Source organism: Falco biarmicus, chromosome 4 (genome assembly GCF_023638135.1).
Source record: "Falco biarmicus isolate bFalBia1 chromosome 4, bFalBia1.pri, whole genome shotgun sequence".
In the NCBI taxonomy this organism is placed as follows: Eukaryota; Metazoa; Chordata; class Aves; order Falconiformes; family Falconidae; genus Falco; species Falco biarmicus.
Genome location: NC_079291.1, coordinates 2,140,636 through 2,428,993, shown reverse-complemented (window position 1 = coordinate 2,428,993; position 288,358 = coordinate 2,140,636). Strand labels below are relative to the sequence as shown.

At 40.7% G+C, this 288,358-nt stretch overlaps 4 protein-coding genes and 1 long non-coding RNA gene across 19 annotated transcripts; 4 read left to right on the top strand and 1 right to left on the bottom strand.

Moving 5' to 3' along the window:
* The first annotated feature begins 102,294 nt into the window (after positions 1 to 102,294).
* Positions 102,295 to 104,658, top strand: NPVF (neuropeptide VF precursor). The gene is made up of 2 exons (XM_056338509.1): positions 102,295 to 102,469; positions 104,257 to 104,658. Exons 1-2 carry the CDS (start codon positions 102,329 to 102,331, stop codon positions 104,656 to 104,658), a joined length of 543 nt encoding a protein of 180 aa, XP_056194484.1. The 5' UTR covers positions 102,295 to 102,328.
* Positions 104,659 to 116,054: 11,396 nt separating this feature from the next.
* SPMIP4 (sperm microtubule inner protein 4) lies at positions 116,055 to 140,790 on the top strand. Its single transcript, XM_056338492.1, is given in 20 exon segments — positions 116,055 to 116,235; positions 119,369 to 119,491; positions 122,144 to 122,250; positions 122,252 to 122,298; positions 126,493 to 126,572; positions 126,575 to 126,668; positions 127,683 to 127,751; positions 134,600 to 134,670; positions 134,673 to 134,774; positions 136,987 to 137,028; positions 137,031 to 137,066; positions 138,205 to 138,311; positions 138,313 to 138,374; positions 138,570 to 138,657; positions 139,956 to 140,039; positions 140,041 to 140,104; positions 140,332 to 140,375; positions 140,377 to 140,539; positions 140,542 to 140,600; positions 140,602 to 140,790. Coding segments are annotated over 20 exon segments (1,812 nt in total).
* A 9,820-nt stretch (positions 140,791 to 150,610) lies between these two features.
* On the top strand, positions 150,611 to 153,392 carry LOC130148696 (cytochrome c). 2 transcript variants are annotated; one of them, XM_056337572.1, is made up of 3 exons: positions 150,611 to 150,766; positions 151,724 to 151,900; positions 152,073 to 153,392. In XM_056337572.1, exons 2-3 carry the CDS (start codon positions 151,732 to 151,734, stop codon positions 152,219 to 152,221), a joined length of 318 nt encoding a protein of 105 aa, XP_056193547.1. In that variant the 5' UTR covers positions 150,611 to 150,766; positions 151,724 to 151,731; the 3' UTR covers positions 152,222 to 153,392. The 2 variants fall into 2 exon arrangements, with proteins under 2 accessions (XP_056193547.1, XP_056193548.1); XM_056337573.1 differs by having other exon boundaries at positions 150,625 to 150,762.
* A 23,716-nt stretch (positions 153,393 to 177,108) lies between these two features.
* Positions 177,109 to 189,503, bottom strand: LOC130147437 (uncharacterized). The gene is made up of 4 exons (XR_008821245.1): positions 189,368 to 189,503; positions 188,521 to 188,644; positions 187,019 to 187,211; positions 177,109 to 178,163 (listed from the first exon to the last, which is right to left on the bottom strand). It is a non-coding gene; the product is annotated as an uncharacterized LOC130147437 (long non-coding RNA).
* Positions 189,504 to 189,543: 40 nt separating this feature from the next.
* OSBPL3 (oxysterol binding protein like 3) lies at positions 189,544 to 282,192 on the top strand. Of its 14 annotated transcripts, none has more exons than XM_056334533.1 (26): positions 189,589 to 189,766; positions 194,968 to 195,019; positions 209,237 to 209,362; positions 236,109 to 236,151; positions 236,229 to 236,352; positions 245,207 to 245,323; positions 245,530 to 245,583; positions 245,793 to 245,906; positions 246,655 to 246,825; positions 250,172 to 250,298; positions 251,119 to 251,222; positions 251,373 to 251,465; positions 252,063 to 252,219; positions 254,625 to 254,755; positions 257,572 to 257,679; positions 260,506 to 260,640; positions 261,379 to 261,472; positions 264,507 to 264,757; positions 266,604 to 266,741; positions 269,461 to 269,524; positions 272,330 to 272,408; positions 274,544 to 274,688; positions 276,025 to 276,169; positions 276,851 to 276,977; positions 277,543 to 277,665; positions 279,197 to 282,192. In XM_056334533.1, the coding sequence occupies exons 5-26, from the start codon at positions 236,260 to 236,262 to the stop codon at positions 279,291 to 279,293; spliced, it is 2,667 nt and encodes an 888-aa protein (XP_056190508.1). In that variant the 5' UTR covers positions 189,589 to 189,766; positions 194,968 to 195,019; positions 209,237 to 209,362; positions 236,109 to 236,151; positions 236,229 to 236,259; the 3' UTR covers positions 279,294 to 282,192. The 14 variants fall into 14 exon arrangements, with proteins under 14 accessions (XP_056190506.1, XP_056190508.1, XP_056190503.1 ...); XM_056334528.1 differs by adding an exon at positions 200,524 to 200,571 and having other exon boundaries at positions 189,590 to 189,753; positions 236,109 to 236,352; XM_056334530.1 differs by adding an exon at positions 230,599 to 230,673 and having other exon boundaries at positions 189,590 to 189,766; positions 236,109 to 236,352.
* The last annotated feature ends 6,166 nt before the right edge of the window (positions 282,193 to 288,358 follow it).

Here is a 288,358-nt window from a genome sequence, read left to right as displayed (position 1 = left end):
GGAATTTTGAGAGACAGGTTTTTCTCTTTGAAAAGCCTTAGTGTTCCTGTTCGCCTGGTACAAGCAGAGTGAATGAAAGGGCCCAGGATGCTTGCTCCTGAAGCGATCCATTTAGTTCAGTTCCCAGCCCTTCCACCCCTTTGGTGAATTGCTCTTTAGAAAGGCATCTTTCAGCTGCTGCAGATGTGCTGCTCTGTCAATTATCAGCCTTCAATGGTAGGGTTTACACGTTTTTGTCTCCAGCAAATCCTACTATAAACTTCTTTACCTCTTCCTTAATGGCTTCCTAATGTATCTTAGTGAAAGATGGATATCCCATACCCTCTTCTAAACACCTCATTCCTTAGATACTTTATCTTGACAGTTCTGCCTGCCACAGCTGGCAATCTCCCAAACACAGAAGCACATTTTTGTCTCTTGAAGGCCTACCATGACTAAATGTTATCGTGGCAATTTTATACTTGAGGCTATCATCGTGCGGCACTGCAACTGCTACTTGTCAGCTTCTTCCGTAGAGTACGGGGGCGGCAGCAGAACGGAAAGATTTATAATGCTGTAGCACAGAGAAACCGAGAGCCCTTAACTCCCTATCAAATTAGCACACATTAAAGAGCTCACCTCAGGCTGGCTTACCAACATGAAGCGACGGCTGTTCTGTGCCAAGGCAGATGTTCCAGATGAGTCACTCCTCTGTGCAAGTGCACAGCACAGTGGGTACCCTCCAGTGCTCACAGGGATGCTGGCAACCTCCACATTTATCTGCTTCCTGATAGAAACTAGTTGCCATTCCTGATGCATTCAAAGCAGCAATTAAAGAAATGCTTCAACAAAGATATGCACCATGGTTAGCATCCACAGGAGTAACGCGTATCTGTGCTTATTCCATGCAGCTGAACTTGTTTTAATTTTGCAAAAATTTGGAGAGTGGGATGAAAATCTGCTTTCACTTCCAGTTACTGGAATTTCATACAGAGCAATTTCTGCATACATTTTTCCAAAATGTGTACCTATAGAAATGCATGCTGGTGCACACTGCGTTGTGCCAATCTAATCCCCAGTGCAACCTTATTGCTGGTATGCTGAGCCTGAACATTTTAACTTGAGATCCATCAGATATTTGAGGAACAGCTTTTTTTTTGAGGTGTTTCTTTTTATTATTATTATTTTCAGTGATTATGATAAAATCCATATTTTTTAGTATTTCAAGGGTGATATATGGTAGTTGCTGAAGCTTTGACTTCGCCATTTCTCCTCCATAGCAGTGTCTCCCACATAGCACCTCAAACTGGCTGCTTATCTATATTTTTAAGTAAGCCAAACAGAAATGCAAAATGTGTTTATTAACAGTGCTAGAACTGCACATTGCAAAAGCCTACACTGGATGAAAAACAGAATAAAAAAGCAAACCTGTGCAGCTACAAAAATGTAATTCAGACCCATAATGGGTCTGCTGGCTCGTAATGAAAGGTATGAGTCTATGAGAGAGAGAACATTGAAATCAGTGCTGCTCAGGGAGATGTGCTTCAGCTCTGAAATGCTGACAGTTCAGAAAAACTTCATTTTTTCTCATCAATGCCAAGTTTTAAAGTTTTCAATTTTGGCTTTCCTCAAGAAATCAAATCATCATCCCTTTTTTTAAAAGGCCAGCATTTTTGAAAAAGACCTCAGAATTTTGTGTGCTCCACTGGACAAAATACTAGAAATTTCTCAAGTTTATCTTTCCATGCCTCTGTTGTTGAGAGGAGGGGTAATGCAGCCAGCTAGCACCTATATGCCTATACTGGTAAGCCTCTCGGTACGAATCTTCATCCCATGACCACTCTGTATGAACAAGGTGAGCTGTTTCATATACATATACTAGCTGGACATATTACCAGGTTTAATGCAAAGATGACACTTCTTCCATATCATACCTGCTGACATTTTGATATAATCTTAAGGCAGTGCAAAGGCTTGTCTTCCCCCAGAAAGAACATAGACAGCTGCACCACTGGAAAAATCAAAAAAACATCTTTGATGTGTATCTGTAAGAAAAGAAAGCTATTTCCCCCCTGAAGGAATGGGAAGTAACCCGCTCGGCTAAAGGAAGTAAGAAATATATTTTTGGACCCGCGCCACGTTATCTGTAGCTGGAAGTTTCAGAAAGCTTCTTTACTTATATAATCCTAAGTACCAAGCTTTAAGCATCCAAGGCACATGTGTTTTAGGCATTATTTAAGAACAGCCACTCTGCAAACTTAAAATCAGGTACAAAGATAAGGGGAAAACTTCCTTCTTTCGCAATACTTATAATTTTCTCTGAAGAGCACAGCTGCGAATGACAGAGTCATTTCACGTGCCCTCACACTGGGCATACCATTAAGGGCTGGGCTGCAGACCCCAGTTTGCAAGGCAGAGTGATGGGAAAGCATGCCAAGCAGTTCGGTTTAAAAAAAACAGATTACAGGCTGCTTGTGAAGAAACACCTCCCCCACCTCGCCAGAAAAAGGCATTCAGCAGCCTGGGGATGGGGAACAGATCAATTGCCAGAAATTAGGCTGCTAACTCGCTTCCCCATGTTCTTTCTCATTATTGCTCAAATAACCATTTGTACTCACACCAGATGCTTGTTAATCAAGGCCAATTAGTCTATTTTGCTCAGAAAATTTCCAACCAGCAAGACAAATAGTTCAAATAGCACAGAGGTCAACCAAAGCAGGAGCAGCGGTGACAGTTTCATGTGTGTTCAGCCAAATAGAAAGCAGACATGGCAAGGGCACGCATGTACAGCTCCCACGTGTATTGCATTGTGTATTCACCCCAGGGTAACGAGTTCCACTTGCTCTGGCCAGGCAGAGAGTTCAGACAGCAGCTCAGCTGCTTCAGGTGTTTGTCCGCATGTTGATTTAGACTAATATCCTACACCGATTTCCTAATCTAAGTTGCCTAAAAATGTCAAGGTAAATAAGGCTTACAGGTAATAATATTAAACAAAATCTTTAGGGCTGCTTTCTCAGTTGGGGACACTGAGAACCAGGTCAGCCCGGCCACTGCCGCCATCCATCCATCTGCATCTTGCCCGGGGATTTCTCTCCCCCCCTCCCCACTTTGTGATCCCATGGCAACCATCCAACAACCTGACAGCTTTAAATCTTCTCCCGCATATGTCAAAGCAGGTTGAGAAGCCAGCAGGCTTGCTGTACAGCTCAGGTTTTCTAAAATTTGTTTTTTTTAAGTAACATATGGTAACAGAAAGTAATGTGATCGGGCGCTATTGCTTTGCAGATTCATCATGGCAAAAGGGGCAAGGAGACACAAGAACCCCCAATATCTGACAACAGGGAAAGGTGGTTTGGGCTTTACAAAGATCTGAACCGTGTCCCAAAAGTTCCTATTTCCTAAATACTCCCTCTTTCTGGAGAGCTGGATATGAGAAAAGGAAAGGCGGGGGTTTACTGCCAAGTCTCTTATTTCCTACCTGTTACAAGCCCATGGTACTGAAAAGTTTCTGGTGGGGGGAGCTTTCCAGGCACAGACATAAAACACATCATTATTCTTGTTTTTATTTGAAATTACCAATAATCAGAGTAATTTTCTTAGAATTTGTCTGTGAGTTTCAATTTCATACACTCACAATATATTCATGCTTGAAAATTACTTTTGGCTGATAAAAGGATGTTAACACCTTATTTTATCATGCTGTGCATTTTCTATTACATTAAATCAATAGAACCATACATGACAATCTCATTAATAGCAAATAACTCACGGGTACTTAATAATTTCTTTTGGTTGATATAAGGTCATTGATGCACCTCCGTTTTGGCCTAAGGCCCCCTCCCTCCCTCTGTAGAGAGACTCAATTCAGTGTTTATGTCTGTGCACTCTCATGCCCTTATTTTCAGCACAACAAAAAAATTCTTTCCTAAGCAGACCAGGACCACCCAAAGTAATTTCATTCAAGAACTGGGCTGTCTTCAAACATCAGTGGCCTCTCAAGATAAAAGGTCAGCATGTTAAATCAGCACAGCCCAGATCCCAAATCTTTCCCCTTCTAGAAATGAAAGGCATTTTTAAGAAGACCTCCTGTGTGAAGTTGTTTACATTTTTGTTCGACGGGACTGTTTGGACAGGGTTGTCAGAGACTTTCTGAGCATGCAGACCACAAAACGAAGATGTGTTGCCCTACTACTCGCTGGGGCTGCCGGGGTTTTGCTCCTGCTCTGGTGCACAGGTGGGCACTGCACCTCGTGTGGGGGCTCCCACAGATGCACAGGTGCCCGGGTGATTTGTCATCCCCATGCAGCTCGGACACTGCTGCCCCACAGGCAGCTCCTGATGCTGTGGGAAGGCACGAGGGACACCCTGGGAGGCGTTGCAGGGGACCACCACCCAGGGACACCCCGTGGCCAGATGCTGCAGGGGCAACCTCGACAGGGTGCTGGTATGGACAGGAGGGGGCCATGGGTTGCATGTCCCTGTCCCCACTCTGTCCTCGTTGGGGTGCCCAGGGAAGTGGCCTCACATGGCAGGTGGTGGCGATGCTGCAGGGCATGGGCTGGGAGCAAAGCATCTCACCTCCCTCCTGCCCCCCTGCCACCCAGACCCTGGGCCAAGAGGCAGGCAAGGGCAAAAGTGTGCAGATGGGGAGGAATAAAAATATAGTTTCTATAACGCTGATTTCTCTTTTTGTTCAAGGAAGAGGAATGAATACTCAAAAGTGGCTGGTAAAGGTGATGGCGCTGCCACATGTGCATTTTTTTTTTTTTTGAGATTCCAGGTGTACAAACCACTTACATATAATCAAGACTGTATCATCATATGCTTAGCAGAAACTGGGCTAAGAAATACAAATTAATGTTTCAGCATTGCAAGAAATGTGCCCTATTGAGCTTTCAGCTGAATTCCCTTCTTACAGGATAGATGGAATTCTGGCCTTCATTTTCAGCAAGCTGATAGTTTAATTATTTGTAGAATTAGTAGGTTCATAAAGATAGCACACACAAAAAGATGTACTAGTTTCCAAATCCATACCAAGACCCATATGACTGAAAACATCTACTGTATAATTTCCTAGATATTTCATTTGCAAACAGCAGCTTGATTGCTTTTCCATGAAATAAATTTAAAGTTTATTCACAGAATTAGAAATTAATGTAATCTCAGTGAGAGAGAGGGAGAGAGAAGTGAATTACCTCCAAACTCCCTTAAAGGTTGGAAGACTGTAATTTAATCTTGTAATCTGATAAACCAAGACAAATGAGGCAATTGGCAAACAGGTATCTTAATCACAATACCTCTAGAAAATCACACAAATAACAAACACATGCCAGATATGAAAGACATTCATTTCAAAGCGCTGATTTAAGAAAAGCTGGCCAGTATGTGACTGGCTGAGTTACCTCCATATTTCTGTGCCGTGTGTATGTAGTATTTTCAATTTCAGATCAAGAACAGTGCCTTTAAAAATGGCAAAGGCAATATCCTAGCATATTCACAACAGAAAGACAGTCTTTATTAAACGCCAGAGTCATTAATCTAATAATTTTTTCATGGCTGCAAGTTAACCCCTGCAAGCTTTTGCTTTCAGCAACTACTACATATTAAAACTTTCCTTGAATTTGACTAACTCTTTGAACAGTTTCATCCCGTAACAGGCAAATTTCTACGTCTAGCTTGTAGTCAGCATTTTATGAAACAGTTCCTATTGTTATGAAAATGTTTCTCTGCCTTTTTGTTAGGTGCTTTTCTTTCTAAACCCGGCTGTTGCTGTCTTTGCATTTTTCCGTTCAAAGGTCAGGTCAAAGGTACTGGGTGGCTGACCATGGCTATGTGGAGTGCAAGTGAACCCAAGAATGGCCTTTCTGATTGATCATCTATTTAAACAGTGAGAGTGTTATGCCTTTGGATTAAAACGTAACCCAGGGCACTGGAAAACGGGAGCTACTGGCTGTTTGTGAAATATGCATAGAGAACTTTCTATTGCTTGCAGTGTTTGATGTGGATCTGAAATTCCATGTGAGCCTTCCAGGTCTTCTTCCCATAACCTCTGCGAATGTCTTTCCCTTTGCTTCACATCTCATTATAAAACTATGTCTTTAATACAGTGCACTGGCAAGGAGTAACTGTATCTGCACAAAGAATGAATTAAATGTGAAACACTCTTTTCAGCACTACCTCTTAATTTAAGGGAATTAAGAAAAAAACCCAGCAACCTCAAGTTCTTCTCGTAACCAGCGCTTTACTGAAGAGATTGTCTTGAATCTGGTTTGAGAGCCTACCACATTTTTGTAAGCATGGCATAATATTCTTTTTAGAAACTTGTCCTTGTAAAAAATAAATCTGTTCTACATTTTATGCATGTGACAGTAGCTGCTCCTAATTTCTACTCCTGAGATTTAATGTAGTACATTGCAGCAAATGTACAACAAAAAGAAAATCTGATATAGCCTGAGAACATCAAGCAGCATAAAGATCACTGCTAATGTTTGCTCCCACCTTCTGCTGTATCATTACTTCTGCAGTTAAGTAGTTGTAAAATAGCATCCGTGACACCAGTACCTGTGCTTGTGCATTACAATATCACTTAATGAGACCTACTTTGATGTAGCAACTGCTGTTTTGAACAGTTTCTTCTACTTCTGAAGACAGAATGAAGTCATTACTAGCAGGGAGAGCATCATTTTCAAATTATTAATTTCAAAAGCTAAAAATGTCTCCAGCCATTTCCAAGCAGCTGGGTCTGGGACTCGGTGAGCTAACAGGGCATTTCTCACAGACTCTCTGCTGACATTTCTTTGTAACAGCCGAGATGACAACCCTAACTCTGCAAGCCATCTACTGAGTATTAAAACAAAATGGGATGGAGCCTGGGAGAGTAAGGGGGCACCTGTGTCTCCTGTTGAAGTCAAACTGAAAAAGTAGTGAGTCTTTTAATTCTTTCATCCTGTTCCCTAGATTTCAATTTTACTAGCATGGAGCTTTCCAGGTTCTGGCTCAATGATTGCAAATGCCGAGAGTGCTGTTATGCCACAGTAGGTGTTTAGGACAGTAGGTCTCCATACCCTCCCAAATATTATTCTGGTGACCCTGTTCATTGCATTGCCAAGCCCATATAACAATGCAAAAGGCACAACATCTCGTTCCGGTTTAGCAACATTTCAAATTGCTGCTTCCCAGCAAACAGGAGGCTGTATACAACGCAAAGCATCGGAGGGTTGTTTGGGCTGTGTATGTTAGTGAGCAGTGAGAGCATCTCTGATTGGTAACTAGCATTATCTGATTGTAAGGACATTATAACTCAGATGACTCTCCTGCCCAAGCAGGTCATGACCACTCCTTGGAGTGGTATCCACAGGTTACCACTTGCCTCCAGTGAGCTCCTGGCATCAGCTCCTACCTGCCAATTGCCCAGTTTCCAGGCAAGCTCCTTCATCAGAGAGCCTGTGCTCTCCATTGGTGCATGTGACAATGAGGAGCCAGGAGGGCCTCAGTGACCCACGGGCCCATGTCTGAGTTCTCGGTGCTTCAGGGACACAAGTGATATCATTGTGACATTAAAAAAACCCTTCCACTCTGAAAAGTCTTTGGATTAAGAACTTGTTGTGAATTTGGTGTTCATTAATTTTAGATCTGAACAGGATCACTGTGACTTGACCTTTCATTTTATCTGTGTTGCTGCAGCTGGGGGCAAAGTAGCAATGTAGTTTTTTATTAGAAGACCATAATCTCAGAGAGAAAAGGACATTGCCAGCTGCAGCCTATGTCTGCCTAGTAATCTGAGGTTGAAAAAGCCTGTAAGTGGTACAGCCTGTAAGTGGTACGGTAAATAGAGCATATTATGCAATACAATGACTTATCTGACATTTTTCTAAACAAAACATGGTATAATTCACAGATGGATTAACACTCTTAGTTGCTTATGAAAAAAGGGCAAAGAAAAGCTTTTCTTAGCTTTCTCAAGGCAGACTGATTCCTAGTACTAGTGCTTCATTTGCCCTGGCTGAAGATGAATTACCCCATCACACTACACCTCCTCTGCCCTCTCTCTGGCAGTGGATTAAGTAACTTCAATCAGGGTATGCCACGAGTTATTTCTGTGTGCTTTTACACCACAACTCAAAACAACGTTCTTCTTGTGCAGGCTCTGTGTGTGTGTGTGTAGTTATTAGGGTAGGTCATGGCCCCATTATGCTCGATGATATACGTGTACATCATTAGAGACAACCCCAACCGAGACTGCACTGCAGCCCTACCTGCACCAAGTGTAACAGTTCACGCGGCCGAATGTGTTCCCCAGATGTGCTCCCCAGGACCAGACGCTGCAGAAAAGTCCCATTCAGCTGCCTGGGCTGTGCAGCCCACGAGGGGACTAATGGCATAGTTTCATTAAGCATGTGCTTAAACGCTTTCCTGGGCAGGGGCCAGAATGATCTGTGTCCTGCTGGACCGACTTAAACCCACACAACTCCAAAGACGTTTGCAAGGGTTGTGTAGAGGTAAATCAAACCCCGAGACTTGGATACAAAGTGAGCTCCGTTTTCCTTACACCGTCCAGGTGATTCCCACGGAAGAAACAGAAATCTATGGGATTTTCCACTGATGGCATTTTGCCCAGCTCAGCCCTTCTGCGGCTGTCAGAGCTGCAGTTCAAGCTGGACCCCAAAACTCTGGCAGACTGTAATTCCCTCAGAATGTGCAGTTTCATCAAATACAAAATCTTTTGCAAAACTGATCTGACTTGGCCAAAATAAGGTTCTGGAAGAGAAGTGGGAAAATTTTTTCACTACTTATTCAATATTTTACATGAGCTTTTTTGATGTCTCAATTAAAAAAAAAAAAAGGCAAAATTTTTTTAAAATGTGAGCTTTAGGTTATAAATATCAGTAATCAAAAGTCACAATGTCCATTCCATGATAAATACAGCCACTTTGGGGTAAAAAGGGAAGCTCTTTCAGCATGACAGATACAGTCATTCAATTTACCTGTGGAAAATCAGGCAGGGTTTCATTTAGGTATAATTCAGACATTTTGTTACATATATCCAGAAAGCAGGTACACCTGAGAGAATGCATTCCCTAAGGCAGCTGACTCACTCGCTCAGCATCCAGGGCTTGCAGGCTCCCTGTTCCTTCTCACCTCCGTCTGGAGGAAACTCAGGCAGAGACCCTGGGAGACCTGATAGCTCTAGCACAAGCCAAGGATTTAACAGTGTCCAGACACTCAGCTGAAGCGCCAAAGCAGCTTCCCTGGAGTTTCTAAAAGGAGGATGAGCCCTGAGGGCTCCTGTCCTGGACTGAAGGAAGCTGCAGAGCACAGAAACTCTGCAATTTGCTGATCAGAGTCAGTTTGAAAAGTAACACCGCCCTAAGGGAATGGGAAGACTCAGTCTATCCTCAGCCGTGTCAATAAGCTGGTAGGAAACCAGGCAAGTAGAGCTCATAGTGGAGGTCCTCGCCCAGTGACACCTGTCTGGGACATCGCTTCCTCTCACGAGCCAGTGCTTCATCATGAACATTCATCAGCTCCACAAAACTCTCATCCAGCACTAACTACATCTCAAGAAAAGGAAAAATGAAAATAAGGTTATTAATCTACCTGGAAACATTGTTTTGTTTTGCTTTTCTCTTATTTCAAAGGCAACTCACACATTCAGGCGTGGGGGAGGAGGCAATTGCAATTTGAGTGGAAGATAAAGGTCAAAGTCTCAAAATCCTTTGCCAAATGGAACTGCTGCCCTGAACACAGCTTTAAACACAGTAGGACAATGTTCTTCTCTATTGTACCTTAGTGGGAGATCGCTGTTGGCTCAAACCAAATAGATTCTCCTCAAAGAATGAAATTAGATGACAATGTCGATATTGTCTTTGAATGACCTCCAAAAGAAAAATCAGGAAGTGCATACCAAACTTGATTTGAAATGTACTTATTGTACTGACTGGGAAAAAAATAATCAGATGAAATATCCTGATTATACAAGTCACCAACATAGAGTGAAATGAGAAATAAGAAATACACACAAACATCCCCATTCATAGGTTTATATAGTCTTTTCAATTTTCATCAAGCATAGAAGACAATGAATAGCAGAGGATTTGAAGTATACAGAAATATTTCTGCAAATCCAGGAGCAGTGAATTATTATAAAAGCCCAGTTTAATAGAGTAAGAATTTATTTTGCCTTTCAAATTGGTGTGTATCTTAGTAATCTTTCCGTGATTATTTTTAACAGGAATTTTTCTGTCAGACATTTGATTCTTTTCTCTCTATTGAAATCTTTTCATACTATTACCTATATTCTTATCCTGTTATAGCTGAAAATTTTTAAACAGGGGTCTTTAAAGGCTAGTTTTGCTGTCATACTTTCCTTTTTCAAAGCGTAGCTAGATCTGGGCATTGATCTAATGGTTCAATAATGTCTTCTGTTGACTTTTTGTTTCCCTCAAGGGAAAAAGAAGTTCTGCCTTTGGGAACATAAGGGCAGTTCATCAGAGCTGTGAGTTCAAACTTTATCCAAAAACTTTAGGAACAAAAACACACTTCGCGAAATATATCTGTGAAAGTGTGACACTATTTTCTTCGTCTACTATTTTTTTATTGGACACAAGGAATACTTTCCTAATTTAAGTGAGTACTAGTACCATCTCTGTTTTGCAGACTTTGTGACTGACTACTGTTTTATCATTGAATTATTTATTTTTCCATTTTTGGACTGATTATTTCATCACATTTCAGAAGGGCACAGCCTATTATTCAAATGTAAGGCTTTGTTTCCCTTAACAACCCAGGTGTGAGAATAGAGAGGGCGAATGGCTATTTCCCCTTAACTCAGGGATTTCCCTTAACTCAGAATAATAAAGCTGATGATAATGATGAGGCAAGCTAAATGCAACCGGTATCGCAAATAAAAACTTACGAAAATATAAATAAAAGTGCAAAAAGTTGTCTTTTAATCAGCAGGAGGACACAAAACGCTGAGTAATTTCATTGTAGGAATGCAATAGGAAATCGCTGTGTTCTGGCTGCTACTCCAGATTCCCCTGAAATCAAACGTGTCCTCAGGAGACTGGCTGACAAGGTCCTTGCATTGTCCCAGGTTTCATGCGTGAGATGAGAGCAAGCCTGAATGACAGAAGGGATGTCCCTGTCCACACGTGCCCACCAGCAGCCCAGAGGCAGGACTGTGCTGGGATGCAGTGCTCTTGGCTGGTCCAGCAGGTAGTCACATTTGCAGCTAAACCCCAAAGTTCTCAGAGAAATCTGCCTCCCAGGTGTGTCTCTAAAGCTGCGGACACCTTGAGCCCCCTCTCCTGATGCAAGGGCTGGCCCCATCTCCCTGCCCCGTGGAGCCAGTGTGTGCTCCCTCCTGTGCACCTATGAGTCCAAACCGTAAGAACAAGTAAGGATATTGTATGAGTCCTGCCTGTGAGCTGTTTACAACACGGAAGGTACAAGACATGCAATTAGTCCTACAGGGCCCCATAATAACGCTGGGTACTCTTGCGCTGCAGCATCTTGCTTCATCTCTGTTTGATGCCTGTTGCCACAGGAGTTCTTGGCAAAAGAAGGGTTTACATATAGACAAACCACCACATAAATGCATCTCCCGTTTATTATGTGTTGGTTTCCTATGTATCTGTCCAGCACTTCATTCTGGAACATTCTTGTGCAAATAGCTACTGCACAAGCAACTCCTGAAACCTAATTGTTACACTGGAGATCTGCACATTCTTAGAGGTAGGGGAGCCACAAGGTTTGGGATGGGTGTTTCATACACAATTGTATCTTCACAAAGCAAATTTTTTTTGTGCTTTACTCTCTGGGGGATACTGTGGCAGATATATTTTTTCACAGTTGCAAACATACCCATCTGAGCTTTGCTTCAGACTCGTCTTGACAGACACCTCCACTTGATAAGGCTCTAAAGAGGTACCTAGTTAGTCAAGCTGAAAAGTCAAACGTATCCTTCTAGCATGATGCTCAGCTCATCATCCAGTGTGCCAGTAAAAAGAGAAATCTCAACACAGAAGACAAAACACTTACTGTTACTACTTTATGAATTTGCACTTTCTGTGATCATTTACAAGCCAAATAAAGCACCACCTCAAGGAATGTACATTCAAAGAAGAAACACTTCAGTAGCTGAAAGCTGAGACAGCCTGAGACAGCTTGGTGGAGAAGAATAATTGAATCTGTTTCTCCAGACCAGAAAAGCTTGCCTGAAGAGCAGCATTACTAACTAGGTGCCTATGTCCATACCTGTTAGTCTGAAGCATATGGAGAGCATAGGCTGAGTCTCAGGAGAGTAGACCTGCAGACCTTGCATGCAGAAGACAGACATGTTCAAGCCCTTCCATTGCTATGTTCCCCTCCTTCCCCCCACACCCTTTCCACATTCACTCCTGATGGGGAGAAGGTAGCTCAGTGACATGGCTGCTACCTAAAGCAGGAGTAATATAGTGCTCAGCGTTATTCTGCATCGATTTTCTTGCCTATCAGCAGCATTGGTGATATTTCTGCTACCAGGATGGATTTTATGGTTTTTCTGTCCTGTCCCCTGACAGTATATATTCCTGTGTTTTTGCTGCTGCAGTGCCTGATTGAATTAATCCTTTATAAAGTGAATTGATCAAGGCCTGTTGGAGCCCCTATTGTTGGAGCCTGTTGGAGCTTCTAATATCTCTCCTTAAGAAGCCCATACACAGGTCATGCTGGATTCACACAACTCTGAACACATGAGAGGATCTACAGCACAAAAAAATCATGACCTAGAACCCACACCCTTGCCTTTCTCTGGAAATTAAATATGCATTTGCTGATTTTAAATACTACTTGGAGTGGTGATGAGATGAATCCTTCTCAAAGTCTGATCAGGAAGGTTCAGGGTTAAAAGCTGCAGCAAGCAGAAGTTGTGCAGGATGCCAATTATTTCCAGCTAAGAATCCTGTGTAAGAGAAAAGGCTGGTAGGCAAATAGGGATGGCTGTATTTGGAAGAGGGAGATTTCAGTTCCCAGGATCTGGTGATTAGTCTAATATCTCTGTTAGGACGCATGGTTGAGCTGAGTCTGCCAGAAAAAGGGAAAGACAGTTTCAGCAAGTTATTTGTCCTGAAACCCATCTCAGAAAACTTGGGAAATATTTTTTGGAGCTTTGTAGCAATTGTATAGTGCTTTTGGGTGATTAGGGATTTGTTGAATAAGTTGCTCACATGTTGACTGAGAGCATTAGGCTGTTTTGTCTGAAAGGCCTTCTAGAGAGAGAAGGCAAGAAAATTCCTTGCCAAAGAACTGCCAGAGATAGTGGGCCTGATTTTAGCTGTTACGTTATGCTACGACAGGGAAAATGGGTGTTGGCATGCTGATGCCCACTGCTATGGCTGCGGGGTATCCCTGTGTGCCTGCGATACAACTTCTCCCCCGGCAACTCTTCACTGGATAATGTTCTGAACACAGAACTAAATTCAGTGTTGTCCTAAAGACTGCCCAGTCACATCAGAGGGACACATGGAAGTTATTTCAGTTACCCTCTGACAACTTATATCTATCCTGAGTGATATTTGCTATCGTACAGCAGCAAGACACTGAGCTGCTCCTCAGCCGCGTAAAACGGTGAAAGGTAGGTGTGAGGATGTTAAAATGTTTCATGAGTTTTAGTGCAGCATTAATGAGATATAGTGGTAGATTCAGGCACACAAGTAAATGGCATGAGGTCAGCAGTCCCATTACTTTCAAACCAGCTGACTTGTCGGAAAAGGCTGCTCCTAGAAACTGCTTGGTCTTTCAATGTCTTCTTCCCTTCTCCCCATTACTATAAACTAAAATAAAAAGTTCTAATATAAATATTTGTAGCCCATTTTGCAAAATGCTGTGCTGTGGCAAGGTGGAAAAATCTGATTTTTACAGGAATTCTGTTGTGTTGGGGCATTGTTTCTGCAAGTCTCAGAGCTGCTCCTAGAAAGAAGTACAGAAAAAGAAAAAAAGCAAACAAAAAGAATGGATCTCTAGAGATGAAGTGGAGCTGAGCACAGAAAAAGACATACTTTCAAGTCAGACACAGACTGAAGATTCTGGGGCTCAGGCTGTACATGATGTCACTTGCCAGAACAGTGAGGAGTAATTTAATAAACGGAGATACTGGTAGGTAGCCTGAAGAAAAGGATATTACAGAAGAATTTTTGTTGTTACAATTTCTGAGAACCAGTCTTCACATACACATGTGTGTTACAGGCTTGCATAGTCCCACTGAAATCAAATACTTGTGTGCTTCAAGTTACGACAATGCTTTCCTGCCTTAGTGGATCAAGGCCAGTTTGCTCCATACCTTTCCAAACAATCTTGAAGTTTCCCTCTCTAATTTGGATCCCTTGGCATTTCTGTTTAGCAGAGCGCCTTTTTGTGGATAATATGATGTTAAAGAAGAGACAAGTTGTCCTAGGAACACCTCAATGAATCAAAGCTGATATGATGAAAGGAGACAGCCCTAATCTGAAGCTAGACACAACCACCTCCACCCAGACTCTAGTGGCAAAAGAATATAGTGCGTGTGTGTTAAGGCATATTAGGCAATGAGTCATTTCTGGCAGAGGAATAGATTTATTATTTTTGATCTGCAAAAGCAGGAGGCCTTCCAGGTCCACATAAACCAGACTGGTATCACTTCAGTTTGTAAACAAGGCAAAAGGGCAAATAAGATTTTCTACAAATAGGCTAAGATGAGGGACTTAGTCTGCAATACTGCATACAGGAAAGGGGTTCCCAAACTTACCCAGACCTGCTTAATTAGGTTATAGCAACATTTTGGATAAATTATTCCCAGTCCACAGAAAAGATGGAGAAAAATTATTGCAATAACATCGAAAAGAATTTTGAAGAAATACCACAGAAAAGAGACTCTAACCCATCCCAAGACCACCAGCCCATTACTGCCCACATTTCCTTTCCGCTGCCATTAACTGGATGGCAAAACACAGCATGAAGTCTGCCATGGGAACGGAGTCGCTGCATGGAGCTCTAAGTGGGTTACACGTCCATCCTCCCTGCCCCCCTGCTGCCCATCACAGCCAGGTTCCCACAATAACACCGGTGTAGCTACAATACCTGCCTATCTGCCTTACACTGTTACCAGAACCCGCACTGCAACTGCACTGTGAAAGGTGATAATTCCGTTCTCACCTCTGGAAGGGCTTTGCATATTAACATGTCAGGGCTTTGCTCTCTTTGGGCTTGGAGTATCAAGGAGTGTCCTCTGGCTGGCTGGTGGAAAGCCAGGGGTTTCTGAAGGAGCAGTCACGGCTACGGCCAGGATTCGGTGCAACAAGAACTCTCTATTCCAGCTCCCCAAAATACGACTTTTGAAGCACCCCTCTGATCCACAGCACATAGAAGATGTGTTGTTCTGATTACTGTACAGTCACTGGTTACCTGACATCACCTTCAGTGAAGTCATTCTCAATTTTGATTGCTTCCACTGAATAGGACAAGAAAAGGGGAAATTATGGTTCTGCTCTGCACTTGTGTGGCGATCATTGCAAAAAAAAGGAAAATCCCACTGCCCAGTTTGGCTTTTCTCATGCTGTTTGTGTCTTCGGTCTGCATGTGTAACGTATGTTAGTTTGTTATTTCTCAAGCAATCAGAACTGTGCCAGATGTGTGGCAGAGCAAAAAGCTAAGGAATTCTGCCCAGAGGAGCACATAATCTTATGGTAGCATGGCACATGCTGTGTATGCCTGTTCACAGGCTTTTCATTACTTCTCCTACCTACCCAGCTACAACGGGTTGTTTTGCAAACTCCAGCCCTTAGAAAATCTGAGGTGCATAGTTAAGAAGTCAGATGCAAAAAAAAAACCAAACTCAAACGAAAATACAGTGTCTTAGCTGTAGATGCTTCCAACAACATAAGAAAACCAGCAAAATGTACATTTTGTTCAGTTTCACCGGTTTTCTTACATACAAGTTCCCTTAATGAATTCACAGTTTTGAAAAACAGACTTCTTTTTCTCTGGTTGGATGGACTTACCTCCAGAGTCAGCTAAACAAAAAGGTTCAGATAACCAAACCAAGTTTTCTCTTTCTGCTCTCTAATGGCTTTGGCCTGAAGTGCTTAGAGGGAAAATAAAAATCTGTCAGGTGATAGTCTTAAATCAGGGAGACGAGAAAACCGAGAGGAAGCAAGCCGTTCAGAAGCAGTCAGGAGCCACACCAGCCCGCCCTGGCGGAGTGCAGCTGGCTGTCCCTCGAAGCCCTCACTGAGCCTCTGCTGGGCTCTGGTGTCTGTCAGTCATGTACTCCTGCTAACACGTAAATCTGCCAAGCGTATTCTCTTTTTACCACCCAACTGTACATAAAGAGAGGCAAGCTTATTCCAAATGTATTCATGATCAATTTTTCTAGATTTACGTTTCCCATTTTTTCATCTTTTCATCCTGTTTCCTCTGTCTCTTCCACCTGCTTGAAGCATGAATGAAGTTTCAAGGCCCAGTGCAAGTAAGATGGAAACTGAGCTCTGGCATAAAATCCCAATTCCGCTGATGTCAGGACTTCAAGAGGCAGAATTTACCACGTGGCCAATTTAAACCCTATTTCTTTCATTGACGTAAACCCTGACCTATGCCTATATAGAGGTGCTCATTCCACCTCTGGATATTTTTTTCTTCCAGGACGCTGTCCATAAGAACAGGCTTAAGGAGATGAAAGAGGAAAGGGAAGAGGAAGTAGTGTATTTAGGCGGTTTCCTTCAGCTTTTTGTTGGGAGCTAAAAGTAAAATCCCTACGCTGAAACCAGCAACAATTTATTTACTGGCAAGAAAGGTCAATTAAACTTTATAGTCACTACTACTCAACAATAAATAATAAATCTAACAGATATATTAAATAATAGGTTTACGTTAATGGCAATCAATGTTACCATCTGCCCTGTCAATCAAAGCATATGCTGCAATTCTTCACTGAACTGGAACCACAGAAACAAAAAGGGATACGTGACAATTATGGCAACCTGAGTTATGAATTACAGGCAGTAGATATATTGTTATGAAAGCTGTATCATTCCTTAAAATGAATTCAACCTTTGTGACCTCCCCCTTTTCTTCAAAATTTCATCTCTTTATATGACCACTTCTTGGACCGCCGGGCCAGAATTCAGGTGCCTGAAGATCTGCAGCATATTTAAAAAGATGAGAAATGACAAATACTTTGACGAATTATCTCTCAAGCCTGGCCATTTCTCTAGCACTTCATGCATTCTGATCAGACCTCCTGGCTTTAATGAATTCGCCCTTGGTGAAGGCTGTGAGGGCAATATTAGTGATTTTGCAAGGGGATGAAATCCAGTGATGTGTGTTGCAGTGAGTAGTGCCAAAACCTTGCCTGCTTCTAGAGAACCAGGCAGGGAGAACCAGCTCCAGGAAGGACTCTTAAGATCAAGGCAAACCAGATCTTTCCATGTGTGGAAATGTTCTTCCTGGTTCCCAAACAAAATGGAAACATTTGTGTGTAAGTGGAATTCTGTGTGAAATGGAGGTCTGATAAAATGTTACTTCAGGTCAATCAAAACTTTCTACCATTATGAAATCAAAGCATTTTTGTCCAAGTTTGCTCTCTGAAAGCTTGTCGATGTGTTTTTGTGTGAAAATAATAACAACGAATTGCATGTGGGAAAAAAATCATTTCCAAATGAAAACTGAAAAGATTTCATTCCAGAAATGTTCACATGGGCCACTTCAACCTTATGGGAATGCTTTGTTTTGGGACAAGATGTTCTGGAAATAAAATACTGCCAGAACTGACATTTTTTTTTTTTTTTCAAAACACTGTGAATAAGAGAAAAAATGGCACTTTTCACTAAGAAGCAGCTTCGGTTACAAAACAAAGGGTTTGGCTGTACTTCACTGAGCTCCAGCATCATGGTCTGAACCTGAGCATCAGGAGACAACCTTCATGTGGCATCAGCTGCTGCTAAGGTGACAGTAGGTGAGGATCCTGGTCCTCGCTGTCAAACAGCATTCACTTGAACTCAGGAACCTCATGTGGGATCAATATTATGCTCACACCTTGGTGGCTGTAGTTCAGAACTCTCATCCAAGCTCAAGCCTGTATCATTTTAAGCCTGTAGGCATCCTGACAGTTGGGTACAGACACCATAAGTTACATGTGGATTTTATTTTAATTGGCCGTTTTGGGAACAGAGAAGCAGATCTCTGTTTTACAAGAGGCGCCTCTCTTTCCTTGTGGGGACCATGTTGAGGGCCAAACTCTGCCTATGAAAAAGCAGGTTATGGTCTGAAAAATAAGGGCTGTTTCCCTGTGCCTCACTACATCGATATTTATTTATTTTCTCTTTATTGGCCAGAGCTGTCTAGGGGAAAGTGGTAAAGCATTAATTCGTGGCAGTGCAGCCCACAGATAGGCCACCAGATTAAGATAAATTTCCTAATTTAAGAATTATTTTGATGGGGTGGGAAAGGGCAGCTCAGTTTTGTCACCTCTGCCAACAGCCCCCCGGCATGCACGACTGCTCTCATTGTGGAGGACAGCCGTGCCTATCAGCACGGACATTAGCTCTCAGCCATTACTGCAGGCAGAGCAGCTGCAGGAGCTTAGCGACCCCCCCTACGCTTACACGGCCAGGCCATTTTAATTGCAACCCACAGCTTTAAAGTCTTCATTAAGTTCTCTCTGTGCCCTGCCTCCTCCCCTGTAAGATCAGCCGCTTGTCGCCCTGACCGGCAGAGCAGTGAGGAACATCTGCAGTTCAAACATGATGCATATGCAACAGCGGTCTCAGGATTAAAGGTCAACAGCCTCCTCCGACACCCAGGACCGGCTCTCCCTTGCAGGGTGTCTGGTCTCTTTTGTTCAAAACTCTATACTTCCTGGCAGGCTTTTTGCCCACTCGCTCAGCCCAACCGCGGCAAGGCTGGCGCAGCGCCCTAGCGAGCTGCCCGCAGCTGCCCTCGCACAGGGGCTACCCGCGAGTGTGGGGCGGCCGCCGCAGGCCAGCCATCGGGTCCTTCCCGCCGCTCCTCGTCGCAGAGAGGATGACTACAACAGCTGCAGTGCTGGCTCGCTCTTGACAAATGGTCCCGTCACTCTTCTTATTGATTAGCAATGTTATGACATTTCCCTTCAAAAACACAGATGTGGCACGGGCAGCGTCGGGTGCACCGCTCTGGGAGGAACATAATGTTTGCTGTTGTTCCCATTCTCCTCCCTGCATCTGTTCATATCCATGGCGATGGTTTCATGCCCTGACTCTTTTATCAAGAAGCAGTGGGAGCAGGTGAAACCTTTGCCTGGGTTAAAGGCAAATGTGTCTTGTTGCATCAGGGGACTGAGCGTGCAGATGACAAGCCTGGTTCTCCCCCACCTTGTACCAGTGTGCACGGAGACGGCTGGGGACTCTGTCAAGCTGGTGTTTGCAGGAGAGGGTGAAGGCGTGGTGAATCCATACATAATTTCAGATTGTTTTGTGAGCTCCTTGGGTCGATTTTTTGTCTGAAATAAAAACCCCATAATAATGACTATGAAGTTTCAGTGGTATGTTTGCATCTAGCAGGTCATCCCAGGAGCACTGGGTCCTTGCAGACCGCTCTGCTTCACCTCCGCACACAGTGCCCTCCCCAGTCAATCTCACGTGGGTACACACCTCCGCACCGAGCTGTACGTGAGCCCACGAGCTGAGCCAGGGGAGGCTTACTCATGGGTTTGTGATTGTGTGCCTGGAAGCATTAGGATGAGAAAGAATGTGCCCCTCAAAGGCCAAACTAGAGCCTGTCCATGAACTGTCCATTTCATGGGGCGGTTATCCAGGTGAATGGGTTTCACAGCCCTCCAGGGAAGCCATCCTTTCACCCCCAGGGGATGCTTGCACATCAGCAGGGCTGTTCTCATGCAGGTGAGCCCTAACTGCACTCCACCTCCATGGAAATCCTTCCCCCTGCAGTACCAAACAGTGATCTAATATCACCAGGTTGCAGAGGCTTGGAAAGGGCAGCTGAGGAAGGACAACACCAGGACCAATCTTTGGCATGTGGAGGACCTCTGACAGGGATGGTCTAAGCTAGTGCAGCCTCTAAGTATTGTGGCTGGAAACAAGTCTGCACGAGCCAGAGTCTTCTTAAGGCTGGAAATCACAGAGGGGACCTGAAAACATCAGGACACCAAGTCTGAGGTGGGCAATTCCATGTACGGTTAAACTGCGTGTTTCTGGGTAAAGCCCGCACTAGTGAGCTGCGGGTATCTCCACATATCTCTACCCCATGCTCAGCTTTTCACTATAGAGACATGTCCCAGCCACGCTGCCTTGACTGTGCTGGAGAGACATCCCAGCTGGTATAGCAAGAAGCAACATCTTCCTCAGTCAGGGCATAGGAGATGACCTCCTTGTATCAACTATTTATAGGCCAAAAGACAAGTTTAGGAGGTTCTCTCTATTTTCACTGGCATGAAGGAGAGCAAGCTTTTTTTTTTTCTCCAAGCATACAAAATATGCCTAGTTTAATCTTTAAATGGCTTAAAGCCTTTCTTAATAGTCTGAAAATTTAATTCAGTGATCAGTCAATCCTTTGCATACTTCACAGGGAAGCTAGTTAGAGGAAACGTGCTCACCTTCCACTCCTAAAGGCTGCTCCTTGGAGGCTGAATTACAGGACCATACACAGTCTGCGTTAAGAGTCTTGGTACTGACTCTATACAGCGCAGTTAATGAGCTTGTTTTTGCAATTAAAGGATCTCTGTATCTTTTGAGTCAGAAAAAGCAAAGTATGTCCAATATAATTTCTTTCCTTGACCAAAGTCACTTACAGTGCTAATATAGCTGATATACAGGCTTGATTCACATGAACTTGAAGCAAAGCACATTAGCATGATTGTGTAGGCATTACTATATGGAGCACACTGGTAGTGAGAAGTGTATTTGTGAATGTCTTTTGTACAGCTTTCAGCATATTTTACAGGCAAAAAAAGAGATGTAGTCTAGAGGGAAAACAGAAAAACACAACAAAAACATGGTTTTGACCCCCAGGCAACACAATGTAGATTAATATGAGTTAAATGGAATGTGACCAATTTGTAAAGCATTTGGTTTGTATCTTGAGAAATTGAAGACAAGATCATTTTTCTTTGCAATCAGAGTAAGCCTGAGGCTACAAGCTCTTGTAGTCTCTACAGTTGCCACAGGCCTCCTCTTTTAATACAGTAATGTAGCCTAGAGTATTTCTTACAACTTTCATAGTCCAATGATGTGATAGATTTGCCAGTACGATACTTCTGCTGCCTTTCCTTGGGAAAAGTCTCCATTAGTTGTAATATCTGCTTATAGCTTCCGCGAGTTTCATCAATTTTTGTGTAATATTTTGCCCACAGCTGTTTATTTATGCAAGAAAAGAGTTGCAGTATTCTATATCCTATATATTACGCAGGGATTATACAGCAAGAAAGCATTTTTCTGCAAAGGTTCATCATTGTTTCTGAAGCAGATAAAGGCCAGTAAATTATGGGTTCACTGTGGACCCACATTTTTTGTTTATATAAAAATTTTCTGTTTCTGTAACAAAAAATCTCAAAATGATGCAGTTCTCAGTCTTTTACTAATGATCATAAAAACTCTTTGGAGTTTGAGATTTAGAGGTGAAAAATTTTAAGTGCTTTACCAAACAGGTTGTAAGGCAGTATTCTCAGTGGTGTAGCTGCTCTAGAGAGAGACTAACTGAGGTCACAAGGAACTCAGCAGAAGACTTCAAATACAGCCTAGGAGTTCCATATCCATGAAGCAAGCTGGATTTCCTGTAAAATTAATCTCCTTTATCACATCAGATCACATCACCTTCCTATGCCAGCCAAACAGCCAGGAGACCATCTCAAATGTCTCAAGTTCAGCTTAAGTTTCTACCTCACCCTTTGAAGCTATAATTCAGGAAAAGATTTGCCTTTGCTTTTCAAATGACCTGAAGAAAGTGCTCTAAAGGCACAAATCCAGCTACTGACTTGAATATGCCCTTCAGCCTTCTATGCTTAAGGAAAAAATATCTATGATATGTTTGGCAGTCTTCCACTTGGGTGTGTGGGCAATATCATTCAGGAACATTTGGTAGCTATAACAACAAGATATTCTGTAATTGTTAAGCTCATTTGTTTGAATAATGGTCAAGGAGGGATAAATGGAGGTTGCTTAGTTATTTATTTATTTAAGAATTAAGATACAAGACTGAAAGATGGGTGATCGGGCAATCATGGCTTCAGGTGCCGAGGTATGGGGCAAAGCTCACCCAGGACCTCTTTGCACCTCCAGATGCCACCACTGGTGGAGGCAGCTATGTAGTTCTGTAACTGTTAACTCAGAGCAGAGAAGTAGTAGCAGTCACGAGTGGCCCCTCCTGCCCACCAGCGAGCAACAGCGCCCAGGAAGTTCTGCCTCAGTCTTGGCCCCAGGTCCTGACTGAATGCTGTGTCCTTTGCAGTGTTTTGCATCGCAAAATACCGAAATCTATCCTTGGCTTTGCAGGCAGCGGAGGGGCATATTTCCTGTGATACTTTGAGCCGTGCTTATTGAAGAGAGAGGTGTGGGACTGTGGTCTCAGCTAACAATGCCTTGTCAGATGCTGGGTGCACAATGGGAGAGCAGGGCTAAGCATTTTGACCATTCACTGCTATTGTCACCTTCTGTACTGTGCTCATGGTTTATGGTGTGCTAGCCATCACCAGCATGCCAAGACAGCCTTAGTCTCTCTTTTTCGGTGGTGTTACAGGTGGTTTGGAGAGGAGAGGGAAGGCAGACTTGCAATAGACACCTATCCACAAAGAAAACAGTGGAAATGAGTCCTCATCCTTTTTAACATCTTCTGTTCTTCAAGAATAATTTCATTGGTTTAAATGGGGTTTCTAGAAAATTTATGTCCTCACAGGATCACAGATAAGTTTGGGGTGAAAGGGGCTGCTGAAGGTCACCTTGTCCAACCTCCTGTTCAAAGTAGGACCAGCTTGACAGTTTAGGTTGGTCAGGACCTTGGTCAGGTGGGTTTTGAAAACTTGTCAAACAGAAGAGCCAGGATTTAAATAGACAAACCTCTAGGTAGTGCCTTGTTCTTCTTCTCTTTTTTGACTTGAGTGGCTCAACCTGTGATATGCCACCCAAGAAGATTCATACAACAGTATGTGGTGCCATAAGCTGCTCTCCCAACACTTCCTCATTTGTATTTGGTTTTCCTGAAAGCATCCCTGTTGGAGGAATGTACCTGCCCTGAATTCACAGGGTCATGGCTGGATCTGGCCTTTCTCATCCAACATAACCATCAACCCTTTATTTTCAAGACTTACTGTCCTTATTTCCCCACCACATTTCAGGACATCACCTCCAGTTCTTCACGATATCAGGCCCTGCCCTGCACTCATGGCCCGGGGAGGACAGCAGGCTGCTCATCGAGGGCATGGGTTAGGCAGGAATTTTCTTTTCCCTCCTGCTCTCCACCCTCGGACAATTGTGAAACTGATGGGCTATCTCTCCTCTAAGTTCAGCCACAAAACCTCGCAGCTTGTAAGAATAATTCAGCCACAATTAGTGTTGGTGTGAAGCCAGGGCCTCCCACAGATGACTCTGCCTGGTCCAGTGCAGAAGCTACAATCTCTTTAATGATGGGAGGTTCAACTAAATTAAAGTTGACCCTCAGGCTTCTGGCAGCTAAATTCCAGCAGTAACCTTCCCTCCTACCCATTCCTCTAGAAAAAATCCTACCAACAACAAACCACAAGCGAGAGGGGGAGGAAATCTCTCTGTTGTTAACCTTTACAGGACAGTGGATGTGTCCAAATCGGACAAAAAACATGATGTCTCCCGCTGAAGTGCCATAAATAGTGCTATCTCCCAGTGTGATCTTTGAGAGAATCTGTTTTGGGGAAAGAACAGAAGAAGAGTCCTAAAAAGAGCGCGTGAAAAATGATGAAAGTTGCTTTGAAGTGAGTCCGAGAGCTGCAGTGCTTTCAGCAGCTTACCCCTGGAAGCCCTTGAAATTCTATCTGCAATAAAAGGTACCAAAAGAAAACAGCTGGCAGGAGCTGTTAAAGTGGAAACAATATGCAGTTCAGAAGAGATAAACAGGATGGGCACAGAGCAGAATGAAAAAGAAGGTATGGATCTGTTACGTGATGGGAACAGCCCTTCTGTCTTGGGCTGAGACTGCATGACCAGGGAAATATCTCCAGCTTTAGGAAAACAAACTGGGAAAAAACAGATTTAGCACTTGGTTTTCAAGGGAACATGCATTTTGCTTTGCACTGGAGGACAGGAGCATCCAATCTGGTCCCCCAATTCTTTTCTGAATAGGCCTCGGCTTGCACAGAACAGATGAATGTGTAGGGGGTGTCATGCTGACTGACACTGCCAAAGCAGACACCAGTCTTCTGTATTGATATTTCTCTGGTACCCAAGATAATGGCAGCTGGAACAGGACCCTCTTTCCAGTTTCAGGACAGTGAGACACTCCTCTTGCTCTCTTGCTAGCTGGGCAGTACCACTCTGCTGCCTGCTGCAGAGATGAGTCTAGTCCTTGTGCAGCTCCGAAGCAATGCCAAGGCTGTGGCCAAATCTAAGTCTGCAACCAAATATAAAGCCTGCTTTTGCCTTCACTGACACCACAGTCTTTGGAGACAGAAACTGGTGAAGGACTAACATTGGCATTGGAATGGAATCCATCTATTTGTGCAATGCAAAGAAAAATACTGCTAATGGAGCGTGTATGGACCCTAACCTATTCTGATTTAGAGATACAAATTGTGGGTATTGCTCTGGTTTCCAAATTAGTTCTGTAGGTCTCTGCTGAAGAGACTGAGCAGAATACAGCCACAGGAGGACGGTGAGGAATCCATGTGCAACTTCATCTGTGAAAAAGTCTCCCATGCTCTGACCCGCTACTGGCTCTGCCCATGCCACTACTGACAGAAAGGCTGCTTAGAACCCTTGCTCATGGGGGAGGGAATATTAATGAAGGCGTCTGTCCTGTCTTTACAGATGCACTTCAGATCGAAAGCACTTCTAGGTGAAAACAGTAATTCAGAGATGTGGTGGGCGTGGAGCAGAGAGGAGCTGAGTCATACTTTCCATCTGCTTTCACTTCTGTTTCACACAGTTCTCCAAGGTAACTATTTGTGTAACCATTAGACTGTCCCAGTGTTAGGACAGAAGCAAAACTGTATCCCACATAGCTCCACTGATTTTTCCAAGCATGTGTATTTTCATGGAATATTAATACACAAAGAACTGGCCTCCAGTTAATTTTAGAAAAGGTGTGAAAATGTTCATAGGAAGTAATTGTGCAGATGACTTTAAACATTGTATGAGTAACATGTAGCATGGTGTCCTTACAGTTTCCTTGAGAAGTCAGCTTGGGCAGGGCCATGCTGAAGAGAGCAACAATAGCCAGGATTTGTTTTCTAGATATATGCTAAATTTCCTTCATTTAGGAAGGTTCTGGCATCCTGCTGAAGGCTAAAGGATAACCCATAAGCAGGGAGAAAATCCTATCTGTGATAGTAAGTACCGTTTTACCCGGTGGGCAACTTCTTTGCCTTCGGAAAGGTCCCAGATACTCAAAATACTTTGGGAGATTAAATACTACTGACCTGGGTCCAAAATGCCTATTCAGAAAGGGACTCAGGCACTGACTTAGTTCCTGCAGCTCCGAGTGCTTTGATAAATCTGAGTCTGCAAAACTGTTTCCCACTTGCACCAATTTTATCTTGATTTGCAACTGATTTAGCTGCCTGTGAAATCAGTGGACATCCCTCTGCTTTCTTTAATAGATGTTGGATTGGGTGTTAAAGAAGAGAAATTCAGTCTATCTAATCCATATGCACAGATACTGTTGAACTTGCTTATTAGGAACAGAGCTTGGGATGGATGAAAATGAAGTGCTAAATATGTCCAAAAGTCAGGAGACTGAAGATGCCATCAGCAATGGAAAGGTGATTCCAATATACATAGGAGTACTAGACTGTATACTAGGCAATTCCATTTTCTCTGACAGCTAAATCTTCTGGAATTTAATAAAATCTTCAAGCTCCTCTAAAGGCCTTTGAGAGACTACATGAAATTTAATTGTGAATTACAATCTGACCGTGCAGTTCTAGGTCCAGAAAAGTTACAAACAGATTATTCCCTATTATGTTCTGTAGCTTTTACAAGCAGCTGACCTAAGACAGACTTCATTAGAGCACTGAGTTTCATTCTTTTTAAATCCTTCACAATTCTTGCTAAGTTTTTCACTGGGCAGTTGGCAACAATATATTTCTACCTAAATGCAGGCAGCTAGCAACTGACTGTACGCTGAGAATAAAGATTTTCTTTTCATCATGAACTTAACAGCCCAGATAGAGTAACGGCATATACTTTTTTATTGTTTGCATAAATTTTTAATAATAAAAATTATTAAGCTTTTTGCATAAGGTCATAGGATATTAGAATGCCCAATAAGTTAAATATCTCAAGTTTGGATTTTCTTTCACATTTCTGGAGTGTTAGTTCAGATTTTCTTTGGTATAAGTACAAACTGGAACTGCACTTTTAAATTGTCATGTTCTAAAAAAATTGAGCCTGTGCCTGTTTCTGTTCTATGAAGATACATAAATTATTTGTTTTTACAATAATGCATATGAATCATAAACTAGAAACCTGCAGTATAAAGAGGAAAACAAGGTGGTCCTTGACCCAGTCTTCCCTGTACACATTTGCCTTGCTGTTTCTCAACTGCCACTGAACAAAGTAATTCTCTTGTTAATCCTTGAACTCCCTCTTTGTTTTACTGAGAAATTTTGTATTTTTGTGAACATACCTTTTCATGACAGTGCAAGCCAAAGTGAGTATGATTTGTAAGAAGATCCAATGATATTTCTGTATAGTGAACACTATTCTCCATACTCTTTTCCAGCTCCATGCAAGATCAGGTTTGCACAGGAACTGCCTGTACTGCCACTGCTGGTCCAGGGTCTGATGTCCTTGAGACCTGGCTGTACATTGGATTTTCCATCCTTTTTGTATACAGAATCAATAAGACGTGAGGAATCAAATAGTTAGTTCCAGTGTGTGATAGTTTTTTTTATGTTTGCCATTTGTCTACCCAGATTTTTTATTTGCCAAATATTGTTATTTCAGCCAATTTGAAACCTGAGCCTATGAGGACTTCTTTGTCACTCTGCAGGAATAAAGTAAGTGAGAGTTTCATGTGCTCAGCAAATTCTCCACATCTTTTGAGATGAAACCTGATTTTCAGTCTTCCTGACATTTTATTCAGGACTCAGTCTCAGTAACCTATTGAAGTTGCTGTAGCTGAAAACCACAGAAACTCTGTAATGCCATTTAAAGTTAGCCACATCCTGGTCACTGAGTGACAGCTTTTTGCTTTCCATCACCTGTCACCAGGAAGGTTACCCCCAGTGCCTGATGATGGCAGCTATCGATCCCCACTGCCTGCACCACTCCCAACCCCCTTCCTGGGAGCATCAGCCCTGGAGCTGCTGCAAAACCAGGGCCTCAGGCAAAAGACAGTGGGATGGGTATTGCCTGAATTGGGAATGATGTCATTGCAGCCAAAAAGCTACGGAAAAGGGGAGAACAAGGACTCGTAATCTCGTTATACCCCCCTCCTCACTTTCCTCCCTCTGATGAAATTTAATTTGATAAAATAATGCAGGCAATAACTGCTAAAGCTTAAGCCACCGGGGGAATAACTGAGCACATGCAAACTGATGGATTCAGTGCAGCACATAACATTTTTAAACGTAACATGTTTCCCTTGAAATCATCATTAGTGTCTTAACTCCTGAAGCAACCTCAATACATGCTGTCTGTCTCCTCAGAAGTGCCCGCTGGCAGGGAACGGGCTCTGTGTGCAGTGTCTCTGTCTGACTGCATTTTGGCAGAGCACAGTGAGGAGAAAATAGAGAAAACGAACTAGCTAATTCCATGGTCAAAACCTGTCTATGGCTGGAAAGTGGTGGAGAGTCAAATCCTTCCTGCTTCGCTGAACTGTCCTGCGTAGGATGTGAAACGCTGTCCTGGCAACTCCAAGCAAGCAGGAGGGGGCAGGGTTCAGTTAGCTGCTCGCATTTGTGCACATTCACTGATAACGGTTAATGTGACTGTAATTATTGCATGGATATACTTGGCTGGTTTTCCCACGCAGGTTACTTGTTGATATATGTAAATAGAGGAGAGGCAGGAAGGAAGGTGTTACAGGACACAGGTACTTTTTGCTTACTAGTTAGAAGTGCTGGAAGTTTTCATGAATGTATTTGGCCAATACTTGACAAGGCTACTCTATACCTCTGTGTTTAAAGTACTTTCAACTCAATAAGACAAACACATTAAAAATCATCAAGCAAAGTATCCCACCTTACATCCCGTGACGCGAGCCTGTGCTTGCCTGTCTTACCCCTCAAGTACACTGTCAGCTTTTGCTTTTCTTTATGTCTTACCCTGCAAAACATGCCCTACCCTCTGTGAGAGGCCAAAGCAGCTGGGAAAGGTGGCTGCCCCTCTAAACTGTGCTCCAGGAGAAGATCTAAGGAAAGGCACAGCCTCTTCTAGAAAGTTGCTGCTGCTGTTGCTGCTCAGGGGAGGCAAGGGAAGACTTCCAGAGATGAAAATCTGCCTTGCTCAGGCAAAGTGCCTGGGCTCTGTACTGGAATAAAAACTGTGTCCTAAGACAAGGTTTTGCAGTGGATACTGTTTAACAAACATGCTTAATATTGCAGAAAAATATGGAATGTTGATCATTTCTATAGAAGTGATAACCCCCCCCCAGCTTTTCTTTTTCTCTCAGTAACAAGGACATGTGTCAGATGAGCCTGGACCCTGGTTTCAAAAAGCATCTACCCATCCTTTTTAAATCAGTGGGAGTGAAAAACAAAGGTGGAACACAAAGTTAGCTTCATTTTTCACATGAAGCCAGCTTTATTTTTCACTATTTCCTACACACTGACTGTGCTAAATCAGAGCCAGCAAATGACAGCCACATCAGGAGTATCCTTGCAAGGACGAAGGTGTGGGAAGGTACCCAGTACAGTATTAATGCAACCCTGAGTCTTGCAGCAGCGCTCTGCTTTGCAGCAGAGCCTCAAAGTTAACCGAGAAGAGGAGGAAGGGGGCATGTGGTCCAGAGGGGGAAAGATAGATTATCTTGTAGCTGACCTATTCTTTGTTCATCTCTGTGGCACCACATCCTTTGCCACGCAAGTCATAAAATTTCCTACCAGTAGCTAATTTGACAGTGGCATAATAAAGCTCAGAAGGGAATGAAGAAACACATCCAGAAGTGTCAGAATACTGTAGCGTACTGTGTTTGTATTAACTTTATAACATAGTGGATTATCAGTAGTTATACCAACACAAAAGAAAACTGAAGGGGATTTGGGTTTTTTTCAGAGGATCAGATGTATTTTGCTTTCACAAAGTACCTTCACATTCCTTGAGAAAGAGTCCTTATTGTTAACCTAAGAAGGAATGATTTCCTTGGAAATGAGCATGATTGCTATGAAAATCTCTGGCAGGAATACAGGCAAGAAAAATATAGTCTAGTATCAAAGCGGTCCAGAAAGACACAGCTGAAATCATGGGTTTAATTTACTTTGAACAATTTCTCATCTGGTAACATTTTTCCATACTGTTTTAATGGCTCTGGTACTCTTACTGCATTCTAAAATTAACCTTCACCTTACATGAACTAAGGAAATTTCCTAACTACATCTGTATGTAACATTGTGTAGGATTGTTAGTTCCTGGTACTAATGGTATTACTTTCAAATATATTTCAATTTTCTTTGAAAAGTAACATAATGGAAACGGAAACAATATCAAATGCAATAATAATAAAAAAAATACGTATATGTAAAAGTAGTAGTAAGAAGCTCCCCTGATACTAGTGTGCAGTTGTGTCAGACGCTTTAGGAGCACAACGTATGCAGCAAAAGACTATGCGCTGCTATACCTGATGCTGGTATGAAATAGGAGGGGCATTAAAGGTGCTGCAAAATTAAGTGACCTGACCAAGGCGTGCTGTCAGGCAACAGAGGGGCAGCAGATAGAACACAGGAGTCCCCAGCTGGTATCCATCCAGGAATGATGCTGTGGGTGTCTGTATTTCATGCAGTCCTTCTTGTATAGAGACACAATAAAGCCAAGGAGAGGTGGGAGGGTTTGAACCCAGGCACCACCAGTCAGCTCGGTGCAGTTCCATGTGTAAGACCCGTTTTGCCTCTCTCTAAGGGGAATCGAGGCCAAGCCTTGCTGGAGCTGGTGAGGAGTCACAGGGATGGCAGTGGGTGTTTGCTCCTGCTCCAGGTGAGCAGCAGGTATGTTTGGTCAACAAAGCAATGCCCAAGAAAATACACCTGCTGCAATGTACCAGGAGTGGGGCAGAATGCCTGTTGTGCTGAGCAGAAGATTGCAAGACCTAGTTTCTCCTAGCACTCAGCAGCAGCAAAATACTTACAAATTGGCCATGATGCCTTCAAAATGAAGGGTGCTTTTCTGGGCTGAAGGGAGCAGGGAAGCTTCAGGAACTTGAGCAGAGAGGAGTTGTGGAGCCCGACCATGATGAGATTGGAGGTGGAAAGAAAACAGCCTGATGGCTTTGGCTGCTTCATCATGCAGTGGAAAAATACAGCCTAGAAATAAGTATAGAGAAGCCACTTTAAGGCATGGCATTTTAAAAGTTAATATACAGTTTACCCTCTTTGTCCCCAGATATCTACCACTAGACTATGGTAGATTGCTTAGGGTTTTTTGCTTTTTTCTTTGTTTTTGGTTTTGGTGTGGGTTTTTTTTTTTTTTTAATTGGCACTAATATCTGCAGGGAGCCTGAGGGGCAGGTAGATGGCTTTTAGTTCATCTGTCCTATAAACTCACTGGAAATTACTCCATCCTCCTTTACCCAATTGTTTGATTCTCCAAATGCTGATACTAAAGGAAGACATGAAATTGGCTCCAGGGCAGGCTTAACCTTTTCAGTTCAAGAGTTCCAAAATGTATTTTTCAAGCTAAATACCCACGTTTTATTAAGAGAGCTGTACAGCAGTTTGGGCTTGCCTGTATGGCTGCTTACCCCCCGGCGGCTCAGCGGTTGTTTCCAAGGGGATTGCAATTAGCACTAATTGCATGGGCTTTTATGGGTATGTGTGTGTGCATGTAATGCGGACCTATGTCTCCTTAGACCATCACTCATGTCACATACACCATAGGCCCATCCAACAGCTGTGAGGTGACCTGGAGACGAAAAGCTCATATCTCCTGTCCAATCCCTGGAGCCAGTTGAGGGTAGTCCACTAAATGAGTATATAAATCCTAATAACAGCTAAAGATGACATCAGCAGGTACCCCAGGCTTTCCTGCTGCCCCCAGGGAGCTGCCCCAGTGATGTGATATCTCAGCTGGTCCTCTGGAAAACCCCATGATATGGTGTTTGCCTCCACCCCATCCAAGCACAGAGGATATGCCTCTCAGGACAGGAGTGGAGGGACAGCGGCTGGATAGATGGCTCTCCATCCTCTGCTCCTGATGAACAGGAGAGGACCTTCCTGACAGGTCAACGAGGAAGGGAAAATGGCCCAATTTTCCTGTTCATCCCAGAAAAGTCACTGCCAGCCCCAGCAGGCAGCTGGTACGGCCCCTGCTGGCAGGACATCCTGGCACGCTAGGAGTGGGAGGGCTGTGTGCTCACAGGGGCTTGCTCACCTGCACCCAGCTCCTCACCACTCAGCCCTAATAAAAGTTGGCTTTGCTCCTCTGTTTGCTTCACAAGTGTTTAAAGCACCTAGTAAAAAGGCTGCATCCAGCTAGTGGGTCCACCCAGCTAGTGGACATTTGGACCACGTGGACAGCCTGCCTCGACCCGTGATGTCTTAAGGATTTAATCTCTTCTTGGTTCACCAGGAATGTCTGCAGTTAACTCTCCATGGTGGGAGCAGAGCCTATAATTCATGGTGGTGTGTGCACTGCACATTTACAAGCCGACACTAGTAGCTGGGCTTTTGAAGACTAAACCTGAGGGAATTCACAGTGAAAGTATCCAACTTGCCATTTCCTCATTGTTGTTTTTAATAAAATTATTTTTAAATAAAATTATTCTGAGGAAAGATTTCCCCTCAAAAACATCCTAATATGGTGCATTTAAAAGCATAATTCAAATACATATTTCATGGATCTGTATAGCATCCTCTTCGAACCAAAAATATTAAAAGCTGCTGTTGGGGAAAGTTCTGATGCCTTGTTGATGTTGCCATTACAGAATGTCTAATAAATTGCTTACCACTATGTACTGCACATATTAAAGAGCTGCTAGTAAAAGAAGAGGTAAATAGTATTTTTTCTGGGCAGGGGAGAGAACATACACTGAAGAGTCAAAACTTTTGCCTGGGAAAGACTTGCAGAAAGTTGTGCACACTGACTTACACTCTTCTGTCAGGAAAGACAAGATCTGGGATGTGGCGGCAGAGGCATTTGCAGACCTTTCTGTGCCGTTGCCGATTCTTTCCTGCAGAGCTTGCGAAGCAAAACTTGTGCAGCGCTGTACTGTCACCAGCAATGAAGTAGCTCCACCGTCTGGGTTTTTTTAGAATTGTCTTTCTTCCCCTATTAACAGTGGATTACACCCATATTTTTTGTTTTGCCTTGGTTTTTTTTAATAGGTAATACCACACATCGGAAATAAAAGTCATTATAAGATAAAATTGTAAATGCAGGTGAGTGACAACATCCAGCTGGTCCTTGTGGTCCATCCAGCAAGAACTTCTGTCTCCGATCTATAAGGAATCTTTGTTTTACAGTAACTGTCCTGTCACGTTGTGTTACAGCTAGTAAAATATTTAGAAGCCACTGTCCCAAGAGATAACAGTGAAGTGAAAGAACAATTTTATTCTAAAAATATTTTTCTGGAACACCTTTTGTTTATTTAATTCCATTAAGACCAAGTGGAGTTACAAGGGTACAAAACAGGGCAGATCCAGAGCAGAAATGTTAAAATCTTTGGTGAAAAATTAATAAAGCCAATATCTTTATAGCTATCACTTGGTTTTATTGTTAAAAGCCTCAGCCTGAGCTCCTTACACCCTGATTTTGAGTAAAAAGCCTGTACGTAAGCACAAATTTCAAGCAGTAGGAAGTTCATCCCAGCTGAAATCAGCCTGGCAGCAGAAGAGCATCATCAAACCCAAGCCTTCCCACAGAGTGCCTTTTCCCAGTCTTCCGATGTTAATGTATCTGGGGCCTATATTATGCCCCAAAGTCTTTACTTTTCCATGTCCTTCCGTATTTCCCTGAATCCACTAGCTATGGATTATCATGGGCACTGCTTCACAGAGGACTGATGTATAACTGGTCACAAGCAACTGCTGGCCTTGGAAGAATAAAATGTGTGTGAGCAGCTTCAGAACTCTGGGAGCTATACAGGGAGATAGGGAGAGAGATGGCGGTGCCCTGGACGGACCGAGCATATCTTTTTTCCCCCAGCAGTTCTAGTTTTAAGTCCCACTGTACGTAAAAATAAAAATATTTATTCCTCTATCACACGTGGCTTAAAAAGAGCATACTTGGTGCTACTGAGAACTCACGTTTGTTTTTCCTGTTTGTGAAGTTACCTGCAGCAGCTTAAATCCCATGTAGAGGCCAAATCTATTTTATAAGTGTTTTACTGGGCATAGCAGGAGATCTGGCAACAGAGCAAAGAGATGAAAGAGGGCCATAGTCGTTGCTGATGTCACATCACAAATAGAATCCTTCACTCCTTTATTATACAGAAGATGTTATAGACGCATACAGGCACTCACAGTTCTGTTCTTTTGTTATTTCTGTTCCTCCCACAGCATTAATCCCATCCTCCCTAGAAAACTCTGCTTGCTTTTTTTTGTTGTTGTCTTTTGTGGCACTTTTCAGGATGAGAAGAAAGCAATCCCAACAGAGAAAAAAGTAATTTCCTCATTTATGGAAACAGGACAAAAAGCAACAATATTCTTAACAAGATCACTCTGGAGTTTCAAGGAACTGTAGACCTTTGTTTGCTGATGAGGAAATGGATTTTACACTGCAGAGCATGAGCAGTTGTCTCATTGCCTCCGGTCATACAAATAAACTGTTGCAGGTCCATGACCTCAGCGTTGCCACAATGATCATCTCACTGCTTTGATTAACTGAAGGACCAGTAAGTTTACATCCTGAAATTAATGAAACTCGAGTCAACGAGAGAAAGAAGTGGTCCAATGGCAGACACAGCATTCGTTCTTCTTGGATAGCAATGCCCTCAATACTGCACCTGGGTTTGGTTGGTGGAGAGCAGACCAGACCCCTGCTTTCGTTCACCAGCATGCTCACTCCACCAAGGCAGCAGCATTTTTCTGGCAGAACAGAAACCTGGAGTCCACGAAGCACCTCCTGTATGTGCCACTGTACACTTCTCCAAGCATTTTTCTAGGCATTAGTTTTCTTAGACTGGTCCCTAACCTTGGGATATATTGAGTCAGCATCCTCAAGGATCCTGAGTCATATTGAGTCAGCATCCAGCCCAGGGCTGTGTCCCACAGCACGGGCTGCAGAGGCTCACAGAGCCCAAGTCCCAGAGCAGGGGCAGGCGATCCCAGCCCACCCTCCCCCTGCCCCCAGCAGGGCACCGGGGACTTACCCAACCAGAGGCTGTACCTACATCACCTGTACTAAAAAGCCACCATCGGATCAATTCCTCAGACTTCTGTTTAGTTCTGGTTTGAACCTGTCTGTACTCCTGGCCTCTACAACAGCCCACAGTTAAGAGTTTCATGGTTTACCAATTTGCTGAAAAAGTAGTGATTTTATTTTGTTTTAACCTCCTGCCTCTCGATCTATGAAAGTTTAACAAATAGGACAGAAAAAACCCCAACATAGTTCTTAACTCTCTGATGAAGCCAAGGTGAGGGAAAGGAAGGGGTTTGATTCAAAATAAAATCAGGCTTCCAGAAGGACTTTTTAAACCTTCCTAATTCAATTTATTTAAGCCCAGTGAAATGAGCTATGTAAAAATACATTAAAAGACTCAGCCTTTAAAGAACCAAAATTACCAGAAGCTTCTACCAGTAGAAAATTCCTCTATTACGTATTTGGCAGTGAAGTAGCTGTATAGACAGATGACATGCCATTAGAGTCCATATAAGTAACCGCTAGGGAAAGCACCTGCTGCAATACAGAAGATGTTGTTAGAAATGCAAAGATCTGATTGAAAAGCAATTTATATTCCAAGCAAATGCATAATAAGAGAAGACATACTATCCAACATAAAGCTTCCTGCAGGGGAAAGTGACACACAATAGAAATTAGTTAATCCTATGGAAATAATTAAACAAGATCAAGGGGAAAATGTATTTGAAAATATACAATGCTTAGCCAAAACATGGCTGATTCAGCTTAATGAAAAGGTAGTCTGTCCTCTTGGTCACAGTCTTACAATCTAGAGAAATTATTTAAATTAAGAAATAGAGAGAGGGATACTGAGTCTAATTCAGCAATGAGATCATGCTATTTCTGCGGCTGTATCTGCCTATTGTTGAGTAAAATGAACATGTGAAAGGAAATTCTGGTTTTGTTTCAGAATAAATGATATTACTGCTTTTCTGTCCTAGATATCCCTGTTTCTGAGAAGGATGGGAACAGAAAAAGCAAAGGCTCTTGCATTCACTTTGTATACCAGTAAAACTAATGAAGTTGAAGTCAGTTTGTGCTTTCTGCTCTATTTCTTTGCTCTGATCGGATCTTGCCTCCATGAATGTTAACAGAAAGAGTCTTATTAAGCTGGCAGGAGACTGAATCAGACCCTGGAGTTATATACACAGAAGTGGGACAGTGATAAAGAAAAGAGGTAAGATTGCCTGGTTCGTGCCACTCAACCCATAGGCAACACAGGGCAAAACCCAAGCTGGGAAAGGACAGAGCAGAATGTCTTATGAATGTTGACAAGTTGAGCACCTTCTCTCTCCTGGTAGGAGAGAAAGAACTGACATATGTGTTTAGGGAGAGGCCTTAGGGAAAATGAACAACTGAGCCGAACCTGGTAAGACTATGGGACTTCCCTGCAAGGAGTATTGATTGCTGATGGCTCTCCTCGTCCACTGTCCTGCTCTGCTACAGTTGTGCATCTGTACCATATGGCCAGGGCATGCGGTCACGCTAACCTGTGATGAAACCATATTCAAATGTAAGGGGCAACTCCTGAGTGTGGTGGAGGAAGAAACAGAGAAGAAGATGGAAATACTGAAGCAGAGACAGTTTGTCAATGAATTCTGCACTGTGTCTATCATCTAAGGCTTGAAGAAATCTCCAGGTAAAGCAAGGAAACTGAGAAGTTTCATATGCAAGTATGTTCAGCTTTTTGTCCTCACAGATCTGCCTTTCACTTCTTAGTTTATGCATGTTCATGCAATTTAAAAGTGTAGTCTCATGGCCACTGTTTTACTTACCCTCCCTGTCACTGAGCCCATGGGTGAAACCACACAGCTTGTCCGGGTGAAGCTCTGGGCAAGGCTGCAGGGGATGACAAGGGGATATGTGACCACAGGTCCCTGTGGTCTTGGGACCTGCATCAGCTGGGCTGTACCCTACAAAAGCATGCTGGCATTGGTATTTTTCCCGTAGGAACTGGAAAGTCACATACAGAGCCCGGTCTGGGTGCTGGCTGGCTGCAGCAAAACCATAGAGTTTGTCTCATGCACATCTGGCATCTCTCTGGTGCTTGTCTGCAGGGGGGATTCACCTGGGGCTGTGTCTAACGCTGGATTTTTCCTTTCCAAGGTCTGATGCACAGCTCATTACAGTAATTTCAGTGGTGACTGGTGAGGTCCTGAAGAGCTGCTCAGAACTGAGTTGCCAATAGGTGACTGTGGGCTCTTTACCTCTGAGTGCGTTTGCAAATAGAAGCGAGAAAAACATTTCCAAAATGATAACAGCAAGAATGTGACTGCAATCTGCAAGTCAGATCGGAACACAAAGAACATTTCATCTCCTTTGTGATTAAGAGTGAGCCTGACACATGGAAAACAACCAGACCACACAGACAAAGGAACACTGCATATAATAACCTTTAAAGAAGCACATCTGAAAAAAATAACTCTTCCAATGTTTAAATTTGCCTAGTGAGTACAGATGCCAAATGCATTTCAGGAATAGCTCGGCAATGACTGAGTACAGCATTTAATTAAGTGATTATATAATCAACCCTCTGTTTTATGAAGGAATAATTCAGTTCCCAAGTGGGTAAGCTATGAGGCCGAAGGCCGGGCAGTTTATCACAATGAGGGAATCTGATTACTGCTGAGGAAAACCTAAGGACAACGATGTTATTGCTAAAATACTAGTTTAATTAATATAAAATTAAAGTATTTTTTTAAAAATTCATAGCAATGCATATCCTTCCAGGAGGATGGTACTTCCTTCACTTTCCACGTGGAAGTAGTGATTATTTATGGCCACACAGAATGTGTGCAGAGTTAATGTCACACAGTCAATTTATTGGTGATAAAATTACAAGAGTCATTTTATCAGGGAATGATACAGTTCTCTTCTTGGAGTATAAGCAGACAAGAGACCCCACTTATGCTGTAAAAGAGAGATCAGACAAGGTAACTTCATTGCTGAAAAGCTTTACACTGGATTATTAATAATAATTCCACCAAACCAGAGGTTTTAGCCCCGTTGAACTGTGACTTCACATATACACAATGTGTGATCAGGAAGATCTGATCAGCAGTTGGTGAAAACACATGCAGTGTCAACAGTATATATGAAGTTGTACCAGCCGCATGACTTGCTAAGAGGAGAAAGTAACACCTTGTGCAAACAGGGTACCAGAAAGACATAGGGAATGAATTGCATTCATTTATACCTGTCTGGGTTTTGTTTACAGTTCTGTTTAGATTATTGTCTTACAGATTTCAGCAAATCAGCGTAGGATTAGCATAGGTGGCATTCTTGAAAGACATTCATAGTAACACGGATGGAAGAGTGACTTAATACAATGTGAAGCATCAGAACCACAGGGAAAGCAAAAGGAGCAAAGAGCAAAAGGAGCATGAATATGGGAAATCAACTGGATACAGGGACAGGAACAGGAAAAAAAGAAAAGAGATGCAGTGACCAGTGTGATCAATATATGCAGAATGCAGTCTTCAGAGCTGAGTGAATAATGACTTTAGGAGGGTGTGAAACCTCCTTTTCGCTGCTGCTATTGCATTTGCAGAGGGTCAGGAAACCCATGTGCAGACTCAGCACTTCTGAAAGGCACCTGAGAAGATGTCCCACCTGCTTTAAGGTACCTGGATGAAAAGAAGGAAAACTAAAAACCAAAAAGGGTCTGAGCACTGAATGTAGCCTATTGCAGTAAATTCTACTTTTACTGTGGCACTAGGATATTAAAGGCTGTATTACACACAGCGTTCCCAGGATGGAAGGTTCGATGGACTGCATATCATGTAATCATTGATTCAGTGCCTTGAAATAGAGCTTACAGCAAAAGCTGCTGGGGGAAATAGCACTAATATAGGCTGAAACTGGATACTAAAATGAGGAGGAAAACTACTAGGTTGCAATCATTTTATAGGAAAGTGTTCTTAAGTGAGAGAAAAGGAGTTTATGTTCCATGTAGAAGAATCCCCACAGAACACTTTCAGCTTATTAGTACTAAATTAACCACAGCAAATGAGTGCCACTATTGCCAATGACCTGGCATTTTATAAGCACACTGGGGCTCAGTTTTAAACTATTTTACACACATAAAGAATGTGAGGTGGAAGATGAAAGCAAGGAAATCCACCCAGCAGTCGCATCTTCAAAGTGCTCTTTGTGTTCTCGAGGGTGCACATTTAAGTACAATGAGATTTGCTTTGCTTCTGGAGTTTGACCACTGACACTGACATAAGAGGCTTGCAAAGAGCAGTGATAGCCTTTACCAGGGAAATCCTTAGGGCTAAGCACAAGTCGCTAGATGATAAGGAATTTAACCCTTCTTAAAGAGAGGAGTCGCTGGAGGCATTTAAAATGTGAAAGTAATAACACGGGTTGATGTGGGGGAATGACCTGGGGAATGGGACGGGTCCTTTGTGCCACGGCATGGCCCAGGATTTTTCTGTGCTGTGTCCCAGAGCCTTCCTACAGAGAGCTAATCTCTCCTCTGCGTGCTGGGGCTACAGGACAAGCTCACAGGCCACCCAGCTGGACCTTCCTTTAAGTCGGGGACATCACAACTCTCATCACTCCAGATTTTGAAGTCGTTCTGCAACAGACGTGCCCTGCAAGTTATGGGCTGTGGTGAGTACTCTACTAGCTTCTTTAATGCAAGTATGGCAGACCTGCTGGGTAGGTCACCAGGCACAATGATCCTACAGCCCTTGGTCAAAACAGTCCGTAGGATCTTGACCCTCCATGTCTATCTGTAGTGCTGTATCTATGCATTCGCCAGAGAGGTGGCTGGATAGCGTGCTGCTTCATCAGGTGAAGAACAGCCACCATACCACAACCTAGGTGAAAAAGAAGGTAATTTATTTTCTACACAATGTGTTGCAGCATTCTCTGGTAAGACCTTCTGGGCTGCGTCAATAATCACAGGACGATTTCTTTCATATAAGGCCCGTGGCCAGTGTTGACTAAATTCTGTGTTCAGTGTATCTAGACTTGGTGTTTTGATGTTTATAGGATTTCAGATGTCAGACTGGCAATCAAATAGCCAAAGCAGAATTGGTAGGAGGCCACAGGCAACACTGAACAGATTCTAATGCCAGTTTCCAAATGTGGATAAACATTAACCTACCAAGACAGATATTAACCTACCATCCAGACCAACACCAACACCAGATACCGAAGAGCACCAGATACTTTTACGCTCTTCTTTGATTTTACTACACTTCAGCACTTTCCTTCTCAAAAGTTTTTAAAAGCTCTGAATTTTTAACTTGGATTTTAAAATGCACTGCGCTTCCCAGATACAATGTCTAACAATGTTAACGATGGCTGGTTTCAGAACTCCCAGAAGAATTTGTATGCAATTAATGTTCTCCTCCTCTGAACAGAAACCCAGAGGTTTGCAAAACACACCATATGTTTGTCAGTTTGCCAATGAATCAAGATGTTTTTGCAGCCTTCTGAGTTTCAATAATTAATGGTCATGTCTAAAACCTAAATCACAGTTCAGGGGCTCAGAACAGAACTTTTGCCATGTCCGGTGTTGTTCAGCATCATCAGAGCAAGACATTTCAGCTGAAAAACTAAGCATTTGTACAAAGTCCCGTTTTTCCCTTCCCTGTCTGATCTCCTAACCCATCACATTGCCCCTTCCAAGGTATTGGACTGGATTCCTGCAAAAGGTTTACTTATTATGCAGAGTAATGCTATTACCTGCAGCCCAGGCACTGCTCTCAAACACCTGCGTGTTCAATACTCCAGTGTAATCTGCCTAGGTCGACTTGATTGTAGTGGCTAAATGATGTCTAATGGTTTACAGGTCTGAAAACGCACTTTATTCTCATCAAGTGGCTTGTTATTCACTTTAGCAGATCATTAGCAACCAATTAATAGAACAAAGTTAAGCAAACAAAAGAAATCAGTTAGGTCTTAAAATTGTGTTCACAAGCAGGAGGGCTAATTTTTATGAGCCATGTTTTAACTATTATTATTTTAAAATGCAACTGCTTGAAAGGCTGATCCCGAAGAGAATACTTGATGTTAATACTTTTATAGACTTACTTCCTTCTCCCCTGAGTGATTTGCCTGAGACCTCCTCTGCTTCCACACTTGTGCGTGAGCATCCTGCCTTAGCTGTGACTTTATGAGTGAGTTTCTTTTCTTTGAAGTCATGATTTCGCTTTTTGCTAGGCTACTAAAAGTCTTTTCCTTCTTATTGCTTCCCAGCTGATAGGACCTATTCCAGTCTTTTTTCCCAGACAGAACTAAATTCGCAGTTCAAGATGGCTGATAAAAAAGTAGGAAATTTCTTAACTACCTATAATATGATGGACTGCTTCCCCCTTTTTTCCTCTCCAGAGCAGAAGTACTGCCGGAAGTATTCTAATAATAACAATAAAGTCACCAGCACTTCTGCTTCAGAATTATAAACATCACTTGAAATGGGTTATTCTTTAATTTGGCTAGTATCATACTCATTTTAATATTATTCATAAAATGGTTCATTTGTATGATAAATTCATTTAATTTATATCTAGCCTGCCATTTAGGTTAGCCATTCCCAAGATCAGCATATTTTTAATAAAGCTGTTGATTCTTCTCAAGTGCACCACAATACCGTCGGGGTCATGTCGACCATGAGAGAACGTGTACTTTAGGACATAGTAGTTTTAATAGTACTTTCCAACACTGCCTATCCACAGAACATGGAGTACATTAGAAACATTCAGAATAATTCCTTCAAGAATCAACCAATTGCTCCTGCCTGACAGAGGCTGGGATATACCAGCACCATTTGGGCTGCTATCATCCTTTCTATTTCTGGGGTAAAAACACTCCCTTACAGCATGCAGCATGGTATGCAGAATAACATAGACTGGAACCACCAGATTTTCTGGACAACATCAGGGTTCAAACACTATCATGAGAACTGTGGCACAATACTAACTGATCACAGGCATTTCCTTATGCCATCTTTCTTTCCTTTTAAAGCTGTCAGCAACAGCAACAAAAGTTTCTGGCTTAAGCCATCTCCGAACACTTCTGGGTTTCCTATTAAATGATGACTAGTTTGCAGTGCGTTCTTTACTAAATTGATGTAGCGGCACTAAGGGAGAGCCCACTATAAAAAAAAGAAGTGTTAATGCTAGGTATGGCTTGCACCAATATGGTTTATTTCCATTTGAAGCTGGCAGCAGAAATCCTATTAAGCTTCAACGTGAAGACAGTATTATTGAGATACAGCCTTGGCTGAGACAAACACAGAGGTTTTCTTTAAAGATGCACTATCTCTTTTGTAAAACCTATATCCAGTCCACCTCCACCTGGTCATTTTAACCCGATTTTAATCCAAAAAGTTTTGGTTTTCTTTTTGACATTCCAGTTCTCAGCTCCATGAAAATAGTAATGAAAAATATCTCACTTCCCTTGAGAAAGAGCTGGATTTGGGAAAAAAAAAAAACCCAAACAAAAAACAAAAACCCAGCAATTATTCCAGAACTGAAAAGTTTTTGCCATTCAAAGAAATGGAACCTTTAGGCAACATCCCTGTCCAGTAACCAGAATTGTTTTAGCTGGAAATGCTGATGTAGTGACTCCTGGGTGCTGCAGGGTAGGTATCCCGTAAGCCCAGGCTCCCACTTCCCATTAGCTCTCCGTTGCTTGTCCCATTTCTGCCCACAGGATCACCTTCCCGGCCTGTTGCAATGCAGGGGACCCTGCCATCTCTCAGGGACTTGGGCTGGGCAGGATGCCAGGCCACAGGGAAGGGTAGGGGCACGGAGAACAGGCACCAAAAGCCCACAGGGAAGAGCTGGGCAGAAAAAATCTTTCAAAAACAATTTTTTATTGAAAACTGCCTGTTCAGGAAAAGAGATGGTGATTTTCACTTGCCTTGCAGGGGCTCCCGCAGAGAGCTGCTGGCTTTCCTGCCAGCTCACCCTCTCCTCTCCTCTCTCTGCTAAACTTAGCAATCACCAAAATTCTGGGGGCTGAAAAGCTTCAGGTTTCCCAGACGGGAACCCTGAGCTCAAAAGCCCTTGTGGCACCAGGTCATCGAGCAGGACTCACAGGGCTGCCGGGATCCAAGGGCAGAACTGGATCCCACAGTAAGAAGCGGAGGAAGAGGTGCCTTGTGGATATCAGTGTTTGAACTCCCCCAGTGATGTTTCCTTCTGAAAGCCTTGAAGTGAGACATTTTTGATAATTTTATAATTGTTTCCTTTATGAAAATCCCTACTGAGGGGAATTTCATACTGAGGGGAATTTCATAAATTTTTTGAGGTTTTTTTTTTTGTATGAATTTCCCAAAGAATGGACAGTCTAGTTTTAGTCTGGATTCAAACAGGGAAATATTTTTCAATTATTTTTTTTTTTATTTTAAACTAAGTCAAAGTTTATAACATCAACTCTTATAATTATTCTTTTTGAATCAAAGCTGAAAATTTCCATGGGGACACAGAGAGAACAAATAATGAAGACAAGAAATCTGAGAATTTCTCCTGTATGGAGAAATCTTCTCTTGCTGTACAGCTGCCATCAGGACTTTTAGGTCACCCTTTTCTCATCCCCTATGCATAAGAACCACCCATAATATAAAGGAGTAAGAAGACAATACCTACACCAGGATGCTTGCCTGCCATAACAACCCCTCAAGGCCTTGGGTAGCCATAACCATAACCCTGCTTAAAGCTTAACTTTATGTCTGATCCAGGCCTTCAGCTAGCTAGAAAAGAAGTGAAAAGAAGTTATAAAAGAAGTGAGAAAATTTGGAAGTGAATTGCGGAAATACCCTGAACATACTTTGTTTGGCCTTGCTTAACATCAAGCAGGGCACGGGTTGGCTGGTCCACAAGATCCATCCACCCCACACACTCTGAATTCTGCAAACAAGACCCCAACAAAGATTTCCTGTATGTGCCTGTTGGTGTTTGAGAGTTGTCAGGACTCCCAAATTTAGTAGTACAGCTTAGCAATTCAAACAGAAAACAGTCAGTGCAGTCTTGAGGAAGAACTGGAAGAATTAAGTGTACAGTCCTTCCTGACTCTGACTGGCTGAAGGCACAAACATGGTCAAAGGCAGGCAGATTTCAACATCATCACACTGAGAGGAATAGAAAACTTGTTTTCTGCCGTTGAAAGGGTCAAAGAAATGCTGCCACCCTGCAAAATGCTTTTATATAGGCTAAGTGCAAGAACATGTTTAGCAATGACACACACAGGACTGGACCAAGAAGTAACTGGGAAGTAACTTTGCACCTGGTACAGTAAGAGCAGGGCATTGTGCTGCTGTTGTGTGGTGCTGCCAATGGTCAGCAAAATGGCCAAAGCCACTGCAGAGGCTGCTGGGCGAGGGGACACCGAGTGCTCCCCAGGGCAGGCAGTGAGGGTCCTGCCCCTGACTCCACAGGAGCAGCCTGATGCTCCTGGGGCAGTGGGAACAGCAGGCAAGGAGGAGGAGGAGGCCCTCCAGAGCATCCTCCAACAGCAAAGACTGCTGCCATGGCAACAGCAGCTATGTGGGAGAGGAGAGAGGCACCAGCTGTGGCTGGGTGATTGTTTTTTCCCTTATTTTCAGCAGAACTGCTCAAACACAGCACTGTGTGCCTGGGTTAGAAGGACAAAAGGGCAGATGCTCCTCTGCCAGCAGTGCCACCCGGGCAGCTCTGCCCACAGGCTGTGGGTACCAGTAACACCACTCCAAGCACAGGACACTCCCAGTGCTCGCTAGTCCCTGAGCTTCCTTGCACTGTTTTCACTTGTTTAACGCAGTTCTTCCTCGCTTTCTGTAGATGTGGGATAAAAAGAATCACTAAATTGCCCCCACGGTTGTAATATGGGCACAGTCTACTTTCAGCTGCACCGGCACAGACTCCCATAGCTTCATCTCCACTCCAGATTTAGTTTCTCATAACCAAACTGTTCTGCCCTGGAACTTCTTGGATCAAACTCAGCCCCCGGCATGACACCTCTGATCCTAGCCCTGATCACCTAGGAGTTCAGTGCGCAAGTCCGAGCCAGGCTGCTTCCATTCTCAAAGGCACCTGCAGAAGGTGAGTTATCCGCAGATAAGGAGATGACTCCTGTTCTGGCAATGCAAGCCTTTAGCATCAGATAGGATAAATTGCCCTCTGAGGGCAACAGAGAGCCACTACTCAACCAAATTAAAGTGCAATATTCAAAGCCTAATGTCTGATGAAGTGACTCTCATCTGCAGAGTAATGTTGCCTACAGACCTACTGAGTGCCATTCATCTCACACAATTTACTCCCATTTCTTGCTCCCTGCAGCTGAGTCAATGGCTCACATTTTCAGAGCTGCGCTACAGCCTCTCATCTGCTTAGGGACCCCATGCCAGACACAGCTAAAGTTGGCCCTGCCTCCTCGTTGCAAGATGCCAGCTTCGAAATAGAATGTGTTTCTCCCAGACAGAAATTATCTGAGCAATGTGATTAGCAATCGTACCTACAGGGCACATTCTGAACTCCAGTTATTGTGTGATTGCCCAGAGATTCCGCTGAAACTCAAATAGCCCATTTCAGTACATTTACCAATTATGCAAGGATGGGTAAGAAACAATTTGCTGTCTAAAATCAGCAAATGAAATCAAGACAACTTTCATCTTTATGAGTATCATTTGATTTTCCTGTACTCCAGAATAACCCCACCCCCCAAACCAGAACTCACAAGTGATTTATATATATACATTCTACTGAAAGCCACCAAGGGCACTAAATTAAATCTGCGGTGCTCTCTCTCACTCACCCACACACATAAATGGTCTGGAAGCCTGTGCAAGGCTTCCTATCGGAGTGAGATTGCCAGCCAGCCTAAAAGCTATTAATATTGGTTAGAGTCACAGAATGATTTAGCAGAATTTTAAATGATTGCTACAGCAGCGTGCTCCATGCTGCAGACTGGACACTTATTGGAAATGCATTTGAAAAAAAGCTTATGATCTTAAAGTTATTTGACAGACCTCTTGGTGTTTTGCTTTTTCTAAGGATCCAAGCTCATGCACATGCACACTATCTTGCCATGATTTACTGCCAAACTTCCTGTTTTAAAGACTGATCATGTGTCATGCAAATGTTGTTCATTTCAACCCCTCCTGTTGGCTATCTAAGCCAGGAGCTGCTGTGCAAATTAATGTTTTCAGAAGGGTCACAGGTCTACTAACATATCAAAGGGCAATTCCACTAACAAGTGACAGTTGTACATCATGTATACTGCAGCCTGCGTCTACCAAAAGTGCATGCTACTAAAAGTCTATTATATTGAGAGAGAAACTCTGAAATACCCCAGGTCCTTCAGCACCACCTTTTCTGATACGTAAAAGGAAAGCACCTAACAGCATGTGTATTCTTCTGTTCACACAGATGGTTTTTGAAGGATCTTTCTCATCAGCCTACTGGAAAGAAAAAATCCTGTCAGCATAGAAACTGGAGCCACATTTGGATCTTGAACCTTGAAATTCCCATTTTTCCCAGTGAAGAGCAAGCAGTGTTAGAATTTGGGGTCACCGGGTGAGGATGTAAGAAAAGCGACAGATGGTCATCTTTCAGATGTCTGCGCAGAATAAAAGCCATCTTTAAACTGAATCAGCCGTTTGTAGTTTCCTGTCCAAAGTGGCAGATTGAAAGGCTATGAAAGAGTATGATTTTGCCCAATCCTACCAATCTTAGTCATTATCTTTCCAAGGACTTTACCTCATCAGGCCGTGCAGGTTAAGAAAAACCTTTTCTGTTTTGATTGACGACAGAACTGTCTGCGTGGGGAGAGCTCTCTTATTTTGCTGCAGGCACATAATCCAACATGAATGGCAGCCTCCAGTAGAATCCTCTCTCTGCAGCTAGTGCTAGCCATTGTGCTGCTAAAGGTTTTAATTTCCTAAGATTCATTTTAGACAAATTTGAATCTGGGAATATACAGCAACAGAAAAATCTCAGAGCCACATGAAAGACTTAAGTTTTGCCTGCTGGAACCCAGGAAGAGGTGAAAGAAAGCTTGTATACTGTAGAGAGACATATTTTCCCCTTCTCATTTCCCCTTGTGAGAATATTCCTGTAGAACACTTACCTATTTAGTATGGCATTTCCATGTCCACTTTTAGGTCTAAATACATGGCCAGAATGTGAAACCATAATCTCTATGGATCAAGAACTGCAATGTCTCAGTCACAGAGGAAGTGTAATGCTGGTTCCTCAGACTGCATAGGCCGTAGGCACTTGGTAAGGGCAAGAGGCTTTCCTGAGTGTTCCTCCATCTCAACTCTGCCAGCCAGTAAAACCTTCTGCCACAAAACACAAGCCTTTGTAATGAGTACTGAGGTTGTTACTTAGATGGGAGCGGGTATTTTTCAGATGTCTAGTCCAGTTAGTCCATGCAGTATTTGTTTCTGTACCATCCTAATTCCTATCAGACAGGCAACTATCCTATAGGGAGGTCCATTTCATGGTCCTCTCTTGGTCTTTCTAGTGCCAGCCTGTCCTCAGACTGCCTTCCACTCCTCCCTCCTGTTGTGACACCCACCACCACCTCTTTTCCCCGCTTTGTCTTTCTATGTTGAGGCTGGCCTTGCCTGCATGTGATCCACCAGGGCTGATCAAACAATAGCAGAGGAATGATCTTGTAGGTTTGTTGTGGGAGGAATAAGAGGACCAGTTTTTCAAATCTGGGTTTTCTTCTAGCTTTAAATGGAGCCACAGAACCTGGATTTACAGTTAGTTTCTTCCTTTTTTGGCATGAAAACCAATGTGAACTAGTCATCAAAACAAATGAGCTGGGACAGCATTTTCCTTGTGAAGCCCAACCTCAGAGGGATGCTATGAGGTGTCAGCACGTTATTATGAAGTTCTTGGTAAAGTCACATAAAAGACACTGTGAGCTGGAGCCATTGACCATTGCAGTCAACTGAAAGACTTCCAAGGGCTTTGGACCAGACCCTTAAAAAACACTGTGTGGGAATACATAATCCCCCCATAAATCCCCAGTCTCCAGGAGGCATGTCTTTTTTCGTGGGAGGGGGAAGCTGAAGAATGCTATGGTGAGCAGTGATATCCAAAGCTTCCCTGTCTGGTAGCATTGCCTTTCACAAAGAGCAGGATTACACCAGAGCTTCTCCTTACCAGCTCACCCGCTGACCATGCTCGGTCCCACATCCCACATCTCAAAATCAAGTACCTGCTCTTTACTTCAAATGCACTGAAAGCCCTGACACCCCGCCACTTGTCAGAGTCATTCAAATTCAATCAAATACCCCCACGAATTCTCCCACATGTTTCTCTTTTCCCATTTTGGCTTCCAGTCTGGCTTGGGGCTGATACCTGGCGTCCCTGCCCTGAGCGGGGGTGGATGGGGCTGGGGGAGCTGGAGGGAGGGGGCAAGCTTTCCTGGGCTGGCACCACTGTGCACACCGAATGGGTCAGCTGCACCAGGGCTTTTTGCAGCTCAAATTATGTCTCAGGGCTGGCTTTGGCTTGGCTCCAACTTCACATTTTCTAGCTTGGCCAAGTAATTTCTTCATTCTCCTTGTTATTCTCTCCTCCTTTTCTTGACACCATGCCACAAGGTTTTTTGTCTCAGGGCCAAAGGCAACTACACAGACTCTTTTGATCCTGTGACAGGGGGAATGTAATAGCCATCCCAGGGATACATCTGACATTAGTCTGAAGACTTCCTTGCTAAAGCACACAAATAGTTTTGAAGGAGCTTACATGAATAGGACTCCACATTTTTTTTTCATGCAATAGTGAGAGTTTTGTTTTACATTTCTGTGACTGTAGAGATGTGCCAGCTTTAGGTGGGCCTGACCGAACAGACAGAAAGGGAGAAAAAATCCCACCAAATATATTTTCAAGATGTAAGGATCAAATCTCCATAATTAAATTCACTGGCAGCTGGAAACAGAGCATAATGAGGGTTATGGGGTCTTAAAGGAGAGAACAAATTCTTTTGTGTATCTTTGCTATGGCCTATAAACATGCCTCTGTATTTAACATTCTCTGGGTTAGCTTTTTTGCAAATTTGTGTGGAACCAGCAAACTCTAGACCAGGGTCTAAGGTCTAGTGGGTGGATGAAGAAATGTGAGAACAGGTCTATAACAGAACACTTTGGGGGAAAAAAGCAACCAAAACCCAACAAGTTGCAAGAACGAAACATCTCCAAGCTCAAATGAAGTACTGATTCTTTGATCAGTTATAGAGAGACCAGTCTCTTCCTCTCTCTGTAACTGTGTGTGTGTATATATATAGGTATGTATATGTATATGCATATACATGCACATATATGCCTGACTATAAAAAGCTGTGGGAAAGTGCTGACTGTGTTTCAGCTGGTGTAGTTTTGTATTATACTTTGACTGGAGTCTGGATTCTGCTTTTGCTGAAAAAATCAGTTAAGTCTGAAAAACACAGGTACCATTTTAGTGTGTCTTTGTTAGGGCACACACCCCACGCCCCCAGCTTTATATGCTCGGCATGATGCCATATGGTATTGAATATTCCTTTGGTCACCTGGGGTCATTTGTCCTGGCTGTGTCCCCTCCCAGCTTCTTGTGCACCCCCGGCCTGTTCACCGGTGGGGCAGCATGAGAAACAGAAAAGGCCTTGACACTGTGTAAGCACCGCTCACCAACAGCTAAAACATCCCTGTGTTATCAACACTTTTTTCCATCACAAATCCAAATCAAAGTACCATACAAGCTACTGTGAAGAAAATTAACTATAGCCCTTTCAAAACCAGTACACCATTGTTCCTGAGCTAATGGAGTTTGTTTGCTTGAGTTGTTTGGGTTTTTTTGAGGGGTGGGTGTAATTATTTTGTTATTGATTTTTTTTTTTTCCTGCAGCCATACATTCATTTAGTTTTTATGTAACTCTTCCCCTGGATACTCATGGTTCTGTAGTCATCCAGTAATACAATTTCAAGATGTTACAGTACTTTCAGGACATTGTGTGAGGCAAAGCAAACCAGCAGTTTACCTACTCACTGCTCTTGAAAGTTCAAGTCAACCATTGTCTCCAGTCTGTCACTGACCACTGTCAGCTTCTTTCTCCAGGTTGCTAACACTGCGTGCAGCTGTTTGTCTTCCACTGTTGTGACAGACACAGGCAGATACCAGCCAGCTCTGGTTCAAGCACATAAGGTAGGAGGAGGAAAGGATCAACCCAAAAAACCTTACATCCCTGGCAATAATTTTACACCCCTCCTGAATCCTACTGGGAAGCACAGTCCCCACGTCACTGCCCACCAAAGGAACATGGGTGGCAAGGTGAAGCCAGACCCAGCACGGTAGCTGTCCAGGGCTAGGAGAGGAGAGTTCTACACTATTTTTCTACAGAGACAGATGTGAGAAGGAGCAATTAATGGATCTACCACCTTCCACTTTCACTCAGCAGAGCCCAGAGAGGTTCTGGAGTGTCCTGCTCTGGAGACGTTCAAAAGCTGGGTGTGATCCTGTGCAGCCTAGGTGAACCTGTTTTAGCAGGGAGTTGGACTAGATGAACTCCAGAGCTCCCTTTCAACCTTGACCATTATGTGGTTCTGTGAAACCCTGAGAGGCTGCAGAGGGTTTCAGACTGGCATTCAATTTGTTGTTCATTCATTTCAGCAAAAGCCTGTGGTCGTTACAAAGCAAATACCTTTTATGGAGCCTGAGGAAGAGTTTCAACAGGTATAAAACCCATGAACTAATCAACCTGCCAAAACTCTGTTTCTTTTTCAGACCCTGGTCTCTTCTCTCAGAAGCCTCCTTCTGAAAATCTATTTCCTACTTCCCACAGCCTACTGCAAATACTAAGTTTATTTATTTATTTACTTTTACCAGAGCAGTATCAACTACAGAGTTTTAGCTATCAGATCATTTTTTATGGACAATGTAGTAGAGCTGTCAACAAGAACAGATGTGTGGGAGGGTTGAAGAAAAGGCCAGGCACCTAATGCAAGTAATATTTAGGTCCTTTCCCATGAGTAAAGCCTGAAATCTCCTTGACACTTCACAGGCAGTGCTGTTTGCAAGAAACTATGTGCATACCAAACAAAGCAAGAGGCTTGAGAGGGCTGATTGGAGAATCACAGCCACAGTAACCGCTGTCTAATTTTGCCTCTTGCATGCACACACACTCGAAGTGGGGCTGGAAAGGATATCTGAAAAACAACTGCTGCCACTGCTGCCAGTGTCATTAACTAAAGCACATCTCCCTTAAAAAAAAGAAAAAAGGAAAAAAAAAAAAAGGGAACAGAAATGTCATTTGCTGACATTGTCATTCCCTGCTGCCCAGTAAATAAACACAACTTCCATTTGTCACTATGGAAACATCTTCCATGGTCTGAACTATGCAAAGGAGAGGTATTTGAGAAACTAAGAAGTCTGAAGAAATGAGCATAACCTAGAATTTCATGTTGTGTCTCTCCTGCAAGTATTCGCACTTTGACTTTTTTTCTTTCTAAGGTACAAGCATACTTATTTAGAAAGGGCAGAACGTATCTTAGAGACAAAGCTTAAAGATTTGCTTAACATGCTGCCTCTACTGTGCCTAGCACTGTCTCCCTCTCCTCCACCAGAGAGGGATCTGTAAATAACTGTCTTATTTGTATATCTCAAAGGCACTTGTTTCTCCAGGGACACTGAATTTGTTCTTCTCATCTTATGCATCGAAGTTAGAATGACATTGCCACAAAGAACATAAATGATGTGCTGATTTATGTCAACAAAGCTCTTCTGCCCACATTGTGTAGGTGGTCACCTGGAGATGTGGCAAACGTCTCCTCCTTCCTGGGGGACTGTGGTGCCACCGGCAAGGACCTGCCCAGCCTGCCTGCTTGGGGATGCATGCCCTCCGAGCTGGCACCGTGTTCACCCCTAATCCTCACAGAGACATGCTTTTCATTTACACAGTAAATAAATTGCTTAGGACCTGGACAGTTCCTTTTGCACTTCCCCTACAGCAGCTGCAGCATGATCAAGGTGAAAAGTCTCCTCTCCTGGAGTCTTTTTTCAGGGTTATGGTGTTCTGCTCACCTGCACGCATTGGAAGAATATCAAGGTTTATGTGGAAAGATATTCTTGGTTCTAGGTACCTAAAGAGCTACAGACTTGGGAAGATGTATCCTCCTGATAATCCATACATCCTCCTGGGACAAAGGAAACCATGAGAGAAAAATGTCTGTATTTATGAGTACCTCTAGGCAGAGCAACTTGTTACTTGTCAGCCATCCTAGCCACGTGCCATGTACCGCCGTATAGGGAGCCAGCAGCACACCAAGGATCATGACATTCACAAAATCTGCGTGTAAGTGCTGCCTTGCACATTTAATTTGGAAGCAGTTGTGTAACCTCCTGTAAAGGAGAGAGCCCAGCTCAGGACACTGGCAGTCAACCAGCAGGATGACTGCAAACAGCAGTTGTGTTTCTACCTATAGTCCAGCTCCAGACGTCAACGGAGGTGTGAGGTCTGAGCTGCGGAGGCTGCACAGGTATGCAGAGAAAGCATGAAACCAGCTTTAAAATGACAGTGGGAAGCAAAGAGGGATTTGAGACTTAGAGAGGGTATTTAAGACCTAGAATGGTATTATGATGGGATCATTCCACGAAAATACAGTCACTGGGTTTCAAACAGGGACAGAGCAGAGGTTAACTTCTGGAAAGGGAGTGACGTTAAACCCAGCTGTATCATCTAGGAAACATCTTATGGTATGCAATAGGAAAGATATCCAGCAATTACATTCAAAATTGTGGGTTTTGTTTGATTTATTGATTTTATATATTTGTGATTTTTGTTTAGTCTTGTGCCTGACTTAAAGTTTGACTTAAACTCTTAAGCAAAGCAAATAGGTGTATTTAAGACTAAATCCTAAAGAGGTGTATCTCCAAATTGAGCTTTTCTCTTAGCATGGGTGGAAGAGAGAAAACACATATCATCTTCTTTCAGCTTCTTCTGTATTAATGAAATCCCTCAAATTCTTTTGCCTGTTCTTGTGTTTCCCTATGGAAAAAGTAGAGGCATGCACACCCTGTGAACAAAAACCAACACCTTAACTGGATGTGCCCCAAAACATTCTGATGCAGACAAGAACCATGAGGGAATTCACTTGAAAACCAGAATGCTGGGAATGGTCACTGGAAAAGACTTACAAAGTTTTGACAGGTAAAGGGTCGTCAGCTTAAGGATATAAGGTCAACTTTCTGCCTTCATAAAATATCAGCTCTTGCAGCTTTTTACACCCTTCCACAGAAACACAGTTGAGCAGCACATGACCCCAGATCCAAACTTGAGATTTTCTGTTCGATTAATTGGTTTATTTTGGTGAGAACCACTTCCCTTCAGTGAAGCAGCTCCTGGTTTTCACCAGCAGCACAGGAAGGAGAACTGATACCTGCAGAACTTCTTCCTAGTTCTGATTTCTCTTCAGCCAAAGAAGTGTCATTAACATTACAAAGTGCCAGGAATAAGGAGACTGACTCACTCCTGCACGCTTCTTCTGAGCAGCACAGGGCAATATCTCATGTCTTTTTGGTTGTTCTTTTTTTTTTTAGCAGTTTTTTGACTCTCCTTGGGACTGCAAGAACTCCTCTTAAACCTGACACACACATCCCCTCTCCCCTAGCAAAACTATCTTTCCTTCATCATCTTTCCACAGGACCCCGGTGCCAGTCCCTCATACCTGGGGGTCACCTCCGTGCCTGAGATACAGCCCAAGCTGTGCCTCTGCAAACAAGCCAGAGCAGAGCAGGCACAGGTTTTCGGAGGAGTTGGTAGGTGAAGTTTGGGTTCATGTTCAGTTTTAGCATTTCTGCCCTCCTGCATTTCCTTGGGTTTTTAAAAGATTCTTTCTTTTCCTCTCATCTCCCCGACATCATACACTCTCCATTAATGCATCTCTTCATCTTCTTTCCACAGATGGATATCTCTAACCTGCTTTTATTTCTGTCATTCTGCTCTTCCTCTGTTCCTTTAGCAGTATTTCTCCTTCTCATGTCAACTGACTTGTGCTTTTCACCCACCTTCTTCCTAGACTTAAGACTCTGCTCATAGCAAGGTACGACTGTGTATCTATCCATCATCTTTAGATAAGTAGTCTTGATTTATTCATTGTGAGAAAATCATTTGTCTACACTGATCTTTCCAGTACTAAGCTTCACCTACTGCTTTTCTTCTCATGCCCACTGACACAACCACAGTACATGTCCCAGTAATACCTTTCCAACTGTTAACAATTACTTTTTCCCCCAAATACCAAGGGTGGATAAAAGCTCCCCTTTGGACACAATTTTTAACATATATTTCCCCACATCCTTCCTTTATTTAGTAAAAAGTGCATAAATCCAAGTAAATAATGGGGTCCCACGTCATCGGCAATGGAAAAAGTAGAAGAGACACAAAGGTGCTTAGGGTGGTATATATTTGCATTGCCTTGGGTTTGGGGGAAAAAAACCCAACCGTCTGATTTGTAAAAAAATCCCCTTCCCTCCTACAGGTTACAAATTTTAAAATGGTCAGGTTTTTCTATATAATTTTGTGTTCATCTGTGGAGACTTGGGAAGTCAGAGCTGGTACTGGTCAGATGCAGCTATGCTGGCTGAACTTTGGCAAAAAGCTGGTGCAGCTTTTGCTTTCACTGTACTCAGTTTCCCAAAGTACTCTTGGCCCCTCACTTTCAGGAACATTAAAATTCATCGAATTTAACTATGTTTTTAAAATTAAAAAAGAAAAAATGGCACACTTTTTTAGTCTGTGATTAGGAAGTACTTGTTTATTTATAGATACATTTGTTGCCTAAAAGCATTTCTTTTACATAATTGCTTCTTCAGACTGTTTGCTTATGTCGATCAGAAAACGTATTTTGGAAGATTAGGTCATTTGTACTTGTGCAAATCTGAGCAATAATTCAAATAAAGCAAGGTCAGTTTAAATGAATACCATCTCTAGCACAGGGATAAACCTATTAAATTAAAATCACTGAATGTAAGACTCTGCTGATCATGTACTTACAGTGGAAAATGTCAAATGAAGATACTTTCTATTTACCAATTTATGTCAATGCCACAAAGATGAGATGAAATCCCCTTTAAAGTTGAAAGGTGGTTAGTACATATCAGAAGGTCAAATAGGAACTGATTTCCAGTTGGCAGGAAGTTAATGCTATTTCTACCAGTCATTGTAAATAGCTAATAGTTTAGTATTTAAAAAAAAAAAAAAAAAGCCAATGCATGGGTGGAGAGCCCCTGTCGGTACCTCAGCCACAGGACATAAAATTCCTGTCCTGATAGGAACCATGCTGTCTAAAAATTGAGTTGACCCATTTCTGATCCTCTTTCCTACAATCTCAATGCTTGGAAAACACTTCCTGATGTTTCACACTGCAGGCTGGCCTTTGGCCAAAGCCCCATGCCCAGCAGCCTGCTGCCCGGCGAGCCCACTGACGATGCAGCCCTCGCAACGCCCCGGCACACACCGAGTATGTGTGGCACAGCACCACCACCCCATCCTGATGGGCTGCAGATGTAACCATCCTAATTCACCACACATGTCATTTGCTCTGTGATGCCATGGTTGCCCTTTTACAAAACCAGTCTCTTTTGACCTCCTGAGACACGGCAGCTACTTTTTTGCCCCAGTAAAACCTCAGGTTAGTCAGGAGATGGCAGCAGTCCCAACGCTGAGAGGTTTCACCCACAGACAGGCTGTGTGGTTTTTCTGTACTTGGTTCATCAGGAAGGGATAAGTCATAATTTGTAAAGAAAATTGAGTTTAAATAAATTTTCATGATGCATTCTGCTTCAAGTATCCCCTAAAATGTATCACTTAAAGTTAGCATTAAAAGAAAATGCTATTAAGAGGGCATGAGGTAAACTCATTTAGTTGCTCGAATTGTATAACACAATGAATTAATATGGTAATGTATCTTCAGAGACCAGAAGTAGATAATAGAGGTGAGCAGAGGTTTTCTAGCTTGCCTTCGGAAAGGCAAAAGTAATTTATCATTCTGTTGCAGTTTTGGAGGGAAGCATTTCTCATTTCTTCTGACTCTCCCTCTGAAATTCTCTTAGTTTCATTTTTAAGCCATCTGGTTTTTGAGGTTTTGCTTTCTTTTTATTTCAGACAGAGCTCCTTTTGAATTCAGCCACACATAGCTTCCCCTGGAGAGGGAGCGAGCACCAGACACTTTTAGTTTCAGCCTTGCACTTACAGGCTTTAAGGGGCTGCAGCAACCTCGGACTTGCCTCTCTTGGACATTTAGCTCCCTTCTCCAGCTAGCATAAGCAGGATATGAAAAGAACAAAATAACACTTTCCCTGCCCCCCTTCCCTGTTGTCAGGGTCAAGGCTAGACTCCCGCTATCATCAGTGGTCTTTGAATAAACCCATTCCTTTTCTTTATGGCCAGACATACACATTATGTCTTTACTACTTACATGCATTGTCCTATATGAGCCTATTTTTAATTAATAAAAAACAAAGCCCTTTTGACTTTATCCACAGGAAGTATTGCCTCATTGATGCTAGCCATAAATTAGGCTAATACAGCCTGAGTGTCCAACATATTTCTTTCAGGTAACATTCACTCAAATATTAAACAGGGAGAGAAAAGAAGGGAAATCCTATTACTAAACCACTGGCATCAAGATGGACTCTATAACTACTGAAAGGCACATCAGAAAGGGAGATTTTATTGTGCCATAACAGTTGCAGAAAGTAGATAAAAGTATCTGATACAATTGAAACAGAGGGAAATTCTAGCAATGCAAAAACCTAGCTGCCCGAATGGGAATGTCATCTGATGCTACAGTGAGGCAAACATCTTCAAAGGAATTCAGTGGAGAAGGAAAAACATTTACAGCAGAGAATAAAAGCTGCTGTACAAATATATACTAATTAACCTTACTAATTTGTCTGTATAATTAGATAGTCTCTTTGGTATTCCCTTTTTTTTTTTAACTTCAAGCAGGGCACGGCAGTAGCAATACAAAATATTTTACTTTGCCTTATGTATGTCCAAGGCTGGCAAACAGTGGATATCTCCTCACAAAAGAGCTGTCACAAATTACTCCTTGTTTGGTGGCGACATCCTTGGTCTACATCATAGCTACAGGAAGCCTAATCAATTATGCTCCTAAAATGAAATAAGAGCTCCATGGTGCCAGGGGCATAGCTCATAAAATTAATTACAAGGCAAGTTTACATATTGAAGTACGGTTTATGGAGGGACTAATAACTTTTGATGAGACTTTGACAGGATATTAATCACAAAGATTATGAAAACACAAAAATCATTTGCAACTGGCTACTCAGACAGTGGGTTGCATCTCACAGCTGTACAGCACAGGCATCACCCAGGGTGTCCCCCTTTTCTTTGCCAAGTGCAGACAGAGATACCCAACGATACCACAGTATCGCTACCCATGCAGGGAGCACAGAGCAGTCCCCCTTTGCTGCCCGCATCCACCCAGGCAATGTCTTGTCTCTTTGCCTCTCCCTCCTACAGTTCTGTGTTACTTTCTGCAGGTTATGGCGATGCAGGGAAAACAGAACTAAATATTTTTTTAAGACTGGGCAAGCCCTACGATGAAACCCCCTCGATGTTATTAGTTGCAATGAGGACAAGGCTGCAGGGTGAGCCCTGGGGTCTCAGGGAAGCCAGTCAGGAGCGAGACTTCACAACTGCCCTGACCTCAGGGCACTTCCAAGGACTGATAATGGGAAATAGGATTACTCAGGCATTGATGTTTGCTCAACTGTGGAGTATAAAAATGTAAAAGGTGAATAGTGACAGATGGCAGATCTTTGGGGGAAACAAGTAATTTTAATGGCGGAAGCAAACAAAACAAATTGTGGCATGGATTAATGTGGAGCCTTTCATGCAAAGACTGAAAACATGTTGCTAGTCAGCTCACCAAGCGGGTGAGAAGGCAGGTAAATACCGGTATAACCATTACACTGCTGGCTAAACTGAGGCACCAAAAGGACAAGCAGTATGCTGATACACTGCAGCCTGAGGCAGTAACACAGGAATGCCACAGCCAGGGGTGGGTGCCAGCCACAAGCTTTCACTGGCTCACTGAGTCACCTCCTGGTCTGGCTAAAGCTGTTTAATAAATTGCCTTTATGAAGCTTCAAGACACTGAGACCCAAGTAGAACATCAAATGATGAATAGCCTGCCTCAAAGATGCCATTCATAATCAAATTTTAAATGTAATTCAGCTCAATGGAGCCATTGCTCTTCTGTGTACCATTTACAGTCCCAGATGCTGGTCTCTGTGAACTGGCACGGTACCTTCTCCTGAAAGACAAGCTGTGAGCTATCCTGCACCGGAGCTCAAGAGTGAGCTGCACAAAACCACACAGATGAACTCATCACAGAAGGGAATATAAGAGAAACGAGAGGTGTGAAACCAGAGCGTGCACAGGTGTGTACGTGTCTATGTATAAGCATCTTAATTTTTGAATGCATTGGCCAGTTTCAAGCAGGCACGATCCACAGGTAGCGATCTCAGAGATGCTGTGGTTTTCCAAGTATTGAGTATGGGGAAAACAGGTTGCTGAGCAGGCAAGAGGGGGACTTTATCCTTGACCTCTTTGGGAAAAAAACTAAGCCATGAGCCAAGGACATTGGCCAGAAAAGTTGAAAGGAAAGTTTTACAGCACCTTAAAGCAAATAATTCAATTCCCAAGCACAAAGTACAAGCATGTTCTTTAAATTATCATTACAGAGTTCCTTGTTACTTAGACTGGGCAACAGATTTTCATGTAAATGGAGGTCTCCTCAGAAGTGCAAAGGGACCTTTGGGGAGGTGCAGAGGAGGAAAAATGTAATTTTTCAGGCTCCAAGTGTTCTTTTGTGTTTTAGAAACAGTTGAGTGACAGCCCAGTGATTAATAAGTTACATAAATAATTATAAGCGACATGTAGCTGAATCTAGTCCACATTCCAGACATGGTACATTAAATAAAGAGAATTCTGCTCTTCCCCCCAGAAGAAAATTTATCTGGCAACAGCAGATAAATCAGAAATGATACTGTTAAAGCACATCCAGTTCTTTGGAGAGACAGCTCATCAAAACCAGAAGTTTCTACTGAACCCACTTTTTCAAGCAAATTGTTTCATTTGCCTTAGTCCTTCCTACCTTCCACTCATTCAGTATAAAAAATTACTTTCTTCCTTTATTCATCATCTCTGGTTGAGCTTGTTACTTACCCAGAAGTGCCCCTGTGAAGAACAGTTTGTGCCAATACAGCCTCACGCATGCGAACATAAATGCTGGTTTGCCGTACCAACACCAGAGCTCACAAGGAGGCTCATCAGATGTGTTTAATTGGTCATGTTCTACAGCACCATCAAGAAATTCAAACTGAATCAGACCCCCTCCCTTGGGTTAGGCACTGAAAGAGACAAAATTAAAGGCAGTGCTTGCCTATGTTTTCTGATGTCAAGCCACATTTCTAGTAAATAGGAATTGAGCAGCATCTCTTTAAGTTGTTCCTAAGGTTTTTAGAGCAACTTTCTGTCTTCCACAGCAACATGCAAGAGGATATAATAGAATAATCTGGCCCAGCACAGTGCCATAAGGTTAGGAAACACCCTCGTCTGAAACCCAGCTGTGCCCCAAGGTCTCCTCGTTGTTTGGAGGGTAAGGATGTGACCTCCAGTTAGAACACTGTATGATTGGAGTGGTCCCAGTATTCAGAAAACATTGAGAAGTATTTTGAAATATGTCTAAGATGATTTAAAAGTACTAACTAATGCTTAGCACCTCTATTCCCCCCAAAATTCTTTTTGTATGTGTTATTCAGATGTATATATGTGACCATTATTCTCTGACGTACCTCTCACTTTCTAAGTGCTTCATGCCTTCCTTGCTTTTATAGGGAAAGTGGGTCACACAAGGAGCTGCTTTGATGCGCATTGATTTATGTCATCTTTATGTTATAACACTGTGTGGTTTCTATACTTTGGAGTTCTAATGAGCTTGTGGAATTAATAAAAAGAATTCTGGTAACAAATCTGTTCTTGAATTTCAATAAAACACTGATGATCTGGTATATCATCTTAGCAGATAGTAGCCACCTTTCCAAGAAATGTGATTACATCAAAATGAAAGTGTGTTTTTAATGACTTAGATTGTTAAATGAGGCATCAATTCCTAGATTCATAGATTTTAGGGCCAGAAGGGACCTGAATGATCATCTGCTCCCAGTTCTCTTGTAAAAATGCCCCATTTTTTTTCATTGCCATTCCTGAAGAAAATGCATTGCTTCTGGTGAAGCTAAGTCAGCTTTTTCCAAAGTGGATGTAGTTGTATTTGGTATTGTTTAGTGACACCACATAAACTTTTTCTATTCACATTAGACTGCATCTTCATTCATTTTATTTCACTTAGGATAATTTACCATTTTAAAGGCAGCTGGATGACAGCAAGAGGAACACTAAGATTTGACTCCTAAAACCATACATAGACATACATACTTACTTAAACTAAACTTCAGCAGAGCAACCCCAAACCAGGAGTACTGCACTGTTATTTTCTAGTTACCACTCCTTGCAGGAGCAGCAGTGATGCTGGTGGCATCACTAGCAGGGGCAACCACCTGGTTTTTGCTGGGCCATGTATCCTTTCAAAATGTGTTGCATGCTGGGATTAGCTCATCAACTTTTCAACTTTTCTGGGGATCAGATCACATACTCGTGGTCTCTTTTTCTAAGGGTTTCTTATATAGGAAAGTTTTGGCCTAAAATCTCCTGCCTGGAACCTGAAGCAGCAGGGAGAGAACTTGCCAGCCCGTCTTACCCATGTCTTGCCTGCCCCCTCTCCAGGGTACAAGGATGAGCACTTATTCGTCCCTTGCTCCCCGAGCTGTGGCCAAGGGCAGGGAAACCCTGCCAGCACCCATGAGATCTTCTATATCAATTTTGTCTTCCTGACTTTCTTTTCTAACTAACCTTGATCTCATGCTTTCCCCAGTGTATATAAAGGCCTTCTGGCAGAAATGTCACCTTTAATCTGCTCTTTATACTTCTGTAGTACAAGCTAGTGACCCCTATTTTATCTTGCAAACTTCACCCTGACACAGCATCAGCTTAATTCCCTCATTTAGGTCCTAGCCAAGCAAAACTCACCTTGTTTTCATCTCTTGCTGTAATTCATTCAAAGCTCTTCCAAGAACTTCCAAGATTTATTCTGTCATTTTAATCTGTTCTGGGGAAATAGATTATCCAAACAGATGCACATTTTATTTTTAGTTTCTGATTTGTAAGCTGCAGTAAAAGTGGAAAAAACGCAATCTTTGGTAATAACTGAAATTTTCAGGGAAATTCTGATCCGTCTCAGTGACTATATGAGAAATGCAATCAAACAAGGCAAGAGCTCAACATCTACTGGGGGGATATGGGTGAGATGGGAACATTTGCTTGTTTATTATGGCACAGAACTGCTGTGCAGAACAACCCTCTCCTAAGGGTTCAAGTTCATTGCAGAAATAAAATCCTCCAGCAACTGATGGAGATGCCATATAACCACATCAAGTGTCCTCTGACTCCTTATATGCTGGTTTTGTGGCTGGTTGAAAAATGAACCCAACTATGAAATTCAAATGTTTCTTTTTGACTTACCATACTGCACATAATACTATTGTTCTATTAAAAAGTAGCTTTCAGGAGAAAAGTTCAGAAGACAACGTACTGCAGATCATGTGGAAATTGTTATAATCACTTTAGTCACATATTGCAGTTTTTAAAGGTTTTAACTTTAGAGACAATGAATGGATCTTATGAAAATGAAAGCCATAGAAATAAATCACCCATCAGTAATGAAAAAAAGAGAATGGTATAATTTCTATTTGTCAAGGTATAATGATGTCACCACCCATTTATCCTCTGCACTTAAAGGTTGAAGCTGTTCAACAAATCTCTCCTGAGCCACATACATCTGTTGCTTTAATGGTGGCTATAGCAAAGCTTTCTGATTAGTTCACACATCATTCATCAATTAGAACAGAAGGTAAAAGTTATTTCTCCCTACCCACAGTGTTTCATTAAAAAAATAACCTTTAATGTAATGAACGACAGCAGAATCGAGAAATAAATAAGATGAGAGATGGTGCCTTAGGAGGTCACTCTTTGAAGAATTCCAGCTTTTTCTAGAGCAGAGGGAAATAAGGAGACATGGGCACAGGGGGACTTAACATCTGTCACAAATACAGATTTTCTGTGGCTTAACACAGTGGCTATTAGTACAACCAGAATCATATGCTACGTTACAAGCTACTTTACAAAAGAAATCACTAAATAATAAGAATGCACTGGTACAGAAAAGTTTGCATTGAATATTGCCCATACTCGTAATTAATCCTCAAAACTCTGGTAAAGCAGAGTGAAGCATTTTTAACTAATTCCATTCCAACAAGGAAGCTGAGCGATTTCTCCAGATTTCCATATGAATCTAGCTGAGCAATTTTGTTCTTATACAGTGCATATGCTGAAAGATGTTCCTCCAAATGTATTAGTAAAAAACTCTCTGGGTTGACAGGTAGGATATTCACCTGAAGGTGAAAGATATGGAACCTGTTTTCAACAACTTATTCAAAGAGAGCAGCATCAACTAAAGAGACCTGTCATGCCCGCTCCCCACCCCCACCCCCCGCACCCCTAATGACATACAGCCTTATCTCCATGTCCTATAATGCTGCAGGTAGCGAAGGATTTTCTTGAGGACGGGGGACTATGACTGCCTTCAGAGAGAGGAGTAGATTTTAATCCAGATTCCCCATTTTAGGTGAGTGTCCTAACCACTAGGCTACTAGGTAGTCAGCGTGAATCTAGCCCAAGGCTTTCTCTTACAAGGCCCACAAAATGAAATACTTCTATTTTGTTTGGTTTTTTTCTTTTTGCATCTCAGGTTGGACATTTTCTGTTAAATGAATCCATGTTATTAGGGCAGAGGTTGAAGGAGAATATTTGTTTTGCCATTTAAAGAACTAATAGTAACCATTGATTCAATCTAAATTGAATTATTTTTCTTCATTTGGTTTGCCCAGCAAACCAAAACATTAGGTTCCAGTCAGGTATTCATTTGTAAAACAGGTGCTGCAATTACAAAGTTAGCTGCCCTACCTATTGCATCAAGTAGGGTGAATAGCTTCAGGCACAGTCAGTTGAGAGGGGTCCTTGGGGTGATCAAAATAAACATATTTTCCTTTACCTGAAAATGGATCTGGAGCAATTGCAGGGCCAGTTACAACACCCCACTTCAAAGACAGTAATGCACTGCAGCAGGATGGCAACGTGGGCAACCCCAGCTGCTTCTCAGGTGGATCCCCGAGTGCAGCCTGAGCTCTTTGCCTTGCTCCGGCTGTGGCTCCCCAAGTGCTGCAGTGGGCACTGCTGGGAGCCTTGTGCACTCACGACACACAATGCATTTTCATACATGTCCCAGGTTCTGTTCTCAGCTAGACCAGCTTTACAGACCCCTGTCCTCATCATCTTAGTTGCTTCTCACAGCTTTCCAGTCCACAAGTCAAAGCATGTTTTTTTCTCTCTCACAATGCCACTAGTAACATCAGTGTAAAATCTGAACTAATTTGTTTCCTACTATAACTTCATCAGTAATAATTATTTCAGATGAGAGGAGAGAAATCAAACTGGAGACTGACGCCACCACCCATTTAGTGGAAGAGATACAGAACTGGGTTCTAAGCTGCTCACAGCCAGCGCAGAATCAGCCCAGAAGCAATCTCCCTTTCAGTAACAGCAGTCACCAGCTTTGGTACATGGCACTCATCTGCATCCAGGAAATACTTCCAGGCTTTTGCCAGCATCCCTGTAGCTGTCGTCCCTATTATAGCCCCTGCATTGGCTTTTCAGAGCTACAGCAACCTACGTGAAGTACACAAAATCTGTGCAAGCTGGGGTGGATCTTCCATCATCCCACTGGGCTTATGCTGCTGTAAACTAATGGGAAATTAAAGTTAGAAGCAGGACATCTATTATCAACTGTGACGCAGATTGCAGCAGTCTTGATTTTCAGCCTCCAGACTGAATTTGCTTTGAGAAATCATCAGTAGAATCAAACCAGCAGAGAACCTGGATATATCTTTTTTATATATATATAGTCTCTCATAGTTAGAAAGCACAGTTTATGACCCCAGTATCTGTCACGCAAACTGTACAGTTGTCAGCACTCAAAACACTGTTGCTGACTCAGTTCAGGTTCAGTTTTGCCACCCTCAGGAGAGGCATCCAGGGAAACACTTGCTACGAGCTGCCATATATTTTCCCTGTGTGATCACACTGGTCTGGTAGGGATGGGGTGGAGCAGATGAGACGACCCCATTCACTCCCTGTCTCAGGCTGTCTCACGGGAAAGCTGTCTCTCCCCACAGAAGGAGAACACCTGGATCCCTGCCCGCCTGCTCTGATGGGCTGAAGGAGGGGTGGGACCAACAGAGAAGATGTTTCTGGCACCATTTCCTGCATGGAGCCAGTAAGAGGCAGATAGAGCTTTGCCTTCACGAACAGTTTGAGTAGACATGAGCAAGGCCATCACCCAGCCACCTCCCTGAGATCTATGGTTTCAAGCAGTTGACAACATCAGCCTGCGACTGAGGAAGTTTGACAAATCAAGCAAGATGCTGTAAATCTTTAGCTCCATTTCCTCTGGAGTGAATAATTTCTCAAGTGCATTCACGGCCACAGGAGATGGTCACCACCACTTCTCTCTCCTGAAACATGCAATGAAGTAAAGCTTGCTCAGAATCATCTCATGCTTCCTGACTTTATGCAATGCATGAATTAATCCCACATTAGCACGAGGATGGATTTCCTCCCATTGTGGATATCTTCTTCCATCTGTAATTTGTATTCTTTTGAAAGCTACTTAGAAAAAGCATTGTTTCCTATTGATCAGCTAGAATTTTCGCTACGCCTGTGAGTTATGTATGTAGAGTAGACTGCACACAAATGAGATTTTCTAATCCTGGCTGCTCTTGGTTTGCTCCCATTTGTTACCTATTGATTTTCAGGGCTTTGGTATAACCATGTGTGCGGTTAGTAAAAACCCCCATGTCCCAGTCAAATGACACAGGTTAAACAGCACAGTGTATTTGTGCCTGGGTGTGCATTTGTGTTATCTGTGAATTTCAAGACCTATAAGCACAAGCTCGCCAGTGCAAAATACATTTTAAAAGCTGACATTAAAGTTAATATGAAAGTTCAGAGGTGCAAAATAATTTAAATGCACAAAAGAGGTAGCAATAACGTTTCTAAACTGAGGCAGTGAATTATGTATATAAGAAATATTAAAAATGCAAACCTGACTCTATTTGCATTCGGAATGCCCCCTAGCTGTTACCAAAGAGGAGGAAATTGCTTTATGTTGAATTCAAGGGCATACTACTTAGTGCTGTATTTAAGTCAAGGAGGAATATCACTCATTTTTATTCTACCACTTAACTTGGGCTTATGTAATCTGTCTGATAGCCGAGTCAGTTGTCTTATATTATTTTCTATCACAGAGAGAGAATATATAATTCAATCATTAAACCTTTATTTTCAACCAGTTCTGAGATCCCTCAGAACCATATTGCTGCATGTAAATCATGGGCTGTCATCAGTCCAAGATGACGGGAATATCAGTATTGGGCTGTGCTTTCCCAAATCACTTTTGGGTAGTCACAGGACAAAATTAAACTTATTCACCAGCTGGGGAATATGTAGATGATGTGGAACAATCAAACGATGCCTGGTTTGCTTACAGAGAGTGGGGGTAAGGTACCACTTCAGGGCACCAGGATCTAAACCCAGAAGCCTAATGCTCCTGGATTTCTGTCTTGTCTGAAATGAAATTTGTGAGTGAAATTTGACTTTCTTGGCCCCCAACTCCAACAGCAGTGGCTATGGGCTGGACGTGAGCAAGGAGCATGAACAAGTGCATGAGCACATGCCACCAAAAGTGGTGAGCAGACAAAGGTCTCAAGCCACAGCTGGTGAACACACTGACGACTGGCGTCAAAGCCCCTGTACTGCAATCACCAACAGGGATTGTTCTGTATATTTTATATATATATATATTATTTTATAAATATATAACGCATATTATTATAACAGTAGGGCGAATTAAAGTAGAAATAATTTTACAAACTAGTAGTTCCTGTCTATTTCTGATCATATTGTTTCTTTGCCACTTCCATGTTTTCCAACCCAACCATAGAAAATCAATGAAAATTTCACAAAGCTTTTACCTAAAGTCAGCTTCACTTCCAAGATGTTACACATGTGGCAGGAAAATACCGCAAAACAGCTGCTTCCATCTATGACTTTAAAAAGAGAATAAGCAGAGGACCAAAGTGGAGTTTACACATCTCTCACCCATAAGATTCTGTAGGCTGACCCAGAGACAACTATATTTTTGTGTTCAGAAAGCCAGCACTCCTAACCAGGCCTGAACTTAAAGTGTCTGATCAAATTAATCCTAGTTCACTGTTGTAAACAAAAGAAAATTGTAGCAAGGATGGACATATGCAAGGGCAAAATACGTTTAAGTAGACAAGCAATTTGCTGACGTATCTATTTACTTTCATTTATATTATAAATGTACCGTAATATTATCTTGTATTTTCATCAGCCCTGATACTTAATGAAAAACTAAAACAAAAAGCATTCAAAGTGCATCACATGTCCCAGGAGTCTCCCCATCCCAACAACTTCACAATACAACATGAAAACAGATTTTCCAAACTGCCACATCTCACAATTAAAAGAAACGATCCTTCCCTCCTCAGCTCTCCCAGAACAGCCTCTCAGAGAATGGCACAGAAAGGGGGTATTCAAGTTCTGTGTCAGGTCACAGTCACAGTGGTACCTCTATCTTTAATGCTAAGGATTTAGGCTTGGAGGTGGTAGTGAGAGAAAAATCTTGTATATGCTAAAAGGATATTTTAGCTCAGAATAGCAGTAGGTTGTCAAAACTGACCTCGCTTGACATCAGGAGAGTCATCTCAAGTGTAATTCTGGAGTTCTCATGGGACTGACTGTTTTCCTAAAAAGACCAGGTCCCTCCTGATGTCCCAAAGAACAACACCTATCGCATGGTTTTGGACACTTTTTAAACAGAAGGACAAAAGATGGTAGGAGAATTACAGCCAAAGCTAGGAAGAAAAACACTGGAAATTAAATTCAGATATGGGAGTAAGAAATTTCCATTAAAAGAGACATTGATGTGCGTCTCTGGGTGTAGCTCACTAAGGGGAAAAGCAGAGCTGGAAAAGTGAACATCTCCTTAATGAATATCAGAAACATGGGGGGAGGAGACAGACAAATCAGAGGTCATGTGTTGTATCACCCGTGTCAAAAAGAAGCAAGAAAATAAATGAGACTTGCAAGAATAGACTAAAGTCATTAGAACAGGGATAGCTGGGGAGGGAGGGTTGAGCACAGGGCTAGAAACTAGCAGTGTGCCTGCAGGAATAAATGAAGGCTGGATTCACCAATCTTTGGCAATTACTGTAACAGAAGACTTCTCGCAGAAATGGCCTTCATCTGTGTCAGGGGCACAAGAGCGGTGAAGGGGACTGCACCATATGGGGCCATGTGGGGTAACAGGAATGGCTGCTCCAGAAAAGTGGTGTTACAGAAGTCTGAAGACCACTCTCTGCCAGGCATCACTGCTTAGAAGAACTGGAGGAAATATCCGCAGAGAAACCCAGAGGAAGAAAACCATTAATGCTTCAGCCTGACATATTTTGTTTAATATTAAAGGGCAAACTTATGCTGACTGTTAAATCGATATCAAATCAAGACTGAAATCCGTTTTACGATCATGGACAGTGAACTCCTTACTACTGGAGTCATAAATGATGTCACATTTCAGCAGTCCTGTGGCTGCCAATATTCGGGCCAGAAATGCCCATTTTAATTAAAAACTTTAATCTGAAAGACAAAGTGCCACTTGCTGACAGGGAGAAGTACTCCTCATGCACTTTTGAGGCTCTTTGCAGAGCAGAAGCCAGTCTAAATCCTGCTCAGCACTGTCCCATCCCTCTGGCAAGGCCCTACCCAACGAAACCTACAGTTTACACTGTCAAAGCACGTTTGATTGAGAGCTGAGAAGAGCACTGGTCTTGAGCTGGCCTTTGGGGGTGAAGGAATGACACCTACTTGCATACAGCACAACCCCAAAGTTCCCTGGGCACTTCAAACACAACTTTACTAGGACTGGGAAGTCCACTCCCTTGTGGTCCCTCCCTAGTACCACTGAGCAACTTAGCATGTGCTTTAAATCAGCAGGGCTTAGTCTGGCTTTGTTATTTTTGCTTGGCATGGGCTGGACCCAGAATCCCCTGAAGACAGGCGTATTTCACATCTGAGTCTTTGAATCAGATCCCAGAGGATTAATTTTATCAAGGATTTCATATCCTAGAATAATTGAAATCAACAAGAGACCTTTGCCACTTTCTTATTTATGTTGCGCCACTTGATGAATACATGCCAGTGACTGCGAAGGCTGCACTACAAGGTCATTTTTTCTACCTTTCAAAGTGAAGCATTATTTAGGCACATGTCAAAACTTTCACAGGTCTTCAGGATTAAACATGAGCCACAGGTGCTTTCTCAGGGATGAAAAGGTTTGCTGGCATGGGGGATGCTGAGGCAGTCTTTCCCATAAATCCAAACCCTGCCTGGAGGCCTGCGAACAGGAATGTCAGGAACCGACTCCCTCTTCCTGTACTCCAAATCTGTGCTGTAGATCCATGAAGACACAGAAACATCAGGATCTCATCACCATGAGGTCCATTCCCAGGTCAGGATTCCCTGTGTGGCCTGTGACTGATGGCCAACCGCAGCTGAAATCAACTCACCCTGTTCAGTAAAACTTTTCCAGGCCAGTGACAATAGCAAGCTCTTCTTCCACTAGATCTACCACTTTAGAGAAACAGTAACATTGGAGATTTCATTGGACAGAAAGAATGTAAAGTCAGAAACTTCACATTGCTTTAGTCTTTGTAGGTCCCTCAAAGTAGCTAAGTACAGTTATTTTACTGTTGTGAAACACATCGGCGCTTATCCACCAAGTGGCACAAATAAGGGGGCTTTGCTTAGCTCTTTGTCTTCTTCAAACAGACAAAAAATATCCTTTCTGCAAAATTAATGCCTGCTTATAAATTCTAAGGCCAGCTGTCTCCTTTGCTTTTAAATTTGCCCCAGATCTGTCAAAACTGCTTTCACAAGTGCAGGCTGACATGATGATAATCTAAAAAAGACAGTTTCTAATTGGAGCCGGACATATGTTACAGTCATGCCATTTTACAAGGGGAAAGTTATGTTTTCTAGTTCATATGTTATGATAATTCCCCTTGAGAAATGATATTGTTTCTCCTATATCATATTTTTGCCCCTATGGTGTAGATCTTCTTGCAGTAAAGAAACGGAAATTTTCTGGGAGTTTCAACAAAAAGATTTTGTGGAAAAGATTACAGTTCAACATATTACACATGCTCCAAGGAGAGCATTTAACATCTACGGCAAAACATGTCTGGTGTGTAATTAACACCTCGTTTTACCTCTGCTTTTCAGTTCAAAAAAACTGATAGAAGTATATTTAGAAAGAAAATACTTTTTACACATTGCACAAGTTAGGAAGTAGAGTTTATTACTTCAACATTTAATAAAAAATATACCTTTTACTTCAGAGAGGTAGGGTTTTTTTTTTCCTATGAGCAGACTTCTCCCACCTTTCCCCAAAATAATTTTTACTAGAAACTCTTTGACTAAGAACATTGAACAAAATAAGCTGACAATCCAATGCAGTGGGATCCTCCTTATCAGTAATATAAGAATATTACTTTTAATTGCTTTATTTGAAAATGGCAATAACAGCCTATTAACCTGGAAATTAACTTTGGAAAACTGTTCCTATGAGGTAATATATGGATTCGATTTCATTGAAAACTCTGTCTTTATGTGAGTAGCTTTTAGCTAATTTCGTTGGCTGCAAATGGGTCCCCCTATTTCATTTAGATGGAAACAGAAGTAAAAGGAATGGAGTTTCACAATGAGATCCAGGTCTTTGCCTTTTGTCTCTATGAGAAATCCTTCTTGTCACAGTGTAAAGGTTCTCCGTAAATTACTATGTAACTTCTCCCTAGCAAAGTTCTCTGCCTTGGCAGCGTTAGCTCCCTGGTTATGCCAGGAATGACAGGCAATCAATACTTCCACTGATTCAAGCTGGTACTTGCAGATCTGCCCTGTTTTGCAAAGTATTTGAGTACATTCAATAGCAGCAGTACATATTGATCCAGCAGCAGCAATACTGCCTGGTGCTCACTGACTGCCCCCCGACAGCGCAGCGCACGGACGGCGCAGGGATGGGAGTTCCTCCTTACTGTGGAATACAGCATAAACACTTCAGTATTGCTTCTACCTGCAGGGTCCCCCAGCTCCGAATTCCTTCCCCCCCCACCCCCCCCTTCCAATTTCCATTTAGTCAAGCGTTTCTCATTCCCAGCATCAGGTCAACTTTGACAACTCACAAGAGTCATCATATATTTCCTTTAGGGTATCTCCCACAGGTGCCTATAGGTGGTCCAAACAGGTCATGGAGGGCATGCTGCTACACGGTGAATACAGTTAGTGTGCACAAGGAGGGCAGTGTGACTGCAGCCCTGCTCTCCTGCTCTCCACGAGAGTGATAATCCCCATGACAATTACACCATCTAACACGCTAGTGTTAGGAAATAATGTTCTATGATCTTCATTCAACAAAATTCTTAAGTACCTGCTTAAGATGTATGCCTTACTGCCTCTGGAGTCAAAAAGATTAGTCATGTACTTGCAGTTAAACACATACATGAGTATTTAATATGTTTTAATGGTTCTGTATATTCATTTGTCTGCTAAATGGCTGCAGTCCTGGACTTCCCCACTGGAAACAGGATGGAACTCATACATCAGATGCCTTCAGCCCACCAGACTTTGTTCCATGGCTGCAGGGGCATGCATAAGCAGAGAGTCTGTATCATGTGCATAAGCAGAGAGTCTGTATCATGCAACAACAGGTAGATACATTTTTTTGTAGACTGAAATGAAGTACTTCCATTTGTTGTTTCTCTGAAAGAATGCTTTGAGGAACTATTAAGAAAGGGACTATAGGAAAACACAGCTGTACTTGAAATGTGTTTTCCTGCTCTCTCCATATTGTGCAACAGACTACAGATATGGTTGTACCAACTGACACAAACTGAGAGCTGCTAAGATGGACTTTCACCATATATTTTAATTTTCAGCTTCTGGATCTTCTATATTCTTTAGTTTAATCTATTAGACAATTTTCGTAACACCAGCTATTATTCTGATTTTATTCTGAGATTTAATCAGTGAACAATAAATAGTCTGGTTATCACTAAGCTAAATTAATCCTATTTTAGGTAAATTGTCTTTGACTATTATTATAGTTCACACTTATTCGCTGAACAGAACAGCAATCAAAACATTTGCTTCCATTGGAATAATTCTAGTCAGCAGCAGCTTCAAGAAATGTAATTCTTTAGGTTATACCAAGTAGAGGACAACGTTATTTCACAGCAAGTTTGTAATTTCAACAAAGCACTTGCTTATACAACCTACTATCTAGTGCAAGAGGTGGCTAGAGCAGTGCAGTCAGGGTGGCTGCAGACCTGAGTTAACTAGCCACTTACGGTGAGTTTATGACTGCTTTGCATTGTTGAAGCAACATGGGTAGCTAGAGCATACCAACCAGTCTGGCCCAGGATATTCCACCATAAAGTGCCATATGGTCATTTACAAATGTGGATGTAAATTTTATTGAGATTTTAAGCAATTATCTGTTAATGACATTTCATAGGAAGAGCTGTACAGAGTGTTACTCTTCATTTTAGAAGTGAAGCAGAGAACACTGCATCACCTTGAATAGGACTAGAATAGATTATGGCTTCACTGCGTTGCTCATGTCCCTTGAATCTGAGTAGCAAGAAGTTTCTTAGCAAGGAAGAGATTAGCAGTCCAGGCCACTGGACTCTGATTCAGGTCCAAACGTTAACAAATGCCCTAGCTGAGACAATGATTTGGACAAAGTGTACTCTAAGGTTCCACTCAGAGGATGTCCTGAAGCACATGTACTTATTTAAGAACTGCAAAAAGTTCTCCTTACGTTAGCTTCAGTGGATTTATTTGCATACTTGAAGTTACACGCACACTGAAGTACTTTGGTTTAGCTGAAGGCTATACATGACGGGAACGTCCTACTCCTGCGTTGTTGCCATAATTAAACATCCATCACATAAGACCTCTGTGGCCACCAAGTGAGCTTCAAAGCAAGAACTTAGTGCTGACTCTATTTCCAGATACCTGTTTTCACAGCCAGACAAGTCTCCGTTATTTATTTCCTCCACTATCTAACTGCATTTTAATGTTTACAGTCTCTGCCCAAAGATTTGAAGACTTTCCATACTGGATTTTTGTCATTGCTCATCCATGGCTGAACTGCCATTGAGTAGAAGGCAATGGCAAAGGTCTCATCGACTTCCATTAGAGAAGAACTGGGACCCCAAGTCAGTCACTGTTTATGAAATATATATCTCCTTAGTTTCCTCCTTGCCCTCTCAGTCCCCCAGTATGAAATGAGGAGAAATATTTCCTTGTATTTCTCATGTCTGAATGTTATATCACTTAAGCCTGTGTAATAACGTTCTGGAAGTGGCTGGTTAACAACTGCCACGGCACAGCAAGTAGCTTTGATCAATCTTAAATCCTCATCCCTTGACACTTTAATCAAAATAATTTAAAATTCTATTAAGCACAATATGCAGAGCATTAACACTCTGAACCAGTGAGCAGTTAGATTGCAGACGCTGATATGTCTGAATAACAGCCTTGTTAGAAAGGCTATCATGTATTGCTCCTTGCTGAATCATCAGGGACAATAGTGGCAATATCACTCTTTCATTGCTAATGTATGGCTCAAAGGATTTGACAAAGAGCTAAATGTCTGATAACCTGGGAGAAGCTGCTTTACTGAAGTGTAAGTAAAATCTTGATCTTTTAAGACTTAAGTGGATTCTGGAGCTGCCTATCACCCAGGAGCCAGGGCAGCAACCAACTACCTCCTCAGCATTATTCCTGCTGCTGTGCAATTCCCCAGTCTCTCCAGTCTAGCTGCTACCATCTCATTTAATTCAGATCTGCTGCTCTGTCTTGAGGCTTCTTCTCTTTCTCAGTGTTTGTTTCTCCATTGTTTTTGTAAACACCACAAAGCTATATCCAGCATCCCAAAGGAAAGCACCAAGAGGCTTGTACACCAGTCATTGGGCAACTGCCACCTCTCAGCGTAATCATTTAAAAATTGAAACCATTTAATTGCCTTTCAATGCTTTGTACTGACTAAATGTACCCATACTGACCCAATTTGTTTAGAGGTTTGTTTGTTTGTTTCCCGTTGGTAATGCAAGATGTCCATCTGAATAATGACAAAGGAGGGTAAATGCTTTGGGTTGATTTTGGCTGTGCCTCTGTGGCCAAGCCCATCATGAGCAGCACACACAGAAATAACAATTACCTGCACAAGCCCTCTTCCTTTGAACTAGAGCTCCTTTTATTTCTGCAATGCCTTAGGCATGCAAATCTGAGGTAAAGTTCGTATTTCAGGAAATATGTGCATATAAAACCTCATTTTTGTCCCCTTGTTTAAAATAGATTGGGGTAGATTTAGGTGATGTCTCCAGGCCCTTTCAGCCCAATTTTCTATAATTCTATGAAACCAGATAAACATCACACCTACCCAAAAACACAAACATGTTTTCCCTACTATGTTACAAATGGGCCAATACTTACATATAGATTGAATCATGGAAGGTGACAGAAAGGAAATAAGATTTATGAAATGAAAGCAAAAGGAAAATTAGAATAATTAAGTAGTTGAGACAGAAACTAGAGTAATTCCTGAATGCCGTTTATATTATATGTTTATAATGCAAATAATCACTTGAAACAGACAGAATACTACTATTTTTACCATCACATGTCATACCTGGGAAACTTAGTTATTAAGTTCAGTGTATATAAACATTTTTAAGAAGGAAAAAGAAATAAAAAAAAAAAAAGTTTAAGAAAAGCTTTGAAACTTCTCCTCCAAAAAAGCTCACAGAAAAAGCAAAATTAATTGCTAAACTAGCTCAACTATTACAGTGCAGCTTTGCCACTGGAGTACATAACAGCAAAGTCCCATGAATTGTTTTAGTTGCAAAGAGTTAGATCAGCAATTGTGATTATCAAAATCCAGACTTGTGAACACAGGGAGCTTTTTAGCATATCAAGTGAAATCATTACTAACTCCCCACTGCCAAAACACATACCTCAGCATGTGTGTGAGGACAACCTCTCATGCGTACTTTTCTTTCCCAGTAAGATGTGGTAAAAAGCTGCTTCACTAGGTTTAAAGCCCACTGGAGGTGCTGTACATTAACTGAGAAGACTGATCAACCCATACAGTATTAAAAAGACATTTGTAGACTCATTTAATCAATAATGTACAGTATTAGTGTGCAATTTAGATCAAGAGAAGACAGCTGTAAGACTATGATACATCAGCTAATGAAAAAGCAAAGAGAGTGTGAGTCACGAAAGTAGAGAGGCCAAGAGGCAGCATCTCGGCTGGTGGGAACAGTGACGGTAGCACCCTGTGTCTCTGAGCCCATACTCTGGCTGAGGATTTCTCCCAGGGTGAAGGGCTGGGTGAGCTCTCTCTCACACAGAATTCTTTCCATAAGTATAAGCAGGAAGTTTTAAAGGCACCAGGCTTCTAAAAAAGTCAGACAAGATGATAAAATGGCCCTGCTCAGCCTTGAAATGTTTCCAAAGTTGACAGCCACCCAGGATATATCTACATACACACGTGCCAGCCTGATCTGAAATCCTCTCTGATTTCAAGACTCTATCAAGCAAGAAGGATTTCTGTGGGGAAAGGAGCAAGAAGAGGAAACTGCACTGTTCACATGAATTACCCTAAAGCTATATAGCAAACCCATACGGTAGCTTTCAGTGCCACTCTACAGAAAAGGTTATACAGTCCTATCCAGGCTGGATTGTTCTTTAAGATTTTGCCCTTTTTTACTGCTAGAAAACTCACAGTTCCCTTTAGGTGTGAATTTCCCCCACTAGGAAGAGCTGGCCTTATGCCCTCCTTCCTAAAGCAGTTTGGTGTAATGAGTGAGCTGCCATATGGGGATTGGGAAAGTGTAGAGAAGCAGAGGTTACCTGGGTCACCATGCCTAATGCAATGTGCCTTGGGGTCAAAACCTGCTTTGAGCTGCCCAGGAGTTTCTGCCAGGACTGGGACCAGCAAAAGAAGCAGGATTAGATATCTACAGCTGGCTCTTCCTCCTATCCTCTTTCCATCTTCTTCTTTAAATCCCAGATATAAACCTCACACCCTGTTCACAACTTATTCGCAAGCATATATAGATTGTCATAGACATTCCCTACCCAAGTGCTTACTTCATTAATGAGGCAGATACATTTCAGCCTGCAGAACATGCCAGGCTCTTGGCGGTGACAATTGCTTCACGGATGCACCATCTGCTGCTCTCTCGGTGTGACTGGTTACCTACTTTTCATGGCACATTTCTTTTTGCTGGCTGAATGACTCCAAATTCCACGAGGTGCTCTTTGAGAAAGCTGTATAGAGTCTCCTGATGTCAATGCTTAGGCAAATACATATTTCCATGAGAATAGCCTTGCTCATCTTCATGTTCTCCTACGGAATTCTGATACTTTTCCTGTCTGCAATTCTCGCTAGCAGAAGTCTATTCCTTCCATTTATAGGAAGGCACTGGTAAAAGACCGTCTCCTACCACACTGAAGAAAGTAGCTGCGATTACAATATAGAACTGACAGAGATGTGTGTTTGAAAAAAAGGGAAGACTTTCCAGATTTTCTTAGTCTTCTCCTGCAAAAATCACCACATCTCCCTGTTGTGTCAAACATCACAACTCCATGAAAGGTACCTTAAAGGGAGGTGGTGGGGAGAGGTCAGCTGCAGTAAATGTTATTTGCTCGACATGCCCTAGATTTGTTGCAGACAATGAAGGTTTTTCCTGCACAAAAAAGCAGAGAATTGGACTGCTATTAATGTAGATTAAAAATAATTGGGGGAAAAAAATCACATTCATAAAATTTCAAGTTTTCTGACATTTTCTGTAATCACTAATTCTTGGTAATGTTCACTGTCTTACTTTACATAAAATCACTGCTGATACAAGTTTAGTTTTATGTAATACTCCATATGGTGGATTCATAAAAAACCTTCTACTGGGAATACCACCATAAACTACTATTTTCTGCTATAAAAAATAACCATTAAAGTCCAGACATGCACAAACAAGGTAATCTGCCATAAATTTTGAAATGGTAAAATACTACAAATGTAAATGTATTCAACTCCCATCCCAATGCATGTAATTTCCATAGCTTTATTAGAAATCCTGCAGTTGCAGTGGTTTGGCAATAGGTTATAAATATAGTAGGAATGAGTCAGCATGCAAATCCCTTCTGTGAAAAACAATTTGAGAGATTTTATAGCCCAAAGCTGTTTATTATTTTGTAAGAATAGTAATGCAAGTTCATGTTCAAAACCTGCTGAGAGAAGAATTTGCAAAACATTCTATTACAGAACAGGCAGAAAAAAAGAGTAAGACCTATGTAATAGCACTGGGCTAGAACATTTTCAGATCCCCCATTTAGCTGATTTTTTTTTCTCATGTACTTATTAGGGTCCTTGTGAGATTATCACTGTATGACACTAATAAAATGAGAGCACAGCTAAGGCTTGGGATTTCATTTCTCAGTGAACGCAACAGTCTTAAAACCTGAGACACATGGAAGAAAAAAAAGGTTTCTGGAAGCTTGGCTTCTATAAAAGAGCTGCAATTCATTTTGAATTATTTTGGTCGGGTTTTTTCAAAATAATTTTTAGTTTCTGTGAATAATAATGAAGAGAGAATATATTTCTGATGACTCCAAAACCCTTTATAACCAGCTGACTCAAACATTTCTCTGCTTTACATAATAGATTGCAATGAACAAATTCTTTAAACATGACCTAATGATGTTGCCTAGGCATACCAGCAAGTGCAGAAAGCTATTTACTTTTCAGGCTGTCTCCATTATGCATTTCACACTGCAGAGGAACACTTTTGATGCCAATGAATAAATAATGAGGCAGGTTCTGCAATAGGACTAGGGTTAGCAGCAGGGGCGGAAGGGCATTTCCCAGCCCTCAGTGCCCTATGCCAAGCAAAGACCACCTCTGGTGTAAGATCTGCTTGGTGCAATGCTGGCCCAAGCCCATACAGACAGACACCAGCCAGGCTGGCCCTGACACAGCCGGCTGCCTACGGCCGCACTATGTTCCACCACTCATAAGCACAGAAATCTTAGCTACTTGGGGCTTTTTGACCTCTCGTAAATCTAGGCAGAGTATATATGTTCACTAACTTTTATAGACTAAATAGAGCTGTCAGTGTAGCTATATGGATTACTTTTTTTAAGAAATTCAGGACCATCAGATCAGGGCCATAAAGTTGCTACTAGAAGTGAATGAGTGTTATCCATTCACTTGGAATCTGGGAGAAGAAAGATAGCAATTAGGTCTTTTTTTTTTTTTTTTTAATTTCAGCAACATTTTGAAAGGAAAATGCAAGCAAAGTGTGTAATTTGGCAAAAGGAGTTTACATGGAATGTTGTAGGGTTGTTTTTTTCCAATCAAAAGATAATATGTTATTTTGGATCAGTTTAAATTAATGGGGGCTTAGCTGATTGCTACAATGCTTGATCTGAGTTGTCATTTGGGTTTTCCATATTCCTACTTCTCTCTGTAGGCTGGACTCCTTTACTAATTTATCTTTCCTGTGCAACCTCCCCATCTAATGATCGGCATCGAGGGAGTCAGATGCCTCCAGTATATAATGACAGGTATGGCCTCACTCATGGAAATCCACACTACAGCTCTGATGAAATGCTAAATAAGATTTGGAAGATGCCATTCAAGTGGATTCAGAAAAAAAAAAATTGATTCCATTTGATTTAAAAGAAAAATAAAAATGTCGGGACTCAGGAATGCCCATGTTTTGTTTTCACCGAATGTAGTCTGATTTTGACATTCTGGGGCTATTTTGAACACTTTCTTATTTCGGATTCTCAGACTGATTTGGGAGAAACAGTAGAGGTTTTTTGTGCACTGGGTGCACAATCATCAATCTAAAACACAATTATTCACTTAGTCAAAATGAAGAATTTGACCTAAGTCAGCTAGATAATGATGAGATGTAAGAAATGTCTATTTAGATGAAGACACTGATTTGAAACAGTATACAGCAGTCATAGCTATAAAAAGGTAACTTAGCCAACTGGAAAAAAGTAATTCTTACGATATATATAATTTCTATGTTACTTACAAAAAAAAATTATTTTATTTAAGGACCAGTAAGAAATTACTTTTTAATAACTTTCAGTTCTGATTTTTTTACTGTCTCAGAAGTATCATAACCATAAATCAAATCTAAATAATAATATTTGAGACTAAAATCAACAAGGGCCACATCTGTAAAATGTATCCAAAGTGAAAAGGACAGGAAGCCTCCATTTTCTATAAGCAGCTAACATTTCCCTGTCTAAATAATCAGTATCATTACTGTAATTTCCTTCTCCAGTTTAAAAGAAAGGCATATTTCCATATGCATGACAGAGTAAGTAGGATTTTTTCTATTAATAAGAATAACAGGTCTTGGACTATTCCAGTCAAATGCTGATCCCACATTTAATTACCTTATTATTTTTCTAAAGAATATACTTTCCCAACAGTAGACAGAATTGCATGAAACACTATTCTCCCACATGGCAGTATGAATGCAGACTAACCCCACTGCTACTGAAAGGACAGAGAAAGTGCAGTGGCAGAAACATACATTATGAGCTGAAAGTCACTAAAATCATTGCCACTCAGTCTCCCACCTAAGCCCCAGCTCCCAAATTCAGCAAAATTTTGCCCAAGCTTAGATCTATTATGCGCTTCTGTACTTTATCACTGCCCTGGCATAAATAACCACATAACGTTCCTGTTCCCAGGTAACAAAAGACATGAGGACACAAAAAGCTGCAGGTTCAAACAGCTCATGGATTACATTCTCCTCCAGTTCCACGTTTTATTCCAGATAGTCAAACCCACAACAGCTATTTGTAACCAGTATCTCTTAGGTCTTTAATTTCTGAACAAAGCCAGGGCATGTTGGTGCGGACACCCAAACCTGCAACTTACTGAGCAGGTCTTGAGCTAATTGACGCCAACATCAAAAACTGATGTATAGAATAGCAGAATTCTGGATGTACTGCTCGTCAGATACAAAACCACATAAAATTCCTTATATTTCTAGAGCCTTTTGAGGGTGAAGTAGGTTGGTTGTGTAAAATATTTTAAAAGGATAAGGCCTGCCTGTTGCCCAGTCTTCAGTTGCATGAAACTCTGTCTTAGAACAGCTCAGGGGGAAAGACAAGAAGGCAGCTTTGAGCCGTTGTCACCTTTTTTATCCTTACAGCGTCCTGGACTGCCAACCTGGTAGAGTACCAGAGATGTGTTATGCTCTAGTCCTGCCTCTACCCTTGAAAGCCACACTTCTCGTGCACCTCTTGTAACCACTGCCCTGTCTCCCACGGGAAAGCAGGAAGAGGAGAGCGGAGAAGTGCCACTGCTGCCCTTCTGCCACCCCAACATCCTTCTGAATCGTGGCCCGGGATCTGAGCATTTCTTGAAAATTGTACCACAGGGTGTGCATTTTCAGGAAGACTCCCAACGGCACCCCAGTTACTGACACACGCAACAGAACCATGCCTAAAAGCAAGGCACACCAAGATGCTTGAGGACAACTCTGTTGCATAGGTGTAGGTAAAGTCACCTAGAGACCCCCTGCAGACACGGGAATGCCAAGACACAGTCAGAAAGTTATTTAGGGATTCTCCTGTTAGGGTCTGCTGTCTGCCCTGCTATCTATTAACACTGCATCTTTCCACTGCAAGAGACTTTAGCAGAAAGCAAGCATAGATATGAATCTGGCTTTTAAAAATGTCTTTTCAGTTCTCTGAGCTGGGGTCCATGAGCCACAATACTACGGCTTAGCAAACCAGCCTCTGGAATTGGTGGGTTTCCACCACCAGCTCACATATGTGCAAGTGTTTTTTCAGGCTTGTTTAACAAAAGTTGTGATTTCTCATTTCTTTCCTCTTCCACTGAATCATAATTTAAGATCTATCATTCAAGACTGCCTGATCTTGAGCCATGTCCATATATCACACAGAACGTTAAAACCTAACCTTTACACACAGGATAATAAATACCTGTGAGTCACTTACAAGGTAGTAACTCACTCTCACAGTTCAGCAGAGTAAGGGCTGAATCTCAACATGAAAACCTTCAGTTGTCACCAAATATAAGGGGTCTTATAATAATACTTTTACATTGGGAATCCAATAAAGAAGACTAAATGTATTTCAAAAGCGTAACGATACATTACCAAATAGAAATGGATCGGAGCAGTTGCCAAAACAACTGGAAAATCCAGGCTGCTGTAACCTCCACCTGCATAATGCAAGGAATTGCTGGATTTGTGCTAGAAGCCAGGAGCATCTTCAGCCAGCTGTGTTGGTCTGGCTTCAACACAACAGGCAGCACATCAGCCAACACAGTCATCTGCCACCTTCTTCACTTTTGCCACCTCATTCAGCAACCTATGGAGTGACACTGCTGCTGTGAAATAGGTAGCGGGTTTGCAGGGCTTCTTGTCTCTCAAGCTCTGCTCTTTGACACCTGAGCCACTTCAGCTCTTCTGAGGGGGCGGCTGATGCATGGCTGCTGAGCAGTCTACAAGTCCACAAGACGAGCCCTGTGGATTTTTAGGCTTCCACCAGGCATCAAGAGTGTGAGGCGAGTGCAGGCATACCCTTTAGAACACAGTGTAAGAAGAAACGTTATGACTTAAAGGTTTGACATCAGATGGCCAGGTCTCTTGAAACTCTCCTCTGCCTCTTGATACTATAGTTAATATTTACACAGAGAACTCTTGAATCAAAGAAGGAGAAGGAGAAAAAGCCTTGATGATGTAATTTCAGCAACCAGGAACATCGAGTACAATATTTCGTGCAATCATCAGCACACAATTTCTATGTGACATTAATATTCTTCCCTTCACACATTAAGGGACCAAGAAGCAAGAGTGCACAGACAATGCCTCTTTTGCTCTCCAATGCATTTCCCCACCTTGGAAGAAAGGCAGTGGCAACGATGGGTACATGCCTTTTGTGCCACCCAAGCCATCATTTTTCTGTCTTGTTCTTGTTCATGCCATGCAAATGTGAGCTGAGATCACCAGCTATTCTCCCATAATTTTGGCAGGAAAGTGGTAGAGCGGGAGTTACTGCTGCTTTCCTAGCAGTGAATTACAGGCTTTTGCCCCATAATTTATGCTATCCTGAGAGGAGACTCAAGAAAAATTAATTTACACAGCCTAGAGAAAAGACCACTAAGGAGCAGCTGTCATGGGTCATGTACTGATTTCATTTACACTGGTGCAAATCCTACATACCGTGACCAAAATCAGGCGCGTTATGAAAGACTTTAAGTAGACTTTGGTTCACAGTCCCTAAATACTAGCAGTGAACAAACTTGGAAGGCCAGGAGATCGTTATTTTCAGTACGGGAGCAAGGAAAAGGAATAACACAAAGCGAACAGAAGAAACCCTGATGTGAAATAAAGGGAAACATGTTCAACAAGAAGGATCAATGAGGTGCTGGAATGACTTGCTGAGGGAGGACACAAAACCACATCTGTTTTGTTCCCTTCGTTACTGGACAGGGAACCTAGGAGATATTTAGAGAATTCAGTGTTGACTAAGCCCTGTGAGGCCACAATGCCAGCCTTCCCCTTGACTCACAACAAAACACCTTCTGCCTGTCCACAAAGGCACTTGAGGTCCTTGCTCATAGATGCCACCTGCTTGCTAAGCAGCAGAGACAGCATGCTGGCTCCTCTCAACCCAGGGGCTGGGGTGTCAGGACAGAGATCACAGGAAGGATCCTGTCTCTTCTCGCTGTTAACCTGCATTGCCTTTGTGCAGAACAGGATGGGCAGAGTCTCCACAAAGAGCTATTTTTTCACCCCATACAGTTTCCTTTCCACCAGCAAGGTGCAACACGTACCTTTTCTTCCTGGAGGTCTGAGATGAGAATTTCCTTCTATGAGTTCCTTGCCTTCGTTGTCAACAGAGTGAAAGCCTTTGGTCCAGGCAGGCATCATTTTGAAAAGACAGCACCAGGCCTTAAAATGTAGAGACATTTTAAAAACTAATGGAGGATTTTGCTTCATTAAGTAGCCCATAAAATTAGGAATCATTGAGCACCAGGGGGAAGATACCAGAATTAGTCAACATTATAAATGCCTGATTTCACAAAGGAGCACGTAAAGGTTTTAATACAGCTCTACCTGCTGATCTGCTGGCACATATTCCTAGATGTGAACTACTCTCACTTGAGCAGGATTTTCGTTCCTTCATTCCTTTCAACACTACAGTAGCATACCTCTTTGAATTAGAAAGGGCTTATTCTGCACCTCAGTGATAGCGCTGAACTTACTTATTGACCTGTAATGTAAGAAAGCCTTGGCAGAGCTGCTCTTGGACTCTGTGAAGCTGGTGTCTGGCAAAGTACAGGCACTTTTATGGGAAGCTGTGCTTATAATCTCCTACCTTAGGAAACTCCATAAAAACCAAAACTGTATGCACTGTAGTTTGTTTCCCTTTTACTGAAAACAGAAACACTGCGAAACAGAATCAAACCACGACTATGACTATTACACACATGTTTTTCAGTCTGCAGAAGTCGACTTTTTCAGTGGCCCCATAGACAGCTCTGAATGTTGCTTTCAGTCACAATGCTGAGGGAGGGACAAATACTTAACATGGAAAAAACTCTTCTTCCCTTTTGGTGTCAGAGAACTTCCAAGGAATTGGCTTAACTCTAGTAATTTCACAAAAAAAAAAAAGTATGGATCCTAGTTTGACCTGCTGGAACAGATGTATACGTACAGACTTCCATCCAGTGCAACATAAAATAGCTTTTTTGAAACAACTGCGATATCTATTATTCTTTTATGGCACATACTCAGTACTTAAATAAACCAAAAAAATCATTACTATTCATAATTCATTCTCTATTTACTCAAACTCTGTAGTAGTCTTGCTGGGCTACCATCTCTTTAGAATATTTTCTAAGCTGGGATGCTCTATTTGCTGGCACCCCTGCTTTCTTTTAAGCATCTAATGCAAAATTATAATGATCTTATGAACACAAATAACATTTACAGCATCAGGGAAATAGTTACAAAGCAGTTAAAAGAAAATGCAGGCATTCCTTTTCTAAGCATGTTACTCTTTTTCCAATTCTTCTCTTCATTCTGTAAATTAACATTTTTTGCAGATAAAAAAGACAAATTCATAAATTACTGCATTTGGCAGTGGAATGTAGCAATGGTGGCAAGGCACAGCTGGAGAGTTTGAAATGTGGCAGCTTTCTTCGAGGCCATAATTTTCCTGCCCCTTTGGGAATCACTGCTAAATGTGGCTACTGCTAATGTAATGAATATGAAACCATGTAAATCTGCGATGCAGAGCTGGGATCTGTCCCGTTGTGGGCAAAAAGGAAAATTTATTTTTCTCCTATGCAGATTTTTTTTGAGTGTATATGTATGTATAACTCTGACCTTACTTCGGCAGCTCACCTGCTCTTAAGTATCCAGGTACTGTTGAACTTCTCATTTTTCATTCTGCAGCAAACCAACAATACGCACTCCCTCTCTTTTGAAGATCCCTGGCAGAATAATACACCACCTGTTCAGCCCCCCTTCCCACCCCCCTCCTTACCAATTAAGCTCTGAAACTGTTTCCAAACAAAACTGGATTTTGTTTCTTCTGCTCCCCCTACCTTCATAACCTGACTGCACCTTTGTAAACATTTTTGATCAGGCATGAAAGGCACAGAAACAGGCACAAATAAGAGGACCTGTCACTTCGGCCAAAGCCATTAGTGCTGCATGGAGAAAGCTGGCTGGGCTTATACTGAGCGACTGTGTGACATGCCCACGGATGGAGAGCAGCAGAGATTACTCTAACCAGTGTCCAGAGGGGTCTCAGAAATGATGGGGTGGACCGGATAGAGCTTCTTGGCTCTTCTGCCCTGTGAAGGCTACTGGTTGCCTGACTCATTTTAAAAGCAGGACATCTGAATAGCTTACAGACATTTTCCAAAGTGGGGGGTGGCTGTGTGATGTGTGCATATTTTGAGTTTGTTTCCACCATGGAACAGGCAGTTGGAATTTTAATCCATGTAACTCTCATCTCTGTGGTCATACGGTGCCTTGCACAATGGGTCTTTGTCCGTTGCCAGGGTACTACTGCAATGCATACCATAAATAATAATTGTAATAATAGTTATAAAGCTAAATTTTTTTTAATGGTCTCTAGAACTGGAAGCCTTTTCTGGACAATTAGCATTTTTGAAAATCAGGTCACCTAGTTAGGTTCCTAATTCTGAATGCAGAGCCTTATTTTACCATTCATTTTCTTTAAAACATAAGCCTCCAACTTGGCTCATGTAGATAAATATTAAGTGAGGGGGAAGCAATGGAAACACTTGTCAAAATAAACCAAGAATAATTATTGGATTCCATTCACAAGTTTTTGGAGAGGAAAGATCAGGCCAGCCACCAAATAAGAAAAGCTTCAGCCAAGATCTACAAGTAGAGGGACATTATACTGCTTGACAGTTCTTCACTGAAGTGATTAACAAGCCTGGCTGATGACCCTTTGGGCTCAGATGTACAGTTAGGGTATCGCACATCAGCTGAGCTGTCAGCACACTTCCTATGTGCGTGGCCTTGCAAATATAAAATCATGTGACTTGGCTTCACCCCCTTCACTGGGACTAATCAAAGTCATGTTGTCTTATATTTGCTGTCGCTAAAACTATTTATGTAGATACCACTGGCTCAGTTGTGGCACTGAAAGGCAATATTGGCAACTATTTAAAGCAACAGAATGATTGCCATTGGGATTCATATACCAAAAGTAGAGTTTCTGCTGAGAGAGTCCAGGTGCCAAACACCTTCTCCTAAATTGCAAGTCTTGAAGTCAGAGGAATTACACCTGAAAAGTGCATATTTTTCTCTCCTGATTACAAAGGGAGCCAAGTCAATCACCTCAGACAGACAAATAGACTGGAAGCAAACAGTGTTACCTGGTACGAGTCCCATCCCATGTGCCTGAGCCCTCAGAAAACTGCTCTGTCCTCTAACCTGAAAGTTCCAGTTTGGACCCCTATATCCAGGTTGATATGAGCAGCAAACCAGCATGTAAAAAAAAGTGTTGTGGAAGTCCTTTGGTTCAGTCCAAAGAGAAAGTGCTCAATGGGTTCAGACTCCTCCAGGGAACCCCAGCCCACCTTTCTTTTCTGGACCAGGGCAGAATTGAACTAGTGACCAAAGGAGAGGTTGTGCAAAGGCAGTCTATTACAGTCATCTCCTCTAACACATTTCACAAGGAATTTTATTAGCCTAGCTAGGATCCTGCTCTGCTGCATTTCCAAGCACACACACACCACAGTTCTGCCACATCTTGATTCAGAAAGCATTGTAATCAGTTTCCTCTAATTATACATCCAACTTGTGAGTTTGTAAAGGAGTTGTACAGAGCTCATGCTCATGTCACCACGTATAGCTGGAAAGCAGGGTTTGGCAAGGGTATTTTGTGTGTGACGATGTGTTTTTAAACGCATGAGAAAATGTGAAGATAGTTTCAAGGCAGAATTTGGTTTTAATGTTTGTGGACATACTTCTGCTTCCACTGAAACAGCAACCCTGCCACTGACTTTTTTCTATTGCATAGAATAGGTCTTTATTCCATAGAAACTCTAGCAGTAAAATACAGAAATCCATTTAAGCTATTATATTTTGGAAAGCTGACAACAGCTGCATGAGGAACTGAACCTGCATCTCCCAGGGAGACACATAACACTTAAATTACTAAGCTATTCCCTTTGATATCCATGCTCTATTATAAAATTAATCTTTTGTAGCAATTAATTAGAGTAGTTATGAGGAAAGTCATGCAGTCTGAGACTCACATTTATTGCTCAGTGTGGCCTTGTTTGTTTAGTCAGATTCCCTTAAGCCATTAATAGAGCTTTATGTTAATTTCCCTAATGCTTCTGATCAGCATGTTCAGAGTTACAACTCCATTAGGGCTTCACAGATTATCACAACATATAGTACAAGTAAACAATAGATGTTACTTCCCTCTGCATGTCGGTCTCCCCAGATACTCTGTTGAGATTACATCTATGCCAGTAAAAAATGTTAGAGAGAAGTAAATGAAACTCTGGGCTGTGACTGAACTTTCTGACATATCCAGCCCTGAAGAGGTTAAAAATAAAAAGCTGTCTTGGGTTTGGTTGCTGAAACTGTGAATAAGTAAAGAAAGCAAGTACATTCTTTAGCCAGATTTCTTTTCTCCAAAGGTATTTCTCTGGAAATGCTTGAAAAGCTGGATAAAACACAGTCCCAATTTTCTTGAAAGGAAGTAAGCTAGGAGTAAATCTTGAAAATGCCAGACCTAAATACTGAACTGGAATTTATTCAAATGCCTTTCATGCCTAATGCATAAAGCCTGGTTATTCCATCAAAGTCACTTTGAATCAACCCTAGGTGCTTAAACATGTGGAAAACCCTAAGCTCATGTAGGAGATTTTGAGCTTATGTATGTAACTTAACAACTGGCCCAAATTTCCCATTGATCTCAGGTTCCAATAGTGATAAGGAAACAGCCAGGCGCTTGTCTCGGGATGCCAGAGAATGATAACTACATTCGTTACACTTCCCCAAAGAAGTCAGCCAATGGAAAAATTAAACACTGCTGTGCTAAAGATAAATCACTGCACCCTTTAAAAACAGTTGAACAAACAAAATCCCCAGTCCAAAATGAGTGGCAATCAGTGATTGGCCTAGCAGTGATGGTAGCTGCTTAATGCACTTGGTTATGTATGTTTTCTTCTTCAGACTCTAGAGCAGCTACTCACAACTGGAGAACTAGAGTAAAGATCCTCAAGTCCTTAATTTCTGCAACTGTGACTGGTAAAAATGGTAGTCCGAGGCTGTTTCTAAAAGCCAGGAAGCCCTTGGAACAGCACGTAAATGGCAGCTTGGAGGCTGCAAATCTCACATACAGAGAAACCAGAAGGCAGATCCCACAGGAGGCAGAAGGTCTCAATGTAGGCATTGGATCAGACCAGGGCAGGCCAAGCTCTCCAAGCTGCTTCAGGCACAGAACCACGGATCTCAGCATGAGCTAACTGACCTTCTCACCCAGGCATTTAGCCAATGGATTTATGTGTCTCTCCCCATCCCTCAACACCTGCAAGTCACCCACAGTTGAACAATCTCAATGTTCACTGATGTATTTGTCACAGTTTAAACTTGGGCATGCCAGCATTAGTGGTGAGAAGAGTTTTGATCCCTAAATATCTCTTCCTTGATGAGCAGAGGACTAGCTCTTTTAACAATATTTTATCTTGGCCCTGATTAGCAAAAGCAATTGTAAGTCAGTGTCTCCATTTACATGCTGGCTTCTCTTCTTATTATTTACAATGGTGGGTGGGGGGTTTTTTCCACCTTGAAAAATGATTTTTACATCTTCATTTAAATTTTCTTCCTTTTGTCCCCCAAACCTGAGCTTCCTCCTTATGGTCAAGCATTATACTCTGCAGGTATATATGTTGACTGTAGTGCAAAGGCGCTGCCTTTCCATCAACTTTTTGGAAGAGGCTGCACTAAAGAAAATCTGTGGGATGCAGAACTTGCTATTGAGTAGCTCATTGAACTCTGAGATCTTTGCTCTGGAGATGAACCTAGAGAAAAAAGATGAGGCATATATCCTGAGAGAAATGGATATGTGTATGTCAGTGGTATATCAGTTTCTAATCAATATTAAACCTCTAACTGCCAAGATCAATAACAGCTGTGGGGTTATAGCTGTCACATAGTTTCTCAAACATATCGGCTAATAATGATTTTTGCTTTGTGTTTTTTTATGTCTAGTGGCCAAGGAATCTACTTTCATTTTTAATATTATCAGTATTGAAATTCACATATGCCCTCACGATCAGATGTCAGGGCCATGAGTAAGCTTACCCCCTAGCTTAATAGACAATAGACACACAACAAAGATCCTACATGCTTTCCAAAAGGTAGTTCTGTAATGTTGAGTTAATATGGAGTCAGAAACTTCTCAGTAATGGAACTGGTCGACAGCTTTTCGTTAGTGGAACTGTCTGCCAGCAGCCAAAGCAATACTGCAACAGCTCAGCATAATACATAAATGGTAAGAGTTGTTGTCTATTGCATTGTTTCCTGCACTTTAAAGAATAGCTGGCAAATCATCATTGCCTACAGATCCTCAGGAATATGACAGCTGCATGTTCTGATAGTATCTAATCGAACCACCTACTCAAGAATCCTTTTCACCTGTGTTTCCCCATCAGGAGGTGTTGACTCCCACCATCTCACAGACTAATAAAATGATTGCATTTTCTGGTGAAGCTGTAGCTTTGTTGTAGTTGTAAAGATAAAGAAGTGGGCAGGTCTAAGCAAAAGCGCAATGTATTTTATGAGACTAAATCACTGTTGTAGGAAAAAACTGATATGTTTTTAGGCACATGATTTTTAAAATATGAAGTTTAACTGGATAATTGTAATTGTTGGACTATATGAGAGAAAAAAAGTGATTAGTTCCATTGGAAAAGGGATGGATTACAAAGCTTCAAGTTTTTCAGCTATAGCAACTTGGACTACTCACCCAGAAAACTGTAAGTGCTATATGCTTTTTGGTCTTCAGGTGTACTATTCCTTGAAGTCTAGGTATGGGAATGCGGAGCTGCAGTGTGCCCTGATGGGGAAGTGACAAGGGTTTTTGCAGTGCTCCCAAAGCAGAAAAGGAAATTACTTTTATGTACTTCTTTCCTGTCTCGTCTCTCATTCTGATGATAGTGTAACTGTGAGGGCTCTGTTTGTTCGCTGTGTACAGTCTACGTTACCACAGGAGCTTGAGAAAAAGCCCCACGCAGGAAGATCTCTGCCAAATTACTACCCTCGATGCCAGCCACTGCACAGTGGAGAAGACAAAGACTTCCTCTATTCTGCTGTGTCCTACTATGAAGGACAGGCACAGATTTTGTTTAAATTAATCACACTATTTGGATTTAAAAATGAGCATTTTTTAAGAGACTAATACTTTAATATGCACAGTGTATAAATGATACACACATGGTAGGAGCAAAGATACTTGCTTCTATTTCTTCAATTAATAAATATATTACAGGAAAACAGACATGATCACCCCCAAAAGTGGGTAAGATCTTAAAAAATGAAGAGCTCAATTTTTAATGCAATCCCCCGTTCTCCCTCTCTTATCTGTGAGGTTTTTGTGAAAACCAAAGCTTACAGGAATGTCTGTAAGAGATTGTTTTTGCTCAGTTTCAAAAGTGTTTTTCTTCGTTGGCATTCAATGGTTTTACAAGAGAAAATAACAAAAGCAAATAAAACCTGTAACCATCCCCAGTGGGACAGAACTCAAACGAGAGAAAGCTGATGTCTTTGAGCTGACTGAGCCACAATAGACAGGTCTTAACACAGTAAGGCATTCCAGAGACTGCATTAGGGACTGTCAAACCTACCTCACTAACACCAATTAACTGGGAGATAGGGGGATCTCAGAGTTTGGATCAAAGCCTTTCTTGTCCAGATGAAAGATCACATCAGCTTTGAAAGAAAGCTCCAGATGTCTATGGAGAAAAAAATAATAAAAATATCCTTCTTCCATTCAGCTTGCTTTTCAGCAAATTTTGAATTCCTTTGTCAAGAAGCACAAAATAACAACCCAGCTGGAGAATGTCAGATGTTTTGTTTAAAAACAATACGAAGTCAGGAAGGTGGTAGCCAACTTAGATGGGCCATTTTATCCTTTCCCAAGATTCCATTGCTTTTGAGGAAGAGCAATATTAAATCATTCGCTCTAACCAGTTTTCCATTTAAGAAAAAGCAATCTTTTAAAAAACAAACAAACAACAAAACGCAACAAACCAAACCAAATAACTGTGCTCTCCTCCTTCATACAAGGATGTCATGGCATCAGCAAGTAGTGTATGATACAGCAAACCGCATCCAGGAATAGTGACCTCATTGTACTATAACTTACTAAAAAGTTTACGGTGGTTATCAACCAAATTGACTTAATAGTGTTCCATAAAAAGTTATATGAATAGTAAATTCAAATATATTTGATGCATTAGTGGATCAGAAAAACTTACCGGAAAACGGTATCTGACACCATGTTCATTGCCTCATCCATTTTGGAAAGCATATAGATGAGCTGATAGCTTTAGAGATTAATACACTCAAGTGCTTCATTGTTAGCAAGGAACAGACATACTAGGGAACATAAAAGAAATGCAGTCAAACATACTACAGGCTTTGTTTTGTGACAGAGAGTGCACACGCACACTTAGTGTCAGTGGGCATTTTGCCAGGGTAAGGCTGCAACACGGACCGATCCTCTGTTTACTTGTCGTAATTCCTTGCATATGCTTGTGTTTTAATTCTGAGTGAAAGCACAGTCAAGGGACATGTGTTTCTTTGTTATACAAGTGGATCAACAGTCTTGAGTTATTTTAGCATTTGTTTTGAAGGATTTTCAGGCAAGCTTTCACAGAGCACTTAGAAATGCATGATGTCAAGATTAAATTGTTGGAGCAAACAAAATGGATCTAAGCCTAGGCACTGAAATAAGAAGGTTTTGTAGCTTAGGAAAAGGTTCCTAACCGATGTAGTCTGCTAGTTCAAGAATGAATTCTGCTGTGCTGTACCAACTATATTATGTTCAGAAATAGTTTTGCCTGTGCCTTCTATGACTCTGGCCATTATTTAGACTCCCTGTAGAAATCTATTTACCACAAAGACGGGTTTCTACCAAAGACAAAGTACTCCAAGTTTTGGTGAAGTATGGATTGAATTCAAAGATGTTTTTCTCGGCTTCTCCTCGCTGAGAGGAAAAGGAGCACAGTGTTCCCTCCATGACTTAGAATTCACCTGTGTGCAGTGATCTTGCTTGGACAGAGATCAGTATGCCAAAGGCACATGCCAGAAGACTGCAGAGTGGAAAGCACACAATGGCTCAAAATACAAGACCTAAATTTATGGTTCCTTTGAGCTGTGTGAGCATAAGGTATTTGGATCAGGAATGTGCAGTACAAATTCCTGATTTTCAGCTTATTTTGAAAAGAAACAAGTTTCAGATACTGTGAACACTTGTTTAGATGGTGTTACTGCTGCTCATTTTTGCTCTGATTTAAAATTACAGAAGCAGAAGTAAAAATATTCCAGCCTCTTAAATATCAACAAAATGCATGAATTATCTTATAAATAAAAAAGTCCATAAAATAACAGACTTGGAAATATTCATATCAATATTCTGCTGTAAACAAACCAGTTGACTGAGCAAAATAAATTTCTAAATTTAGGGGAGAACAGCAGCAGAAAACAATGAGCATTCATTCCCTTTGGAAACCAAAGTGGATAAATAGGTTTAGTCATCTCTGTCCCAAGGGAGTCTCAAAGCATGCGGTTTTTCTCAATGTAAAGTGCAAAGAATTGCATTGCATTTTGAATTCCATTTTAAAACTAATTAAAGGTTTGATTGTGCCACTTTCTCTGTGTTGGAATGTACTTCAATATGTACTCAGCTTAAGGCATGTGCTCAAGGAGAACTACTCAAGCACTTAACATCATTAACTATGACTTTATATGCTTTGCTGGATCAGGGCCAAAATGTATAGAGCATATTATTCATCTTGCAAGTGAATGACAAAAATTAATGTCATCTAGGCAATTAATGAAATGGATTTACTCCAGATCTAGGTTGCTATATTTCAGAGCAGCCTCCTCATTTAATTTAAGTGTTCAGGTTATTTAAGTCAGATGTGCAGGACTATATGGAAGATTTCAGACTTTGTTTACAGAGGAACCAAAATAGCATCATAAAAATATATTTAGAGGCCAGGTTAACTAATGGGGATATTTAAAATCTGTTTTGATATTCTTTCCTATCCACACTATATTTTTGTTTGTTATTATATTTTAGCTTAATGTCATTTGCAACAATAATTTGCCAACTATTTTTGATTGCAAACAAAGAGCTAAAAGAGCAAGTGACAATTCTTATCCCTGTTTACCAGTAAGGCTTTCCATCATATATTTCCCATCATATGCCTAAAAAAGCTCTCTTAAATAAATATCTCATGCCCCCGTGTGGTTAAATTGAAACAGTGCTGAATAAATCCTTTGGAGTTGCTTTTATGTTTTGTTTTATTCGCATACAGCACTGTACGCCCAAAGGAAGAATGATAACCAAACAACATAATAGCCTAATTTAGATATTTTACCAATAATTAAGGTCTGCACATAAGTAAAATTTAGAAAATGTTGAGCTGCTTTAAGCACTACCATGGCCTAACCTAGATAGAGCACACAAAAGCCTGACAATGCTTCACGTGAAATTGCAGTATTGCATTTACCAGTGCTTAGGAAGGCACTAGCTAAACCCACTTGTTAATATCTAGGCAACTTAGGGGTTTAGGTATAGCTTAATTAAAAATACACTCTGAAAATACCAACTTATGACCTAAATCAGTAGATATAGCATCAAGGAAGAGGGTGCGTGGGCTTTTTTCTTAAACAAATTTTCTGTCTTGAGTATTGCCAAAGAAGATACCAAGACAGATATTTTTTTTTATCATATTTCTTCACATTGCAGACTGAAGAGTAAGACAGAATGATTATCATGTGTCACATCCAGCACCTTATTGTTTACAACAAAAAGAAACAAAAGTTTCCCCACATGTGACTGATCCTATGACTCTGCACTGGTGATTTTCTGGATTAGAATTGGAGATAGCTCAGTATTCATAATAAATCTCCTTTCCAATAATTTGCGTTCAGCTAATATCACAGTCCTGCAGACATGTCTATTACATGCCCATTAGTCTGTGTGTGGAGACAGTGGTTTGGTTCTTCTTGGCCACAGACATACCTTTTAACCTGTAGTTAAATCACTGAAAGTTGTACTGAAAGATGTTAGTAGAGACACTGAGTTTTTCTAAATGCCAAGGTCTGTTACTTCCATCAAAATCAAAAGCTTCTGGGTATCCATTACCTCTCTATTTCAAATGCTTTTAACTCTCCTAAGTTGCTCCTCAGCACAGCTGCCAAGTTGTGATGACTCTGCTTTCAGTGCTCGGGGTACAATCAGTCCAGCTGAGATGATTGTTAGACGTTTATATTTATTTATTTGCACTAATTGGCACAGTTACCTGTGGAGCAGAATACGGCTGTGACACTACAGCAGCCTAGCACATGACACTTAAATTAGCTACCTACTGTGCTCATCTCCTTGTGCTGCGATTACCTCCCTGCCACACTCATAACTAATGAAATTAACGGTTAAGTCCATCTGTTCTGAACCAAAATCCATGGCATGGTGTTAGGGTGGGATCAAGCCCAAGATCTGCCTCTTGCTCAGGCCTGGTGTCCACCTGTGATGTACCACACTGACCTCCCCTCAGCCTTCTATTACGGCGACAGCCTGTGTGACAGCCTGGTAAGATGAACTTTAATTGAGAAATTAATATACAGCAGGGGGGCAAGAAAGAGAAAAGAAAATATGTGAAAGTGGGAGTCATACAGCTGTTTGTCATACAGAGATGTGAAATTGATAGTCATTATGCCCTCCTATGTCTGGACAAATAGCTGCTAAATTAAACAGTCTTTAAAGAGACAAAGAGAGGCAGAAAAGGAGCTTTTCCCCCCCTCCCCCCAGCCTTTGGCAGCCTGCTCCTAAAGAACGATTTTAATTTTTTCTACAAAAACAAATATAAGAGTATAGGGAACTATATGATAGAACTAGGTGACTGTTATCAATATCTCCAGTGATGTACTGTTGTAAATAGAAAAATAAACAGCTCACTACTGTAAAAAATTACAGGGCTGTAAATCCACCAGGGGATTGTGGTGATATCATAAACTATAAGAGCAAAGCTCAGCTGGCCTTATACAGTCACCACAATCCAGCAGTGGAATTACAGCCCTATAACTTGAAATTTACTTAGTTCCTACACTTTACAGAGCAAGGAACAGAGCTTTGGATTGACACTGCACAGACTATTCAGGTTTGCTCTTCTGCTCTTTCTGCCTCTTACTCTCTTCCTTCACAAGCACCACACACAACTCATTGCTCCTAGCATTTCCCTTACAACGCAGCAACTGCCACCAGAGCTCTTTGTTATCGGGACTAAAACTTCATTTTGCCTCTAAGAAAATTTGTGCAAGGTTCAGGGAACTGAGTAGCAAATGAACTGACTTGGCATCCGATAAGGATTTTGACAAACTGTGTCATATTAGAACTTCCTCCAGTACATGTTTATCTGATGCCCAAGCCAATACATGAAGAGTTAGAAAGCGACTCTTCCAGGCCATTGCCAGCCCACCCCAGAAATGTTGGGCACTACTGGTAACTCCTAGCGGGATCAATAAATGTTCTTTACTCATAAAATCGGGACACACTGTGAAACAGTTGTGAAATGTTCTCTTTCAAAAAAGAGTAAGGTTGCACATAGCTGTTTCAGTATGTATGTGCCCCAAATCAGCACAGCAATTAAACTTGAGTAATCCTAGGGGTTTTTTTCTCTAGATTCTTTCACTTGAAAATGGTATGTCCCAACCTGTATTCAGGTGATAGATTTGTCCTCTCAGTGCCTTTTCTTTATATTTCTTCATGGGCTTTCCCCATTCAGCTGCCCTGAGAGGAGCTGCAGAACAGGCAGTGCATGGGTGCCAGTACTTCCTTGCATCTTACCATTCCCATTAGAAACCTTCTGATCTCATGGCCACACCACAGGGATCAGATCTTCACAAGAATCTGTCCTCTATATTTCAGATTAACAGGGATGCACAGACAATTTAAAAAATAATAAGCTGAGAGAGAGAGAAAGCAGTGAAGAGTGATCCTTTTCTCACAAGAACATAAAAATTCCAGTGCTAAAGCAGCCAAGCTGTCCAGCTAGCCTAGCATGCTACCTCAAGCAATATTTAGTACTGCGTTTCAAACAAATCTGCATAAAATCTGCAATGATCAGACAATTGTCTGCATTGTTAATCTTGCCTGTTTTCAGTCAAGTTGGTACCTCTCTTCCCAAGCCCTACTTCAACCAGCCGACCAGCTCTTGACCTGTGAGGTGGCCATAGCAGGAGGTTTGCTCAGTGGCTTCCTGGCTTCTGGCAGGTCCTCCTTTCTTTCAGGTGAGACGACAGCAGAGAAGTCTGTCAAACCTTTTTCTGGCTACAGCTTATTTGGGCAACAGCAACAGGAGCTAGCAGGCCTCTGGAGCTGGAAAGGAGTGGCAAGCTGCCTCTTGGTGGCCTGGTTTGTCAGAGGTGAGCACAGCCCTGACCCTGATGCAGGGGGATGCATGCCTGAAGTGAGGCAGAAATCCACCCCGCCTCTCCCCACGCTCATGGTGGTGGGATGGGGACCTTCTGAGCTAGGATTGTGCCTAATTATTTCTACGCAAGCAGCAAAAATAACTCCCAGTCATGGACCATGGCCCCAGGGTGGTGGCTGTGCTGCTTTACATTCCCTGCTACTTTTCCACAATGCAAAGATATGTTACAGACCTCGAGATATGTTACAGACCTCGTGGCTAACACTCAGCTCAAGGTCAGTTGATGGCACAGTCAGCTCCTCCACCACCACCTGCAAAGTTCAGCACTTCCCAGTGAAATGCTACTTTGCATTCCAGGATACCGTCTAGCATCACTGTTGTAAAACAGCAAGGATGAAAAGAACAGATTTTTTTCTCTCTTTTTCCCTTTAAAACACTACATTTAGAAAAAGAGAGAGACAGAAGCTTTATTTCAAATAAGCTGGACCTGCTGCTCCAGCTTTGTCAGTAAAATGCTTGCAGCCTCTTTCTCCCTCCAAGAAACACAGGTGTTTTCCTTTTAATTTCTTCCCTGTCCTAAGTTGCTTACATTTTTTCCTAAATTGAAAATCAGACCCTGCAATCCACAATTCAGCTAATAAATCCTGTAATCTTCATGCTCCTCAGTGTTTATATACAAGGCACAGGGGAACTATTAAGTGAGCACAATATTTCTAGAAAAAAATCACTCTGAAAAAGGGGAGAGCAAGGAATGAAGGTATCTGTATCTATAACTAACCCAGGTTCCAAACTGAAGGGGGAACAGAGAATAATGATTCTATTAAGAGTCCCCTTGGTTAATAGTTAACTTGAATAAAAGCTGCTAATGATTTTTTAAAGTCCTGAGGGAATTTTAAAGATATAATTTAATATTGTATTTTTTTCTCCTGCACTTTCCATTGCTGCCTGTGGACTCTAGATTTAATCAGATTTCTTGTTCCTCTAAGACTTTATGAAGTCTTTCTTGATTTGCAGCCAAGCAAAGCACTTTTAATAATGTATGGTAAAAGGGTTTAATTTTTAATAGACAAAAATGGGCTAGAGTTGCTACACACTGTAGTAGATTGGTAAGTACAGTATTATACTCTGCAGAGTAGTTAGTAAAAAAAGAATCTATTTATATACCAAATGTTATTGAAAACATGTTTATTACTAACACAAATTTATAATTTAAGAACGTGTCTAATCTGGAATTATTGTTCACACCTTATTTACCAAGAAGATAAAGTCATTTTCAGCTTGTTACCATAATAATTCAAGCCTCTCATTGTTTTCTTTCTCTCATGCTGTTCTGCTGCTCCAAAAGCTCAGGGAAAAAAGAAAAAAAAACCCTATTAATAGGTGACATTACATATTCATATCCTGGAGTCAGCTAATCAAGAGGGAAAATACTTCTAACACTGCAGACTGCTTCATAGGGGTTAACCTTAAAATAAGATTATTTGTATTTTGATATTTGCATGCATTTGCCCTTTGTTTACTACTACCCAGCTAACAGGAAAGTTCAGAGCTACGTGCAGATGAAAATCTGCTTTAAAACTGAAGGTCTGATTCTGCATATCAGAGAGGGCTGTTTCATAAATGTTGTTTTTCCTTACCAAACTATAGTACGCAAAAAAGGGGGCTTTCATCATAAATTCTCTTATTCTTCTGCAATATCCCAAAAGCTGAACTAATGCCTCATTAATAAAGATAGAAATTATTATGGTGCCCACAGTAATTGTACAGATGTTGAGGCTTTATACCTGCAGTATTTCAGCAGAGTCATTCCTGATTTAGTATTGGTTTCCTAATGAAATGGAGCAAATCTGTTTCTCTGTGCATAAGTGTGTGCCTGCCAATCACCCTTGATAACTTTGAAGTCTAGAAGCCAAGTTCAGTTGAATTTGGCAGGGAGAAATCTCACTGAAATTGTGCTTCATGGTAACAGGCATGGCAAGAGAGGACAGATCACTCTGCTCATGCAGGGATCCTACAGTAAGGTTAGTCCTTACCGGACCTCAGAGAACACACACTGTCTTTTATTCTTCCACCAAAAAGTCATGGGAAACCAAGCTTCACCGGTTCCACTGATCACTGGAATATCTATTGTCAGTATGAGAGGGACACCAGGCCTACATCCATGATCCATATACAATGTCAGGACACTGAGTGCACTGAAGGTTTGACTATCTTCTTAGACCCATATAATACTAGAAGCAAATACACCTTGGATTGTGCACCAGAACCAAAGCACAACAAAGCAAAGCCAGCACAACCCACTGCACACCATAGGAACGGGTGAAAAATGAACAGAATTGCTTGCCCATGAAAAAATTATACATTTAAAAATCTTCTTACTTCAAAACGAGCCACAGAATAGGTCATATAATACATAATGGCAAAATGAATATATTATGAATGATTTATCATTATGGAAATGCACAGATGCTCATTGGTGGCATGAGTCACATAACATGCAATTTTCATACAGTATGTTGTTAATAATGGATAAGGATTTATCAGTATATTCTTAATAAAGAAAGAGCAATATTAAAACTTTCACTGGAATCGAATAACTTACAGTGCATTGAGTTGCTTATGAAATTGAGCTACTCTTACCATTACTACTAATTACATTTTAATGTCAAATTTTTTAAGTAGCTATACATACATCAAGTCACTGCAGTAACTCATCACAGATCAGATCCACCTTACTGTTGTACCACTAAATGCTCTTTCCTGTGCCTACCTACACTAAAAAAGAAAAAAAGCAGCAAGCACTACCTTGTTCTAGTTTGTAGCATGCACCTGTAGGAAAACTTAAAATTACCCCTCCTTGTGAGGCTTGTTTCACATGTGGATGGGAGGGCTCATTCGTATTTAACTGGGGAATTTTCAAAATAGAAGTTCAGTTATGGCCAAGTCCTCTGAATAGCTTGGCTAATGAGTGAGGTCAGATAGCAAGACAAAACAAGTGTCGGACAAGATGTTAGGAACTCAAAAGTTGTTTTGAACAATACTCAGAGCCCGATCCCCTCCATATGCCTTAATCAGACCCCTTAACCCTAGGGTCTGCTAATCCTAGTGGATCTAGCTGGAGTAATTCAAGAACAGACAGCCCTCTTTCCCAACACTGTTGCCACCAACAAATATGTCTTCCCTCCCCAAAGAACTAATAGTAATTAATCGTGCCAGGATGCCTCAGCTGCCTCAATTTGCTGTCTAAACACAGCAGAATTTGCAGTCACATTGAGGAAGAGTGTTCACATTACACCTATTCTGGTACCTAAACACTAGGGTCTGACAAGGTCTTCCTCAGGAAAGATAATGAACAATCATTGTATCTGCTTGACTTGAAATTTCCAAGGAGTTCCTGCTGTAGAGCCATCAAAGGCAAATTAACCCATAAGAAAGTACAGGGACGTACAAGTCTCTGACTGCCTGGCATGCAAAACACCTGAAACCTTCACTTTATGTTGATTAGAAAATCAACATACATGGGAGACAAAATGAATGTCAAGAAATCCTGATGTGGCTTAGGCAACAGCAATACATTTACCTATTCTGTCTAGGGAAAACAGAACTTGTATTTCTGCCAAACAGTGCAGGAGAGTTTTTCGTTCTTGCCAGTTCCTTAAATTAGAAAGCAGATATCTTCACACAGTTAATTGAAAGACCATTGATCAAGAGAGGTTCATAAACCAGCAGCTAGGTAAAAGGAAAGCCCAATGGTAAATGACCACATGTTAGATAGATATTAGGGCATGAAATGCATTCATTATTGCCTTTATTGTCACCACAAACAAAAGAAACCTGGAAAATCCATCTTTCCCACAGATGGAAGCCCTCTGATATGAGGCTCCAGAGAGTCAGGAACCCACACTCTGCCCTCACTGGAAAGAGACAACTGCTGCCCTGATCTGCCAGAGCACTAAGAGGACGTGGGTTCCCTTTAGAGGTTTTCTCCATTGACATCCTCCTTTTAGTCACTCTGTTTTCCAAAGAATTTGGCCCAAATTTGCACGCGCCAAAATTTTGGTGACCCCAAAACTCCATTTCCCTACCAAGAATATTTATTATTTTTTTTAAAAAATAGTCACCTGCTCTGAGAGGAGGGCTAATACCAAAGCATTCTGAGAACAGATGAAGCTTTCTTGTTTCCTACATACATTTATGTATGCACATACAACCACCCTTTGTGAATCATTACTGGTCTATCTTTTCCCTCCCATCTACCAGATCCCACTTTAAACCAGCATCTTGTGGAATAGTCTCAGAGAATACCAAGAGGAAGCATTGCCCCTTGAGACTGTGCAGAATTGTGCTTATTCCCATCATACGTCACTTTTTCCAGCAGTTTTCTGAAAGAAGCGCCAGATCTTTGAACCCAACCTTTTCTGCTGTCAGCCAAGGCCAGAAGGTTTACACACAGCAAACAAAGAGAAAATTAATGTAAATAATGTGTGCTACGAGGGAAAGCGGCACACAAAAGCCGGTGACTGATTAAAATGCATTCTTTTCTCACAGGGGCTCCTAATATAGCTTACTAATACTATTCTCATCCATCTTAACAATCTAATGGTCTTCTGCCACATAAAAAGTGAGCAGAACCTTTTGCGCCCTTTCCACCTGGGGAAGGTCACCTGAGAGAAACTGTTCCCTTTTCACTTCCAGCTCTGCCCGTGGGATTTCTCTCCCCTGGGAAGGGAGGTGCTTCCTCACACAGACTGTGCCGAGCAGGTTCCCCTTAAGTACCAGTAGCGAGCCATCTGGGTAGACACCACTCCGCACCCCCTGCCCAGCTCCCCCCATGTAGCTGTGCTTCCAGATGTTACCACTACATCTGGTTCCTAAGTCAGCACTCTCACCTGGTTGACCCCTTAGTCTGAGCCCCACCAGAGGATAGGTTAGCACGGCAAACCAATCCTTTGATGTCCAAAAGTGTAGCAGTCCTTATCTCGGGGACAGGTTTACTCCTGATCCCTGAACTCCTTCCCTGTGGTTTGGAGAGCTCACGGAAAAGCACCTCCCAGGGCAGGTACACTATTTACAGTTATGTAAATGATTCACAATGATGACAGGTGGGCTGGCTTTGGAGCCGGGCTAAAAAAGCGGCATTTCACAGGAGTTTCCAAGCAAGATCATACACTGCCTGACTAGTTCACTGTTTGCCACTCTCCCATAGCAACATGCCAGAAATTCACTAAAAAGTATGAGTCTGGTAGCAGGCACTGTGCAATATCTCCACAGGTGCCTTCGTGTCATCCTCTCAAGAAGGTCCAGATTCCCTCTGAAACTGCTTACCTGTGTCCCTTTCAAGGAGACACCCACAACACAGCATCCTCCTACCCTAGATGATTCCCAGTAATTACAGGAGTTGGGAGAGACAGGAACAGGAGTTGGAAAACAGGGATTTGCTGCTCCTCCTGCTATTGGATAAGGATTAAAGTGTGGGAGAGGGAAAGGGTAAGTTGTTAATTCTTCCAGGCAGATCATTCAGTGGAATTCAGTTTTCTTTTTTCACTCTAGTGGCAAATACACCTTGGCTAGTGGCTCTAGTAAACAATTTAGATGATACATTCAGGGTTTCCTGTTATCTTGGTCAAGTTAGAGTAGCAGTCATGTCAGAGCAGTTTCCAACACACAATCTGTGGTTCTCATGAGCCCAGAAGGAGGTCTGAGTATTTTGTTAGCTCTAATACAAAGCTGCTTAAGGCCTTCAAGTTCTCAGTTTTTGTGAATCTAAGGCAGAAATGACTCCATGCATGTCACACAGCTGCAAAACCCTAAAAAAAGCCAACTTAATTCTAAAATGTGGTTACTTGCAAACTCCTCAGCTTCACAGTGTAGTAAACACAGTAACATACTGCCAACAGATAAACAGTCCATACTATTCATGTTGCCCACAGGATAAAACATGTTCTGTCAGAACAACAATGCCAGTGCTGCGATAAACGGACATTTTTCAACCCTGGTATTGAATTGCAAAATAACTTGCCTAATGCCCAGTTTTCCAGTATGAGTATTTAACATAAGGAATCACATTTTCTCCTTATCCATCTGATTTTAAGTATTAACATATGAGATTTAGGCAATAATTTCGAGAATTTAAGAATAAAAAATGGAAGAACAACACAATATGTTGTTGAGGTTTTTTACAGCAGCCTGGCTCACCAGCCTATCTAGCAACTAATTAAATGTGCACTTTAAGGGCACAATTAGAGTGAGCCTGAATCCCCTTCTGGAACAGAACATAGACGGGCAGTCCAGGGCTTTCACCATGTGCAGCAGAAAGGCGGATGTCTTTTTAAAAACTGCTGTTGGAAATTTGGCCTTAAGAATATAGATGTAACATAACCTTTGAAATTTCTAGAAACTTAGCTGATGGGCGGGGTTTTAAAAGCATGTTCTTAATTCACTCTGAATGCAAATGAACATGCTCAGTTTAGAGCATAGACACTATGTACGTCAATAGATCTCACTGATGCATAACATCTCTTATGACCTGATCAACAACTTCAATATTCAGCATTTGATTTTAATGGGCCAAATGTCCCTAGCTGTACATAACAAACAAGCATTGTATGGTGCAAAAGGACCATTTAAGCAGAGGAATACATACATGGGGAAAGCTTTCTTTCATAGTCCTTCTGAGGACACTGATACAAAAGAAAGAAACAGGGTGGTTTTGTCTACTGGTGATGCAACATTGTGGCTGTTGTATGCTACTGTCATGGTTCTCAAATTTAGCTAATTAAGAAATATTTCACCAGAAGAAAATATTTGTAAAGTCAGTGTGTCCCTAACAAGAAGCTATGTTGGTTAAAAATGTTCACAAAAGAAATTCCCAACATTTTTCAAATATATTCAAATTACTTCCCTAATTAATATTAAGAATGGAAGCTTTTGAGACTGATGTCATAGGGAACAAAATCTTTTTGTTTTCTGATCATATAAAATGATGGCAGTTTTATTTTCTGTACAGATTCTGAGCTCTCTAAGCAAGCTTAATTTGAGAAAAATGAAAGTCATCTCAACCAAGAAGTTTATCCTATTTGCTTTACCTATAGTGGTCTTTCTAACATCAAATAGCATGTGCCTAGATGAACCGATGAAGTCCAGTCTGCAGAGCAGAGAAGACGATGATGGTAAATATTACGAGGTAAGATCTATATTACTGTGACATTATTTTGGGGAACTGTGGGTTAGATCCTGAGGACTTTGAATTTCTTGGCAAAGGCTCTCCTAACCTCATTGCACAGTATTCAGCATTACAGCACTAGCAGAATGAAAAAAGCTTGTTGAAAGAATTTTCAGGAAATTCATTTGCTTCGACACACATACTGTGCAAATCAATTCATGTTTCAATTTTCTTGCAATACAGCCTTGCGATTAGGTTGAGACTTCCTCTGAAATGTTTCTTACTTACACAGTGGGGCCTCAATTCACGTTCCTGTCGGGCATTTTATGCACATAATATAACAGATACATTATTAATAGAAAATTAATAAAGGCATGCTTGTAATACTCAACGAATAATGATAAACTGAGAACATTTTAAATCTAATATAGTTAATGGTCTTAAAATTCTACTCTGGAAATTGACTATAAAAATATCTTTGCAGGGTTACACATTTATTGTGTCTCAATAGATGCCAATTTAAATTTGCACAGCTCATCTGTATTATTTTTCTTGTCTGCCCTGTAAATACTCCCTGGGAAATGAGAGCCAACCTCTCTTTTTGACTCATCATCATTGGTGTAATAAAGATCCCTCAAACCAAACTACAACTTTAATTATACTAGCAAAATGGTCTGGTCTTCAGCTCACTGTCTTTTATATATTTCAGAAGGGGTGTGCAGGTGCAATCAGTTGGATAATTTATTAAATTTTTTAATCATGGAGTATGAACTAGAATGGTTCATTCCCCTTCTCTTCGAGTAGCTGGAGAAGCTCCTGGGGAAGTTACCAAATAGGGGCAAGGAACTGAAATTAGGACTAGTAGCATTTGTGTCTTTAACTGAAATTAAACACCATATTTGTACATATTTGCTGTTGAGGCTTGGAAACTTATTTTTGTCTCAAAAATACGTGATTTTTAATATGCCCAGGGAAGGAACACTGCTACATAAGAAAGGGTCATGTTGATACAGCTATTTTTCAGGACACAGCTGCCCTTTACATCATGAGACAGGCAATATACTAGGCTTAGTTCTCCGTTGTATGCCAGCATAGACACAGAAAATAGATCTTGTGCTGGCTGCGCAAGGATTGGGAGCCCAGAAGCTCCTAATGCATCTTGTGTACTAGTAGAGGACTAGAGCAACTTAAAGCTCAGAGCGCTTTAAGTCTCTATGCTGCGAGGCCAGAACAGGCATGATGTGGACCTGACCCTTCCCATTAATCCCTGTGACTGTTAGCCCAGCAGAATACAGGGTCAAAAGCATCCACTCAGTGCTTAGGAAGAAACTTGGCCCATCCTCCTGTTCATCCCAACCAGATAAGTAAGAGGCTGGGTCTGTGTCAAGTCACTAAATACAGTCAGCATCTTCCCCCCGCAGACAACTTCACTTGATATTAGCAAATGGGGACCTGACAATGACTCGTGTCCACACTTAACTGATGGCACAGGTACCGACACCTAAGCCCAGAAATATTTCCTACTGACACCATTTGAACAGTTGTGGATACTGATACAGATATGTGCTCTTGTGGCCAGTGTACTGAAAAGTTGAGCAGGACAACGTCTGCATATGAAATAATCCATACGAAGTAGCTCACATTACAATGGAGTTTAGCAAATACAGCTAAACAGCATTAGATATCCAAAAAAGAGCGTCAGCCAGCAGTTTTCTAAGGAGATATGGAAATGAATACTTTGTGTGATTGGTAGCTGGAGTAATGCCCTATAAAATGATAGTATCTTTTTTAAAATTATTTTTCTTTAGATTAAAGATAATACCTTGGAAGAAAAGCAAAGGAGTCTCAATTTTGAAGAAATGAAGGACTGGGGATCAAAAAATATGATTAAAATGAACTCTCCTACAGTAAACAAGATGCCAAATTCAGTTGCTAATTTACCTCTTAGGTTTGGAAGAAATTATCCAGAAGAAAGAAGCATTAAACCAATTGCTAATTTGCCTCTGAGATTTGGGAGAGCTTTTGGAGAGAACATACCTAGGCATGTTCCAAAGGTATCACACAGGCTTGGGAGATCTCCACTTGTTAAGAGTTCCAGTCAATCACTTCTGAATTTCCCACAGCGATTTGGGAAGTCACTGTCTGTCAATCTGTCTCAAGATGTTCAGGAATCTGAACCAGGTAATACTATGCAAGCGTTCAAGCCATAGATTAAAATGCACATTAAATCATAGGTAAGCGATGATCAAATACCAGACTTCCTCAAGGGATATTCCCTAAGCATTTCAATACGAGTCCAGTTTGTCAAAAGAAAGATCTGCAGTCCATCAAATCAAAAAGTCTCAACACAAGAGCTAGTAGAGAACCACTTTATGAAATCTTTTCTAATAAGAAGATGTCAAATAGCCAAAGCTGAAAACGTTCATGACAAGATTAGGTTTGACAACACTTTTTTTAGATCAGGTTTCATTTTGAAAAGTTTAAAGCTCTGGTGAAAATGGTTCAAAATCATTAAAATATCCCATTTCAGCACTATAAAATAATGAAACAAAATTACCTAAAAAGTTACTCTTCCATTTTCTAAATCTATGCAAATCTGAGTTAAAAAAAAAAAAAAGACAACATTCCAAGCTGAATTTTTAAATGCTGCCTTTTTTCTAATCTGAACGTGGTTTTTTTCCAGATTGTCTTACTGAGACAATGCTTGAGATTTTGATTTTTTGTTCCAAGTTAAGATGAAAAATGTTTTTTAACATCTCAGAATTTTTTTCAATATAGAAAAAATATTTCCTGCCTATTATTAAGAACAAACTAAGCCAGCTTTTCAATAACAATCTTCTTATCATATCTGCTGCTTTATCTGAACTGTCCATTTGTCTTATAACCAAGTTTCAGTTGTCTACAACCAACTTGCATCTGACACGCGTAAAGTAGAAGTTCAGGCCAGGAAAGATAACTGATGTAACAGAAGCCAAGGTTCTTTCCTATTTAATTTGATTCCTTTCATTCCTTTCTCACTGTCTCACCTCATTATAACAGATCTTGTTTTATTTGTCTGATATTTTCAGGAATATGAATTCCACCAGTTACGTTAATACTGGAATGAAATCATGAAGACAGAATCTGAAAGACCTGGAAAAGCTGCAACGTGTTTTCAAAACTAAAGGTCTTGAAAAGGAAACATGAGAACTGAAATACAAATCTGTCCTCATGTTATGAATAATGTATTTATTCTGTACAAATCCTTGATGTATAAGGCAACGATATTTGTAGTGACTACTGTAGTAGCTTACTTTAGTGGCAGTGCAGTATAAATTCTATCTAGTTCTGCGTGACATGTCCTGTTGGTTGTAAACCTAATTTCAGAACAATGGCTGTATAATTGAAAGCACTTTAAGCAAGATTAAAAGAAGCGTGGTATGAATAAAGAAGCATGCTACAAATAAAAATAAGCCTATGATATGAATAACAAACAGCAGCAGGATCAAAAGCACTGGTACCTTTTGTGTCAGACACAGCTAAAGAAAACCAAGTAAAAGGTAGAGAAAGCGCTTTTCCTGTTGTTTATGAGTCATGTTAGACATAAATCTGAAAGGCAACTTGTCAAGTATTTGCCACAAATAAAACCTAGCATCCTGGATCCCCACAGAGGAGTAACATCTAACCAAAGTCATATCGTAATACAACTATCTTGGGTTTTGTATCTGAGATAATGCCCTCCCTAATGTCCTACAAGATCTGCCCTGCGGGTGTCCCGACTCCTCTGTTAATGTGACATTACAGCTACCAGATACACATGCAGAAGTGGCTACTCCATTATAAGCCCATATTTCCATTTCATATTTCTTTCGAAAACCATTCCCTTCTAAGTAGAATATCGTGTGGTTAGGCTTTCTCCAAAAGTTTTCAATATGCTTTGAAAAGAAGCTGAATTCACACCTGTTACAGGGAAACCAGATCTAGTGGACTATGGGATCTAAAGGATTCTTTCTTCTGGTCCTCAGATGCTGCATTACCTTGACACCATGTCTGACCAATGGTGGGGCTAAGCATCCCGCAAAAACACACCACACGTACATACACACACTATACAGCCACAGCAGGCTACCAACAGACAAGAGAGCAGCACCTTTAGAGTCTCCCCATACACACCAAGATGACTGACATAAACATACAAATGGGCTGATCCTCTTCTCACTCACAGGCTAATCAAACTGAACACTGGCTAGCATGTCTCCCGCCCAAACACATGCAAACAGATCCCTCCAGCAGCTGTTCCAGACCTGTGGCCTCTCCAGCAGCTGGCTCTCAGACCCTTGGTCCCTCCACTGTCCCAACCTATAGTCTCTCTGGTAGCTGGCTCCCACACCTCTTCTGCTGCTCATTAGCTAGTCCGGCACTAAATTCTAACAGAATCACAGACACAAACGGGTCCCTTCAGCAGCAGCTGTTACATGCTCAGTCTGTTCAATAGCTGGTATCCAGACAATCGATCTCTCCAGTTGCTAGCTCTCAGACCTGCAGGTCCCTTCAACCCTCAGTCTCTATCCCCAGCTGCTGATATTCAGACCACTCACTCTACTCACCAGCTAGTCTGGCTTGAAATTTGCTAGCAGATCATGCACACACACGTGCATGCGGAACAGAGCACACACACAGGAAAACATTCCATTATTGAGTTTAACAAGAAGACAAGGCACACTGTGATGATCAGACACAGGGCGTAGCCTGACAAAAAATACTGACAGCAGCTTGACTGCATGCCGCTGACCTCTTTTATCCCCCTCTTTTCCATTTTCCCATGCTTGTTCTTCCCCCATCTGTCTTGATCCCTCCCTTTGACTGTCTTTGGCTCTAAACCTCTAAACATCCCAAAATAAGTTTAGCACTTTCCCACATCCTTTCAAACATCCCATAATAAGTTTTATGTGATCCCACAAGCCCTCTCAAATATTCCATTGTAAGTTTGTGTCTTCCCATGAGATCCATGATAACCAGATGCAGAGCTCTGGCTGAACCTCCTCAAGGCATTGAGTGGTTCCTTTTAGGTCCCATCAATCACTGATCTAAGAGTTCTGCTCTTTGTTACTGTCTTGTTATCTCCTCTTCCTTGGGGTTTGGCTATCTGAGAGTTTAATTTATTACTTCTCCTGTCTCTTGTCTTAGCCTTTTATGCTAAATAACCAGTCACCAGATATCCTTACATTCCACATATCTTTAGAGGAACCTGGAAAAAAACCTAATCAAATCGATCCTTTTTATCAGATAAATTCATAACTGGAACAGAGCCTGAGTTGCCATTCCTCTGTGAAGTTAATGAGGCTACTTGAAACGCAATAGCATTCAACCTGTGGCTGGTGCATCTAATTTGATCCAAAGTAGTGAGACCATAGTCCTAGAATATCTAGTCTCTCTTACTCACTCAGACTTGAAATATCACAGATAGGGACATCTAAAGAAATTACAAAGATTGCACCTTTTGAAAGTAAGAGTTCCAAATCAGTCTTTGGGCTTGCTTCTGAGTCTCAGAAAACACTTTACCTAACACATGCTGGTGAAAGACAAGTTTTGCAGCAGAACACTTGGGTACTGCAGCCAAGTCTACGCTGAAGGACACAGGTCAACAAATTGTGGGGGGGAAGTCCAAGACCCAGCCTATGAAGCAGAAGCCTTGTCATTGCCTGCTACCTGTCATTCTTTGTTTTTAGTCAGGAAAACTGGGATCTATCTTTAAATGATTTACAGTCAAACGAACAGCAGAAGGAAATGTCCTGAACTTTGAGCTGTGTTCTGGTCCTGCAAAACTCACTGCACATCATGTGAACCAACAGCAAACAAGATTTGTGAGAATCCCTGAGCAGCAATAGAAGCTCCTTTTTTTAAGGCACATATCACCTAGCAACAGGGAAAGGGTAACGCGTCAATTGGCATTAATGATGGCTGTTATGGGAGGAAAGCAGAAGCCCAAACATTGGCCAAGCAGTAAGTACAATTAGGTTGCCCTCTTATTGCAAGCTTCACAGCACGGATGCAGCAGATGGCTGTTGATTTATTTTCCCTCAGCAGAGGAAGAGCTAGGTGAAAAGTACATACAGGAGGAATTATGCTATGCTGTGCAAAATTTCTGTTTGGCTTGAGAGCATGTGAGCCAAGAAAACAATCACTGGGTAGTGCAATGAGAGGAGAAGGGGCACAACAGGCAACATACATTGCTATAGCTATCACTCATCAGGTTATTTATTATACATATACAGATATTATTCACGAGTTGGGAAAAAGCAAGGAAAGGACTCAAGTAAATTAAGTGAGAGACTATTGAGGCTTACCAGCGTGAATTCTAGTAGGGTTCAGGAGCTCTCATCCTTTCTTGCCACACTTGTAATATTTATGTCTGTTATTAAAGCCTCTGTGCAAAAGCAACACCAGGCTTATTTTGGATTCTGACTTAAGCTTATAGAGAAGACAGCTGACAATCTACTGATTAATTTATAAGTCTGAGGGGTCATCATGTTGTTGATTTCAATATATCATTTGGACAGATATAATGGAATGTAGAGAGCCACTGTTGTTCTACTCTCAGAAAGAGCCAAAGCCTCGGTCATCTGGCATTTGAAATCTGTCAGTCTTAGATTCAATTCAACCTCTATTGCAACTGCCTTTTGCATTTTCTTTCTAGAAATTTGCAAACCCTAAACAGAACATTTTTTAAATTGCCCTCTCTTGAAGAATACTCATTAGCAGGAATTGAAAATGTTTTCATTAGTGACATCCACTAAAGTAATCTAGCTAAGTAAATCTAGCACAAATGCATGGATACCCATAGATACCCAATTCGCCCTTGTGCTGCTCTCCTGATGACATAAGATATAGAAGGGCCTCAGCCAGTACCACTCAGATCTTTTGTAGCATGGAATATGGATGAGAAAAATCTGTGCTGTTAGGAAGGGAAAAAAAGGCTTAAGGCATCCTTATGTGTATTTTATCTCAAGAATGATGGAGAGTGTAAAATACATTTTTTCTTCTTTTCATAACTATGTGGATCCTATGAAGTGATTAGCCAGAAGTTCAGTCCCATGGCCTTACCTGGAACCACATCCAATTAAAATGTTGGTAAAAACCAGCAAAAAATGGGTTTCTCTTACAGATGGTATTCTAGATATGGATTTTCTGAAAGCCCATATATTTTGCAGTCTACAGTTGTACTTTTATTATAAGAAAATTACATGGTTATAATAGTTTTCTAAAAACAGAAGGTATTAAATGCTACTCAAGTTCATTCCTTCCCTTTATGACCATCCTCCAACCTGCTGATAGTGCATAAAGTAAAAGGAAAACCAGAAGGTTTTTTCTATTGTTTGCAAGTCTTAAAAAAGGAGTCAGGTGATTAAGACATAGATCAGAAACACCCTGCACAGAAAAATTCATTTTACTACATCCCAGATTTTCAGAGGCATCTAAGTATTGCTTTGTCTCACACAGCAGCACCTCAGCAGATAATTATTTCTTTTATGGTCCTGCTTTCAACAGGAGTTTGGATCAGATGAACCCAGAGGACCCTTCCAACCCAGACGTTTTGTGATTCTATGATTCTTCAAGCTTGGGAGATGCAAAGGTAAGACAAAACTATTACTTCACAAAGGAATCTTTATTTCTATTTCCTTATACACTTTTATAACTCTGACCCCAAGTCCCTCACCAATTGTAGGTCACTTGCCACAGCAGAAGGCCTCCTAGTCAATAGCAATAATGGTGCAGGTAGTTAGAAGCCCTTAGCTATTCCCATCTTCTGGAACTTGCTGACCACTTAGCTCTTTCCCCCTATTTTGTCATATTTAGGACACCTGTTCTTGTTTTGAAGCTTTTGCACTTAAAATATATTCAGCTCAGGTCTGATGTTCTTAACAAGTGACTTCTACCACACTTTCAATTACTATGTTTATTGTCCTTAGTATGACAACCAGCTACTTGGTCTCTCACAACACACTGAAAATTCTATGCATAAGCCAGAAAACAAATAGAAGTTAGTTTATGGTTCAACAGAGCTGAAAGCAAAGCGTGTATCAGAAACTTCCCTCTTTCAGAATTCTCTCAGAATTCCTGCAGTTCAGATGTACCTAGAGGGTTGGTCTTGCATATATAGCTAGAGGCAACCAATAACCATTCAGGTGTTTTTTCAATCCTTTCACTTACAGCTTCACGTTCTACCTATTGCAAAACATTTATTCTCCTTTCTTCTCACATATATTTGATAACTCAGCCATAATGAAAGAAATGGTTAAACATTAGAAACAGGAGCTAAACTTCATATATCGCATACCGTAGCACAGATATGCACAATGCAATATGTATATTGCAGGGCACATTAAGTCATAGAATAGAATCAGAATGGTTTGGGTTGGAAGGGACCTTAAAGATCATCTAGTTCCAAATCTCCTGCCATGGGCAGGACACCTTCCATTAGACCAGGTTGCTCAAAGCCCCGTCCAGCCTGGCCTTGAACACTGCCAGGGATGGGGCAGCCACAGCTTCTCTGGGCAGCCTGTGCCAGTGCCTCACCACCCCCACGGAAAAGTCACCATACCTGTCTTTGCAAATACCACATTTGTGCATAAACTGTGACAGATCTATCAAGTGATAGATGAGCAATGGTTCAAAATCAGAGGCAACTATTAGGCATATCTTAACTCAAAACTTTGCTTGAGTTTTGACCCTTAGCTGCTAAAGCACCTAAATTACTTTGCATCACTAAGATTCAAAGTATAAAATAGTTCATCTTACTATCTGAGGAGCTTTATACTAACTTTTTCAGTTGCAAGAAAATAGATTTACAATTTGTGGAGATGCTTGTGGTGGGTTGACCCTGGCTGGACACCAGCTGCCCACCAAAGCTGCTCTACCACTTCCCTCCTCAGCTGGACAGGGGAGAGAAAATACAATGAAAAGCCTGTGGGTTGAGATAAGGGCAGGGAGGTCACTCAGCAATTACTATCACGGGCAAAACAGACTCAGCTCAGGGAAATTAGTTCAATTTATTGCCAATCAAATCAGGGTAGGGTAATGAGAAACAAAAAATCAATCTTGAAACACCTTCCCCACCCCTCCCTTCTTCCTGGCCTCGGCTTCATTCCCGAATCCTCCGCCGCCTCCCCCACAGCAGCAGAGGGAAGGGGGTTGCTGTCAGCTCATCACTTGTGGTCTCTGCCGCTCCTTCCCCCCCAAGGGGAGGGCTCCTCATACTCTTCCTCTGCTCCAGCCTGGGGTCCCTCCCACAGGAGACAGTCCTCCATGGACTTCTTCAACATAAGTCCTTCCCACAGGCTGCAGTTCTTAAACTGTTCCAGCATGGGTCCCTTCCATGGGGCGCAGTCCTTCAAGGAAGGACTGCTCCGGCATGGGTGCCCTGTGGGGTCACAAGTCCTGCCAGCAAACCTGCTCCAGTGTGGGCTTCTCTCTTTCCATGGGTCCTGCCGGGAGCCTGCTCCGGCACAGCTTCCCCCAGATCACAGCCTCCTTTGGGCACCTCCCCGTGCTCTGGTGCGGGTCCTCCATGGGCTGCAGGTGGGTATCTGCTCCACCACGGACCTCCATGAGCTGCAGGAGGACAGCCTGCCTCACAGGGGTCTTCACCAGGGGCTGCAGGGGAAGCCCTGCTCCGACACCAGGAGCACCTCCTCCCCCTCCTTCTTCACTGACCCTGGTGTCTGCAGAGCTCTTGCTCTCACATATTCTCACTCCTCTCTTCAGTTGCAATTGCAGAGGTGTTTCCCCCACCCCCTCCTTAAATATGTTATCACAGATGTACTACCACAGATGTACTACTCAGCCTTGGCCAGCACTGGGTTTGTCTTGAAGCCTGCTGGCATTGACTCTATTGGACACAGGGGAAGCTTCTAGCAGCTTCTCACAGAAGCCACCACTGCAGCCCGACACCTCACCCCACCCCCCCAAAAAGCAAAAACAAAACAACCCCAACAACCAAACAACTTTGCCACACAAACCCAATACAATCCTGAACAGAACCAGTAAGGTCTGATGAGCTCCATGTGCTGTTCATTCCCAGCAGGACTCAGCTGGCCTATTTGCATGAATTTGTGAAGAACAGAAAGGAACTTTTTAAAATCAGCTGCTTCTCTTACCTGCTCAACTATGTGGGTACATAAAATACATCTGCATCTTGGGGTAATAAAAGTATTTAGTACTAACTATATTATATGGCCAATGTGGAGAATTTTATTTGTAAAGGAATGGAGACAAACTTTCTTTGAACCCTGCTGTTGAAGAGAGAGGCTCAAGCTAAGAAAAAAAAGCATACATTGGGTGCTGAGCTTGTCTTTGAGTGTGGTTACCTATTTGACCAAGTACCTACTTGTCCTTAGAGACCATCATCAATTATGAGAGCTCCAAGTTTGCATCTCCCTCAAGAGACATTTCAAATGAAATGGTACAGCCTAATTCAGCAGATGATTTATTTTGGCAGCTATGAAAGAAAAGTCACAGGTTTAATTTAGATGCCTGTGAAGAAATCAAATACCAGTGAAGGTACAGCAGGGTACCTATAGTGTAGTTATACTGGGATCACATATGGCTTATGAAATCCTGAAGGAAGTGCAAATGCAGGTGATTCTGAATTGCTCTTGAACTAGAAGTATCAGCCTTGTGTAGAAAGAGTAAGGGAGGGGAAAAGAGCAGATTGTCTTCAGAAGGTACTTCCTGTGCCTACTCAGCCACCACCATATGCTTCTTGAAGTTCTGTATTTCAAGCCATTTCTTAACAAGTGTATTCTTACACATATTTACACTGCATATGAATTTATGAATACCCAGGGGTGGCCTAGAGGATTGTAGAGCCCACCCCCATCTCAAATGTATAACTGGTGATAAATTCTCTGGGTCTTATTTCCCTCTCCTGTTAAGTGCAGATGGTGCACAGTTTGGCACTGGCACAACAGCAGCACAGGCTGTGCCTATGCAGTGCTGATTCTCCAGAAATCAGAGATGAGAATATGGTAACTTGGGCTGACTATGAAAAGGAGCACATAGCAAAAAGTTTGCAGGTAATGTATAAAGTAAAGGCTTTTCCCCCTCCCTGTTTTCCAACATATAACAGCAAAATATTCTCATTTGTTAGTATTATCTCGACAGTGAATAATCTATTCTTGTTTTGTATAATACTGTTCTCTTAAATCACTATTGTATTATATGCTTTCACATGTCTGCTACAGAATTTCTTGTTCAGATACTCACTAGCTAACAAGCACCAGAAACACCACTGTGTATGCATGTAAACCTATTCAGTCTTTGCATACTGGACCGTCAGAAACTGTTAAAAGCAGAAGCCTTAACTGTAACAATACTACCCTCTCTAAGCCTGTATTTGACTGCATTATTCATACAAGCGATACATGGTAACCTTTAAACTGTATTGGATGTTCGTAAAATATAGATTGGCATTGTGGCCTAATTGTGCTCTCAAGTCTGGGATAAATCTACAGTAACCACTGGAATCCATGGATTGATTGATTGATTGACGTGGCATGGAAACTGAGTGCAATTTAACATGTAGATAAGTTGAAGAATCACTGAAGGTGTGAAGAAGCCGCCACATGCATTTACACAACATTTTTCAGTGTGAACAGGCCAGAAGTGAGGCACAGGCCCTTGAACTAAAACTATTTTAGTGACTAGAAAACAAATTATCCTTACCTGTTTCTTCTAACATGCAAGTCATATCTTTGTATTCCGAGTTATGATGAAAAACTAAGAAAATTGTGTATAATTAATTTGATAAAAAGTCACATGCTGTACTCAAATGAAAGATATAAATACATTGTATACTGAAGCACTAGCTCGGAGACACAAAATTTTATCTTTTCTCTAAGGTAAAAGCAAAATATTTGGGATTATGGAAATGCAATGCAAGTCTGAAATTCCCGTCGCTGCAAAAGTGGCCTGTGGCCACGAGAGGGCAGAAAGAACGTTCCTTGTAAAGCTGATTTTGGGGAGAATCATGTATTACAGAATTTGGGCTGTAAATCGCCATAAGAAGCTGCTGGAAGAGTTAAGAAAATGCAAACTAGAAAGCTTTTGTAAAGCTAACTATCTCATGAACTGTCAACATTAACAAAGTCTGGTCATATTCAAATTTCCATCTTCAAATAACTATTCCTAGAACAAGTAAATAAAAAAAAAAAAACAACCAAACACAATGGCATTTGACATAAAGCCTGAAAAGAGCATTTCTTGAAATGTGTATTAAGCTGTCTAGCACTGCTTTCATCATCTTAAGGACAGGAAAACGTATAATTTCTTACTTCAATAAACAGCTTGCTTTGGCTCTTTTTGGATCCAAATGCATATGTAGTTCTCATAACATCATGGCTATCAAAATCCTTGAGAAATCCAGAGAATGACATCTCAGTCCTCTTCCCTGAAATGCTGATATTCCTCTATTTTCTCCACCACAATTAGAGGAAAAATATGAATTAGAGAAATTACTTTTCTCCCTATTCAGCTGAGCTGGCCTCACCTTCTTTCTATCAGCCCACCACCATGTAGGTAACAGAAATACAGCTTTAATCAGTTAGAAGAGATCTTTCTATTTCCTGTTTCTACTGGCTGTATCACATTACACCACCTGAAGCTTATTCAGTTTCAGCATGGGGGGGTACTGGTTTAATATCTGCCTCTGCAAATCCTCATCTTTTCTGCATTAGTCAACAGGAAGGTTAAAAAAGTTCTGATTTGACATCACACGTCTACCAGAGCCAAACACAAATGACTCTTTTATCTGTCTGTCAGAGCCATCAAGTGATTTTATTCCCTGAGAGCTGAATATTTTGCTGAAGGCGGCAGATTATGCTTCCAACGTGAGGTGCCTTGTTGCAGGGCTCCTTCTTCCCTTTGCCCTAGCAACAGGGGTAGTTTTCCTTATCCCACTTCCCACATAACTGCCACAGCACGGGCACATCTTCAACAGCCCTTGACTGTGGGACTGTAGGAGCAAGCAGTCAATAGGGCACTGGGATAAGAGAGGAAAACTGTGGGCAAGCTCTTAAGAAAAGCCGTGGAGGGTTAGAAATGGAAAGCCTACAGGGGGAACTCACTGCAAGGCATCTTTAAATGCTTGAGTAGACAGCTTAGTAAAGTTGTCAGCTTGTAATTGTCATTTTTAGGGTTGCATTGAGGTTACCTCTTCTTGGGTGTCCTGAATAGTCTGGGAAGAAATCTTAAATGATCATGCTTCTTAATGCTACCTCATTTTTGCTTTTGCCTTCTGACTTCCACAGCATTTCCGAAGTAGAACTGGTTGTAGTAAGCTTATTCTTTATATTCTTTATGACACAAGATGGTACCAAAAGTCCAAGAATCCTTTACTTAGCAGTCACAGAAAAGCCTTTTGAACACACCTACACAAGTCTATGGGCCCTGATGGGATGACTGTTGATAACATCTCAGGGCAACTCTAAACCCTGAACAATTGTGGCAACTGTGAGAGGTGTCTGAGGACGGGAAGGAAACAAATGCCATCTGTATCTTCAAAAAGGGCAGGAAGGAGGACCCAAGGAACTACAGGCTGGTCAGCCTCACCTCCATCCCTGGGAAGGTGATGGAACAGCTCATCCTGGAAACCACTTCAAAGCACATGAAGGACAAGAAGGTGATTGGGAGTAGTCAGCGTGGATTCACCAAGGGGAAGTCATGCTTGACCAACCTCACGACATTCTACAATGACATGACTGACTTAGTAAGCAAGGAGAGAGCAATGAATATTGTCTACCTTGACTGCAGTAATGCTTTTGACACTGTTTCCTATAAAATCCTCATGTAGAAGCTGATGAATTCTGGTCTGGATGAGGAAACTGAAAACTGGCTGAATGGCTGGCACAGAGGATGATGATCAATGATACAAAGTCTAGCTGAAGGCCAGTAAAGAACAGCATACCCTAGGGGTCAATACTGGGCCCAGTCCTGTTCAGCATCTTCATTAATGATCTGGATGATGGGGCAGAGTGCATCATCAGCAAGTTTGCTGATCATAGAAAAATGGGAGGAGTGGCTGATACACCAGAGGGTCATGATGCCACCCGAAGGGACCTCAACAGGCTGGAGAAATGGATTGACAGGAACTCATGTAGTTCAGCGAAGTTAAGTGCAAAGTCTTGCATGTGAGGAGGAACACCTCCAGGCACCAGTACATGCTGGGGGCTGACTGGGTGGAAAGCAGCTTTACAGAAAAGGACAAGGGCATCCTCATGGACACCAACTTGGACATGAGCCAACAACACACCCTCACCGTAAAGGCCAATGGTAGTGTGGAGTTCATGAGGAGTGTGCCAGCAAGTTGAGGGAAATCATCTTTCTTCCTCCCTATTCAGCACTGGTGAGGATGCACCTGGAGTACTGGGTCCAGTTCTGGGCTCCCCAACACAAGGGAGAGATGGAGCTACTGGAGAGTCCAGAGAAAGGCCACTAAGATGATGAAGGGTATAGAACATCTCTCATATGATGAAAGGCTGAGAGAGCTGGGACTGTTCAGCCTCAAGAAGAAAAGGCTCGCTCAGAGGGGATCTCATCAGTGTGTACAAAGATCTGAAGGGACATCACAAAGAAGATGGAGCTAGGCTCTTTTCAGTGGTGCCCAATGACAGGACCAGAGGCACTGTGCACCAACTGAAACATGGAAGGGTCCACAGGAACATAAAGAAGCACTTTTGATTGTGAGAGTGACTGAGCACTAGCACAGGTTGCCCAAAAAGGCTATGAAGTCTCCCTCCTTGGCAGCACGGTCCTAGGCAGCCAGCTTTAGGTGGCCCTGCCTGAGCAGGGTTGGATCAGATGACTTCCAGAGGTCTCTTCCAACCTCAACCATTCTGTGATTCCCTAATTTTGTGATATCCATCTTTCCCTGACCCTTTGTCATGGAACAGTCACTGTAACCTGGTAAGGGAGCTATACAGAGAGGTATCAGGGACCTTAATCCTCCCAATTAGAAGAAAGTCACCAACCTGGAGATACAGATGGCAAAGATACATCCAAGTTAAGTACTGATAGATTCACATGTGGAGTGACCTCCTGTGTGAAAAGATTTAGAGGGTAGAAGTAATGTCCTAAGCCTTTTTCCTCCAGTCAGCACACCCTCTATAATAACAAAAAAGGCAGGTCATGGCCATAGTATCTTAAACCACAACTCTAAATCTTCCATAGTATTTTTCTGGAAGGAAATAACAGAGTTTTTCAACAGCTGAGTAATTAATGAAATGAAGGAAAAGTTTCTGCTGAGCCTTCCCATACATTTAGCTCTAAACTAAAATGAAGCATGAAAAAGAAACACTGAAAATATTTTTTTTTCAGAATATATTAAATTCGTGAACTCTGGGAATTACTGATACAGCTATATCACTTGTACATGGCACAAACATTAAAGTATAATTCACTTTAATGTGATGGCCAAGCCATCCATGTTAAAAACAAACCCGTGGTCCAAAATCATAACAAACAAATTACCAGCTCTACTGGATAATAATAACATGACAGTGCATTTAATAGGTATTCAGAAAAGCTATTTATGTATTATCACTTGCCAAAAGACTTGCTTCCAGCTTTCTTCACACTGCTTTTCCAAGAAAAGTAAGACCTCCAGCTAATTTTGCCTATCTGCTGAAAGAAACAACAGAACAAAAGCACTCTTTTCAAACACATCCATTTATTTTGATGCCAATTCAACTCAAACAAAAACCACATTGAGAGAAAAGAAAAGGTCAGCAGAAAAAAGTAAAACAGATCAAAATCTATGACCACATCTGTCAAACACAGGAAGGCAGAAACACCCAGCAAGCCAATTAACCAGAATCCAAACTCCACCAGTGGCCAGGTCCAACTGTTTTGAGGGATGGTGTGAAAATCCCACACAAGATTTAAGCAAAGAAGAACAGTATCTCCGAGAATAAGAAGCAGCAATTCACAGACATCCTGCTGCTGTGCTGCCTGCCTTACTTGAAATGCTCTAGGCTCAGCCAATTTGTTATGAATTGAACTGACACCCACATGACTTTACACAATTCTTTCTAATCAAATTTTCTGTAAAAAAATTCTAAAAACCTTTTGGCTTGGCTTGTGGCTATATTTACTGCTTTATTCAGAACAGGTAAAACAGCACATTACCTACTTGTATATTGGATCCCAGCCCTCAGGTATGCTCTAGCATCCTTCCTGCTCGTGCACTAAGTAACAATCTGCTGCCATCACCAGCTGCCTATTTCCACGTATCACCCCAAAAGATCCCCAACACCCTCTCACTGTGATGTTAAATACTACCAGAGCACAGGCCAAAGCATACTCACAGAGCACTGCACTGAAAGAGAAGACAGGCTTAGTTCATAGTTCTCCCCTACACAGCTTTCTATTAATCTTTTTTTCTGGAGACAGACAGACAATAAAGCTTGGGATGAGATGGGCTACTCCCCAGATATGGTGTTCTGTTTTGAAATAATATCTCTTTGGGGTTCAGTAAACACAATATTTGAAAGTTACATTTAGAAATTAATTTTTACTTATATATCATTCCTCAGAACGTGAATGTATAATTCTCCTATACCTTCCTGCCTTCTCCCACTGGAAGCTTTTCCCCATCAAAAGACTTAAAGTAAGATCAGTCTCTTAGCTGTGGATTTCTGAAAGCTCTGGGGCTGAAATGTGAATGATCATACTTCCTGCTTTGAAGCAACAACATCCTGGAAACTAGTGATTCCCTTTGTGGGTGATTTCCGCTGTATCAGTAAGAACTTGAGGACTTTGGTCCTGCCAGCACCTGGTTCCACCTCACGTCATCATCTTTCGCCATTATCTTACCCTGTCCTACGGCTAGCCCTCTAGGCTGAGCGGCCTCACTGAGCTCTAACTCCCTCGGCTTCTTCTGCCCAGGAATTGGGACAGTTTGCCAGGGAAGAGAACTGGACAGAATGTGGGTGTCCTTCTGCATGCATTGGGTGCGTCCAGACAGCATTGTTCACAGGGATGCCTTGACCCTGCATCCTGCTGCTAAAGGTAAGGTGTCAAGGGCTGGGAATTTCAGGTTCCCAAGCCAGCCACCTGGAAATGCTGTGCAATTAATGATGTCTCTGGAGCCACAGGCAGGTTTTAGGATCTGTGTGGTGGCTTTGGACTAGTGCAGCTGCAGGGACATGGGACGTACGTGTTCCAAACCTCTTTGATGAGGGGCTATGGGCTACGTACTCTACCTATCAGTGTGGCTGGTGTTGGTATGATGAGTAAGGCTGCAGATGGCTCTAAGTCTGCATGTATATTGTGGATTTGGAGTTGAATGCAATCTGGTGCTATGGATGATGGTTGAAATGCCAGGAGACTGGTGAAGTAAAATTGGTGGTGTAGATCCCTGCCTCAGCAAGCAGCTGCCATCACGGAGCTGCAAAGAGAAGCTATGAACCATGGCATCTCCCTATATATGCAACAGAGAAGGGCAAAAAAGTTACTAGTCACAGGCCTCAGCTGTAATTCTGGCAGCCAGAAAAACATTTCCCAGAAAGGTTAATAAAACTGGATAGAAAGAAAATTCTGCTAGGGTCTGACCAGTGTGGACTCAGTTTTCGGGCCGCTCACTACAAGGAAGACATTGAGGTGCTGGAGCACGTCCAAAGAAAGGCAATTAAACTGGTGAAGGATCTAGAGAACAAGTCTTATGAGGAGCAGCTGAGGAAATGGGGTTTGTTTAGCCTGGAGAAAAGGAGGCTCAGGGGAGACCTTATTGCTGCCTACAATGACTTGAAAGGAGGCTGTAACAAGGTGGATGTCAGTCTCTTCTCCCAAGTAGCAAGTGATAGGACAACAGGAAACGGCCTCAGTTATGCCACAGGAGGTTTAGACTAGGTATTAGGAAAAAATTCTTCCCCAAAAGGGTTGTCAAGCATTGTAACAGGCTGCCCAGGGAAGTCGTTGAGTCACCATCTCCAGAAATATTTAAAATATGGGTAGATGTGGTGCTTAGGACACATGGTTTAGTGGTGGACTTGGCAGTGTTAGGATAACAGTTGGACTTGGTGATCTTAAAGGTCCTACATTACAGAACCACAGCAGTCTTGCTGGAAGGATAGTCTGGCTTCTGTTTCTTGCCCACTTGCAGATTGTGAATCAACAACTCTGAACATTTTTCTCTTTGCAAGCCAGTAGTACTTGAATCTGAGTCATCTGTGTAAGATTCCCATAGTGCTCATGTAGATACCATAGCAGACCACCCAACACTCTAGCAACTGCCAGCATGACAGAATTCATTTGAATTTTTTCCCTCGAACATGCTACGTCAGCTACTTTTCTTACAATACACATGGCCCAAACCCCCAGACATCCTAGAAGAATAACATATTCCAAATATTTTCAAATTAGTTTCCTGTTTTAACAAAGCAAAGCAAAATCTTTTGTGTTTCACTGGCGTATGCTAGAGAAGAATACTAGAAGAATGCTAGTAAGCCAGGGCTTAATCAAAATATCTTTTTTGTCGAAGTTTTGCCAAAGTCACAATAGCAAACATGTACCAGTGAGATGAACATATATTGGTCCTTTCTCCTTGAGACTTTCCTCAGACTCCTCTTGCAGCTGTAAGACATATCCAAAAGCTGGCAGACCATTAAGTGCAGAGCAATGCAGAAGCGGCCTTAAGGTAAAACTCAAATTGTCAGGAGGTAAAACAAAGGCCTCTCAGCCTTTCCCATGTGATAAGCCATTGTTTTTAGTTAAAAGGAGCCTTGTCGCAGCTTGCAGAGAGAAGAGTGAATTCAGTGCTTCCCTTTGTACCTGTGAAGTTCTACTAAATGTTATTACACACCTCTGCTGGGCTCGTCACAGAGCATATAGGCTCCTGAGGGCTTTCTCAGGAAACCCAAGATTTATCCCAGAAGCAGCAGGGCACAGACATAAGGGAATGCTCTGCTGGCTCCTAGTGGATATGGGGGAAGCAGTAGTGTTTGTTCAAAGACTTAATCTAAGAAATTGCTGGTGTTTTTTGAGAGAAGACTCTTGATGCTGTGAACCAGAGCTTCACTATGTAGAAAGTACAAGTCCTGGTGCTTTTCCCTTGCACAACAGTGCAGCTCAGAACAGAGGCAACTTGTTCAGATATAAATGCCTGCATAGCGTTCTAGAGAGCAGAGAGTTTTATATAATATAGCACCTCTCCTCACAAAGAGCTAATCAACCAGTGCTGAAATACAATTGCAATCAAGTGAACTGAGGACTAAAGCATTTCCCCTGAGCACAGAGGTAGAAAGGCAAAAAATCATGGCAATTAAAGAAAAAATTGTTTTCTGGTAAAAGTATGCTGGGTTTAATATCACCCTTTTCAGAGCGGGACTGGAGCTGTACAGTGAATCTGAATTTACCAGGTGAGACTTTCACAAGAGACTTTCTGAGTCCAAGTCCAAGCTTCCTCCTCCCATTACTTGAAAGCTTATTTCTAGCTTCTGTTTATCAGTAACACAAAGCAACAGTATCACACTTCTTTAATCCACCTCTTGTCTGTTTTATTTTTTAACCTGGTGCAAATAACCAGAAGCAGTAGTAAAAGCAACCATTGTTTCCTGTTGACACTCACCAGAATTAGGCAGAACTCATCTATGTTTCTTCCTTATCACCCAGATACACTAACAAAACCTTTGATTGGTGTTTTATCCCTATATCTTCCCCTAGAAGCTCAAATACAAAACATGCAGCTGCTGCATGACCTGCCCCACTACTATAGAGAAATTGAGGGAACTGAAATCCTATCAAGAACCTTTGAGTCCAATGAGGTATTAATTAACTCCACTTCAAATTCCTCCTCATCTAACTGTCTCATAAGACAGGTAAGAACAGAACTGGTAAAGGTAAATGATTCCATTAACAGTATCTCACATCTGTTTACTGTTAGAAAAAGTATTTTCTAATGGATATGTTTTTCTGGCAAGACACAATTTTTTCTTTTTGTTTTAATGAAACAAAAGGTTTTCTACTTTGCGTAATAGTCTGTCAGTTCCCTGGGAAATATGTTGATTACAACTGAAAAGAGGACTGCTAAAATATGTTATACTGTGGCTTTAGGGCTCAAAATCTCCTGAAATAATTTTCATAAAGAATAAAATCAACATGTATATTGTATTTGTAATTTGGAAAAAAATGAGCATATTTCACAAACTGATCACCGTCATTTATCATGTTATCTGTGATCTAGTCCTGTTTTGAACTTTTTTTTTCTAGATCACAGGTTGACCTAGAATTACTGAGATAAACTTCAAAATTAAAATTTAAAATTACCGGCAGCCTGCATTTTGCTTTTGTAGTCATCTAGGTGTAATCATGAAGTTTCAGGAACCAGTATATTTTTTTACTGTATTTTACAGGCCAAATTATACTGTTAGCTAGGGGGCAGGATATGGCAGAATTCCTGCAGTTTTTAAAGTTCTGGAAAGCTGAACCTCCATGTTGCTTAGTACTCATGATAAGGGTTTTTTTTAATCTAAATTTCTATTTTTTACACACATGACAGATTCCAGAGTTAGCCTCAGCCCTCCAGTGTTCCTTCATGTGAGATTTTATCTCTTTGGTTAGCAAAATCAATTCTGATTTTCCATCTTACTGACAGCCATTTGGTTTACTAACCACTACTAACTTCTGTTATTTGTAATGTCTCATATCCAACATGTGAATTCCAGTCAAAGTATTTTGATATTATTGGATTATCACACTTATCAAACTGTGTCTTGATGCCTCCCACTTAACATATCTTCCCTGAGGCAAGTTTTTGTTCTATTCCTTGCATTACAGGAATACGGGTGCATTGCCATCTGAACTATTTTAACTATTAACACTTGAAAGTTTACTGAATTATAGGCCTGATCTATATTTTAGTGAATGTACAGGAAAGATTCATGTTGGCTACATATGTTACCCAGCCAAAGGAAAAATTAAGCTCAGGCTGCCATGTCAGGTTCTGAACGTACCAGCAAAGTATTTTTCAGATGCCAACTATGTTAAACCCAACTCTTAAAACACAAAAAAGAAATAAGCATGGCCAGGTCATAACATTCTTCCCTCTGTGAACAGGAAAGTCTGTACTGTAACACTGGCAGTGAGCTACATTTTTCTGCAGATGTAAACACACACTCACATGGACTCACAGATTTATATCTGAAAAGAAGGTGGCTGCATGTTTTACAATATCATATATTAAAATTTTTTTTTCTAGTCACATAATTACAAGCAAATAAATCCATAGAACACAGTTGTTCTCAGCTTTTAAAAACAGTGCATTCATAGATTTTATTACATTATTGTCTTGGACTAGAGTATTTGTCACCAATATTTGCACTGATAAACTTTGACAAACTAGCATTGATAATGCTGTGTTATATATATATATATATGTGTATATATATATATGCACACAAAGAAAGTACCCTAAGGATTTTACCCTATGATCAGATAGTCAGATTCAGCATTGATATACTAAGTTGATGTATGTATTTATTTATATGCTTATTGAGCATGAGTTAATTTTAAAAAGTTCAACCATTCCCACCCCCCAAAAAATTCACTGAATTCTAAGTCAGTATGTTGCTCGGTGACTATGTCTGCGTTGGCAAGTATTGTGGACTACAGGAGATGATGTGTACAGTGAAACAGTTGGTGCAGAGGATCTGAGATCCAGAAAAAATGCATTTCAGGTGGTCTTTATTTTGGATTACCTCTAGTGTGATCCCAGCGACTGAGGATCCATTTGTGGCTGTGGTGCCCTTCTGGTGCATTCCTGGAGTACATCTTTCACTTGATTTCATCCGAAAAGCATTCCAAGACCAAGACACTGCAAAATAGAGACAATTGGGAGATTTATGTCAAAGTGCACTCCTGATCCAAATTAAAATGTCAGTGTGAATTCACCCCACGTGAAGTCATACAGAGGCAGGTCCTAATCCTATCCCTTTAAGAACTCTTTCAACAGACCTTCTGGAAGCTGCTGGCAACATGTCCTCTCAGATGTGTTGGCTTCATGCAGTGATCAAATCAGTTACTGGAGCCCTTCACAACCTCACAATACAAGACACTGTATTCATACACTCTGGCTTGAGCTCCCCTCAACAAAACGAAGGTGAAGGGAAAAATATAACTTTTTAAAAATAAAGGAGGCACTAGCAAACTGATATTCTGAACCCAGAACGAACATTAGTGCTTTTATTTTTTTTTTTGTCAGAACAAAAGAGCCAGAAAGCTAGAAGTTAGTTGTCAAGCTTCAGAATACATCTACAATTGTGGAAGTCAGAAATGGTAATAGTCTCTGCTAAGTCATTTTCTACATTGCTGAGACTCTTAAGGATTGTTCATGATGTGCTCTTTAAAACTCTGTTCACTCTAGCCCTCTTTCAATATTCTCTGGGCAGAGACACTTTTTTCTGTGTCCTTGAGATCTTCATATCACTGGATCAATATCAGCTATAAATCTGTCTTTGTAAGAAGGAGACTTTGAAACATTTTAAGCTTAACAAAGTCCTGTTTGGGCTGAAGAGATCATCATACCTTTGTGTGCAACACTTCTCTTTTCTGTCTAAGGTAAAGTGGTAAAATGGTATGGAATATCCCCTTGGCTAGTTTGGGCCAGCTGTCCTGGCTGTGCCCCCTCCCAATTTCTTGTGCCCCTCCAGCCTTCTTGCTGGCAGGGCCCGAGAAACTGAAAAGTCCTTGCCTTAGTATAAACATTACCTCGCAACAACTAAAACCATCTCTGTGTTATCAACATTGTTCTCACACCAAAGCTGAAACACAGCACTACACCAGCTATTCTGAAAATTATCCCAGCTGAAACCAGGGCAAGCGGCTAGACCACAGTCAACAAAGGCACTCCTACTGGTCTGCAACCATGTCCAGCTGCTTCACTCATCAGTAAGGAAACACCCAATATCAGAAAAAGATGGTAGTAAAGATGAGGTCTATCTAAACCAAGAATCAGGGCCACTCGGTGATGGGAGGGCTGACAACAAACACAGACCCAGCTGCTGGTTCCCAATCCATTCACCTAAACATCACTCCCTGGTTTCACAGGAATGAAGACTGCACCCCAATAAAATATCCTGAGGGTGACCACCCCCATCACATACCACAATTCATTACTTCCTTGACAAGGTTTTCAGAAAATCCTGGACAACAGAGTGAGATTTAATCACTCACTTTGGCTCTTATACAGTTATAAATCCTAGAATATCTCAAGTTGGAAGCATCGAGTCCATTACCTGCTCCTCCCAGGACTTATCTGCTTAAGAAGAAGATGGTTGGTTGTGCATATGTTCTCCTGACTGGAAAACTGCTGCCACCCAAAAGAAAAGGAAGCTTTAAAGTTTCTGTGAGTTTGGTGTCCATATTTACAACACTGTAAACCAAAACTTTGTAGAGGTGAACATGCATCCAAACAAAGTAAACTGCTTGATTCCAAATGACATGGATGTATGGAAATGTACTGAATAACCTCAGCCACCAGCACCTCCATGTGAAGTGCCTGATGCAGCTTGCATTCAGTGTGAATTACAGCTACTAAACAGTAACATTTCTCACCCCTCTCTAGAGATAGAGAGGGGAGGTTTGCAAAGGCACAAATAACAAATTCTGAAATCAGTGCGAATTAGATGCTAAGGCTTCCATCTGTGCCATTGCATATATTCACTGTCCATATGCCACTTACGTAGTACTGAAGGGACAGTGCAGGTATCTACATGCTGGCAACTGAAAAGCAATTACACTGTAAGATGTAAATGCTGCATCTATCTATCACCTTCTTTCTTCTTCCCACCGATCAAAACGCAATAGACTTGATTCAACCTTCATTAAACAATTGCCAATCACCATTGTACTTCCCTCTCCTAGTGGCAGTTCACCATAATAGCATTACCCAGAAAATAAGGCTGAGTAATTCAGCCAAGAAAATAAAGCCAAGTTGCCGTTGTTTACAAGATCTCAAGTACCCATCACTGTTGCTGCCAATAAAGGTCACTTTGGGTTTGTTTTTTTTCTTTCAGATACAAAGAGTTCAGGGAATCCCTTCACTGCTGCAAGCTTCCTTGCAGAGCAGAAAGGACGCATGGAGGAGCTGCACTACCTGTATGCCAGAAGACAACAGGGCAAAGGATAAGTCTCCATGTGCATTTGTCAAAGGACATCAACCTTATGGTAGTGGTATAGACCCTTGGCCAACGCAGGCTAGACATATATGTCTCACAGTCAAAACGTTTAAGTTAAGTGCTTTTAACAAGAATTGCAACAGACAGCTAACAGGTTAGACCGAGATGTGCAAATATCTGCATTCCAGAAACGGGCAATTTAAGCTTCTACTCTTTTCACAATGCCCTAAATATTAATGTGGGAATATACTGGTACCCACAAATCTCCACACAGTGTTTTGCTGAAACACTTAAAAGTTCTAAATTTCCATATTTATTTTTTGCCAATCATTTGGTAATTATTTACTGTTGGCTATTGTCCCAAGCAGCCTTCCTGACCTTAAAAATGTCACTACTGGTCTAATTTACACTAACCACAAATCCCATAGGCATAAAAAAGAAGTCATTGCTCATCTTTTTCAGAAAGCTGTTGTAAAAGAAGAGATCTGTCTAGACAACAGCTAAGGGGAAGAGCTCTGGGGTATGCCTTCTGAGTCAGGGCTTTTTGGGGTTGGGGTTACCTTTTTTTTCCTGATGTCCCATACTTTGCTTTGTTTTCCATTGTTTAAACTCAAACACAGGCATAGTGGCGTCGTCTCTTCAGATTCTTTCCAGTGATAAGCACCATGCAGTTTGGCTGGATTCTGGGAGCTTTTTGGCACCAGAAAGAGCAGAAAGTGATCCCTATAATATAGAAATAACTACTTATAGGGTCAAAAGTTAGAAACTGCACCGATTCAAGGCATTCCCACAGCTCCTACCAAGTGTTAGGTGTGTATGGTGAGGGGCTGTGAAGGCCAAGCTTTCACAGGTAGAAATGCTCAGTGTTCTCAGGAACTTTGGATTCAGTCATGGGTGCTCTGCGCCTCTCAAAATGCAGCCATGCATGACTTAGATTTCAGAACCCAGGACAGATTTCCACACTGGCAGCATCTATGAGTTTGGATATTAAGAGTTATATGAGAAATCAAGACAAAACCAAATCAAATTATTTGGATTTTTATAAGCAAATAGAGCATTAGCTCTGTTTATGCTTTCTCTTTGCACAGAGGCCTTCCCACTGAGGAATACTATGATGTCACAGCTGAAAAAAGTGATGTGCGTATGAATGATGAACTGTAAGTTTAAGTTGTGCATTAACCAAATTGTGAATTTAGTGAATATAACAGCAAACTGAATATTCATTCCACTCTGGTGATATTACACACACATGATATGAACTGCAGATATGATAGGAAATCTGAAGGGCCATGTTCTGTAAAAAGGATTAGCTAGTAACAAAGGAGAGCAAACACAGCTGGGATAGAAATTCAGAGTACAGCTTTGTGCCCCTCCCATTCAGTATCTCTTCGACAAAGGTCTCTTGAGTTTACTTTACAGGTTGTCCACATTTATCAATTTGTAATACTCAAAAATAGTAGCCTTTCTACTAGTTAAAATCCAGATTAAACTGAACACCATGTGTATTTCACTCCATTCTTCTGGTGTGTGCATATACGCGTGTGTGTGTATGCATTTTTGGAGAAGTCTTGGCAAAGATTATTTTCCTTGCTGCTGCTGTTCGGAAGAGCAGATTGAGTGAATTTGGCTGCTGATGGAGTTCTGCAGTCCAACGTTTTGCCACTTGATGGCACCAGCAAAACGCTTAAATTTGATCAAACTACTGAGACTTTAGATTAACGTAGTTTGAAGTGTTAAATATAAATTCTTCCTAAGTAAAAAATGAACAAGTTACAACTCTTATATTAGCATTGCTAACTTGAGCATATTAGAAACCTGAGAATAATTCTGCGACAATTTCTCAGTTATCTTTATAGGGCTGTGAGGGACATCGTTTGAGCCCACCACTCTCCCTTTAGCCTCCCTGCATGTGAAGTACTTGTCCCCATTTCGTGTAAACTCAGACATTCTAGAAAAGCAGGTGAGCTAACCGTAAACAGGCCACAGAAGCTACACGAGGAAACCTGCAACCCTGCTCTTTGTAATCCACTGCTTTTCGCAGGCTTCTCTCTTTATTGCCTCATTACAGCTTGCAGCACAAGCAGAAGTGAGTGTGATCACCTACAAGAATGTACAAGCCAAAACTCCTTTTTACTGGGACAGCTCATGGCTTTTGACCAGCAACGCACATTGGAGACATTGGCTGTGCTTCTTCCGCAGAATTTGATTTCAAGCTACAAGGAAGTAGCAAATTTCCCTGCAAGCTTCTTCCTACAAGTTTCCTAAGCACTAAGTGACAAGAACTGGCCTGTGTATTTTCGTAAGACAATGGAACACTTTTAAGGCTGTTTTAAAAGCAATATCCATGCAAAGTGGGCACTTTCATGTTGCACAGTCAAGCTGGGTGGTTCTGTTCTATTACCTAATTCATCCCCCAGAAAACTCCACTGACTGCAGTAGAATGATGCCGGGGAACAATTTGGTCTACTGCAACTTGCTAGTCAAGTAAGTGTCCTGTTACGTGACATTTATATTGGTATCCCTGAAAGAGCAGAAACACAGACAAATAGTGGAGTAAAATTAAAAACTGCACTTCACATGGGGTAGGAGGCCTGATGTGTTTTCAGTAATTCCTATGTTGGCCAATATCAAATGTTTCTTGGTTATGGATGCTATGGGACTCATCCACTTGACAGCAAGAGCATTCCTCGTGCCTGTTGCTCACCAAAATGGATCATCCATGTACACAGGCTGAGGCAGTGATCACAGCCTGTTTCTGGGGATTTGCTTCCTTAAGAGGAAGGAACCAGGGACTGCTGTGAGTTTATGCCCTTGTGCTAGCTGTACAAGGAGGAAGGAGGTTTTATACAGGAGTATATCAAACTCTGCCCCCATACATACTGAAAAGTACACAACTTGGACTCTGAATATTTGATCAACAGCACACTAATGTACTTTTTTTCCATTATTTTAAAAGCACTCACATCTTAACCTGAAACATGCTGTGTCTCTAAAAATATTTAATGATCTATGCTTTGTCTTAGTTCGAGCATTTTCTTTTCCTATAAGGTTGCATTTTCTCAGTCTTCAAATGACTTTTAATTGAAGGAAAGCATATATATCCTTTAAAACAAAAAGTGAAACACACACACAAAATAAAATCTTCCATGTTCACAGTCCAAGGTCTTTCAGAGAAAATATCCTTCCTGCTGTCAGGGGCTATTAAGCAGTGACAGCCACATGGAACCTTTCCTGAAAAATGCCCTCTGAGCGGTGCTCTGCAGGCCTGCCTGGGAGCTATTGACACTCGGTTTATTTACCTTATAGCCTGTGAGGGCTCCTTTCAGCCATTACTGTCTTTTGTGGGAAATTAATTACCAGGTATTTGCAATAACTCTGTACACTTTCACGGAACAACTACGCTTTTGCCTTAAGCATGCATACTACATATCCTCGTGCAGTTTTGCACTAGAGTGAATCAATCACTGGGTTTGAGCAGATGTGCTTTTGTAAGTGCATTAGCAGTGGGACACACACATATGCCCTCCTTGTCAAATGTACTGGAGAAAAGTAGTTGCCTCCTCCCTTCTGAAGGTGTAGTAAGACCCTCAAGTTCATGTCAAACAAAACTGCAAAAATCATGGAAGTCCTTGAGAAACACCCTTCAGCCATTGCCAAGAACCCTAGTTATGCACACACAATACATCAGGCTAGAGCGTTTGCAGCTGTCCTTCCACAAATAAGTCACACCAACGGGGTTTTCAGTAGGTTTAGTGACAGCACAGACTGAATGAAAACTGGCTTTTTTCCATGTGGGTTTTAAACTGCTTTCACTGTTTATTATGCCACACAGCACTTACATTCCTCTGTCTGTCCCCTACCTCCTTGATTGCTGGTGGTTCCCTGACCAAGCGGGTTTTAAGGTTAGGCAAGATAAGTGATTGCCTCCCTTTTACGAGTAAAAGGCTCCAGAGAAAGCCAATTTACACATGTGAAATGTTTTATTCCCCAGTCATAATTTCCTTCTTGTTAAAACTGGCAAGAGTGATACATCTTATTCTCTTAATTTACTGAGTATGTGGGAAATTAACGGGAAAGAACAGCAAAAAAATTCTCTGGCCTGATCTAGAAAAGAAGCTGATGGTCACAAGGCTTCCCACACTGCATCACTTTCAGGCCAACACCACAGCTGAGAGAAGAAACAGATCTTCAGAGGCTCCTACCACGTGTCAGAGAATAGAAAAACAGTGGTAAGTGTGAGTCCTCAGGAAAGGTTACACCGGTTCCAATGTGTCTTTCATTAGCATTACTGAACAAGTGTGTCTCTGCACCTAGTGCTCTCCACTACATCAGGAGGGGAGCTGCAGAACTCCTGCAGGTGAAGCCACTGTGTCCCTAAGAACACTCTCACGTGAAACTTGGCTTATGCCTATTTTATCAAAAAGTGTTTGAAGAGTGCCCACAGTGCACTCATGGCTAGGGAAATAGGATGGTGTCCATCTGGACCGCTCCCTGGATTTTTTTCTGGGGCTTTCCAAACTGGGAGGGTAAGTCACTCCAGCTTGAGTCTGACTTCTTTTCAAGAGACTTATAGTCTCCATATCCTCTGTGGACTGAACATAAAGGTGCAGATAACACAATACTGAGTGACTGCTTCTTGTGTGATACTGGCAGACTTCAGTAAACATCTACAAGAACTCCAGAAAAAGCATCTCAGTGCCAAATTTGAAAAAGCTGCTATTCCTTTCTTTCTTTCCAGCCAGAGCTCTACCTTTCTATACTGACACCCATTCTGGGTGGCTTCAGGCTTGATTGCCCAGTTTAAGTTTTAAAAATAGAAGGAACACTCTAAACAACTGTCCACCTTTGAAAATGCAAAGCTTTGCTGGCTGTTACAACCTGAACTCACAAAGCTTCTCTAAATCATAGTAGAGTCATGAAAACGCATGTTCATCCTTACTTTATTGCTGCTTTAAGTTTAGGTATTATAATGAAAAGTGCTCTACAAATTCAACAAAAAGTTCTCTTAAGAACTACTTAAGTAGTTCTGCCATGCCAGAGCACAAAGCAGACTGACTGTCCTTATTCATGCATATTTGTATCAGGAATATGGCCAGTAAATGCAATGAAGTATGTTAACAATTCACATTGTAACAGCGTGAATGGAAATGGCAAATGGAAAAGAAACACTAAGGAAGTATTCTCCTTCATGTCTGCAGAACCAGTAGACATACAGCACCAGTTCTAACTGTACAAATGGAAAATTAGTTAGAAGTATCTGTGGAATAAACTTTTAAAGATTGCTGTTCCGTAAGTATGGCTATTTCTGTAAAAAACTTGATTTTCAAGACAGACACAAAGGTTGAATCAGAACCCCAGGTCATCACAAATGTAACAATATACAAATGGTTAGCAGAATCCAAGACTTGGTTTAAGTCCTGTTATCTTTGTAGTATCACTGATTAAAAATAGACCTTTTGTTCGGGTCATCTAAGGCATGAGTTATGCTGGCATGGTAATTTGTGAGATAATCACACATGTTGATTGCACCGAGTCCTGTAGCATCACAGCACAGATTTCACAATGAAAAGCATGACTTCTGTATGTTGTATCAGAATGTGTGAACAAAACTGAACTGGCACTTGAAGTTTATCTTCAAAACACTCATGTCATGGAAAGAAATAAGCACAGGACTGTATTTAAATTATTTGAGCAAGGAAGCATATTCCCTCTTTGTAACTGTGCAACACCTATTTTTACAGAGACTAATTAAATGATGGAATGGCCAAGTTGCAGCTCTTGAGTCACAGGTGACTTGAAGACAGCTTGGGTGCAGCTCCCATGCCGTGGCTAGGTCCTAACCCAGGCTAGAGTGATCCCCAGCTGTGGGAGGAAGAGAGTTCCCATGGGAACTGCTAAGGCTGAAATTATGGAGTCCCCATGGGGCTTATTAAACATCCCACATGGCTTAGTCCTCAAACTAAGTGGAGGAGCCCTGAGAAGTTATCACCATCTCCAGCTTGGGAATGAATCTGGAGGTCCCTCTCCTCACTGGGAAAAACAAAGGGGTTTAGCAATATGAAGATTTTGGTACATGGCTTGAAGGATCAAGGACCTTTGTGTGATCACTGTACAAATAACAAAGCCTAAAAAAAAAGACTATCATCAGACAACCTCTCCTACCCACATACGGTAAAGACCCTTTCAAACAAGAACTGGTAAGCAAGCCTGTCTCATGAAACACATGAGATTTTGGAGCTCCAGGTGAACCACTTAGAATAGTCCTGTAATACTGTATTTCAGACATTTTAATTTTTTTCATTATATCACAAAGAACCATTACGCAAATTAATTATTTTTTAAATCTTAGATATTTTTCTGACTTGGCACAATTGCCAAGAGACTCTTGGCTAGACTCAGTGATGAAATTCTTGCCCTTTAAAGTTAGTGTTTTCTTTTGATTTTTTTCTTAATGTATTTGAAGCATACAATAAAGTCTCCATGGTAAAATATAAATGATTTATCAGCATGGAATAAGTTTTCTCTGCAAGTATAAACATAATATGTTTTTTGGTTTACATTACTGATAAAAGGATTTATTTTTACTAGCACATACTATTGTTAATTAATATAGAGCTTATTACACAAAAGTGTAAGAGGCTAGATATTTCCTCACTCCTTTTAAAAAGACATTCTACCCATCACTCGTTCCTAGTGGCTTTTCAGTCTTTGGCATCTGGCAACACAAAACTTTCCTCATGTAATGAGTGGCATCAGTAAGAATATTGTCTGCATTGTTTGCACAATGATTTCTCCCTAATGTATATTGATTGCACTGATTCAGATAAAGTATGGGAGGTGCAAATGAACATGAGTCACTTCGGGTAACATTGTTTTTCTTCCCTAATATAGGCTCCACACACCACCAGACAGTTTGGCCTAAGTCCATTTCACCTACATTCTATCTTATTTTTCCTTGATGAAATAAAAAGGCAAGTTGTTTCTCTTATAGCTGTAATTGCACATTGCAGGGTCTTTGGCAATAAGCAACAGTAACACTATGACACAAAAAAACTCTCTCATGAACGAAGCACGTAACGATAGCTTTAGCCAGTTATCAGTATTTGCCTAGCACACCCGCTCTCCTAACAAATACTGACCTTGCTGACTTGCCTATGTGCTAATTGTTTTTTCTTGGCCGTGTTGTTCATGGCCTTTTTACCTAACGTGAATTAAAGTGTTTGGGAGCATCTACCAAGCACAGCTAAGGGATCTAGAGTATGCATAAAGCAGATTTATCAGGGAGAAGCCTTGGAAAAGCCCAGTTTGCTAATACATCTTGTTATATCATGCTCAGGAATGGAATTGATTTCGCTGCTGTGTAAGTTTGTGACTTTGCTTTATACAGCCATTGGGGAAAAGTGCTCTCAGTACACTGCTGTATACAGCTGTGGTAAAGTTTAGAAGAATCTAAACAGGGTGCTAGTCTCTTTTACTACGATAAACTGCTGCTTTCATTTTCCTCAGATTTCAAGATTCCCCTGTTTTTAATAACTTTTAAAATTATTCTATCATGAAAAACATGACATGTGGTATTAATGGTATGTGGGCACTCCATAAAATCTCATTTCTCAGTATCCCATAAAACTCTCCAGTTGAGCTTTATTCTCCTTCTTCCCAGAAATAAATGTCTTCTTAGAGGCAAATTTTGATTTCACAAGCACAAACTCACTTACTATTAATTGGAGCTGTGCAAGAACCAGAAGCCCACATTTTTTTACCCCTAAGCCTTATAAAAGTAAATGTGAATTGGTATGACCAGTTATGTACAAAAGCTGCAAGGGAATTATGATGGTGAATTATTTGCAAGACATAAGCAAGAGGAGATTAAAGAACTAGAGATACTGCCTTTCTGATTCTCACGTCTCTCCCAGTTCTTGCAAAGTGTTATATTTAATGATAAAACTCTGTGAAATGTGAAATAAATTTTCTTTCTGTCCTTCTTGACAATTCAAAACAACCCAAGACCACTGTGCCTGCCATTTCCTGCCTCTCATCCCTACCAGACACACATCTCCAAGTATGCCATGCTCCCAAACTTGAGGATCGAGGCACTGGGATCAATGCAAGCAGTTGTCAGCCTTTCCATCCCAATATCCCTACCAAAGCTTTTGATGTGGTTGCTCTGAGGAAGACCAGAGGTAAGAGAACTCCGCTGATTTACCATTTATTCTTGAAACTTAGAAACACTACTGAAGTCATAACTGTCTTCTACTGAAGTTTAACAGAGCTAGAATCTGAATACACCAGTGGTCAAGCTAAGCATATCGGCTTAAATTAAGAGCCTCCATGGAGGATACCTCAGCACTGAGAATGATGAATAAACCCGACTCATGACCACCTTGTAGCCTCAGAAGGCAACAGAGCTATTAACATAGCTGCTGATCCCCACAAAAGCAAGATGAAACATTTACTGTATCTGATATCTTCTGGCAGAAAAATAATTCTTCACAGTCCAAAACACTGGAAGAAAAAGGAAAAAAGTGCACCAGTGGGACCAAAAACTAGCCATTTTGGGGCCAAAGTCATGCCTGCCACACCTTTGCTGAGGACAACAGAAGTACCCCTGAAATGCACACTGAATTATTTAAAATATTTTACCACTACACAGATAGTAGAACGAGGTCCAGGGAGAAAATGCAACTCTTTCTATCCCTTACGAAGACTGAGATGAAGCCCTAGACATTAAATTTTTACAGAACACCATGTAAGCCATCATGAGGTGTTTGTTTTAACCCCAGCAGCATTTTACCCTGAGAGTGTTTTACATAATATATTGGAGGAAAAGGACATGATTTTTTTGTTCTTATTCTGCTTTTCCCTGGAGGCATTCTACTACATTGGGATTTTGACAGGTATTTCATTTTGGAAGACTTTAAAGATCACCTGCATGAACTGATAAGGAGTCCTTGGCAGCTGCTGACCACACAGGGTTATGGGGAATTTGAGACAGGAGAAAGCCAGCACCTATGTGCCATGGCAGTGCTTGCCAGGAAGGGTTTGGCAATAACTGTGTGAAACAGAAAAAGTGTGCACTGGCATGGGTAAGAAGCTTTTCAGTAGAGTAAAAGCTGACAATGTTAAGTACAAAGTCAATTTGTATTAATTAGCTGCCATTCCCAGTCATCGGCACAGCGCTGTATGGTTATGTATATAATTGGGTACACAAGTCATTTTTAGTAGACTACTTCTCCATCCAAACCCAAAATCTTTCCACAGAATATATAAGGCTAGGAGTAGTCATTGTTAGTCAGTTTTCATTGATCATTGGTCAATTTAAGAAACACTAATCGTGTGGAGGTGGACTTACAAAGCCTATTTTTGCACAACAGGAGGATCACCAGAGGCCAAGACCTATTTCCAGCAAAGCTTAGCAGGTTCAGAATTACAAGCTAAGGGGGCAGCTACCACTGGCACTTAAAAAATACTTTAACTTCATTTGCTGTTCCCTCCATACAGTTTGACTTCCTCTGAGATCAGGACACTTCAGTTCTCAACGACTGGAGGAGAAATCTCTGGTTAAGTACAGATAACCCAGACTATGCTCAGGTGACTTTTACCACCAGAAGGTTGTTTTTAAAAGCTTTGTGCCTTTCAACAGCTCACCTTTACAAAACTCAGAGCAGCCATTACGTAGCTAATGCTGACAGCATCATTCTGAGGTAAATAGGGAAACGGAGGCAGAAAGACTGGAGATAAAAGCAGTGATAGAACCAGGGTTGGAAATTAAGCTTTCCAAGCATGCACTGCAGCTTCATTTTTGTAAGACATCTAGTAGCACTCAACTATTCCTCTGATGGTGACATTACAAGTTCAGAGCCAGCTTCACAATTCACCAAGCTTTATTGTTTGTTGTTGCTGTTTGTAAAAATCATGCACAGAAAATGCAGTAAGAATCTTCCCTGCTGGTGTGTGAATCAATCCAGAGCTCCTGCAACTGGCCACAGGCAGATTGCCTTCTGCATAGGCAGTTTTATCTGGTGTAAGATCAAGCACTCAGCTGCTTGTCACCACCTCTCTGCCTGAGACAACTAGTTTTGCAGATCTGGTGGTGCAGATAATCACATTGAGCGCTTTCAAAAAGACAGCTGGGTAACTTATGCTGCTTAAATGGGTGATCTGATCTAAGCCTTCTTGTTTTGTACCAAAAGAGTGAAGATGAGTTTTGTCTGCAGATCCATGAGGTCAGCCTTGCAATGCAGAAGCAACATTAGCAGCAGCTCACAGAAAAAACCTCTTCCACCAGCACAGCCGTCTTTACAGTGAACATACATCTACAGCCTAAAATGCAGACCTATCTGTCATTCTGATCCATGGTATTCCATTAGAACACATTACATATTTCCCCTGCAGGTACTCCATAGAGGTACAAAGTTATCGGTATTCCCTCTGAGTCCTGAAGAAGACTGTGCACTGGCCAGGACACACATACTCCGTATGAGTACATAGTTCATACAGAAAAGAGCAAATTGCTCTTCTTTTTCTTTTTTTTTTCTTTTTTTTTTTTTAATTCAACTTCTTTGAACCTCCTTCTTGGGAAACATTTTTACACAGAGCTCCTGTACTGTTCCAAACACTTGCAGGCCATGAATTAGACATCACACATACAAAGAATGAAAAGCTTCAGAGACAGTTTTCAGCCACCTCAGCAATATGTAAACAAGATCAGAATCTAGCAGGCTGTCCTGTGACTTAAGTCCTTTAAGTACTAACTAGCTCTCATAGGCCTAGCCAAGTAGCTCTGGAAATAATAACAAGAAGCAGCAGTAGTAGCTGCTGACCATACATTTGGGGGAGGGGGAGGTTTAATTCAGAAGCTGAGATTATGCTCTGCAGCCCTTCAAAGAAATGGTTTGGGCAGCAGTAGACCTTTCCTCCTCCTTACCTCTCCACAAGTCCAGCCAACACACTGATACGCTGGTGTCTCTATTTCCATGTCTTCAAGAAAACAGACCTCCTCTTTGCGGACGGTCTTTGACTCCAGCCATGCCTTCCCCAGTGTAATGATGGACACCGAGCTGGTCCCAGAACAGAGGAGTGAATTTGTTCATGAATTTGTTCACGTTTCTACTATTCTTTGGCTTGGCTAAACATTAGTTCTCTTCCCAAAGGGATGTAGCAAGTTTGATGACAGTTAAAGGTCATGAATAGTGTAGGAAAAAATAACAGTGAACAAAGAAAGATAAAGTCTTTGCAGACACATGGTCTCGTGGATGTGGCAAGGGAAATATTAAGCAGCAGTTCATTTTAAGGCAGTCTATAGTTGTGACTACCAGAGAAAGTTTATATACCATGTAATGTTCTGCCTACCATCTGTGGCTACCATGGAGAACTTGATTCCAAGTTATCTGAATTGAGTTCAGCTGAATTATGTATTTGTTGAATCTTCCACTTGATTAGTAATACTGTACTGAAGACGTTTTCCCACCACATTTTTACTTTTATTAGCATTTACGAAACAGATAACTGGGGAGGGGAGGTGACATGACACCTGTTATTTGAAACCTTTAAAATAGTCTTTTCCATCCAGCACACATATTTGGCTTATACCTTAACTATTTCTTCTTATACTTCAGCTTCCTAAGTTTGCTGAAGAAAATGCAAATCCACCAAAGATAGTGGGTCCCAACTCCACTTTTAAAGAGCTAAAGCATAACCTCTCTCCAAGAACAACCAACAACACTATGAAACTCTGAAAGGGCTCTGGGGATCACAATATACAGTCAGGACTTCACAGGTAAGCATTTAGGATAGAAATGAAAGACCACAAAGTGTTAGCCCCTACATTTCTCAAAGAAATTTATTTTTTGCCATTTAGTAACAAAGGCCACACAAACTTTAAATTGTTTGAAGTTTTTCAGCAGGGCTGTGCATTACTTCTGATTTTCCTAACCAATAAAAACATGTGACAATAAAGTATGTCTCCATTACGGAAGAGGTCCTATGAATCCCCTTAGCCTGGAAAACTATTACATGAAAGTGGCTGGCAGATTAACTGGAGAACTAGTTGAAGACATGGAACTGGTAAGTACTGCATTTACTAAGAATCTCATGCTTCCACCACAAGTAATACTGGCAAGACTATTACCAGATTCAGCTAGCAGAATTAAGCCTTCCCTGTAGTAACCCTTAAGTGCAGGGCAAAGCTCACTCTAAATCAGAGGCAAAAGTTCAGTACACTAAACCAGTCCTGACAGCTAAATCAGCTACTTGACGGAACTTCTGTAATGGATTAACAACTTGTTTGAGGTTTTCAGTGGAAAAAGTTATTGTGATTATCTGCTTATTTTTTATCTCATCATTTAAAGTTGCCACCAACACATGATGACACAAAACGACCTTTTGCCTTGATAAGTAACATGAGTAACAGTCTCCATAAAATGACTTGGCAGCTCTCTTGTGAATGGTGCAGCACTGCAGAGACTGAAACATATTGGCTAGATGTTCAGATGGTATTAATTAGGACAACCCCATTGAGCTCATCAACTTACTGTCTTTATTGCACATTGTGCATTTGATAAGTGACCTATTACCATTGCAGACTATTGCCTCCTGACTAACTACGCCAGTTTAAGTTTGGCACAGTTTCTGTGATTTCATTCTCCTCCATTTATGTGAGTAATTTGCCCTTCTTCCTTAAGGGTAAACAGTAACATTATCAGATTCTATTTTAACACCAAGACTTACTCTAAAGAATATATAAAACTGTATCAGAAAACTCCATGTCTATTTCCTTCAACGATTTTTATATTCTGTGTGATCTGTATAAAAGTGAAAAGATACTATTTGTATTAAATGCTGCTCGTGCAAATGAAGCATAACATGATACATAAACATAGCAAGTCAAGTTGAGCTGCATTTTGCTAACACATCCTTACCTGTAATAGCTTAAACCATTCAGTGACACCTGCATTTTGTCATGCAGAGTACATACACAGGTCTAATTGACTGTAACTGACTAAGCAATTCTGCAGTGAAAACAGAAGGAATGGATTCCTGCTCCGCTGGCTTTACAGCGCTTCAGGGTTCAAACTCAACAGACATACAATAAGCAAGGCTACTCAGTAAGATGCTGTCATTTTCTTAGTTACAGTCCAAAAATGGCCGTGGATAAAAAGTCCCCAAAATGTCCTGCTTTTTTTCTATTGGATTAAAAAAAAACCAAACACCAAAACCAAGTATCTGGGCTGCTTCACTTTGCCCGGGAGACCCCTAACTGAGCCATTTCACTAGTGTCAAGCAATTGTCTGATAAAATAAGCAGTCTCTGCTAAAATAGGAAACTTAGATGACTGTGTAAATCCTGGTACTTCCTCTATAGAGAAAGGAAAATTTCTGCCTAGTCTCTCACAAGTGAGACCTCTTGAAGGTCACACTGCATGTTTACTTCAAGGTCAACAGTCAACATCCCTGTGAATCAATTCTGCAAGAACAGTACTCCTCCAGTTCAGATGCCCCCGCCTTTATTCAGGGTTCCTACTATCATATCCAGCTAGCTACTCAGGCACAATGCTAAGTAAAATAAAAACAGTGGCCAGTCTAGGTCAGGAGCATAAAGAGACAGAAAGCACAGACCAGAAATGGGATGTGAGCCAAAAGCAGGCCACTCTGTCTCAGACATGCTATCAGAAAGTTCATCATCTGGACACAAGGCCACCAAAAAACAAACTTCACAAAATCACTGACACATTGTAAACAGAAGCATTGTACAGGGGGCAGCTTTCAGGAAGGCCTGAACTTTTAATTCCTTCCAAAATCTGCATATTCCCTTTCGTAAGAAGATTTCAAGCCCAAACATTTGGATCGTAATATAATACAGGAAAATCCAGTTAGTCTAAGTCAGACAGGCTTAGCACTGGATGTGAAAAGTCAGGAAAGTAGAATTTTGTTGCACAAGCTTTGGCATCAAGTCAGCCTGCATGGAGACCAGAGGACAGGCCAAGACAGTAAGTACTCCCTGAATGGATCCCCTAGCTGTGAGGTTCCTTGGCACCAAACAGCACGGTCAGAGCTGCAGCATTCCTTCTCTAAGACAGCAGCACAAAAATGTTTTTTATGATTCCATGAAACAGGAGAGACAAAAGACCTCAGAGATAACATGACTGAGGGAAAGAGACACAAAATCCATCATTTCCATGCTTTTTATTTCTTTAACTGACAGATTCCTTGGTCCTTTAAAAATAGAGTAACAAATATCAAGTAGCTCAATACAAACGGTCTGGTTTGTTCTCTAGTCCTTTCCCAGAAAGCCACAATAATTTCAAACAGTAAAGAGAAGAGCAGTTAGGGCAGCCCAGGACACGTGCTGTTTGAGAAGACTAGAAGAGCTTGCCTTGGTCTAAACGCTGTGAAAACATGAATTTTCTGGCGAAACACATTGGTAGTTTAAACACTGGTTACAGAAAGAGCTGGTTCATTAAAGGCCAAATGGATTCACAAATGAGCATTACAGTCTGACTGGGAATGAACTTACGCTGGGAATCACAAGATGATTTTTAATGGTCACAGCAGAGAGGTTCAGGAATAGTGCCTCAATAGATGAGAGGATCAGAAAACAGGCTGCTTCAGAATGGTCCTGACTGGTTTATGAAAAGAGCTATGACACAGTTGTCAGCAACAGCTGGGAATCACAGTTACTGGCCCAATAAGGCTCTTTGCAGACCCTCACAAGCACCAAGCTTCCAGGTCAAAAGGATCCTCTGCTAACCTGCAGGGAGTCAAATGCCAGTTATGTCAGCCCTACCACACATACACAGGGACAAACATGATGCTCATGAGCTGTGGAATCTCTTTGTGCACAGCACATTCCCAAGGTGTCAATCTTCTAAAGCTGACTGCGGCCTCCCCAAGCCAACATTCCTACATCAGACCTATTATGGCTTGTATTTCAGACTTCTCTCTTTCCTTTTTGACTCATTGTCTAAGACAGGAATATTTAAGAGAACTGGAAAGGCCACAAAGACTGTATTTAAACTGCAGTGAAGACTGGCAGAGAGAGAATGGGATTTAGCAATCCCTGCAGGGCTTTGAAGGTGCTTTAGAATGAAGAAGGAAACATGTAATTACAGAAAATGTAATCTGTTAGGAATTAGCCCTAGATGGCTGCAAGTGGTCAATATAGTAGCTAAGGATTAATAGTGGGCATTAACTTGGTGCTTATAAAAATAGTTAAGAACAAGAAATATGGACAGAACAGCTCTGCTGCTGTGTTGTGCTTACTTAGCTGTTTAGGATTCCTGAAGCATGTGAACAAAAACCAACCAAACAAAAAAGTCCCCAAATGCGATGTATTTAAACACCTTAAATCATTTTTGTAAAGCATTTTGAAATTAACAAAGCAACAAAAGAAACTTTATTGGAAAGCTCTCTCATGGATTAGCAATTGGCTTTGCAAAAAGAACACAAAGAATAAACTTAAATTGCTACTTTCTGTGTGCTGACAGATTAATATCTCTGCTACCCAGAACTCAGGAACATAGCTAATATTGGTTCAATGAATATCGTAAGGAGCTGTAGCCAAGCGAGGATTACAGAAACAAAACCAGCACATAGGCATTCATTGGGGTTTTTTAACTGTTTAATTAAATGAGATTATTCAATTGTTTCCCAGAGAGGACCTGAGGAGGGAGCAAAATGCCATTGTATTTTTCATTGAGATTTTTTTTTCATTGCAGTCTTCTCAGTTGTCCTATTAAGAGGTCAGATACATATTTCCCTCTCCCTTCAAGCAAATTGCCAGAATTCAGAAGACTGCCAGGATCACACACTGAATATACAGCTCAAACAGAACCATGCTTCAAGCTAGTCACTATCCACTGGACTTTACAAGGAGAGATACCAGCAAAGAACCATGGCAGAAACGTAAACCCCTGATTACTTTATTCGTGTGTGAGATCTTCAGGAGGCCAGTCAGGACACAACGCCCCAGCAGTGCACTATTGTCTGTGCAAGCATTCAGAGTACAAAGGGCTCAGTGGCTACCAAGAGAATATAAGGAAAATTATGTGACAGGAGTCAGAGCTTACTTTCCATTAGGAGAGGATACTCATTTTCTATCCCACCTTTACACATCTCAGAAACAATCATACTTTTAGTCCTTAAAACAGAGATGATTGATAGATGTATTAGGATAGAAGAAGAGCACAGGAGACTACAGGATTTGGTACAAAAGTTACTGTCCAGCATAACAACAGATGAAATATGAAAGTGAATTATGAAGACACACTGCAAGGAATTGTTGAAGACAACTCAGGCACAAATGAGTTTTAAAATATTTGTTACCTCCTGGACAAATGATTTCAAAGTAAGTACAGACTCCTGCCTTTTGCTCTAATCTCCTGAGTGGTGCTAAAGGCGACGTTAAACTGCAGAGAAAGGAAAATATTATGCTATTTCATAATCCTTGTGTATCTTGCATTTAATTTTGTTCAGCACATTTCATAAGTGTCTAAAAGCAAAAAAAAGTCTGGAAAAGAGCAACAATTATTAAAAATGTGATTAGTTAGTTACACCCCAAGAAAGATATGTGAAAACTGAACTTGTTCTTTCTAGGAAAAAAAAAAACAAACAACAACCAAATCAAACACACACACACACACAAAAAAAACCAAACAAGAAACCATACACACAAACAAACAAAATCCAAGAACCCCCCCAACCCTATAAACTACAACTTACTACAACTTAACAATAAGTATATAACACATTTACTATAGACAAGTTTCATCAGTCATTTGTATCATGTATTTGTAAGCCCCCAAATGAAAAAGCAGTGGGACTTTTTGTTTGGTCAAATTTACCAGACAAAAGAAGAAACTTAGAAAGTACACTCTAATTTACTTGTTTAGTTTCCTGCTTGGAACATGATGAAGGCAAAGAGCTTGGTATCATTAAAAAAGCTTGGAGACATATCCTAGGAGCATAAGAAAAACATCTGCAATGCTAGTAGTTTGGATCAAGTGTTCTCAGTGCCCTGAGACTTCATGTTTTAGGATAATAAGCTCATCCTGGGCAGTTTTTAGTGTCTGCAAAGCATCCAGCATTGATCATTGTCAGAAACAGTGCTAAACCACTGATTTGCTCCAATACAACACTTGACACGTTCCTACAGTCATATGTAAAACCAAGCAGACAGTGAAGCTGGAATAATTAAAACCTGATTCTAAAACTGCCAGCCAGGTGATTACTGGGTTACAAGTCTTGAAAACTTGACACAACAGGCAGCAAAACTAGCATAAAATCTCAGCAGGAATCCCACCCCTCCAATGACAGAAACATCCCATGGGTGCTACCACCTGCAGCAGCAATTTCCTCTCAGTGAAGAAGACAGCTTGTACATCTATGAATCATGAACATGTTGCATGACTTGGTCAGGCTTCACATTCAACAGCTTATCCTGCTCTTAGCTCTGCAGAGAACTGGATATACACTTAACAGCACCAAGCCTGCCATAGCACACAAATTTTATTCATATGGGAGAAAAGAGCTAAATTTAGCAGTTTATGACCTTATTTCTAATGATGTTATAAATGGTTTCTCCTTTGAAAATCCCAAGGCAAGCAAAGCTTTTTTTTTTTAAGACTCTCACCTGAATTGTGGGGCCATGCTACTGCTCTTATTTCATGAAAGGTCCTCCTGTCTGGTCTACAGCTTAAATACAAGAACTGTACGCTTTAGTAGATCACATTAGATTAGCATGCCAACATTACATACAGAGACCCAACCATACAAATCTCCTTACAGAAGGAGTCTTAATTTGGAGCTTTTCTCAGGGCTCAGTTGATTCTTTGGAGACTAATTTGACAATATCTTTGTTTAAGCTGCTGCAGAAGTACTTCTTACTCTACAGCTTAGATCATTCAGAAGATGATGTCCCAGCTGACAAATGTAAATCAGAGGACAGTAATCTTTGGCTTGCACAGATACACAAGGCAAATGTATTATCAATGTAATCAACTGTCATCCCCTTCAAACAGGATAAGGCTGAAATTCTTCCATTTGATTCATCAGAAAGAAAAATCCTTTTTTAAAAAATTGGAAGTGTGGTAGCTTTGGCCAGTGACTTGCCACCTAAGAATATAGATTGAGGCCAGTAGCAATTACTGTTCTTGTAAGATGTTTTGTTCTCAGATGGAATCAGACTCTCAGACAATGCTCAAGGACATGTATTATACCTCTATTATTTTAAGTTTTCCAGCAAACTGTGGCAGACTCCATAATAGCATAAGACTAGCTTTAAAGTTAAAAACATAACAGACTTAATGAAAAGATAACCTTTTATTTGCCTTTCAGTTCTTAAGCCTTTAATTTTAAAATTCTTTTCCAAAAGCAACAAAATTACGGTTTTAATAAAAACTGAACTTCTGACAAATCGTTAGGTCCTGAATCTTTCAAATGTGAATGTCCTTGTGAGTTAATGAACTTTGGCCTTGAGTCAAAAAATGTTCTTTTTTTAAATTACTATCTTGAATCACCTATCTTTTTAGCCTACTTTCTCTATGGGAACTGATTTATAAAGACTCAGGGTGAGTTTTCTGACAGTAAAACAGAAGTTGATGTAGCCTTGTCCTAGGACAACTCTTGTATTTGGCAGCTATTTCTTGCTATTCCATGTTTCACTGCAAATTACCTGACTTTATGCATTCATGTTTCATACTCACCATTCCCCTACACTCATCCAAACAAGGTGCTCCTGTTGTGCTACTTGCCTCAAACCATGAACTGATTACAGAGAAGTTGTATCCCACACTTCTACCTTATACTGAGGTTCCAAAGCCTCATCATACTCTTCTGTGAGTCTACAGATAACTAGCCATCTATCGGTCTACAGGCAGGTACTAGAACAAATGCTTGAACAGGCCAGTCCAGTACCTCAACATGGAAAAGACAGGCACTGAGTCAACGTTCTCCTCCTAGAGGTCTGTGACTAAGTTGACCAAAAGTGACTTCTGAACCCTGGATCTTCTTAATCTACCCAGCTCCCCACAAGCCAGATGCTAGGAATGTCAGAAACCTCTACCTACAACAGTCTTGGGAATACTTCCATCATAAAATAAATGGCTCCCAAATAAATCTCCACACCTGTGACGTAAATCCACAGCATCAAAGTACTTTGGTATTTTCACACCTGTTAAACTCATCATTAAATTTATCACTCAGTAAGTTGTGGCATTATAATGGTTGTGTGATTGATTCAGCTATGAAATATTTTGGCAATCTTCCAGCTGCCTGCTCTGCTTTGCACTCTGGGTGGATTAGCTGGTGTCTCTACCTGTGTCACCTGTCATTTTTTTGACAGTTTACTGCAATGGTGAGCAGCAATGCCTCACCCTGTGCCTACCTGGAGTCTACAGCAATATTCTGGCCAGGCAATTCTCAGCCTCACTGCTCACCTGAAACCTCTCATAGCAGAATATCCCTTATCTCCCCCAGCGCCAAGCAGTTGCATCCACAGCCCTACAAAACTCTCCAAAACCACAGGAACAGCAGATACAGAAAGAACTCGTTAAGTTCTGCCTTCATCTGCTAACATCAAATCCTTCAACTGCCACTCTGCACCCTGGCAGGGTGCAGAAAATATTTCTACGTCCAACTCCCAAATACTTTATCTTTATAAAAAAGGTATGTGACAATACAGTAGTAGTTCTTTTTAATTTGAGAACAGCCTTTATCTGTTTGATAACAGAAAATAAGTATTGAATGCAATCCAGATATTCAAGTCAATACAATACTTATTTTAAAAAAATAACAATGTTGTCTGAGACAACTGCAAAAAGCTTAAATACGCTGCCACATGAAATTACTATAAACAGAGCTCAAAATAAAACCAAGACTTCTTTGATAAAAATGTTACAAAAAAGCAGATGCTATGCACAAATTTAGCTTTGTCTTAAGAAGGAGCCTAATACGTAGTGACCCTCAGCAACTGCCACATCTCAGAGACTCCACCTTTCCAGCTGTTCCAAGCAGTAGCACACTGGGATGTGTGCTTGGGAAGCCTCATCCCTGGCAGTGTTCAAGGCCAGTTTGAACGGAGCTTTGAGCAACCTGGTCTAGTGGAAGGTGCCCCTGTTCAGGGCAGGGGGGCTGGAACTAGATGATCTTTAAGGTCGCTTCCAACCAAACCCATTCCATAGTTCTCTGATTTGCCCTCTCTGTCTTAAGACTGTATAAAACACAGCAAGCTGCGAAGATTAGAGACACTCTATTCAGAGGCACACTATTTTCAGACTCTTAGACTCAACAGGCACGTTTAGACTCTTTAGAGACTCTTCATTCTATAATGTTTGCCATCTTTGTTCCTCACCTGTTTGGGTGAGCAGGTTGCTGTCTTCCATCCAAATGCCTTGTAAAAGACATGATAAACATAAAGCTATCAGTATATTCCGAATAACAGGACTTGCACTCTAACAGTGTTGAAAAGTAACCCTCAAAGCATATGTTTTCCACTACAGTATATGTTTGAAGGATCCTAGCATCAAGAATTTTTGAAGCCCAGCCCAGAACTGCTCTTTCATGCTGATAAACCAGGCTTTGAAAAAACTATGGATAGACCATTCTCCCAAACAATTTCAAAGGCAAAGATTTATTTTTTTTTTTTAAAAAGCAAGTATTCTGAACAGCTTCAGTACAATTCAGAAATCCTAATCGTGCAAATTAGTCAGTACTGTTTTGTGATGAGGTAAGATTTACGACTCAGATCATATTCTTAAAACCTGCTCACCCCACCGTGACTGCAGCACAAATCGCAGACTCACCAACACTGATAACTAGCAGCACCTCGGGCTTGGCCTACTTCCATGATGTAAGAGGATAAGAAGAGGCCAAGGTACTCAAGCACCTAGTCCCTGATGATATCAACGCAAGGAATGGGTTCTAAGGTATCCACCAAAGAACAAACAAAACGTTCACCACTGAACTGAGAAAAAACTGATGTTCTCCTGAGTTCTAGTCTAGGCCCGTAAGGCCATCTTTCTTCTTTTATCTGCAGTGTACCTCTTAAAGAGAAGTGGTTGGCTTTTTTGCCATTTTTCCTTTAGTATTAGACGTCACATGTTGGGTTCATTTTTCCTTCCTTCGGGACAGAATTATACAGCAATAATTCTGATTGCAGAATAACTATTGTTCCAGTGTGTAATAGTCTGAGGTAGTAAAGAGACAAAGGCATTTCAGGTGTAACCACAGTGAATAACTGAAAGGCTAAAATACAAACCTTCTAGGCAAACCATACCAAGGCAGTCTAATTAATGTTAATACATGCAGCAAAGTAATAGTGCATTGAAATACGCCCTGAGTCATTTTAGCCTACTTAAGCAATTCAAACCCACAAAGCCAGAAAAGCCCTGACCTTGCCTTCAGCATTGCCTCTGGAAGTGCCACAACATACTCTGTCCTACAGAGGAATTCATACGTGTGCAGGATTCACACATAACATACACTACAGATGCTGCACTTAGAAGAAATTGTCCTACCACAGAATGTTTCAAAAACTAAAACACCGGGCACCTTGAACAACCCCCCTTCCTGCACCTTCCACTTTACTTACAGACCAGTTCTTACCACTGTGTTGCTCCAGATTCACATGTACTTATACCAAAATGGGCTTAAATAAGTAAGTTCTCTTTGAGATACCTCTTCTTACTGGTGAAAACACCTTCTAAACTCGTATATGTTTATATTAGGCAGAACCTCTGCTTCCACTAACCATACAGGTATGCAAACCCATCAACACTCCATTGTATCATTTACACCTTCATGAAAGGGTATTACATCATGACTGCTGCAGACATCTGCATGGTCAGGTGTAAAGCAGAGAAGACAACAGTTCATTTCACAGACTAATTTTTAGTACACTAGTCTTTAGTGCTGAAAACCTCACAGGTTCAGTATTTTCCCTGAGAGTATTACTTCCTTATTTCAAATGTTTAGCAAAACCGATTCAACCGTCTTGAATTAAGGCGTGGTTTTCAAAAACAGCTTCCTGGAGAAAAATTAAAGTAACATTTGTAATACAGTGTCCCTCCACATGCATGAGAATGGTTAACCATGAAGTTCAACATGCAAGGTTCAGTATGGAGCGTACATATTTACATGGCAAAACCCAACAGAAAATGAGAATTACATATGCTTGAAGCCTGCATTCTGTGACGAAAGGGAGAACCTTTGGATGGGCGTGAGTGGCCATCAGTCCACATTAAGCACTTAAAGAAGCTTAAGAATTTCTACTACTGTAATTTCTTAACACAGCTTAAAAGGTACTCTCAGCTCCTTCCTCTTTTAAAGATAAAGAGAAACCAGCAGTCTTATGAGTCTTGTGATAGTAAGTTACATACATCTGGCTCCTGAAATCATGTAAGACACAGAAGCCTTACTGAACAAAATTACATTCCCTACAATCATGGTAAAAAAATCTAAAAACATGAGCAAAGTGCACCATGAAGATTCAAAACCAAATGGCAAATAAAAGGAACAGAGAACGCCTTTAGCTTCTAAACTAGTATTTTTCCAGTCAACCTCGTAATTCCAGGAGTCTGACATGATTTGAGGTTTGAGTTGGGCAACAGGAGGTCATGATGCAAGTTTAAAGTGGTTCCATTGCACATGTATTACCTCACTCCCCGTAAGGTATATGAATTTAGCTGTATATTATATGCAAATTAGTTTTATTGTGGTAAGTGTACTGCCTACAGTGTTAACTGTTAAAGTTTACAACTATATTAATATTTTGTATACACCTTCTGATGAAATGTTAGAAACTGCACAAACATGTCTCTCATGCTGTAGACACCACAAGCGCTGGAAAACAACGTACTCTCCAAACCTGGAAGTGATGTTTTGCTGAATATTCTTATGAATTGTCTGCAATATTCTACCATCAGTGGAACTTTTGTTATATTTTTACCCTATCCTCATTTCTTCTTGCTTCGTTGGCACTTCAGATGAGCACTGCCTCACAGGGCAATCACTGGAGCAACTTACACCAGTTCCAGCACAGCATAAAAGCACACACAGGAAAAACCTCTTCCAGTGCCAGATAGTGGTAAATTCTCAGTTTTAATGTCTACAGTTAAGGCAAACAGTTCACCTCTTGTGATCACTGTGTTTTGATCACTGGACGTTATTACACTAGGCTTTTTTAGGGTTTTTTTAACAGCTTTTCTTCCTGGCCAAGGAGAGCGAGTTGGGGTCACATCTGAAATTCATTATTTGAATTCTGTTTAGAAGCCCACAATGTATGGATACCAGCACATCCTCTTCAGGCACCACAATGCTATCTAGCCAGCTGGGAAGATGCCTGGGGTATCTTCTTTTCTTGTGGTGGTCAGTTCTGTAATACTCTCATCTTCTTCAAAACTGCAAGATTTTCGGATGCCACATGAGATGTAGGCTTCAACCGCGCACCTGCTCCCCCGCCAGCAGCATATGGTGGCCACAGGCGAGGGGTCCCGGCTGGCCCTTGTCCAGCCCCCGCGCTACCTGAGGCACTTCCCGCTCTCCACCCCCGGGCTCCCTGGGGGCAGCTGTCAGAACGGCCAGCACTTCCCTCAGGTTCGCCTCACCGCTCCTTCCCTCACCCCTCGAAGGTGCCAAAAAGCGCGGGCGGCAGCGGCCACCGGAGCGCAGGGGAGGAGGGGGGGGAGGAGGGGGGGCGGGGGGGGAAGGGTGGGCGCCGGCTCCCGCCTACGGCACGCGCAGGGGCCCCGCCCACCGCGCCGCCACGCGGCCGCCCGAGCCCGCCCGCTGAGGTCGCCACCCGCCCGCGGCGGCGCGCGACCCTTGCCTCGCCTCGCGCCCCGTCGTTCCGTACGTACTAGAGTTACGTCTGACGCCCTTCCGCAGGGAGGGGCAGGAAGCCGGAGGCCCGCCATCGCAACCTACCCCGCTAGCCGCCAGCGCAGTGACGTCAGCGTGACGGACAGGAGGCACCACCAATCAGCGGTCCACCGGCCGCACTTGATTGGTTGTCACGTCGGAAGAGGCGGGTCGAGAACCTGCGTAGCTAGGTTGCGCCAACACCGGCTTACATAGGGCGGAGTACGGCGTGTCCTTGGGCTCAGACGCCGGACGGTGCGGGAGTTAGCGGGGCTGCGGTCACCGCCGTGGGCGCAGCGTCAGCGGGGCGGCCGGCCAGGCAGGTGCGGGCAGCAGCTGCGCGCGCGGCCTGGCCCTGCCCCCGGGCCCGGGCCGTGGTCCGGGGGGACCGTTGGCTCGGAGCGGGGCGGTGGGGCAGCCGGGCCGGAGGGGTGAGGGACGGGATGGGGCGGGCGATGCCCTCGTCTGTTCCGGGAGCGCCATTCCCGCCTCCGCGGGCCGGGGCGGGGGAGCCCGGGGTCGCGGCCTGCGGAGGCGCCGGGTTGCGGCGGAAGGTCACCGCGGGGCCTAGTGGTCCTACCGCGGGGGTCTGCGGCCGGGGGGCCGGAGCGGTGGCGGGGACCCGGCCTGTCTGAGCTCCGCCGGCGGCCGCTGCGGTCGGGGGTGGCGCGGCCGGGCCCGCGCGCCCTTGCGGGGTGAGTGCGCCGGGCTCCGCTGCGGGGTCGCGCCGGGGCGGCGCCGCTTGCCCGGAGGGGCCCCCGCGCCGCAGCCCGTCCGCCGCCTCAAGGTCAGCCTGCGCGGGGCAGGGCACGGCCGGTGCCGTTGCCCTTGGTCGCGCTCGCCGCAGCCCGCGCCGGGAGCGGTGCCGCCGGCGGGAGCGGGCCGGGGCGCGCCGCGGCCCTGTCCGTTTACATAATTGCGATTTTACACAAAGTCACGGCTAGGAAGCCTTGCTGTTATAGACGCACAAGCTATGTACGTGGGTGTTGTGTTCAACTTACTCTTCAGAAGTTATCTCTACGCTCCAAATGCAGTGGGGCGATTACTTTGCCTGAGGGAATGACAAGACCGTCAATGTTTATCACCTTGATGCCTTTTATGTAATTTAACAATTATGTGCTAACCTTGAAACCCGGGAGCTTGTGGATGGAAGGTGTGCTGGAGAATTACTAGACTGATGGGCCACGTATAAGGTTTTATAAACGGGATGCTTTTAAAGTTTCTGTTGATAGGTGACCTTGAAATTGTGATACTGACCTCTGCATGTGTTCTTGGTCTAGTACTGAAAATGGGAGATATTGAGAAGGGCAAGAAGATCTTTGTCCAGAAGTGTTCCCAGTGCCATACGGTTGAAAAGGGAGGCAAACATAAGACTGGACCCAACCTGAATGGCCTGTTTGGACGCAAAACTGGACAAGCTGAGGGCTTCTCTTACACGGATGCTAATAAGAATAAAGGTAAACTTTAAAGCTGCTCTTCCAGGTTACTAAGTACAAAATTACTCTGTTATCAGTGATAGTTCTAGGAGTACTGAAATCGGCCAAAACATAAAATAACATAGAGGACAAGAATATAAATGTGTGTGTTATTGTAAAGTTGCCAACTACCCTTTTTTTTTTTTTTTTTTAGGTATCACCTGGGGTGAAGATACTCTGATGGAGTATTTGGAAAACCCAAAGAAGTATATCCCAGGAACAAAGATGATTTTTGCGGGTATTAAGAAGAAGTCTGAGAGAGCAGACTTAATAGCATACCTCAAAGATGCCACTTCAAAGTAAAAGTGATCTGCTGCCTTATTTATTTCAGAAAGGAGATGGCAATGGAAATGTCTGTGATGAGATCGGTTTTTAAACTTTCTATTTTTACATGTACTGTGTCTAAACTTAAAATCTGTCTCGCCCATCAGATAACACTGCTCACAGTGGGTCACTAGAGTACACGCTTGTTTGGCAGCCGTTAACTTCATGGAAACTATGTAATTGCATTGATTTAAAAATGACTATAATGTTCAGTCATTCTTGGTGGTAGAATTAAAAAAAAAATAAAAATTTCCTGCCTCTTCATTGTTTAAAAGAATTATATAAATAATCAAACAAGTAATTGTCAACAGCATAATAGCTTTGACAGCCCAACTCTTTCAGGTTTAAAAACAGGGTGGTTTTTGGCATCTTCCACCATACATCTTCAGTTGCATTACTTTAAAGATTTTTAAAAACACAAACAAAACAACAAAAACTTAAAAAAAACAAACTCAAAAACAAAACCAAAACTCCCTCCACCAAAACCCCAAGATAATATTTTTCTAAATTTAATCAGTACTAGGTGTTACATACTAATCGAAAGCTTGCGGTAAGAATGCATTTCATCTGACTTAAGTACTATTTGTAAAATGGCAGTTGTGCCCCGCCACTTTTTTTTTGTTTTTTTTAATCTAGGGGAAGCATGTTACCTAATTTATCCAAGACTCTTGACAGCTGCATGCACTAGTAGAGTATAACTCCCCTTCAGAAACATCTTCAGCTTTGAAATATTATTGAAACCCTTTGTTCAGTAAATCTTCTGAAAACAGCCATCTTTAGTGTAATGAATAGAACAGAAGAACATCCTATTCTGGAAATAAAAGTGCTGAAGATCAAGCTGAGGGTTATTAAATCTTAATTCAGCAGAAGCATTCACCTAAAATCTACTGTTACAGGCCATTTCAGATGAAGGGGTACAGAAATGAATGCACTGGTAGACTAAAGGGAAAGGGTCTTCCTCTGTGCCTGGCTGCAGCCGATGTCATTACTTCCAAGGTTCTGTTTCGCACAGTGTAAAGCAGACTTTTTAATGTTTTAACTGCATTTTTTCATACTAAGTGAATTGTTCAGATGAATGTGTTTACTGTGTACTAGCAGTAAAGCATAACTTGGAGCAATCAAAACTGTAAATTAAAAAAAATTAAAAGTCTTGTTCGCTGTATGTGTCTGAAATTAAGTGAAAACCAGTGAGAACATAGAGAAAAGTTGGGAGTCCAGCTTTACATCATTAGGATACAAAGCGAGCAAAAGCTCAGTGTGGGGAAAAATAAAAGTAGATGCTAATGGAGTTGGTGTGAGAAGCATGGATGTGGCAAAGCTAGAAAGTAGTTGGGACTAGAATGGGCAAAGCTGAGCTTTTCCACTGGTGTTCTCTTCAATGGCGCTTTTGCTGTGCTTCCTGAGAGAGACAGAGGAGAAAACTTGTAGTTTGAAAGCTGTAGTGGTGAATTGGCCGAGTTTGAGTCATGTCAATAGAATAGCGTGCTTAATGACTTGAGTTGCAAAGGGCTGTTATTCACAGTAAGTGGGAAGCGTTAAGATTACTAACAACTTGTCTCAATGGTGGTTACCCTGTATGTTGTGTTTATTAACTTTTTTTAAAAAAAACACCTAAATGTGCAAGCAGTATTTCTTCCAAACAGAAAGGCTTAATATTAACCAACAGCAGCGTCTTTACTAAAAGCTTGTTAAGAGACACCTTCAAATTGTAGTAGTCTATTAGTGTTCCAGTTTTCAGAAGTGATGTTTGTTATAGCACCCTTATGGCTGTGCAGAACTCAGTTTTCACTGTGCCAAAATCCTGGTAGAGCAGTTGTATGTACAGAGTGTAACCTTACCCAGCCCTACAGTATTCTGAAATGATTCTGAAATGAAAGTGGATTGCATGGAGGGAGTTGTGACACTTTCTGTTCTGTCAGCACTTCTGTGAGTTGGAAGAAGACTGTGATCTCCAAGCTGCTTTTCTTCCCTAGTTGAGCCAGAGAAGAAACGGACTGGAGAACAGAAATTTGCAGTAAGGTGGCATTTATTTCTGCACAGGCAACAATCTACAAAAAATGAAGTTATCCATCATCAGAAAAACTTCAGGAGAAAGCAGTGTGATTCTTTGGCCCAAGTGAGTAGGGGACACAATTTAGCTTGGCTTATTCTACCTGTCAGTACCTCGAAGACCTTGGCACAACAGCAAGTGCAGCTTATACATACCACTGAAGATGGAGAAAATTGAACTTCTTAATTCTAGGCTAGGCATGCATCCTTGCTTATGTTTTAGGGAAAAGACCCTTCTTACCTTTAAAATTTTGTATTTTCATCTGTATACAGCCCTAGACAACAACGATTTGTTGTAGTAGATAACTTAGCAACCGCTTACCACTGGACAAACACAATGCTGTAGTATTTCTACAAGTGAATTGGTGAAGCAAGAATGTTAAAATGGAAGGAGTTAGATTATCACTTGTTGAGAGAAATGTTAATGCAAGTGCCTGAGTTGGGTCTTTTGGAGGCTGGGGGAAGGCGTCCGGATTAGTTCTGGAATCAAGATTTAGTTCTTTGATTTGTAGCGTAGGAGGAATGGGGTTTGCCTTTGTTTTACAAAGTAGCAAGTTTAGTGTTTTTTCTTTCCGATAATGATACCAATCTAGACACTTGGTATTTCTGTAGTTCCTTTACAGTTCCAAATTGGAATCAAGGCACCATTGCCAAACATTGCACCATCCCATAAAAATGGTTCTTGGCTACTAGTTTACAAATTTGATGTGGCATGTCTTTAAAACTGTTTTCACGTGTACTCATGCAAATGCCTAAACATTGTCAATAATGATGTCAATATCAAAAATGACTGGAAAAAAGGTAAAATTCAAAAGTACACCTTTTCACAGTGCGACTTTTCAAACCCAAAGTGGAATAGGTAGGGTACTTTTAAAATGGTAGAAGTTATTATTTATGCGCCCCATTGAAATTTAGTGACATAGAAGCTCTTGTTTTATTTAGAGTAACAACTTGAGCGTAATCACTCTACAAACAGCTTAATTTGGGAAAATTCCATTCATAGCTGTTCGTGCAATTTTAGAGAATCGCTTCAGTTAAAGATCTGTTCCTTTTAATAAATCTCGTCTTGTATGGAATACTTTCCTTTTTGTGTAAAATACAGTATTGGTGATCCAAAACAAATGTGATGCATTATGCTTCTCTTATGGGGGAGAACAGAAACTAAACAGCTAATAGTTAAGAACTATTAGATATTCTACTCTCGTGTATATCAATGGCCATTGAAGTGCACACATTTACCTCTGTAATAAGCCTCGTCATTTGCCTTTATCTAAAACGCATCCTAAAAACTCTTCCAGGGCCAAAGCCAATAGAAGTCTCTGTCTTACTGCATATAGGATGAGTTGAGCCGTTTCAAACTGGTGTCCTGCAAATTTTTTATTGTGGGAGATGAGCAGCCCAGAGCTAGCTGTAGGAAGCGTTAACCCTGGGGAAGGGTGTGAAATCCTGGCCCTTTCCAGTGCTACAATGGCTGAGTAAGGACTCCAGGTAGTTACTACCATCTGCTCATGATTCAGAGCTTGCATGTAAGTACTTGCATGGTTTTTTCCAGGATCATTCTTTTGATTTGAAATACAAAAACCACTATGGTCACCTTTTCAATAATTTGTTTCTGATTAGAGGTCTCACAGGAGGTAAGAGGTGTGGATGACATTTGTTTCTGTGACAAGATCCAGATTCACATTCCCAGATTTCCGGAAGGCTGCATTAACCACCAAGCTGAATGTGTATGCTTTGAAGAAGATGCTCTGTACCTCTGTTGGAGCTGTCATTATACAAAAGGAGAGCCGGAAAGGAAATTGGCAACGGAGGAGCTAACTGTAGCATAGTGTTCAAAACAACACACCCTGGAGCGGGAGAGGTGTGTTCTTTCCAGGTTGTTTATGCATTTAATTTTAAACAGACTTGCATAAAAATAAACCTGGCAGTGAAGATCAGAAGTCATTACTCTGCTGGTTCTACATGTTACTAACACTTCACCGCTGCTTGCTCAGGCAATGTGAAGCCCTGCGTGAACCCCTGCCTTGTTCCTTTCAGAATCACCCACGCTCCAGGCGCATCTTCCCCTTCCTCATTCTCTATGTGTTAGACCGTAGTTTTGTATATAAGACTGTGCTGTCCCTGCCTTACCGCGCTGCCTGGCTTTTGGTCATCAGCACACAAAAGCTGTTGATGGAAACATCAAGCGGTGTTTGCATCCTTACAGTAATCTGCAGAAATTCACTGCTGATGTCCCCATTCAGTTGTGACCGGTGACAATTTTTTCTTAAGACAGCTGATGGTTCTTAATCTATATGACATTGCCTTTTATTGATCTTTTTTAATTCAGATTTTTTAGTAGAGCTAACTAAAGCAGGTAGAGTTTTACGTGGCTTTTACCTGCACTGTCTCAGGGTTTGGTTTATTTTTTACTGTGAGGTGCAGCATGATGATTCATCATTCCCTGATGTGTAGTGCTTCCAGAGAAGTTGGAAAAATGCACCACATACACTGAATTTTAAAAATTCTGGTGTCACCTACATGTCATTGGTAGCCTCCTCTTACCCATGTTTCATTGCAGGAATGTGCCTATGCTGACTGTAACCATTCCCTGAAAGCATTTCTCACATTTCTCCTTCCGCTGCTGATTCATTGTATGGAGAACAGAGAGAAATGGAAATCAGACTTCTCCCTATCTTACCATGTTTCCTCTAGGACTCTGTCATTTTATGTGCAATTATTCTGTCACTCTACCTGCTATTGATACTGGTTCTGGAGTTCTTCCAGCACTATTTTTAAAGGAAAGTTACCACATTTTCAATTTCACAGATTTTTGCCATAGTAAATGATTTTAATTCTATTTCTCATATACAAATTATCACTGGTTAGCTTACCCATCTGGTCTTTCTCTTCCTCATTTTACAGGTTACTGTTACAACTTACACTTCTTTCGTATTGGATGAACTGCCGGCAGCTTCTTCACTGTTCAAATGTACTCTTTAATTTACACACCTCTTAACTCTGTAGTAAACTGTTTTTTAAAGTTTCCAGGTAATTACTTTACTTATTTCATTGCCTTTTTCGTAGGTTAAAATATTTTTTTTAAAATTCACTGAAAAGGGTTTGTTTTTTTTTAAGCTGTCCCTCACGCATTGATGTTCTGTTTAACTTTTTTGTATACACCACTGTCTTGGACCCAGATATTCTTATGTATTAAACAAGGACTGTGTCCTTCATATGGATACCTGAGAAACAGTCTTATGAGCCTCAGAACAGGCTTCCAAAAAGCAATCATGGGAAGTGCTGAGAAACTTCTCTAACTGGCGCGGAGCCGGTTATTGCTTGCAGTAAATGAACAGGAGGGGGAGCAAATGTACTAAAAAGCTGGAGGAAAAAATGACGTGCACTGGAAGGTAATTTTGAGCAAACCTGGGACTGTCTGAAAGACAAAGTTCATTTGTACAAAAAGCAGTTTTACTGCAAGTGCCCAGCAAAAAGCGCCGGAGGTGATTAGTACAGCTGAATGCATTTATATGTCTGCAATAAATTTAAGGTCTTCTGAATTCTTAAACTAATTAACGTTTCATATTTTATCAGGCTAGCCCAAGTTTGAAATAGCCTCTATTAAATTTCAACCTATTCAAATGGTATAAGATTATTTAGAAAGCAAAATGTTTCTTTCTGACTACTCAAAGAATCTTAATCAAAAGTGGCAAACTCTAATGCATACTCTGGCTTTGTTCCTACTGTGGAGCTCACTGATACCATCAGTTGAAGTATCGCACTCGAGATGGATATACAGACTGTAATGTAGTTTTTCCACTTGCAGTTAGGTAGGAACACGATGACCTTTGTTAGTAAAAATGCACTTTAAATATGTCTTTAATACTGTTTTATGGATGGCGTTTGATGATAAACTCAAATTACTCTGCAAACCATGGTAAGTTTTATAATGCAATTATAACTAAATACCAGCATTGTTACTACCTAAGGTCCTAGGAAATCTAACATTTGCAACACTGAGTCAGAATTTTACTTACCTGGGACATTGCTCGTGGGGATATCAATGTTAATTTAACTATCAGTATGGATTTCCTGGCACATGCCCGAGCACAAAGCCTTTGCAACTCTTCAAATTACCCTGTTGCCTTTCTTCATATCAATCCGTGGTCTACATGGATGTTGCAAGTTAAGCTTGTTTTTCAGTGCCTAACTCTTACCAGCCCCAATGTGATCAGACATTAAAAATTTCGCTCATATGTGTGTTTGCTGTCACTCTGTATTCTTAGATGACATCTCTCTTTTCTACCATGCAAGGACACATCAGAAAGAAACCCTGCATAGAAAGAAGCAATCCAAGGGAAGAGCTTTGTAGTTGAAAGGTACTGCCACACCAGAAAATCTGTCAATAATATAGAGAGTCTTCTACAGATGAACAGGGCTACAGGATAGAAATCAAGATGGCACAAATGAAGCAAAGAAAGGGGAAACAAGGCAGAAGTGAAACAAGGTTAGTACTGCATGAAATATTACATATTCTCATTACGTGTTCAGCAGTTACAAAGACTGTGCCTGTGCTTTAACCTAGTGAGCCAGGTATTGCAGTATGAAAGCAAAAGCAGGGGAAACCTAGAAGCAATAAAAACCACACTTGCCTACCTCCAGCTGAAGGTTTGGCAACTCTGTGTGTGTTCAGTGAATATCCCTTTGGTTGGATGCCTTTAATTTTGCTTCAGTTCTGTGAAGTCATCCAATTGAGGCTACCTGGCTCCAGCAGTCTGTACTCCCTCCACTGATTTTAGTGATATATGTTCCACATTAGCAAATCAGCCAGCTGAGAAATGGTGTGATGCTTACTCAGTGCACATATCAAATGATGTTTTGCAGGGCTGTAAGCTCTGATCCTTCTGTAACACTAGAGCCTAACATCCCCACTTATGCAATATGCTTGAGTTACACTGCAGTTGATGGCATAGGTTTAAATTTTGCTCCAGTTTCAGATCTTACCTCAAAAGTACAGGCCAGTAGCTATGGTGAACATAAGATAGACAAAAGGGCCACAAGAAGGGCTCTAGAACAGCAGAGAGTAGTCACGCAGTAGAGTCAGCATGAAAAACAGCCTTTGTTCCTTAGCCAGAATAGACGAAAAGCACTGATGGAGAGCATGGCCTAAATTACATTTACATTACAGATTATTTTCTATGATAGTTCTCTGAGCTGCTCTGTGCCAATCCAGAATTCAGTTGGAAGTCAAGTTATCAAGGAAGTCATCAACAAGTTAAGATAAAAAGATCCAAAGCCCAGTGAATCCACATCTGCTACAGTGCCCTCTGTCTGGCTCTCTTAACTGTCTGGCTCTTTAACACCAATTTTCATTTTCTAGATAGTGCAGCCTGATGCTCAGACTGATCAGGTAGCAAATTGATGTTTTTCTCCCAGGAAATAGTTTCCTATAACCTTTTTTCATTATTTCAAGATTTTAAGGAAAATATTCCTTTGGTAAAGCAGTTGGGTTTGTTTTTCTCATACCAGTCAAATCGGTGTCATACATAGCACTGATGCTCTCACCAGGAGAGCAGGAGAGGGAAGTCACAAGCAAAGGCTTCGTCCGCTGCCTGCAGTGAGCTGGGGTAGTGCCCTCCAAGGGTTTCACACCGCGGCCCAGAGACAGCACCATCACAAACCGTGCAGCCACAACCGTTTGGTGCCTGGCAGCTGGGGTTTTGCTATGGCTCTGGGAAGCCCTTCCCAGTCCCATTTTTGTGATCTAATGACGGCCAGTCTATGCCCACTCCTACTGTGGTTACAAAAGGGGATGGAGGAAGAGACAGAAACTGTTACCAGTTTGTCCACTGTGATGCAGGGGTTCAGTCTGGGAGAGTTTCCAGTTTGGGCTAGTGTGCTGAGAGATGTCTTGCCACCCAGAGTTATCTTTAATCTTGACCTTCCCACTGCCCATCACCATTAGTGCCTCTGCTGCCCCTCCCTGCAGCTCCCTTTCCTGCATAGCTACAGCAGTAACCTCCACCAGATCTTGGGCATGTTTGACTTCTTCAAACAGGGGGACAGTCTCCACTGATCTTGCAAGGTGGGTGTGATTTCCTTTCTACTGTGTTACAATTTCCAAACATCCTTTCTTTCTAACCTTAGGGTTACAGATTCTGGTTCTTCTTTAAAGTGCAGCACAGGATGCTTTCTGGAAGAAGCTAGTCACTTGAATTCTTCAGGTCTTTCTTGGGCAATCCAATCACTCTTGTTTGTTTTACCAGAAGAGTTGGGCTCTTCATTTTCTGGAAGATCTTCTAAGTTCAGCGGGATGAGTTTTTCTGGGTTGTTTGTTTGTTTTGCAAGAAGTAGTAGGTTTTATTTGAGAGGGTCATTTGAATGTCCCAGCTAGTCCCTTCCTCATGGGAGAAGAACAGAACAATATAATCACAAGGGCTTTGCTTTTTTTCCTATTTCTCTGACTGCTTGAAGGTGACTTTGAGGGACTTCAAATATTGGGTAGGTATTTCTTGTTACTTTATCTGCAGAAGTTCAATTTATTGGTGCATCATATGCTCACCTTCTTTTCATTTATGGACCTAATGTAATTTGAGAACTTGTAACTTCACTGAAAACAGTAGTAAATATCAAGTGTGCATTTTATGACAGCACTCAACATCAAGAGGTTTCAGAGGAAATTTTCTTAACTTTCAGTAGCACAGGTGCATAAGCCTAAACAAAAGCTTTATACCTGCACAATGAGAATCCTTAATTTGGAAGTTTCGTATTAGAACAAGAAAATACTAATGAAATTCTAAAATGCTTGATCCTCTGTTGACCCACCCTGCTTTCTTTTGCTGTCTTCAGCTGTTACAGCCACGTGTCTCCAGAGAATCAAATACATGGCTGTGGTGATTACTGGAACCTTCAGCTAGCAGACGCTTGTTTTAAAGCTATTTTTAAGGGAGTTCCTACATGAACTCAATAGCTTCTTCATTTTTCTTTTTTTTTTTTTTTTTTTTGTTTAACTGAGACCCTTGTCTCTCACACACATGGAGGGTGGAAGAGGAAAGAGAGGAGCAAGTGAACTCTGACCACTCTTTCTATAGCTGTGGATGTGGTCCATATGGGTAGTGCTTTCTCTTTTTCCTGTGACTTGTTCATACGTACCGTTTCTTTCCAGCCACAGAGGAAGGAGACCTTCTCCCTTGTGGTGAAGCCACCTTTTAAAGGAATGCCTGTTATTTTGTTGCCTAAGCCCCTCTTTTTCAGTAAAGGTGTATTTTCAGGAGGTAGAACCAGTCTGAGTTTGCAGGCTCTCACGCCTGTCTCTGAAACTGTTTCTTTGCAAGTTTAAAGTGGTGCAGAGGTTTTATTTGATTAATAGAAGCAGAGTTTTCACTCCTCTAGGAGTGGTATCCACACACAATTGTAAAATAAAATGCTTTAACTTTCTAACTGTGGGCAAATATGCATTTGTTTGAAATGTGCAAGGAGGTGGAGTCTTTCTGTCTTGCCAAACTTTGTAGCAGTTAGTGCTACAAGCAATTTGTAAGTATTGAATAGACTTCGGTTAGTTCAGAAATGCTAGTTTTTTTCTCTTACACTTTAATGGATATATGAGAGTGTGAACCTGCCAATAGGTGTCTAATCACAGAAAATGCAGTAAGTCCACACTGGGCGTACAAAAAGCATGCCAGAGGCGTGAGCTTAACTGTTCATTTCTTGTTAGTCTCAGGAAAACCAAGGTCTTAAAAAATTGCAGGTGTCAAGTAGAAATTAATGTGGCCATATGTCTCACACATGTCTGCCTGAAGTTTGGCTCCTACATCCAAACTTGGAGTGGATTTACTCTCCATATTGGCCTTGGTTTTAGTCCCCTGTCACCATGATCAAAACGAGAAACCTCTTCTAGGCGTTATATTAGCTGGGAAAGTTGTGTGTAGACCACTGTATTAAAGCATCTCAGTAGGGGCTTGCAAGGCTGGTGTATATGTACATCAGCCCTGAAGGTCTGTGCTTTTGTTTTTCAGCTCTGGACTTAAGTTGTTGTGCTTTGATTGCATTTTGCTGGTATGTCCTTTCCTGGATTATTTCTCTTTAGTTTCAAAGCTTGCCTCAGAAAAGCTCAGAGGCCACTATTTCTATTCCTTCTTTGAATTCCATGTTACAGAAGACACAGGAGAGGCAGTCCAGTAATTAAGAAGAAGTGAATGTTTTGCTGCAGTTACCTTAATGAGAAGAGCAAATTCAATGACTGAAGCAACAGCTTTGGTTAAAAAGACATAGACGTGCTTTACCCGGAATCCCATTTTTATGTCCTGGAGGGATCAACTCTTCATCTTTCATTTATCCAGCATTAAATACTCTATTCGGAAGGAGCTTGTCTACAGTGAAAAGATGATGAACCACCCCCCACCCCCACCCCCACCCCCCCGCCCAGCTCCTTCTGGAAAAGTAGTTTGTCTATTCTTTCTGAACAAAGCCTTGTCTTGGTATTGCTCTGCTGTTTGCTCATTGATGACTACCTCATATATATATATATATATATATGTGTGTGTATGTTCTATATTCTCTCATTGCTTCACAGTTTATGTACAGATAACAAGAGGTTAAAAGTCTGTACCACATAAGTTCCTACAACAATAATTACAGATTCAGTGCACTGAGTGATTTTTATTTTTTTTTAAGTAATTGTCCCTAGCAATCCAGAACAGTTAAATAGGATGCTGGATAAAGATATCTAGCCCAAGGACAATGTTTTCAGCAATCCTGTTTTTGCAGCTCCTTTCCTACTATTCATATGCATTTTCTCGATCTGTGTCTGAAGCTCAGGAGGAAAATAATCAGCTTTTATGGGATTTAGATATTACAGTGCTTCTCTATTTCTAAGCACTCAAGTAACAAAGGCTTTAGTAATCATCTCCAGCATACAGTATCACTATCTTTCTAAACTCTCATTGCTGTTAAGTTTAATGGCTACTCTACAATTTAGAAGCTACTATGAAAATCAAAAAGGATGGCACCACAACTGTAGGCTGAAATCCCGAAAGCTGTGGTTCTTGCTCCAAGAAAAATATTGAATGCATTAGCAGAACATGACTTCATTAACAGTATTAAATGTTATCATTTATGGGAAGGCAAGCTCTACTTTGGCACATTTCAGTGAATGACAACTTTTTGAATATTTAAACTAATACACATTGACAGCTAGTTTAGGGCAGCAGGTCTAAAAGCATTTAAGATTTACAGCACTGTTCTTGCACTCATGTTTTTCATTTTAAAAATACATTTTGCAGAATGTTTATTGTATACTAATGCTCATATATAATTTAAACTAGAGGCATGTCTCCTAGCTAATTATGTTGCCCAGTATCTTTCTAAAATGATTGTCTTTTATACTTTTCTTTTTTCGTCATAGTAGAAAAAGAAACATTCTAAATTTTGCTCCTTCATGGCTTTTATAGTTTTGCTTAGGGTTGACTCAATTTTGGGACTGGGGGGTTGAATTGTTTCCTTCTGCTTCTCCTCTGTCCTCACCTCTATGCACAAAACCTATGTAATTCTCATTAGTCCTTTCTGCAGCCCTGTCTGGACTTGTTGATGATCTCTTTATTTCTATCAAGGCAGCAGTGAGTCCTCTCCGAGGCTGCTAACACTGCTAGTGCCACACTGAGATTTAGCTTTTGTGACATCCATTCTGGTAACAGCAGAACAGATTTCTTGGATTTCTGCAAGCCACCTATCTGAATAAGAATATACCACTCTGCAGCTCAAAGACTGCTATTGTTTCCTGAGCCAGCAAAACAATATTGATAATATTTCTTAGCTGTTTTGACAACCAAATTTTTTCTCATCTATCTCATGGTTGTTACATGAATAGCTGCTATAATTTTGATTTAGGACAGCATGATTCAATGTTTCAGAAAATCAGGATCAATTTCAATTAGACTTTTTCAATTATCTTTTACTTACAGGAAAAAAAAACAGTGGGTATGAATGCTATTCTGTCTCTGGGGATTTCTTGTTTGCAATTGTAAGGCTTGATTCTTTTCTGTTTTACAGTGACACAAATGATGCATAAATGTAAGGCACAGCATAAATGTAGGCTGCTGAAAAGCAGCGGGGAGAGAGGAAGGAATTTGGGCCTAAGATGGGCAAAACGGAGAGTATTTAGATGCAGGTAGAGTGCATGATCTTCAGAGCAAAGACGGCAAAGACAGAAGGTCCATGAATCCAAAGTGGACCAGTAATCTGAACTCAAATCCTGCAGAAAAGCACAAGGGGCAGCCGGTTTCACGTCCCTGCCCAGCCTTGCCACAAGGCAATGTTTTCAGATATGCCTCTTCGGACAGAAGGACATACAGGTAAGGCACTTGACAGGCAGAAAGGGAACATAACCACGTAATACAAGCCTTCCTCCACCTCCAGGGACTGGGAAAGGAGAGGAAAGGCAGACAGGCTGTTTCCACATCCTAACTGGCTGTGGGTGGCTGCAGAGACCAAGCACACCTCACCATAGCTAAGAGTACCCAGGGGGTTTCTGGAAACCAGGAGAGCTTCTCAGCAGCTGCAGTGCCTGAGGTGCTGCAGATCCAGCAGGACCTGCCTTCACTGTGCCCAGGCCTGGGAGCAGCTGTCGTAAAGCAGATTTCTCTCCCAGGCAGTTAGAGAAGTCATGCAAGCTTCATCTGCTGTCACCACATGCTAACAGAGCCAATAGCCTCCTCTGTAATGGAGCTGGGCATCATTATGTCATACTAAAAGGAATGAAAAATGAAGTTTAAAGAAATTTGAGAACAAAACAGGAAAGTAAATAAAGTCAAGCTAAAATTAAGCTTGCTCTTCAGCTTGTCACGGTGAAAAGAGTGGGGACAAGAAGTCAGCAAGCCCTTGAGGGAAGGAATAGGGCACTACATCAGTTAACAGTGGGAACTGGAAATGCACGATGTTTGGTCCTCAAATGCTTTGTTGCTTACATCTAATTTTCTACCAATGTTTTCAACAATAATGGCCATTAAACAACAACACATACATGCACAAAAGCTTGTATTGTAGAAATGGCATTCTCTTCCTCAGTCACTACAGACCATCTTGTAGCACTAAACAACTGCCTGGCAATGCAAGGAGCTATTCTCTCTTGCTGCCTACTGACACTGGTTGCCTGTGTCTGCCCTTGCTGCCAGTTACTGAACATGGGCTTTGGCACACCTGACCAAGCTGCAATGTCACCAAGGTTTCCTCAAGCCACTGAAAAATCAGCTACATAATTCACATTTGGCGAGGGTGTGGAAAGTAAAGTACCAATGATTGGGGCAGTTGGTGTGCTCCGTGTCAAGCATTTAGATGGAGAAATGCACAGGCACTGAAATAAAAGAATGAAATCTCAGTTGTGGAAAGGAGTAAGGGAAACATGGAAGGGGCTGAGGGGAAGGTGAAAAGAATTCATGGGAGAAAGGTCCCCAAGACTCCCACTCCTCAGGAAGAAGACAGCAAAAGGGCTGGAGATAGTCAAGGGGAAGGAAAGCTGGTGAAGTGATCACATGGAAATTAGGGAGGCAGACCTGATGACATTTACTGGGGACACAGTGCTGAAGGGAGACTAAGTTGTAAGTAAAGCAGGCGGCTTTAGGAAGGAGGAAAATAAGTGCAATTTAAAAGGACCGAGGAATTTCCGTGGAAAGTGTGAGAAATGAAGACAATTACAGAAAATTCACCGGGACATAAAAAGATGATAATGCTGGAGAAACACAAAATAAGAGTTGGAGCAGGACTAGGATGTTATTTGCTTTGCTTTATTGTTTGGCCCATCCAGCATTCTGCCCTATGAGTGACTGACTAATAGCTTGCTTTCCTCCCTAGATTCTGCTCATTTGAATACCGTCTACACCAGCCTTTTTCTTTTCATTCTGAAAAGCTAACTGATCTTGCACTCGTACAGCTGAAAGTCCATAAAAATTCAAAAAAGTAATCTCACAGCAAAAAGCAGTATCACAATAGCGAAGCCCTGTGCCTCCACAGGCAGCAGCTGCAGGAGTGGGGTCTAATCTTCACTCTGATCAGCTCCTCAGCTGAGCATTTTCACATGCCTGTGGTCTCATTCTGTGCAATAACCAAGAGGTAACAACTGAAAACTATGGAGAAGCTTCATATTATTAATTATGTAGTTACTTCATTAGTAATTAGAACATATATAAACAGGAGGACATATACATACATTGAAACAATTCTAAATTACTCAATTGAAATCACACTTCCCAAAATGCCCAAGCCAATTATGCTCTTTTTCATATGGTTTTGAGCTTTGTACCTTATTTGTTCATAAAGATATGAATCCTTTATTTTCTTTACTTTGTTTTCACATAGAAGAAAGAGATTACCTATGATCCCCTTTCCTTCAGAGGAATTTCAGAGCAAAGAGTATCTCTAGTAGCACTAAATAACTCGTTGAGCTAAGCCTTACATACAAACTCATAAAATAATAGCAATTCTTGAAGGCAACTTTCATTGCTGAAATTGATAGTCCTATACTGTCATCTTTTGATTAAAGTTCTTTTGGAAATATGGAGTGGGGGAAATTACTACCCAAGCTGTTTATGTTCCTTTTAATAATATTGCCCCACAGTTCAGTGATAGCCAAAATGTTGCTTGTATGTAAATATATAGACAGTTTCTATCCTCTGATAATAAGTACATGTCTAGGAACATCTGAAGCAGGGGATTCATTTCAACGGGAAATGGAGTTTTACAGAAAATCTCATGCCTCACATGGCAGGCACTTTACTGGCTTCTTGACAACAGCATTTTCATTTCTGAACAGTTTATTTTTTTAATTTGTGCTTAGGAGAAGGCCTGGTTAAAAGGACGCTTCAGCAACCAAGTAAAAACTCCTCGAGGAAGTAATGTTTCCATACTGCAGGGTGACAGCAGAAATGGGTGCTCCTCCTATTCTCTTCTGCTCTGCGCTTGCTCCGGCTCTTCACTCTAAGGGTTAGGAGTACCTGTGCTGCACGCTGCAGCATGCTGTAAAGGTTTCCAGACTAACTGCTATCACAGAGATGAGCTGCATTAGCAGAGTACTGTGTGACAGCCAATTTCTCCCGCTGAGAAACTTGCTGGGACGCCTCTACTCATTTAGCACTAGGTCAGGCGTCACAGCCAGGTAGCACAGTCTGGCTTGGAGACGTGGGCAGTGTTCCTGTAGGAACTGACCGCTTCCCCAGTGATTCATCAGGCGAGTCTGCCCGTTAGCAATCCATGCGTGATGTCCCACAGCCTTCGGTCAGCCATGAGTGACACAAAGAGGCTGAGAGACCTTTGCACCTTCAGCTCCTCAGCAAACTCCTCCATGAGAGGAGATGCAGGTGAGTGGTAGCGGCTGACTGGGAACATTGATCTGGGTATTGATTTGTTTCGTTCTCCAGCCTGAGCAGAGCAGGATCCTGCCCCTCCTTTCGAAGGGAACTGGCTGTGCGGGGGCCGAGGCAGAGCAGCATCTCTCTGATGCCTGGAGATGCCGGGGGAGGCTCTGCAGTCGTTACAGCCAGTGCTTCACCCAGCACCAGGAGCAGTGCTATCGATTTTGCTCCGTTCTCTTGTCATCAGGACTCAGTTCTTCTAAAAAGCTGCATTATAAAAGCATCAGCAGAAGATCCGCTGCACCTCCACATATTGTTCAGAAAGCTCGTGGGATTAGCTAGGCCTAATGCAGTAGGATAGCATATAATCTTTCTCTTTGATTGCTGGAAATCTGTTGTTACGCCAGGCTCTGCCTGTCCTGAGAGAGGAATATTGTGCCAAATTTCACATTGAGTGAGTGCAGCATTAAACATCGGCATTAATGCTTAGCTTATTAGAACTACAGGCAAATAAAAGAAGGCTACATGAGCAAGACTGTATACTTAACTATGTTTGAGGTACGATTCAAACAGCACAAGGCCTGTGTGTTGGATGTACTGTCAGTGGACTCAGTACTGAAGCTGTTTACTGGGGAGCACTCACTTCCCTTTAGCCAAATGACAAGAAATCCTTTTTGGCATTGTATGACTGTGATACTGCAAGTTTTGCAGTGCAGAAATAAACTTGAAAATATAATTTAACACTGAGCAATATCTTGCTGATCACAGACCGTAACATTCATCTTAAGGTAAATCACTTTCCTCTAGACAACAGCAATTAATGGTTAGACACAGACATATAACAGGCAGTTCAGAAAGAGGGTAATGTCTTCATTCCTGTGTCTCATAAACTCATTGTCCAGGATGTACATAGCTCTGCTTAACCTTCACGGATGTCCTCTGCAGAACAAGTGTTTCAGACATTTGCTGCTTAAAGGATGATCAAAACCATAATAAGATGAAAATCATTGTGATTTATTCTTGAAGCTGTTTGTTGCAAGATTCTGACCCAGATTCTGAGCCCTCCTTAGAGCGATTTTGCACTGCACTGGGCAGAGTGCCCTTGCAAAGGGCAAAGCTTGTATATTTGTGGACTACACTCCAAGGTGTCTTCAGCAGCAGAAGTCATACTCTGCTTGCTCTATGAATTATTTTTTTTTAAGTAAAAAAAAAAGCTAAAGGCGAAAAAGAAAGAATTTAGTTTGTAAAGAATATGCTGTCTAAAATCTGTGTTGAGATCATGTTTGGTGAACAGCGCATTAACAAGAAATCAAAGTGATTCCTCCAAAAAATCTGAAAGCAGACCTTATTGTTGAGAAAAATAGAAGAGGAGGTTAGCCATTCTAACTAGTACCCTTTGGATTTGCACTTTGATACTGATGCTGAAAGTACCAAGTTGACAGTCGGAGTCCAGCTTTACAAACATGACCCTACTTTTACCTTTTGCTGAAATGTTCTATAACAAAATGGGGGCCCTGTTTCCTTTTCCATGAGAGATAGGCTTTTGTCATCCTAATTCCACTAAGAAAAAGAAAGATTCATAGGAAGCAGCATCATCTCCACTGGCTTTAGTTTACAGATGAAACTTGCTGTTCTTCCTCCCGCCTGTCCTTTCTGCATTCTCCTTCCTCACATTTTCATTTCTCTTCTTCACCCTCTCCTTGAGCAGGTAAGACTGCACACCTCCGGAACACCTGGATTAGGAAGCTGTGCCTTAAAGGGGCTGAATGCTAATGCCAGCTCATTAGATTTCACAGGCTGTGGACTTAATCTGGGTGCAAGGAGTGCTGCAGCAGCACAAGCCTCATCTGTATCTCCTGCATTTTCACTCTGCTGTGTCCACTTGTTTTGTCTTTGCAGAAACACAGCTAGTTTCTCAACAACTCCCCAGGGAAAGACCACGCTGTCTGTTCTTCTAGAGACTCTTTTCAGATGGGCTTCAGCTGCTGGGATGATCAGATAAGTGCATCAATAAGGATTCCCGTCTCACTGCTGCTAGACCAGACAAATTCGTCTCGATACAGAGAAAATCAAGTTTGCTTTCCTTCCCTCTATGTGTCTTCCTCATATACACAGGCACGTACACACATATAGCTTCCTACCTGTTGTTTCACGTCCCTCTGGGCCTGATTGTCACACCAGCAAGCTATAGCATGACTGAAGGAAGTTTCCATATTTGTATGATTAGATTTGTCCAGGGATATTCCACATCATGAAAGACAGCCAAGATCCAGAGCATCCCCCCAAATCTGTCATTTGTGGTTGATAAGCCCCACTGTGCACTGGAAATATCAGCAGATGTTGTATTCCCCTACACATAATGAATCTGTTCTTCAGTGTTTGGCCTGGATTGTCTGTCTGTCCTAGGACTCAGCAGACAGTAGTAGTTGGTCTCAGCACTTCAAACTGTGTTTAACTATTCATTGCTATTCAGAGACAAGATTGTGCTAGCCCCGTTCATTTATCTGGCCTGTGTCACCACTGAAATTAGCCCAGCGCTTGCCACACAAGTATCTTTCACTTAGAAATCATTATATATGGATATAAGAGCACCGTTAGGACTCTGCTGCACGCATCTGTTAGAGGAGGCCAGCACACCTGATCTGCAGAGCCTGGGGCCTAATTCTTCAACACGAGTGAAGCTGAGAGGAAATTTCTCCCCACACTTAAGCTTATGCAGAAGTCAGAATGGACATTTGCTGTAACTGGTAGCAGAAGTAGACCATAGACAGTTGCAAACTGCAGGTGAGTGCATGTCACAAGATTAGGTAAGCATAACAAAAGATTCAAAGACTGATGCAACCTGCATGGTTTCTTCTTCATCTTTGGCTTTCCTCATTAGAAAATATATATATATTTTTTTTTATCTTCCTCAATGCAAGATTTTAAAACAAGAGTGAAGTAGGTGTGCAAGTATCAGGAATAATTCTCATACTCGCCCTGCTGCCAGTGTCCTTGGGAGCTAAGATGGTATTGACATTTTCCTACTTAATTATGCTTCTCTTAATTTGCTGCCTGTCCATAAGGAAGCTGCTAGTCTGGAACAGCTGCTGGGTCTGTGTAAAATTAACCTGAGCTACATCCAAACTCTAGCAGATGGGTACTGCTCTGCACAAGCTGACGCATTTGGTGCTGACATCCCATCCTGAAGCCGAGTGCAGAAGGCTGAAAGCCGGGTATGCCCTGGAGATCAGTATGTCCTGCCTTCTTCTGGGTTTATCTTCTTAGGCCTCGCAGAGATGGATTTGCAGGGGGAAATCGGGAGGAGCATAATTCTCCTCATCTAGAAGTACCATCGCATATTTTGTATCATGAGATGGGGAAATGACTCTGGCAGGCACCGCTTTCTCCCCAGAAAGGGCATCACAACTGCTCTATAGCTAACCCTGACCTATGAACACGTAGATGAGATACTTCTGGAAAACCCTAACTACCTCCTACTCCCCATTTTCCATGCTAAAGAACATGACACAATTTCTTGAACTAAGGCAAATCCGCCCTGGCTGGAAATTCTTACCCCAGCTAAAAGGCGAGGTGATTCTTACGTTAGCAGAGGTGGTTTACTCTGGGAACAGTAGCGTGTGTGCTGTTGGTCTAGGGCGGCTACCTCTGGGCTTTCGCCTGGAAATTTTTATCTCGGGGCAAGTTTGGTTAGTGCTTTTGCTCTGGTTTTACCTGTTCTCTCAATGATATGATGCAGTTTTCAGTGCTCCCAATACAGTGTTTGGCTGCAGTGTGCCCAAGACTCATTTTGTCCTGTTATTCCGAATGCTCTTATCTCAAATTAAGGCTGTGTTTCATGGGGAAAATCAGCAATGCTATGGTGAGTCAAGAAGTAGAAAAGTCAGTTATTGTAACTTAAAAAGGGAGAAACCTGTATGGTGAAGATTTCATCTACAAAATGTCTTTGAATCAATTCAGAGCACTCTTTCACTAAGGACTAAATCCCTTAAGGATTAAGGACCACTTTAGTCACATTAGGACCACTTTAATCCTAAATGAGGACACTCATTTGGGGCTTTAATGCATGTTGATTTCCCATGGTCAGATGAATTGGCTTAACTTACCGAGTGTCCCCTTGCAGACAAACCCTAAGGCTCCTTTGTTTAGCACTTTTGCAGTATCCTACAGCAAAGGACTGCTGCATCACACCTGCTACCCCACGTGTACCCAATCCTCTTTCCTTCTTTAAGTCACTGAGTCATCTCTTTCATCAGCTGACTCTCTGCAAAGTTTTGTATGCTGCAAGCTATATAAAGAAACAAATTGCATTCAACTGTATTAGCAAGGAGCCTGGAGGGGGTTTTAATTTTATTTTTTTTTGTACAGTGCCAGAAACTGATTTTCCCAAATCTTCAAAATTTCTGAAACACTTGACTCACATTCCTGAGTTATCAGGACTACTTACTTCATGGTCATGTTTTACTCCTTTATTCACTGTGTTCTTTATTCAGAGCTGATATTTTTTTCTGAAATTATTTAGATGATGCTACAATTAGCATAATTCACATAGAACTAGCAAGCCCATCTACTCTCTCATAGTAATTAGAGAGAAATGTAACACATTTGAAAATAAATAACCCAGGCATGAGGTGGTTTTGTGGAACAATACAGAACAAGTGGGTGGACAGGAATGTGGAAATAGAGCCAGGATTCCAAGCAGTAAAAATTGGCTCATCTCCACCAGCTTGCTAGATGTACAATAGCTTGAACCCTTGTATGTGGTAATAAGGTATAAAATGGCAAAAATACATCGTATAAGGAGAAATGTGTCCTTCTAAGCTGTTCTTTCAGTGGAGTTCTTCTGACAGCAGCACATCCTCGGAAACAAATGTTCTAAACTTAGGCTTCTGTAGTTGCACTCTTGGCTGCAACTCACATGGAGTTACGGGGTGGGGGTGGGGGATGGGGGCAGCGGCAGCGGGGAAGAGGAGGGGGGAGAGAAAGAATGAGAGAGAGAGATCTGAATGGCCAGGAAATATGATTGCTGTGACTGACACTTTACGATTTGTAATTTTATGCCCTTGAGCAATGGACAGAAAGGAATATTGAAAGAATCCTTTTATTTTTTTCCTCTTCTTGCTAGCACAGCTGTTTCTTTTCCCAGGTTAAATTCTGGAGTATTGTTTTAAAAAAAGCCAACATATCTTCAGAAAAAAAGAGGTTACAGGTTCCATATTCAAGGTGCTGTTGGAAGTTGTAATCCCATCCTGCCAGTCATCCCTAACTTCATACCAGGAGTCTCCTACACCACAGCTTCTGTTTATAGCTTCTCACAGCCAGATCTCTGGTTTGTGTAGATTGGTTGGGCTCCCTTGACATCTTCCAAAAGATCATAGGCAGTGCTCAATAAAGAAAGAGACACCTAAAATCTGCTTCAGACATCATTTTGTTAGCACTAAGAGGAGAAAATCATACCTTGGTGGGCTAGCTTCCTAGGGTATTATCTAGGGATAGAAATGTGTCTTGAAACAAGACCTTATCTACTTGTTTGTTGCTATTTAAGAAAGTCAGGTCATTAAATCCAGTTACTCATATCAATCTTCCCTTGAGAATCTTGTTCATCTTTTCTGTTTTTCTGTAAGTCAAAAGATTTTGTGACAGTTTAGAAATATCTCATCATAGCTATGCTGTATTTATTAGTCAGAAGTCTGATAAGATATGGCCTTTTCTTCTTATGACCCTCCAAACACATTCTTCTACTTTCATTTATTTGCTGCGTCTGGCTTACAGCAGCTCTTCAAATGGCTTAATATAGCATGTAAATAGAATGAATTTGCAAAATATGGAGCATCAAAGAAGTGAATTACATTGTACTGCGTCCTCCCTCATTTCTCAGGCTAATATAAAATGGCATATGCTTCTGTTACTGAACTGGAAACAAGTTGTTTCTTTTCTTTAAATTTAGGTTATGGTGAAAGGCTAAGGGTACTCCCACATGCTTACATGGGAAAATATTATAAGTATGAATCATCTTTATTGCATTTTCTTCCTCCCTGATACTAGCAATATGGCTAGTGATCTCTCCCAGCAATGAGATTGTGTGTGCTGTTCCACCCTTGATGTACATCTGACGGCTGGGATTGGGACCAGTACTTGGTTTTCACAGTTGCCAGCTGAGTTTCACACTTATACTACTTCTATCCTGAAATTAGCAGGACAAAAGAGTTTGTGCAAAGCCCTACTGAGCTGTTAGTGTAACGGCTATTATTAGGATAGTGTTGGGAAGCAAGACTCATTTTTCATTTATTATTGAATGAAGTATCCTGTCAAGATTATTTTACATAGCTAACTCAGGTTTCCTACAATGAATGATCCAATTATCACCTGCATTGCCACTGATCATGCAGATGTAGACCACAGGAATACTGGAAGACCAGAATTTGCTCAAAATTGTTAATGTTGGTAGAGTTGAGATGTCTGTGGCCTTTCAGATGACATCTGCAGCTCAGGGGAGGCTAGGTAGGGAAGACTCAGAATTTCAGAAGTGCACAGTTTCCCCACTCAGACATGATGAGCTTTCTGGGCTCAGTGGCCCGGGAGAGCTGCCAGGGACTGCCATCATCACTTGTCTGCAGACAGAAGGACATGAGTAATGGTTTGGATGTCACCCCACACCTCTCCTACTGCAGAGCAGTGGTGGTGCTGCAGCAGAGTCACAATTCTCCCTGGAATCCAGGCTGGCAGCAGGAATGTTGTCCTACTCATGTTTTGCATCTCACGCAAACCTCTGGGCGTAAGTGACGCTTTGGCCTTGGCTAAGAAGAAAAACAGAGCTGAACCTGAGGTTTTTTCCCTAGATTTCTAGGTCTTGTTATTTGGAGTACCATGCACCTCTAGTGCTTGGCCAGGTTCTCACTGCTGTAGGTTCTCCCTCTCCAGTGTATAAGGATGCTAAGTGTGCACACTCTTAGTGGATTATTTTTCTTAGAGAGGGAAAGAAAGAGCATGTTGGTTTGTTTTTTTCTTTTTCACTTTTGTGTCTTAAGGAAACAAAGTCTTTGTCAAAGAGTTTTGAACATGTTGCTGGGCAGAGATCTCTGAGGAGTGAAGATCTGACAGGTGGTTGGATGGGGGCAAGAAAGAGGGAGCAGCAGGGGGAACTCAGCTGAGATTTCTCTCTGACAGCAGCTGGTTAACCAGTGACTGTGCCTGTAGCTCTTCATACCCTGTGCTTGCTTGTGCTCAGCAGGAAGCCTGAAGGCTGTAAACAAGGGACATAAGTAGATCTTTGGATGTTGTATGAACAGATCAAGGGACTGTAAGAGGAGCTTGAGGTGAGGAGGATTTAGCAGAGGTGGAGATTGGGGACATGGAGATTGTGGTGTTGCAAGAAACATAGGTGAGAGTTGGATTACATATATGGATTAGTGCTCAGGACACAGAAAATACATTTGTAAGACATCAGGCTTAACTGGCTTTACTCCTAACAGAATATGTTATTTCCCTCTTCAGTCCCAATTGCCATAGCTCTGTTTTTGTATCAGACCCCTCGTCCACAATGAGTAGAGAGGCAGGCACAAACTTCCACAGTAGCTTGACATTTTAGCATGGAAAAAAATAGTGTTTCCTAGCCAGGGAACAGCTGCCCAATAACTGCAGCAAATGGAAGAGCCCGAGCTCTGAAGTGCATGTGTGCTTCTGTCAGCAGTGGTTCTCTCTTTCAGTGCAGCGATCTGTACGAATTAGAAGCAGAAGTTGCTACACAGCCAGCTGATATAAGTAGAACTTACCCGAAGTGTGGTGCTTAGCACCTTCTCCTACTCTTGGCTTTCTGATGTGCTTAGTGTGGGTGTTCTGCAAATGTGAATAGGCCTTATCAAGCTGTGACCTTGAAAGAGCTGCTATTATGCAAGAAACCAGATTCCACTTGTACAGTGCTTGTGTAAAAGTTACTAGCAGTCCACCATAGAGTTATTAGCCGCTTCCTCGGTGAATAGAGGTTTTTTTCACTTGGCGGCATGCCTAGTTCAGAGTTTGTACTAACCAGAGACTAAGTCTAGATCTGTTACTTACTTCTAAGAATAGCATTTGCAATAGATCTGATTGCTGTTCCCTTTGTCAAGGTAACCGTGTAACCTTTTGTAGTTCAGTATTATGTTCTTACAAAACTTGAGCTTTACAGAAGTCCTAAGACAAATGGCAACAGCAATAATATTTCTTTGAGTCTCCAAGAAAGTGGTGGGATATTGACAAAGTGAAAAGACTTGGGATAATTACCCTCAGCCTTCCAGGATCCATGTTATTCACGTACGTGATCTGACGTAAAGTATCGTGGAACTTTACAGGATGTGTAAAAGGAAGCGCTGTGCCTACTGGCAGCTGGAAAGCCCAATTTCAGAGAGCAGACCAAAGGCATTGTACGACATTCATTTCACCAAGCTGAAAGATGCTACAACAACATTATTTGTAGACAGGCAATGGGCAGTCTGTAAAAATGGTCCAAAACATTTAAAAAGGCACAAGTTTACTCTGCAGAAAATAAGATGACCATTATTTATTATTGTCCTAATCTAGGAATGTGAAGATCTAGCAGTAAAATGAGAAATAGAAATGGCCTGCCAAATTAGTGACACCCTCCTTTTCCTCGCAAGACTTAGACCACAGCCAGAATCCTTGCTACTTTGTCTTGCTCCCCTTACCAGTAAGTTTCAGAAACTCTCTGAGAAGATAATGGTTTGCAACTTTTATGATTACATCTCTGGAGTGCTGTCAGAAGGAAATGCTTGCCCTGAGCCGCCACAAAGTATTGTGCTGCCAAAGAAAGTGGCTCTTTGTAACCAAGGAACTAGAGATCTCCAACTTTTCTCAGCTCTGCTTACACAACTTTGTTGAAAACAGTCACAAAAGGCTATGTCCACATGGACAGCTTAACATGCTCATGCAACAAATATCTGACCATCAGAAAGAATTGTCAAGAATTTATTGTGGAGACAGAGGAGAAAGGAGAAGCAGGTTGCTAATACAAGACTAGTGCTTATTCTCTAGATGAGCTTAACACACAGTAGGATGTAAGATGTCATGCCAAATCTCCAGCGGTTCGCTTCACACCACGAAAAACACTTGAGCTTAGTCACTCAAAGGCATGTCACTGTTAGATGCGGGCAATTTGTTTGAAAAGTACGACTATGACTTGGCCACACACTAATAGATTTTGTTGCATTGTAAATCAATTGTATTCCTGATAAACTTTTTAATTGCACACTTTTTAACAGTTTGTAGACTTCTTAATATTGCTGAGTTTCCATATTAGCTCTTCTTATTACATCTGGAAGAGGCCCTTCCCATGCACAAATATTTAAAATACCTGCAGTTTTTTGAACCAGACCAGCGTTTACCTTTTATACCACATTATCCTTATTCAGGTGCCTACTTTCCTGGTCAAAAGCATCAATGTTGCTCTCCCACTGAAAGGTGTGCTTTTGGATCAGCCAAGAAATCTTTGGAGGAAAAGAGTAATTGTATGACAATGTTCTTTTTAATCTTTTGTATCACAACAGCAAAGAAATGTACAAAAAAGTCACATGGCCAACACCTTCTCTAGCCCAGGAAATGCAGACTACCCTAAAAAAGGCAGTGTCATGGACAAGACAGAATAAATGACAGTGGATCTGGGAACTGGGGGTTACTTGTCAACCAACAAAGTTAGAACTTTTACCCTTCTTAATTACTTCACACACTCACGCCCACTACCAGCCCAGTGTTACATCCACCAGGCCTCAACTTCCTTTCTCAGCAGGGCCATCACTGTCCATCCAGGAAGGCCATCCCCTGGCACTCACCTACATGCAGCCCTCTGGTCTCTAGGATCTTACCCTACTTTCAGGACCTTTCCTCTAGCCAAGAACGTCACCTTCCTTTTTCCAGGCAATCTTCTTTTTATTGAGACCACATCTTTTCAGAAACCCTTAATTTTATCACCAGCTCTTCTTTCCAGAATTCCAGGACCCCATTTTCCCCAGTCTGAACAGCCAGTGTGCAGAAGCACAATGCACATGATCAGTCTCGTAATTGGTGGTTCTGTCTCATCTCTTCATTAATTACAGGATTTGGGATGTGCCACTTCTGTTTAGTCCAGGTGTTAACAAAATCTAGTACCAGCCTGTACCAGTTGCAATTAGTAAGTAGCAGGCTTCTGCTTGATAGTTCAGAAGTTCAGCTTCAGACCTTCACCCTGCCACACATACATCCAACTATCTGTCCCTGTTAGCTTTCACAATTTAAGCCATTTTTTTACTTAGGATAGGCAGGACAGAAGTTTTCCACATTCTTCACCCACTGCATTAGCTGGCACTGGGATTAAAGGGCTTGGGGTGAATGCTTGAGGACGACTAGATTTTAAAGTATATCTGGCTGGAGAAACACTGCTGAATCCTACCTGGGCTTTACTGGAAGAAAGAATGTAGTTGGAAATAACTTGGTCATTTCTGTCTTCCCTGGCATGGGTCCACGAAGGCCACCCTCAGGTTTCTGGGCCAGAGTCAGGGCCACAATCCTGCCGAGTGAGGGAGCTGTTAGGATAAGATGGACAAGACAATAACAAAGTTAATGAAAACACTGGTAAAACTTGGCATCAGCACATACAAGAGATTTAATAGTAGGCAACTCTGCAGTACAAGGATCTCCAAACTCTCATAAGCTCTAACTCCTAGAGCACATCCCCATGGGAACATGGGTGTATTACTTCCAGACTTAACCTGGCTCACGTGGAGCCCATGAGAGCAGTGTTTCCAGGCCACCTAGTTAATTCTCCCCCACCTAACCAGGAGGAGACTGTCATTGTTTTGGATGGGTTAATATAAACTAAACCTCGCTTACTTGTATTTCATACAGGCTAAAAAAGACAATAATGACTGGATCTGGTGTCTAGGATGGCAGTGTTTTATCAAAAGTCTGTTCCACACTTGCAATGCTTCAACCCAGCTTTCATTAGAGACTCTTGCCTTTTTCTTCTTTTATATTTCTAGGAGCTAATTTCCATTTAATAAGTTATTTCAGCTGGATCACATAGCTAGGTTTTACTTCTTTTTAAAATGACTGAAAATTATTTAAGTTTATTCATTGTGAAAAGAGGCCCCAGAGTGTTGAGCATTCACAAGAGAAAACTATTTTTAGTCTTTTTTCTTAAGGAAACAATGCCTACTCAGCCAAGTTGTTTGCTCACCCATACGTCAATTTAGTTCTAGTAACTATAAACCTGCAGACCGACTTCAGGAAGACTTGGCAAATTTGCAAAGTTCCCATAAATCACGTAAAAAATCTGTGGTTAGGTAGAAAAAGCCTATTGTTTCCTTCATGATACAGAAAAGGGAAGAAAAATTAAGTCATTGTTCTTTTGAAAGAAAACAGGCTGGACCATTAGTCTGTGCTACATATTGACCAGGTGCAGAGCTCTAATTCAGCTACAGCACATCTTGCCTCATCCCTGCATGGTAATAAGAGTACTGGGAGTGAGGTGAGACTACTGTAGGAGAGCTTAGGGACATGTAAGTGTACTGGAAAAGATGAAGGGAAGACTGGGGTTATTGAGTGGACCTTTGTAGGAAACATGTAGAGAAACAAACCTGCAGGATATCAGACTTCATTAGTTCTGCTACCTGTGAAATACTGTCTTGTCTTTCCCTCTGGAGTTTCTTACTCTGAATTTTTTTTTACCATTTATATTCAGAAATCTCACCTGAATGACTCAGATCTTTTCAGCTGGCAGTTTGAAGATGTCATTGCCATTCAGCCTACATTTGCTGGATGAAAATGACAGCCACCTTTCTGAGCATCTTCTCCCTGAGCTACTTTGAGAGCACAGAAGCCCAAGCAGCACACTCCGTTTTTCCCCCCACGTTGTCTGTGTCACTTTGCTTTTCTTCTTTTTGGGAGTGTATACTGAATGTACACCTCACAATGACACTGGGGAACTTTTATGATGACAGTCATGATTTGTGAAAGTGTCAGCTTGTTACATCAGGATCATTTTCTTTCTTTTAGGTGTGAGATTTCAAGTATTGAAGGCATAGAGATTTTTAGCATGGATCAGCTGAACAAGGTCCTTTTCAAATTCAGGTTATTCTCAATCTCAAATACATACAGAAGTGACAGGATAACCACCTGAGGAGGTGAGAGGGGAAAAGTGGGAAAAATAGAAGTAAAATAGTAGAGGGAATGTTTGGATCTGCACTTGTGGTACATGTGAGTCTGGTAAAGGAACAAATGAGAAGAGAGGTAGATGAAATGAGGGAGTGGAAATGCAAAAAGCTGCACATGAAAGCAGTATCGTCTTTGAAAAATGCCTTTAAGTTTCAGACCTGCTCTGGAGCAGCCTTTTGTTAACTGACAAAGTGAAAACCAGAAGAACACTGCATAGTATCATATTATTTTGTTTATTACCTTTCATTTTCTTCTCATGTTAATACTTCATTCACTTTGCAACATCTGCTGAGCACTCAGCAGATGTCTTGGGGTGAGCTGTCAACATGCATTTGCATCTTGAGCACCACAAATTGATTTGATAGCTAAAATGGACAATTTAAACAAAAATTGGTTACAATTAAGATTGAAGTCTATCTTCTCCTTGCCAAAACAAACCACTGGAAAACACTGGTTCATTTGACACAGATACTCCGTTCAGCCTTAGAGAAAGGCTTTGCTTAAAAGAAGAGGAAAATACAATCTAACCCTCCAACATTACTGTTCCTGCCTCTTCAGTAAGCAAGCATGAAGTGGGACTCCTAACCACCTGCCTGAAGCATTTTCTGGGATAACTGAAAGGAATCAATGTTTTTTTGGCATACAACTAATAAAACATACTGGATCAGTTATAGGCATTAAAGCACTGCATCTTCTTGGGAATAGTTTAATCACTGCCAAGGTTAGGCATTCATTCTCTTTTTTTTTTTTTTCTCTAAGTAAATGAAATCCCTCAACCCACACCCTTTGGCACAGCTTGTGCTGTGGTAGCTCTGGAATTCCCCCATGAGATAGCATCTCCCTCACAAAGGAGGAAGAGGAACTGGTTCTGCTGCATCTTTGCCAATTGCTCCAGTTATTTCTTCACTTTTTTGAATATGGCTCTCAACCATTTATGGGTCTTTTCTTGTTGAAATTATTTAGCAAAGTCAGATCATACTTGCAAAGAGTCTCGAGATGACAGCAGTCACACTGGCAGTTTTACTGGTGGTTTTTTTAATGGTCTTCTTGCCAGTTCTGCTTAGAGCTGTCCTTGGAGGTTACAGTTCATTCACAGCCCACTGCACCCAAGTGTGCCACAGCCTATGTTCCTTCCAACAAGGCTTATATTGAACTTTCTCTGTTGGCATTTCATTTACAATTATATTGCTTCCAAACATTTACAGTAGCTTTATTAGATCCATCTGGTATTCTTCATAATCCTCACAAATTATGCCAAACCCAAATAATCTGTATCATAAGGCAATTTTACTATCAGACCATTCATCCTCCCAAGACTGCATAATATACAGAACACTGGCTCTAGCCAGGGTCCTGGGGGCATCCTGCTATTAACCTTTTTTCCATTTTAAGAGGTAGTAATTTATTCTAGCTCTTCATAGCCTCTCTCTCAGCTAATTTTTAACTCATGACATAACTTTACCTTTCACCTCTGATTCTCAAGCTCCTTTACAGCCTCTTCGAAAAAGACTTTCTTTGACAGTGTTTCAAGGCTCTGAATTAATTGCAACCCCTCATTCTTCATCAGCCATTATTTTAATATTGAAATATTGTTTATGTCTTAGAAAATAAATGTTTTTTTCTACCATTAGCAAGTGTCTTTATTTTGGTTTATCGAAGCCAGTGCATGGAAGGCATATTTGCTTGCTTTTCTCCCAGTGTTATGACTGTTTGCTTTCAGCCTATAATAGTCCTCCAGCTGCCTCAGAAATGCATTTTCTAACAAAAATTTAATTCTTTACCTCAGCACTGAGCTAAAATTCTATAACCTGTATGATTCCTAAAATCAACGTGAGTTCCACTTTAAAGAGTGAATACTATGTTTTTCATTTTCTCCTTGCAAAGTAAATGTTTGCCATAACACATTGCCTTAGCTCTTTGAGGTCAGATAAACAAGCCCATTTAATTCAAAGTGCATTTTTCATTTTGTAGGCTGGGTTTTCCTGAATTCAGCTGCTTCTTACTTTAGTTCTTACTAGACATTCATATATCACCAGCTTCCAGTTATGTAATGTGATTTAATTTCATATTTTCAAAGAAGTCTCCAGGAGTCTTTTGCCTTTATTACTTCTAAAAAGCAAGATAAACCCCTGAATTCCCCACAAGGTAGTTATTTCCTGCCATTCCATTGTACTAACTAGGGTGAAAATGAATGTACATAAACAGCTCTATGTCCCTGCCAAATAGTTTTCTTCTTTGGTTATGGGTGGAGGACTTTCCCTTTTTAATTACTTTAAAATACACCTCTTTGCTCTTGGTTCCTACAAATGTGTACAGACCAATGACCTCAAAATTTTTGCTATAGTATTTGCTTAAATTTGAACAGTTGTTTTGGTGGGTTTTTTAATTCCATTACAAAATAGCAGCTTATAAAAATAAAAAATTTAACAGCTGGTAAATCTGTGTCTATTTGTATTCAAAAGGAGATTTTAAAAGTGGCTGGCTTTAAAACCTTGTACAGACATCCCTTTTCCACACCTTTTCTGGAGGCAGGAAAGTGGAAAGGCAGCTGCACACCTCCATCGTGGTTGGGGGCACTGTTAATTGAGTTTGTGCTGAGTTACTACTTGCCTGATCAGCAACTGACTGGACTGAGGTGACCGTGATAAACTGGCTATACCTGGGCTGCAGGTAAATAAACTTCCTTTCACGACTTTTGCTAGTGACCTCTATAGTTGTGTTTGCCCAAGGCAGGCTGCATGGGAGGTTTGCTTTTCCTCTATTTTACTTTGTCAGTCAGTCAGTCAATGTGCACTAATGCCATAAATGCTTTTGTTCTTTTCTTTCTCAGCAATCACCTTTGAGTTTAATTAAAGGTTTTCGTTGCTTTAGCATTGTCAAAATTTTCTTAACCACAGAGAGCCATTCCTCAGCAGTAAACCCGCAGAAAAACAGCAAGTGTGAAAGGATGCATTGAGCAATAGACTAGGTAGCCTGTCTTGCCTCAGTTATCACAGGGCAACAGTGGAGGGATGTGGTTGTCCTGCCAACAGCTGCCTGGATTCTCGTCAATGTCTTGAGATGCAAGGGAAAATTCCAGCCACTCAACATTTTGAACTGTTAGGCGAGGCACCTGACCCCAAAGCGTGTTGAACTTGAAGGATGATTTTTCCATTGATTTCAACAGCTCTAGATCTGGTCCAATGCAGCTGCCTGGAACTGTAACATTACTTTGAATAAAGGCAAAGATTTAATTTCTTGGACATCCCTTCTGCCTGGAACCATTGCTAGCCTCTGGCAAAAAAAAAGGAAAAAAAAAAAAAAAAAGCAAATCTGTCTGGACTTACTGACTTGTTTTGTATGGAGTCAGGGTTATGATGTGTGGGAAGATATATTTTTCTGTCAAATAAGGTCTGCTGGCAGCATTGAAAATGGAAAGTAAGCCATACTAGTATGCTTCTGAATTGTTTCAAAACTCAGGCCATGACACTAATGGCTGTGGTACAGAAAGAGGAGAGGCTACTACTGTACATCAGCAGAACTCAACCCACCTAGCTTAGCTTTTCCCTGCTGCAACTTGGCAGTCAGACAGAACAGTTCCTCTGTTGGAAGTCTCCTGATGCAAAATGAACAGTTAATCACACCAGCAACAGGCATGCTTTCTACTCTCCTCTAGTGAAGTTCTTATCTAAGCACATGTAGCTAAGAGCTGTGGCAGTGGATAGGTCTGGTACATTAGTTTTTTACTGAGGTGCAGGTCTGGGGGTGCAAAGTATCAATAGGCCAAACTGGCTGAAACTATGCCTAGTCTGAGAGCTAGGAGACTGTCTGATCACTGGAGCAGGAAGGCTCTGGAACAGCTCTTTGGTTGGAGGCCAGAAGCCTAACTTTCAAGTGAGTGTGAGGAGATCTGATCCTCTCTTCTTTCCTTCTGACACCAGTGAGGAATATCTGTTTGCTAACAAGTTTAATGTCTGTAGCTAGACTTGCAGACATTGTCAGGGTCGTGCTCGTTACTGCCATTATTGACCCTTGCTGAGTCAATGAAGCACTGGCAACTTTAAGGACTTCACACAATGGAAAGCTTTGTCCATGCTGGCAGGAAATGTGCCTTGTAGGTATAATTTACAAGGTTTGAACAATTATGATTTATTTTTACTTTGAAGTGAAACACAAAGGCATCTATCCCATGGCCTTCCAGATATATATTCAGTGCCCTATCTTAGCTTTTGCTTTCATGGTCCCGAAAGAATGAAATAACTTGACGTCAGCAGTTTTTGTGCATTAATGTTTCCACATTTTTCCTATTGTGTGCATTCAAAAGAAAAGAATAGCAAAGGTAGCACTAATAAGAGAAATTGGGATGCTAGTCTCACTGCAGAAAACACGAGAATCTTCAAAGATTAAAGAATCTGTGTGTAGTTCCTCTGAGAAAAGGAGAGCAGGAGCCTAACCTCTGGACTTTAAGTGCTCCACGCTATGTGCAGTAGTTACAGAGAAAGAATAACAAAAGAGGTATGCCTGTGCCTCACCCAGAGCCCAGTGAAGTAGAAACTTCAGTTGCAATGGTCAATACATTAAGTCTTCCATCTGCAAGTACCTAAGACTTTAGAAAGACAAAACACCTGTGGGCGTGGAGTATCTGCTACTCCTTTGTGCCCCACAGGAGGTTTCTGTCTCTCCTACTCCAGAGAGAACCCCCCACTAGCAACCCGAATAACCAGGCTTGCATGAGTAGGAAGGATAATCTGGCCCACAGTGCAGTGAATTACGCTGTTTCCTAATAGCTGTACTGCTGCCTGCCAGTTGAACTGCATCTGGATGCCAGATTCTGCAGAGGCCTGTATCACATCTCTCTAAACACGCTTTCTGAATACGGTAAATTTCTATGTACTCTGATACTTTCTGTCTTAAGTAATATGGAAAAAATAGGACTGTTTTCTTCCATCTGACTGCATTTTATATAAATACTAAAATCCTAGAATACTTGGAAGAATGAGTAATAGTCACCAATGAGGGGGAGGATAAATGTTATAAAACAGCATCTGGCATGTATGAAACCAGCAGAAGACTGACAAATCCAGAATCTTCAGTTGCCAGTTTGTTTAGCTTTTCTTCTTAAAGGAAAATGCTACTATTTTAAAAAAATCAGAATAATTATATCTTGAAAACCTTGGAGTTGCCTCTCATTTCCAAGTCAGTATTAAAATTACTGCTTGAAGCACGTCCTCATCTGTGTGAAGCAGAAGCTTAGTGATTCTTAACTCCCTGTTTCTCCAGCAGTCTGGATGTCAGATTTTCTCATTCACCACACAGTGACCACTTGACATTCACAAGTTGGCTCTCAAATGCAGTAAGCCTGGGAGCTAGACCAAACACAACTGGGCCCTCTCCATTTCCCTGGAGCTAAATGGAAAATTAAATTAACAGCAAGAAAAGTACTAGCAATGAATGTTACTATTAGGAATTCAGCTACTTCCAAGTCCACAGGTCTTGTTGTGGAAGGTGCTGCACAAACACACACACACACAAAAGACAGGGTTCTTCAGAGTCTGCATTGTCAGCTTTGTGTGTTTTTTAAAAGAAATGGTGTTACATGCCTTCTCTATTTCTTTGCTGTCCACTGGCACCTTCCAGGTTGGATTAGCAATGCTGTGGAAAGAGACTGTAAAGCTATCTTGTGTCATGTTACCCAGCAGGTAAACACTACGCACAGTCATGGCAGCCACAGTGAATCTGTGCGTCTTGTTAATGTTTGTTGCCTGGTTTATCCTACTCCAGCTTTGTAAGTCTTGGGCCAGAGCAAACTTCTTTTGCCTATTTGGCACAGGGACTCTCTTGAAGAGCAATTTGGGTATGGGGAATGGAATGTTTGCTTGCTTTCTCCACTGTAGTACAGTCCACAGGGGTAATTCCTTGCCGAGTGCCAGGCTGGTGGATGTTCATTCCTTGTCAGTTTTTGCCTTCCCATTTTGACTAACCTCAGGCCACACATCTGCTTTGCCAACACAGAGAGACTAAGACCTCCTGCTTTCTCTGCCCTCATCTGAATAAGTAAACTACAGCCAGTTAAGAAGTTTGTAAACAGAAGAATAAAGGCTGATGTGACAGCAGGTCTTTCCCCCACAACTGTAGAGTTCCAATCACCATACAAATGAGGGGCAGAATCAAGACTGCTAAAAGTATTTACAACAATTAATGAATTTTGCAACACCTGTAAGATGCTTTCGTATGGACCTTACAGCATGAGGCACTTCAGAGGTAAGCCTGGTACCTCAGATGTATTCAGAAGGGCTCCAAAGCTAGTTTAACAAGGCTAATTCTGGCTGGGAAGCCAGACAAGCCATGAAGAAGACACAGTGACTACGGTCATGTGAAAAGAGGCCTGGACAGATTAGGGAGACAGGGAAGCATTCAGAAGTACCAGCAAGAACAACACAGCAAAGGTAGTGCCAGTAGCTTGCATAATACCAGCCTGTAAATGCAACAGGACAACAGCAACATTTGTCAATGGGATAGAAAGCTTCTCAGCAGTGACTGAGAATAACATTAAAAAAAAAAAACCAAAACAACAAACTGGCAGAAGGACAGAAATAACATGATGGGGAAGGCTGGAGGAAAGAGGAAAGCTATCAAGGACAGATTTATTTTGGTACACAAGGAAAGATGATGCTGAGTTTCAAGACAGGGAACTAGTGCCCAGGACTGAATATATATGTGCACAGTCATCAGAAGAGAAAGACAGATTAATACAATAACTTTGCAATGTACACAACTCTCCTGCTGCTCACACCTCAGCCACAAGGGTACTTATAAATATATTCCTCTGCTGTAAATGTAGAAGCTCTTCACAAGTCTTACTTGTCTTAGTTGTTCAGCTCAAACCACAGGACATAACTTATATCTTACAATCAGCCTTTCTTTCTCTGGTCTGTATACATGGTATGGAAGTTTGTTCACTCACATGAGACTAAGATTGCTTAAACATGAAACATCATTGCACATCTGTGAGTTCAGTAGAAATGCAGTAATTATTTTCACCTAATAATTAGGAAAAAAAAAAAGCTGGAAATCAAAAGACAATCCCTTTCATTGCAGTACTGGGGAACTTAATTGTGAACAGTCTTTACAAAACCACAGGAAAGAGCAAGCTAAAAAGACACACATAGTGGTAGAGTTTTAATTCAGGCCATGTAATTTAAATCTGTATTCTATTAGATCAAAGGGAAACTGAATTAAAAAATACCTGTTGAATTATGCAGAATGGAGTTCTTCTTCTTAATAGCTCTGGAAAGATTACAATGTCATGAAGCTCCATCAATCAGAACAGAAAAACTGAAGACCAAGGATAAATTGAAGGTTAAGTGCATGGTGCTGAGGAACACCCTTAACCACGTTCCTTTTACTATTATAAACCAGATGGGTTTGAGTTGACAAATCTGTTAAGAAGAAAAACCAGAAATCTATATTCAGACAGAGGCTTTCTGCATATACATTTACTCTGATGTGTACAACCATCTTGTATTTTGCCATCTCAGTTAACAGATTCACTACTCTGTGTGTTGGTTTTCTAACAGAAAGAATGATCTTAGTCTCAAAAGGCTGCCTATTAATTTATTTCTAAACTCTTCTTTAGGCCCGGAAAAGAAAGCACTCCAATATCTTTTCATTATTTCTGTTTAGCAGAAAGGCAGAACAAAGGGAAAGGAAACAAAGCCCTAAATCCATAGAAAGCTCAAACTTCTTCCTGATGTAACTCCAGGGAAATAATTCAATACAGCCTGGAGATGTGCTCAGTCCCTGTTTTTTGCTGTAATGAACAGTAAATGTCCTAAATATTTCAGGAACCTCAAACAGTTCAGTGGCCAGTACTCAAGATGGAGATTTTGGACTGAAAGAGAATTTTATTTTTGTTCTGTTCATTTCCTTTTTGTTGCAGGGCCTGGAGATCATACATCCTCGGGGAGACACAGAGTTCCTTTCTAAATCACGAGGTGGTCTGTGTTTGGCTTCAGTGGGAGCTGGAATAGGCTGCACATGCATACGAAACATACTGTTACCTAACAGTATGTTATTATATCATGTGATCACTAGAAATGTGTAACATCAACATATTCCAGTTGCCTAATTTTTCCTTAACTGGTTTGCTGTTGCAGGCTATTTGGTGCCTTTAGTTCAACAGTTGTGCTCTTTAAAAGGACAGTGCTAATTTCACCCTAAAACTTCTATTTATAAACCCAAACTTATAAAACCTGAAATCTGAGGAACCGCTATATGCTATTGTTGAATTCCATTTTTTTGCAAGCTGATAAATACTCTGGCAATGCCTGGATTCCCATACAGCAGCAACTTGAAGCTAGATTAAACAATACAATCAAAACTAAAACTGCTTCTGTTGCTTTTCATTGACTTTGCTGCTTGATGCTGACCAAAACATCATTGCTCGGGTTTTCATTGTGTAGGCAGCATCTTCACAAGATATCATCAGGCCGTATAGCTACAGTGAGCAGCAGAGGCAAGAGAAGCCCTCTCTGCTGTCTTAGCCCAGAGACCAGCTCCGAAAGTAGCATTGAAGGTGTTTGGGTTGCTTTGGTGTCTATGGTTTGGGAAGCTTCTGCTGCGTAACATTCTTACTAAATGTGTTAACTTTGTGGTACTTTCATGTCCTTGTAAGGTTTCATTCAAAGTGCAAGGTACTACTCGCGGGTTATGCTACCACAAGTGCCCATCCATGAGCACCCTCCCTACCTTTTGGGATGGCACTTGGGCTTGCTTTTCCAAGTGCTTCTGTTCTAACGCAGTGCCAACAGTACAAATGAAGAAAAGTGCTTCTGTTTCCCATAATCGCTCCAGCTGAGGGAAGCACCAAGTTCTGAATAGAATCGAAAAGCAGCTGATCAGTTTGGGGCACATGAGGCTGAGTAGGGAAATCAGGGTCTTTCTTCCCACTCCTCGCCCTTTCTCCTGAGTGTGGATTAAATCGCACTTTGTGAAACAAAAAACTGCGTGAAGCGGGTGCCAGGTCACATCCCGTCTACATCCTTGCAAGCAGAAATCATTTTGGAAATCTTTAGCGCACACATTAAAGGGTTCATGGAAGCAGTCCAGAGCGCTTCTAACGGCTTGGATCTAATTAGTCATTCAAGTTGTTTCTTCTTAAATAAGACTCGGAGGAACGTGCTAAATTTGGGATGCCGGGGCGGGGCGGGGGGAGGCGGGAGGGGGTTTCTCTCCCACCGGAGGAGCCCCCCCGCGGCGGCGGGCAGGGTGGGCGCGGGGAGCGCTCTCCGGTCGTCGATCCCCTCAGGCCGCTGGGTGCGCGGCGACGCCCCGACAAGCCCCCCCTGCCGCGGCCGCCCGCCCGCCCCTCACCCCGGCGACGAGGCAGGCCGCGCCCTCAGGACGGGGCTCCCGAGGGGGCCACCGCTCCCCCGGCCCCGGGGCTGCCTCAGGGCCGGCGTGGGATTAGCTCCGCGCCTCGCCCCCTCCCCCAGGCGCCCTGCCCTGCCCCCGATGCTTAAGGGCGGCTCGCGGGCTCAGCTCCGGCTTAGCCCGGGGCTCCTGTCCCCGCGTCCCCTCAGGGACCGCTCCCCACCTGTCCGCCGGGCGCTGCCCGTGACGTCATGGAAACACCCCCTTCCCCCGCCCCAACGGCGGGGAGGCGGGCGGGAGCAGCGCCTTCTTGGCGCGGGAGCGGGGGTGCGAGCGGGCGCTTCTCGTTGGCCAGCGCCGCTGCCAGTCGAGCGCGGCGGCCCCGCCCCCGGTGCCTCTCGTGGACGGACGCTCTCCAGAAGCCGGAGCGAGCAGAGGTGTCGCTCCGCGCGCCCCCGCCCGGACCGGCGCAGGTAGAGCGGCTCTGTGCGGTCGCGGTCGCCGCTCCTGCCCGTCTCCTTCCTCCCTCCGCCCTGCCGGCAGCGGGGCGCCGCTGCTCGGGGGGCCATGGCGGGGGCGCCCGGGGGGCGGTAGCTCGGCCGGCGGCAGGTGAGGAGCTCAGGTGGGTGTCCGGGCAGGGCCGGCGGCCGTGGGGCCGCTTCCCTGCCGCGCCGTAGGGACGGGGCAGCGGCGGGGCGGGGCGGGGCCCCCGGGTGGGCCGGCGGCCGTCGTGGTCCCTCGCTGAAGCGCCGCCGGGGAGGGGAGTGGAGGGGGTCCGCGGCGGCGGCCGCCGGCGAACTCGCCACGCGGGAAAAGTGGCTTTTTACCACAGGAAAAACGCCGTTCCCGGCCCGGGCGCGACGGGAGCCCGGGAGCCGCTGGCCGGGAGGCTGCTGGCGGCGCAGCGCCTCGGCCCCCGCCTGCCCCGCCGAGCCCCGCTCCGGTCACCGCCCGCGGGGTGCCCGGCGCCGCCGCTGCAGCCCCGCGCGGCGGTTCCCGGGGGCGGCCAACTTCAGCACCGTTCCCTGCTCCGGGAGGGTGCTGCCGGCAGCTGCCGGTCGCTCGCTTAGCGCCCGGTGTGCGCCGTGCGGCACCGAGGCGGAGCGAAGTGCTGGCGGGCCGCGGAACGCCGGGCAGGGCAGCTCCACCGCGGGCTGCCCGCTGCGGGGGGTCCGGTGCGAAGCCGTCACTCTCGTCTAAATCCCTGGTTCTCTGTGCTCCTGTAAAATAAAAAATGTCACCATTATTTTTTTACCCTTTTTTTTTTCTCCTTCTTGCCCACACCTTAAAGAAAATAGGTTAATTAAATCTAGCTGCTTCAGTTTCCAGGTTGATTTAACTTCCATTTGAGGACAAATTTGTCAGTATGAGCATTTAAATGCTCCATTGCTTGAAAACCGTTTGGTACGGTTCACTGACAGTGAAGTATTCTTCACTGACACTTGCTGATTTATTTTTACTATGAGGGTGTCTGGAATAGGTAGAGAAAAGGATGTTTTAATAAATTTTCTTCCTTGTAAGGTAATTTGCCTGCCGTACGTTTTTGTCCTAGGCCTCTAATGATGGTAGCAGCGTTTCTGGCCGTTTTCTTCAAAAGGATGCAGGGAACAGTTGGTTGTTGCTTCATCCCTTGACTTTCAGTGATTAATCATAGAGTTCAGAATGTTTCACTCAATTTCAACAGAGCTTGTAAGTCCAGTTTGGGGATTTAAAGCAAGTGTTTTCATGGATGTTTTTTTCTGTAAAGCCAAGGGTAACAACAGTTTTAATTTCCATGAGCTTTGCTTTTTTATTACTGAAAATGGTTATTTTTTAAAAAAACTCAAGTAACACTCCATAGTCTGTACTCCCAATAGATTAAGCTAAATAATTTCTACTGTGGCTTCTAGTCAGTTTTCAAAACTATAGCACTCATGTTTCTTTATTTTCTTTTTCTTTACTCTGATATCCCTCTCCCCACATACCACGTTAGGCCCATTTATGTCCTTTCATCATTTTGTATAATATCTGGGTTTGCACGCAGAAAAGGTGGAGGGAATTTTAGGGAATGGAGATGCGCTTTTTGTACGAGTGTGCCTGTGTGTGCACTGAATGGTTTTGGGCAGAAATCACTAGCATGTTCACCAAGGACAGGAAATGATGATGAGACTCAGCTGGAGTTTGCTCATTGCAACACTGCATGTGTGGCTAGCTCATTTACTTTTTGTAAACGTAAATATACTGTATTTTACACAAAACCCTATCTGCTTTTATTTTTTAGGGGCTGTGTTTATGTTGTAAAGAATTTGGTCTGGGTCAAACTGTATCTATTATAAACAGATGCGTGTCGATGTAATAACCTTGTCTCCATTTGTTGCATTCTGTAGGTCTGGTTACGTGCTGTGTAGGAAGCAGAGTGAAATAGGGCATTATCCTGGTAGTCTTGGGTCTTACAGTTTCTAATTGTAACAGTGCTTTAGCTACAAAATGAGAAAAGCCTTCCTATTGAAAGGTAGTTCATATATAAATTGCTAATATGTTTTAGACTTAAATTTGATTTGCTGTAATGTGTATTTCAAGAAAATGCTGTGACAAACAAGGCAGCAGAATGAGTATGCGATTGCGCAGTCACGGGGCACTTTTATGTCAGAAGAAACACAGTATCTATATCAGTGTATTTTGATCTTATTGAAGTAATTCTCAAGTTATTTCAGTCATATAAAGATTTGACTCCCCAAAGGTGCAAAGTGTTGCTGATAAAAGGATAGGGGATAATACACCACTGCTAAGGTAGCCAAAGAAACTTCTAGCAGAATCTAATTGCCTCTTCCTATATCAAGTTTCAGATAATAGGATGCAGATATTCTGAGATGTGGCAAACAACTCTCCAGACGGGGACTAACGTGTTTCTGTTACTGAATTTACCTAGCTCTGCTCTTTGAGATGCTGGGGTTTCGTGTCTGTCTGCTGCATTTGTGGTTGTGTTCAAGCAGTATGCTTTGGGGGACAGACATTGTTTTTAGTCCCCTGCAGCTGTCACTTGTGGTACAAGTGTGTAAATCCTTGAATGTTGTGCCTTAAAATACATGTCTAATTGCTTTAGTTGCTTGTTTATCTGAAGGGCAAGGAGGTTTTGTCCCGTTGTGGGTACTTGTCCTTATTTTGCTAACATAAAATGTATTTCCTTGATATTAATTTCTAATTGCCTTAGAGAAACTTGCTATCTGTCTTAAAGGCTGAGTGACGTGGGTGTTGGTGCTAATGAATATGACTATCTAGGTGAAGTTGGAAACTTAACAGCTAAGAAAAGCACATCTGTGGGTCGGATCCTGGAAGGCAGGATATCCGTAACTCCTCCTTTCAATATGTATCAGCTTGTTGCTCATGTAAAGTTCTTCAAGCTGCTTGGTACTTTTACGTAGTGCATATGTTCAGAAATAGCAGATTCTATTATATATGGAGTTATGACATGAATTAGCACAGAGTTGGAGTGGTGGTTTTGGAGCTCTGTCAACATAAAACTTGTGACACATTGTTGCAAGTTGCTTGAAACATTTAGAAAAAAACAACAACAACAACAACCAGAGGACAGCCTCAGCAGGGGGAGAAAACAGAAAACTTGCACAAATTCTTTTCTGTATTCTAGTGTTCCAACTGAGATAACTGTTAAATGAGCAGAGTTATTTTTTAAATACAAATTCAGTGGAAATTGTGGTATGTGCCTTGTTAATCAAAGCAGCGAGCACTCGAAGTGCTAGCTGAGACCAAGAAACGCATTTGGTCATTCAGCCCGGTGCAGCTCGGCCTCTACTGCCCTGCCTGCCCGGGGTGCCAGGACGGGGCTGACCCAGCGCAAGCTCCTTAGGATGGGAGCCACGTGTTAGCGCGTAGTGCTAAGCACAGCAGCACTTAATCCTATTTTGGTGTCTGGGTGCTCTGTGATGCTAACCATGAAAGTAAAGAAATAGAGTTGAGCCGCTTTCAATGTGGCAGGTGCTGAGCAATTTTTGCAATGCCTCTTTGCTATTGATTCACAATCTTCGGATGAAGGCTATTCTAGGCATGACTCCTGAATCTTTTCCTGTGGAAAATAAGTACTGATAAGCATGACTTGACAGGAATCCCTGTTACGTACAACAGGAGGGAGGAATAAGAGTGAGAAGTGACTTTCACTGACCTCTAAGCCCTAAGCTGAAGTAGTGCATTGAGAATTGTTATGAGTTTCTAGCTCTTAGATCTCCAGATTTACTAACTGTGTATCTGGCTGTAAAGACAGCCTGACATAAATATAGTGGCTGCCTAATAGCATCTGAAATTGTAGAAGTTATGGAAAGAAGGCTGTAGGTATGGTTCCCTATATGCATCTGTGCATCACTTCTAAATTTTTTTCACAGTTTAAACAACTTGAAAAATCCTTCCTTTGAAGTCATTGAATAGCATATTACCCAAGCTCTTCACTCCTTGTCTAACCAAGAGGTGTGTATGTACCTGTGTTTCTAGATTTCTCACTTTCAAGTCCAGCTCTTAAATTTCAAGTACTTGAACTGAAGATTCCCTCTTTAGTCTAAGTTGCGGGGTTTTGATGGCTGAATCACATTTAGGTTGGCAAACACAGCTGCTACAATGTCAACACAGTTATTTCCTTATGGACATTTTCTTTGGCACTTATGTTAACATGGATGTGCAAACAAATCTTCCTTTCTTCTACCTTTCAATGTAATGTATGAATTGGGAATTAAGGAAACTTTTCTTTTGATTCATCTTTCCATAACAGCAACTTTTTAAGTGATAGCTTCAGATTCTGCCTGCATGTTGGTTGAGCTGAAACCTGAAAAAACTCACAGCAAAAACATGGTAGTATGTGGTGCTGCAGTTGTCATGCAGCACTTGTATTTGACTGCTGTTCTTAGAATGAAGGTGGTAACAATACAAAATAGTAAAGGTAAGAAACTAAACCTTGTTGGTACCAGAGTTTATAACTATGCTGTGTTTACTGCAATGATACCTGTTGGATATCAATAATGATTTTTGTTGCCATTAGAAAAAATGGAAGCATTGGGCTTTCTTGCCGTTCGGTGTATTCTCTGATTAATGTTTTTAGAGTAGAAGCCTGAAATGTTTCCCTGGCTGAATGTAATTGTACTCTTCCCTCATCTTAATTTCTGCTAATTCTGTTATTATAGTGCTCATGATGATACTGTGAAGAGTCTATTATCACAAGTGTCATAACTTTATCCGTTGTGGCAATCACTTAGGTCACTTCTAGGTCACCTCTCTCTGATCTAGCTTACGCTGCTTTTTCTTGTGATTTGGAGGCTTTTCCTAGTTGCAGTGTATGCATTGTTACTCTTCTGATTCTGTTCCATTTTCATATAATTGCTGGTGAAAATGAATCTCCTGGTCTTAACGGTTCCGGTAAAGAACAACTGTGTGGGTATACTCGATTTGCTTTACATGTTTACTTCTTTCTGCCTAAAGAGTAACCAAAACCATAGGAGACAATTTCTGAACAGCTTGTCAATCATCAACAGAACCTGTGTGCAGGAGACTTTATTCTTCTCAGTCCACAAGCCCATCTGTGTCACTGTTAATTCTGCTTGTTACAGAAGGTTAAGTTCTGCTCTTCAAGTTTTTGTATGAGCAGAGTAGGATATAGGTCTCTGGCACTACTTACTTTCATCTCACCAACCACTCATATTAAAAAGATTTTGTTGCAGTGTCTCCTCCTTCTCCAAGATAATTGCCTTGTCAGTGTGTCTGGAAAAATAGCCTTGAGGAAGGATAGCGAGAGTTTCTTCATACTCTTATTTCCCCAAGTAAAATGTACAATTCTTATTTTTACAGAACTTTACTGCCCTGTCTGCAGTGGCAGCAGATGGCTTTGAAACCAGTCTTGGTAAGTTTTATTGTCAAAAGAGTTCTGCTGCTGCCTCAGGCTGCAAGGCATAATAGCAGCGTCTCCCCTGAACACAATGCAGAACTCGTTTGGCTCATACTGGCACCTGTGACTATGCTGGCTGCAACTGTGTTGCTAGAAGCTTGTATAATAGTATTATAAAATACTGTATTCTGAAGGAGAGTGAATGATGCTATGATTTCTTTCTATATCCCCTGCTTGTGAGAAATAGGAGTGCTGAGATCCTCTAGACAAAACTTTGACAGCATAAACTGTGAATTTAAGTGTAATTTACAATGTAGGAGTGGAGGAGAGAGAAAGTTTCACTATGAATGTGATTCAGTCACTGACCGTCTCGTATACCTTAAAAAAAAAAAAAAAAGGAAACAGCAAGTGTCTTTTAATCTTCTGTGGTAGTGCTTGAGCACTTCAAAATAATGAAGTGTAAATCAGCAGCAGCAATGGGAATCCTGAAGACATGCTAGTGACTACCGTCTGCGTACTGGGGAGCTGGTGAAGCTAGCTCCAAAGGATGTGGGCTACTGCATTTCTGCTAGTTTAAGATGACTGTGGTAGGGGTTTGTGGTGGCTTTCTCAAGTTCACTCCCTGATGCCTTGCTGATTGCTGAAGGCAGGCAGGCTGGTACTTGCTGTAGATACCTTTCTACAATTTGGTAACTGTGTAGGGTTTGCTGCCACCCACCCACCCACACGCCCACACCCACCCCTGCAATTGGATGTTCTAAGAACTTGCTTGTCCATTTTTTTAGCAATGGTTTCCCTCCCTCAAAAGAAGCAGGCCACCTGGCATACATTGGGCTATTTGGAGCTGGTATTATTGCTAAAAGATCTTTGTAGGTCTTTGCTTTTTAAATAAGTGATTATGGAACAAAGAAACAAAAAATAATAAGCAAAAGCTGTTCTTAAGACTATGCCTGAATATAAGATTTCTCCCTAACGTGCTTTTTTTTTTTTCCTTGTAAGTGAGGGTGATTAATAAGGCTCTGTGGTCCACCTTGGTGCTCTCATGTCCTGGAAACTTCTCGGAACTGCATCTTACTTGCTGTTACTCTTAATTAGGGTTAGTTAAATTACTCAGAACAGCCATGTTTAGTTTCCTTAAAAGATAACATTCTAATAATGGTTTTGTCACTCGTTAAAGATATGTATCAGGACAGGGCTAGAGGCAGTGTACGCTGAAACACAGGAGGTTCCCTCTAAACATCAGGAAGTATTTTTTTTTTTTTCCTGTGTGATTGAACATTGGCACAGGTTGCCTGGAGATGTTGTGGAGTCTCCCTCCTTGAAGATACTCAAAAGCTGTCTGGATGTGGTCCTGGACAACTGGCTTCAGGTGGCCCTGCTTGAGCAGGGTGGATGGACCAGACGACCTCCAGAGAAACCCTCCGACCTCAACCATTTTGTGATAATTCTACTAGTGTATTTTGAAGTTTAGTGTAGTGCTCTTCAAACTCTGTTAGATCTAGAAATTTTGGAAAAGCTAGTCGGAGTCCTGGTGTTCTTTCCCCATTTTGCCTGGGCCTTAACTGAGTCAATAAGCAACTTGTGGTTGGGCTACAGGTTATCTTTCATACAGGAGGGTGCAGCCATTGTTGGAATAGGCTTCTTATGGAAGACTGGTGGTGTCTGACAGGATTTGACTTGTAGAAATAGAAGAGAACTTGAATTAATGGGGTTTGATAATTTGTCGATACTGAGGTCAGATAACAAGCAATTTGTATATGAAAAGAGGAGAATCTAGGCTAAATCTAGTCCTGTTGCTGAACTCTAGTAACAACCATGTTGGGGAAAAAAGAGTTGATATTTCTTGTTGATTTTCTGATTAAGGTCGAACAGTGGAAGGAAAAGAACTTAGGTGTTGGTCTACAGGGCTTTGTCATGTCTTGGCAAGAAAGCTACTGTCTAAGAAGTGAATTCAGTTAGGTATACCCTTACAAGCATCAACAAATACTTATTCACTGAATGAAGTGATGGACTAAGACGTATCATGGGCCCTCATTTGCCTACCACTGTGGTGTCTGTACTGCTGCTAGGCTGAGTGAACACCCGGCTAGATCTGGAGTCCTGAGCTACCTGTTTTGTCATGTTGTTCTTAATCTTCTACCCAAAACACAGATCTAAAGGGAAATGAAGTCTAAAGTTTAGGTGTTGAGCAAAATATTGGGCCAAAGTATTGTGACTGATTCTTGTCTTCCTTAACTGAATGGTACTGGTAATTTTTTTTTTTTTTTTTTAACTGACTGACCTAGCTAGGAAGTAGCAATTCAGAGCTCTTACACTACTGCTGCAGCTGCTGAAATTCAGGAAGTATAAACCCATTCATTCTTTCCTGTTGTTTTGAGAAAAAAAAAAAAAGTGCTATCACTGAGTTCATTTGCAGATTTGTTGCTGTCCTTCAGATCCACCTATCTCATCTACAAGGCACTGAACACAGAAACACTCAGTATTATGATAACCTTATAAACTGTATAAGGCTCACTGAATGTCTCCCAGTGTTCAGAGAATCTCAGACTGTTGAGGAAAGAGAACTTATTGAGGTAGGGAACTGCTATAGTGAATAAATAAAGTTCCTGCCTTTTAGCTGATGTCCAGTTTTTGTTGAAACAAGCTTTTTAACATCCTATTTCTTAAAATAAAAATGCACTGCTGAAATAATGCTGTTTCATTCAATTCACTGAGTAAATATGGAACTTCATTTCAGATTCAGAGATAAAATGTTAGAATTTTCCACAGGGTAGCTGAATCATAGGCTTCTCTCTACACACGTGAGCGCACACAGGCTTCATTTTGCAGCTTATTTTTCTATGTGTAATACTATATTGTACTGTACTCTTTGAAGTTCAGCAGGATTGATGCTTCCACTTGAAAATCAACAGCAGAGCTGTTGCCAGGATGTCACTTTGGCAGATGAGACTTATTGTTTGTTTATGTTCTTTTTTTTTAAGAAAAAAAAATATACTGTACTGCTTTCACAAAATGGAGTATTTGATAAGGGTGACTTGTTAATATTTTTTTTCCTTTATTGCAGGAGCACTTAAGTATACAAGGTCAATTTCTTTTTCCATGTCATATGCATGCAATTGCTGGTGTACCGAAGATCCCTTACTAGTGATAGTTTTACATTTTAAAATATCAAATTTCAAGTAATGGGACCCAACTGAGTATTTCTAAATACATACAAGGTCACTGTTTTCATCAGGCAGGCTTTAATAATCTGCTTTTGGTCCTAGTTGGTTAGTTTGATAACCTGAGCAGGGAAGATGCAACTTCCAATTGATTTCTAGCTGTATTGTCAGCCATCTCTGTTTTTAAACAAATGGCTTCCTTAATTTCATAGTAATTCAGTGATAGAACAGCGGTGGTATTTTAGTATCAACAAGTGACTGAGTGTCCTCACTTTGTGAGACACTTGTGGGGCTTGTCTGTGGTTGTGACTGCTTCCTGCTTGGAGGGGCTTGGAAATCTTGGTTTGTGAGGCATGGGTCAGCATTTGAAAACATCCATGTCTTTCTGACTGTGAATGCAGTTTCAGTCGTGATAATCCAGACATAATGACAGTTCACATTGAACTACTAAATGTTTTTTGGCAAATGAGCTTGCATTATTTACAATATGATTAGAATGCATGGTTAGCATAAACGCACCCTCTATTCAGTGCAGGATGAGAGTTGTTCGCTTTGGGTTTTCTCAAATTTAAACTGTTTAATAGTAGTTCAGTTTGTAGAGCCCTTCTGCAACAAGGATCATCTTTGCTTGCTGTTTGGTGAATTTTATGTTCTAAAAGTAAAAACAAAAAAAAGTTTCTATCTTGACTATTAGGAAGATGCAATGCCTTTCTCACTTTGGCCTGTCTCCCAGCACACACGTCTTGCAGAATTTGAATTTTTGAGGGATTTTCATTCTTAATATCATTAAGACTGCTCACAGTCTGCAAGTGCATTGCCACTCCATCCACTTTGTGATGGGTGACTTAAGAAGAGAGCAGGTACATTATCAATACAATTGTGTACATTATCAATAAAATCCTATCTTCTATATTAGCCTAGCCTAATGCACTTACAGCTGAGAGAGTGATGTTTGGTAAGGGAAGCAGGGATGGAGGGTAGGAAAACAGATTTTTAAGTATTAGTGTATGTAACTTTCTCAATTCTTATTCTGGTTGACCATACTGCTTTTTTTATTTCCTCATGGTTCTTGTTGGCCCTTGAAAATCATGGGGGTGTTCTGAGTAAATACAGGGGAGTCATCTTACGAAATTGTTTTGCCCAGTCCGTGAATGCCACTGAAACATTTGCATGCAAAAATGTTTCAGTGGCATGTAGGAGGAGTGCGAATGAAAATCACAAGGCATAGATTAGCTAGACTTGTGCTTGGATTGGCTTTGTTGAAGGGAAGAATTGAAGAAAACTGTTCTGATTCCTTGATTCCTCCCTGCACTGAGATTCTGAAACGCTTGTTTCTGTGTATCTGAGTCCCAGAATTGGGGAAGCTGCATTTACTGTCTCTGGAAAGGCATGGACGTGCAAAGTACTGACATCGAACTAAGAATGAAATATCAACAAATTTCAATGTCAAAACTGATGTGGTAGAAGCTACATATGTCTGGTAGCCCAAACGCAGGTTCTAAAAATCAGAGTTTTCTTCATCTGCCACTTTTTGAAATTAGTAGTGCTTTAAAACCAAACCTTTGTTTGCAAAAGAAATCCATATAAGTGAGTAAAGCCTAAGTAATTTCTTCCTATTAATGGAAACTTTAGAGTATTAAGGCACAGTCGGTTTGCAGCCCAGGTTAAATCAGTACAGTAAAGATGATAAATAGTATATAAAGACTTCCTTGCTGAAAGTGGGTATACTGACATACCACAGTCTGGAAGAGAGGTCCTGAATACTCACGTTTAATATCTGCTGCGGTCAATACATTTGTATATTCCCTTTTGTAAAGTGACCAGTCATAACCTTAAGATAGTCAGAACTTTGTCCCCTAGTATCCCACTAACAAATTATTTCAAAACTTCCCTGCTTTGACTAAAACTTTATTGCAGGATTCTGTCTAAATGTATCGACGACCAGTTTGCACACCTGGCTAAAACTGATATTTTCTCTCGGTGTTTATAAAGGCATCTGTGTTCCCTCTGAGTCTGTGTAAACTGGTGAACTGTTTGCTCCGTTCACGTTGGGGAGGCTCCCCCTTTCCCCCCATCAACCTGGGAGACTTGTGTTTAGACTGCAAGAAATACAGAGAATCTTGTGATGTGGCTGACTAGGTATGCTCATGGTATTCACTTTAGGACAACATTCTGCTGTCAATCTTCCTTGCTTAATATTGCATTGATCTCAGGTGTGTCCTTTGTGCTATTCGTTGTTTCCTGACCACATTAGATGCAGGCAGTGCCTTGCACAATGACTTTTTTTTAATGCTTCCCTATATGTCTCTGTAGGAAATGCCTTACTTCATGTCAAGGATAGCTTTTTTCTTTTTTCAGACCTTCATCAAATTGGTGATGGAGTGAATGTGTAATCAGCTCATGCATGTGAGTACCTTCCCCTCTGTTACTTCCAGCTGTCATAGCAGAACTTCTGCTTGTCTTACTCCTTGGGTCCTGACCTTGCCTCCAGGACGGATGAACTGCATTCCCTGTCACCACTTTCATTCATGTGGTTCCTCTCACCTGCTGGTCTAGTTGTTTGGTGCAATGGAGGTTCCTCTGTGCTTTTTGTCAGCAGTAATTTTTATTAGACGTCTAGGTTGTTTTGCTGCTAGTAAAACTGTTAAATAAAGCTACCCCCAAGATAATTCTTGGCAACCTCTTCTAGTGATCTGTGTCCAGACTGACTTTTTTTTTAAATCGATTTCTGTGGCCAGTTGGTTAGTCACTTTGCTATTCTTCTACTAAGATCATTGCCAGCTTTATTAAATTTTTATGCAGCTGTTGTCAGGTCCAGATGAGATCTACAAATTTTCCTGGTCTTTTTTATTTTTTTTTATACAAAGTTAATCTGCTAGCATTGACTTTGGTATTTCCTTCTGACTATTTGCCTTAATCTGAAATCTTGCTTGTTGCTGATTTCCCTTTCTCCCCTCGCTTCCACTCTAAAGACAGGTATTCTGTTTGCTCTCCTGCCATCAGAGTATGCCTCCCGCTGCTTTTTTGTCTGCTTCAAAAGTACAGATTATATTTTTTAAATGTTTATATTGGCTGGAGGTGAAGTAGGCACAATAACTTAAGAATGCATGAAAGTTTTATTTGCAGCTATATGTACAATTCAATCTGCCTTTTCTTGCAGAAATCTGTAGCAGTGTCATCTGCTTTCCTCAAGTCGTGCTCAAGAAGTTGTTAGTCTTGATTTCATGCTGGTTGTGATAGTTTCCAGGCCTGTTTCATAGCAGATATCCTTTGTTTCCTTACTAAGAAATTTTCACTGCCAGTTACTTCTTCACTTAGCTTCGATGTGTTGTTGAAGAACTTTGGTTTTAGTATATTTTAAATAAAATTTTTGAAAGTTTTAACTTTATTCCTGTACTTCAACATACGAGGTGCAGCTTCCCCTGTCAACTCCTTTCCTGCCTTTTGGGGAGGTGTGGGGAAGCCATTTATCTAGTTAGGGCTTTTTCATCTTGCAAGTTGTGTACTGCACACTGCATTCCATGAGGCATTTCCAGATTAATTTCTGCACATCTAATGAAGCAGCAGCTCAGCATTTTCGATTTAGAGAGTCTGAATTCCTCAGTCTACCTGATTACTTAAACTAGTTCCTTTTGCTTATTACTCATTTGAGTCAGTTAATCTCCTGCAATGCCTGATTCACTGTGATGTTTTTCATTCTAATAAAATCTCTACTAAAGGCTGGTTTCTTGGATTCTGCTACAGTCTCAGCACTCTGAGCAAGGCTTTTTTTTTTTTTTTTTTTTTTTTGGACCCAGTTGCATTCTGTTTGTTCTTTTGCAGTGATGTATGTGTTGGTGCATTGTTTTTTTTTTTTTAAATCTATCACAGTCTTAACAGGTGTAGAAGTGTACTGCCCCTGCCTCTACTGGCTTTTCGGAGTAGAGTGTACAGTTCAATGTGTTTAGCTACTAAGACTCTGCTGTCCCTCTGAAATTGTATTTAATTCAAGTTCATCAGTTTTGTAGTATAGTTGTCTTTTTTTTTTCTTTCTTTTTTTTTTTTTTTGTAGCACATAGCTACTTCAAAGTCTTTTATCTGGTCATGCTGTTTACCAGGACAGGCTATTTGTCTGCCTGACCCCTGTTCTTTATCAAGGACCCTAGTCTTTTATCAAACAATCTGAGATAAAAGTCCTTCTCAGCTACATCCTCATTTTCCTTTGCTAGTGCAGTGAGGTTAGGTGTGGAAACTGTGTGGGTGCCCAACAACTTTCACTTCTCACTTTCATCTGTAAATCCCTTCTTGGGTGTGTCACCTTGTCCTAGAATGTCAGTGTCCTTGTCTCATGAATAAGAGTCCATCAGCAGAAGAGCCCTGATGAGTGACTCCGAATAGTGTTTCACCCATCTCTCTCTCTCTCTCTCTCCCCCCTTACATTAATACCTCTTCATCAAATCCCTTGAGGTACAACTGGATCAATTGTTTGAAACCCTGCTATATAACTAATCTCCAGATTCTGTCCCTGCCACCTCTGTTCTTTGATGGTAGCTTAAGTGACCTTAAACACCCAGAAAGTGTGTAACTTCAGCAGGGAAATACCTGAAGTACAAGGAGGAAGGCTGATATATGCAAATCACTTGATATGATTGTGAAAGCATTCACTTAAATGTGACTATATATTTTATAAATATATTAAAAAATCTCAAGTTGCATCTGAGTGAATGTATGATTTTTTTTTAAACTGAAAATATTTATAGGCAATTTTCTTTCCCCATAAAGTTACAGATATAGTAGTAATTGTTGCCAGAGTTTTTCCAGCACTCATTGCTACAGCTAAGGCAATTTTGCAGGCCACCAGATGTAGAGAAAAGAATCTGGTAAATAAATAACTCTGGAATTTGTAGACCTCATAATTATCCACATCTATTTGTTTTTTTCTGCAGGAAACATTCACAGAATAAACTTACTGTGAATAGGTTGCAGCTTCTGCAGGATGGCATGTATTTATTCTGGAGGATGATACGTATTTACTCTGATGGATCTTGTTTTAACATAATTGCTTTTTAAGTAATGCTTCCATGAAAGTTTTGTGAATGTTTAGGCCTCAGCTGTCTTTGACCTGAAGCTGATGATGCTTTTTGGTGTGTGTGGTTTCTGTGTGTAGATGTGACTGAGGAAAAGAAGGGGTTATGCTTATGTAGGTGTTCTAATTTCAGAGAGAAGCATAAAATCTCTCCAGTATTACTGGTGGCAAGAAAACAAATAACTTTTTTTTTTCTGGTCTTCTCTCCTGCTAATCCCCAGATCCAGATTTAGTGGACAGTCAGTAATGGTACATCACTGCATGCTTACTTTCCCAGACTAACACCGTGGTTGCTTTGGCTCGTCTTCCCTGTTCTTCTATCCTTCCACTTGTGCAGGTTTTTCTACTGCTTTCTTAAAAGGCAGGACGTGGTATATCTCTACTCACTGTACCTGACATGATGGTTTTAAATGTGGGGAGAGGGTGAGAGGTGGTTTGGTGCTCGAGGCTTGTGCAGCCATACCTGGCAGGCTGCCCTGCCTGCATCTGGTTGCCACTGCCTGAGGTGGAATAGCCCAGCTAGGAAGAGCCCTGTGGAGTTCTAGGTCACTCAGCTCTCATTCACAAGTTAACACGTAGCATTAAGAGTGTATTTATCTATGGTAGATGCATCGTGTTGTGTGTGTGGGCTTTTTGTTTTGGTTTGTTTTTTTTAACATTCATCTGTACTACATAGGCTGTTGTGATCTGGCAGGGTTTTAAAATAAAAATGCTTTCTGTAAGAGTGACACATCTAGTATACAAAGTGCCTGCAGTATTCATCCCTATTTTTGATGCTATTCATCCACACTTCGGTCTGTTAATTCAGAAGAAAGAGTCTTAATGGCAGTGAGTGTCATAATTTTGCACTTTATCAGAAGTGGGTGAATAAAGCCTGTCTACACCTGCACTGACAGTAGGGAGCCTTTTTGTTCTGCAGCAGCTCAGCTAGCAGTGGAACATGGATGACCCACTGCAGAACACTGCATGTCAGGAGGCTTGCTTTAAAATCTCTCTTAAGCAACAGATAGACATAGTTCCTTTAACCTGTTCAATCCAGCCTGGTTTGTACCTCAGAAGTCATTGGTCAGAGGACAGAAAAAACTGTGGCACACTACCTTTGGTCATATTCAGTGTAGTAGGTTCTTCCTGGCAGACAGACCTCCAGCTGCTGCTCCTACAGTGCATGTGCAGCTCTAACACAGGCAAACCTGGCGTCTGAGCTGTAACGTGACATTCAGTAATTCGTATGGTCTGATACTTTCTTTTCCATAAGTAGCATTGTTCTTCTTTTCCCCACTCACCAAAGACAAGGATGAAGAATACCAGAACTGTGAAAAATTAAGAGTTTGGCTCAGTAAAGAAGAAGATGGATGAAAACAGAGAGAAAGTAGTTAGAGGGTACAAGCTGGGTGATGGTTTGGAGAGGAGGGAAGGGAGTTTGCAGTTATGGCCTGAGAGAAGGTGGGCAGACTTGTCATTGCAGCAGTGACTCTTTTAATTTAACTCCCTGAATTGTAGAAATATGGTGGATACTTCCATTACATAGCGACCTCTGAAATGAAGATGAACAGGACTGCTGAATCTGTAGGACACATCTCTAGCTGTCAGCTGAACTTTCTGCCTGAAACCCATTACCAGCTGAGAAAAGGAAATCAAAGCCTGCTACGCAGAACTCTTCCTTAAATCTTTTGAAATCCATATGTGGTATGAGAAGGCAGAAGAGAGAACTTGTTTCATGCCTTTATGGGGGTGCTGCAGCCTGCTGCCATAGCAGATTTTGGACCCCCTTGTGTTGTACCTCATGCCAATACAGCAGCTGCAGGGAAGGGTCAAGCTGTGTGCGTGTTCAGGAGATGTGCTGCTCCTCTTCCTTCTCAGTGGTGCCTGGCTAGGTGGCACAGGAAGGGGTGTGTGGGTACCAGGGTAGATTGCTGGTAAAGGCAACATCTTTACTAGAAACACGGGGAAAGTGAAATTTGGAATGGTTTGCTAATAAAGCAACAAGATGGCTTAGCTTGAAAAGGTGCAGGTATGTGTGCTTCCATTGCCTGCTGGCACTGGAACCAGAGTGACAGGAAAGCGATTGGCCTCTTGAAAATAGGGGTTCTGAAGGAGTGTTGGAGACTTTAATGTAATCATCTTCATGGTTTCCTTCCTGCTTCTCTGTTGTAATGTGCAACTGAGGGTGCCTGTGTGCTTTTTCTAACGGGAAGATTTTTTTTTTCCTCCTTGAAAGACAGAAGAGCTGAGGGGGGGAAGCTATTAAATTCTGAGAGCTATATTTAGCTCAGAGCAATTAAAGCTAGCACTATATAATGACACTTGTAACTAGCTTATCCATCATGCCAACTATAAGATTTTAATGTTTGGTTTCAGTCAGACTTGGCATTACTTTTAGCTTTTGCTCACATTCATTAAACTCTGAATTTTAGAAGACATCTATTTGTTTGTTTTGGTCAAGTCACTTTCTTACTGTTCCCTGTCATGTTGTTTGATTTTTTTTTTTTTTTTTTTTTTTTGGTATGTATGTAAACCAGCCTAATCCTGTGTAGCTTCTGAAAGGGGTAGTTCTGCTCTACCCTCCTGTCTACAGCTGCCCGATTTGCTCTTTTAATCTCCTATATGCTGGCTGCACATTCATGCAGTGAACTCATTAGTGTGAACTAAAAATCTGACTTTTTTTTTCCTGGTTAGTTATTAATTGGATTAATTTCCTACTCTGTTTCCACTCTCTAGTTGTGGTGTTACTAGTTTTAGTGAGAGTTGCAGCAGAAATAAAGGGCTAACTTTAAGAAGGGAGAAAATGGGCTGGTTGCTCCTCAAGGGCCCGGTTCTGCTTGCTGCAGATTTACACCAAATTACACTCTATTGCCAGATTAGGTCTTTGTTATGCTCCTGGTAGGCATTTCCAGGAGTACTTGGAAGTGTGTAGCTTCTTTGGGACTCATACAGTACAAAACAGCTTAATGAATTGTAGAGTTGTTAAAAGGTCAATTATTGCACATTTGTTCTTTTTCTTTCTTGGGTATTAAATAGCTAATTTTCTCTGTTCTGCATTAAATGAGCGTCCCTCTATGATGCTCACGTGAGCTGTAGTCACCCACTGTGAGATTGTTTGTTGTTCAATTTCTTCTTCTATTCCAAAGTATCAGGCTCTAGGACTTTTCTAACGTTTGTTTGTATGTCTGTACAGGTGTGGATTACTTCTTTATTCTACAGGAACAAAAAATAATAATAGTAAATCAATCAACAGTGCAGTTTAGCTGGTCTGGATTTCCCAGATAAATTTAGAAAGTGTGTACCTGTATTGCAAAATACTCTGAAACAAAATATCATATGGGTACATCCCTATGCTGGCTGATCAGACTAGCTCACTGGAGAGCAGTGGGGACCATGGAAACTTTTTTTGACCAGTAAATTGTGGGCAACATTTCATTTTGGGAGGAGGATCTGCTGTATGTACAAAAATGTGGCAAGATTGTGGAACAATAAAGGCATCAGTTGCCTATATGGGGTGACCAAGTGGCTGATCCAAGCCTCGGCTCCCTGATGGACTTCTCAAATACCTTAAGAAACATCATTCAAAGTTAAGGCCCCTGCGTTTGGTTTGTCTTGGGTGGCATGGAGTTCATGAATTCTGCAGTTGTGAAGACAACACTGAACTCTTACACAGGGGGCTGCATAATAAAGTGGAAAGTTCTAGATATTGTTTCGGGTAACTCTTAGCTAAATAAAGGCTTTGAGATGGAAATGGTAGAAATAGCAGCTCCCCTTTCCAGTCCCCTGACCTGTGGGGCTGCTGCAAATGTCTGACCTTGTGGGCTGTGTTGAAAAGCCCAGTTATTTCTCTTGCTTTTTTGGGATAGTGTTTTATTTATTTAGGCCATCGCATGTTTTGGAGGTCAGTGCAGAACTGCTGATGGCCTGATGTGCCTAGTGAGGGAGACGGCTTAGGTTGTGCCTCCTTGTATCTGTTGCTTTCCTTTGGGGTCCCCCTAGGGTCCCTGCTATTTCAATGTGATATGTAATATGCTTCTGGTAACTAACATAATTGTCTGTTACCTATATCAGCTAATTTTTATTCCTATTTCTCTTACATGCAAGCAACACAAAGAATTAAAGGCACTATTTTTTCAGACCTAGGTATTTTTATTTATTTTTTTGAAAGACTTACCATAAGGTAATGTTGTTGCCTTAACCGTGAGAAGTTTTTGGTATATGATTAGTTGGAAGTTTCAGGTGTAGAGCAGCTTAATTTTTGAGTTACTGGGAGAAACACCTGCCATAGATCTGGGAAAGTCTGAGTAATAAAATCATAAAGCTGGCTCATCACTTAGATATGTTATTATTTCAGCTGCATCTGCCCTCTGCATGCTCATACAAGCTAAAAAAGTCAATAGACTCTTGTATTAATACCTATTTTAGGTCTCTAATCTTAAAAGGCAGCACAAATGAAAGAACCTTAGATTAATCTAAAATATCAAAGTTAACATGTGAAGTGTTCTTTCTTACTCTAGTTTTAAAGACTTCTGCCCTTAATATTTGGGTTATTAAAAATACGCAAGTTTATACATTAAAAAAACTAATCCTAAAATTAAATCACAGATGTTTAGACTCCAAACCAGCTGGGGCAGTAGCATTTTCAGGAATGTAACACATAGAAGCAGCAAGGAATTGAGTGTAAACATGAAATTAGAAATGATTAATTGTAGACAAGTGATACAAGAAGACAGAGGAATTGCTTAAAACTCGGCTCAGTGAGTTGAGAACGGGGAAAAAGATTTATTTTCTTTGGAAAACATGCTAACACTTTAACAATAATATTCAGTAAGGGTAGTAATGTAAATAAGAAATTCAGAAGAATTTAGTTCATTACTGAAATGAAGCTGTGTGGTCTATTGAGAACAGATAGAAATAATAACTAAGAAAAAATAAATTGTAACAGTGGATACTGGTTTTGAATCTAGGGTACAAATAATTGGAAGACTTCTGTTTTTCATATTGATTTTGATGAAAGCTGGGGAAAGCCTTGGAGCACTGGAGGAAGCTTAATGATGTGCTAGTTTTTATAAACAGTAAATGATACGTGGTGCCCAGACACTGGTTACTCTGGTATTGATTACAGCCTTTTGGAGCTGCATCAAGCTGATATGCGACCTGACTCGGTGGAACAGAAATTCAAATCTAATCATTGGAATGAAGAACCGTATGGTCTATGAATATAGAGACTAAACCATTGATCCTTTTTAGCTCAAATAAAGCACGTCAATGCTTAATTGTATGTCTAGAAGAACTGAAGGACGTAGCAAGGAAATGGAATAGGTAAACCTGAAGTTGTGCTAATGTAACCTTATATTCTGCTGAGATGAGGGTAATTCTTCAAAAATACCACAAAGCTGTGTTACTTTGTCATATGTGATTTCTGTTTGGTAGTATTCATATTGTACAGAGAAGTTCTGCAGGCTGCTAAAACCGTAAGGCTGGATTGTCTTCAGAAAAAGTGCATTTTGACTAAATATTAAAACTGCGTGTTTAGTGCTTCAAAGCAACAATTGAATAGTGGTATGAGTTTGTCAGAGTAGTAACCCTGGCATCTTTCTGTACAGGATTATTCTGTGTCTTTTCTTTGTACTGACAAGATGTTTGTTTGAGTGGGTTCCCTACACCCTCAGCAGAGTTACACACTTGTGAAGAATTCTGGATCCTTGGGGCAAGAAAGATTTCTGTTAAAAAATGCATTGCTCTGTTAGTGTGTTACTAGACCGAAACTTAGTTGCTTAGTTATATAGGAGAATGTTGCTAACCTGAACTTCTAATATGTATGTTTCAGGAAAGGAAGATGTAGCTGCAGGTTCTGTATTTTAGGGAAGTAATTTTTGGGGGTGGAACACATGAAAAAACAAGGTAGAAAATTTTCCAGATACTCGTATGTTGTACTCCTTGCTTTGTGTGCTTCCCAGGTATGAAAGGACAATGCAGCAGGAAGTTTTATTTCTCATCTGACTTTCTTTTTTTGTTTTTCAGATCCAGCGCAAGACTCCTGTGAGCTTGCCACATCTTGCCTAATGGAATTGCTCAGACTTTCACTGCTGTAAAGGAGGAGGAGATTTAGATTCTTCATAGTTGGCACTGAAAGACTACCCACTTACTGTAAGTTGGTCTGCCTTATATCATGGATGTGGTGCCCTCCCTATAGGAAAGCAGAAATTTATGTGGAGCCTGTTTTGCCCTAGAGGGGCAGCTGATGAAAGAAGCTGTGTAAGAAGCTGCTTGCCATGAAGAATCACTCCATCAATGGAGAATGGGAGAGGACTGCAGTGTAGCTGGCATAGAGGCAGTACTTCAGCCCCCTTTTGGGATGATACATTGTGCTTAATTGCATGTGTAGAATAATTGAAGAACCTAGCAAAGAAATCGAATAGGTAAACCTGAAGTTGTGCTAATGTAACCTTGTATTCTGCTGAGATAAGGGTAATTGTTCAAAATACCTCAGAACTGTGTTATTTTTAAGGGAACTGGAAAAACTATTTGTTGGGTTGTACGGTTTCCCTTTAATCTTAGGCTTTGGGGTTTCCACTGGTCACCTACCAGGAAAGGATTCTCACCCATTGCGCTCTTTGTGGTTTGTGTCTCATTCTGAAATGCTCTGTATAGACTGCAGCCAAAGATAGGCTTTTGGCAAGGTTGAGATTGTTACCAGTGATATTGAGAAACTGTGTGTGTTGCTGGCGGGCATGTTTTTTGCCCGAGTGTTCGCTAATTGTGAGATTTATCATTAAAATAAAATTGTGTCCCAAGTCATATTGCCAATTATGGCACTTGTGGTGTTTTACCTTCTCTGATAGCATGTCAAAGTACTCACGGTGCATCCTGAATACTTAATAATTTATATTTTGGGGTAGGGACATTGATAATGTACTTGAGCTTCCCGGCTAGCTGCTTGTGCTACATTTTAACATTTTTTTTAACATATTCTTGGCCTTTGTAACCTATAGGCATTAAATTAGTATTATGGGGCACATAGGACAGGTGTGATGATCTAAGTCTTACATGCATATAATTTACATATTTGTTTGCGGTTGTGAAAGGCTAGATGTTCTGAATTGTGCAGTTCTTGCAGTGCTGTGATTGTATATAAACTAATGTCTTGAAATTAGTGTTAACGGGCCTACGTGGATCTTTTACCTGTAAAGCAGAATATAGCACTGCTGTTCTGCACTGATTTCCCATTATACTCACATCTGTATGTGTGTAGGCTTAGTCACTGCTTTAAGCTTGGCAAATTCTTTTAGACTAAATCTCTCACAGTTTCTGTGTGAGCATGTAAAAGGTATCGCTAGCTGTATATTGCCCAGCAGGACTTCCTTTCCTCTGGAAAGCTGGAGATGAGTCATGAAAACTGAAGTATGTAGCAGGCACAAGGGTTGAATCTTTGCTAGATGTGGATGCTGTAAAGCACAGTAATGTCCATGTGTGTTTTCAGCTTCTACAGATTAGCAGCTGAAAAAGAGTTGGAGGAGGAGACCAAAGACTGGAAAATACTTGGTTTATTTGTTTTGGTAGGTACTGCCGTACTGCTACAATGGGCTCTCTCTGGGAGGTGCCCTATTGCTATAGGATCCTTTTACCTATGCAGATAGCAGAGTTTATCAAACACAATTACAAAACAGTTAGCTGTTTGTATTGGGAAGTTTTATGTTTAAGTAGCAAAGCAATGTTTTATGCTTGTCTAATGACTTTCAAAAAAGTTTCAGTGTACCTGGCAGAAATTAATATAGACCTGCCCTGTCCCAGTGTGCAACGTGGTTATTTTATTTGCGGGGGGGTTCCTGTGGAACAGATATATTCATGACTGCACGTGGAGTCATGCAGGAAACCTGTGAAAAAGTCAGGGCAAGACCTCACTGCTTTATCCTAATCTTTCCAGGGCAAGAATGCTGTCCATTGAAAGACAGTTTTGATAGTTGCTGAAAGGAAGGGTGGTAGATCTACAGGGGTAAAAATACTAACGAGTTTGAACAGTTATAGAAAGGGAATGTTTTGTTGCTCCTCCAATAGCTGTAGCAGAAGGCTGCAATGAGTACTGGTATTTATCTTAACAATAATATTTTTGTTTTCATACTGATGTAGTACCATCCTGTTGGCATATATTCTTGGAATGCATTAATTTGTAATACCCTTTTTCTGAGATACATTAAATCTCACATGGTGTAATTTCACTGAATAGCTCTATGCCTTTGGAAGAGGAAAAAACCGGTACTTGGTGCTCAAAGTGAATTCACCTTAAAGTTATCTTAAATGTGTTTTCACACAGTTGAAAACTGAACCTGTGGCTCTTACAGAAGCAGTTTCCATGTATTACTGACCCTTCGGAGGAATTTTTTACTGCTGTCTTGGATGTAGGAAAAAACAATGAAGGAAGTGATCCTCAATCATAAATTTTATTAAGAAACTTCATGGAGCCCCTGTGTATTCCTTTGTTTGTATTTTGTCTCAGTTTTGCCAACCTAAAATTCCTAGCTTAGTTTTTCAGTATAAATATTATGTACATCTCTCACTTGGACCACTGACATAGTAAATCTTACGAAAGGTATTTAATTTTACTTTGTCAGGTGAATATTGACAGAAGAGTTGAGAATATTGACAGCTCGACTGCTGGCTCTTTGCTAACTGTCTTATATGAGAAGCTCTTTGTACAGATATAAATTCTGTGCTAAAATGTGCCATTTGCCATTTAGTGCTTCTTTCAAAGGAAACTGAGGTCAAATTTCAGTGTGCATGTATCTGTAAATGCAAGAATAACCAGTGTGCACAACCCTAGCTGCTCTTTGTGTGCAAGCTCATGTCTATGAGTTTAAGCTACTTCTCCCAGATGAATTCCAATGTGTTTCTTGTGGATTTAGTTATGAACACTTGCACTAACTTGTTCAATGGCTAGTAGCATAGGTAGATGATGTTCCTGCAAAAAAAGTGGAGTAGGGGAGAAAAAGGAAGTTTGTCAACTTATTGTCTTACTAGTTGCTATTGATACAGATTAATTTTATGTTATTGTTTAAGACTAAAATAAACTATACATATGAGCATCAGGATGGGCATCTATGGGAAGGGAGGTGTGAAGAAGCAGGATAACTTGACCTCATAAGAGCATAATTTGTAACTTTTAGTTTCGATCATAGGTACTTTAGTCTTAAACAGATAAAACCTGGTTAGACAGAGGAGCTGTTTGAAACTGGACTGCTGATTCAGTATGATTACAGAACAAAGTCATTTTTAGAGTTTGTGTCAGTAAAATTAAATGTGTTTTGAAACTATGAAAAGGTGGATCAAATGTACAGGCACAGTTTCGTTAATACAGCATTGTAAATCAGTCATAGCTTAAATGCATCTTTTAGGGCAAGTTGTCACCGGTAAATGCCAAACTTGTCAGGCTGATGTTGGGCTTGAAGTGGTGTGAAAAGGTTGTGAACTCCTTGGTCCTGTGGTGTCAAGGCCACAGACTGATCCCCCTGCAGCAGGAACACTGTTTGCCTCAGACATGGTAATTCAGATCTTTTTAATAGTTACTGCTTCCTACCTTGGGAGAGACTATGAACTCACGCGCTTAAAATAGGTAATTAGCGTAACCAAAAGTGACTTAGATCATGAATCTAGATCATGAGATCGTTATCAAGAGAAGACCATGAATCTTGTTTCCTGTTAATCAAATTTTTGATTCCTTACACAGAGGAAAGTAGCAACTGCTATGTGTCTCATTGTTCCAGAGACAATCAGGATAGCCACCCTGCGTTTTGGCAACAGGAACAAATTGCCTTCTTACTAGCACTACAAGGAGAATTATGCAAAGTGAGGTTCTGCATTTTGCTTCCAGAAAGTAATATAGGTAGTGCAGATTCTTACCACTGAAAATGTTTTCATTGCATTCTCACTGAGCAGGAGCACATGCTTTTCATCAGAATGTCATGAACTCAGTCAGTCCTGATGTAAATCAGTTTTGTGCTTGGAAAAGCCATGAAAACTTCCCCCTCATTTTAAGAGTAGCTCTAAGATACTGTCTCTGTCTTTTGGTTTGTGTTTGAACCTATGTTTCCATCAGCCGTATCTTTCTAAAAAAAATTGGGTAACTTTTTCTTTCCTTATGTAAACTCTGGTAAGTTGTTTATTTGTCCACTAGGAGGAGAATGAAAAGAATGTTTCATATACATCAGAAGGCAGAAGATTTGTCACATTTCAAGGGTGCCCTTAGAAATGTATTTATTACGAGCTTCAAAGCCCCTTGCTTTCCAGCTGTGCAACAGCAAAGGTTTCGCATGCAAGCTAATGGCATGAGAGGGGAAAAGAAGGCTGCAGTTGTTGGTGGACTTCTTTAGTAGTATGGCAATGAGAATGTGGGACTGAATCTTCAATCTTGGCATGTGTAATAGTCAATGAGATATGTTTTTGGCCTCTAGTGACTCTTTTGCTCATTCACTGACTCCTAGTTTAAACGCCTTTTACTCCCATGTGCTTTTGCAAAAAGGTCATATCCTCATTTTAATTCATAAGGCAAGTTCTTTTAGCAGTAAGTATTTGAAGAAAAATAAACCCTATATTGTTACTTTAGGTTAGCAGAGGTTTCCTGTGCTAAGCAGAGAAATATGATGATTAAACTAGGTACTTTTCAAGAAGAAATAAAGTTTACTCAATCTTTAAAGTAATATGTTAACAGTATAGTTTTTTAAAGACACCTGTGTAAAGTTCACAATCACTGTGCTTCTGTAGTAATGTGTGTTAATCTTGTTTTATCCTCAGTTGTTGGTCCAAGTGTGTAATCAGTTGAGGATTTTTTTTGTTGCAAATCTTATCAAAGCATATATAAGGAATGGAAAAAGGTCAAACCTGACCAAAGATAATTATCAATGGTGATTAATAAATAGAAATATATTTAGGAAAATGAAACACTTGCAGTATTTGTTTAATAAGATTTTTTTAAAAAAACTTAGACTTCTATGCATGTGCCACAGGGGAGAGAACATCTACTATGGAGACACATGCTTTTTAGTTACAAAACCATAGCAAGAACATTTGAGAAGAAAAATACGTTCTCCTGTCAGCTGAAATTATGTTGGAAGAACATTAAGATTCTGGCAGAAGACCAGGCACAGTCTTATCTGGTAGGGAGTAAAACATGCTGGCTGGTAACTTCCAGGCGTGATAGCGAGCATCAGAGCAATATAGTATAAAATTATTATTAAAAACTTCAAGAAGATTTCAATGCAGCAGCATGTTTTACTGTAATTTTCGCTGACCTTCCCTTCTGTCCGGGTGAATTCTGTGCCTCCCTATCTCCTGGAGGAGACCTGGGCTCTGCTACTGTATCTTTGGAGGCTGGCAAGTTATTAAAAAAAAAAAGGGAAAACTTCTTGATCTAAGACCAGATTTCATATGATGCCTTACCTTAAAAAATAATAAAAAGATTCTTTATACTCACTACCCCCCAGTTTTTGTCCGTGTATATATTTTTCCCCAGGAGTTTTTTCAGTACTTAAATATCTGAACAATTTGACAGCTGTCCACAGGTGTGTTTGAACGTACTGCAAGTAGTAGCTTATTTTAAGCAGCAGGAATTGTGCTTTCAGAAAAATAAAAGAAATTATTATTCTACTTTAAAAGTGTAATACTAGATGATTAGTGACAATGTTAGTACTAGAAAATTGTCCTTCTGTAGTGCAGCAGGTGTTTGGAAATGCTAACAAGCTGTCAGGTGCTACAAAAATGAAATAATTTTAATTCTTGGGGGCTCTTACATTAGCTAAAAGGTAATGCTGTCAGCTACAATCATAGTCCAGAGACAGCAGTGCTGACTGTGTTGGCAGTGAAAAAGCTGCATGTTTTTTCTGGTTGAGAGACATCGATAGAATTTGGTGTTGCTGCTGAGAAGGATAAGGAGAACTGCAAAAGTGCCCTGTTCCTTTACGTGTAATTTTAAGGCAGCTCTTATTGAGCAGCAACTCTTTGCTTCTAAAGGTTGAAACCATTTGCTAATGCAGTTTTTAACATTAATGCTGGGCCGCTCCTTACCTGCTGCTTTTATTTTTGTCATAGCTGAACAAAATGATATTAACAAGTGGTTGGCAAGGTAAAAGGTGTTCTAACGTATGCTACTTTATAGTTTTACCTGTAACACCTTCCAGCATCTGACCAGCAGCTTTGAGAGAAAACATTTGGTTCAGGAGAAATGGAAAAAGCATTCATCGTTTAGGTCAAGCTCTGGGACTCTGAAGGAAACTGGATGGAGAGAGACAGGCTGCAAAGTTAAGAACTGAAAAGTTCAGTGGATTTTGATTTGCCATAAGCGTAGTATAAATTTGCAAGTTTTCTGTGCCTTTGGCTTTTATAGCAAGTAAACTTCTGACTAAATTTAGCATGTTGTAATGAAATGGGGATTCAAAAATATAAACAAAGCAGACTGATTTCCCTACCCATAAAGAAGAAACATGCTATATATCTCTGTGGACATGTAAATTAAGGTGATACTGGGAAAATGACAAGTATCCCTAAATCCAGAATAATTCATCTTTTGTTTGCTTTAATCGTTTTTGTATGTTTGCTTTTTATGAAGATATGGAAAGACTGATTCTCATTAAAACACAATGAACTATATGTGGATATTTGGTAATAAACTTAGCTTGGCAAAACAAAGTACTTTCACAGACAGCTTTACATATTTGCTTCATTAATTAAGAATTTATGTAGCATTGCATATGTCTAATTCTGATTCTTAGCTTTACACTTTATTACTCTTGGAATGGTAAGTAAGATCATATTCTGTATGTAATCTGTGGTAAGCTGTATTTCCACTGAAATTGGTTAAAATACTGAAAAAGAAGTTTTAAACACTAAATTTTAAAATATGCAACATACATAAGACTAATTTACTAAATCAGAAATGCACAATTGTACCACTGTACTGATTTGTTTCTGGTTGTACTTAAGCAGTGTAAAAGCTGTTCCCTTCCAGAGTTTGTTGGTATTTTGCTAATTTATTAGGTGAAGAATAAGCAATATTTTCAGTTCCCAATTGCCTTCCCTCCTCTGAATGAGCAATAGACAACACATAAACCTAGGCAGCATACATTACCTGAAGATGACGTTGGTCTAAAATATACTTTTTGTATATTTTAGACTTTTGCTATAAAAGGTCATGTTAAGTTTCCAGAGCAGCCTGGATTCCAAGTGAGTGATTGACAGCTCTTTCTAATCTCATGGTTAGAGTCCCCTTAAAACCTTCTATTTAAGCATATGCTACTTCAATTTGCTTTTTCAGCTTAAATCATATTTAGTAGACTATCATCAGGCAGTGTAATCATAATTCAGAAATAAAATTTCAAAGTTAAACATTTTGACAAGATTATGTTTTATTTTTGTTTTATGATTTTATGATTATTTTATGATCATCTTTCAGGCTGTTCAGAATGACCACAGTTTCAGTTTTTCTAATGTTCTGTCATCTCCTTCCTTTCGTTCTTCTAATGGGAAAGACAACAGATCATAAAATATGCGAAAGCTTTAACTGCCGCATCCTAAATAACAATCAGATAGTAATTCACTTTCAATAACGCATTTTACAAGGAGTAACTACCAAAGACTTCTAAATTAAATTCAGTTTCTGCTCTGCAGTGTTACAGTTTGGAAAAGAGATTAATGGATAAAATGGGTTCTTTAAGTAAACATAAAGGAATGAAAACGTAAATAAAAGTGAGTTTTTTTTCTACTGCAGACCACTGAGCTTGGAGAATTTCTGGCACATATGCTGTATCTTTACTGTATGACCAATTATCAAAGCATGCACGACTGATAAAGGTTTTTGCTTGATTTGGTTTTCTTATAAATCAGTCCTTGACAGCATGCACTTTCCTTTCTTTCATGCGTTGTTGTTGGAGGATGTATTGGAGAGAAGAAATGGGAGGTCAGCAGTGGGTGAGGGAGAACTGTGGCTGGCTGTAAGAAATGGGGGTGCGGGTGGGTTACTGCATTAAATCATCTTCTTGTCTTTGTGCAGCAGGGGCTCTCCTATAGAAGTAGGCTGTATTGAGCGATTTTCCAGATAAATACTTGGATGTATCAAATTTGGAGACAAAGCTTCTTTCCTTACTAGCTCAAATGGTGCTGGGAGGTGGCTGAATAGTGAGAGTTCACTTGCCTGTTTTCAGTTACCCCTTGACCAGAAATTCTAAAGTTTTTAAAGTCTAAATGTAAAATTATTCTTCCCTCAGGCCATAATTCATGCTGTTGCTTAGACAATGAATCTAGAAGGCTGTTTGTTCTATCTGGCCAAAATGTAGCTTGTGCTTCACCTTTAAAATTGTTGCATGCATATGATTTATGTTTGGGGTTTGGTGTTTTTTTTCAGTACCATACACTTAACAAGAAAATGTAAAAGGAACAACTAATTAAGAGGTGGTAGCTAAGTAACAGCTGTTAAGAGCATGATTCAGCATCTCACCCTGCAACTATCTCCCCCTGCAAGTTTTGAGGTTTTGATCTACCCTGTGTTTGCAGACTCCTTGGTGAAGGAATGCTGGTGACCAGGGTACCGGGGATGCTGTGATGGATGTTGTGGTGGGTTGACCCTGGCTGGACACCAGCTGCCCACCAAAGCTGCTCTACCACTTCCCTCCTCAGCTGGACAGGGGAGAGAAAATACAATGAAAAGCCTGTGGGTTGAGATAAGGGCAGGGAGGTCACTCAGCAATTACTATCACGGGCAAAACAGACTCAGCTCAGGGAAATTAGTTCAATTTATTGCCAATCAAATCAGGGTAGGGTAATGAGAAACAAAAAATCAATCTTGAAACACCTTCCCCACCCCTCCCTTCTTCCCGAATCCTCCGCCGCCTCCCCCACAGCAGCAGAGGGAAGGGGGTTGCTGTCAGCTCATCACTTGTGGTCTCTGCCGCTCCTTCCCCCCCAGGGGGAGGGCTCCTCATACTCTTCCTCTGCTCCAGCCTGGGGTCCCTCCCACAGGAGACAGTCCTCCATGGACTTCTTCAACATAAGTCCTTCCCACAGGCTGCAGTTCTTAAACTGTTCCAGCATGGGTCCCTTCCATGGGGCACAGTCCTTCAAGGAAGGACTGCTCCGGCATGGGTGCCCTGTGGGGTCACAAGTCCCGCCAGCAAACCTGCTCCAGTGTGGGCTTCTCTCTTTCCATGGGTCCTGCCGGGAGCCTGCTCCGGCACAGCTTCCCCCAGATCACAGCCTCCTTTGGGCACCTCCCCGTGCTCTGGTGCGGGTCCTCCATGGGCTGCAGGTGGGTATCTGCTCCACCACGGACCTCCATGAGCTGCAGGAGGACAGCCTGCCTCACAGGGGTCTTCACCAGGGGCTGCAGGGGAAGCCCTGCTCCAACACCAGGAGCACCTCCTCCCCCTCCTTCTTCACTGACCCTGGTGTCTGCAGAGCTCTTGCTCTCACATATTCTCACTCCTTTTTCCAGCTGCAGTTGCAGTCGTGCAGTAAATTCCCTCCCTTATCACAGAGGTGGTACTACTGTTGTGAATGGGCTTGGGCTTGGTCAGCGATGGGTCTGTCTTGGAGCCAGCTGGTATTGGCTCTGTTGGACACAGGGGAAGCTTCTAGCAGCTTCTCACAGAAGCCACACCTGTAGCCTCCCTTGCCATGCAAGCCCTATACAGATGTACTTTGTGCTTCTCTATACCTGCCTCTGGCACTGGCCAGTACCAAATGCCATAGAAGAAAGTGCATCAGTCCTCATCCTGAATAGTTATAAAGCATTTGGTTTTTTTCAGACCCTTCTTATGGTCTTCATCCGGGTGATACAATCTGGTGTGAAAAAGGCTGTCTTTGAATTACTTTTTTCAAGTTCATAGAAATTGCACATCCTATTCCAGAAAGTGTATACACAAAGCCAAATAAATTTATATTATAGGACTTGACTTTGGATATATTTGGCAAAAAAAGCCTGTTTTCAAGGCTGGTATACGCAATTTCTACCAGCAACAGTTGCCATGACTTAATGTATCATCAACTTGAATAATAATACTCATTTAATTTAAAAAGTTAAACTACAAAAAAGAGAATCCCTAAACACTCAAGCTATACGGACTGTAACAAACTGTAGCAGCTGCAATCACAAACAAACAAACTTGGCCCTTGAAATGAAAGGGGGAGGAAAAATAAACACCTGCCCCCAGTGAAGTAGCTTTACACTGTATCATTAAAGCTCACTTGAAAAAATCAAGATGTCTTGTTCAAAACACTGGCAATGAGAAACTTCATTTTTTATTTAAGGCTGTTCTTTTCCCACCCCCAGAAATGCCTGCAAGTTCTCACTGGTTTTTGCTGTGTAATTCTCAAGTTTGTTTTCTCCCTGCAGTTATATTTCTTATGGAATATTTTTTAACAATATCACAGAAGTATTTGTCAAAAGAAGAAACACATGACATTCCTAAATGCTGAGTATCTTTCAGATTGTCAGTATGTCAAAACAGTATAACTGAAATGAGCCATGCTTTAGTAAAAGTGGATGTAGTGGTAGGAGAACGGTACCATGCGTCTATAGTCATCATCTCTGCATGGCAGTGGGAAGTACAGAGGACAGTGACTACAGGCTTTGGAGAAATGCAAGGAATGAAAGAAAGAAAGGAGTGATAAGAATTTCTTACAACTTTATCTTTCTGCACTTAAAATCAGATATTTGGCTTTGTATAATGCATATATTTTTCAAAGCAGAAGTAGATGTTTTCAAATCACGAACAGATTTCAGGGTTCTGTAAATCTTATCAGGGCAAAAATCTTATTTCTAAATGCATTGTGTTTTGTTCCTGTCAGTGTTGTCCTGCCTCTTTTATATGTTTGAAAAAGCAAATTTGAAGATTTTGATACTGAAAGGGTCAGTCTCACCCCATTAAGACTGAAATGAAACTCAAGGTAAATGACTTTCAGAGTTTTCTTTTTTTCCTTCAAGTTCTAATGGAGGAAGGTATAAATAGCTCTGCAGAGTTATGTTGGTCAAGCCACAGATTATTTAGTGTGCATCTGTTTAGGCAGATTTGAATATTTTGGGATTTATCTTGTTAGCATCTTCAGACTTGGTTAATTCATGACTAGCAGCACAGAATTCGAGGAACACTTCTGAAGTGGGATCTTTGGCTATAAGCTGGAGGCCTTTTAATAGTGGCTTGCAAAGGATAATGAACCACTAACACTGTCTTTTGCCTGGATATCTGGCTGTGTGTGGGATGCTCCAGCTGTACTGTTAGCATCATCACCTGTGGGAAGATAAATTCATGTTTCTCAGTTCCATAACTACACATCTCATTTTATTTAACTTATAGCCCAGAAGTCAGATCACAACATGCTAGATACAATGTATGCATTTCAATCACAAGGGCATTGTCACAGAAAACAAGAAATGTGCACATTAAGACTTGATTAAAAAAAAGATCATTAGCACATAGGTAATAGCATCACTGCAGGTATATGTATGGAAAGCATGTATATAAATATGCACAGACTTTATATAGGTATTGGAAATAAAGTAGCTTAATGACCAGCAGGAATTGTGGGGTTTGCTGTGGAAGGTGCTGCAGAAGTTCTTGGCCTGATAAATGGAATATTGCTGCCGAAGGTGTGTTTGGTAGGCAGCAAGGCTGCGATCCACCTGAGTGTCCAGGCAGGTGGCACACGGACGGATCTGAGTACAGTGGCCAGCTCAGAAAGCCCAAGTGATGCAGATGTTGAGTGAAATGTAGACTCCGCAGCTCCTCAGAGCTAGGGGGCTTCTGCCTTAGCTTCCAAATACGCTCTGTCATGAGGCTAGTGTAATCTAATAGGCAATGACCTTTAATTGTCCTTCAGCCTGGCAGCATCAGGCCACAACTGCCACCATTTATTAGAAAAAATTCTGTCATTAAGCTGGGGTCTGAGAACAACAGGTAACATGTTATTAAGTGCAGGGTAGGGAAGATTTACCTTCCTTTAGAAAGAATATTTTAATTTTTAAAATATATTATATGTATAAAATATTAATTTTATTATATTATAAATATAATATTATTTTATATACATCACAAAAGTAATTACATTTCTGCATACATTTGTATTGCAGAGTACTCTGAAATGATTGTGAAAACCAGCGTTGCTGTTACATGTTTATTTCTGTTAGCAGTGGTGCACGAGTCCTGATTCAGGATGTTACAGGGAAGATCAAACGGAAGGCTGTTCAGTGGTTTTGGATAAATCGTAGCAACCTGATTTGGACTGTTTGTTTCCACATGATTAATTTAATTTGCTACCTGTGAAATACTCTGTTTCTGTGCATGTGGACATAAAGACTGTTTACTCTTAAGTGGATGTTGTTGAAATAATATCTTGCTGCTTGCTCAGCTGAAGAAAAGTCAGGCCTGCAGCATCCCTGAAAATGGTTCTGAATATAAAAAAGCCAGTGGTTGATTATGTACAAAATGTTAATTGTCGCTCTGCTCTGTTCAGACATAACTAATGTGTGACTTAATTTAGATACATTAGCTGAGAATCATTACATTCACATGGGAAGAAATGCATTTGTCACATGTATTTACTTTCTCATGCTTAATGCATAACGTCCAGCTTGACAATTCCTCCACTTGTTGGTGAGTTTAAGCCTCTTAAATTTGCTGTATAAGGTGGTTAAGCTGCTGGTTTTAACTTCCAAATGCCTCATGCTTTTTCCATGTCCTCGTCTAGCTCTAGGAAATTATTCCAGGCACAGAGAGTGGGTCAGGGAGGAAGATGGAGAGATGGAGCTGCGAGTGTACAAACTGGCAACAGATGTTCTGTTCAAGCAGTTTGTGGAATCCCCAGGCAAAATTAATACTAAGTCAGATCCCTCTTCACAAGGCAGCAAAACCAGTGCATCACAGCGTTTGCTAGAAGCTCTAATTATTTTAAAATACTGTATGCTGGAATTGTATGGACAGCCCACAAGAGCAAATGATAGACTTTTCAAAGTGAGTTGCTGGATGCCATGGGGAGTAAAGGCAAATTTACATCTCATTTTTGGGAATTATACTGAATTTTTGCATAGGTTGGTGGTTGGTCGAGATTTGCATTTCTGGGAATGCTATATAACTTATATATGTATGTATTATATATTAGATATGTATATATAATTTATGCAAAAGCAAAATGTGACATGTGAAAGCTTTTAATGCAGTTTTGGGTCAGTCTAAATGAACTGTGCTTTAGGGTAGGTGTTTTGGGAAGCAGGAGGATGCAGGCAGCTTTCACTGGATGCTATTGAGAGCCTGGCATATGGCTCCCATTTGTTCCACTTTCAAAATCTTTGTTCAGAAAGCTAATAGTGCTGGATGGAGAGAAACATAAGGAGACAGATCAGAATCTTTTTCTCCAAGTAATTCAATAACTTTTTTTTACTTGATACAAATATAAATTATTTGGATTTTGATGTGTGGGCTTCCTAAATGAACTGGCATGACCAAAATGAAGAGCTGTAATACAACACGAGGTGCTCAAGAAATATGTTGTGTTGTACCGTACTCTGTATTTCTTGACTTTCACCTTTTAAAAGTATGATACCCATTCAGCATGATAAGTGATCTATTCCTGAAATCACCTCTCCTGGTGATGCGAACGATACTGGAGCGTGACAAGAGATCCTGCTTGTTTTGTCACTGTATTTTATTTTAGAATTTGGTTACTGACTTGAAGCAATGATCACCTTTGCTGTTCATCTGCCTAACCAGGATTATAAAATCACACTAGAGAACAATCTTTCAACATCTCACTCTGGGAACAATGTGGGAGTAGCTTCAACAACAACAATTTTATGATTTTCCCAATTAGCGTGAGTTTTCTACTCTGGAAGATCATTATAATGAGACACATCAGAGGGCTTGTCCTTCAGTTAAAAAAGAAACTAGTCCATTAGTTTTGTTAGGCAATCAGATACTTGTGGGGCTCTTCTTGACATCTTCATGTTGCTAACCATGAAATGCTGCTCATAAGTTTAATCCATAAAGAATTTGTTACATAGAAGCTCACCTCTTCTACTCCAGGAAAACCTGTAAGTCTTTCCAAAAGGATATTTTTGCAGCACTCTCTCCATTGCACACGAAGTAAAAATATGCTCAAACCATCTTGCTCTTTTCCCCAGATGCAGATGAGCAGTCAGGCAAGTTAGCATGCTGGAGGGTGACAGTCTGCAATAGGAGCTGGAGAACTGCTGGCCTCTGTGGCCACCTTGTTTGTTTGCTGCTAGGACAGACACTTGACTTATTTTCTTATTTTTGACTACAGAAGAGAAGACTGGAAAACTGCAAATGCTGGTGATATAACTTCTCCAAATGTACCCCTTCCAGCTGCCATTGGTCATTCCAAGATTTATCTTTAATGTGATGTGTGATGTAAATCCTTGTTATTTTGGAGTAACAAAAGTAAAAGATTTGAATATTTTGGAGATAATTTTATGATGTGCTTTAAAAAACAGTGTAAAGATAATGCTTAGGAGAAAAGATTGCGTGCATTTTATATGGCAATTTTAAATTTTCTTGACTTAAATTACAATTCACAGTATTTTTTTTCCACATTCCTCCTGCAGCTCTTCACTTTCTACATGCATTTAATTTTTCTACCTGTTCACAATTAAATGCATAGAACAAAATAATGAATTTCAATTCAATGGTTGTGTTTTAGCTGTATGGTGTCGCGACGGAGGGAAGACGCAGTCGCTCAATATGAGTGATCAGCAGACTTCGTTTATTGTCCCTTACAGTCACCTTTTATGCCTTGTTATAATTAGCTCATACATATTACAAAAGTTAAGCTCATTATTGGTTAGTTGCCTAAATACCAAGCCCACCCCTAGTTTCTCTTCTGTAGTTTTCTGTTCCCACCTGCAACATTCTTTTCCCACCAAAATCTTCCTGTTATTGTGTAACAAGGACAGCCAAAGACAGTGTATTTTGCTTTACTTCAGATAAGCTGAGAGCGATGTGCATTTTTGTCCAGCCAGCTGGACTATGTCTATGTGACCTTTTTCAGCTAGCCAGTTATCCACAATTCCCCTGTTTTTATTTTGGGCGACATAGGCTTGGTCGACCATTTTCAATAACAGCGTGTTAACACAGGAAAATACACAGCCAACTTATAAAATCTCAGTTCAGAAGTATAATTCCTGAAATACTTGAAAAATAAAGTTAGCTTGAAGCTTTAATTTAGATGCTCTTTCTGTTCCAGTGATATAAAAAGTTTAAAAACTTCAAAGGTAATTTTAGAGTTCTGAACATGGACTAATGCAAGCTCAAAACCCAAAAAGAAACCAAACTGATGTTTGACTAGGAATATTTGCAGATATTTTAGTGGAAAATCCCTGACCATTAACAATTTTCTGTCCAAATAACAACTGCCCTTATGCAACCAACCAGTCCATACATTTTCTGAAGAATTCCTCATTGATATCAAAGAATTAACAAAGGGAAAAAATTAGTTCTAAGCTATATACATTCATAAGTGGATTTTTCAATAGTTACATACAGATTTACACACTAAGCCATAATGGCTTGTAGGTGATACACACAAGAAGAGTACGTTGCTTATCTGTCTGAATGTCTATGCTAAATTTGACAACTATGCCACAAGCCAAGCCTACATGGGTGCTGTGTGTTATGCACGTTCCTTAACAAACAGAAGTATAATAGGTAAATTCCCAAGATCTAGTCCCCAACCTAATTATATTATTTTGTAGCCAATTAAGGAAAATAACACAAATGTGCATACCTACATGTGCACACACCTTTTAGTTCAGAACCAATCTGTGATAAAAGGCCTTAGCCTTATGGCATCATCGAATCTTAACGAGTACAGTAATTAAAAATGCAGTCTTACTGTAAGTGCGATTTATGCTGACATTCCCTCAAATGCTACACGTGAGTATTTCTCACTCAACTGCCTCAAGGTAAAATAGTAGTATTCGTTAATATGTATTAAAAAAAATCATTAATTCTCTACAATAGCAGTTGACTTCCATAACACTATGTAAGCAAAAGAGGCCTAAGATGGGTTTTCTGAATACTAACAATTTATTTTAGACTGTCTAAACTCAGGTCTTGAAAGATTTCACTCTGCCAGACGTAGAAACACTGTTGCACTCCAGTTGTGATATCCCTTTTCCCAAGTTGTCACATGCACATCTTGCTCAAGCAACAGTATTGTTAAAGTTTCTCTCTGCTACATAAAAGCATGTTGCACTTGTAGATATAAAAGACAGCACCCTTACTTAGATTATTACCTTATTACCTCATAACTCTTAGTATACCTTGTATCTCTGATTTCATCACTTCAAAAATTCACCAGAAGCAGATAAAACCACAGCCTCAGACTAAACTACACCTTAACTGCTGATTCAAATAAAGGCATTCTCTTCAGATATGCCTAATGCTTACAAATAGTGTTGGCTGGTTTTGATCAAGAAACTATTATTACAATAATGATCAAAAATAATAATCCCATTTGCAAAATGCCTTTAAGCCAGCCTCCTAGTCCCAACCAATTTCCACATTCAGAATACAGCATAAATACAGAATACAGAATAAATTATCTCCATCAAGGCAAAAAGGCTTCTTTTTAAACACAGAAATGTTTGCTAGTTCAAGGCAGAAACCCATTTCTTGTAGGTGACATCTGAAGCTTTTTTTTTTTTTTTTTTTTTTTTTTTTTTTTTTTTTTTTTTTTTTTTTTTTGGTGGGATTGTAATCAAGTCCGTATTTTTCCTTGAGAAGCTTAAGCTGTTCCTCTTGTTTCAGGAGTGTTTCCAACTCTGATTTGTCGACTAGGTCCATATTTCCCAAAGATATCATACATTTCCTCCGCTGTGATTTCATACGGCAGGTTCCGAATATAAAGGATCCGATTGACCTCTGGGGGCAGCCAGATGTTAGCTCGCTTGGCCGCTTGCATTGCCATGGCGCCGATCGGAGCGGGGGGGGTGGAGGGGGGGGGGGGTGCAGCCTCGGAGAGAAACCGCGGCCGGGAAGGGGCCTGCCGGGCCGCGCCGCCGCTCGCCGCTGCCGCGGGGGTCCCGGATGCTATCCCATACGCTAATAACCCGAGTAATTCCTTTTTACAATCTATGTCCCGAACGCTCCGCTTTTCTAAAAAGCCTTTGAGCAAATTATACGCCGCTTGTCTGTTCATACCTCTATTTGTGCACAATTGCAGCCTTTGCAGACTTCGGCGGCGCGTAGCAGGCGGGCCAGCCTCTATAGGTGCTCCCGGGCGCGGGGAAGATATCCCTTTCGCCTCCTGCGCTGCTTACAGGACCGCACTCAACTTCTCCGCCGACCGTGGCTCCCGGACTCCGCTATCGGGTCGCCGGGTCCGGACTCCGCTATCGGGTCGCCGGTCCTATGTCCTCGGTCCCTGTTCGGGCGCCATTTGTCGCGACGGAGGGAAGACGCAGTCGCTCAATATGAGTGATCAGCAGACTTCGTTTATTGTCCCTTACAGTCACCTTTTATGCCTTGTTATAATTAGCTCATACATATTACAAAAGTTAAGCTCATTATTGGTTAGTTGCCTAAATACCAAGCCCACCCCTAGTTTCTCTTCTGTAGTTTTCTGTTCCCACCTGCAACATTCTTTTCCCACCAAAATCTTCCTGTTATTGTGTAACAAGGACAGCCAAAGACAGTGTATTTTGCTTTACTTCAGATAAGCTGAGAGCGATGTGCATTTTTGTCCAGCCAGCTGGACTATGTCTATGTGACCTTTTTCAGCTAGCCAGTTATCCACAGTATGGCACAAGTGTATTTTTTCTAGAAGAAAATGTGAGTTATGAAAATACTATAATGTCTGCAGACTTCAAGTTTTGTGGTCAGGACTTGGTGAAAACTTTGTACATAGAGTTTCAGTCTTGAGCAGCCTTTGAAAAGATAAGTTTATGTCAAAAGTGCAATTTTATGCATAAGCTTAGTAAAGGTGTTTTTCTCCTTTATACATTCTGTATTTTACCATTTAAAACAGATGTACTTGAATGAGTTTCTCAGTCCTTTTATCCTAAAAATACCACTTGCTGGCAAAATTGTGGGAAACACAGTCAATGAAAGATGACTATTAATAAAAGTTAAGGAAAAAGATGTAGGTCAGCATGGGTGAAGTGGGCATGACTGTCATCTGTTAAGAAATTAGCTTTCAGTGTTATGTTTCTGGCAACTTCATGTTATTTTAGACATTTTTATTAAAAACAAAAACTGCTTTTAGCACCTTCCTTTAAGAAATTATTTTTTTTTTCTATTTTCCTTTTCAGAAATTCAGGAAGTGCGTTATATGAAAAATTGGAAAATTTTAAATTATAAAAAATGCTTAAAAATATGGAAAATGTCTTAAGTATGTCAGGATGTGATTTATGCTTCACTACTCCTAATTAACCACAGGTTTAATTTATTTTTGTGTTGTAAGTCCTGATGGTCTACAAAAGACAATACCATATGCCAGCATTTTAGAAATAAACAAACATGATGACAGGTTGGGAGGAGAGTAGAAAGAGAGAATGCAACTAATATTAAGCAGTTTAAGGGGAATCTACATAACTTGTAAACACTTCTGTTTATTGCTGCTTTATAGCCTATAATTAAAATCCAGGTTGTTAGTTGCAGTTCAAGTATAACCAACCTCAAAAATGCTATGAAGCAACGAAGTCACTGGACTGCACACAGTATAAAACTTCATGTTGTTGTCTGCTGTCTCTGTGGCCTGCTTACAGTGCCTGGAACTGAAGTAAAAAATGAGTGTACTCATTAGAAATAACAAATATGGATTGTTATGTTGTAGCACCCTTTCACTGAGCTCAAATCAAGTTTTCTGTAAATTATTCATTCTCTCATATTGCTGATGCATCCTAATTAAAGCCTTCCATCTTTTAAACCACTAAAAATGCTTCGGAATGGGCATGTAGCTGAAGCTTTTTTAAATCATGCAGCATTCCTTTTGTTTTTAATTAGATTTAAATAGAGATAGCTGGTGGCTTGCACTAACCTGAATCTAAATGTAAGATAGGGACAGTATCTTTTTCAAACCTGTCTGGATCAGTTGAAAATAATATTGCTTCCACTTTCTTGCCCACAAGTTGGTGATGACCATCGCTGCATTTTGACCAAAGCAAAGTATGTGAACTACACCCTGTGACAAATGGCTCTCCACTGAAGTGGATTGGAGAGGACTTACGTGACTTAATTTTTTTAAATTTATTTATTTTTTGGCAGGGGAGCTACTGATGTCCAGAAGAGGAACATTAACATTCCTATTATTAATTATAGAAAGTCCTACTCCTTTAACTGCTTTGGCAGTTTTACAATTGAGTATAAATTTGAGCTTTAACCCATCAGCGGGGGCACTGAGCTGCTACTGAGACCCATAAAAGTTCTCAGCAGCTTTGTATTAACTCTAAGCTCTGTTGTTGGAGGCAGGCCATGTTTTTGCATTGGGATACCATACTGTAGTAGATTTGAATAAACAAACAGTGCATTAAAACTCTATACATCTTCTTCCTTGTAATAGTGTTAAATTATTCACAGAGTCCTAAATTGAAGCTTTCCTTTTTGGCCAAATTCCTAACTTGCTTCTAGATTTTATTCCATTGTAGCTAGGCAGTGATAGGACAAGACTTGACATGAAAGCACTAACTCTGAAACAGACCTTCTGTTCTTCCCAAGCATGGCTGCTGCTTCTGCAGCTTTGTGTTCACTTTCTTCCTTTTTCAAGGTCAAAAGTTCTTTTACCAGCGCTGTCCAAAGTAGATCCTCTAAGGTAACCCTAGCTGGATTCAAGTTCTCCTTCATCGTTTCAGAACTTGAGGAGGTGGTGGTGGGATTCTATCATTTGAAGTAGGGAGAGGATCCCTTTTATGGTCTCTTTCCTGCTGAAGGGCTGCCCTGTTAACCTAGTCAGAGGCCCTCATCTCCAGCAAGCATCTTCTTGGGCCGACCCAGCTATTGTGATTGATACTTTCCCATTTCATATTGCTTAGGCAAAACATTGCAATGTAATCATTCAGATTTATGATCTGCTTTCCCATATCTTGCATCTCTCTGCTTCTAGGTCTGTTTCATTCATCTTTTCCTATGCTGTGAGGATAATGTTGCAGAAAACCTGATCCGTGGAACTTCTTTCTTGGTTCCCATTGTCAAGGTGTTCATTACAATCATAAATATGAATGGATTAAGACAAACTGTCATGTAGAGCATGGTTTACTCCATCCACATCTGTTTCTCATGGTTCTTGTCATCTGCATACGTGTATGTGGTACATGTTTCCAAGCAAAAGGACTGTTGCAGGTGTCATCCTGTCTGTCCTTGAAGATCTCCAGCCCAAGCCTTAACTTGAGATTTTTAATTTTTACTTAAGAGAAACATGTTTCTGTGTCTTTTTTCTTTCTATTTGCTTTTTTTTTTTTTTTTTTTGCTTTTTTTGTTGTTGTTGAAAGCTTGACATTAACAATTCCTCACTTTTGGCATTAATAACAAAAATACTTAGCACTTGTAGTACTAATTATCCTCAATATCTAAAGTGTCAAGGTTTATTCACACATTGCATATTCAGAAACACAGTGTTGGGAAGTTAGTGGCCCCTTGCCTAAGATGATGTTAGAAAGGGTTAATATTGATGTGCTATCAACTACCTGTCCTTCTTCAGAATACTACACATCTTTTGATGTTTCAAGCTATCTTAATATGAAAGACCTTCTGTAAAGGAATAATCTGCATATTTAAAAGAAAGCTGTAGGTCTGTCTGCATTTATAAATACTAATATTGTAAAGTACACTGAAAAAGGTGTGCTGGAATGGGCTGAGAGACAGAAACCTCTATAGATACAGTAAGTCAATCAAGAAGAAATGTGACATTTTCATAACTCATACCCATTACATTTCGTAAAGTGCATAAATGAATTTCTGTGTATCCTAGGAAGAACTGAATCTTGTTACCATGGTCATTAAAGTTAATGAGATTTAAATTTTGAGCTAATAGGCCTGCTTATAAAGGAGAAGCACTAAACATTCTCAGGGAAGTGTTGTTTCCTTTGTATCTTTTCCCTTTCAGAAATTAAGTCACAGACACAAGACATACATGACAATTCCAGTGTATTGTGGAAAAACAGGTATCTGGGAGGGGGACTCTAGTTTATTTGTTTGGTTTTTTTGGCGTTATGTTTGCTTGTTTTAGAAAATATATGATGCCAAAGTGTGAAAAGTAGAACACCACATCAAAGAGGGCAAAGCAGGGTTGTTGGATCCTGCCACTTTTTAATGAATGTGTCTAGCTTTCCTCTGTGAGATAAGGGATCTCTGTGTTGTGTTTGCTGTTCATACATACCCCATGATGTTTTTCTTCAGATTTTGGTGAGGATCATTCCTGACCCATGAAAACTCTTCCAGCAGTCCTACTTGATGTTTTACCTGAAACCACAGGTGACCCGTTTTTGGTTTCTTTCTCCATAGTTAAACCAATTATGTCAGCTGGTTTAATAAAATATATTGCTTGATGTCAGCCTTGATAGATCTATGCTTGTCACAGCATTATGCAGCTTATCAGGTCACAGAGAGACAGTCTGATTTGAAGTTACATGGATGCCTTCAATGGTTTGACAGGAAAGTGATGTCTTTTTCTTCATGTGCAGACAATGCTGTCTTTAGATCTTGAATTACTATGTGCTGGCAGACTGACAGATATTTCCAGAACTAATGTTGTGGCTATCAAAACCAAATCTAAGAAAACAAACAATGTGTATTTCAGTAACATCTTAGCAATAACAAGTGTAGTTTTAAAAAAGAATAAGCCTTGGGGCATAGTGGAGTATCTTTGTTGTTGTGAACAAAGAAAAGCTTTAAATAGCAACAGATAGCAGAAAAATGAAAGGCAGCCAAACTCATGCCAAAGCTCTGATGGTGATGTTTCCAACTCTGGGACGTTATCACTAACAGATGGGCCTTTCCAAGGTTTTTAGTACAGACTGTAAAATGATACCATGTGCCTGTTACTTTCCTTACTGGAAATTATAACCCTTTCTCTCTTTTCTGTTGCCTGATCATCCTTTGTCCTTTCACTTGTCTTCTCTAGACGAATAGCGCTTCCAATGCAAACAGACCCGCTGCGTTATTATTTGAGCCCAGGGAGGGCTGTCAACCTCATTAGCACTGCTGTATGCAGTTATGTGCTCCCAGGGCAGGATTGGATCACAGCACAGTAGCTGTTGTTTTCTGCTTCGCCCTCTTGACAGGGGAGACTATGGACTCCTCTGTTACTGGGCCTCAAACCGGTTTCTGTGGTCCCCCAGCTTTTGGCTTCTCAGTTGACTGTGTAAGTTATGCTAAGCTGGAAGGGGGGCTGTGGGACCCCAGTGAGCCCAGCAGCTCGTGCTAGAGGGCCCTGGGCTGCCAGGCTGTCCCTAGGCAAGGCTTGTTCCAAAAGGGGTGGCAGACAAGGAAAATTGTTAATTATTTAGGACCTGACTGCGAGCTAGGTCAGTCCTTTTTAGTTATGATTCTTGACGCAGTTAAAAGTGGGGTAGAAAAGGTGGTATGACAGCTGACTAATTACCGTAACAATACAGCTATTACTGCATGTATTTTCTGTATCACTAGTCACAAAGGTTTTTAACATATCTGTTTAGAGTATATACCTGGCAAGCTTGGTTTTTTATACAAATGTAACCTCTTGCAGATCTCCTGGGGGAGTGAAAACAGTATCAAGATTATGCATTTAAAATTAATCACGTTGCATGCAGTATTATAGTCAGTTTCTATGGTGGATGTAGGAGAAAGGTGGTATTTTTATATATACTTACATTTCAGGATGCCGATTGACCTATTTATAAATTTACGTAAGATTTTTCTAATATAAGGATTGAATTATTTGCTCCAAGGGTTAGTGAAACAGCAGATACTTGCTTTGTTTCAGGGAAGTCTGACTAGACTTGACATTGAAGCATGTTCATCTTGGATGTCTTTCTTGGGATGTATTCTGCTGAATTGTGTCTGGTTTTTTGTTTGGGATTTTTACTTTCTGTACACTGGAACATACAGGATTTTCTGTCATCAAGTGGTGAACATTATACATGAAGAGTAATCCGGTGTTAAATGCGGTATGTTTGTCATTTGTCTAGCTTTTCTTCTTTCCTGCTCTGTCTGTCTCTCTCTTGATTAGAGGATTAGAAGAGTTTTGTTTGAACCAAATTTTCTTCTTTTGGGTCACTGAAATAGCATGATTTAATTACTCCAATAGCCTCCTTAAGGAATTGGGCTGGGTGGAACTAACTGTTTCTTTGCATCACGGACTACTTCAGAAGGTAGCACATGTCCACGGCAAATGAAAGCATCTGCTCCACAGAGATGGTGACTTGGTCGATGTCTAGGGACAGCACCTATCTGATGGAAGGCAGTTCTGAAATGCTTCCTGTTATTATTGTTAGTCTCCCTAAGCTGTTTGAACTTTTGCTTTCAAAGGTACTTTTAAGAACTTAGTTGTTTAAAACTATTTTATGTTTGGTTTTCTTCTGTAAAGAGAACAGCTAGCAGTGGGACCGTGTTTGTGTGCTTTGTCCTTCAATAGTATGAATCTTATGGTAATTCAGGAACAGCAAATATCTGCCTTGAAAAGACATCTTCAATTGTTGTACGTGACGTATCTGTAGTCTATAAATAATTCTTTCCTTTTTCGAGTCTGATGAAACACTGTGATAGAATAAAGCTGACAATTTGAAGTGTAACAGAGAAATCCATGAAAGCAATAATTGGAAAAGACTATTGCTTTGTTTATCCAGGTGGACATGAGTGAATGTAATTTAATAGTTTAATAATAGCTACAGAGCAAAGGTTTCAGCACGGATTCTGTTTTAATTCTGTGAAAGTCACTCAATGTTGCTTGCAACTCTGACTTGGATTGTGCAGTCCTGTGCTTGCTGTGTGCATGTGACTCTCACCAGGCTTTCTGTTCTATCCACAAGACTACAGTTAAAGAATGAGATGTATGCTTCCAGTTTTGCTGTTCTTTCATTGCTGAATCAGCAGCTCTGAAGCAGCTGTTACAGCTTTATTTTTCTTACAGAGCTGTAACAAAAATAATTGCATAATGTTGATTTTATTTTTTTTACTGCAGTTTTCATTTTTTTTTCTTAATTTCTGCTTTTTTGTGAGATATGGAAAAACTTGGATTTTGCTGTAAGCTTATTGCTTTGAGAGTTGTGAGAGATGAATTGTTGATACTGAGAGGCTGCTTTGAACCCATGCAATTTTAAAGGTTTAAGGACAGCTCGGGATGGTACTTTTTTTTAAAAAAAATAGGTCTTCCTATTCTACGTATTATATTTTTACATTGGCTTTAATTGATGTAGAATAGTAAGTCTCTTAGTAACTGGTGATAAGTAGAGATAAGTGCTGTTTATAGGTTTAGGATGTAGTAGCTATAAATATTTGACACTCATTTATTCTTAGTTCTTTAAAATGCACCTGGCGAGGTCATTTGCAAAAGTACTTTTGGCCTACTTCTACTGCTGTTGACTTGATAGCAAAGAATTAGGCTAATACTTAGCATTTGTGAAAATTCCTGTCCTAAATTTATTTGGATTCGCCTCAGCCTCACACCTTTGATTTGGCTTTTTGGAGTAGACCAAAGTGGCTTAGTGTGCTCCAGTGAAAGGTGGGAATAAACAGCTCTGAGGCCATCCTGTGGCATGGCGGGGAGCAAAACGTATGGAACCTGAAGCAGTTATATGGCTTCTTTTTATGTTACAGTCCATGAGACCTCCATTTTTTTCAGTTATCTGACACTTCCAGGACATCACAACATTGTGCTGTGTGTTCAAACAGGCAAAGAGTATTGTATAACTTAAATCGAATGTGTCCTGGGGATGTATTTGCAAGGTACTGGTGACACCAAGTTTTGCTGCAAATTAGAGCCTGTTTCTTGCTGTGAACTCTGCCAATCTTGGCCAAAATGCCAGACAGCCACTGGTGAAAGCCAAGTGGTAAAATGCTTATTTTGAACATGGAGCGATGAGGAGGACAGGTGGTTATCTGAGCAAACAGTGTGCCAAAAAAGTAAGGCACTTGCTACGTGGTACTATTAAGAGGGTATGTGAATGATGAGTTTGCAAGAAGAGTGTGTTTCTGTTCCTGTTGTGAATATTTGACCTCTGCTTGTTAATAAAGATGTTATCATTAAATTATTTTACTAAATACAGTTTGAAACTAAGTAAGAAAGTTATACTTCATACTTACTCCACAGTTAAAAACTTGCATGAAGTCAGATAAATTTAAACCTTTTAAAAGTGCTAGTCCTTAATGAAACGCCACTCAAATTTATCTTCTGCATAGGAAGCAACTACACCTTCTCCAAAAGGCACTACTCCTAATCTCAGTAGTAATTTCAGTTGAAACCCACGCCCAAGGCCCTGTTCAGACCTTGCCATCACATTGCTGTACTGTTCTGGCTTGCTTCTGCTCTCACACTGCTTGTTGGCACTGTACCTGTCTGGTGTTCCCTGGACACAACGGCCAGCCTGCCTTACCAGTGAAAGAGCCCCAGCGAAGCTTGCTTTCTCACCTGGCTTTTGGAGACCAGGGCTGTTCATTACTGTTGCTGAGCATAGATTTGCTCTGGGGGTAATTAAGTAGTAGGGAGAGAGGTTTTCTGCAACATAGTCTTGTTTTCATCTTAAATATAGCACCTGGTTTTATTTGGGGTTGTTGGTGGTTTTTTTTTGTTTGTGGGTGTTGGTTTATTTGTTTGTTTTAAAGGAAAATTAATTCTTCAAATACACAAAGTGTACTAGGGATTTGAAAATTCTGCTTCTCAGAATAGGTTTTTAAGCCTCTTCAAGAAAAAAATGAATGGCAGACTTCCATAACCAGTGATCCCAGTTCAGGACTGTGAGGGGATTGTTAAGTAGCGCCTCCCTGGTTTGGCAATGAAATCTCTCTTCTCCTTGTGAAAAATTGCGTATCTTCCTCAGTGCAAACTGAGGAATTGCACTCTTCCTAATGTGAAAATTTTTTTTCCCTGAGACAATAAAATCTGAAGTGATACACAATTTATAAACCTCTTTCACCACCACAAGTTTTGGAAAGCATCACCCTTTTGTTATGCCCTCTGGTTTTTAAAAAAATATGCAGTTACCATGACAACTCTTACCCACACTGGAAATCCATTATTTGGAGTTTCTGGCATGGGTTTTATTTGCATATGCTACAAACCGCACTGTTATTAAACAGACTGCTAATTACTCTTCCAGTCCCAGACTGAGACAACTAATGTGACGATAGTTACAACTTTGTGATTCCAGGTAAGAGTGCTCATGCACAGCTCTATATAGCTGAATTTGCACACTCACAGCTTTTATTTATTGCTTTTTTTATAGAGAGAAGTTTCTTTTTTTTTTTCCTTACAACCTGAAGCCATGCTTACTTGTTTAAATTATCAAGCAACTGGGAAACAGAGGTGGTTTTTTGATTACTCACCATCCTTTTTGGGAGACATTTTATTGGATGCTTTCTTCACATGTTGAGGCTGTTTTGTTCCATTTTATATACAAATTTATTATACCCTATTTGTGTCTTTATTAATGTTTTTTAAATGAATTTAAATCTTTAAAAATAAGCTTCATACTGTACTTTGTCCTCTTAATAAATAGTGACAATTAAAGCATGCGTTTAGGATCCAAAATTCATGTTGTTCTTGTTTGAGACTTGAAAATTTGTCTTAAAGTGATTGTTGAATTAATTTCTCATAATGTACAGTAATGCAGTCAGCTTGTATTACCAAAGGCTTTATTATGATTCATGCTACAGGAGGGCAGTAAGAGATGGCATCTGATAACTTGGCTTTTGGGATTTTTTTCCCCCTTTAGGAATTTCCATGGGATGCAGGTCATGCCACGGGACTGCATTTGGGTAAAGAATGAATTCTGCATTTCCCTGGGGAGTCTTCCAACACTTTTTCTAAATTACCTTTTAATGGTTGTTCTAAGGGAGCTTGTTTGAAATAAATGGTATTGGATCATGAGCGAAGAAAAAAGCTTTGGTGTATCCCAGAAAATGTTGTCTCCTTCAAGAAGTACTAGCAGCTGCTCTTCCAAGCAAGGAAGTCGACAGGTAACGCAAACTTTTTCAACCAAACTGAAAGCATTACTAGGATTGGCTGTTACTTTTGCTTTTGAATATTGGTGAATCTCTTAAACTCTGTTTTCCTATTGCTTACTTGTTTTGTTTCATCACTTCATTTTCCTTACTCTGTTTTCGTTTTTTGTTGGTAGCAGCATCTTGTTTTGAGTCAAATGCAGTAAATAGATGTTACTGAATAGCAGACACTTGTAAAACTGGAATGCTAACAGTGAATTTGATTTTCTATCACACTGTATGTATGGTGCTTTTATAGTGAAATATTGCTGCTGTAGCTGCTTGGTCTTAGTGGTTTGGTCCTGAAATCCCATCTCTTCCCTGTAATATACCACTTTTGTGGTAGAATATTGTGTAACTGCTCTGCTTATTTCAAGTTTCCAGGGAAAGGTGTGTGTGCATGTGTGAAAGAGAACTCATTTGTCTGAAGCGTGACACAGGGCCTCTGACAACAAAAAAGCGTCTGTGAGTCCCTGTGTGTGCTGGTTGTTGCTGTGGAACCGTAGTTATGAAAGTATGTGTGTAACGTGATGCATCTGGGTGCCTAATGCAAAGGATGGTTTGTTTTCTGCAGAGGCGATGCTATTCTTTAAACCTTACCATTTTGAAAGACAAGTCTACGAGTGAGTGCACCTGACAAGTGAGACTGCTGAGGATGGCTTTTGTTTGTGGGCAAGAAGCATTGACCTGTAGCTGTAGTGAGAATTAAGCTTAAACACACTCAATCCATGCTTGTAAAATCATGAGCAATATGCTCAACAGAAACTTCTATTAAGCCAGTATTTGTGAAAATAGAGGTATTGAAGCTGCCTCTGGTTGAAATTTTAATCAGAATTGAGCATCCCAGTCCCCCAAAAGCTTTGGAGACCTCAGATGTGTTTGGAAACAGCACCTGCTTTTCTGGCTCTGTACATACAATTCACAAGGCAGACAAATCTCTGAACAATTTATGACTTTAAAAGCACTGTGCTTGTAAGAAATGTTGTGTGTTTCTACTATACTGAGCAAAGAAATCCTTGCTTTCTGGATGTCTTGTTTTCCTGTAACATTATTTTTCAGATCCTTTTTAAAGGTATGAGATTACCTTTAAAAAGTATAATTTAAAGCATTTGGTATTGTCTGTTTCAATAGTTCATGTCTATCAAGTGTTATCATGTAATATTTAAATAATAAGATTTGCATGAGCATGACTAAATCCACTGGTGTGTTACACAGCCAGTACAAGCAACCTTACTTAAGCAGAAGCAATTTCTGCAAGAACCTCACTTACTGCCATTTAACACAATCAAATCTATTGGCTAGCTCAGGCTTTTGATACTATTCTTTAGCAGGTCCCATTTCTTATCCATTTTGTTCTCACCTGCTCTCCTTGGAGAAAAGGAATAATTCAGTAAGGTTTAATGTCACCTTGTCAATCCACAATTTTTTTAGGTTTTGATCCTTGTACAAAAATGCAAGGTGTACCTGACCAAGGTGAGAGGTGCAACTTGGTGTTCTGTTTGTATTCCTGGTACATCAGTGCTCATTCATTATAGTCAGGGAGATGGTAAATTGCCTCATATACCTAACAGGTCAAGCTAAGTGGAGATATCAAGTAGGTTGTTTCCCAGTGTATATTGAAGGGCGATAGAGTTGATATTTCTTTGTGATTATACGCTGCATTGTGGTAAGTATCTCCACTTCATCAGTGTTTCAGTATTACTCTTTTCATGGTCAGTCTAATTACAATACCAAGAAAGCAACAGTATACTTTTGCATCTGGGGAACCTACATGGGTTGTCAGTCCATGGTTTTGGGTGGGTGGCCCACAGAAGTTGCAGAGATTGTGTGACTTGTATTGGGGAATGATCACTAAGCATGGCTAAAAGCTCTGCTTGCTTGCTTGTTTTTTCTATACAGTCTGAAAATTTACAAATATGTTTTTTCAGAAATTATTTGTGCTTTTTAAGGTTCTACTGGTCTTTCTGATCTTTTTAGTTTTAAATAGGCACGTCTAATATTTGTGAGTACTTCAACACTTTCTCTGTTTCCCTTTTTACCAAGTGCCATAACTTTCTAGCTTATCCTGTAACTGTTGTTTGCATCTGCTGAAATGGTCTAGAAGTCTTCCTTCAAAGTAGCAAAATTGAGAAAGAAAAAACCTGAAATGAATTCTAAATTACAGTTTCTTTCGTCATTGTCAGTGTTCATGTGCATGGCTGTGTATTGCTGTTCCTTCCTTAATTCCCTGACATTTTTGGTATTTTTCACATGGCTCTTGTTTCACACTGAAGTTGTCTTGCAGTTTATAGAACAAACTGTTTTGGTGGGGAAAACGAAGATTTAAATATGCTGTGCAGTATGCACTCTGGATATTTACTTGAAGATAACTTCTGTGGGTCACTTTCCTTTATGTCTCTTTATTTTTTAATTATAGTTTGTGATGATAGCATGTTTCCATGATCGTTTTGTTAGATACGCTCTTCTGTGCTGCAGGGGGGAAAGATGGACCTTTAGGTCTAAGAGACAGTACTCTGCAAGACTTACTGGCCTGGAGCACTGCATTACAGCAGTGCTTTGGGTGAGGAATGGGTATCTTCTCCTGGTGCCCGCTCCCCAAAAGGCTCTGGTCTTGGAGATTATAAAGATATTTACCTTGCTAGAAAGACCTTCTCTTCAGTGGTATAACCGTATAGTTTAGCATATATTATAAAATCTAAAATGTTAGTCTGAGCAGCGAGGATGTTGAGAACTTTCTTGTGTCCTGTCCCTTTGCTCCCTCCTTCCCACAGAGGATTTCTTGTCACACCTGATGAAGTAGCTTTGTTTATATCATTAATTGCTTATCTCACTCAGACTCTTGTATTTGTAAATTGGAGCTTCACAGTCCATCCCTACTAATATCCACCTACTCAGGGCTGACAGGACTTGGGATGAGTGATGTCATTGTCTGAGATTTATTTAATTTGCCCCTTTTTGTCTGCTTTTTAGTTTAAATGATAGTACTTTAGGTGTTCTATTAAGAAAAAAGCAACATCTAAAATTATGTAAAACTGTTACAAAAAAAAAGTAATCAAAAACCTACGTGTGCAACGTACACCTCCAGCAGATAATTTTTTTTCCCCCCAAAGTCAGGATAGAAAGAGTACAGTATAACGCTGTTATTGATATTTTTTATGGGTAGTATCATGAAAGTTGAAATAATTTTGCCATATGCTGTGCAAATTAAGGAGTGACATGCTGTGATTTTGATATTCTTTCCTTTGTTTTCCAGCTCCATGGAGGCTTCTTGTTCCTCCTTCAAACACTTGCGCCTTGCTCAGGGACCCCTCAGAGCTAGGCTCATTGTTGTAGGATAACGAAATATCTGCCTTACAGGTGCTTTCCTCTGGTCTGACACAGCAGTACTTTTAACCTGATTAAGTGGAAAGAAATCTGGAAGAGCACAGCGGGAAGAGACCTGGAGAGTTTTGCAGGGATTGAGTTGCCCAAAAAATAGTGGGATCTGACTTTTGACTGTCTCTGATTTCCTAGGCACAAACTCTGTTGCTGGTACACTCTAGCACCACGTAGTAAGTGACCTGGGGTTGTGACATGGAGCCGCAGTAGTGCAGGGATGCTGTGTTTGCTAATATTACGTGTCAGTGTGTTGCTGGTGTGAAGCGTCAGTCCCGTGACGCAGAAGATGGGGCACTGTGCTAGAAAGGAGTGTAACTTAAGCAGGGCTGCAGGGCTTGGAGGAGCCTGCTCCTTGTTCTGCTGCGCTTGGTGCCCCTTTTCTGTGAGAGGCAGCCCATTACAGAACTGAAGAGGTGTTACTCCTGTTCCACTCAGTTCACGTTCACCTTGAAGGCCCACGGCATAGGTGGAGGCTACTGCCGCTTCCCACCTTTCTGCTCATCTCTGCCCCTCTCCTTCAGCCACGGAAAGGGATCTCTTCCACAGAGCCACAACTCAAACTGTGTTTTGTGAGGAAGGAAAACTGGCGTTGATTTCCTTTAAATTTAAATTGGCCTGTCATCAAAAGAAGGTATATTGTGGTAGTATTTTTAAGTCTAATATGTTAACTAACTTTTAAAATAGATTCAGTAGGGAAAAGCTTTATGGCAGGAGAGCCACTTTAAATAAGCACGTTCTAAAAAAGAAAATTAAAGCATTTCTGCCAATTTTATGAACTGTAACAAATGCTTTAGTTGCAGCTGATGCCAGCCCTTACCCTCCACAAAGCAGATTTCTATTTTTGGCACTTTAAAATATTCAGTACAACTGACTGCATTTTACACTGGAAGAAAGTCTGGCACTGTCATCTGTTTTGTTCAGGGAGCTGAAACTGCAAGCATTGGCCTGAGCGCCATTCACACTCATTACTTCATTCTTTCCTCTGAAATAATTTGCCTTGAGGAGCTGTATGGTACAGAACCTTGCAGAAAATGAGAAGGCTTTTATTTTATTAAACAAAGAAAATGACTGCAGTTACCTAATGACAGACTTATCTCTGAAGACCAAAGTGTATGGTTTTTTTCCCTCAGCCACAGAGCCGGTATAAGACAAGTAGCAACTACAGGGTGATGTCCTAGTGCTGATCTGAAACTGGACCTGAGAAAAGCAAGAATATGTTCCTCCTTCAGCCTTGAGTGAAATTTCTCCCTGGGCAGCAAATGCAGTGTTGATCATTTTGTGTAGATATTGGCCCATAATGATGCAAAATCTTTTGTAGTGTATGATATATGTTAAGATATGACCTATCTGGACATCAGGCTTATGCTGTAGTTGTTAATGCCATTCAGCTGAGAGTTTTTGGGGGTGTGGGGGGGTGGGGGAGTGTGTGTCTTGGGAGATGTGGTGGTGGGTTTTTTTAATTTACCACTGTGGTTTGGGATCTCTCTTTCAGTTCCCTGTTGTGGAATAAGAATCAGAAAAATGGAGCATAATCTCAATGCTTCCAGTAGCTTTCAGGAAATCCTGTTTGCTCCTCTGCTATTTCAAACATATGAGAACAGATGATAACTGACAAGCCTGATTCATTTGCCTTCATTTTAGAGAGTAAGCAGTTTTCTTCGCTTCTGCAGCTGCTCCCAGTAATAGCCAACTGATGCTTTTTCCTCATTAAATGAGGTGTCAAATCTCTTGCAAAACAAAATACTGCTCGAGATCCCATAGGGTCTGGGTCAAGAGCAAATGGATGCAAAACCAGTCACAGCAGCAGTATTCTGAAAAATGTGGGAGTTCAGGGGTTCAGGTGGGAAAGGTTGGGCTCTTCTGGAAGAGGAGCAGATGCTGTTAGTGCAGCATTACACCTTGCATGTATCCAGCAGGTCCCCAAACTGTTCATTCTCTGAGCTATTCCTTGCCTTTCTTTGGGTAACATAGTTGATTAAATAGTGTTGTGCTTTTAAAAGGGTTCCTTTTTAATTTTACTAAGCTACCTTTATGTAGTTTGCAATTGAAGTGTGAGGTTCCCAGGGCAGAAATCTGAGCAGGAGACTCGCCTTCACCACCTGAGCTTTGGCAGGCCATTGGTCTTGCTGATGGGAAGAAGTGCACCTACTTCAGCTTTTCTTCCCATTTTCACACTTCTTAATTGTGAAGGCACATTCCTGGCTGCCTCACTGACCTGAAGAACAGTGAGAAATGTGACTCTCCCACAGGAACATGGGAGACATCTTGGGTCTGGACTGCGGGAGAGGCCCAGACAAAATTTGAGTTGCAATGCAGGCCAGGATGTGCTTTTTTTATTTAAAGTTTGACAAAAGCTATTGATACCAGGTATATTCCAAGTGGGTGTAATTGGCTGAGCTATTTCTCAGCTGCTTCATTTCTCTTCACCTCAAATGCCCAACGTAGCATAGGCCTGTCTCACTTCAGGAGCCATTTTCTTTCAAAGCTTATCCTTACAGATGGCTGGATCTGGATTCTTGTGTTTTTCTTGATTGTGCTCAAATTTCTGCTTGTCTCCTGCAAGCAGATGACTCTATCAATGATATATTGTGTTGAAGCTTAACAAATCTGTGAGAGCTTGATCCAAAGTTCAAGAAACTTGTTTCATTAGGTGTAACGCTAGGACATTGAACAGGATCTACTGTTCACTAGTCTTGACTGCTATCAGATTAATTCTCAGTGGAAAAGTTGTGTGTTTAGGGACTGCAGTTGAACAGATTTTGGTGAAGACAAGGGAAATACCTTGCTTGGTAATCAGGTAAAACAGCTTTTAAGCTCTTCTGGCTAATTTCAAAGAAGCACAAATGTAAATGCAACATTTTTCTTAATCTCACAGATGCTCCTATTGGTTCTTAATTAGCATTATCTCTCACTAGTTCCATTAGGTTTCTCTTTTTTAAAAATGTTTACCTTTATCCAAGTCTCCTGTTTGAAATCGGCTAATGTCAAGATTATTTTTTATATTGGCTCATTTAGTAGATCGTAATTTTCTTAGGCGATTAGATTTTATCCACCCCTGGACGTTTAAGCAGCAGTAAGTTCAGCTGTTAGTTTATGTAAATTGTAGCATTACACTGTGTGTCATTATATTTAAAAAGGCTGCTCTCTGCTATTATAACAGTCCCAATTCTTGTGATTACATAAGAGTAATAAATAATCTTTAATGGGAAAAAGAAATCCAAGACCACTAGTGAAAGCATTTAGTGGCCTAATATTCACATTGATGGTAAAAGAGGTGGTGGAACATCATTTATCGTTGGCTTTCAAGGCTGCAGACTGGAAGGTTCTTTTAAAAAAAAAAAGGGGGGGGGGGAGGGGGGGAAGTCCTTAATTGTGGAGGCTTAGAGCTGCCTTCATGCTTGAATAGCTGTCAAACTGCAGCTAGCAAGCTCTGGCTAGCTGTCCTTCCACGCGCACAGGCTGACTCTGCTTTGTTCTCTGCCAGCTTCACCCTGTGAGAGGCCAGTGCTGTGGCTCTCTGGTGCTGGGCTGATGTGCTGGAGACAGCCCAGGAGGCCTTCTGCTCTCCCTTCAGCCCGCGAGCTCACGATATCCATGAGTAACTTCTCTGTTCCCTGATCTGGCATCATAGTAATTTACCCCAAATCAGGAAAGGGTTCATGATTATTGAGAATTTTAAGTGAGTCTCGAAGTAGTGAAAGTAAAAAAAAATAATGAATATGGAGTGTAACTTCCATTTTCAATATGGAAGTTGATTTCATGATCATTGGTTAGAAATAATGATATCTAAGTAGCTGTCAAAATACCTCTTAGACTGGAGGGAGTAAAGAAGCTATTTGTTACAAAACCGACAAGGATAAACCCCAAACTTGTCGGAGCATAAAATGAAATGTGTGCCATGATAACAATTTTGAAAACTGCAGTTTTCACTTACCTTCAGGTAGTAGAACATCATTGGGTGGTCTGTAGGATGTTTGAGTGACAGGAGCTGCTCAGCCCCACACTCCTGCTGCATGCAGCCTGTTGTGTGGTGAGTGCTGGCAGAGTGAACTCAAACCAAGAAAGCAGAGCAGCTTTCCAGTTTGTTCCGTAAAGTGCAGTGCACAGAAAATAATAAGAAAATAGCGGAGTGTCACCAGTAATGTGGTAGAATAAAAGATCGCATTCCTTAAGCTGTTTAAAGAATGTCTTTTCGAAGATGGTTTGCCACTATGCCTTGTTGCTCAAGTAATGAGCATGCTACCTCACATATTTTTTTTTCTAGGCTTCTAGGGCTGAATTTTTAAGGATTCAGGAGATGGATAAATGAACACAGCTAGCTCTTGTTGATTTTTGCTTAATTTTTGTTTTAAAGGTTGGGTGGTTTTTTTTTGTTTTTTTTTAGTCAGTCACTTCTTGGGAATGCTTCCCTACGTGTCTTACAGGCAGGACCACAAGTACTTACTTACCTATCAGGTTTGGCCAAAGTGTTTCATACTGGTCCTTTTTCGTCGTTAAATTCTATGTTAAAGTATTCTCTGCCTTTTTCAGATACATGGGGATGGTACTAGCACATGCCATTTCCTGTCAGTTGTTCATAATTCTAATCTATGATATCCTGTGGTAGCTGGCAATAAATAATTCGTGAGATCTCTGATCAGAAATCTTGAAACTCATGTTACATTGTCATCAGCGTTTGTTCCATAAATACAAACTGTAACAATACTATGAGATTTATTCTCTTCTCTGTTATGTTGCTGCAATGTGTTTCATTTAAGAGCTCCTGATGGCAAAAAAAGAGAGACCTTCTTTTAATTAGAGGTGTATCTGCTGAAGGTTTTTTTTTATTTTTCTTGTACTCTCCCTTTATGTCATCTTCCTCATAGTACTTGAGTTACTTCCCTGGCTTTTTCATTTGTTTTTATTTTATTCTATTATCTTTACTGAAGTAAAGGGAGGCTGCAGTTCACACCAAACACACAACATTGAGTTAATGAATATGGGAAAAAGTTTTACAGAAAAGGTCTTCATTTTCAGTGTCTTACTTCTGTTTCATAACCTATAAAACATATCCTTTTAGCACAGGCTGTTTCTGCCTGTGATGGCAGAAGGGTTTTCATTGTTTGGTTTGGGTTTTTTTTTTTTTTTCATTAAATAGTGACTAGGCTGTGGCTATACACTGTGTCTATGTATGAACAGAAAAATACACATGAAATTCTGGTAAGCACGTACACTCAATGAAAGATGGTGTCAGAAGAATAGTGTTTTGTTTACTTTGTATAGTTTCTGTCAAAATAAAAAAGGATCTTGTCTCTTGGAAGATACACAAGTAAAGATTGATCTAAGGTTAGATTTCAGGATAATTTTGGGTTTTTAACTTATAGCCTTCTTCCTGTTTAATCTCTTTTAATTCTCTTTCAATTCTGTTCTTTGGAAGAAATAAGATCTACGTGTGGGTTTTCTGTTTGAGCAGGACAGCTGGGAAATTGTAGAAGGACTCCGGGGAGCAATGAATTGTACCCAGGAGCCACAGAAGCAGGAGGGCTGCTTGCTGAAAAAGAGGAAATGGCCTTTGAAGGGCTGGCATAAGGTAGGAAAGGAACGTGTATGTGGAAGCCTGATGCCGTGTGACTGGGACTTACTTGGTGGGGTTTTGTGGCAAAAAGGTTGCTTAAGAGCAGATAAAGTATTCTCCAAAGAAATACAGGTGTGGGTGGTTGTGTGGGTTTTTTGTTTGGGTTTTTTTTTTTTGGGGTGGGTTTTTTTGGTTTTAATTCTCTACATTTTTGGTTACAGAGATATTTCTTTTTGGACAGAGGGATTTTGAAGTATTCTAAATGCCAAGCTGATGTAAGTGATCTGAACACCCTTAAGGCCATTATAAGGTAACAACACTATTTTATCCAAAGTAACAGTAATTCCATATTGTTGGCAATGGGAAGTAAAGTTTCAGCCATTCTAAACAGTTGGAGAGGGGGAAATGATGGTTTCGGCAGGTAATGTCTATCCTTTTGCTTTATTCTGGAGTGATTGTATTCTTTTTACTTTTTTTTTTGCAGATAGAGAGAGGGAAGCTTCATGGCTGTATTGATGTTGGACTTTCTGTAATGTCTGTAAAGAAATCAACGAAATGTATAGATTTGGATACAGAAGAGCAGATATACCATCTGAAGGTAGGTCTTCAAGTTTGTTATAACCTTGCTGCAAAAACGCCAACATTAGCTATGTATGGTGGACACATTTTTTTAATAGGTATGTGAGTTACACTAATAACTTACTTTTGTCTCAGCAGACTAGTTTATACTAGCTTGAGAGACCTTACTGTACTGTTCCAGAGTCAGTAACCCTGTTCTGAATAGAAACTTCAAAGATGCTTCATGTTTAGCAGCACTCCTTTCACCCAGCACTTTTTTCAGCAAAGAGTACGCACTTGTTGCACAAATGCTTTTCTTTTCAGTAGAGGTATCTTGATCTTTGTCTTATCTATTAGAAGTATTTTCCAGTCAGATCTGTAGATTTATCTATCCTTGTGAAATAAATTGTTTTAAAATACATCACCAAAATAAAATGTCTATTTGTGGTTAGTTAAACCTTGACTAAACCTTAAAAACGGCAATTTAGAAATTACAGATTATATGTGAGGGGTTTTTTATTTATGCTGAGGGTTTTTTCCATCTAGAAGTTGCTAAGTATTGTATTCTGCATTGGAAGTCATAACTATACTAATTGAAATTTCTATTTTTCTCATGTTATCTTAAGCTCAAACATTATGTATTTTAGTAAAAGCATCATTAGAAAACCTTTCCTGATATTTTGCCAGTAAAGGTCAGCCGGGCTAGCTATCTAATGAGCACAAAATACCTTCATTTCTTTGGTAGTCATTTTGAATGTGAATGTTAAAAAATCTGAAATTTTGTGTAGGTGAAATCTCAGGAGCTGTTTGATGAATGGGTAGCAAAACTTCGTCACCACAGAATGTACCGTCAGAACGAAATCTCCATGTTTCCTCATGATGTCAATAATCTTTTTTTCCCTGTGTCTACTACTGCGGACTCTGTCTCTGGTTTCTGTGATTCTACTCCGGGTAGAAAGGTAATAATTATGATTTATAAATAATGAGCTTTCATCAGGGATTACATTAGTCTGATTTGTCTTTATTAAGTGAAGAGCGTAATGGAAGTTTGTGGTGGGGTTTAAGTTATGATCTAAAATGTCAAGAGGAAAATTATATTATTTATTGATTTACTCCTATGCAGTTTTCTCTATGATGCTGTTAAATTTTATAATAGCCTCTCATTGTTTACTCATTGCAGTAAATTATATCATCATGATCAGTTTTAAAACTGCATTATGAGTTAGAATCCTCATAATTTTTGAGACATGTATCATTATTTGTCTAATATGTGCTGGTGAAGATTAGTCTGGGTCACAGAAGAGCACTCAGCTAGATTTTTTTTTTTTCTTTAGCATTTTTTCATTTATCCTTTAGCTAATAAAACCTCTCCCCTTTTATATTAATGAATCTAACTACTTACCTGAGGATTATATAGGAATTATTCACCTGTGGCCACTATTTATATTTTTAACTGAGGTGGAAGCATTGTTCAAACCAATCCAAGGACCATGCTGTAGGTGGGAATGGGGTCTGGAGCGTATTTCCCTTTAGGCAAAGTCTGTGACTGTTAGTTTCAAACATGATTTGGCCAATGCTCAGACCAACACTGTAACTGGCCTCTTTGATGCAATCTTGTGTTCTGTGGCTGAACACAACCTCTGTGCCTTCAGCAGTCTGCACGTTGACTGACTGACTTTTAACCAAAGAAGGTCTTCTGCTCCCATTTAGAACCAGTGGCCTCTTCTGAGAATAGTGTCTTTTTTAGCAATACTGTGTTACTTACTATAACTGAAACAGCTCTATGCTTCTGTCGCCAGAGTGTCACCTAAAATCACCTCTTTGTTGCCCTCTCAGGTTTTCTTTTCCCTGGCCTATATTGCTGTATGATCTGAGTGGGCTTGTTCCCCAGTACCTGCAGTCCATCCCTTTGGGAGAATTATCCTGTAACTGAATATTAATTTTACTAAACACAAACATGTGCCTGAACAGCTTTTTGCTCGTGGTCGAGAGGGAGGGGTTCTGTGTGAGTGAGTGGCTGAAAGAACAGTAGCTCACCCCACGGTACCAGGGCTGTTCTGAAGAGAGCTGTCTGCACGCTTTCGGTGGTGCCAGCACCTCTGTGGCTCTGACAGCCGGTTCTTCTGAGGCTGTCTGCAGAGAAATGGCAAATCTCCTGTGGCTGTTTAGTTCTTCTCTCCCAAAAACCAGAAGGGACAGAAGAGGAGAAGAATATTGAGGGCAAAAGTGGAATGTTGCAAAGCCAATGATACATCTATGCATGTGCTCTTAAAAAAAAAAAAAAGTCAGGGGAAAAAAAATAATCCATGTGACCACCATATCTAAAATCTATGCTCACTGTCAGGAAACTAACCATTTCTTCCTTGGCATGAAAGGCTTTAATTCACTTCTAATTTATTAATCCAGATTTGCACTGCAAAGAAGCCCTACTTATTTTCATGTGAAAAATAGAAGGGGATAGTTCTTAAGCTGCAGTTAATCACCTTAGCTCTGCTGAAGCTAAATGGAATTTTGCCAATTTACACCAGCCAAGCTTGATGTTAGTTGATACCAATCCAGCGGTTGGGTTATTTTGAGAAAAACATATTGGGTGAGCTTTGCATTGCATTTTATTTGCTTTTAGAAACACCAGATTGGTTTTTACACCTGGTTTTTTGTTGTTGTTGGGAGGTAGGTGTATATATTTACATAAGTTTAGTTGGAATGCTTGGATTCTAAAGCTTAGCCATGCTAAGCAAAACTATGCTATCTGGAGCCACACGAACTCTTTCTTGCCTGTTCCCTGGCAATGCCTACTTCTTCCTTCCTGCTTATGCCCCTTGCGTATATGAGTTCTGGAAAAGTTGATTATATGAGGTAAGATTTCTGAAGACACAAATGTAGGATTTGTTCACATAACGCCAATACAATTGCTCATCTTTAAATTCAGTTTCATAGTGCTTTTAAAGGTGCTGGGATTATTATTTGGGTATATATATATAGATGACTAAAGTTCATATAGCTTTATGTAGAAATAAAACAGCTGAACTGCATAGATTAATTTAAAAATAAGTAAGTGTGCCTACTGATGCCTACTACTATTGCATGCTGGCTATATAAATTGACAGTACTGAATGATGCCATGTGGCTAATGCATTCTATTTTATTCTGCAACTCAAATTGGAGCTTATGTTGTAAATTTAAAAAGACCAACTAAGAAAATTGCAGCTGACAGAGATGTAGATGATGTTTCCTATGAACAGATTTAAAACTAGTACTACCTGAGGTTTTTATATAGGGTGAGCAGGCAGTAACAAAGTTTGTGAAGTGTATGCTTCAGAGAAGAGCCAAACAATTCAGTCAGCTTTTCTCATAACCAGTAAAGTGGCCATGTAATGGCACTTAAGATGAAACATTTTAAAACTGATATTAAACAAGATGATGACAAATCACATAATTTGTGCAACTTCCTGACATAGATATTATTAAAGATGAAAGGTTGAGTGAGATCTAGAAATAATTATGCATTTGGATAGCTATTATTTGTAGTCACGTTAGCGAAGAAAACTGCATTATAGGCCACAATCAGCTGGTAATAGCACTGGGTAGAGATTTCATCCTATTGGAAACTACTTCATTATCCTGCTCGAAAATACTTAATTATCCTGCTCAGTTAGCTCTTACACAGAATTTCAGCGTCTCTTGAAGCATCTGATAGTGGGCACTGCTGAAAATGAGAAAAGTTTGAAAATGGTTACCGAGTTGTTGTAAAAGGGTAGTAAATAATGCAGATGAGGTGTACATTCACACATGTATTAAGGCCTGTCAAGTCAAAACCATGGTGAAGTCATACAACTTTGAGTAAAATTTTTGAATAGGATGTAGTAGATCTTGCTTTCTTTACTGAAAGATAGCTTTAACAAATCTGTGCATGTGACATTTAAGTTACTTTTGGGGCTTCTTTGTGGAGCATGGGAAAGGAACACAATGTCCAGCTTTGGTTCTGTTTGGGTATGGTGCTTTAATTGTATTAAGTTGACTTGATTTATGCAGAACTTTTCCCTTCCTCAAAATTTAGTTTTCAGGAAATGTTTATGGTTCCTTTAGTATTTCTACTGCTTGCGGACAGCCGTTATGTTAGATATCCTGATGTTATGCTCAATGACTCTACACCTAGTCTAGTTCATACACTTTTTTTTCCTCTGTGTTATTGATGCCTTCAGTCTTTGTCCCTGATCATGGACCTCAGCTGTCGGTAGTCAAAATCTGTGCATACAACATGAAAATATTGTTTCTTAATGATTCACTTTTTCTTCCCTGGAACAGGCAGGCAGCTTGACCAAACAGAATTCGTTGTCAGCTGGAGTTAACTTGTCATTTTCCTTTTCAAGTAATGAGTCCAGGATTTCATCCTGGCTACAATCTTCTGAAGACATGGAAAAATGCTCAAGAGGTAATAATATTTGAAGGAAGTGGAAAGTAGCCTAGTATTTCCCTAGGGTTTTTTGACAAGAAGACTACTACACCTCTGAAACAGGAGGGAGGACAGGGGTGGTTGTTCATTAACTGGCTGCTCACTTGTTTTCAAAAGGAACGATGATTTTGAATGTGGGGATATCAGTTGTGGGCACCTCTTCAAGTAACCTATATATTTCAGTACATTTTTTTTTACATATGAACGTCACCTTCAGTAGTAAGATTTGAACTCTCATAAGCTGGGTATTCAAAAAGGGGAAGCATCCAAAACCTAGTCTTTTAAAAAACACTAAAACGCTCTGTTCTTCAAAGTCACCTTCTGCTTTCATGCTTTCCTAAGAGCATGAAGATCTTTCTCATGTTGGTAGTGTCTGTCTGATACTTACTTGGTAAAGTGCTACTACCAGTGAGCTTCAACTCTAATATAGAGGAGCTTCATCTCTAGCTCTGCGTGTACAATTCAGCCTTGATGCCTATGGAATTATTACCCTCACCATGAGGAGCTCTGACTAGTCCCAAACTGCAGTAATTATCACATTTTTCTCATTTTTCTGCAACCAACTAAGGTAAAATATCGTGATCATTACACAGACCATCTAGATGCATTTCGGTATTTTGAATTGGAACTTGAAGGTAGAAGGATACAAGCTTTTTATCCAGTCATCTAATAATGTTCTTTTAGTCAATGAATAACTTAAGCTAGCTACAATCAAAATAAGACTAACCTACAAAGGAAAAATACTTTCAGTGTGTCTGTTACTGTAGAGCAACTGAAAATATTCTCTTGTTCAAAACAGACCTCTCCAACTGTCACACATATTTACTGGAAATGAACCAGCTGTTACAGAGCATGGATGTTCTTCACAGGACATACTCAGCGCCTGCTATAAATGCCATGCAGGTTTGTTGTTTAAAAAAACAAAACAAAAATAGTTTTCCCTTGCAATTTCAAAAAAACCAACCCCAAATCCTAAAGGATCAATGTATTTCTTTGTAGCTCTATTAGTTTTATGGCAATCTGTATTATTTTTGTCCTATATGTTGTTACAAGGTTGGACCTTTTGAAAGCCCCAAGAAGGAAAAGAGAACACACAGGAGATGGCGATCCAGAGTTGTTGGGAAAGAGGGTAAAGGAATGTTACAGGTAACTTCAGTCCTTTCAGTGCCCATCTTTCTCCAAATCTTATTTATCGCTTCTTAGTATGACCAGTTAAGGAAATATTAATCCTCTCTAAGTAGTGTCCATTGCTAGATCACTTTAAGTGGTAATATATCAGACCAAACACGAATATGTTGCCATTGATACCTGCAGTAGGATCTTTGCTATTACCTTCAGGAGACTGGCCATGGTTTTTATCCATGTTTTCAATCTGCCTCTGATCTGAAGCATCGTGGTGTTGGGTTTTTTTTATCAGTACAGATTTTTTTCAAATTTTTCAGATAGTTTTGTACAAATTTGCATCCAGAGACCATGTGATTAAATATTTCTAAGTGGGGAAAAATAGTATAGCATATGCTATAGCTCTCAGTGGTCTGGTTTCTTGGAGCTTTGCCAAATCTCCAATTACAATATCTTGGGCAAAGTTATATTTATGGATTCATTTGCCAGATGTCATCCATTTCAAACCTATTGGTAACTGACAGTAGTTTTTCCATTTTTGATGTCTCCAGTGTGCAACCCATATGGTACAATATGATAAAATTTTATTTACAGTTTTTAAAAACATCACACTCCTTACAGGTGCCTTCAGTATTTTCTGCCCCTATGAGACTGCATGCTTCCAACCCGAACTTGTCTACAATAGATTTTGTAGAAGAGAAAAATTATTCCGATGGTTCTGAAACATCATCAGAATTTACTAAAATGCAAGAGGACTTATTTCACATTGCACATAAAGGTAAATGCAATTGTCTTTCATATGTGGTTTTATATCATCACAAGTTAAATAATGATGTGCCTTCTGAGAATGCTTCCTGTTTAATGTTTAGATAAAGCAGAAACCATCCTCCCTTCCATTAATTCCCCTGAGGAACTGCAAATGTTGAGTTCTTGAGTCATTTGAAAAAAGTGGCTTAATCATCATGTTTTTTTATTTTTTATTTAATAAAGGACAGCCCTTTGTTTTATGTGCTAAAACCCTAGATTGTTTTTTTTTTTTTTTTTTTTTGCCATAAGGTTAAAATCCTAAAATCAGTTGCTATAAACATAAGAGCAGATTACACTCTTTTGTGTTTGCATACATATGTGTGTATATGAGCACATACATGTTTGTATATTTGGTGTGCTTCACTGTATTTCAGAGTCAACATTTGTTGGTGATGCAAGGGGTTGCTATGGTAGTAACCTATTTTTAGTGAATACAGAAGAGTAAAATCATGTAAAGCAGCCAGAGGGGCAGCTTGACTAGAAATGTTTCTTCTCTCAGAATAATTTTTCATTGGCAGTGATTTGCTCCAACACCCTTGCACAAGAAACATTTTTATTGTTTAAATGGTTTTGGTGAGGAAGGCACTTCAGTATTTATACCTGAAAGACTTATGGAAGTATTGGCTTTGTTGCCTTTTGCACAGGATAATGGTTGATGTTATCAATAAGCATTCTTTGCTTGTTTTTCTCCTCTGGTGCTGATGTATCTTGATTCCATTACATAAGAAATGTATCTAAGTGGTAAACTTTATAAAGTCAATTTTAGTCGAAACTGATATATATTTTCCAAAAGGAGAAAAGACGTGGGGGCAAGGCACAGTTGGAAAAGTTGCTATTAAGCCAAGCAAAGAAATCACCTCCTCAAGATCATTACCTGAAATGTCCATGTCAGAAATTTTGGTTAGATTGACCCATGTGTTTGAGGGGACAACTGACTTGGTACCATTTAATACAGTATAATTTTATTAAGAGTGCAAAGAATTTTTTTCCAAAGTTGTTTTATACTACACCCCTTCCAAAAGAGGGTAACGAAGAAAACTTTTGCTTTAGCTTTTGAGTCAAACTAAATAAAATGTAAAATTAGTAATTTAGTATGTAATAATTCTTGAAATTTTAAGTTAGTATACAACTTATTAAATTGTATTTAAGGTCACTGAAGATTCTGGTCACGTCATTCTCATATGAAAGGCTAACAAAATTGATCATAGTGGATACATCTTCCTCCCCACCCTCTGTGATACTGTTAAAGATTTCTTCAAATAGGTTAAAGTATGAGAATTAGCTTTGGTAATGGTTTGCAGTGTTGAAATAAACCTTAAGGATATTTTCTTAGAAGAGTAAATAAGGTTACATCAAATACTTAATGAAGTGATGATGATTCCGGTTAATGCTGAGTGGATGATTAGAAGAGAGAGGTATCAGAGATTTCTTCTTTGCCCCTGTCACGCATCCATGCTCAGATTTTGTATCTCCATTTCCCTGTAAATGGATACATTTTTGCATTGGCAGTTCTCATGACTGTATTACAAGGCTTGATTAGACCCTCAAGAAATCCTCTCATTTTCAAGTTAGATCAATGTTGAAATTCTATATAAACAAATATTACTTGAATAATTTTTTATTTCTTGTGGTTAAAGAAAAGATTAGTCTTAAAAGTAAAAAAATAAGGAAAGTGCATTTCCCCTTTAAAAATCTAGCGATTTTAAAATCACATAATCTGTTGTCTGATTTAAATGTTTCAGGCTGGTAATACTGGCTCTGAAAGGAGTAGAAGTAGCATTGTAACTTGCACAACATTCAAGATCTGGCCTTTTGAGTCACTAAATCATCTAACAAGCTGAAATTTCCTTATCCCAAAAAGACATAACAAAACTCAACAACGCAGTTGACTTGCTTGTGGGGAAACTACTAACCCTATAGCTGTGGCACAGTATGTGTTATAGCTGCTTTTTTGATATTTTTTTTTTCTATTTCATTCTTTTTCTTCCCTGTCTTCTCCTCCCCCACTGGAATTCTTAAAGGAATGTGGAATAGAGTCATTACCATCTGAAGATTCATGCTAATTGGGGAACAAAAGCAAGTGAAGAGCAGATGTGGTTAGTTAGCTTTGTTGCCATCTGTCACAAATAATCAGAATAATTTTGACTGTGGCTAATATAGTCAATACAGTAGCATTCACCATAAACATTCCTTCTACTAAAAAAATCTACCCTATAACCTTGATTAATACTACTTGTTTTTAGTAACCCACCCTGGATCTCTTAACCTAAGTTCTTGTTTCTGTCACCATAAATGATGCTTCATTGAAGTTTTAGATAATTGGTATCTATACAACTGGTAGCTGGTTTTAACTCACGTTTTATGAAATGGTTCTAGTTTACTTCACCTTGAGGTCAGCTTTCAGCACCATATCTACAGAGAGAGAAAAGCTGAAGCAGATGCTGGAGCACGATGCATCCTCATCTCCATCTGCACAAATAGTTGGCTTGAAGAATGCCTTAACATCCGTAAGTGACATGCTGAAGTTCAGCAAGCTTCACTGTCATCAGATATTACTTCTAAATTTTATAGTAGTTAATTTCTGTTTATTTAGTGTCTGTTCTGTGCTAGAATTTGCAGTATTGAATCATAGTATGTTACTATGTATGCTGTTTTTCAAAGATTCTACTAAATGTTAAAGGTATTGTGAAATCACTGAAGTTTGATAGATTGATTGAGGTATGTAGTATAATCTGAATCATTTGATGCTAAGAATCAGAGGGCTGCTCTGTGACAATGAATCTACTTTCTCTCACTGTTTAATCCCTCAGTTCTGGTAGGTTGCACGTTTCCTTTTCCTTTTCTTTTCCTAAACAGCACTCAAGTATTCACTGTATGACTTGGCATGAAATGAAGGTGAGAGTGGCTGAAAGCACTCAGCTGCCCCTTCTAATGCACTGCAGCTTCATCATGCTGCACCAAAACACTGCAAAACAAATTCAAGTACAACTTGTTTATATTGACTTCCAACTTTAATTATCTCTTAGTCATCTAAAAGCAGCAATGGAGCTGTTAGGGCAGAGTTCTAAATGATGAAAGATTGTGCTCTTTAAAAAGGTGGGTTTTTTTTGGTTGGTGTGCTTTTTGTGATTGGTTGAGACCAGAACTTTCAGATTGGTGATGTTTGAATGTGTCAACCAAACAGTGATCTGATTTCATAGCAATGAGTGCCATCATTATCATGGTCTTAAAATTTCAGTGTTTGTTGCAAATTCCTATTGCAAAATCCAAACTCTCTGGCATTGGATGTGATATAGATAATCTTTGAATTATTTCAGTATGATAACTTCCCTTTGCTTTACAAAAGCTGCATATAGTTATAGTTTTATAGCGTATAATGTGCCTCCCTGCCTAGCCCTTTAGAGGCCGTGATGTCTTCATGGTATTTAGAGAAAGCTGAGACCTGTTGCATAATAACTATATATTCAGTTGCACTTCTTTGGTTTTGGCTTTCAGATGTTTCACTTCTGATATTTGAATAGGTGACTTTTATTTTTCCAGTGTTACATGCCTACCAATTTTATATCCAAAAATCTGTTTTAAGATATCTGAACTCAGTGAATACAGCTTAGCATAAATATTTTTTTCTGAGCAGTGAAATTCTGTTTTCTGTCTTCATCCTTTAAATATCTTTTGGAAGTCATGCTTTTAGGTCTTACCTGATACTTAATAAGCCTTTTGTAGCCCATCCAGAAGTCATCTGTGACCCTTGCCAGTTTCAGCAGAGGTTTACATCTGTGAGAGCTATTCTTAGCCTGCAGATCTGTAAAGCCATGATGCCAACAGAAATTTTCTCACCCTATACAGCAGAGATCTTGTAGGAGAAAGGAATAGGCTTCCTTTGAAGATGTATGGAAGCACAGATATGATAAACTTGGCATATTTCTAAGACTTCCTTGCAAGAGAGTCTGCGTTGATGACTTTGACAGTGTTTGTTGTTGTTCATTTCTGTTGTTTTCTGTACGTGAGGAACAAAAAAATCAGACTTTACAGGTTGAAAGCTATCAAACATAAGTCTGTTTTGCTCTCATAAGCCTGGCAGGGGAAGAAAAATAAACAGATTTAAAGCAGATAAACCACCACAAAATTAGCATCTCTGCCTCTGCTTCTCTCTCACTAAGATAGTACCCTTGACCTACACACAGTCTAAGAAAAGCACATACAGAATGGGGAAAAGTACAATATTTTTATTTTGGGTGGAGGAAGAAGACAAGAGAAGGAAGAAAACACTTTGTAGCAAACAATGCAAATTGGAAGATGCTATTACAGCAAAGCTGTGTAAATTCTTTTTTGCACTTACGTGATGTTGTGGGTATAACATAATGCTGTCCACTTGAACACTTGACACAGAAGTGATATATGCCTGTATGGCAAATTCAGACCACACATATGGAAAGCCGGAAATTACTTTCTCTTCTCCATTATCACTTCAAGCTTACTGTCTTTCCTGCCCTCAAGACTATTTCCAAAAAAAATTACTGTTGAAATTGGAAGCATTTGTGGGACAAAGTGAATGTGTAAACAGCAGGGTTCTCCACATCCTAGTATTGATTCAGATCACCAAAATGGGCAGTAAGTCTTCAATATTGTTCCAAAATTAGTAACCCAATCTTTTCTTTCAGGGATATTTTCGTTGCAGGCAGGGTTGCAATCTCTTCCTACAAGTCTACTCTAACTGACATCTGTCCATCAGATGCACCCAGCATGAGTAAATAACCTGTAACAAACATGAGTTTGCAGTAGAGGCTTTTTATTCTGATCATTGCCATTATAAGCTGAGAGGACACAGGTACCTGTCTGAATTTAAGTCTTGTTTCTCTGTCAGTGGAAGACATGGGGAACTGTCACTATACCAGGCTGATGGGAAATTCAGATGTTTTTGGATGTGGCAAGAGTAAGAAGTAATGTTGAGAGAGGCTAGGCTGGAGATAGGGATGAGGGAAGGGAGCTTGAAAAGAAAAAAGATGCACAAAATTCATTTATAACATTAAATTAGCTTGCAAAACTTAGTAACTTGAAATATCCCTGCCACCTTTGGCTTTTTTTCTCCATTTATGTGTCTTTTCCTTCATGCTGAACAAAAAATAGTTTAATTTGAGAGATAAGGAACAAGGTCTGGAGCATTTGTAAATAAATGATTTGCTGAACCAGTGAAAACTCATGTGGTGGTGGTGTTTTATACTGCACTTTAAATAATACTCTTTGCCCCTTTTTACACAATAAAGCCATGTTCAAGTTAGTTGAGAGAACTTTATATCCCCGATATTTTTGTTAAATGTTCCAGGCAATAGCACAAAACACAGATCTTAAAGACCGGTTACGCAGAATACATGCCGAATCTATGATCCTTGATTCAGCATCTAATGCAAAATCAAGTCCAGATTTGGTGAAGGTGGGTATGGATTTCCTCTTTCAGTGATGTGTGTTCCTCAAGCCCCTACTTCTAGACAGTGCTGCATAGCTGCATTTTGTCCTGTTCTTTGTGTCTTCTGTATGGTGTACAGTGTTAGTAAAATGAGTCCACTGTCATGGCTATGAGTCATTTCTGGTGATGCATTGTGCAGCATTTGATTTCAGAGACTTCTCTTGTGAGCAGTTTTCCTGAGCACACTTCTAACTGCTTTTTGCTACTGGTTGCTGGTGTTCTCCCTCGCCTTCTGTCTGCTTCCCGTTCAGCATGAACAGAGCTGCTGCCTTGTTACCCTCATGCTACTGTTTCTCTCCTCGTTATTCCCTTGTTAACTTTCAAGTTCTGTAGCTCCTTGTTGCCTGTCTAAATATTGTTAGCCTGGAACACTGGCTACCAGTGTGGATCATGTGAGCTTTAGAACAACTATCAGACATTTCCATGAAAGGTTCAAAGAAATGAGATGTACCAGAGCCCTTCCAGCCATTTATTTTGGTTTGTGTGAAGCCAGGGAGTCTTCTGCAAATCCAGTTAGCCAGTTTGATATGTACTGATGTTCAGACAGTTTTTTTGGCTTGCTGCAGAATGCAGAATGTAGTGTATTTATAGGTCATAGGATCTAGGTGTTAATGGTAGTAGCGAGGGAAGCAAGAACTGTGTTATCTCTGATGGATTTTCCTAAACGTTAACTCATACGGAAACTTCTGCTGTGCTTGTAGTATAAGTCTTTCATTAAAACCTGAGTGGATGTAATGCTGAGTTATATATAATTTATTATTTCCTTTTATTTTTAAAGATAGTTTAGTCATTCCATCTGTTTCGGTAGAGCTGTGTTTTGATCATATTTAGCTGTTCTTTTTTTCTTTTTTAAGGTAGTTCATCATTCTAATGCTTTTTGCTTTTAGTCCCATGAGAATGTGAACCGCACTTAACTTGCTATCCAGACAAGCATTAATGCATTGGGTTTTAACTTCAGGAGTTCTTTATTTTCTTATTTAGTGGAGGTCCTTGCAATGACAATGGATTATTTCTGAAACTTGTTCTGTCTACTATATGCCCCCCCCTCCCAAAATAGCTTTCAAAAGGTCCTTTCACAAATTCCCTCTGGCATGGTTTGGGATGGAACTTAAGGATGAAATCACTTACACTGGAGAAGTTTCATTTTAGATTTGTCTGAGGACTGTGATGCAGTAATGCTGCTGTGAGGAAGACAGGGCCACTGCACAAAAATTGGCTGTAAATGATACATCAGTTGCTATGATAGACCTGAAAATTGAAGCAGTATAAACTAGTATCTCAAGCCTGTGCATAAGGTAAAAGTTTAGTTTGTCTGTTGGGCAGTTTATGTTGTAGTTTATCGTGCCAGAGTGGGAACATGAAAGAAGATAATCTGAAGGTAGATCTAAATATCTGCTGTTCTTTTATGAGCCTTTTCTGCTCACTTTCCTTCTCAGATTCAAAATAGTATTGGAAACAATCCCAGCAGCAATGCTCATGTATGTAAGATTTTTTTTTTTGGTACTTGTAGACTAGTGTAAATGCCTTCCCACAGAAGAGACAGTGTTGAGGTTTCTTCTTTTCCTGCTGCTGTATCAGAAGTATTTTATTTAAAAAAAAAAACAAACAAATCAAACAAAAAACCCCCAAACCCAACAAAAAACGTCTTTTGTGTGATAAGTTTGTGGTGTTACCATGTCACCGTTATCAGCACATACTGAATAACATTCCATGCTATAGTAAAATCTACCAGCAGAAAAACTTTTCAAGAAGATTTGTCAGTTTGATTGTAGACTTGTCAGATTGTTCATTGTGTTGTTCTGCAAGTAAAACACGACAATTCCTGCAAAAATATGATAAGGCAGTCATGGTTACAGGTTAGTAAAACCTCTCATGCAGAAAAACTTGGGAGCAGTTAATACGCTCCCTTGGGCCAGCTAGCCCTTTTCCCACCAGTGTTGGTAGAGTTATCAGGGAAAACAATAGTGCACAACGTTCCTCAAGTTTTTTACTGCATCCACAGAATGAAACGAGTCTTGCTGGTCACTCCACCTTTGCTAGGCCACCTTTTGGAACTCTGCTTATGCCTTCTGTGGGAGGAGCTGCCGGGATCTCTGTGACAGCCAAACGTGCCTGCAGCAGCAAAAACAATGACCCTTACATGGCTTTGTTAGTATGCTGGGTTTGGTTGACATGGAGCTATCTTAGGTGTAGATATGAAGGAAAGCTTTCCAAAGCACAGCACAGAAAATTATCTAGCGAAGAAAAAGAGCTAGGAAAGCATTGCTATTATGTAGAAAGCAACTTTGCCCCTCTGAATTTTGTATGCCACTGCACCTCAGGCTTTGCATTCAGCCAGGCTTGGGAGGCAAAGACTAATTCATTTGTTAGATCAGAAAGGAATGTAAATCTAGGATACGATATAAAGAGGTGGGAGTTTTGTTCTTTTGGGGCTTTTTGATGATACACTTGTGTATATCTGGCTAAATCACTCAAATATCAAAGCATTTTTACATACTTTTTACCTCAGGAAAAAGTACATGCAGGGCCATAACTGATTTACTGAATATGCATTGCCTTCCCCGTGCCCCCCCCCCCCCCCCCCTTCTTTTTTTCTTCTTCTCTTTGGTCTGTTTTACTTTGGTTTTAAATCCCTCCATGAAACACATGCTACCTTTCATTAAATTCGAGAACAGCATGTGCAATCTTCTCCCAGTGTGTTACAGCTCTTTACCTTATGTGACTGTGGAATAGCAGGCATGAATACTATGTGTGGTGGTACTCCTCTCAAAACTTTTTATTTCTTTTAAACAGGAAAATTCGAGAGAAGAAAGCAGAGGTCTGGTGCACCAGGTCTCAAATGAAAGCAGACTGTCTATAGCTGACTCTCTCACAGAATTTTTTGATGCACAGGAAGTCCTGCTCTCTGCTAGTTCTTCAGAAAATGAGGTCTGAGCATTAAGATTGACATCATTCCGATATAGTCTCTTATCTGCTACTTGACGTGCGGTCTTTCTGAGCACTAACTGCACATCAGATGACTGCCAGAAAATGAAAATCTTCAAAACATTTACAAGTGAATGTGCTGCATATATTTATTTGTTGTCATTGCCTCTTTACATGTAGTAAAATGTAACAATTATTATGAAGAAGTCTTACATGCACATTGGGGCAAATGGCAGTTTGGTAGCTAGTCTGCAGATACTGCATATATTGTACTGTCTGCCTTGAGTCATTATACAGGTGCTTAAATTGTATTTTAAGTAAGAAAAGAAATTGTATCATAGAAATATATAATATATATTGATACCTGTCCTTGTGGTACCTGTAGGTACCTTGGGGCTGATGTCATGCGTATTGAAATGTTTTAGCTCATTTTTCTCACCTCTCTCAAACTCTATAAAAGCACCTTGAGTTTTGATATGAGGAAAGCCTTCTTAGCTGTGGGGCCAAGAAGATGAAACATGTCTCCACTAAAATAATAGTTGAATTTTCAGTGATGGTGATCTCTCCCAAGCTCAATTGTGTCTTTGTAGGACTTTAGTACTTTCCTGTAATACTGAAACATACCTTAAACAGTTCAAATCTATTAAAACAATAATTGCAGTGGAAAGTCACAATTTTCATGTGCGTATGGGGTTATTTTAATGACTGATGTATCTTGTTTATTTCCTCAACCCACCTCAGGTATCAGATGATGACTCATATGTAAGTGATATCAGTGATAATGTCTCAGAAGATAACCTAAGCAATGACATGGAGAATGAAAGACAAACTTTAGGTAAGTTCAGTGATTTATTATAACATGTTTTGAGAATTTTCTTTGATTCTTTTTGTTTGGGATATTTTTTTCTTCTCTTACTAGAAATTATTTGATATTACAGGTTTTGAGATGTAAACAGCCTGTGTTTTTTCTCTTACAGCCTCAGATTGGTTTTGAACAGGACATTCTGGCTAATCTCCTTAACAGGGCCTGGGTACCATTGTTTAAACAGGATGGCGGTTCTGCATCAGCAAAGAAACACCTATTTTCTTGGCTTCCTTGGTGCAACTCGCACTCCTTTTCAGTTACTTTCATGGCCACAGGATTTTTCAAAGTAGCAAGGCCTAGCTGCTTTCTTTTTTGTCAAAAAGTAATTTTCTTCTTGTCAGTCTGTCTTTTTTAGTCTACAATTTAACAACCACATTCAGAGTTCTGTTGTTTGTAGCAGAACTGTGTTTAAAGGAACATGAGAATAATTACACGCTGGCAGGCCTGGTGTATGACCATAAGGATTTATTTTTTTGCATGTTTTAATCATGATAGTCTTGTTTAGTACATATGCTTATTTAACTGTCTTGCTAATTCGAGACAGAATCAAAAAAAGAGGGAGAAGAATTGGTCATAACAAACTAATTGGCTTTGTGCCTTCAACTCCTTTCAGCTAACCACAACGGTCTTCTCACTCTATCAATACATTTTTATCTTCATAAATGCTGAACAGTGGTTGCTTACCAGCAGCTGTTTCCCGATCATCTCCAAGGACCAGTGGATCCCTGTGAATTTGGGTAGTTTGAAATGCCTGGAGATCTGTTGTATTGTGTAATTGTTTAAAAATTAAGGTGGTTTTTTTGTTTTTTTTGAAAGACAGGAAAGAATACAGGTTGATTATCTCATGATCTGGACCTTAAAAAACTGTACTAGTATGACTGTTCATCTTGTAACAAAGACTGTCACTGAAGCTCCTCCGTATTAGCAGCACCTCCACATCCTTCTGGTACCTGCTATTTCTGTGCTTTGGGCACCCTGCCACTCCCATTAATAGCAAACTGGATATTTTTTTTTTTTTTCCTGCAGGGCTTTAGCTGAACCGTAAATTGTAGGATTGTGATAAAATCCTCTGGCCACTGTAATGCAGAAGGGCAGACCAGATAATGGTTCAGTCTGGCCTTAAAAGTCATTGAGTCTAGCTGGAGGTCACAATCTCCTCCAGTATTGTTGCTGGCCATTTGTTACAGCTTTTTTAAACCAGAACTGCACAGACTTTTCTTCTCATAGTGGGGTGGGCAAACTTCACTTTATAGAAAATTTGGTATCTGAATATCTTAGCTGCTCTCCACTCTGTTTTATCACCAGTTTAACCCAATTAATGGGCTGGTACTCTGCTTTTAATTAGAAACTGTCAAAGGACATAGCCAAATTCCATGTCAGAGAGCTCTTTTGAACAAGGATAAATTTTTAGCATTTACCTCCTTCCTTTACAGGCATCCCCTCATTCCTGGGGTATCAAAGAAGGTATCTTTATGGCCTCTTCTGATATTAAATAAATTCCTTCAAGGGGAAAGTATAGAGGTCTACCTCCTAACTGTTAACAGTATACCTATTTAAGGTAGAGTTTTTGATTCATAGTGCCCTTGCTGTTTTTATGCAAAAAGAGATAGGCAGTAGACTGCAAATAGTTCCCCTGTCCTTGTTACAGTAACTTAGTCATATGAAGTTTTAGGACCTCTAGTTTGAGTGGCAGAAAAGGTGGAAATTTCTTCCTCAAAATTTTGATGCTGCTGATTACACTTGAAGCGTCCGTCTGAGGCATGGGCTAGCATACGTGACAGTGAAGGAGAAATTTGCCCGTGTGATTATCTGTACTTTGTCGCTGCTGGAAGCATTGCTGGTATTGTGCTTATGTCAATGGACCAGCAGAGGCAACACTGGTTGAAATCATGCCTGTAAGGGCAGAGATTCTTTGGGTATGTACAGCACAGAAAAAATGTGCTGCTCAGTGCTGTTTTAATTCCTCCAAGTCAAAGCTGTGTGAGGAAAGCCCGATGAGGACAGGGGTTAACAGACTGGGGCTATGCCTGAATGTCTCCAAATGGTGACTGATTCTAGGGCAGAAGCTTCCTAGGTGTATCTACGAGCGTGTAAAGATAAAATACGTTCTTGTAGTGGCAACCGTATTCCTCTCTGAAATGAGATTGTTGTACAGGTAAGCAACGTAGTAACTTCAGACTAGTGCCGTTGCAGAAGCTTGTAGCTCTGCTTTGACCCTGCCACAAATCATTTCATGGCACGCTTAGAACTATTTATCCTGTTCCAATTGCTTTGACATAGGAACACAGACCTCAGATATTCATGTCAAAGACTCTTGACATGAGTCCTTTTTTTTTTTTTTTTTATCTTCAGCAAACATATAGCTTCACAGTTGCATCAGCTTTTCCACCTTCAAAGCAGGCCATTTCTTCACCAAATTATGGGTGTATCTAAAACCTAACATCACTAAATTTTTTAAAATTATAAATACTGTGGAAAAGTCTGCATGTAAATCTGTGGTGCAGTAAATTTCCCTGATAGGAGTATTCAAAAAAGCAGAAAAAGTAGGTAGGAGTTGTTATTATGCTTGGATCTGTTAAGTTACGCCTTGCCTTCTGAGAAGTGTCAACTTAATTGGAACTCTGTCAAGGAGGGAGGTTTTATGTTCCTTAAACATAGAAATCCATCTCTGTTACAAATAAAATAGTTATAATACTTACTTTTTCAAATTCAGTGGAAAGCCTGAGCCTTCTTATGGCCTTTAAGGGGAAGGAAGGTAATTTTTTATGCATCTTTTGTACCTGGCATTTATCTCAGTTAACATACAGAAATTAAAATCTTGTTCTTAATTTTATCATTTTTATAACAGGCTATCTTCAAACCACAAATGAAATACGTGAATGAATTGTGAGAGTGGAAGGAAGTTTTGGCAGAAAAAAGATGGTTGCATTTTAATGTATGTTGCAGAGGGGTGAAACTAAGTAAACAGTGATTTGACTTATTTTGCCACTTCCTTCCTTTTCAGACTGTATTTCTGAAAGTGGAATCGGATGCAATTCTAAACGGAGAACATGTTTACCAGCTCCATGTCCTAATACAAGTAACATCAGCCTATGGAATATCCTGAGAAATAACATAGGAAAGGATCTCTCCAAAGTGGCCATGCCTGTTGAATTAAATGAGCCACTTAACACCCTTCAGCGTCTCTGCGAGGAGCTGGAGTACAGTGAACTACTAGATAAAGCAGCACATACACCTAATCCATTTGAACGGATGGTAAATATGTTATTCCAAATACTTAGTAACATTTAATGTAATTAGAACAAAGGAAATATGAAAACAGTCTGCCAAAGAAATTAAGATGTTCTGTTCCATTTTTCTTTTTCTCCCAGCTGAGAGAGGAAGACTCTCCAAACGTGTCTGTACATACTTACATACCCACTATTTTAGACTCTTCTGCGTAATTTCTGTTGCTTTGTCAGAAAATCTCTTTCCTCGAGTACCTTGCTGGACAGCAAGGTTAAGCAAAGCAGTAGTTTAGTTCTGTTTTGCAGGTCATACTCTGTCAGATTAAAAATTTACAGAAAAAAAGAAGGGGGTTGTGAACTAATATACTTCCCTCTTGAGTATGAAAGTTACAGTATATCCTTTTTTTAAGGATGTCCAATCTGGTAACACAGTTGTGCATAGAGGATGCCTCATCTTCCAGCCCTACACTACTGTGATACCTTTGTATTAATCAAACGAGCTCCATTTGTTTTATTAACTGGTTTTGTGAAGTTTTGGGGTTGAGTCAAAATATTCAGGTTCTCAAAACTAGGCAATATGAATGTATGTTAGGTATAGTAACGGTGTCATCTTCTGCCAGTGCAGAACCCGAAATTCAGTGTTTGGCAAAAGAAAAAACACATTTCAGTTGTTCTGCTTCCAGTTGCATAAGAGCTACTTAATATGTAAGCCCGTAAACAAAAGGTTAAAACCTTTCTAAATTCTCTTAAATGGGAGGTTATTATTTACCCTAAAATGAGGTTATTAATGAATGTAAATAGTCACGTTATGAATACTGTTTGAAAAGCCTCTTGCTCCGTTCTGACACTCCGCAAGAGTTACAGTTTCGTGTCTGTCCTCAGAACAGAGGGTATGGTTATTAACTGGGGGGGTTGGTGCACAGCCTTTTTTGTTCGTTTGAGAACATATCTTAAAAGGAAAAGGAAATGAGCAATAGTTGTTCATATGGGAGTCAAAATAAACCTTTTCCTTCCTTCCCACACCCAAGCACCTGGAAATCACCTCAGAATGGAGTGTTCTTTGCCTTGGAGAAACTCCTGAGGCAAAATTAGTGCTAGTGGTTGCATAGTAATTGCAATAGTTCATAAGAGAGCCATTCTGAAGTGGATTCAGTTTCTGAAATCCTGAAAGGAGACCATCTACACTTTCACAAGATGAGGAAAAGGGAATGAAAAGGGAGAAAAATGGTACAAAAGAGACCTAAATCAAACAACACCAAATTTTAATTCGTCATGTTTAGGAGGAATTATGCTTCAGTTGACTGCAAAAATTTGGAAGGGTTACCTGTGTCTCAGTCATAATCAAGAACAGTTTCATGATTAGCACATGAATAGCACACAGCAGATAATTCAAACTGCATTAGCAATAGCATACTTGGTGAAAACTCATCCAATACTTCCCGTGCCATGTTGAGAAAAAGAACAGTTGGTAGATCCATAGATTCACAAACCGTAACTGCGAAAGCCAGTTATAATACAAAATCTAACTTTTAAGTTAGATTTTTAAAGTTACTGCTTTGAACTGTTGCAGGATGCTAAGCTGTTTCAAACAGTTTTCAGAAATGCTGTTCCAAGTTGCTGAAATTTGCAGTGTCTGACTGTAATAATTCCATCCCTGGACCACTGAATGTGAATAATTCTCTGATGTCCAAGCTAGTGCTTAGCTTGCAGGAGGCACACATGTTTGTAGTCTGCAAATTATGGGAAAAATACAGAACCTGATGTCAGGATAAGGCCTCATTTTTTCCCCCTTCTGTTAAATCAGAATGTATAGCAAAAATTGTGCATGGCTGCGGTAAATTAATTAATCAAAATTCAACATATGTTATTCCCAGGTGTATATAGCTGCATTTGCAGTCTCTGCGTATGCATCCAGTTACTACCGAGCTGGAAGTAAGCCATTTAATCCTGTGCTTGGGGAAACCTATGAATGTATTCGTGAAGATAAGGGTTTCCAGTTCTTCGCAGAACAGGTATTGTATGCTGCAGCCTTTAGATTTGCTACTCGATACACTGCCTCATTCTAAATGCATGGCTGGAATCCTCCGGAATTAATAGCAGAATACAAAACTAGTTTACATGACCTGAGCCCAGAAAAACTCAAGGGACGCTGCAGAATTATAAATGAAGGAAATTGTTTTTTGAGGAAAGTCTGCTAACTCTGGGATGGGACGTGACAACCAACAGCTGACACTCGAGAAGCCAAGGCTGGCAGGCTGCCTACTCCAGTAACTGGATAACTTGGTTAAGTGGAGTGCAGTTCTCTATGCTGAAATCTGATCCGGACTGCAACAAGCATTCACATTCTTGTCATAATATTCTGTGTGTGATCATTAAAAATACTGTATCTTCAGCTATTTAATATCTTTTTTTATAACAAATATACCCTTTGTGTGAGCCAATCAGCCACTAGTATTTTCTACGGCAATATGACTATTTTTGCTTCCTGTCCAAACACTTTGTGGGCTAAGCCTTTCAAACCTGGTACCACAGCTTAGTAGGTGAAGGATGTATACAACATATCCAGGTCTGAGTGTTTATGAAAATAATTCCCCAATAGGAGAATAATTATTAAGTATGGTTAAAAAACACTAAACTTAAACCAGCCAAGTTACCAAAATTGCTAAGCTTGAGTCATATGTTAAAAAGAGGCAAAACTAAATAATCTGATGCCTAGCAGAATAAGAATGATTGAAGCTGCTTCATTATGTCTAGACATAACAAAAAAAATAATTATAAAATGTGCAGTGTGCAAGGGTGTACGACCTAGAAATTTGATCAGAGAAAGCCTTCTAAGAGGCTTCCTTTAGGAAATGAAAAGTGGTTTTGGCAGTCTCTGAAGATACAACATTTTGTACATTATGCTTTACAACAGACCAAACGGAGTGCTATGTGATCTTTCCTTAGTCTCGGGGAAATGTGCACAGGCATTAGTAAAAATAAGGAAAAAAAGAGAACAAAACAGTCAAAGCAAGAATCACATTTAAAGTTCAAGTAATGTATCTGGTTCTTCATTGTGTTGCTTCAGTTCTAAGATGATGTGTATAGAGCACTGAAGTTACCAATGTAACCTCAAACTGAAGTAACAAAGTGGTGAATAAAGGTCGGTACTGAGCTTAAATGTTAGATTGAATTAAAAGAGATTTTCCCCTGAATATTGGATAAATCAGTACAAAGGCTGCTTTTTCTAAAGAGGAACTTTAATACATGACGGGGCTTGGGCTGTTGACAGCTGTTGTTCTAATATGTGCAATAAGTGATGTGTGGTAAAATTAAGTTACTGTAATAGTATGGGGGTGGAGGACTATTAGGAAGGGAGGATGGTACAGGAGGAAAGAAATTTCATGCAGCTTTGCAAGAATTAAAGTTTCTCTTTGCATCGGGAGCTGTTGCTTACTGCTTGTGCCAGCATTTTAATGCTTCCTTTAGATAACTTGTTAGTGCAGGTAGTAGGTAATCCATGGGATAGGCAAAATATATAAAATAACGGATTCTGTTCTGTTACCAGAGTGAGTTTAGAATAACTATTTTAGCATCATGACCTTACTCTGGAATTACAACAGTTTAAGTGAGAGCTAAATTTAACCCATGAATTATAGTGACATCTGGGGTTAATCTGGGTGCAGCATGTGAGAGTGTTGCTTGTGGTGGATTATGGCATAGCTGAGAGTAGTTAGTACTCTTCTCTTTTTTTTTTAAACCAAGTAGAGGATGTTACATAAATAACAATGCCTGCGGAAAAAATGCTCGATAACAGATTTGCAAAATGAGTAACAAAGACAAAATTAAAACTGCATTTGAGCCATGTAGATGGTTAAGAAATTAAATTCATAGTGGGAAATAGCAATTTGACTTGAAAATAAAGTTGTCTTTGTCAAAAGAACAGTAAGCACTGCACATCAAAGAGTTGGTCCTGGTCAGTTGTTAGTCATGTTCATCCAGAAGGCAGAATTTACAGCCAAGGAGGAGTGGCTGCTTTCACTTTGTGCAGTTACTTTATTATTTAGTATTTCATTTTAACAGTCTGCATTGTGTATTTGTTTATTTACTCACAGTCTTTGCTTCGCTGTTTTGGTGGTTGCCCTAATTCATGTACGTGCTACTACCCAAAGCTGATAAAATGCAGTGTGTGATTAGAGTTTTGCACTAGAAACACCTGGAGTATCACTGCTGCACTAGTAGGGGTTGCTAGATGGAATTTCATGGCTCGATTTCTCCACCCGTGGCCCCTTCAGAGATGCTGATCTCTGTCCCCTCCCTCATAGTTAGGATTTTGTGGGTATTTACTGTACAGAAGAAACTGGCCCGTTTATTTGTACCTTTTTTTGGGGGGGTGGGGTGGGGTGTGTGTCTGTGTGCCCAAATTGCAGCTTCTGTTAATATACAAAGAGTCCTAAGGGTAAGTGTAATTATCACCTTAGAGTCGATGTGCAAAACAGGTAGATTTTCACTTGATGAACAAGCCTTTTAAAATAAGTGCTTCCCATTTCTTTGAAGGCTTCTTAGGTTTCAGTACCTTATTGATCTGACTGACTCCCCCTCCAGGACACAACTGCAAAGGGAAAGTAAATGTTCAAATTGTAAATGAATAAAAAATGAAGGGGGTGGGGGAAAAAAGAACCCAAACCAAAATGACTGTTCAAGTGTTAATATGTCCATCCTTTTTCTTCCCCGTTCATGCCTTGCTATTAGGTCAGTCACCATCCGCCTATTTCTGCATGCCATGCTGAATCTGTGAATTTTGCTTTTTGGCAAGGTAACTCTTCAGTCTATCATTTACTTTTACAGTGTTTGTAATATTTTAATTGTATGTCTAACATGAAATATCCAGAAACTGGGAAAAGCTGAAATTCCCTGCTTAAAGTGTATTAGAATGGCTTTAAGAAATGTCAGCCTATACTTACTTGCATGCCTCTTATTTGGATGTTTATATATATATATATATATATATAAAAAATATTAAATGATTATTCTTTTCATGTACAAATATCTGCATTTCTTTAAAATCAGGTTTATTCTGGGGAGGGGGTTCTTGATAAAGGAGAGTTGTACCTCAAGTTATTTATAAAACAAACAAGATGGAACATAGCTTGAAAAAACACAAGTTAAATCCTGATCTTGTAAACCTGTTCTGAAAATAATTTCCAAATATGAGCATAACAGCAATGATAAATATATTTACCTTGTCTTTCTCTGCTGGCATTATTATAGCATGTAAGATTCTGTGCTATTTTTCTACTAACACGGTGTTTCAAAAGAAGTATTTTGGAGCTGTGTAATTCTGGTGAAGATGTCAGCTAGCCACAGTACCTGTGTGGTTAGATATTTCTGGAGTGTACACAGAACACAATTATGCCTTTTAACTCAGTTAAAATCCTTCACCCAGATCTGTCGATTCACAATGTACCTTTAATTCTGTTATGATTGACTCTGCTGACTTAATTATTACAGGTGGAGCCATACTGAACAGAAATTGGAACTTTGTCATTAGTCTGGGTTTCATTATTCAATGTAATAATTTGCTTTGTAAACAAATACAGGGACATGAGGCCTTTTCTTCTCAGCTAAAAAGCAGAGATGACCAAAAATGTATTCAGTTACTGAATACTGCATAAATAAGACTAGATAGCAGCCTGTCTTAACAACAACTTGTGAAACTGATTTGTTTAACAGATCTTGACAACTGTTGTCACTCAAATATTTTAGAGAACAAAGCTCTTCTGTAGAGCTGAGAGCTGAGACTGATCAATGAGAGTGTGAGATTTGGTCTTGATGAGCACAGGAGACTCAATCAGGGTGCAGCAGGGATTTTGTTGTTTTGGGTTTAAATGTGGCTAACTGAGTTGATGGGAGATCTAGACAATGATTTTTTTCCAATGCAAAGGCAATTTGTAAATGCTGTGGCCTCTCTTTATGGGGCTATATTAACTTACACGGAAAGGTTAACATCAAGTTAATCAGAAAGGTAGCTTTCCAGTGAGGTAATTTCTTTCTGTGTGTAAAGATCTTTTCACTTACCATATTATCTCCTCAGCTGAAAAGGAGACAGCCCTCAGCAATGTTGCCAGAGTAGTTCTGTCATCCCACCAGACGCTGACTTTAGTTCATCTGTTTCACCACCAAAAAATTTTTTGATCATCTCTAGTGAGCCAGAAGACTGGGTTCTGACAGTGACAGTTATTTTGGAAATTGTTTTCCCAGACTTACAAAGCTGAATCTGCTTTTGCAGAGGAGTGTAGACACATGAACAATGGAAATGCAGAATACAAAGTTCCAACTATTACAACATCTGTGCCTGAATTAGTCTGGGCATAGCTTTGAAGTAACACTTTGTCCTAAAATTTTTGCATGATCAGGTTGCACACTGGTTCCCAAGATGTTTATCTCTGTGGGACAGCTTTGCCATTTACGAAAACTTAGAACATAACACGGTCTAATAATACATTTTAACTCAGCCGGGTGATGCTGACCCAGCAGCAAACTCCAAAACCAAATAAACCAGAAGGTCCTTCTCTCAAGTGATAAGAAAAGGATAATTTTTTTTCCATGAGGAATTCTGCCCTATGCCCCATTCCAGCCTTTGCAATAGTAGGCAGCTTGGTGTGGCTCAGTCCTATCACTTGCACATACATACTGAGGAGATGTGTAATCTCCTACCTACGGTTTGAGCATCTATCTCACAGCCAGCATAACAGCTTCGCCCCCCACAACTGCATAGGAGACAGTGTTTTGTTCTCCTTCTGTTAGTACTGGCATCTTTTTGAGACTAGAGATGAATTTTTCCCTCTTTTTTCGGATTGGACAGAGAATGGAGTTCCTAGTGTCTTAATACAGCAAGGATACTATTCCCCTAAGCTCTGAAGTTACTGTGAAAGTTACTGCCTGATTATCTAGCCCAATTTAACTCTATACTCTTCTGCCATGCTTTTCTGTCTATGTTTCTTTCTCTTCCAGATGTTTTTGCTCAATAAATTTTGCTAAACTTGCATTGAAATTTCTCATCTTTTTTTTTTTGAGAAATGATGTGAGACTTAGACACATCTTTCTGTGATTCAAACAAGATTTCAAAAGGCCAGTTAAACTCACTGAGGAAGTTGGACTAAATCCCTCTGCAATTTTGTGCCCTTTGAAGCATTTTCTTCTTCACTGTGGATGGTCTTAGTTCTTATATATTCATATTTGAAATTCTGCTTTTTTCTTTGGAAATGTCTGCATTCATTCACTAGCAACTGAATTGCAGAGAAATATATACTGTCTATAACTTTTTCAAATTTCTGTCTTTTGAAAAAGTTTTTCAGAGAGGACTTTTAAACTTCTGTTCCTTTGTTATTTCAATACCCAATAATATAATGAAAAAAAAAAAAGCAAAACCCAAACCCATGTTTAAAGGTCCACAGCATTCTTTGAACTCTTATTCTGTTGCACCATGTTATTTTGCACTTCTTGAAAAGAAAGTGGAACGCAGAAATAGATTGATTTATCCATTCCTATGAATGAATTCCTGTGATTTATGAATTCCTATAAACCTGTCCTTTTTTTTTTTTTCCTCTTCCTGTTTCAGATGTAAGATGGAAAAACAAATTCTGGGGAAAGTCCATGGAAATTGTTCCAGTTGGTACAACACATGTAACTCTTCCAGCGTAAGTGCTGAAGTCATGCATTGCTGTTCACACAGAGGCACATACATGCTTGCACACACTGCAGCCACATTTAGCCAGATAAGAACAAACTGTGCTGTGCCATATTAGACCTTTGGGAAGAACTGGTGATTAAGATTTAGTTTTTTTTAAAAAAGGGGGGGGGGGGGGGGGGGGGGGAGAAAAACACCAAAGCAAACCCAGAAGCATAAAACAGAAGCCCTAACTCTTTCAAAGGTTATAAAAAACAAACGATGAAATAAAAAACATCACTCCTGTGTTTTCTGCAAAAAGAAAAGTTGGTGTTTTCATACTTCAGTTGAATTTCAAGCTTTATGCATTCACAGGGAAAAACTGCATGGTAGAGGAAGCTATGAATTCTTTTCTTGAATATGGTTTTGGCAGAGGAGGGTGATGTTGGTGTTGCTCATGTCTTTTGTACCCATATTTGTACGGACCCTAACACCATGGGGTCCTGGTCTGTAGTTGAGGCCAGTAGCCATCATCACTGCATAAATATTGTAAGTGAAAAAGAGAACTGTTACATGTCTGGTGTTTATTGTCCCAGGAAGTAAGCAGCCACTGTAGCTAAGTGTTGAATACAGTTTAATTTTTTCAAAAAAATTTAAAAATCTGCAGTGTTCCTATGCTGGCTTGACAGTGTGCCCATTATAGGTCAACAAATAAAATCCCTTAAAATTTGGCCTATATCCATCATATTTGCAGAACCGGAGGTCTAAAGGTTGAGCAGTGTTCCAATTAAATCTGTTTTCCAAAGAGAGTCTACAAAAATAATTATTCTGCCAACTGAAAAAAAAAAAAAAGGGGTGGGGGGGGTGGGGGTAAAAAGAAAAATAACTCAAGAACCTAGCACTCACCAGACTAAGTGACTAAGCATGCCTTTTCTCTTAAGTAGGTAAAATTGTGATATAGTAAAATGTCCAAAAGGTAATGTATAAAACATTCTGTGTTCACAGCTGCTAGCCTAAGCTGTGGAGTGAAGGGTCTTTAGGATGTGAGTGGGGGTTCAGAGGCAAGGTAACTAACAGAGTAAGGCCCACGGTGAGCCGATGAACTGGAAAATAATCTGATCCATACATGCTGTTTGTAACCCTGTGTATCTGATACAGAATTCCATACAGAAAAGGTACTGAGGCTATAGGCAAAAATGAAGCAATAATATAAAGGTTATTTTTGGAGCAAATACACTATTTTTAGCATGCATGATAGAGCACGTGACCTGCAAGTAGGAGCAGGAAAACAAGTTACTGTGGGGCAAATTGGACACTTCTCTGCTAGTCTAAAAACTATGCTTGTGTATGCTCTTCCAAAGAAGCAAGTGAAAGCAAGTGATTAAGGGGAGGTAAGGAAGATTCTAATACCCTCATGGGATGTGTGCAAGGCACTTGCTCTGAGGAAAATGGCGCTTTGTAAGTTTACCTTTTACCTTACCAGTAGCAACTTCACTATCAATACCCAGAACAAATTGTAGATATGTCTTCAAGAGGCTTTCCTTTTCTTGACATCTTATAAAGCTGTTTTATAAGAACATCTAGTTCTTTAATAAAAGATAAAATATTGTATTACCTATTGGTATTTGTTTATCTCTCCCTATTTGCTGTCTTCCAGTGTGCGACTACATCTTGAACTACCTGGTGAGAACTTTTGATCTCACCTAAAGCACACACATAGGTGCAGCCTTGAGAGCCTGAGCCAAGCCCATTCCACTCAATAAGTCTTCTGATGACTCTGGTGGCCCACGTCCTTGTGTTTTCAGTTGTCACTGTGTTACAAGCTGTGAAATGGGCATTTCAGCCAGGAGAAGATATTAGAATGATTACTTTTGGAAACCTAAAACTGATAAAGAGGGGCAAGTAAACTGAGAAAAAACTGAATCCATTTGTATGGATTTCTGCTATTCTGTTAATAGCAGAAGTGGAAAGGGTTTTCTAGTAGACAGGATTGTTGTCATAGGGTTTGGTTTTGAGAAGGTGTGGGACAAGAAGATGAGGCATTTCAGAAGAGAAAATTGTTTTGTGGGGTTTTCTAATCAAGTTCTCTGCAGGTTTTTTTTTCACAAGTATATGAGATCATTTGAACAAGGCATGAGATTTTTCTTCTGTGTATTTTTCTTACAGTTTTAAAGACCATTTTGCATGGAACAAGGTGACATCTTGTATCCATAACATCTTAAGTGGGCAGAGATGGATTGAACACTATGGAGAGATCATCATCAAAAATCTTAATGATGACACTTGCCACTGCAAACTGACTTTTATAAAGGTAACCACAGCAGTAACCACAGCAATGTTGGCAGTGCCTTTTCTAACAGACACAGCAGTGGGTGGATGTTCTCTGCTGAAGCCCAGTACAACTGCTTACAAGCTACATTTTCCTAGAGTTCTGCTGTAATTACATGTGATTCTTTGAGAAACTGTAACTCTGAAGGAACTGCTGCTCACTAGGTGGAGCCAGGCCAGAAAGAGAAGCAACAGCTTTCTAAGGTGATTCAACTGGAGATGCGGAAAAGTATGAGGGAAGGAAAGGAAATACGATGAAAAGCCTACCATGGGTTTGATGAGAGAGGTAGGCACAAGATGTCTACTGACAGGGGTTTACCACATACCTCCTGCTAACCCATTGGCATGTGCTGTGGTTGCATTAATTCAGCAACCATAGAACCAGTGCTTACGTGCGGTGCTTCACCCAGTGCTCTTTTCTAGCCCTTTGCAGGTACTCAGAGGAGTTTAAGTGAGAGGTTGCCGTGTCACTCAAAGCTTTTGCTTCAGTACAAGGCATCAAGATATGACTTCCTCAGGAAATGCCCTTAATAACTGCAATTAAAATTAGGTTTTGACAATAGATGACTTCTTCCTAGTAAAGGAAAATCAATGAAAACCTAATACGATGCCAAAATTTCTAACTTAAGAAACAGTTTTGCAAAGCATGCTAGGAGACTTGCCTTAACCTGCATTTTCTGTATCTGATCGCTGGAGAAAGGCTGTGCTTTGCATAGAAACAGACCATATAGATATAGCCTAAGTACTTCACCATACCTGTGCAGCATGGCAGGCTCAGCAGCGGAAGGAAAGTTCCCTTTTCTTTGTTTTCCTGAATACTTGGTGCTGTCTTAGAAGCAATAGGTTGATTTTTCTTTTTTAAATACTCGCTTGAAAGTACTGTATTATATTTGCAGAGTTGCAGTGGATGTTTAGAGTTCAAACTGTAAAGATTGAGAGCCTGCAAGTCTTACACCTGTGATACTGCAAATTGTCTAAAGTGGAGATTACTGTATAAGTTCCTTCTCTTCCTCTTCTGCAAATCTGGGGAAGATGTAGATAACTAAGAAGTCAGTGTTACCTGTTATTGGGCAAAATTCAAGGTCAGCTATGCTTTATCTAGTACTGTCCCCAAAAAAGGCAAATAAATTCTCAACATTAATATTTTAATAAGCTGATTAATAATACCAACAGCAGTTGTTTGGATATGGTATTGTAATGCACACCTAAGTGAATACTTTGCAGAAAACCACTCTGCAGCATGGTGCTACTGACATGGCAAAATCACTGACACCTGACGGCTTATGCACCTTTTTTCCCCTCATTCCTTTTAATTCTAGGCAAAGTATTGGAATCCAAATGCACATGAGATCGAAGGCAGTGTCATGGATAAAGCTGGAAAAGTTGTGCATCGACTTTTTGGGAAGTGGCATGAAAGTTTGTACTGTGGGACAACTTCATCTTCAAACTGCATATGGAGAGCAAGTTAGTGATCGGAATGGCTAATGTAGAGAACTTAGGATCTGCTTGAGAATAAGCTTACTATTTTCATCTCTTTATTATGCCCCAACTTATTGTTATTTCTATGGTGGAATATTACATTTTTGTCAAGCGTTTAAAATCTAGACCAGAAGAAAACATCATTTAAATTATACGGAGAACTTAATCCCATGGCTGCCTGCACTTGCTCCATTCTTTCTCATTTTCATGTTTGGGCATGAAGTGGGTACTGAGGACGCTAAAAGGAAGACAAAAAAAGAATGAACAACCCCCTTCATTTTTTGTGTAGAGAAGTGTTGTGTATTTTGTGTGTTAAACATTGGACGATAGCCCACGAAGCTCAGTTCTGTAAGGACAAGGACAGCCATATCCAACCTTCTCTCAAACTCGTGGGGTTTTGTCTACTGTAGTCTGAAAAAGCACTATGCTAATGCCATGGCCTTCATCACAGTTGTGCTCTGATTCAGCTGAGAGAACAGAAATCTGTTTTGTTGCAGTGCAATTATCAAGGGGGATGTTGTCTTTTGTTACATTATTAAACACCTCTTATTCCCCCCAGAATTGAGACTGTGGTTCAGAGATAAAGGACTGAGGGGAGCTTGGAATTTTCCTTCTAAAGATAACAGCATTTCAGTAGAATTCTACATGTACTCTTTTCTTCTGTAGATCCGATGCCTAAAGATTATGAACAGTGGTATGGATTTACTCAATTTGCACTGGAGTTAAATGAACTGGACCTGCAAACTAGGTCATTACTTCCATCCACTGATACACGTTTTAGGCCGGACCAAAGGTAAGAAGTTTTAACTCTTTAAATATCTTTCTCAAATAGTTCTTAATCTTCTGCACACTCACTTTACCTTAAGCTCAAACTATTTTTTGTAGATACCTGCAGTGTGTTTCTATTTCTACATTAATGTGCATCTGAAACAGACATCTTACTTATCAAGAGATGGTGTAGTCGTCATGGACCAGTGTTTCCTAGAATTGGCTCTTGGATGCTTCTAGATAACTGCCTTTCCAAAGATGTTAAAACTTCAGTACTTTAGGTACTGGATGTTGAACATAATGTGTTTGAATAGCCAAAACCCGAGACACCTGAGATTTCTTTCTGCCGTGGTATTTCTACTGTTGCTAACATCCAAGTAAAAGAATGTAACGATGACTTTGAGCTGGTTATGAGGGTTGCTTTTCCTCAAGTACTTTTTGATAGTGCAGTTGTCTGCAGATGTAGCATTTTACCTTTCAAACACTGTGAACCGCCTGCTGTAAAGATTAGATTCTGTAGTTCTAGAGGACCTGGCAAAGATGGAGGACAGGAGCACCAATTGTGTCTCTTATCACTGCTGGTGCTACAGGTTTCTAGAAGAAGGGAATATTGAAGGGGCTGAAATGCAGAAGCAGAGGATTGAGCAGCTACAGAGAGAACGACGGAAGGTGCTGGAAGAAAACAATCTAGAGCATCAGCCTAGATTTTTCAGGTACTGTATAATAATTAGCATATGCTACCATTTACTGAAATTCTTATTATAGAGTTGGTTGTAAGCTGCCATAGAGCAGGCTCCAGTTTTTTCCAGGTTTCTTCCATATTCTTGATTTTTATACTTTGGCAATGTAAACCACTCCAGACTTACTTGAAACTCAGAATTAATATATTTTATTTTTTTCATTAGTGCATCCCTGAATTTCTTTCTGACTTTTTTGCCTTGATGGTGATTGATATTTAGACTGCTTTTGAATTTGCCCGAGTGAATGTAGCATCTTTGATTCTTTCAAGCAAAGTGAAGTAGCTGGATTTAGCTTAATTATTTCTTCTGACCTTCTGCCAAATTCAGTGGGATTGCCCTGTGCAGAAGTGTGCAGAGTTGGAGCCTTTCATTTCCACAGCTGTTTTTGATTTGTACCTTTCCCCCCTATTTCATGGAGAGGGAGTTATCATTCAGAGGGCACTTTATTTCTTCCTGTTGTAAATCAATTAACATGAGACTTCAGCCATCAAAAGACAAAAATGAACACTAGTGAGATCACGGCCTTCTGCCGTCCAGCTTCTCCTAGTCTCCTGCAATGAAACAAGTGGAGCTGAGTTGAATGTTGTATGGACCTAGGTATCACAGCTAACAGATCTGGGTTCCTAATTTTTTTCTGGATAGATAGGTACTGTACTTCTGAGGAACATAGAAATGTTTAAAATAGGTGCAAATAGGTGGAAAAAGGGAATGGCTCAGACCACTGCATGCCTGACTGTGAGCTAACTCATCACATGTCAGTCATACCTACTAAAGACAAGGAAACGTTGGTTCCAGCAGGATAGAGACAGTCTAATACTTTGTAATTGTATATTCACAATGAGAATTGTGAATAATAATGAGGATTTGAAAATTGAGGTTTGTGCTGTAAATTTATATAACAGAATAAAGAATTTAATTACTATATGGCAAAAGTGTTAACCCAGTATTAGAGTAGATATGAATTATGCATTCGGCTTTTCACTAGTGATTTCTCTCTTCAACAAATCACAAGCCTTGATTTGCTTGAAAGAATAATTAGCTGTTGTGCCAAAAACATTGCACACTAAAAGCAGATTGATTACTTCAGGATATGGTATCTAGTGCAATGAGTCTCACTTCTTGACTGAGAGCAACTTTACTGAATGCAATAACTGTGGTGGGCCATCTTTGGAGGGGTGAAAGGTAAATTTCCACTTTCCACTCAAAGCTGCCTTTGAGACCATGAAATAAACCTGGAGTGTAGTTTTAAGTACTAAGCACTGGCATGTGACTGTGAAATACGTGTTGATCTCAGCTGAACGCTAGGCTACTGAGGTGCGTCTCCAAGGCCCGGTACAGACACACCAGTTCAGCTCTCCAAGCTATATTGCTGTGTTTGAAGACTGTACTGGGTTGCACTGCAGCTGGTAATTGGCTGGATTGGGTATCTGCGCATAGCATTACACAGCATATGTATGGAAAACACAAGCTTTACATTTAAAGATATTTGTTTAATCTTTGATAGGAAATCCAACGATGACTCCTGGGTGAGCAATGGAACTTACATGGACCTTAGAAAAGAACCTGGTTTTTCCAAACTGGACAATCCTGTCCTCTGGTGAAAGAGGAGCTAAGTGAAGATATTCTGTGTGTATTCTCAGATCTGATTTAAAAGAAGTATATACAAAATATATCTCTCTATATATAACTATATATACACACACACAGAGACACAAATAATATATTTGTGGGGGGTGTGTACGTGTACAAGTGTGCATATCACCAGAATTGTGCTTAATTTAGAATCTGATGATTAATGTTTCCTTTGACTATTGCAGTGATTATTTGAATGTATAAATGCCCTAGCTTCTTTTTATAAAGTATTTAATAAATAGTACTGAATGTTAGCAGCAAGAGGGCAAAGTGGAGCTTTTACACTACTTTTCCAATATTAATAACGTCAGTTCTGAGTTAACTTATGCCTTATTGAATTGCATTGGAGACAGCAGCAGCCTCTCCTAGCTGTGCTGAGAAATCAGAGTGCAAGCCTTAGCAACTCAAACTGTAAGTAGGCTTCCACAGTTCAATGAGTAGTTCAGCTGTCTCTGGGCTGGTATAAATTGCTAAAACAGACTATCAGCTGGTGCTGGAATCTGAGTGATGTTTTGCTGCCTGTAGAAAAGATTTAAATAAGCTTTTGTTTCTATTAGCTTACTCCTTAGCATTACGGAAGAAGTAGTTCTGAGCTTATATCAGTGGTTCTACTGCCTTATACATGAACTGTACCCAGCTAAATATAGTGCTAGAAATGCAGGAATCGCCAAAATTTTCCACTGGGAAAAATTTCCACTTCAGATTTATAGCCCCCAACAGGGCAAAAGGAGGACATTCTTTGTATATACTGCTGGAGCAATGACTAGATGAAGAAGCTCTCTCTTTTTCCAGTAAGTAAAATCTACACAGCACGAAATCCTGTGCTTCCGTAGCTTCATTTGCTTTTATTAACCTAAAAACTGCAACAGTATGACTTTTTAAAAAGTGAGCTGATTGTTTTAAGCTAGAAATTTTTTCTTAGTATTTTGATATTTTCTACCTCTTAAGAAATAAACAGCATATTTAAGATCTTATATTTAAAAAATGACCATCTGCCTTATGGAGAAGTGTATGGAGTCTTTGATCTTCCTCTGTTTGTTATGTTCAGATAAGTATTCAAGTATCTTGCACTAAATCAATTGCATCCCCTTCCTGTAATTTTATACATATGGCTAGATTTGTGAAACTACTAAATCATAGGTCAGAAATTTAGCAGGAAACAAATGTAGCAGAAGTCGTGCTTTTGCATCAAGATTATAGAGATGGGCAGTATTTTTGTGTTTTCCATCAAATCAAGATGGCACAGTCGTAACAGAATAATTTGCATTCCTGTCTATCTGCAACTCAAGCCTGACCTATATGATTCTTCAAGTCTGTTCTGTGTGTCTGTGGCTCTGGCAACAACAGTTTCCAAGTTATCGATCTATATCCCGTCACCACCCACACCCCCTTTTCTCACACGCCGCTTCAGTGACACAAAACAAATCCATGCGTCGCTGGCGTGTTAAACTGGTTTATGACTGGAACAATTGGACATGGCATGGAGACGGTAGACTCTTAGAAGGACCAGTAGCTTAGAAAAGCTTGCACTTTACTGTGTGCTGCATTGTTCTAAAGAAAACCCATTAAAAATAGATCTATGTATTATATGTAACACGACGGAAATACGATGAATGCTTCCATTTTAAACCAAATCTGTGATGTCATATTGGATTTATATTTGAATTTTGCTTTCTGTTACCTTGAAGCCCCATTGTCTTAAAGGCAGACGAATGCTTTTTCACCGTTTTTCACTTTGCCCAGGAATTCTGCCTCACTATTAATTCCGTAATTACCAAAGAAAGAAGATAGCATAATACTTTGTATTTAATACATCGTTTAAGCACTCGACTACTACGCCAGCAGCTTACAATAAGGCAAGGTTCACATCCATATGAAGACAAAATTTGGGCTTTGATTCCAAAGGAAATCTTAAACTTTGGGGGCTGTTTGGTTTTTCAAGGAAAGTGAAGATCTCTTCATAGCTTGTTCCCTTCCTATGTTTTATTCTTGTATTAACTGTCAAAACTTAGCACAAAAATGTGTTGATATTTGTAATTATCCTTGCTGTTGGTAATTACCATTTATACTAAAAATAACGTTCATTTAATAACAAAAGAGGATAGGGGGATAAAATAAAAAAGGTTTTAAGGGATCAAAATTTGCGGAGGATGCATTAAACTTGCTCATTGTTATATCTGGCAGCTACTGTGATTGCTGTCTGATCTGGTTGCTGGGTTTGTATTTTCTATGTATGGAGGGGATTTCCCCATACTTCATCGTATGAGCTAATAGTTGATAGCATCTGAAACTAAAAGGGTTAGAGGCCAAAAGGCAAAGTTAAATAATTGTAATGCATTAAAATTATCAGGTGTTAAATGAAACTAATCTCATATTGGGTGTTTAAGTCATGATTTTTGAGAAATCAGACTGGCAGTGTTGCCTTGTATCTTGCTAAATACTTATCTAAAATGTCTAAAATACACCTGATTAATGACAAGAAGCATTGATATAAAATTTTCTTGTAATTTTAAAATTCCCATGTCAAGAAAGTAAACTTCAGAATATTACTACCATCTCCAGAAAAATAATGCCTGAGAATAATCCAGGGAATTTAATAAATACACAAAGCAAAATCATTGCACAAGTTATAGCTCCTTTTGTAAATCTCAGATACGCATTTGCAAACACGATATAACAAGTTGTGAATGATTCTCTGACCCCATGTTTCCAGCTGCAGTGTAATTGTCCCTGCTTACTTTTGTATGAAACAACTGGGTTTAGTGTTAAACTTCTTTAAACTGTATATTAAGAAGTGGAAGAAAATTGTCTTGACGTGACTTCTGTGTATTTCTGCATTAAAATATACTCATCATTCACAAACCTTAATATACTCTATACAGTTATTCTTGCTAAAATAGGAAATTTTGCTAAGTTTTTTCCCCCAGAACTTCAGATTTATTAATGGGTGCAAAATTTACATTAGCTTTCTGCAATATAAGTCAGCTGTTGTTTTTAATAGTTGACATCGAGGGACTTGTTCCCCCATTCCTATCCTGACCGGTAAAAATAATGTATCAGGCAACTTGCTGCTTCCTTTCATACACAGCCATGATCCCCGAGCTGTTTAACTCAACGGATCAGTCTTAAAATTTCCTGATGACCATTGCCTGCTGGTACAGCTCTTTTATTTGATGACTTTATAAACATTAATTAATACAATTTTGGAGGGCTGGTTGAGAACACTGCTTTTCTTTGTGTATCCCTTCACAAAGTAAAACACTCGCTATAAACTTAGATCAAGATGATGGAGCGGCTCAGGCCTTTGGGTGTTAAAACACTGGCTCTGTTTTCAAATTACACAGCAAAGAAAGGAAAAAAAAAAATTATCCAGGGAAATAATGTTCATAGAAACAGAAACCCGCAGCTCTACTTCCAGATTTGCAGACTCAACACGGTTGCTGATTTTGGTAGAGTGTAAGTTTGGGATTATGAAACAGCCTAACTTGTTTAGGATGCTACTCTTGGTAGCATAAAGTGCCCTTTAGACTGACCAGGACTGGAATGCACTGTTAATCACTGCGTTCCTTTGAATCTCTGCTCTCTGAGATATGCTTTATGTGTTAGTTTGCCAGCACTGACCTACTTCTTTTAGATGCTTTTTGAAATACAGATCCAGCAAAGTACTTAGGGTCTTTATACAGAGCTCAGAAAATGAGATGCATGGAAGGAAAAGTGAAAACAGTCACAACTTTGAGAAGGAAAAATCCTAGAGATCTGTTCTTCCACCAAAAAGTTTTGTTTGAAGGACTGGAAACAAGATTGCTGCTTTCTTTTGAAACCTGGCTCCTGAAGGAGGTGGTGGTTGCAAACACAGGCACCTGTTATTCGGCACTTCAGTGTTGAAGCCAGATTGCTGTGCAGAAAGGAACACAAATTCATGGTGCCAGAATGTACAACCAGGGACAGCTTTGGGGTTGTGCAAAGGTCCAGTGCTGGTCTCAAAAAACCAACCTCTCAAAGACCTTACCCCTTTCCATGCCCCCCACTTGCCCTCGGCTGTTTACAGTCCCGTTAAGGTTTTCTGTGGGGCCACTCACATCTAAAAGTCCTTATTCAGTGTCCCATTTTTCTCTTTATTAAAAAAATTTCTGAAGAATAGGAAAACAGTCCATTCTAACAAGCTTTTAAATGACAAATCTGGCCTAAAAGCTGTAGTTAACAACTTCCCCCATAAACATTGTGGCCTACTTCTGTATCTTTTCCTTGACTGTGAACAAGACTTTCTTCCCACCTGGATGCTGGAGTCTGACCTTGTAAGGGTAGCGTGCTGTGGGAAGGGGCAGCTGTATCTGCTCAGCATAATTAATGTCCTTGCATCTGCTTTTGTGTCAATCTCTTCTGGTGTCTCTCTAGATGACCAGCTTTGCAGAGCAGGAAATTTTCAGCATACCTTATTTTATTCAATACAGGGGTTTTTTTTGTGTACAACTCTGAGAGGGCAAGCTGGAGTGCAAAACTTGGCCCGCTGTGCATATATGATAGAGAGAAGGATGAAATCAAACTTCTCCACATAACCGAATACATCGTGCAAGGGCTGGAGTCAGTGCTATTCAAAGGAGTGAAGTTAAAAAACAAAAGGTTTTTTTTTGGTTGAGTGTGTTTTCATTCATGAATTCATGTCTACTATAAATAAAAATCCCAGTATTCACCAAAACTCATCTTTTCTATTTTCTAGCTACTGGTGGGTGCAACTTAATCCAGCAGCTGTGGGTTCATAAGAAACTGCACATATTATCTGGCTTATCTGTTGAGACTTGGTAAATGCTGTAACTTATCACCAAATGTATTATTTACTGCTCAGTTCTTAGATGCTATTCTTGCTGCAGCTTTTGAAAGCAATAAGAGAACTTTTTCACATAAATAGTTGCCATATGTTAAAAGATTATTTTAAGCCGTTTCTTTTTTATATAAATTGTGGATTTGGTGTTTTTGTTGTATAAAACAAAACTGTATTAAAGCTTATGAGAACGTTTGAGAGGTTGATCCACAAGAGGTGATGAGCTCCTTCAGCTCCACAGCTTTGGGATGGCTACTATCTGTGAGAATCAGGCAGTCTTGTATTTATGTTAACAGTATTGTACTAGTTCCAGTATTGGGAAAACATACTACGTGTATGAGGTATTACATACACAAAGCTGCTAAATGCTGAATTTGTTGTTTGTTTTTATAGGGCATTAGGGATTTCAGAATGAAGAAAGGTATCTTATGTGTTAGAATTATCACTGACTTGCAGATTTTTAAGAAAACTTTCTGTAGTCAGGATCGTTCCTGTTTTCTGCTTCACTTACTCCAAAAATTTGTAATAATGTTGGAGCACCTTGATTCACAATTTGATTTATTACTTTTGTCTCTGTAACCAATTTAGTTGGATGTTAATAAATCATACTTTCAAAAGGTCATAGAGAACCCTGACTTTTTCCCAGGGGTTGTAAGCATCTTTCTTCAAAGGTTGTTAGTCACAGCTGAAATAAGTCTAGCTTCTGTAGTGATCTGTGCTTTTTACACTTTCCAAAATGGCAAGTATGAAAGAGCTTCCATCTGCTAGAAGCCCTGTTTATCACTCCTACAATCTGTCTGGTAGTTGTGCAGCGTTCCAGTTGTTTACCAGTTTACCTGCACACGCTGTACAGCACTGTCACGTGGCTGTTATGCCAGACACTCCGGCAGGGAAAGGGGTAAGCTGATGGAATTCATTTACAGCTAGAAGTTGACTCTTAAAAGCAGGTTTTGGTAGACAGATGTGCAGCATAAATGTTATGCTTTACCATGAATGTGGAAACCACAAACCACATGTTTTCCATAAAACAACTTTCAAAACCAAGGAAACATGGCATTTACTGGAAAGATAAATAACTGGAAGGAAAGGATATCGATGTGGTGTTTTCTCTCTTAGGGATGGTGTTTCAGGACAGCTTTGCCAATCTGATCTCAACTGCATCTCAGGGTCCCACCATATGTGTGTAAGATGCAATACAGATGTATTAGGATCCTGAAAAATGTGGGAGTACAGTGAGTATAATTCCTGACCAACCTGTAATTTCTGACTGCAGTTCTGCAGCACTTCCCAGGCTCAGTATGTACAAAGATTTGGTGGGAGGAAGCCTAGAGGTTCCAAGAAGAGCTGGGACAATTGGATCAATAAATCTCCTACCATGCAAAATAACCTCAGCTGTTGAAAAATAAGGATAGAGGCCAAAAGAAAACCAGCTTATGTATTGGGCAAGAGTCAGCTCCTGTTTTTTGAAATCCAGCCATTTTGGTTCTGTGTTGGGTTAGGAACTTTGGAACTAGCCCATCATGTCAGTGGGAATCACTTCTTTGCTGATTAATTTCATAGGGATCTGACATGCTTTAATTGGTACCTGAAATAACAAGCATTTAGTTCAAGCTGCTGGGAAAATATCCTTTTATAAAAGCAGCAATAGTTTTTGCATAATTATAAAAGGCAGAGGAAGATGGCAAGGGATGCTCATTATTGGTGTCCATCATGACCACCTAGGGCAGCAGGAACTTCTCTTAGAGAAGTGGATATGGAATTAATTTCTTGTGCTTGCCCCTTGAGCTAATAACATGCCAAGTACCCACAGCGTGGTCAGGGCTACCCAGTAAAACAGGCTGTTCTCCCCTACAGAAGTGTGAGGTTAAACTTGGCGTCTATATACATTGCATCCAATTTGTGTTTAAGCTCAGTTGTCTGGTCCTTTACAGCAATCTCTCTTTTAAAGTAATTTCGCTTACTGCAGAATGATTCAAACCACCACAGAATGAGGAAAACGACAGCTGAGCAGAGCTTGCTCTGCATAGTAACTGACACATCCTGGCCTCTTTTTCTTTATTTTTTTAATGCTTCTGTTACATTTCTTTCATCTTGCAAACCTTGCTTTCCACGTTCAATTTGTTGATATTTAGCTTAGATCCCCTCTAGTGCAGCAGATGCGTAAGAATTTGTGAGTTAATCTGAATTTTTAAATGGTGTTAAAAACTGGCCAGATAACAAATTCTGCTCTATACTTAGGAATTTATGTCTTTACTTACTCTGTACCAAGGGAAATACTTGAAATCGGTATGTGTACACCCTCATTTGAGGTAAATCAACACCGCTGTGCTGAGCTGAGTATAACTGAGGCTTAAGTTAACTGAGAATTTGACTCTGTGGGTTCATTGATGTAAGAGTTTACAGGCTCTCGGAACAATAATAAATTTGTGGAAGACTTGATGTTCTGTATGAACATCAGCTGATGTTTCTGTCTGTAATTTCACAGACTTCAGGAATTATTGGCTTTCTCTAAGTGTTAGGGCACTATTTATCTTTGAGGATTTTTGAAGGGATGTTTCATTTGGTATTTTACTAAGAGCAGCTGTTAGAATTCGAAAATATGATTCTTTACTTAGTTGACATTGGTTTTCTTTATTACAATTTCTTTAATAAAAAATTGCTTTCCTAAATTACAGATTTTTTACTTTTTAACTTGTGTTGGTAAAAAAAAAAAAAAGCCATGATAAAGGCAGCAGTAAATCTAGTTTGAATTACTGCAGTACATGCCTCGAAAAATCCTTTCCTTCTTAGGTTTTATGAGGATATGTCTGCAATACCTAGATTGCTGCCTGGAGCAAGGAAGATTATGTAGATTTATCAATAGATGAGAACCTGTCTAATAGCTGTGAGAGATTTACTGTTTTGTTTACTCTTAGGTTTGTTATCTTTTCAGCCATTGACAAACTGAAGATGAAGTCAAGAGATGATCCTGCTTGTATTCATCGTTTGTTACTTGTGCTTCAGTCACTGAAACAAATCTTGTGAAGCAACTAGAGCTATATAATAGCTGTATAGGTTTTTTGGATTGGAAAATCAATTTTCCTCTGAAGTTCAAAAATAGTACACCAAATCCTTAAGTCCTTTTGTGGGAAAAATTCTACTGTGGACTTTGCCTGTGAAAGAGCACCACAGGTAGGTCAGTTAGAGCAAGCCTGACTTTCCTGAATTTTCTAGTTAGTGGAGAATGGTAAGCCTAGCCCATCGTTAGCCTGTCCCCTTTCATTTTGGTGAGAGTAAAATTTTGGTTAAAGTTGACAGAGGGTAGAGAACTCAAGGATATTACTCACCTTTTGTGACTATCAGAAACTGGGAAAGAGAGCTGGATGTGCCACGTCACAGGAAAGCCCATAGTAACAGCACCTCTGTATTTTATCTAGCTGCGAAGCTTCCTAAAGCTGAAGCTCATGTGAATGCTTTGGTCTTGATACTAACAGGAATTGTTTGTTTGAAATGATGGGGGAAAGAATGAGAGGAAAGAGTATATAGTGTTGAAATAAGATTCTCGGTATTGAAGTGTGCAGCCACAAGGTCCTAGCCAAAAGAACGACTGCAGTTCATGCTTTCCCAGTACCGGTTGCTCATTGTTTCCTTTCATACTAACACTTCCTCAGGACACAGCTGGTCTTCCTTCTCTCTCAGAAATTGCATTGCTCGCCCTGTGGTGTATTGGCATCGGTGAGGCCATACAGTAACTGCGGAAGAACCAAATAAGCCCCAGCCCAAGCTGGCCGTGACCAGTTCTGTAGGAGGAGGTGCATTCCCATCTCCCATTTGCAAAGAGAGTAGTACTGGCAGTAAGAAAACCATCCACCCAAGGTCACTTGCATCACTCACTACAGATGCTACTCACCTAAATCAATGCCTCGTTCAGACAAACGAGGGCGGCACAACTAGCAAGGACACCAGTTTCAGTCCGGTGATAGAGCAAGTGAAATACATGTTTAATTGCCAGAGAACAGGCCAGCACTTGGTTTCATCCATGAGGTTTTTTCCAGCATAGCAAAGACCTGGTCTGTACGTGTAACTGCAATGTAGCAAACAGTGTCCATACTGGAGTTGTATGACTCTAGCCCTAGTCACCACCTGTACAAATTCACAGGACACCACTGCTGTGTAGTGGTTCACCCTCTGATCAGAAAGACAGCAGCAGCCTTCCACACCTGCTGATGTGTTTTG

Bases quoted from the DNA above. Each gene is read 5' to 3' on its own strand.
- LOC130148696 (XM_056337572.1), top strand. From the start codon at position 151,732: ATGGGAGATATTGAGAAGGGCAAGAAGATCTTTGTCCAGAAGTGTTCC. The intron at 151,901-152,072 runs GTAAACTTTAAA...TTTTTTTTTTAG, and splicing joins GGATGCTAATAAGAATAAAG to GTATCACCTGGGGTGAAGAT.
- OSBPL3 (XM_056334531.1), top strand. From the start codon at position 236,260: ATGAGCGAAGAAAAAAGCTTTGGTGTATCCCAGAAAATGTTGTCTCCT. The intron at 250,299-251,118 runs GTAATAATATTT...TGTTCAAAACAG, and splicing joins CATGGAAAAATGCTCAAGAG to ACCTCTCCAACTGTCACACA. The intron at 266,742-269,460 runs GTATTGTATGCT...CCTTGCTATTAG, and splicing joins TCCAGTTCTTCGCAGAACAG to GTCAGTCACCATCCGCCTAT.
- NPVF (XM_056338509.1), top strand. From the start codon at position 102,329: ATGAAAGTCATCTCAACCAAGAAGTTTATCCTATTTGCTTTACCTATA. The intron at 102,470-104,256 runs GTAAGATCTATA...ATTTTTCTTTAG, and splicing joins ATGATGGTAAATATTACGAG to ATTAAAGATAATACCTTGGA.